The sequence below is a fragment of the Lepisma saccharinum genome, chromosome 3, assembly GCF_977018435.1.
Source record: "Lepisma saccharinum chromosome 3, izLepSacc3.1, whole genome shotgun sequence".
NCBI classification, from domain to species: Eukaryota; Metazoa; Arthropoda; class Insecta; order Zygentoma; family Lepismatidae; genus Lepisma; species Lepisma saccharinum.
The window spans coordinates 36,239,342-36,527,699 of record NC_139231.1 but is presented as its reverse complement, the minus strand read 5'-3'; the positions used below and the strand labels follow the sequence as shown (position 1 = coordinate 36,527,699).

Genomic DNA, 288,358 nt, shown 5'->3' with positions numbered 1-288,358 from the left:
TGATTCTGGTTCTTATTCCAGAATGTCCTTCTATCGGAATCCTTCCTTTGGAATCTTAGATTTCCATTAAACCTTTGGTTTATTGGTGTGGGCCTCTTATCTTCTTCTCCTCCATTCCTCCGGGATAGCTCTAGATTCCTGATTCGAGGTTGAGGATTTCTCCGTTCATCAGTTCGTTGGTGATCGGCTTTCCATCCTTCCATTTGTTCAGACGCTTCGAATTTTCCCAGGAAATTCGTGAGTTGGTCTATGTTGGCGGGATCTCGAGTTAGTACCAGTTGTCGCACTCGTGAAGGTAATTGGCCAATGATTAAGTTCAACACTTCTGTTTGGTTGATGGTTTCCGTCAGATTGCAGTATGCTGCATATACTTCCCAGCAATATTCTTCCAATGATAACCCTGCACCTTTGCTATAATGTTTATTCCTCAGGGTATTCATTTCCCTTTGTTTTGCTTCAGGTGATGCGTATTGTTTCCTAAAAGCAGAGCGGAAATGTTCAAAAGTTTTCCATCTCTTTTCGTTTGCCATAAACCAAGCCTTGGCTTTCCCCACCATTAGCGAAGGGAGGACTTTTAGTCGATACATCATGGGCATTTTCATTAAATCCATATAAGTATTTATCTCTTCCAGGTACCTCTCAGCAGATACTGAATTTATTTCTCCATTAAACTTGGTGAGGGAATTGACGTCAGACATTCGGAGAATCCGATTGGATGAATGGTTTAAGTAGGAATTATCTTCTACCATTTTTTCCGTAGCGTAGTCTCTAGTTCGTCTCATTCCGCCACTCCTTTTTCGTTTCTTTCTTTGGCATGGTTCAGAATGTTCGGGAGATTCGGAACTGGAAGAATGAGAGGAGCAAGAGGTTCGTACACATATTTTCTTCGGCAGAGTTTCCATATCTTCATTCCTATTCTCCCTGCCTAGCTGCAAGGTCTCCAATTTAGAGTTTATCGTTTTTATAATTTCCACTTGTTGTGTTTGGACCTCATTCGTTTTTCTTATTTCATTTTCTAAATTTACGGATACTTCCCTCTGACTTTCCTTCAGTTCGGTTAGTAAGCCACAGTTTTCATTATCCTTGTCCTCTCGATTCTTTATTTCTTGGTTCAGACTTTCTTGTAGCTGTTTAAAACGGTCATCATCTATCTGCCGATCTTCTCTCCTTCTTTCCACTAGTTCTTCGTATTTTTCGTCTCTCTCTTTTCTGATTTCAGCTATCGCTTCGGATATTTCTTTTCCTAGATTTATTTTAAAATCTTCAAACATTTTCTTACTCATTTCTCGTTCCCTTTCTCTTTCTGCTTTCTGTTCAGCATCTCGTTCACACAACGTTTCGATTAAATGTGCGAACTTTTGGTCATTTTCTTCCTTGTCCTTTAATCTTTGCTCTTTTTCTTCTTCCTTGTCTTTTAATCTCTGCTCTCTTTCTGCTTCTTTTTCTTTTAATCTTTGCTCTTTCTCTGCTTCTTTCTCTATCTGTCTTCGCATACCCTGTTCAGCTTCACGTTCTTCTAGCTTCTCGATCAAACGTGCGAATTTCTGATCATCTTCTTTCTTGTCTTTTAATCTTTGCTCTTTTTCTTCTTCCTTTTCTTTTAATCTTTGCTCTTTTTCTGCTTCTTTTTCTTTTAATCTCTGCTCTTTTTCTGCTTCTTTCTCTTTCTTAAAATCAGTCATAAAGGAGATCATCATTTCCCTCCAACTATCACATGTTGGTGTTGGCGTAACTTGTTTTTCCACGCACTGTCTACATTTAACGTCTACCTCCGCTGCTACGTCAGATCCTGGAGTTTTATGTGCGAAACTTTCATGAACGTATCTGCTACAGCCAGAGCATGGTAATAAGGTTTCCTCTTTCTTTTCTTCATTCGTACAGCAAACGAGCCTCTCCTTTTGCTGCCTGGTCAAAGGTCTCTGGGAACCTATCATCCTTGCTTCTTCTGTTTCTGGAATAGGCTTCTTCTTCAGTTTCTGGAACAGGCTTCTGCTTCCGTTTCTGGAACAAGCTTCTGCTTCAGTTTCTGGAACAGGCTTCTTCTTCTTCTGCTGGGCCACGAAGATCCACAGGTGGTTGCTTCGATGGTCCCTGTCACGATCGCCAAAAATCACTGACACGCACCTTCTGCCTTTTAGGGCTTTATGTTAGTCAGTTGCAACCCTTTTATCGGACTTCTCGAAGGCTTCTAAGGGTTAGTAGGACCAAGCCCTTGCGAGGTCTGTGGTGTAGGATTTATTTTTAATTATCACCTATGTAGGTTTGAAATGAAAGATCATTAAGATCTTTTACTCGAAGATTTATTTAAACTTCTGATGTTATACAAACACTTTTTCCAAACAGACAATTCACCCGGTATAACTTGTAGGCCAGAACCTATTAGTTATACCGAAGTTTATAACCCTGGTCTTTTGATGATGCAGGAGAACACCTTATTCAGAGTTGGGTTTGTGAATATCCGCCAAAATGGAGTAAAAGTACTCCAGCCAATCCGAGGATTGAAGCAAGATATTCCCCAACGTCCCCTGAACCATCAACCTTTCGGCAACCAGGAGAATGTCCCGCAGACTCACAAAAGTCTAGCTCTTTTATATCATATTGTTGTTTACAATTTACCATGGTTATTACATAGTTGTTTAACATTTCTATAGTTTCAACATTCTTTAAGTTAAACAATTCATTACTCATTGTAACATTAACAATAACACATTTTTTTAAGAAAGATTTCAACATAGATTAATATAATACAGATTGAAAAGTTTTTTGCTTGAAAAATCATGTGTTGACAGGGGCGACACATATGATCGGTGTGGGCCTCTTATCTTCTTCTCCTCCATTCCTCCGGGATAGGCACCTTCTGCCTTTAGGGCTTTATGTTAGTCCGGTTACAACCCTTTTATCGGACTTCTCAATGGCTTCTAAGGGTTAGTAGGACCAAGCCCTTGCGTGGTCTGTTGTGCAGGATTTATTTTTAATTATCACCTATGCAAGGTTGAAATGAAAGATCCTTAAGATCTTTTACTCGTAGGTTTATTTGAACTTTCGATGTTATACAAACACTTTTCCAAACAGACAATTCACCCGGTATAACTTGTAGGCCTGAACCTATTAGTTATACCGAAGTTTATAACCCTGGTCTTTTGATGATGCAGGAGAACACCTTATTCAGAGTTGGTTTTGTGAATATCCGCCAAAATGGAGTACAAGTACACCAGCCAATCCGAAGATTGAAGCAAGATATTCCCCAACGTCCCCTGAATCATCAACCTTTCGGCAACCAGGAGAATGTCCCGTAGACTTACAAAAATCTAGCTCTTTTATATCATAACATTGTTTACAATTTACCAAGGTTACTACATAGTTGTTTAACATTTCTATAGTTTCAACATTCTTTAAGTTAAACAATTCATCACTCATTGTAACATTAACAATAACACATTTTTAAAGAAAAGATTCCAACATAGATTAATATAATACAGATTGAAAAGTTTTTTTGCTTGAAAAAGCATGTGTTGACAGGGGCGACACATAGCGTTCCCCCAGAAGAAAATAAAATTAAATATAAGTGAACGTTATTTAATTTTGTTTTTTAAACATCTTCTAGTCAAACAATCGTCAAATTAGTCTTTAACTCAGAAAACTTGAATCTTTTCCAAGGTGGTGAATACAGGTAGGTATAATGACCACTATGGTTTCCATAATTTCAGTAATTCCGATTTTCTCTCAGGAGTGCAATTTATCTTTTTTAAATTTTGGAAATTTTCCTTTCCAGAATCTTCTTGAGTCCATGGGTTTAGCAATTCCGCGGCATTGTTTCTGATCTCTTTTACTATAAATGGTCCAGTAAAACATTCGAAAAATTTGGAAATGACATTATCTTTAGCGGAACTTAGCTTGTGTGACTTTTTTAGCACCAAGTCCCCTTTAAGTAGCTCGTAGGCCCTAGGATTGCTCTTTTGTAGTCTTTGTTCCTTTCTTCGAAGATTATTAGACTGAGGATGGAAAAGTTTATCCTTCCATGGTAGTTCGTGAAAACCATCGTTTTGTGGCCAATTTATTTGTTTCAAAATGCTAATTTGCACCGGTTTATTGTAGAAAAGCTCTAAGGGAGCATACCCAGTTTCTCCTGACACAGAGCAATTCAATATCCAACAGATTTTCGATATAAATTTGTGCCAATCCTGATGTGAATTATGACAAAAGGTCCTAATTAACCTAACTATCTCCTGATTCGTTCTTTCCACAATGTTGCCCGCAGGGTGATAAGGAGTGGTGTGAACTGCTACAAGTGAGTGTTTTTTTGCAAACTCATACCATTTCTTCGAGGTGAATTGACTTCCTCGATCTGACAGTATATACTCCGGCTTAGGACAATGAAGTAAGTATCCGCTTTCTAATTTACTTATTATCTCCCTGGTGCTAGCTGTACGTAGTGGATATGATATCATGAACCTACTTCCGACATCTATCATAGTGAGCAGATAGTAATAGTAAGACGATTTTGGTAGTTTTCCGATCAAATCAATGGATAAGACTTCATGAGGCTTTCGATTTGTGGTGGTTAATTTTTGTTTGGATAGGCCTTTCTTATCAGGTTTGTTTTTAGAACAAGTTAAGCATTCTCGTATATACTGGGCTATTTCCATTTTCATGTTTTCCCAAAAGAATCTATCTTTTATTTTCTTGTAAGTTTTGTTGAAACCAAAATGTCCAGTATCGTCATGCTCGGACCTTAGTACTTCTCCTTTCAGTTGTGCAGGCACTACTAATCTTTTATACTTTCGTCCACTTTTTCCTTGGAAGAACAGTAAGTCGTAATGTAAGTTATACTTGGTTGAGTTTCCATCATTACTTCGGACCTCCTCCAGCTTAAGTTTACAAAATGGATCTTCCCGTTGTTCCCTTTTCCATTTGTCTAGTTCTATTTCCTCCAAAGGTTTTATAAGATTCCATACATTATAAGTCTGGTTCTCTCGAGTTAGTTCGGTAGGCTGATCTTCAGGAACAGGATATCGGCTAAGAACATCTGCTATCCCATTGTTTTGCCCTTGGATGTAGATTATCTCATATTCATATTGTTGCAATTTTAAAGCCCACCGTGTTAATCGAGAATTCCAGTTTCTACTGTTCTCCAGCCATACCAGATTTTTGTGGTCAGAATAGATCCTAAACTTTGTGCCGTAAAGGTATACTTTAAAATGTTCAATCCCAAATATGATGGCTAGGCATTCTATCTCTTGGGTTGTGTAATTTTTCTCAGCTGGTTTTAACTTTCTGCTGGCATATTGAATTATACTAATATCTTCTAAGTTTCCCTTTTGTTCCGTTTGTTCTTGGAACAATATTGAACCTAGCCCAATGCTAGAAGCATCACACATCAGCTGGAATGGCCGTCGGAAGTCTGGTTGAGCTAATGCAGGAAGTTTTACTAACTCCTGCTTTAGTGACTGAAAAACTCTTTCTTTTAGGTTGTCCCATTCCCATTGTCTACCCTTTTCTAGTAGTTCTTCTAGAACGGCAGTTTTTGACGCTAGGTCTCTCACAAACCTACGTCGCCAGTTAACTAAACCCAGAAATTGTTGCAGGTGTTTCCTCGTCTTTGGACGTGGAAATTTTAAGATGGCTTCATCCCTTTTGGGATCTATTCTGATGCACCTTCCTGACACAAGATGGCCTAAGTATTTTATCTCTGGTTTGATAAATTCACATTTTTTTAACTTTATAGTGAATCCTTCACTCTGCAACTTGTCTAATACGAATTGTATGTGCTGAAAATGTTCTTCTAGAGTTTCGTCAAAAATGAGAAGGTCGTCTATATAGACAGTGAGAAAATCTTCTGTCCAAGGCTCGAAAAGGCTATGCATCGTGTGCATAAAAATGGCTACAGCGTTTGATAGTCCGAATGGCATCCTGGTGAAACACCACGCTCGACCTTTGTAGGAGAAGGCGGTGAACTTCTGGTGCTCTGGTTTAATAGGAACTTGAAGGTAACCTGAAGCCAGGTCAAAGCACGAAAAATATTTTTTACCCTGAAACTTTTGTAGAGCTTCTTGAAGTCGAGGCACCGTACTTTTAGGAACTATAATCGTTTTATTTAATTTCCTGAAGTCAATGCAGGGTCTTACTGATCCGTCGGGTTTGTCCACCACTAGCATTGGATTCATGTAAGGAGAGTTACAGTTTCGAATTACTCCCCATTCATTCCATTTATTTAACTCTTCTTCTAATTTTTCACGTTTCGACATCGGAACGGGATAAGGTAATGAAAACACTGGTTGGTTGGTGCTTAACAAAATTTCGCAGGTATGGTTTTTTGCAAGTCCTGGTTTGTCAGAGAATATAGAGCGATACTCAGTTAATATTCGAAATAGCTTCTCCTTCTCCCTTTGATCTAACAATTCTGGAGCAAATGCTTTCTTCTGCATATCTTCCTCGGATGCGGACCATTTGCCGAACTGAGATTCCTTTTTCGTCACTAATAGTTTTACATATGAAGTCTTATCATTTATTGCTTCAACACTATTTCCCTGACTATCTGGAATCAAAGTTTCTTCCACGACTTGTCCCTTTACCGTTAGATATAATTTGTTTGCACCTGCATCTAAATTGACTTTGTATCTTTTGAAGAAATGATATCCGAATAACAAATCGGCTTCTAAATTCTTCACTACGTAGACTTGGTCTTCAAAAGTGTGTCCTGCAATTTCAAAAAGAATGGTTCGGTATCCCACAATTCGGGACCTCTCATGTCCAACAAAATCTTTTAACCTTATTCCTGGACATCTTTGCAATTTCAAGCCTGGTAAGCTCTCTCGGAGCTTTTCCCAAACATTATAGTTCATGACGGTGCACTCGCTTCCTGTATCCAAAGTACATCTTATTTTTAATCCTAAAACTTCTATTAGAATTTCTGGCTTCTTGCTGCAATTCCCAGTTACTTCAAAAACATTAAACAATTTATCTTCTTCCGAATTTGGATAGGAATTTATATCTAGATATAAAACATCTAAATTTTCATTAGTAATAAATTTATCTTCTTCGCTCTCACAAACATCAAGATTGTGTCGCGTTGTAGAAGGGAGAGCTTCATCTACAACGACCTCTGGTTTAAATTTGCTCGACTGGTAGAGGGAATATCCCAAGAAGGAGCTTTAATAGCGGAGGGAATTTCCCATACAGGTGCTCTAGGGTTCAAAGCACAGTCTTCTGGAATTTCGTCAGTCTGTATTCCACACTCTTTCTTACGAGACTGGTTCCAGTTTTTTTGATTCTGGTTCTTATTCCAGAATGTCCTTCTATAGGAATCCTTCCTTTGGAATCTTAGATTTCCATTAAACCTTTGGTTGATCGGTGTAGGCCTCTTATCTTCTTCTCCTCCATTCCTCCGGGATAGCTCTAGATTCCTTATTCGAGGGTGAGGATTTCTTCGTTCATCACTTCGTTGGTGATCGGCTTTCCATCCTTCCATTTGTTCAGACGCTTCGAACTTTCCCAGGAAATTCGTGAGTTGGTCTATGTTGGCGGGATCTCGAGTTAGTACCAGTTGTCGCACTCGTGAAGGTAATTGGCCAATGATTAAGTTTAACACTTCTGATTGGTTGATGGTTTCCGTCAGATTGCAGTATGCTGCATATACCTCCCAGCAATATTCTTCCAATGATAACCCTGCACCTTTGCTATAATGTTTATTCCTCAGGGTATTCATTTCCCTTTGTTTTGCTTCAGGTGATGCGTATTGCTTCCTAAAAGCAGAGCGGAAATGTTCAAAAGTTTTCCATCTTTTTTCGTTTGCCATAAACCAAGCCTTGGCTTTACCCACCATTAGCGAAGGAAGGACTTTTAGTCGATTATTCATGGGCATTTTCATTAAATCCATATAAGTATTTATCTCCTCCAAGTACCTTTCAGCAGATACTGAATTGATTTCTCCATTAAACTTGGTGAGGGAATTGACGTCAGACATTCGGAGAATCCGATTGGATGAATGGTTTAAGTAGGAATTATCTTCTACCATTTTTTCCGTAGCGTAGTCTCTAGTTTGTCTCATTCCGCCACTCCTTTTTCGTTTCTTTCTTTTTCATGGCTCAGAATGTTCGAGAGATTCAGAACTGGAAGAATTAGAGGAGCAAGAGGTTCGTACACATATTTTCTTCGGCAGAGTTTCCATCTCTTCATTCCTATTCTCCCTGCCTAGCTGCAAGGTCTCCAACTTTGAGTTTAACGTTTTTATAATTTCCACTTGTTGTGTTTGGACCTCATTCGTTTTTCTTATTTCACCTTCCAAATTTACGGATATTTCCTTCTGACTTTCCTTCAGCTCAGTCATTTCTTGGTTCAAACTCTCTTGTAGCTGTTTATAACGGTCATCATCTATCTGCCGATCTTCTCTCCTTCTTTCCACTAGTTCTTCATATTTTTTGTCTCTCTCTTTTCTGATTTCAGCTATCGCTTCGGATATTTCTTTTCCTAAATTTATTTTAAAATCTTCAAACATTTTCTTACTCGTTTCTCGTTCCCTTTCTCTTTCTGCTTTCTGTTCAGCCTCTCTTTCACCCAAGGTTTCAATCAAACGTGCGAACTTTTGGTCACTCATTTCTCGTTCTCTTTCTCTTTCTGCTTTCTGTTCAGCATCTCTTTCACCCAAGGTTTCAATCAAACGTGCGAACTTTTGGTCACTCATTTCTCGTTCTCTTTCTCTTTCTGCTTTCTGTTCAGCATCTCTTTCAACCAAGGTTTCAACCAAACGTGCGAACTTTTGGTCACTCATTTCTCTTTCTGCTTTCTGTTCAGCATCTCTTTCACCCAAAGTTTCAACCAAACGTGCGAACTTTTGGTCACTCATTTCTCTTTCTGCTTTCTGTTCAGCATCTCTTTCACCCAAGGTTTCAACCAAACGTGCGAACTTTTGGTCATTTTCTTCCTTGTCCTTTAATTTTTGCTCTTTTTCTTCTTCTTTTTCTTTTAATCTTTGCTCTTTTTCTGCTTCTTTTTCTTTTAATCTTTGCTCTTTTTCTGCTTCTTTCTCTTTCTTAAAATCAGTCATAAAGGAGATCATCATTTCCCTCCTACTATCATCTGTTGGGGTTGGCGTAACTTGTTTTTCCACACACTGTCTACACTTAACGTCTACCTCCGCTGCTACGTCAGATCCTGGGGTTTTATGTGCGCAACTTTCATGAACGTATCTGCTACAGCCAGAGCATGGTAATAAGGTTTCCTCCTTCTTTTCTTCATTCGTACCACAAACGACCCTCTCCTTTTGCTGTCTGGTCAAAGGTCTCTGGGAACCTATCATCTTTGCTTCTTCTGTTTCTGGAATAGGCTTCTTCTTCTGTTTCTGGAACAGGCTTCTTCTTCTGTTTCTGGAACAGGCTTCTTCTTCTGCTTCTGCTGGGCCACGAAGATCCACAGGTGGTTGCTTCGATGGTCCCTGTCACGGTCGCCAAAAATCACTGACACGCACCTTCTGCCTTTAGGGCTTTATGTTAGTCCGGTTACAACCCTTTTATCGGACTTCTCAATGGCTTCTAAGGGTTAGTAGGACCAAGCCCTTGCGTGGTCTGTTGTGCAGGATTTATTTTTAATTATCACCTATGCAAGGTTGAAATGAAAGATCCTTAAGATCTTTTACTCGTAGATTTATTTGAACTTTCGATGTTATACAAACACTTTTCCAAACAGACAATTCACCCGGTATAACTTGTAGGCCAGAACCTATTAGTTATACCGAAGTTTATAACCCTGGTCTTTTGATGATGCAGGAGAACACCTTATTCAGAGTTGGGTTTGTGAATATCCGCCAAAATGGAGTACAAGTACACCAGCCAATCCGAAGATTGAAGCAAGATATTCCCCAACGTCCCCTGAATCATCAACCTTTCGGCAACCAGGAGAATGTCCCGTAGACTTACAAAAATCTAGCTCTTTTATATCATAACATTGTTTACAATTTACCAAGGTTACTACATAGTTGTTTAACATTTCTATAGTTTCAACATTCTTTAAGTTAAACAATTCATTACTCATTGTAACATTAACAATAACACATTTTTAAAGAAAAGATTCCAACATAGATTAATATAATACAGATTGAAAAGTTTTTTTGCTTGAAAAAGCATGTGTTGACAGGGGCGACACACGTACAATGGGATAATACCTTCAAATAAAAAGGTTGACGAAACTGATGAGTAAACACTAATGCAGATTATTAAATCTCATTTACTCAAGCCCAAAACCAAGAATGGAAACATGGAAATGAGGGAATGCATCAATTTCGCTTAGCATACCTATCACCCAATACAAGAAATTCCCATTTCTTCTTACGAAATTAAATGGTGCAACATTCCCTACAGTGCGCTCCAACGGAAGCGGATTGTGGAATTTCCGTGCCAGAAAATTGGAGGTTTCTGGCAGGTTGTCAAAGGTCCAGGAATTTTAAATAAATTCAATTCCGGTCCAGGAGATAAAATCAGCAAGCGTAAATGGGTTCTGGACCGTAAAGAACCTTTTTATCTGTAAAGTTTTTCAATTCGGTTCAGGAACCTTTTTTCCCGATCAATTTAAATACGGTCCAGGAACCTTTATTCCAGGATCAATTTAAATACGGTCCAGTAACCTTATTTTATTAATGAATTTAAATACGGTCCAGGAACCTTTTTTCCGGATGAATTTAAATACGGTCCGGGAAATTTTTTCCGAACCAATTTAAATTCGGCCCAGGAAACTTTATTCCAGGATCAATTTAAATACTGTCCAGGAACCTTTTTTTCCGAATCAGTTTAAATAGGGTCCAAGTTCCGTATTGAAATGAAACAATACGCAACTTGGATCGATTACGGACCTGACGATAAACAATTATCCACTTGTGAGAATGAAATAATAATCCAGGTGCTGGCTGCCTCGAGAATCTATAAGGTATAAGGTAGAAATGGGCGAAACGCAAACGGTGCAGTCACGTTACCCGTCTCCGTGTAGTCCAGGGGCGGCACCAGGGGGACGCGAGGGGGTGCTTGCGCACCCCTTACTTTTCTTCCTCACCCCCTTCAGCACCCCCTACGTTCAACTGAGAACACTAACTCTTAGAGTGGCATATTAGGTCATGTCGTCATATCGAGCGTCGAATGTTAGGTACTGAAGTAAGGCCGTTATTATTGTATGCGTGAGGCAAGCACTGAAAGATATGCCGATTCTTTCCTTTCCTGTAATGTCAGTTATGTTTTTCTTTATTTTGTTTTTCATTGTTGATAAACGGTTTTCGCATATTAGTTCTTCCTCACACTGGAGCAAAAATGTCAGCTGCTTTCAAGGTATCACCAAGTCACTGACCAAGTCGTGCTCGGGAAATTATCTGAAGGGCTCTGGTGTAAAACATGGTAAGTGACACTTTGGTTATTTTTAGTTACAAAGTAACTTAAAATGTCCCATCCTTCAATTTTCGAGTGAAATGTCCATGTCATGCAATTTGCATTGGACTCAGTGAAGCCTTCTGAAATTGGTAAACACAACACGAAAACAGTTTAACAATTTATCTACAGTATAGCTTATAATAACCTTTTTTCTTAATGAACTCAGAAATCAACAAAATGTCACTTACCATGTATTTCATCCGAGCCCTTCATTTAAAGCGACGCGAGTTTTAACGTGAAGGGTTCTTGTTAATACGTTCTGAGTATTTGTTCCACGTAACATGTCTAGTAAACGTACCATTTCAGGCTTTTTCAAAACCCGTTAGGAAGAGGCCTAATGTTCATGAAGAAATTTTACAGTTCGTTGTTGGGAGGGATAGTGCGGCAGAAGGTATTTTAACGAAGACGAAGTTGCTGTACACTTCGCGTTTTGTCCTGAAATGGCAGACGGAATGTACTATGTAGTTATTTGGTACCTCCATTGGTTACATTGAAAAGGTTCAAAAATTGTGTTTTTAAAGTCAAGGATAATTTCATTTTTTTATTTCACTACATAGTTCAATAAGTCTGCAACGTGTATCTGAATGTTTACACTGTACGACCACTTCTTGGAGTATAAGACTTAATACATATCATCATGTAAGTCCAAGGGGAAGGCAATGGGTGCTCAGCCTGCCAGGAAAATGAATGTCAATCTAAAGTTATTATATTTCACACATACAATTCCATTTCAGTCAGTAATTTTTGTTAACCAGTGGCGACGATTAGGGGTGCAGTTGCCCCTGCTTTTTGCTATTTTTGCCCCCACACTATGCCAAACCTTATCTACAAAGGCAAAGTAAACTGTATTTGCGCCCCCCCTCGTTTTGGCACCTTGCTCCCCAGTTTTGAAAGGTTGCATGCGTCTTTCACGGTTTTCCTTATTTTCAGCATTGCACCCCCTAACTTATTTCCGCACCCACTCAGCACCCCTTGATGATTAATCCTAGAGCCGCCGCCGATGTAGTCCCATTCTATCGCGCGCGTTCCTTCCCTTGGTTGTATCAACACTTTCCGTCCCTCTTGTGAACACAGCTGGGAACACAACAGCCTGACGTTACCTCATCGACGGCTCATCATTCTATTGGCTGCGGTTCCTGGATCGGATGCCGGAGCAACACGTGACGAGTTTGTTTGAACTCAATGTGACGCCACACTAATACAGTCCATTGCGTTATGTACAGTAACTCTTCCACAAGGGAGTTTTTGAATCTGGCCGACGAGAGAACAACAGCGTTTTGATTTATTCCCTGCGCTACGTTTCCTACAACCGCAGTGTGACATTCCAATATAGAACGTATTAGCGGACATTTTTAGATGGCAACTTTTAATTGGTCAAGCCTGGTCTGTAATTGTAAATAAATTCAATCCCGGACTGGGAGAGAAACTCAGCAAACGTAAATGAGCTCTAGACAGTGTATAACTTTTTCATATTTAAATCATTTTAATTAGGTCCAGGAACTTTTTTCCGGATCAATTTAAATACGGTCCAGGAACATTTTTTCCGGAATGAATTTCAATTCGGTCCAGGAACCTTTTTTCCCACATCAATTTAAATATGGTCCAGGAACATTTTTTCTGGAACAATTAAAATACGGTCCAGGAACCTTTTTCAATGTAACAATACGCAACTTGGACCGAATTTAAATTGTGCGAGAAAAATATGTTCCGGTCCTGCAGCGGAACCCAATAGAACCCTTTAGAATTTATGCGTTCCTGGACCTTTAACAACCCTGGTTTCAGGCTTTCTTTCGGTCGATGTTCCAACGAATGTTCTCTAGTGTCTCTCATTTCGTGTCTCTTCGTGTCGTGTAGTTCTGACATTTACGTAGGTAAACAGATAGATGCTATCATTTTCAAAAACAAGGTGGTTCCGGGTTCGGAGGGGCTCGGCGGGCACAACTTTTGTAGTAAAAATAGCCTTAAAATGCCGATGGGCAAAACCCCCACTTAACAATGAATCATTAATGGTTGAAGCAATAAGAAAAGGGAACAAACTGCCTGCACCATTGAAGAACATTACTTTTAAAGTATACTTCCAAAAAATTAGAAGAACTTGTTACCGTCCCAACAAGCATTACTATTAAAAACTCTAATTGTAAACATTTTTCATAATTGTGAGGGAGATTTCACACCGAAACAACAAGCGCCGGGCGACACGTGTCGCTTGAGTATTTCGCTAGTCGAAAGCAGGTTTGTGCGGCCTGCCATGCCGCTACGGTGTGAAACGTTGCTGCTGATTGGCTCGTTCCCAAGCGGCAGTGTTGCGTGTCGTTCCGGTCTGAAATGTACTATCGTTTTTCTAAATGTTGATATAAGACTGCATTAATTTGTGTAGTTAATGCATGCGATGTATGTATTTTTTATGTACCTTCAGTTTTATTATTTATTAGGATTTTGTTATGTATTTATTTCATTATTTACTAATTTATGTTTTCAATATTTTGTTTTCAATATATCCATTGTATTGTTTTAATTATTCGTCTTCTTCCTCGTTTTTATTTTTGTATCGTGGCAAGGGTTTGTTGTAAGGGCCCATGAGACTGAAACACGCTCGCTAAATACATTTCTAATCTAGATGCGTGGACCCTCTCGAGAGACAGTTCGGAGTGCCATAGTGGGCGACAAGCTTTAAATGCACCATTCTAGCATTCAACTGGAGTGACTTGAGGAAAACCTCTGAAAAATCCTTAGTTTGGCCGCAGGATTTGTGGACATATACAGAGACTTGTCGATTTGGGTGAAGGGGTGTCGTAACGTAACACCCCCATTGAATTGTTTCTGTCAAGCAAATGGCACAATATAATTAATTTTGCTCCATTTTCATATATCCATAATGGCATGTAAAATGTTTTTCAATATTTGGACTGCCTCCACTGGGGTGCGTTAATGGGTACGTAATCATACACAGTTAGTGTTTGTTTTTATTCTAGTTTAATCTTTCCACTACATCGAGGTTTTTCTCCTGTTGCTACACTAAAGTTAGTAGTTGTATTTACGGTACTATAAACCCGAGAAAGTATGAACCCCTCCTCAAGCAGATTTGCCATACTTAAAACAAGCTTAACATGAGCATATGAGCTTTTTGTTCAAGTGTGGAATCTTGTCTAATCTAAGATTTTTGTGAAAATGCCCTCGGGAATTTCCTCAGAAAGTATGACCCTCTCAGATTGATTTGTTTATACTTACAAAAGGCACTTCTGTGAGATTGTTATCCATAAATTTGTTAAAAATATGCCCCTCTTGTGGCCACACTTAAAACTGGCCATCCACACACATACACACACACACACATATATACACACACACACATACACACATACATATTTATTTCTGGTTTAAGTTCTTGGATACCAGGTTCAATTTACATATCTAATATTAAAACAATGTAATTCTTCTAGAATTGCTCCGTGACAACAGACCCATCTATGTGCAAATGCCTGAACTCGGTGAATACTTGGGAACAAGTCCATTTTTTTCATTATGTCAACATTTTTAACTTCTTTTGCCAGTAATAGGGAAATGGTAGCAAGCATTAGACAAAGTACTTTGGAGCTGAATATTCCTTTTCTTAGACGTCGTATATTACTAAAATATTTTCAATTCACATATTTCTCATACCGCTGTATCTTGTTCTATTAGGCCTCTTCGAGAACATTGCCTATTAGGACTCTTCGAGAACATTGCCTATTAGTGAAATAATAGGACAAGCATATGGCGGTATGGGGATATGTGAATTGTTGGTTTCTTCAATTCACATAAAAGGATTGAATAGAAACTAGGATATTTTGCATTTGTTATATTCAATTTATTTGTTGTAATCTGTTCATATATAAAATCAAGCCCCGAGAAAATATAAGATCAATACTTGAACAATATGTGCGCATGACGGCCCCAAAGCGGTGGGATCGATACTTTCTGCACAGCGATCAGTTCATTTCGAGCCCAGCACCGGCGTGTCGATCAATATTTGGAGCAGCGATCCTTTACAAATTAGTTCCAGACAATTCCGCTCCCCTAAGCGTGGAGGCGCTGCGGTCGGGATTGCATGTACGCTCAGCAGAAAAACGGGATACACTCAGAAGAAAGTACTTCGGCAAAAATGTTAGAGAATAGCTCATGTTTCTGAATATACCCCTACAGTGTTTCTATTGGCTCTGTAAAACTATAAAAGCCAGGGTACAGTGCAGATTCTTCACCATTGCTGGATTGGCAGTGGAACCCACTGCTCCACCAAAGTATAGGAGACTTGAAGCATATAATTTGGCGGAATAATCCAAGTAAGGTCATATATACACACACACACAAAGCACAGTGCTGAACCCCAACTGATCCAGCATAAAGTTTTGAATTGAATCCCAAGAAATTGTATATAAATACCAAAGCCAAAAAATATTAAGTGTATACACGCATATATACATACACACACACAAAGTACAGTGCTGAACCCCAACTGATATTTTTATTCAGTATAAAGTTTTGAATTGAAACCCAGGAAATTGTATATAATAAACAACAACAAAAATGCCGAATCAAAAATATTGTAATCAATGCAATAAAAATATATCCAGCCCCAATTGGGCCAAGCATCAAAAAATTTGTAATCCAGACAAATACAAAACTCCCACAAAAATTTGCCCCAAATGCAATAGAAAATACAACATGGAATATTTCACATATAAACATAAAGATACTTGCTCTGCATTGCCCTCTCAACCATCTACATCTGGTCTGAAAAGAAGGCACGAAGCACCTGTTAATGCCAGAGCAGCAAAACAGCCACGCCATGAACCTACCCGTAGCAGTTTTAATGCCCAACTTAAGGATTACCAGTTTGTATCAGAGCTAAGATGCGGCATTGAGAATTTCTTGAACAGTATAAATTCTGATCTGCAGGCAATTCTTAATGCACAAAATGGCTCTTATAAGCTATCCCTCAAATTGTTTGTACAATATAAGAAACCAAATGGCACAAAATTTACACAGCCCCACATAACAGAAACTGTACCGGTATATTCAAATGCAAATTCAGACAAAATAATAAGCAGGTTGATTGATCAATTAAATATCAAACACTCTGAATTTGCAGCAAAAGAGTCCGGATGGAGCCTATGCGGTTCATCACACAAGTTATATGTTAATATTTCTGAATTCACTCCATTACAAGGATCCACTTATCTGCCTTTACCTGCCAATATTAAAAACAGAAGAGCCGTGGTTAATATAGAAAATACCGACCAGAAATGTTTTCTGTGGTGTATATTAGCTGCTTTGTTTCTAGTTTCAAGGCATCCTGAGAGAATAAGTTATTACAAACAGCATGAACATATTTTTGACGATGCAATGAAGGGTTTAGAATATCCAATGTCAGTTCAGAATATTGATAAATTTGAAAAAAGGGCCAGGCACATCAATGGCAAACAATTATCTATTAATGTTTTTATTTGTTCTACTGGACGTGGCAATTCTTTGATAGAACCTCTCAGAATCAGTACACTTGATGATGAATCTGCAATTCCGATTGATCTGCTCTTAATTGAAGGGGATGGCACATATCATTACACTCTGATACACAGTCTTGAAGCTTTAGTCAGAAAACAACTAGACAAAACTCATACAATATTCAAGTTGTGCAGAAGATGTTTGACTGTATTTGATGGTCAAAAAATGGTGAAGGGGGTTCGGGAAGAGAATGCAGAAATTGCAAAAAACAAGTTAAAAGAGCATCTGAAATACTGTGGCAACCATAAACCTGTTCATATGGTGATGCCCAATCCAGGTGAAAATTGCAAATTCAAAAAGTATGAAGCCCTGTTGGAACACCCAGTATATATTGTCTGTGATTTCGAATCGAACCTCAAACCTATTGCATTCTGTAGCCCAGATCCAGAAGAATCATCAAGTACACCATACCAGCAACATGAACCATCCAGCTTTTGTTATGTGGTTATACGGGACGGTGTTGTTATTAAAATAGATTCATACATGGGAGAAGATGCCATCAAAGAATTTGCACATAGAATGGAAAATATGTGTCGTGACATAGCATCTAACATCTTATTAAAATCAAAGCCTATGTTGCCTTTAACAGAGGAACAGATTGAGGATTTCAACAATGCAGAAAAATGCCCGGTATGTGATTCTGAATTTTCAGATACAAATATCAAGGTGAAACACCATTCTCATACAGATGGTAAATTCTTAATGGCCCTGTGTAATAGCTGTAATATTCAGATCAAGAGACCAAGATTTATCCCCATATTTTGCCATGGAGCATCCAATTATGATTTCCATCATCTGATCAAGTACGAGGGGTTTGAGAAGCAGAATTTAAATATTTTAGCTGAAAATGATGAAAAATATATATCTATTAGCAAGATAATTAAAGTTGATGGTGTTCCTATTCAATTAAGATTTCTTGATTCTTACAGATTTTTACCTGCTAGCCTGGATACACTGGCCTCTCAATTATCTGATGATGACTTGAAAATCACACGTGCATTGTTTCCAAATCAGGACCTGAAATTAATTAGGCGGAAGGGTGTATATCCATATGACTATGTCACAGATTCTTCTAAATTTGATGAGTGTTCCCTGCCACCACAAGAAGCATTTTACAGCAAAATCAGAGGATCTGGAATCAGTGATGAAGATTATCACCATGCCCAGTTGATGTGGGACAATTTAAATTGCCAGACATTTGGTGATTATCACATGGCTTATTTGAAACTTGATGTTACCCTCTTAGCTGATATAATACAGATATTCAGAAAATCTTCCATGCAAAATTATGGACTGGACCCAGTGTATTTTTACAGTGCCCCGGGCCTAGCATGGGCTGCAATGTTTTTCAACACCAAAAAGCCATTGGATCTGATCCACGATCAAGAAAAGTATCTGTTTATGGAGGAATGTATAAGAGGGGGGATGGTGCAATGTTCCCAGAGATATGCCAGAGCAAATAACAAATACATGCCTGATTATGATCCAACACGGCCATCAAATTATATACTGTATGGAGATGCAAACAACCTCTATGGTCACGCTATGATGGATAAATTGCCATATGCAGAGCTTGAGTGGGTCGAAGATTTCAATATTGAAGATCTTAAGGATTTTGATGACAGTGAGTATGGCCTCTTCTTAGAGACTGATCTGACAATTCCTGATCATTTACACAACAAATTTTCTGATCTGCCCCCAATTCCCGAGGTTCAGTGCTCACCTGGCTCTAAACAGAAGAAGCTCATGACGACGCTGGAGCCGAAACAGGGTTATGTCATATATTATAAAAACCTCCAATTCCTGATGAAACATGGTGTCCAAGTGACCAAAGTTGGCAAAGTCTTGAGGTTCAGGCACTCAAGATGGTTGAAACCATACATTGATACAAATACGGAGCTTCGAACATCTGCAAAGAGCGAATTTGATAAGGGCTTGTTTAAATTGATGGTGAATTCAGTGTATGGCAAAACAATTGAAAATGTCAGGAAACATACCGATGTTAAAATAATTACTGACCCCAGCCGGAGCAAAAAATTGGTTGCAAAGCCCAACTTCAATTACAGAAGAATTTATGATGAGTACATGGCACTTTTCAACATGATGAAAACAAAGATCAAGTTTGATAAACCTATTTATGTAGGGGCTGTGATATTGGAATTGTCCAAATTACATATGTTAATATTGTATTATGATGTGCTGAAACCTTTTTACGGTGATCGTGTAAAATTATTGTACATGGACACGGATAGTTTTATTCTTGAAATTCAAACAGAAGATGTTTATCAAGATATGTCACAGCCTGAATTGTTTCAATACTTTGATACCAGTGAACATACAAGAATTCAACAACACCACAACAAAAAGGTGCCTGGCAAGTTAAAAGATGAGACACTTGGTGATGTTATTGTGGAATTTGCTGGGTTAAGAGCCAAGATGTACAGTTTTGAAACATGTAGTGGTGCTGTTGCCAAAAAGGCCAAGGGCATTGGCAGAGTAACTGTTGAAAAAGAGCTTGTATTTGAAGATTACAAAAATTGCATCAAATCACAGAGTTCAATCAGAACATCAGAAAATAGAATTCAGAGTGAGGATCACTTGTTGACTTCAAATGTTGTAAGAAAAGTGGCCCTGGACCCACATGATGATAAGAGATGCATTTTGTCATGTGGCACACATACTTTACCTTGGGGGCATTGTGATTTGAAAAATGGAAATCAATGCCCAATTCCAGAGCATGATTTGAAATAAATAAACATGCCTATGAACTTATTTGGGTTCAAAAAACAGGCTATTATGGACCTGCCGACACCACTACCCTCTCCTGATTTAATGTCTAAACTGAGTGGCTTGTTAATTATTCATCTGAACAGCATACTTACAGATAATGATGAAGAAACAGGCAAAACATTGTACATATTTAACAATAATTTAAATCACTACCAATTACCTGTAGGTGGGCAATTGCAATTTATTACAACCCCCGAGGGTGATGTCAAGATTTCAGTAGGGAGAAATATTTACAGAATTAAGCACTCAAACATGGTTTCTGGCACTGTATATACTGTTTCTGCTGGTGACTGCTTATATATTGAGGTCCCTGGATCCTATGACAAGCTTATACCCTTTTTTATAGAATTAAGAATCAGATACTCTATAATAAATAACCAGTAAAACAAAATGCCTAATGATATATTTGGCCATACAAGGCATGAAGATCACAGTGATGAGATTCTGATGCTTGATGTCAGAGTCAAGAAATTAAGAAGTGATTTACAAGCTTTACAAACCACACTCAATGCCAGTCTTCAATTAGAAATTACAAATTTACAATCACAATGCATGGACCCTCTTCTCAAAATTGATTCCGAACTCAAAGTGTTGCTTCAGAAATATACTGATCTGGCTACATTGGATAATTTTCAAAGTTTGGAAGAAGCTGTAGCAGCTCTTCAAGCCAAATTTAAGACCCAGGCTACCAACTCTGAGCAATTGAAACAGCAATTAGAAGAGCAGATAAATAATGTCCAGGCACAGCTCCAAACAATTGTCAAAAGCATAAAATCACAAGAAGATTTTGATCTAGTGATTTCCACTCTAAAAGAACAGATTCAGTCACTCGAGATACCTAATCTGGACCCTCTGAACAATGCCATAGCCGAGGTTAAAGGAAAAATTGAGACACTTGAAAATTTTATGAACAATTTGCCATCTTCTGATGCTTTGAATGCAATAACTCGGAGTGTAGCAAATATTAAGCTGCAACTTGAAACATATGAAGATTTTGGAAAAATTCAAAGTTCCATAACCCATCTTGAAGGTACAATAGCAGCAGTGCAAAGTGATTTGGCAAATGTACTTGAATCCCGATTGCCTGGGATTGTAGATACACTTGTCAGTGTCCAGCAACAAATCACAAAGCTTGAAAACCTCAACACTGAATCTGAACTGTCTCATTTTCATCACTTGATAGATGATATCCAAACAAAACTTGAAATTTTACAACAATCAACACCCTCTCAGGCAGATATAGCCCTGCTCCAAAATGCTATGCAAAATGTGGCTGATGCTTCTGAATTACACAATGTGAAATTGGCACTTGAATTTTTACAAAATACAGTGTCAAATTTGCCTACATCACAGGAACTTAAAAATATTAAGAGAGCAGTAAATAGGATATTGAAATCAGAAGATATCAAGAATATCCAAGCAGAGATCAAACATCTCACTCAGACAGTGGCTACTCTACCAACCAATCAACATATTAATGAACTGCATGCCCTGTTTGAGGATATCAGAAGACAGGTCCATGATCTTACTGCTCAAAATTCAAAATTGGCAGTTGTTGAAAATTTGCAACAAATTGTAGCTAATATCAAGCAACAGCTAGGAACCATGGAATCCAATCAAGCAAGTGCTTTGTCTGTTTTTGCCACCCAGCTCCAAGAAATAGTGCAACAATACAAGAAACTTGTTGTGGACGTAAAGATCAAGCCAGGCCATGATGATGTTGTTAGGACCATCAATGAGCATCTTGAATCTGTAACAAGCAGATTGCTCACAGCAGAAAAGGAAATAACAGGCATAATCGAGAATCCAAAACATACAGTAATTCTTGAATTGTACAGCATCCCCAACAAAGAATATGATTCACCATTTACACCAGGTAGCAAAATATATATGCTGTCCCCTGCACAATTTTATTACCAGTTTTTTGTTGGAGGCACATTGAGACCAATCAAGATCAAATATTGGCATCAGCCACAGGCACACCACTACCCCACCTTATCAATAACAAATGCTGACAACAAACCAAAAATCACCAATGTAGAGTTAGAGGATTTTACAGATCCTAATACATTAGAAACAGCCTATACTGAAGATGATGGCTCTTTGGAATTTAAAATACAAATAGGGGACAAATTATATTTAGAAAATCCTGCAGTCTCAGCTGCTGAACACCCTATAGTTGCAATATTCTTGTTTACATACCATGTCTAGACAAATTATTGTTGATGAATTACACAGACAAGCCCGACATAATTATAAGAGACTCCCAGTAGTTACAAAAGGCATAGATGATTTATGGCAGAGCGACTTGATTGAAATGGCAACTGGACAGTTGAAAAACTTAGACAAAATCAACAAGGGCTACAAGTATCTACTCACTGTAATAGATACATTTTCAAAATTTGCCTGGGCTGTGCCACTCAAATCCAAGACTGGAAAATGTGTTACAGAAGCCTTCAGGACAATCATCAATCATTCAGGAAGATCCCCGCGCTATTTGCAAACAGATAATGGCAAAGAATTTTATAATTCTGTGTTTCAACAATTTATTAAAAGCCAGGCAATAAAACATTACTCGAGTTACAGTGATCTCAAGGCCTCAATTGTAGAGAGATTCAACAGAACCTTAAAAAATCTTATGTATAAACAATTTACCCTCCAAGGTAATTATAAATGGCTTAATATTCTTCCAGAACTTCTACATAAATATAACAACTCGGTCCATTCCACAATCAACATGAAACCCGCTGAAGTAATAAGCTCATCTGATGAGCAAAAATTGATCAGGACTGTTTATTATCCTAGATACCAGCCAACAACAAGAAGGGCCAAATACAGGGTGGGTGATCAAGTAAGAATCAGCAAATATAAGCACTTATTCAAAAGAGGCTTTACAAGAAACTGGAGCACAGAATTATTTACAGTAGTTCAAGTTAAACCTGGGACCCTTAACACATATATAATAAAAGATCACCGAGGAGAAATTCTCAAAGGCAGGTTTTATGAACAAGAGCTCAGCAAAACTAAACAGCCTGACACATATCTCATAGAAAAAATCATCCGCAGAAAAGGCAACAAGTTACTTGTCAAATGGCTAGGTCATCCGGAAAACAGCTGGATCGATGCAGACAAAGTGATAATATGAGCACCTGGGATGTTATAAAAAGGCTCCCAGAACCTGAACAGCAGAATAAGATAAATGGAGTGCTGCTACCTGATAATATTAGGTGTCTTATTGTTGGGCCATCTGCTTGTGGTAAAACTACACTAATGGTTGATAATTTTTTATTGGCACCCAACTGGTTAGATTGGAAAAACAGGCACTTGTATATCTTCTCTAAGAGCTTGGAACAATTAAAATATCAGCAGCTGATGAAGCTATATGATGGATTGGATATTGCCACTTTTGAATCAGATGTTAAGCCACTTCATGAATGTCTCGATAATTCTGTTGTTGTGTTTGATGACATTATACTGGATAATCAAAACAAGGTTAGAAATTTCTTTACACAGGGCCGGCACAAAAACATTGACTGCTTCTACCTGGCACAGACTTTTTCTAAAATTCCGAAGCAACTGATCCGAGACAACAGCAATTTTATATGTGTGTTTCATCAAGATCATACCAACCTCAAACACATACATGATGAATATGTAGGTGGGGACTTGAGCTACAATGATTTTTCCAAGTTTTGCAGTAGGTGCTGGAGCCAGGACAGTTATGGGTTTGTCACAATTGATATGACAAGAAAACCCAATAGTGGCAAATACAGAAATAAAATCAACGATTTTCTAAACGTTGAGACATAAATAAACAACCATGAAACGACCAATCATTGATGATCTTAAGTTAAGAGATTATCTTGTAAAAAGATTTAGGGGATGGAAATCAGAGAACCGTGGAATTTATGAAAAACACAAACAAACAGAACAGCCTGTCATTGATGCTATTAATAATTTAGGTAAGAATATCAAAACTGTTACAGAGCAAAATCAAAATTTGATCACAGAGCTTGTACCTGTAGCTGCTAGGAACATATTAGATTATCCATTCACCCCACTTTCCAGTATTCATACACCTAGTCCTGTTGCTCCTAGAAGAATTGAAGCTACCCAGGATCCTATTGAATTGGGTCTTCTTGCTCAAAAATATTTAACCACATCTAAAGACAACAAAGATGAGGTGTTTGGCTTATATGCTGACACAGAGCTTGATGGCAGCATCATACATAGAATTGGCAATTTCAGAGTAACTTTTATGGGAGATGATCTGATTGTTTATTCAGAATCTCGTCTCGGAGAAAAAGGTGCTTTTGTTAAATATCCTGGCACACCTGGATTGTGGGAACTGATGACTAGGAAAAGGCCTGGCAGCTATACAGATCAAGATTATGAGCATTACAAAGAAATATTAATAAAATCAGATGCTCTATACCAGAACAATGATCCCACACAAAAAAGAGTCAAGTCGAGCAGTGGAGCAAAATACAACAACTTAATCAAACCCATATGGTCACAGATCAAGACTGGCAGTGGAATCAAACAATACAACACCCTGCCTAAAGAATTTGTGTGGGTTGATGATGTCAGGAAACTTGTAGATAGGTTATTGGTGATAGCTGGGGAGGAAAATGCTGGCAACCACAATTTTTACAATGAAAAGGTTGGAATTATGGACATGATAAGCACAAAATTGTCTAATTTTATAGTGAATGACCCTAAGGGGATTGGATATCTTATAAAAATTATTAATACTCTACCACCTAAATTTTGGAATATTTCTGAGGGTCGGGGGTTGGTTAATGACATTATAAACAAGCTGCCATTTGAACTACACATTCCAGGCTATCAGTATTGTGGTCCCGGTACAAAATTGGACCATAGATTAAACAGGGGTGATCCTGGTATAAATCCCCTAGATGCTGCTTGTAGAGACCATGACATAGCATACAACACACATACCGACCTTGACAAGAGACATGTTGCAGACAAGAAATTAGAAGAGGCTGCATTTGGTAGATTTGTAAGCAAAGATGCTTCTTTGAGTGAAAGAATAGCAGCATTGGGGACCACCATAGCTATGAGCACCAAACAAAAACTGGGGTGGGGGTTGTGAACATGTATATAATAAACCTACAATGAAGGCCAAGGGTGTTATGTATCAAATACCTTATGCAGGTCTCAAATCTCTTAAAACTATTGACAGTCTCTTGACCAAAAAGCAGCGCAAGAAAAAAAGCTCTTGTATTGCCAAGGGCCATGGTATGAAATTGTTGCTTAGCACCTCCCAATTAAAAAAATTACAGCAATCAAGAAAAAATCACATGTGGGGGGATTTATATTTACTATCCCGGCCATCTTAGCAGCTCTCGGGGCTGTTGGGAGCTTGGCTGGGGGATCAGCTGCCATAGCAAAAACGGTAATAGATGCCAAGAAAAATAGGGCAGAATTAGATGAGCAGAGGCGCCATAACCTGGCCATGGAGAAAAAGGGCAAAGGTCTTAAGAGAGCCATGAATAAGTTTAAAAAAAACAAGAGGCGCTTACAAACCAAGATATTGAAGCTTTAATCAAGCCATTGGGCATCAAACATTTTAGAGGTGTGTACATGTCTGATTCTTTACCGGAACAAGCACTCAACAAAGAGTGTGGCATTGTTAATTTGGATGAGTACAAAAATCAGGGCACTCACTGGATCTGTTATCTTAAATATTTAAAAAATGAGGCATTTGTGTTTGATTCATTTGGAGGTATTCCTCCTGAAAATTTAGTAAAATATCTAAAATCAGCTAATCTTTATTACAATAATGCCCGTGTTCAAAACTTCAAAGATGTTAATTGCGGGCATTTGTGTTTATCTGTTCTCAGATATATGTCTCAAATAAATAAACCATCAATTGAAAATTTTCAAAAAGCCTTGTGGTATCTGAAACATCATGGGGGTATTCCATCTCACCAGCCAAAATTCAATATTGAAACTCAAATTGCATGATGACATAGTGTATCCCAAAACAATAGCTCTCAGAGCATTTTACGGCATGTACCTGATCCCTAATATTACGCACCACAACAATACAATTGCAGTAGGGGATCAAAAAATTGTCATCACTCCAGGGCAATATAATCTGTCCACTCTAAATGCTCAATTACCCAGAGGTGTAGTGTTAAGTCAAAATTCTGTCACTCACAGAGTAGAGATTGTATCTGCTACGGAGACAGTACATCTGGGTACTATAGGAGAGCTGTTGGGATTTGAGAACAACACAAAACTCGAAGCAGCCATCAAACACACTGCTATGAATATACCTAAATTCTTAGCCATAGAGACTCTGAATATTCACTGCAATGTGGCTGAGGGTATGATCACCAAATCAAATGGGATAGGCACTCACAAACAAACCGGCATCATTGCAACATTCAAACCTAATTCTGAATTTATGGAGCCAATCATCTACAATCCATCCCCAACATTATATTTTCCTGTGTGCCATAATAGAATAGATTATATTGAATTGATGGTCACTAATGAAAAAGAAGAATTAGTTGATTTTGCTGGAGCCACAACAACTGCTATCATAGAGATTAACATTTAAATAAAAATACATACAATGGAAAATATTGAGAGTTATGAGCTACAATCATTCCCTCCAAACAGGAGGACATTTGCAAATTTAAATCAACCCAACACAGAGATTGAGGTTGATCTTGATGTAGGGGATGGCTTTATACACCCCCACAGAGCAGATCTATACATCAAATTTGATGTTGTAAAGCTCGATGGTACAGATTATCCGGCAAACACAAATATAAGATTGGTGGACAATTTTGTGCCGCATCTGTTCTCTGAAATTGAGATCAGAAAGCATGGCGTTGTTATAAACAGAATAGATTATCCCGGCATTACCTCCACGGCTTTGGCCACACTAAAATTATCCAAAACCGAAGCTTCTTACTACAAAATAGGTGGATTTGAGGCTGGTGATAAAATATTATCTAAGAACCACACTGTGCTGTTCCCGATGCGCCTGTTGCCAGGATTCTTCTCGGATTACAAAGAAATTATGTGGAAGGGCGGGTTAAGAATTACATTTAGAAGAGCTGCAAATGATAATAATGCTTTGATGAGGTACAGCACATTAAACCCTACGGGGGAAGCTATGCCTAATACTCTACCTGATGCAGGCAAATGCATTATTCAGACTATGGAGCTAAGAATCCCCGTTGTTGAATATGAGGCCAGCTATGGTCTTAAATACAAAGCAGATATCCTAAAAAATCCACAGGTTCCTCTGCAATTTTATACATATCAATGCGTACAGAAGCCTGCCTCTGGTACTTATTATGAGTTTGATGCCACAAATTCATTCTCCAGTATTCAATTTGACATGCCTGATTTTGTGGTGGTACTGTTTCAGACTGGGAGACACAACAATCAGGAAAAAAATTCAAGTAGATTTGATAACTGCAACATCAAGAACATTTATCTTAAAAATGGCAGAAATGAGGTCTTTCCTAGAGAAAATTACAATTTAGACATGTCCAAGGATGATTTCCTCAAATTATATGAGGCTTTTTCGGCTTTCAAAAGGGTCACTACTGGCAGTACTGATATGTATTACTCACCAGATGAATTCAAAACACGGAGACCCATGTTTGTAATCAACACTTCAAAAAGAAAACAAGTTGTAGTGAACGACAGGACAAACATTAAAATTATCTGTGAATTCCACGAGGCATTACCCGATGACACCATTTGTAGTGTCATTCTCATAGGTGAAAAATCATATGTTTATGATGTAAGAAATGAGAGAGTCACGGAGCAATTCTAGAAGAATTACATTGTTTTAATATTAGATATGTAAATTGAACCTGGTATCCAAGAACTTAAACCAGAAATAAATATGTATGTGTGTATGTGTGTGTGTGTATATATGTGTGTGTGTGTGTGTATGTGTGTGGATGGCCAGTTTTAAGTGTGGCCACAAGAGGGGCATATTTTTAACAAATTTATGGATAACAATCTCACAGAAGTGCCTTTTGTAAGTATAAACAAATCAATCTGAGAGGGTCATACTTTCTGAGGAAATTCCCGAGGGCATTTTCACAAAAATCTTAGATTAGACAAGATTCCACACTTGAACAAAAAGCTCATATGCTCATGTTAAGCTTGTTTTAAGTATGGCAAATCTGCTTGAGGAGGGGTTCATACTTTCTCGGGTTTATAGTACCGTAAATACAACTACTAAAGTTCCGCAATAAAAACAAGTTATTCCCACACCACGCTTTTTATATAAATCCTTTCTCCCTTCTGTACCGCAAGGGAGAGAGTCACAAATCCACAGACACGTGTGGCTTATGGCGCTCGTTTGTCGATAAGGGCAGACACAACAATGGCCAAGCTGCATGCGCTCAGCTGTGCCATTCGACGCCCAGTCGTCCACCCGTCAGCTAATTAGCCGCACAGAGCACGTGGCCAATCAGATTGCTGCGGCAAGCATGGAGCATAGATTTCTAGTTATCCTGATACCTGCCACGCAGCGGTGCAAGCGTTGATAATATGCATCGCCTATTTTGATGTGTTCTAAAGCGAGGGAGGGGAGTCATTAGAACGAGGGGAAACATACAATCAGGCTTGTTAGGCGAAATATTCGTGATAAAGCTGTGACCTTTTTTCCTTCATTGTGGAGGGGTAACGACGCCAAGTAGGTAGCCTATATACAAGAGTGGCAGATGATAGGGACACAAAAATTCTTGTAATGAATAGAGGGCTAAAAGTGGTAAACGTTGTAAGTACCAAAAGCGAAAGTGTTGGCAGGCGCGTCGCGTGATAATGTTCGCATGAGCACGTGAACACTCATGTATATGTTTTAAATTACGTACATATTAAATGCACACACACACACATATATTTAATTAAAAAAAATACTTTTTTGATGTTCGAATATATACACACAATTTACTCGGAGTTGACGTCTTTCACGTCTGATAACTTTTTTAGATAGTTGGTAACACTGACTCCTGTGTTGCACGGTTGCGATGAACACAATTGCTGTGTTGTGATTTGTGAACTGGCAGCTAACGGGCTGTTGGCCACTATACCGCGGAAGTGTTCACTGGGCTGTGCGAACATATGGTGCTGGGAGCCCGGATTCAAGCGGCAATACTTCTTGCATTCGGCACCAGAGTGCAGCATATACAAGGCATGCCTAGGGGGACTCGAGACGGTCTGCACTACATAGTTGCAAACTTTAGTGTGAAGTCGCTAAACCTGGCAGATTTTAAATTCCAGTGGGCGCTAAAGTTCACGGAATAGTGACGAGCGACTTTTCTTTAAAAACTAGTCTGCAGGAGTTACATATCTTTCAAGGTTTATATGATTTGCGCATGTGCGGCTAAGGGCCATTCAGACTGTGCAACTTTTTTTTAGTAATAGACGTTTTTAATGCAAAAAAAAAAGAACTCTCACCGAATTAAATTGCATAGGAAAGTGCCGACTACATTTACATCAATTGAACGCGCATTTTTCTGGTAACTATACTCAGAATAGTATGGAGTCCTAGGCCTAAATAGCTGTTACCGTAAAAAAATTTAATTGATGTTAGTAAATTATTTTTACTATTCTCTACGTTATTGGAATATGCTTATTGTGAAGAACAAAATATAACTTTCAGAATACTAGAGATGCATTTTTGCTACACATAATATTTTCTTCTTTGAAGTTAGAAAGTTAAAATGAAATATGCATAAATTCTCATTTGAAATTAAGTATTTTTTTTTAATGTACATATAAACGCACAAACATTGAAATTTAATTTATTGGTTGGAATAAACCTGATGTAAGTTGTTCTTTACAGCACTTTTTAAAAATATATTTTGCATTTTTCACCAGTAAATTTGATTCAGCAACTTTTAGCGCATGTTGAAGATTTAGCAACTTCTGCGTTTCAGTTGTTGGCAACACTGTTGCTGTGGGAGACCTGCAAGGGACACGTTATTTTTGGAAAGGTCAAGTTCCCTTCCTTTTGCGGGGCAATAAAAAAGCCTATGCTCTTTGGCGGCAACCGGCAAAACGCGGTTAGAGTGGTGTCGACTGTTGGAGAGCGCGATATCTATTGGCAAGCGTTTGGGTGACCTTATGTGCATTGGCTTTCAGACGTGCGTGCGTGCGTGTGTGTGTGTGTGTGTTGTGCCGTGTGTGTGTGTGTAGTGTAGTGTTGTGTTTTGTACACTATGAATACTGTTAGGAGTTTGAAAGAAACTCCATTTTCGCGAATGAGCGAAGCAGAACGAACTGAAGTAAAAAGGATGGGCCCTCACCAGCCGGACCTCTACATTGTACAAGAGGTAGAATACAAGTAAAATTCACCACAGTGGTTGCAACAGAAATTACTAAAGGAACTGTATCCTCTATAAAGGTAAGTTCCAGCATAATGTAGAATTTAGTTTCTCTTGATATCATTATTAAGTGCATTGTGCGTCGGTGTGTGGCGTTCAATTACTCGACCCACAGTGAGAATTTTGTTTTTTTCTGTGTAATATCTAGAGCTCAATTATAGGCTTCGGCCGGTTATCCTTCAGGAGGGAGTTCATGTGCAAATGTATAATTGAAAGTGCATATTTAGAGTGTGTTCTTTGGCCACTTATTCGGACAAATCAGTAAGTAGTCTTGTTTGTAATAGATACATTTAAAAAATATTTTAATATATCTAAAAGAGAATTGTTATTCTTTTTTCATCGGACAGTTCTTGTAATTGAACAATTCACTCGAAGCATGGATGGGCAAAGGACACATTCTGGGCGTTTGTTACCATTTGCACATAGCTATACAAAAATACTGCCTCTGGAACGATTAGTTTCGTGCAATGCATAAGATCAAGGATGGTAAATATGTTTGATTGATTTTTTTGGTGTTTTAAGTCCAATTTATGCTCAGTAAGACTAATCGGGACTGGACCTACAGTTTTAAGTGGGATTCGAATAACTAAGTTCCTCCACGGGTATCGAACCGAGGACCCCTCGATTAGAAGGCAACGACGGGTAAATATGTTAATAATAAGAGTGTGCCGCGATCCTGAGGGGCGCAGGGGCGCTGCGAAATGTTCCAATATTTTCATTAAATTGTTAGTCAGTGCTATGGATGTTTCAAATATGTGCTTATTTAGTACATTTTTACATATGAAATGTTTCTGAATTTGAAATACGTGTTTAATTTTTAACTTAAGGCATGCAATCTTACAAGTAACTGACTGATGCAAGTGTTAGAGAGGGCTACATTCTGGGCGCCGCGGAAAAATCTTGAAACGCTAAGGGCCCCGTGAAGCAAAGAAATTTGAGAACCCTTGCATTAAATGATCAAAAAGCAATCTCTCTGAACCATTGCAAAATGATGCTAGGAGGGAAAATACGAAACACGAGGGAAGAAGGAACATATGGAATGTCACATTGACTGATACGTCAATCATAAGCATCCCAACCGAGTTATTGTGGGCGGGGCGAGGTCATTCTGTATAATTCCCAAATATCTTACATACAAAATATTTTTTTTCTGGACTGGACGCGTCCTCCCCTCTGTCCCGCTAACGATGCACGTGCTTTCAATGCTGAATGAATGTGGTTGGTTAACATATGGTCGGTGTAATAGAAAGTAGATTGCGAAGTGTGGTACAGAGTAGTCTTGCATTGTACATACCTGAGATTGCATGTTATACTAATTAGGTTGCACTAACCATTACTAATTGTAAATTGCGTAATTAAAAGGGTGTTAATTGAATAAAAAAATGTATTACTTCAAATATAGCGTGATTTTTGTGGGAAATAGTTGAAAATAAGTTGAACTGTTATTCTTACTTTTTTCAATTGAAGATGAAGTTACAAGGGAGAGGAGTAAATCTCCATTCAGTATAAAAAAATTATTGTGAACACCCGTATGTGAACCGCACGCGACGCCACTGAGTGTTGGGGAATCGCAAAATACTGTCTTTCCACATATCTGGCACTTACAACGTTTACGATTTTCACTTACCCTCAACGTGAAACCTCTTTTGGTACCTGAAATAATATTTTTTTTCAATTTATTGTTAGTGAATTTCAGTAACCTCGCTTGGCACTTCCATCGTTCACCAAATCAGCCCGCAGGGACGTTCACACTAGCGACTTCTACCAGCAACTTTTCACGTTTACCACATGATAAAGCATGGCACATTTCACAGTTGAAAGTGGAAAACGGTGTTTAAATTTTTTTTTGGCACTTACATCGTTTACAAATTTTAGTCTTCAATTATTGGTATAGAGCAACCACAAAGAAAATAATCGGCGAAAAGCCTTCTCGCCAGGGTTGTTAAAGGTCTAGCAACCCGTAAATTCTAATGGGTTGTATTTGGTTCCGCAAAACGACCGGAACCTCTTTTTTGTCACACAATTGAAATTCGGTCCAAGTTGCGTATTGTTTCATTTCAACACGGAACTTGGACCGTATTTAAACTGATCCGGAAAGAAGGTTCCTGGATCGTATTTATACTGATCCGAAAAAAAAATTTGGACCGAATTTAAATTGATCCTGAAAAAAGGTTCACGGACCGAATTGAAATACTTTACATATAAAAAGTTATTTACAGTTCAGAACCCATTTACGCTTGCTGATTTTCTCTCCTGGACCGGAATTGAATTTATTTAAAATTCCTGGACCTTTAACAACCTCTTCCCCTCCATCAACTCGGGCCATAAAGAAGAGTGCTCGACTCTGCCCCTCCCCTCCACGCGCGAATACGATGCACAGGACAAGCGGTTCTGCGCAGGTCCTTTTGCCTGTGGTTCCACTATAGTGGTTGTTAGAAAAAAATTGGATGACGTAAGTGGAGCTATAAATCGCCAATCACCGGCCTGCTTGGGTTTGAATGTCTCGCAATTGACTTTTGTCTGAATAATTTCAGCATGCTAATTCCAAAAATGAAATTCATTTTTACCCATCACGCCTAGTGTTTTTTTTTTCTCCAGAAAACAGCAATATATGAACTGCCTTTATTTCACAATAAAATGTGTAGTTCCATTTTCCCAATATATGGCTGTGTTTAGATGGTGGTAAATATTGATTTTCTACAATACAAATCCTCCAATTTTGAACTGTAAATTCATATACTGTAGAATAGTAAGCATTTAATCCACTTTCTACCCTAACAAGGCACAGTGGCGGCAATTGGGTTCCAAAACGAGGGGGGCAAGGTGCCAAAACTAGGGGGGAGCAAAGACAGTTTACTTTACCTAGATAAGGTTTCGCATAGTTAAGGGGGGGCAAAAGTGGCAAAAAGTGTTGCCAGTTCTCGTAAAACGGCATTTTATCCAACCAACATATGCAGCAACTCTTCACAGGCACTGAATTAAGTTTCGTATTACGATAAACAAGCACTCTTTAGAAAGGCGTGGTTCAAAAATCTGTTATTGACTTTAAAGTACTTTATTCTGTGTTGTTGTGTTATTGTATTTTTACCTGTTATTATATTCCAATGTAAAATGTCTAAGTGCTGTATTTGGAGTTTTGTTTAAGTAAATAAATATGTTAGCCATCTATAAATAATTAGGTAAGTACCCGCTTGTTACGTCTGAAAAATCGCGTAACATAGTATTTTGGGTTTTCAACTATCATGCAAATTATAAGTTACCACTCTTCAACGAGACACAAAGTCTTGTCTCGTGTCAACAAGTTTCAAAGGCCATCACGATCTCGGTGGGTAAGATTAGTTCGGTTTGGTTTAATTTTACTTCGCTTTTCTGCCACTTATGGCTATCGCAAAGATGAACATATGATAAATTTATGAATGACGTTCACAAGAGTCACAAAGAGTGCCCATCGCCAGACCGGGATTCGAACCCAGCGTCGTAGCGCGCTATGTTGACCACTCAACGGAGGTCCGCTTGGTATGCAGGAGGTGTCCATCATACCGTGCCATTGTGGTACACAGAGAGTGTGGAGGTAGGGGTCCACATATCCACGATCTCGACTCTATTTTTTTTTTTTTTTTGGAGGTAATGTGATCATCACCAAGCTCCAGCAGTTTTTACCCGCCCAGGTTGCCTCCAAGCACCCATTAATTGGGACCGGTTGAACCCGACAGTCGCTTTATGCAGAGACAGAGGCGCAGAAATCCAGAACTTGGATCACCCACCAGGGAATCGAACCCGAGTCTCCTGCGTGGTAATTAGACGCTTTACCGACTCATCTCGGCACCTATATCCTATTTTGTATAATTATATGCTACAAACAAGGTGCTAATAGAAATATTTGCTCATTTGTAGGTCGGGAAGTTGTGCGCACGCATCTTCCCAAAGGCTTCACGAAAGCTTTCTCCCATTCACCCCACACGACCCATGCAGGTTACTCAAATCTGTACCTGGAGAACTTATACACAATACTAGCCCCGTCTAGTTGGCTGCACTTTTTGACACTCGGTGCAGTGCAGGTGTATCCAGTATCAGGATGGTGCAAGGAAATGACGTTCAACCAACTAGACGGAAAGCGGTGTTCAAGTTCAGGAGATTCAACAAATGCCTGTCTGCTGCTTTAAACGGTCATTTCATTAGTTAGCACGCACCACGTGGCCATACACCAAACATACACCGGCCCGGAAGGTAGTGCAGACATCAAATACACTACTTGACTCGAAATCAACGAACTAGACGACGCGTTGTTGCACCGTGCAACCAACTAGACGTTTCGATGCAAAGAGAGTCAAAGCGAGTCAAAAAGTGCAGCCAACTAGACGGGGCTACAATTTCTACTATAATTTACATTAGGATCACCCGCATACGCTACGTAGATTTATATTACTTATCCCATCTTCCATGATGGGAACGTCATTCTCGTAAGACCTGCGTCTTTTCTACTCTCCATGAGCTTAGATACTTGTTATATGTAGCACCACACTCCCGATTGCACTGAACACAGCACGTACACATAAGGATATTAGTAGAAATCCACGCAAGCTGCACAAAAAAAGGAAAACTCGATTCAACAGTGTTTAAAGTTTGCGCTCTGTCGGAAAGCAGTTTTGACCTGTCTCTATACCTACAATGAGCTGCGCGACTCTTATCATATCACGTAAACCTGAGGAGCTTAGAGGTTATTGCTGGCATGATACGCGTCATAGCAACGAGCCACAGAGCTTGCAATCGAACCTCGGTTTGCTACAGGTTTCCTTTCTGCCTTTTTTTTTATCAATGCTGTTGGGGTCCGGGTTCGATATCTGGTGGAGGCACATAGTGGTTCGGATCCCACTTTAAGCTGTAGGTCCAGTCCCGATTAGCCTTACTGTGTATAAAGTGGACTTAAAACACCAAATCAATCAATCAATTGTTAGTGCTGTCAGCATAGAATTTACTTCAGCTGGGCTTAAGAGTGGACGAAATACAGGTTTGCAGGCAGGTTCTTCGATGATCATGGCCGTTAATTAAAATTCAGCCCTTCAAACAGAATTAATAAAGGTATCATTATTACTAATTGTTTTCGGCTAGTTCATCGAGTGGCGCCATAGTGAAGTCAAATACCTCTGCAGTACCTTCTTGTAACTCGGTACCGTAACTCTTGTTCCATGTACAGTTCGATTGTTTTGTAAAATGAACATTTTAAAATTAAGTCTGCGCATTTAAATAGAAATAATGTCCATGAAAGTATAGTCTTAATCAATTCTGCTTTCTCACCAGATTCCGGGACAAACGAAGAAACGTTTCGGGAAACCGGGACTGTCCCCGTATAGCCAGGGCCGGATTAAGACGAAATTGGGCCTGATGCTTGAAATCTTCGGTGAACAATAAACAAAATGACGTTATAGTTACGTCACAGCGCAAAGAATAATAGTAATTGTATAATAAGTAACGTTGTGTAGCACCCACCTTAATCCGGCCCTGCGTATAGCAACACCAGTCAGTCTATAGTCATCTGCTGTTATTTTCCACGGTATTTAACCCGCCCTTACTTCAATCTTAATGAAGTGCCATTCTAACAGTATATAAAAAACTGTGGGGAGGGGAGTGCTCTCTAGTTGACTTTTAGTGTCACAAGTGAAATGATCACATTCTAATGAGATGACGTAAACGGCAGTTTGAGACAGAACATTGTTGTCGAAGGAGTGTTGTCAGAGGGAGCGCAGAGCTCACCCGCGACCAGTTACGTTACATTTTTAAAAAAAATTGATTTGTGCAATATTTAGTCAATAAATCTACGCTGTTTTTTGTAAATTTTCGTACCTATATGTTGTTGTCGTGTTAATGGAAATTACTATACGTGTCTGATTTTATATTATCATATTTTGTGGAGCACAGATGGAACTCCCCACAGTTCATTAGGGCAGCTTTGAAGAACATGCGCTTTTTTTCCGCTGAGAGTTGTTCGCTTCGACAATGTATTATTCTGAAAACAAATAAACATTTTGAAGCAAAAATATAATAAAGAAGCAGGGATATAATAAAAAGATCACTAGAAGTACAAGAAAGATATTTTATAAAAAATTAAATTGTGGTGAAATATGCCTGAAAAGAAGGGTGAGAGCCGCGCTTACCCGCGACCTACGACGTGACTCAAGCGAGCCCAGGTTAATTTTGTGTGCATTACTGGACCTAGGGTTTTTACGTGTAGTCGGTGTCCGACAAGGTGAAACGTACCTGTGGTGAAAAATTAACGGAGCTGGAAGTCAACGATACAGAGGTAAACTCACAAAGTACATATTAAACAACTATAATTCGTGTATGTACTGAAAAAATCTTTAGAAAGGTGTTCTGGTTTACAACCACGATGAAACTGATAGCCGAGTTGGAGATTGGAGGTAGAAAGGATGGAAATGCTACTACCTCACACTTGTAGCAATTAGAGACCCTTTCGAGGACAACGATTTCCGGAACTACAAGAAAAGCCCACTATTATGTGCGAGAAGTTTGCATTTTCTGAAATGTACCAAGTGATGTCACCGTGTGGAAGGAACAGTCTATCGAAAATCGGGGACTCTCTTGCATTTTGAAATTCAATTTGACACTAGTTAATAAAATAAGCGAAATAATTGATATTGTACGAATTCGTGGTAATTAGGTGCAATGATATAAAACTTCTGTCGTGGGTCTTCACAACATCGTAGTGGTAAGGCGACGTCGTTGCCTTGGGGTCTCGGGTTCGATATCCGGTCGAGGCATATGGCACAGTGGTTCTGATCCCACTTTAAACTGTAGGTCCAGTCCCAATGAGCCTTTCTGTGCATAAAATGAACTTAAAACAACAATTCAAAACTTCTGTCGACAAAATGCATGAGTAACAGTGGCATACACTGAAATAATTTTCTTCACAATTTTCTTCCTTCAAAATCCAGGTGTGTGACTTATTCGAGGGCGCGAATTACTGCAGTAAATATGGTAATAAAAATACCTGCATGTAACTGACGAAGACAGGGGAAAAAGCTTTTATACAAAAGGAGCTATGCACGAAAACGAATTTATAAAAACAAGGTAAAGGGTGATTCTTATAGAACCGGCCTGATGAATTTGCTAATAACGATGCAGGTGATGCATATAACAACTCACAATTACGACATAATAATCCGTGGGCTGTGCTGAGTCGAATGGTGTGCTGATGGTCTGACAGCTGGCAGCACTTATGTTGCAATGTGTGCGGGATCCCGAAAAGTCTGGGCCGGGATCGGGAAAAAAAATTTCCCTCCCGATCCCGACTTCGAGAAATGACTTCCCAACTTTTCGGGATCCCAAGCAGTCGGGAAATACCGAATGGACATTTTAAAAAGTCGTTAATTCTTGACGTTTTCTGCATTGCAAATGTTTGGAACTAATCGAACATTGTTAGTTTTTATTCCACAAATGCAAAAACAATCACTTAAGATGAAAATGACGTGTAGAATTCGAGACTTCTAAGAGCTTCGGGAAATTTCGTATAATTTCCGTCCCGAAAATTTTCCGACTTAGTCGGGAAATTGCAATTTTTTCCCGTCCCGAATATAGGAATTTAAAAAATTTCCCGTCCCGACCCAAAATATTCTGTCCCGCACACCCCTATGCAAGGTTATTAAAGGACACATAGTGGTGCACGTACGAACGTGTTTGCAGTGTCCAGGCATCAGGCCACCAAAATTCCCCGACCCTACCAGCCCTGATTTTTTCTTCTGGGGTTTACTGAAGGACAGGGTGTATGCAAACAAACCGCTTACGTTCCAAGCTTTACAGGACAATAGTTCTGCTGAAATAAGGAACATCACCGAAGAAACACTGCGACGAGTCACACCTTCGTAAAAACGGCGGACACTTTCAACACATTCTCTGATCACAATGAACAATCACCGGCACACTATCCAAGGTACGCATGTATATATTACGTCAATATCTGTATGGTATATTTAATATTACAGCTGATTGTCGGGCCGGTTTATAAGAATCACTCTGTATTAAAAGATATGGGCACTATATCCAAGTTGTTAAATCCTTCACTGTATATGAAGCATATTAGGGGAAAATAAGATTCTCTTCTGTTTTTCTGCTAAATTAAAAGCACAAGAATCATTATCGTGTTTAAGCAACATAAAAGCAGCTCGACCTTATTTGTAATCACCATCAACGAAGTGTCTAAATCAACTGCGCTTTCTTTTTAATTGATGTTTCAAGCAAGGTAGTTCAACACATTATTTTCTGTGCTAAGTGGAAATGGACGAGCTTATCTTGTGAGTGGAGGGATAATGCGACTCGAGATCCGCTTTTGTCAAAGAGAAAAACGATAAAAATAGAGCCGTACAAGGGCTCGGGGAAGGGGATATTTGTAGCTGTATTCGACAATCAGTAGAGGGACCAAAGAAGCTTATGGAAGAAAGGAGAAATCTGTTAAATCTAATGACGTAGCCAGGAGAAAAATCCCGAAACAATTGCACTCGCCAGTACGACCCCAGCTCCACCTACCGACTTAGTCCTGTACCACTGATCACCAATTACTCTCGATCGACTTGGCGTAGTCTGTGAAGCGAAAGTATCCATTTCATGAAGCTTGTTCATTTCCGTGCTTTGCCAACAGTTGAAGAGGATTAAAGATTAGCCAGTTGGAGCTAACTGCCTGGTAGCGATAAGTCGATAATGATTTTCCAGGCGGGTGGGTTTTGGCCATGTTTGAGCCACACTCATTGTTTTGGTGCAATCGGTGCCCGCGGAAGGTAATAACATTTCTGGGTTCCTAACAATGCGGAGAAAAACCGAGCTTCTTTTGCGGGAACGGTAATTTGGAACAAATGGTCACCGCATCTAACATGGTGATCACACGTCTATCCATGGGCCTAACTTGTGAGTTAACTTTGGGGGAGGGCAGGGGTGGGTAGAAATCAAACTTTGGACTTAAGGGCGGGGGGAGAATTAAGCTTGGGACTTCGGAGGGCAGAATCAAACTTGGGGAGGGGGTCACTGGGCAGAATCATCAAGTTTTTCATCCCATAAAAATAGCATCCAGGACTATTTTGATAAATAACTTACATTTGTGCAATCATAAAAAATACTCTAAATGTAAAGTGTTCCCCTGTGCTTAGCACCACACGCCATGAAGGCGTATAGGGGGTGTGGGGGTAACGCCCCACACTTTCTTGATCCGGTCATGGGTGGGGTTGATGTGATCAGCATCACGCCCCTGACCGCCTTTACCCCCCAGGGTTTCCCACAGGTATCCATGTTATTCGACGCTGGGTGGGCGCCGGGGCATTTCCAACGTTAGAAAAGTTCCCGGATTTGAACCGGCCGGGGATCGAACCCGGGACCTTGAGCATGGTAGTCAGATGCGTTACTGACTAAGCCACCGCGGCCTAATAAAATACTCTTCAATACTTTATTCCTCAGGTCCGAGGAGGTTAGCAAATATTATTCTTAACTTTTTAATTTAGTAACCTGAAAGTGTCCCCCTCTTGCCCCCGCCAAGTTACGCCTATGCAGTAGAGATGCTGCTATAAGACAAGCACTTATTACTAAGGACGATACCGAGAACAAGACGGCTTGTAAAATCGAGACAAGACTAAGACATACCGTCCGAGACTTTGGCATGGTATTGAAAAACTAAATTTACTTTACCATGGGGCTTATTCAAATATACCCAGCGGATATCTATCTAATTATTTACATATACACCATATATTTCATTTGTAGTAATTACAAAGCCATTAGTGGGAATTGTGAGCTTGTGATGCGTGGTTGCATACATTCAGGTTTAAAATACGTTTTTGAGGTTTGGTATCGTCGAAGCAAGACCCCGAACTTCATTGAGAAGTTTTGTTTGCCTTAATGCTTCTATACGTTTTAAATTTGTGCGGTGTCAAGATCTATATGTTGTTTATACTATATATTTTGAGACAAAACGGAGAACGAGACGAGCTTTTATAACTCGAGACGAGACTGCTGAAACTCTGCCGAAGTCTCGTTTAAATATCGTCCCTACTAATGACATTCTCATGGATAGGACCCATCTTCTCTTGGTTTTTCGATCATTTTCCAGTTCCTTAAAAACACTAAACTTACCGCAGCCACTAAATTATGGTCGTTTTTATTCCCAAATTGCGTTGAAACTGATACCAGGCCTCTCCGATAGCTTAGTTCAGAATCAAGAACACTGCCGCCTGATAGTCACGGGGACCTGAATACAATCCCGGTGGAGGCACATTATTCAGTGGTTCGGATTCCCTTTTTAAACTGTAGGTATAGTCCTGATTAAAATCTTTGCGTAAAGTGCTATTTAAAATGTCCAGATTTTTCGACATATTAAAAGCAGCTGTCCTGCCTTTCTCTCTTCCTCTCTCTAAGGGTTTATTTTATGTCCAATTTGTGGTCAGATAAACTAATATCGACTGTTCCTTCAAACGATTGAATAGGCCTAACATACCTCGACTAGGAAACGAACCTCAGGACCTTTTGATTTTAAGGTGATAGCATTAGTTGTGAAATGGTTCTTGATTGATTGATTGCGTTGGTGTTTTAAGTCCACGTTATGCACAGTAAGGCTAATTGGGACTGGACCTACGGTTTAAAGTTGGATCCGAACCTCTATGTGCCTCCACCAGGTATCGAACTCCTTGATTACAAGGCGACGACGCTACCACTGCGCCATCGGGGAGGCCATGAGTTGTGAAATGGAATTAGTTCTACGTCATTTGTATTAATGAATAATCAATTAATAAGTAATAATAAAATTAATTAATAATTATTACAGAATAGCTATAAGCTTGAGGATTCATTTCCTAAGGTAAAAAAAATGTCACAAGCATGGGAAATATTTGACCTAGAATGCTCTAATTTTGTCCATAAATTAACATTATTGCCTTGTAACCAACAAGCCCCGTATTCGATTCCCGATGTCGATTTCTTTAAGTGTCCAGTAAATTTAATCCCTATTAATGTATTTATACTTTGATTTATTATTTTACTATCTGGAAAAATATTACTCGAAGAAATTTTGTTTTTTTGGGAAATGCACGTGCCCCTCCCGCTAAATCCACCAATGCTAGTAACTGCGTTACAAGTAACTAAAATTAGTTATTTCCAAACACTGCCAGAAAGTACCCCATTTGAATAACTGGACATGATTAATTGTATACTAGCTTGGCTTCAATCAGAACGTAGCGTACCCTAGAGCATGTTTTCTGAAAGAGAAACGCGGGAACCAGTGGCAGGACAATTTTTATCGGGCCAAATACAAAGTTCGTTAGAGTCTCCTCCTAGCTAAGCCTATTAGCGCTGAATGGAGTCGGAGATTTGTAATCGAAAATTCGCGAGGAAAACGTTCCTCTCTCTCTCTCTCTCTCTCTCTCTCTCTCTCCATCTCTCTCGCTCGTGTTCCGCTACGAACATTAAACTGAAATGTCATTAAATTGAACAAATTCAAGCTAAACACAGCCTAATTGATTCCAGGATTTTAATTACGGTTTCGCTAAATAACGTTGGGAATTAGCGTCCCTAGTTGCCACTAGACGTCGCCAGGCGTAAAATGGGCGCTGCGATCGAAATTAACCCCCGCAACGACCTCCATAGCGAACGAAAGGTGGGTGAAATACTCTTGTGATTGGTGGGTTGTTTTTATGATAAAATTGTGTTCGTTTGTACTTTCAGGAAAACTGTTTAAAATATTCTTAAAGCTTGTTTTATGCCCACTTTATACACTAACAGGGTGATGAGGTGTTAGACCTACAGTTTAAAGTGTGATCCGAACCACTGGACTATATCCACCGGAACTGTTTATTAATAACCGATAACACTCACCATTGCGTTAACCGGAATTGTGGTAAACCACAATAAACCACCAAGAAATTTTGGTAAAGTTGGATTATTTTCGGAACATCTCCAGCTAACTGCGCGAATCTATAGCTAGTGAGATTGTAATAAAGTTAGTGATAAGCAGGCGTGGAATTTTCATGACTAACATATTTTTCTCGTAAGTGTGATGTGTTCCCTAAATATATAGAAATTCATATTATGAAGAAAGTAATTAAATTAAGGGGCTTTTAAAGGGCATATTTAGGCATATTTGGCCATTTCTACGTGATAGAGCATATTTTGATAGATTTTCGGTCATATTCATCATATTTTCACTTTTATAAGGAATATACCTGTACAGCCATTTTTGAAATGGATTCGTTCTTACTCCCAATTTCACTCAAGTTGTTGAATGTTTTACAATTATACGTCAGTTATTTCCTGAAAAATCGTGAAAACCAGTCTCCTTTTCTAATGAGTGAAATCAGGAAATGGACTTTGGCCCAAAATAACTCTCAGAAAATATCTGTTTATTGTTCAATTTCTTCCAATTATGAGAACTACCTTCCTCCCCTATTGCACTGCAGTACAAATTTTCTCTCGATATTACAGAACTTGAGCTGAATGACATTGTTTATACTTTAAATATGCTCCTTTTGTGTCAGCCGAAGTAGAAAGATGATTATGTCAGAGAACAAGACTTCGCTTGCTAACAATAGGCAATCATTTTCATTTGAAAATTTACAGAAAGTATTCATTGTACAGTCACGGACACTTCTGGGTTGTAACGAATCAACTTAAAAACATTGGAATTTTCCAACCCAGAAGTGTCCCTGACTGTACATCGCAATTCAGGGCTCATAAAGTGAACTAAAAATAGTATGTGAAAATATCTCAGCATATGCTAAATATTGATGTTTGAAACAGTTCAGTAGTAAGGGCATATTTTTCAAATTATAGTGCGTATTTTTTAAATTTCTAGGTCATAAGAGCATTTTTTATTTTGCATATTTTGGTGATTTTTTTAGGTCATAAAAATTCTAGCCCTAGTGATAAGTGCTTCGCTCACTTGTTCATTTGGAAGTTTTTGGAGTTATGACTCTCTCTCAAGCTTAAAATGCATAACGTTGATTTTACTTTCCTTTTCTGCTACTCTTAGCTAATCGCGACGGTTATGATGAAATTGAAGAAGGGACACACAAAGAACACCCATGCTCAGGCGAGGTCTCGAACCCGCGACCCCTGGGGTTGTAGCGCGCTGTGATAACCACTTCACCACTGGGGCCGGCATACAAATGCATAACAGCCAGCGATGTTACGTAAATAATCTCATTATGAAAGGATATGACATCTAATTTTAGAATGCAATACCATCAGTGGACATGCATGAGAAGATTGAAAGGGTTTTAACCAGGGTTTCGGAACGGAGCGTACTAAAGGAGCGCTCCGGAGCGACTCCGAAGCGTCGCTTCTACTCCGCTCCTCGCTCCGGAGTGGAGCGTATCACGACAGCACTCCGATCCGGAGCTGAGTGGTTCGACTTTTTGAGACGCACGCTCCGATCCGGAAAGGAGTGGTTCAGCTTTTTGAGACGTACGCTCCGATCCGGAGCGGAGCGTGATACAGCAGCACTTCGCTCCGGAGCGTGGTGCTTTTGACAGCACGCTCCGATCCGGTTAGATAATTATATTTACACGAATGCTGTAATACAACTATGAATAATGGAAATGTACAGTAAACAGAATCAGGTTTATATGGAAATGCTAAAACTGAGATGTATCTTGTAGTGAGCTGCCTGGAAACTGACATTCATGTGTTTCTGGATAACTATGAAAGTCCAGCAGTAAATTCTCATTTTGTGAATTTAGTAACTGTCCCAATATGTATGTAATATGCATTGGCAGTATGTAGTTCTACACGACTACCGCAATTATTCCTACTGGTTAACTATGAATGATATTCATGTACGTACATTAATGCCGGCTTCCGTGACGGAGTGGTTATAGTGGAACCCTGCGCTCCTGTGCATGGTACTCTACTGGTTTGTCTGCTATGATCGTACTCACGCGTGGAGGGGAGGTGCAGAGTGGAGCATGCTTCCTTATGGCCCGAGTGGAACGGATGAAGAGGGAGGTGCGCTGGGAGTTTTGGCCGAAGATTTTTTGTTTGTGGTCGCTCTACAGCAGAGCGCCCTACGACTCCAGGGATCCGTGGGTTGGTTCGAATCCCGGCATGGGCCTGGACAATCTTTGTGTGTGTTCCTTCATCAATATAATCATAACATCGATCCTCATCTTCGCGATTAGCCAAAAGCGGAAAAAAGAGAAGTAAAGTGAACCTAATCAATCAATCAATCATGCACATTAAACATTGGTAAAACAATACATCAATGCTGTTTTGGCTCATTACAGAGAGCTATAGTGCTTAAATTCTTCATTTGATGTCAGTGAGTTGCTGTTTTAGTTTGAGTTGCTGTTTTAGTTTGAGTTGCTGTTTTAAGACCACTTTATGCACAGTAAGGCTAATCGGGACTGGACCTACAGTTTAAAGTGGTATCCGAACCACTATGTGCCTCCACCAGGTATCGAAGCCGGGACCCCTTGATTACAAGGCAACGACGTAGCTAATAATGGAAAACAAGCACACAAACTGTAATTTTGAAAGACGAACATTATTCCTTTTGTACATATGACACGTATAGCTTTCATGTACTAGTGTATATATTTTACACATATGCAACATGGAGCGATGTAAAATAAGAAAATACATATGCAACATGTTAACGCTAAATTGTGTACGATTTCAAAGTTTCTTTAATATATATATATATTAGGGATGGGACCAATTAATCGGTACTCTATCAGTATCGGCCAATATAGGCATATCGGTGTATCGGTTTATCTGTAAAATTACCGATTATTTTACCGATCCGATATATCGATAAATATCTTATAATTTACTGCAAAATTCTGCCATTTTGTTGTAATTTTTATGGATAATTTTGATGCCTTACTTTTTAAAAAAGTAATTGTCTAAATATTCAACTTCTTTTGCACTGCAGTCACCTCGAAACACATATTTATTAAGGAGATCAATGAACATTTCAGGTTCTTCAAGGACCATTTCTAATTTTATATCGGATCGGTAGAATATCTGTTATCGGTATCGGTAAATTTTATATCGGTACTTTATCGGTATCGGCTAAAATTCCATATCGACCCATCCCTAATATATATATATTATTTAAATACATCACATGATCAATTCATCCGCCAAATTGTGCACGCTCCTTTTCCTCAAAAGAATTGTTCATGCATTTAAGCAGCAACAATCTGAAGTATATATATTAGGGGGGATCAACTGAAACCCGTTCAGTGGTCATAATTCGTGAAATAAATTTTATTTCGAGCTGAAACTGGTACACTGTCTAGAGGCGTCTATGGTTAGCGCTCAGTAAAAATATTGTTCAGAAGAAGTCAACATGAGCGTTGAGACACTTGTCCCACTGTGTCACTAACTTACAAATGCCGTCCATGTAAAATTGCGAAGGCTGAATCTCAAACCAATCACGCACAGCGTCCTGAACTTCAGCGTCAGACTGAAATCTCTGACCTTTCAAAGCCTTCTTTAGAAGCCCAAAGATGTGAAAGTCACAAGGTGAAAGGTCAGGGCTGTAGGGCGGGTGTCGCAACATTTCCCACTTGAATCGTTGAAACAAATCCTGCACTTGGTTTGCAACGTGTGGACGCGCGTTGTCATGCAACACAATGACTCCAGCGGTCAATAAACCAGGCCTTTTGTTTTTGATGGCTCTCCGTAACTGTGTCAAGGTCTCACAGTAGCGTGCGGCGTTGATGGACTGTCCTGGTTCCTAGAAGTTGAGCAATAATGATCCATGGCAATCAAAGAACACAGACGCCATAACTTTCCCCGCAGACGGTTGCGTCTTGAACTTTTTGGGACGTGGAGATGAGGGGTGTTTCCACTGCATAGTGGAAGACTTTGAACTCGGTTCAAAATGATGGCATCAAGTTTCATCCTCAGCAACAATGCGCAGCAAGAAGTCGTTACCTTCCAAATGGTAACGTGACAAATGTTCAATGGAGCATCCCATACGCTCCAACTTTTGGTCCTCCGTCAATAACCTGGGTATCCACTGCGCGCACACTTTATGATAACTCAGAGCTTTCACAATTTTGTGAGCAGTACCATAACCCATGTTAAACTCGTTCGCTATGGATCGAATACTCATGCGTCTATCTGCAGATATTGCCGCATTCACTTTTTCACACATGTCTTCTGTGGCAACAACATGGGCTTGACCAGGACGGGGATAATCAGTGGTTTGTTCACGCCCCTTCCAAAACATTCTTGCTCAGCCCACCACTGTTGTTTTGGACACGCATGAATCACCATACACGTCTTTCATACGCCGGTACAATTCAGCTGGTTGACAACCTTCGGCACTCAGAAACTGGATGACAGCACGCTGGTCCTGTTTGGACGGATTGGGGATGTTGAACGCCATCTTTCACTCGTTATACCTGCAAAACGGAAACACGTATAAACAACATTCCTACACCCAACACACAGGAACATTAGCCATTACACACTATTGGACAAACAATATCCTCCTACACACTATACCAATAATACATGGAACGAACGGGTTTCAGTTGATCACCCATTGTATATATATCTGGCCTTACTTCTCTCTCGGGTAATTTAGAATGCATTACAGAAAAGAATCATATTGGGATCGAAGCGAGCAGGAAAATCTTTAGATCCAAATACGTATTTGCAAACTTAAAACAATATTGATTTAATAGGGCGCAAATAATTTCACGGGGCGCCATGGCATTCTCTTTAACATTCCCCCCCCCCCCATTTAGATCGATTTGGCTCCCAGGGCTGACTAACGCCGCCCCCTAGCAGTGGCTCTGAACTTGGACTATAAGAATAGCAGATATTGTGCTTGCGAGCGAAGCGAACACGAAAATTTTACGAAATGTACTTTTATTTGTATAAAATTTGAAATCGAGGGGGCAATTGCCCTGCAAGTGCCCTTAGCCGCCTGGAAGAAAAATGCAAGAAACGCTTGAAAACGAATTAAAGACTAAAATTGGTAAACGCTGTGAGTGCCAAAATAATTCAAACACCGTTTTCTACGTTAAACTGTAAAATGTGCCATGCTTTATAATGTGGTAAACGTGAAAAGTAGCTGGTTGCCCTCTAAGTAGTTCAAAGGGCTTGTAAAGAGGTCACTAGTGTGAACGTTCTTACGGGCTGATGTGCTGTACGATACGATTTCCCAACACTTTCGCTTTTGGCACTTACAACGTTTGCCACTTTTAGTCCTCAATCCCATCTTGAGTATCCATTTGCCCTGCTATTCTTAGATTCTGCTAGTCATGTTTCTTTACTTCAATGTTTGCCCAACCCACCCTAGATTGGTACTTCCGTCCAAGATTGGGGGGACAATGCCCCTGCCCCCCTGTGGTTGCAGCACTGTTTGTGAATGTCTCTTCATCAATTTCACTTCATCACTCATTGTCTCGATTAGCTAGATGTGGTAGAAAAGCAACGCTAAGTAACAAGAATCAAATATCCACTCCCTCTCTCTATCACATGAATCGCTATTACCAAAAGGTAGACTTGGGAAACAAAAAAATATGCAGTTCAAACTTCATAGCAACATATCCAAGAAAAACTTCCGAACACATTAGGCACGTTAATACAATACTACTCAAAATGTCACAACTGTTGTAGATACTGAAAATTGTGAAATCATTTCCCGAAGTTTGAATCTGGAAGAGAATTTTGTCCCCACAATCCTGATACGACATTATACGGAATCCCACACAACTTCATAAATCACAAAATCAATAAGTGTCTTTGTTATGTTAGTAAAACAGGATATAATTGTAAAGATTAGTGAGAATTCCAGGTAGGAATGTGTTCTGTATTTTTCACAGGGGGGCAAAACAGGCTCTCAGGGGGGCAGTTGCCCCCCTCTAGCTACGGGCCTGGCGCCATTGTTTTGTACCTATAACATTTTATACGAAACGTTATTCCTCTCGGTTGAATAGTTATCGGCTTTGAAAAATGTGAAGTGATACATTGTTTACATCTCACGCGGCCGCCATTACAACTTCACTCGTGACCTCAAGATGGGAACAAAAGTCTATCGACAAGTACGCTGATAAGTATCGTGTGAGGCGGAAACTAGCAAATGGGTAGCCAGTCAAACGCGATGAAAATGTGATAGTGTTTCACATTTATAGCGATAAAATTTGTAATTTGATACGGGTTACACTAAGCATCTTATGAAGTGTAAATATCAATTTCAAATCTTATGAATCATTTCTCTATGAAAACGCATCAAATAAGATAAGCAACATAGGTGTGTGTTATGATGTCCATTTTATAAAGGAAAAGTTAAGTTTTAACCCTGACTGTTTGCATGGTATCGTTTCCATAGCATGTTATATATTGTCCTCAGAATTTTAAATGGCAGTAAAAATAAATGACATTTGCAGCTGCGAAGCTATCAATGAGATTGCATACATTAAGGACAGAAGATGCCATATTTCGCTTGCTTGTTACATCGAAAGAAGAATTAGACGAGCAAATAGTGACTAAGAAAAGTTGCTTGCCTTGATGGTGTTATCAGGCGGCACCCTATGAATATAGGTTGAAGAAAATGACACGTAGGAAAAAGCTGCAGTGAAATAAATACGATTGAAAATCTATCAAATTATATTCCATTTATTTTCTTATATTTATAATATTACATTGTGCCTGTAGCAGACTTTGTCTGTTAAAGTACCTCAGGCACAACCTAATTTTTTGACAAATAATTATGTCAACTCTTCTGCTATGGAGTGGATTCTCCTAATTTTATTCATATATCACTTTAGCCATTCTGTGACTGGAAGAAATCAGTATCAGCATAAAAAAAACTAATATTTGGGGTTTGCACGCTTCTGCTCAAAAAGTGGTGGCGTGCCACGGAAATAGGGTAAGACGAAGGAGGACCCTTATATCGTTCGGTTTCATACCATAGTCGTTAAGGAAGGTATTTTTCATAATGTAATGAGGATACAACATTTCCCTCTATAAAACTTGATTTGAAATATTAATGATGACACTGTAATCCAAGAAGTCATTGATCAATCAAGGGATTCCAATTTGTTTGTCGGGTGTCAAACGCATGTATTTCAACAACACAATATTTTGCAAAATGCTTAACGTATCCAGTAGGCAAACATTGTCTGTAGTGATGCAGAATCTCTCCTTTGAAGCAAATAGAATCCGTGGTGGAGTAAGGGACCCATGTTTTAATGTTTTAGAAAGTAGGCCTACAAAAAATTATTACAAATTTTTACACAATTCATCAAAATGTAGATAATATGTAACCATCATAATTTAATTAATTCGATTTTTCTTGCATAACACAACACAATGGTGGTGTTGGATTCTCGTTAGATTCCTTTGTGCGTAAAAATCTTGCATACTGGGAACTAGAGGGAATCATTATGAAGCACGATTTATAAAGGACTTCCTTAATCAATTCTGCAGAGAAGCCCAAAGGTACATATTAATCGTCTATTAACATTATTGACCTGCAAATATAAAGTAGATAAAGTCCCGATTAGCCTATTTATGTTAAACTTTATCTTTGTATTCTTTGGTAGTCCGAAAGGTCATTATCAAAATATTGCTATTTAATGTTGCTCGAACTTTTTTTGTTCGTTGGAGTTTCAAGATACCATCCCTTTCCTGTTACTTATCACTTTTGGAGGGGGGGGAGCAAGTGTCTCTCTGTACCCTGCTATATCTGCCAATGCAACACAATATATTAAAAATTTGGCCCCTCTAGGATTGACTTCGCCCCCCCCCCCCCCTACTAAGAATTCCTGGCTACGGGCCTGAATGGCGCCGCTTAAATACATACTTTACAACGTTTACTGTACGCGTGTGGAAGAATATTTTAGTTTTTCAAATGTAAACACCGTGCACTCCAGCGGCGTATACTCTGGGTCATCTAGGTAATCGCAGATGACCCGGCTGTATTTATTATTTTTTTTTTTAAGAAAAAAATATACATTTCTTCGCAATATTCTTCCAAACCAATTTCGATGCATACATTTCTTTGCTTCCAACGTGCGAATGCTTCCAACCGTTTGCAGCTGAATGTCCGGGAACCTTTCTCCAGCCGGTGGAATGACGTCAGGGAATCTCACCCTGACGTCATTCCACCCGCTTCTCTTACAACCCTTGGCGAGAAGGGAGGAGAGAGGAAAGAGGGGGAGGAAACACTGCTGCTCAGGCGCGGTGATTCCGTGGCCAGGGTAACCTCCTTCTTGTGAGAGTCCACCGGTCGCACTCTCCATTCCTAGAGCCTTTCCCGTTCCCTCCGCTGGCGGCCATTGACCTCCTACAACCCTCCGAAATTCTCTCCCAAAGGCTTTTGTGTCGTCGCTAAGCATAGAAGCTGTGTTTTTTATGGCAGGGAAATTTATCAGGAACGGGAATTTTGGGTTCACAAATTGCCTTCTGTAAGGGAAATAGGGAAAACATACCCGGTAGAGTGCGAAGAACAGGAATACGGTATATGAATAACATGGGCAAACCAATTCTACGCTAATTTTCAATTTACATTTGCTTCTGTCTTGCTGATTTCTGTTACTTGAACATAAATTTATCAAAAGGAGAAAGCTCATATATTGAAGATGAAGCAAACTAAATTAAAATTCAAAGCTTAAGCAATTAAAGCACCTATATGCTGACTCCACCATCTTGTATCTTGTATTTACAAAAATAGTGATTGTTTCTTCTCTCTAATCTTCAAAAGCAGCGAGAATATTTCTTTCACGGAACTGAATATTTTTTTAAAGGGAAAGATATCAGAAATAAATTATATATATATATATATTAGTTAATTTAAGTTGCTATATTCCGCCTCTTTAGATTAATAGTGATGAAGATGAACGAATTAAACATAAAAGGAACAAACACATCAGGCACGTAGCCAGGTGGAGGAAACGTTTATACAGAAAGGTTGAAACGTATTGTCACAAATAGTCGAACGTGTCGCGAAAGGCAAAATAATAATTTTAAAAAATTCTCAAATTCAAAATCGGTTAAACGAGACAGAACAAGATAAAAGTGGAATCTTCGGGGTCGCGTTTTTTTTTTAACCAACATACTCCTGGAAGTGCTATATAAAATTTTCAAGAATTGTATTGGACGAAGATGATGATATCCATTTAAGTGATCGATATTGCTGAAATTTTTCTGGTGTTCTCTACATAATCATGAAAAAATAAATATATTTTTATATAATTACAGGAGAAAAAGTGATAATCTAGAACTCGCGATTGTAATAACAGGATAGATGGAAGCGATTGTGGACGAAAACAACAAAGGAGAAGAAGAAACGTAAGGAGATTAATCGACGCGAACAAGATAAAAGATGATCTGATGTAATGATACTACAGCCATGCATTCCTTCTTCGTTCGTAATGAAATCAACAAGTTATTCGAATTACGGAACTTGTCATTTTGACCTCCTTAGCGAAGCATGTTCTTAAAAAATAAAAATCATCGGAAGTTTCATTTCGCAAGCCAGGATGAACTTAGGAGGCACAGGCTTGTATACATTCCATCTTTCGTTCGGAGGGACAACGTAACCAACCATTCAATGATGGGGCCTCCCCCATGGCGCAGTCGTAGCGTTGTCGCCTTGTAATCAAAGGGTCCCACGTTTGATACCTGGTGGAGGCACATAGTGGTTCGGATCCCACTTTAAACTGTAGGTCCAGTTTCGATTAGCCATACTGTGCATAAAGTGGACTTAAAACACCAACTCAACAACAACAACATTCAATGATGATAATGTTTATGAATTTGTTCGGATTGAGAAAGTAAAAATTATCATGGAAGAGCCACCTTCTCTTGAATATCCTCTTTCCACTGTTCATATTTTCCGTCCTTGATTTCTATTATGTTTCCCGCTCGTCAGAGTCAAGCGTGTTTTTTTTTTTTTCACAGCTCTTCGTTTTCATTTTTCTTTCAACGTACAAATTCATGTTATCATGTCATGGAAATTCTTCTCCTTTTTGCATTGCATAATTGAAGATTTGAAATAACACAGGATGAAAAATGCTATTAGCAAACTTACGAAGAGAATGAATTTGTAAGAATTCCCTTGTCAATATGAATACCTTATTATTAACTTTGTTTTTGTTTAATACATGAAACCATATTACATTGAATATTAACTAATTAATTAATTCTCTACCCTTCTTGAACCCGAAAGTTCGATTTGTCCTTATCCTGAGCAAGATCTATATATATATTTTTAATTTTTTAGTTCCTTAGATATGAAACGAGGAGACAAAAAGTTTTATGAAGAGAAAAGTAACATGAATTAAGCCTTCTTTTCATTTCCTCTTTAATATCATTTTCATTTGTTGGTATTACTCCTAAGTATTTAGATTTGGAAAACTGGTTCAAACAAGTTGTTATCACTTGGTTTCGGCCTGTAAGCACATATCTTTAGATTTCACATTTGCTAACTTCTAAAACCTATCTCTTTAGCTGCTTTGAAAAAATATTTTAGCATTATTCTTAATTTGTATTTACATCATTCCCCAGTAAGTCTACATCATCTGCATATGCTAACACTACTTCGTTAGTTTCTTTTAGCTTCCTAAAAGCATATTGTAAGGCAAAATTAAAAAAGCAATGGAGATAATGCATCTTCTTTTTTTTTTTTAATCCATCATTAATTGTATATTTGTCAGACATATTAACAAGTTTCTTCTCGACTAATTTATCTCTTTGGCATCTTTGACTTCATTCAAGTTAGGTTCTGCTGTGCGTACTTAATTTATTTCTGATTTATCTCCTACATGAACATTTAAAACGTCATTAAAGTAGTTCTTCCATCTATTTAAAATAGTCAGCCATTTTTTATCAAGTTTACTTTAGGTTGCCACCTCTCTCTCAATTCATTTGCACCTCTGATACTTTTATAATTTTACTTTTCAAGCAATCTTCTAAACATGCTGTTCTTTAACCACCTAAGTCTATTTCTATTAGGTTATGCGAACCATGGCTTACTTTTTCTTGATTTGTACTTTATTTAACTGCTGATTCTATTGCATTACGTACGTGCTCCCAATTCTTATTTACGTCTGTTTCATTTAAATCCTGCAAAAATATCGAATCTATTTAATTCATATTTTTGGAGGTACACAGAATGAAAAAAAATGTACAATTGTATACGTTGAGGTTCATTATGTGGAAATAAGTTTTCATTAATTTTCTTTAAAGTTCATTTTATGCCAGGGATTGTATTTTTTTATGGTTTGTATAGTGGCATGTACTTTCATTAGGATTTTTTTTAATTAAACGAAAGAGGTTTTCTTAAAAAAAATAATTGTTGGTTTATATGCTAATATTTCTTGTGAAGCATGTTTGTTGTCCGTGTTGAAGTTTTTTTTGTTTTAACAGGATTCGAATTCTTCAGGAGGGCGAGGGGGGGTTGAATTTTTTCGAGAATATCACTCATTCCATGTTTATACAGTAAGTAATTAAATTTTCAGTAGAAAGCGCATCCTTTATCGATGTTTCATGAGATTTGGTGTCCAATTAATTTTGATGAGGGTGTCCATGTTCGAGATCCGCCTTTCTTTGATGTCCACCGATTTGTAGAAAGCGTCCAATTCATACGAAGCAACAGAAAAAATATTGTGTGTGTGCAAATTTCGCCCATTGGTAAGGTGGAAGGGTGGTGAATAGTTTTTTTTCCGTTGTTGGTGTAAAAAGCAGAAAAAAAAATATTCCGTCAATTTTTTGTGTTCCGTGTTAGAAATGTCAATAAACGTTATTTTAAAAAATTACAGTTTCGTTCGTGAATATTTTTTGAAAATGGATTTTTACAGTTTTCCATGTAGCAATTTCACAGATCATTTTTTTTTCGATGATGGTATGTTGTAGTTTTATGGGAGAAATATATTTTCACACCCCAGTGATTTTTCTTAGAGTTAGCAAAAGTGTGTGCTATCGAATTATACTCTTGGCGTGATGTGGCACGGAAGTAGATTGTTAGCGTGGAGGGCTGAAAAACGGAGACTGAGAGTGCATCCTTGAACTTGATTAATTGATAGATTTATTCGGAACATGCAGTTTTTTATAGTGACGTGCACCTGGTATCGAAGATTCTAATGTATTTTTGTTTTGGGTTATAAGTGTGTTATTCGATTACCTTTCTCATTTTTGAACTCCACATTATTTGTAATCCAACTGATGATAATGCAAATGGGTGACATGATAGCAAAGAATAAAAAAAATGTTGCAAAAGTTAATCCGTTTATCACGATAGGGAACTCAACATGTAAAATTTTCATTATCCTCCGCTTACAAATTTTCTCTTTTCTCCGATATCTCTATCTTGATCAATTATCCCCCTACCTCTTAGAAACATGTTCTCTACCTTTTTTAAATGTACAACAAAGGCAGTTGACTGTTGTTCGTCGCAGCAAGGGAATAATATTGATCAAGGAAGGGCGTGGTGATTTTAACACATACTCACAAAAAACAGTCGTAAAAAATGCTAGTGTGTGTGTAAGTTTCCAAAATTCAAGTACTAACAAATGAAAAATGATATTAATTCGGAAAATGTGTGTGTTACTTTTCTCTGTCTTCTGAAAGTTAAAATATATACAAAGTAATAATTTTGTCCATGGATGCAAAAAAAACTTCGTTCCTTTCATTGAAAGAGGTACATACATTAAGTGTGTTTAAAAAATAAAAACATGTTGCATTGAACAAAAAAAAATATAAGAACAACGTTGTTGCTTGTAGAATTGTTAATAAGAATATGAAACTAGATGAGAGAGAGATAGTTAATGTAAAAGAAAATAATAAATAAGAGAATATATGTATAATATCGCAGAAACTAAAATTCTTATATTATAAATACATAAAATCCTAAGAAGTTGGAAGTTTGTGTCTCCTAACAGATCTAAAGGACGAGACAAATAATATAACCAACGAAAACTCACATGGAAAAAATCTTCTCCTCTTTACATCGCAACGACGAGGATAAATAATGATGGTCAATTCCAATGTTGTTGAGCGATCTTTTTTTTTTCAGATGCCGAAATCAACTTTTTGTTCCCTCCTATCAGACGAGAAAAAAACTTTAGTTATCACACATTCCATTCATCCATGTTAATTAACCAAGAATATGCTGTTTTTCGATAGGTTCTATTTTTCCCATACACGTCCAGCGAAGAGGAAGCAGGCGGTTAGGCCTCCCCGATGGCGCAGTGGTAGCGTCGTCGCCTTGTAGTCAAGGGATCCTGGGTTCGATACCGGTGGAGGCACAGAGTGGTTCGGATCTCACTTTAAACTGTAGGTCCAGTCCCGATTAGCCTTACTGTGCATAAAGTGAACTTAAAACAACCAAATCAATCAATCAATCAGGAAGCAGGTGGTGGTCAACGATCGCACCAACATCAAGATCGTGTGCGAATTTCACAATGCACTGCCCGACGACACCGTGTGCAGCGTCATCCTAAGGTTGCCGAGAAGTCCTTCGTCCAAGATGTGAAGAACGAAAGGGTGACGGAACAGTTCTAACGCATCAAATGCGAATATCTCGAAAGCGATGAGAGATAGAGCAAAAATAAATCGAAAAATCTTCCCCGTCGACCCGCTTGTCGATTTTGGTGACGGGTACGAAATTTGGAGGTCCTGAGTTCAAGGGCACCCTCCAAAACTTTGATCACTCGTAACTTCCGAACATGTAGTCGTAGAGAGGTCGGCTTTAGTGTGTTGGTCGAGTCTCGATGTCCTCTGTCCTCCCATACCAAAATAAACATAGGTCGTCATGGAACCAATTTTTTTCATCAATCGAAAATTTTCCAAGTCCACAGCGTTAAAAAAATCTTAAATTGCAAATATCTCGAAAATGGTAAGAGTTATCGAAAAAATATATCGAAAAACACCCCCATTCGGTATCGTTAGATACCCCCTGTCGATTTTGGAGGTGTAGAATACGTGTACCAAGTTTTGGTGGTCCTGGGGTCAAGGGGTAAGAAGTTAACCCACCCTCCAAAACTTTGATCACTCGTAACTTTTGAACGAATAGTCGTAGAAAGGTCGAGTTTAGTGCGTCGGTCGAGTCTCGGTGTCCTCTGTCCTCCCATACCAAAATGAACATAGGTCGTCATGGAACCTCGAATTTTTGACAAACAGAGATGTCCCAAAGGACCTTTGAGAAAAAAAAACCTACAAAGACAGAGACATGGACATAGACATAAACATTAACACCTGAAAATAAAAAAATAAATTGAAAAGACTCTTCAATATATAATCACGTTAAGTGGAAAAAAACAACAAAACCAAAATTAAAAAATTCCATGGCACAGCAACATATCGGTTTTTTGCACTCTGATCGGCAGGTGCATACGAAAATGACACAATGGGCAACCAAAATTCTACCTATTCTAACACCTTCCGTTGTTCGAGAATTACATTTTGAATTTGAGAAAAAAAAAACACGTGAAACTCTACAGAGGTGTGGTTATCTAACCGCAGCCGTTAGAACCTTTTTTTGGTTGGGCACCACGCACCCTGGCGGGGTTAGGGGCCAGGAATCCTAAAAAAAAAACAATTATTATTTGTTTGTTTGCTTGAAAAAAAAACACGTCACAATACAGAAATGATGAGGCGCGCGCGTGTGTGTGGCAGAGATCACATCGTTCCGAGAATTTTTTTTTAGGTTTACAAAGGTCACGATATATAAACATGGCCTGACTTAGAAAATTACGATAAGGCGCATTCATCCTTCAAGGATGAGAAAGTGTATTTACTCATCACTACTTTTCTTCGCTGTGAAACATCGTCAGCGCAATAAATGAGACGCGGAATGTGGAGAGAAAGTGAGTTTTTGAGGTTTTGGTGCGGTTTTCTTAGAGGTCAAAAAATCAGGGTTGCAGTAGAAGGCATATTTACTATCTACTCAAGACTTTGCTTGCTAACAATAGGCAATCATTTTCATTTGAAAATATACAGATCATTGTACAGTCACGGACACTTCTGGGTTGTAACGAATCAACTGAAAAACATTGGAATTTTCCAACCCAGAAGTGTCCCTGACTGTACATCGCAATTCAGGGCTCATAAAGTGAACTAAAAATAGTATGTGAAAATATCTCAGCATATGCTAAATATTGATGTTTGAAACAGTTCAGTAGTAAGGCCATATTTTCCAAATTATAGTGCGTATTTTTTTAAATTTCTAGGTCATAAGAGCATTTTTTATTTTGCATATTTTGGTGATTTTAGGTCATAAAAATTCTAGCCATAGTGATAAGTGCTCGGCTCACTTGTTCATTGATGTTTTTGGAGTTATGACTCTCTCTCAAGCTTAAAATGCATAACATTGATTTTACTTTCCATTTCTGCTACTTTTAGCTAATCGCAACTGTTATGATGAAATTGAAGAAGGGACACACAAAGAACACCCATGCCCAGGCGAGGTCTCGAACCCGCGACCCCTGGCGTTGTAGCGCGCTGTGATAACCACTCCACCACGGGGGCCGGCATACAAATGCATAACAGCCAGCGACGTTACGTAAATAATCTCATTATGAAAGGATATGACATCTAATTTTAGAATGCAATGCCATTAGTGGACATGCATGAGAAGATTGAAAGGGTTTTAACCAGGGTTTCCGAGCGGAGTGCGGAGCGTACTAAAGGAGCACTCCGGAGCGACTCCGAAGCGTCGCTTCTACTCTGCTCCTCGCTCCGGAGCGGAGCGTATTACGACAGCACTCCGATCCGGAGCGGAGTGGTCGACTTTTTGAGACCCACGCTCCGATCCGGAAAGGAGTGGTTCAGCTTTTTGAGACGTACGCTCCGATCCGGAGCGGAGCGTGATACAGCAGCACTCCGCTTACGCACCCCTTTCAGCACCCCCTATCCAAAACCTATATTCTACAGAAAACATTACCTCTTACAGTGTCATATTATGTCATGTCGTTGTCATATTGAGGGCCGAATGTCAGGTACTGAAGTGAGACTGCTGTTATTATTTGCAATATGCAAGCTTTGATCCTACTTTCAAAGAGACTACGCATTTTTTTTCCTGTACTGTCGGCAGTATATAAAGTCTATATAAAGCGGCTCTTGTCTTTCTTTCTTCAGAATTGTTGTTAAGAATCGTTTCTTCTTGCTAAAATCAGGCAAAAATGAACAAAGTCGCTAATATTCTTCAGTTTCATTAGCATATTATCATAGATGGAGATGCCTACTAATAGTTGATTGATATTAGATTTAGGGACTAAAACATGGATACACATTTCATGTGTTCTTTATTTTCAACGTCGCACCCCCTCAGCACCCCTAGATGATTAATCCTGGGGCCGTCGCTGCATGCTGCAGGGCTACAACGCTATTCTCACGCACGTAGGCCTCCACAACCCGAATACCCATCTGCACTGGCCAATGGGGCCTCCCCGATGGCGCAGTGGTAGCGTCGTCGCCTTGTAATCAAGGGGTCCCGGGTTCGATACCCGGTGGAGGCACAAGTGGTTCGGATCCCACTTTAAACTGTAGGTCCAGTCTTGATTAGCCTTACTGTGCATAAAGTGGACTTAAAACACCAATTCAACAACAACAGCACTGGCCAATGACCCATTGAAAACTAAAAGGCAGACAATAGTAAGGCACATGATAATAATAATGTGACTGTGAGATACTATGTTAGAGACTATGAATATATAATTGATTTTCCGCTGAAATACACATCGCATCCTAGCGCCACCAATGTCCCCTCCCGCTTCAACCCTTGTGAGTTGAGTTGATATTGTAACTGGAATAGCTAGCCATGTAAAAACTTCATAATAATTTCAAAAGACAGCATTTCCCAGACACGAGACTGAAAAATTTATCTATACGATTATTATACGTATATTACATAGCTGTATTTTCTATGCATATTTAATTACGAGGGGGAATAACTTTCGTGCAGGAAAGTCAATGATGTAGTTTAGCTCGCCTGTTGCAAGGCTCGTAGACTACACAATTCGTGACTGATTACTTGAACAATTTAGCACATTAATTCTATCCATACGACTACAGTTGCACACGGCAACAAGCTAAGAGCTGTGGAAATTTCCATAGAATGAATTAATATTTCAGACAGAACTTACAACTGTTAATTTTCAACAATGCAATTTTCTACTTTATGAAATGCATTGAAAGTGGACGAAAGATTCACAATTTTCGATTAAGTGAATGCTAAGTAATATAGCATAAAGCACCAAAATGATATTAAAGTACAGTATTAAAGCGTCAAAAACAAAAGCTTGTACTTACCACTCAACGATGCTCGAAGTTATATAACGAATGTATTTCAAGAAGAGAATTAATTATAATTATGAACGTCCAGCTATTGTCAAATAATTAAAACAAGTTTTCACGCATGTAGAATCGTTGTCCGTCACTCGAACCTGTTCAATCCTGTTTTTATTTATTTATTTATTAAAGAAAAAACTAGGTCACAAGCTTCACTGGCTTCAACAAGACTGTTCGCGTCATACAACTTTGACTGGAGACAAGCATCTTTACCATTTTTTCACGTTTTCTTTTATTGTTTTTAGTTTGTCCATTTTCGCAAGCCTAACGCAAAATTAACCCTATTTATTGTCTTCGTTCCATTGCACTCGTTGCACATCCATGATTTAATCTCAGTAACATATTTATTCCAGACTGCTTTTTCATTTTCTGTCTATTACTACCTTCCTCGATGACAGTCCAGGATTATGTTTAATAATACACAAAAAATAAATACTATTATCGACAATGTGTAAGAAATATGCGAAAAAGCACACACTTACAGTTAAAAAGAGAAAAACGTTATTTGCTCTCATGAACGATCGTCTTGAAAGACATCCGCCGGTAGCATACAAAATATAACAAAATCAGTGTTGGGAACTTGGCAGTGTGAGCAAATCCTATCAACATTCTTGCAGATCAACACTTTCCATTCGTTTAAATAACCATTGCACTATGCTGTCAATCGATATCAAAATTACTCCAGGATTATATTTTCAATATCATACAGGAATGAGGCTGTACATAGTTACCTAATTAAAGAAAAAAACATAAAAATTCAAGCAGTAGCGGCGATTGGGTGCCAAAACTGGAAAGAAGGGGGGGGTTATTTACTTTCTCTTGGTAGACAAGCCTAGTATTAAGAGGGCATAGTGCAGGGACAAAAATGTGGCAAAAAGTGGGGCACAACTGTCTCCCTAATCGCCGGCACTGAATTCAAGTTTGAGTTTGAATTGATATTTTAAGTCTAAGACTGGACCTACAGTTTAAAGTGGGATCCATACCACTGTTCATTGTGCCTCCAACAGATATTGAACCTCTGGGACCTCTTGATTAAAAGGTGACGATGTTACCACTACGCCATCGGGAGGTCCTCTGAATTCAAGTAATATGAGAACACCGCAGTTGGTATCTCTGCGTATTGGTATTATGAAGCATTTTGGGACTTTCACACATAGATCTATTGTTAAGGAAAGTGTGTTAATTATATGTTAATGTTGGATTTATGACAAAAAATATGGTTTCTTATTGGTAATGTTTACACGTTGTTAAACTTTACATTAAACCTCTTTGCGGTCAGGGCTCGAAAATTTAAAAGCCTTACTTTTGACCCTAGATTGATTTTTTTAAAAAATAAAAGAAGCATCAAACCAAAAAGTAAATGCACAAAAAAAGCACCACTCTTGTTTTCCAAAATAATTCTCGCACATGACCATATTTATCAGGGGCCTGGGTCTAACGAAATCCTGAGCCCCTCCCAGTTGCAGTAATTTGGTGCCAAAACTGGAAGGGGGTGTTGAGGGCAAGGACAGTTAACTTTCTCTTGCTTTATGAACTATTGCAACAACTTTCCAAGTTCATGATTTGTCTGTTCATTCAAACATTCATCTTCATGGTGTGCAAATTAAGTTTCTTTTGCTGTCTGGGGTGAGATTCATAACTGTTTTTTTTCCATCCAAGTGTATTTTGAAAAAAATTATGAGGAACAAATACAAAGTTTTTGTTTGTTTTAAATCCACATTATGCTCAAACAGGCTATTTGCACTGTACCTAGTGGCGCAGGAACGGGCGGGTACAGGGGTACATTGTACCCCCTCAAATTTTTGAAGGGGGTACTGTACCCCCCTAAATCGTAGATTCGAGTTGTACCCCTTGTACCCCCCTCAGATAATTTGACAGGCGCGAGGTGCTACTGTTAAAATAACCTAGTATTTTCTATTCGCTCAATACAAAAAGTGTATGTTGTTTATAAGCATCATAATTCCTTACCACAGGAATGCAAGCTACTGTAAACTTAATCTACTACATTTGCTACTAGTTACTTCATTGACCTGTGTTCTTGGAAATCTTTCTAAGATGAAAATTGTTTAAAATGTGTCTGAAACCATGGATCAGTGAAAGTTTACTTTCATAAAATCATGCTGTAGACCAGTGGTTTCCAACTTCAAAAGGTCCGAGGGCCAAAATTATATCCAGCAGTTGATTGGCGGGCCGCATTTTTTTTGGGGGGGGGGGTGTTAAAAATTACAAAAATTGTAAGTACTGAACTGAAAATGTAGTACTTTCGAATGACCTAAATTTCTAAAATGAGGCAATAAAAACAATGGAATCACAAAATCAAAATGGTATAATTACAATTTATTTCACAAAAACCCGATACCTATGGATGAATTGAAAGAAATGAAAAACACACCTTACAAATAAGAGTCCTTCATAGTAAGTGTTCAATGTGAGAATTGAGGCCGATCTGCTTCTTTTATTAAAGTTGGAATGTCCACTTCAATTTCTGTATTTGAAAGTCTCAGAAGGTGAAGCAGTGAAGAATCTGCCAGTCGGCTTCTGTAGCGGTTCTTGATGAACTTCATTGAAGAAAAAACACTTTCACACGTGTAAGTGCTGCCGAACATCGATGTCATTCTTTGCCCAAAACTACGAAGGTTTGGAAAGCGTTCCTTTGAAAGGTATTTGAAAAACTCTGGCCCCTTTTCTTGCCTAGTTTGAAGGAACACATCGCCTTGCAAATCACACAATTCAAGTTGGAGAGAAGCTTCTTGTTCTTCGATGTTAACGCCAAGAGGATTGCTAAATAGCTGGATGCTGCTTTTAAGTTCTTCAAAATCTTTAAATCTGGTGTCAAACTCATCCATTATTTCTTTAATATTTGCACTGAATTCAGAAAAGTCCAGTGTTTCTTCATCTTCTGCTAGCCGCCGACAGCTTGGAAAATGGACCAGGTTATTCCTCTCCAAAGTAACGTTGAAAATCTTCAGTTTATTACGAAACCCATTTATGTTTCCCATTAAATCTGACACCAGCTGGTTTCTTCCCTGCAGTTTCAAGTTCAGTTCGTTCAGATGGCCTGTGATATCTGTTAGAAACGCCAGTTGTTTAAGGAAGTCCATACTCTGAAACTGTTCCAGTTGTCTTGCGTCCGATGAGGCAAACTGTTCAAGGAACGCAAGGATTTCATTTCTTATTGCAAAAAATCTCTGAAGGCACTTTCCTGCACTCAACCACCTCACATGGTTAAAAAGAAGTAAGTCGTCATATTCTGCCTCCTTATCCTCCAAAAACTCTCGTAACTTTCTATGTAGAAGGGCTCTGTTCCCCCCTCGAATCTTGTTTATTATTTGTATAACTGTTTTAAATACTTCATTTAGTTTCACTGATTTCCCACACAGAGCCATTTGGTGAAGGATGCAATGAAACGCTGGACAATTTACTCCACTTTCCTTAAGCATTCCTACAAATCCAGATTTATCTCCTGTCATCGATTTTGCTCCATCTGTTACAATGCATGAACACTTATCAAAACCTCCGATCTTATCTACCGACATTTTTACCGCATCATATATGTCCTTCCCTTTAGTGGTTCCGTGAAGAGAGCAGAGGTCAAATAATTCTTCGTTTGTTGAAAAATCGTCTTGCGTTATACGTATAAATATCAAGAGCTGACTCACATCTGTCTGATCTGTACTTTCATCCAGACACAACGAAAAATAGGAACTACTTTTAACCATGTTATACATTTTTTCTGTTACTTGTTCTCCCATATCCATAACCCGTCTTTGTACAGTCTGGTTAGAAAGTGAAACTGATTCAAATTTGCTAGCAACGCTAGAGTCCCCGAAAGCCTTTGCCATTTCAATTGCGCACCTTTTCACTATGTTTCCATCAGAAAAAGGTTTCTTTGCCTTAGCAAGTTCAAGTGAAACTGCATAAGAAGCATGCAGAGCTGACGTCTGCCCCTTTGTAAAACTGCTAAACATACCTGTCTGCTGTTTGACTTTCTTCTTCAGGTCCACAATTAACAAATCCCTAGACTCTTCTTCATATTTTCCGTATCTTTCTTCATGCTTAGTTGTATAATGTCTCTTCACGTTATATTCCTTGAGCACTGATATAATTTGCAAACACACCAAACACTGCAGCTTTCCATTGTTGTTCGTAACGAGGTAGTCCTTTTCCCAACGTTCTTGGTAGGTTCTATTTTCATTTTCAATCTTACGTTTTTTGGAGATATTGCTCATTTCGATATTTGCACAAACTTTAACAATTAGTTACAGTACAATCCGAATTGGAACACTCGAACTCACTTCGTACTTCGTGCGTAGTAAAACAGATCTCTTTAGCGCCGCTCTGCAGTTTGTTTCTAAACACACAGAGTGAAGCCTTCGCGGAAGCGGACGAGTTCATTCCGCATAGCGAAGGGGTGAACTGCATGATGTGAAGAGAAAGTTACGTCACTTTAGATTCTTCTGATGATCATTATTGACTGCAAAATAAATTCTATCTGTGATATTGTCTTTCTTCACAGAGCTTCCGTTCCTTCAGTAAAAATACAACGTATTTTAATAAAAATACATAAAATTAATGTATTTTGCAAACTGACTTCGCGGGCCGCCAGTTGGAAACCCCTGCTGTAGACGAATGCCCCTTCGTGTAAGGGGAGTACACGTTTGTAAAGAAGTGGTCACGTCGATTCGAAGATATAAATCTGCATCAGAAGAGTATATGACTGAGTTTCTTTCCTTTTGAATTTTTCAAATGGAATTTTCCGAAACGAAATACTTTCACAATTCCTGCCTCGTCTTGTTTCCGAGATGCGACACGACAGACCAATTTGGTGGGGGAAGGGGGGGGGTACAATGTACTCCTGTGACTCACCGATTATTTTCTTTTATTATTAACTTTGTCATGGGACGTTCGGAAAACTTTTTTTTTCTTTTGAAGATAGAGATGGTACGGAGACAAAAATAAGTCTCAAATTTCGAGACGAGACTGAAATAAATCTCTGCAAAATTAAAACGAGACGATCTCTTTCGAAACTTTCGTATCATATTTGAGGAATTTACTTAAAATAAATTGTACCTTATTCAGATATACCAAGCGTATGTCTTGTTCATATTTCAAATAAGTCGTATATTTTGTTTATTGTAATTGCAAAGTTAATCCATTAGTGACAATTGTGAACCTATGCTGCACGATTTCATCTAGTCGGGATAAAATTCCGTATTTCGACTGTTTGCAGCGTCGAACAAAATGTAAAGCCGAAAAAATGTTATTAGGAATTTTTTGCTTTAATGACATATGTACGTTGTGGGAGTGGTGGGAGTGGTGACACATTCTTCTCACCTCGATACCATTCCTAGTTGAAAGGAAGCAGTGAGGTTTCCTAGACATTAAAGCAGGGTGCGATTTGTGATTTTATCAGAAGGGAGAGGACTTATTTTACCTTGCATTGGGTATGCTTAGAATTGCACATAAATTGCTAAAAATCTAATTCAAGTTCTAAGGTCTCCTATTTTTCTTCATTACTAGAAGCAGTTATAAAAGTGAGAGTTGTTTGAGAAGAAGCATCCATTCCTGAAGGTAGATGAGGCCAGATGACAGCACGAAACTACCCATAGGAAGCGAGTGGCGTTATCTAACGACGGACATGTTTTTGATACTGGGAATGACATCATTTACATCGAAAGAACAGTGTGTTATTATCCATTTTTTTCACCTGCGAGGAGTAACACCATCGATATTCATCTTGAATTGGTGGTGTCATGGATGTGACCAATGTTCGTTCGTGGGTCCCACAGTTCAAGGAATGTCGAACGTCGTATGAAAACAAACCAAAGGAGCCTCGCCCACGAACCAGCCGCCAGTTACTCCATTGCTGAGAAAAGGGATGTTTTGGGACAGCGAAGGCGTTATGCTCACGCATTGCTATCCTAAGGGTACCACAATGATGGGTACAAGCTATGGAACTGATTTGTAGACCAAGTTGCTTCCAGCATTGCGAAAGAAACAGCCGAAAATGGCTGCAACTGTGTTCTTTCATCAGGACAACGCACCTCCTCATCGGGCGACCATTGTTCAGACGCTCTTCATGGAAAACAAATTTGAAGTGAATCACATGCTCTGTCCATACTCACCTGACCTCGCACATAGCAATTCTTGGCTCTCTTCAACCCTCAAGGACAGTCTCCGTGGTCGCAAATTTTCCAGCTGTTCCCCTCTTGCATCAGCGATTATTCAGTATACGGTACAAAACAGACTTAAAAAAGCGTTTGCAGAGGCCATGCTATGGTGACGTCAGCATTGTGGAAAATGTGTACGTCTATAGTCTAAATCACCATTCCTGAGACCTTCTGTAAACAAACGGTCTCACCGATTCGATGTATCACTCCGCGTCAGCTGATCCATGACCGCAATCATCTGTTGTTACACTCATAGTTCGCCGCACCTATTCATTTTATATAAGAGCCTCTGAATGTGAGAACCCGCTCTCAAAACATCAGACGAATATGCAGCCGCATACATTGTTACTCTCCCGGTCATTCTCTCTTTCATAACCCTTAAAATTGGAGACACTGACACACCACTGCACTGGGATACCAACTTAACCACTTCATTTACTGGTTTCTCAGGATACTACTGACAGAACGTTACATAAATATTGAGTAGAATCTGTTTCTCACCCCTTTTCAAAGGCTGTCCTTGCTGGTGTTTTGAAAACAAGCTCGGAGTAAACGGAGACTTTCCCTCACGCATAGAACTCGGCATGTTATTTTTCTAAGGCTAAGTCAGGCAATATTACTAAGTTGCACTACTTCCTTGCTGTTCACATGATTATTTTTAGAAAATAACCAATGTTATAAAATATCATTATGTACACAAATCTCTAAGCTCATTGAAAGTTATATTACTACAAAATGTTCACACTTATCTTGCCTTGCCATGTCACCAAGTTATTTTACCAAGTGCACTATATTTGGCGGAACAAAAATCGTTATTAGGATGCTTGTCAAGTTTCCAACCGCAATAAATTTACGAACTTTTTGTCTTGTTTTGATCATCATCAATATATTTATTGGACTTACAGCAATGCATATGGCTGTTTATGCCCATTATATATTTTATTTACATAAAATACAATTTACATAAAATGTACAAACAAATTTCAAATACACTCCTATCTATATCAAACCTTAGAAATATACATTACCATGTTATATCATTTTGTCTAAAAAATGCAAGTAAAATATATTCAAAGAAAGAAGCCAAATTTATGGGAAATGATTACTGGTGCAAAGAGTTAACCATAAAGGTGAAACAATAATTAAAAAAAGGAAGAGCATTGGGTTTAAAGTGAGGCGTCATTTGCGGCAGCGTATCCCATACTCCAAATTGGCCATTGTTTTACCTTATGTAATGAATCCTGTAACAACGCTGGATTTTCGTGTGGATTATTTTACTTCTATGAGTTTGCAAAGCTTTCTGCATGCAGGTGGTTTTGTTTACAGAAGGTGTCAGGGTTTGTGATTTGAAATATAGACAGTGATTATGCTGAAAAATGATGGCAGTTCCAGCTTTCTGAGGTGAGTATATTTTTCAAAATAAATTAGGAGACCTTAGAACTTGAATGAACCTCATATCGAGTACAACACAAACATGACACCATTTATGATTAAATTCTAAAGTCGAATTGTAAGAAAATTACATTAGTCAGTTGAATGCACGAAATAAATGACTCTCTGCAGGTTTGATGATTTGAAAGTTGGCTTGTCAAGGACACTGTAATGCTTAGTCTTGATCAAATTTGTTACAAATTGTTTTGCATCAAAGCTGGGGGTCATTTGAAATTAAAAGCAGATTTAAAACTTCTAAATGATTTCTCTAATCTGTTAGGGTAAGGTTCTTGGTATTGAACTCGTTTTCAGATTCAACTGTAGATATTGGTACAATTTGGATTGGATTTACGAAGTATTTGAGTGAGGTGGGAATGTGTTGGATTTTCTTTGTAGATACGAATACATTCGACAGATGATGCGCACATGCTCTCTCTTACATTAAAATTCACATTTTCATATAAACGAGAAATTAACATGTCACCACAAAACACATGTCTGTATCTGAATTTAATGTGACAACATCCGAAAAATAATCTGAACTTTTCAAACCTGCTCTTCATCTTGTCCACCAAAGATTGAAACATAATATTTCGAACGTGTGATTTTCAACTTTGCTTCTTGCTATGAGATCTGAAGGATTTCGGATTTGCATGTGAAATGTTAGTACTTTCTGTGTTTGAAGAGCATCATAAGATACAGCTTATTACATTACAAATAATTACTATGTCAAATGTTTTACAAATACTTCAAAATTAGATCTCTTGCGAGTTGATCGGGTATCATCTCGACTCAGTATTTTTTTTAAAGACAACACAACGCTATAGCTGTCAACAAAAGTTTGATAAATGTTAAGGACGAAGTGGCCCAATATACGTCAAAGACAGGGCACAGTTTTCGTTCGATAGAAAGTACTTTTGAAACACCCTTTAGAAGTCTGAGAAAATACCAAATACATTGGTTCTCAAAGGCACTGTCCAGGGTACATATCTGCAATAAATTAGTTTAATGATATTTTATATATAGCTCTAAAATGAACTGAACTGAAGTGGAATTCTATAAGTACGATATATTTTATAATATGATTTTCATGTTCAGTGAGTGAGAAATGATTATACCTGATTTGGAATTGCACAGGTTAGAGAAGGGGGAATCCACCTCACCCCCCTTTAAATCGCAACTTGCATTAAAATGAATAGATGTATCTTTGTTCGCAATTTTCACATTACAAAATCCTGATTTTTCCATTCCATTAAATTCAAAATGAGCTCAGAACAAGGTTCAGAGCTTTATATGTTTTGGAATTATTATCTGGTCTTGAAACCTGTTTTTAAGACAGCCATCAATTCTTTTTTTTTTTAAAAAAAAAAAGAAAATGGTATATAAAATATTAATGCAAATTTTGAATTAAAAACTGGATATTCGCGTCTGAAATGGAATTTCCCATGCCCCCACATTTTACTCAGATATATATATGTGTGTGAAGTATACACACAATATATATGGAAGGTTGAAAATTTGTATCCCACCAAATGAAAAATGTTCCTGCGCCACTGACTGTACCCACAGTTTAGAGTGGAATCCGAACCACTGCGCAATGTGCTTCCACCGGATACTGAACCAATTCAGTCATCAAGAACATGAACACTTACATGAAAGCATATCTAGCATGTAAATCTGTTGTAGGGTTACATCCAAAACTAAAATGCTAATTGAATTGACAACCTCTATGGCATGTGTACAGATATGGAAGAGGAGGGCAGAGTTTCAGCTTGTGAACTTCTTTTAAAGGAATTGGTACAGTATATCACTCTATTTTCAAGAATCTGGCATTCCCTTCTCCCCAGGGGACATCATTGTCATAGGCACCCACTCCTGGGGCTTGGGGAGCTCGAGCCCCCCCAATGTTAATGATGTGGGGGCAGAGCCCTTCAAATAATTTTGCTTAAGAGGATCTAATGTATTATTTTGCTTCTCTTGTAAAGTTTACTCTGAATTGTGCCACATGAACTTAACTTTAAATACACATTTGAAATGTTCTAGACCATCAACTTTTGGGGGCTGAGACCGCTAAACCATCAACTTTGGGGGGGCTATGACCGGAGACAGCAAAACACATGACTTATACTATATACTAAGTATATAATTATGAGTATTGTTAACATTTTACCGCGGTGGCTGTCGGTAACGCATCTGACTACCATGCTAAAGGTCCCGGGTTCGATCCCCGGCTACTAAAAAGAGTTTCAAAATAACAAGGTGATATGACAATTATACCAGTATGTTGTTTAGTGAATTCTAAACAATTGGAGGTCGTAAACACGACTTTCAGGCAATATTGATATGTACGATATTTAGTTATCCTCGAAATCTCTTCCTCTAGTCCAATGAATAAGGGGAAAATAATTCTAAAGTCTTTGAGTTTATTTTACACTGGCTTGCAGTAAAGTACGCAAGGAAAGCTTATGAAAAGTCTGTATTGCAAAAGCGGGAATGGCTATGATCAAAGGCATTATTGCTAAATCACGGCGTGCTATGTATTTATTTATTATTGCAAAATTAAATTTAGAAAGTAAAATATTGTAGCAAGAACAAAAAAGTAAAACTATTTGCCTGCGATTTGTGTTAGCATTTATGTAAATAATTAAATATTTGCTATTTTTATGGGTACGTCAACACTAAGGTTATTTGCACCCGTCACATGTCCTTTCTTTACAAGTCTGTTGCGGACATTAAAACACACCTATGCCCTCGCCGGGACTCAAACCCCGAGACCTCCGGATCAAAGCGAGTTGAGCCAACCACCCAACACGCTCGGCTACCGAGGCCGGCATAAAACTGTTATGTTGGCCTCTTAATGTAAATACATAGCCTACTTTTAAATAAAATTGCTAATTGTTATCTAAAAAACAAATGAGCAGACACACGTTTTTCATGTTACATTTCATTTGCATGAGGAATATAATAGCTGCTTAAAAACTGCTATACGAAGACGTCATTTTTATTTTTAAAAAAGGGAGGGAGTGAGTCATTCATTCATTTATTTCAGTGATCAGAGCCCCCCACCCCCCAACAATTTTGACAAGTCGGCACCCTTGATCATTGTCAACTAACATTTGACTCTTACAGAATGGATGTAACATAAATAAAGTTTTGAAGAAAACAATCAAGTATAGAGCATCTGCTGTGTCCCAGTGTATTGTGGTCTTGTACCCAGTGCATCCCGAGTTTGATTCATTGCCAGGCACGGGCACATCATTCATTGATCAATTTTATCTTAACATTCACATTCATCATTGCATTCAACTTATGTGGTAGAAAAGCAATATTAACCTTTAGTGTACGGCCTCTTGATGCTGGTTACCCTCTTGGGGTGAGAGGTTTTCAAGTATGTGATTTTGAAATGCAAGAACAAATTGTTGAAGACATACTTTTTTTTAATGACTGGAATCTCAGTAGGAGTGAAATTTGAAACATTTTATCCTTCAATAAAGAAAGTTAACAAAGGGACAAGAATAAAGAAATTTGAAATTCTACAAATAAAAAAAATGGAATGTTGCTATGGTCACCACAATAAACCAAAGTGAATGAAAAATCTCGAATGTAGCACTATTATGTTCCTACAATCCTGCAATGCACCATTGAAAATAGTTCAATACTTTTTGGGGAGAGGGGAAAATATTAAAAATAAATAATGCACCTATGAAAAAGCATTTTATCAAATTTTCTAGGGAAATTTGACTCTAGCATTGACCTAATGGATGCTAATTGCTTCAGATTTGAAGGGAATCATCACAAAAGACCAACCTTCAATGTCATGTGGCCCCTGTCCTAATGTGTGTGCCTCTTAGGGGCCTGACGGAAACGAACCAAAAATTGCAGGTTTTTTTTTTTTCAAATTGATTTTTCCAGACTTTTAAAAAAATACTGGGATGATGGCCACAGAACACTGAAGGTGGGACTTTTGTAGTGACTCCCTATATATTTCAAGTTATTACCATCCATAGGACTGATGCGACAACAGATTTTCAGGAACATACTTTTTAACCGAAAGTTTTTTTTTATAAAACTATCTAGAAACTGAATTGTTTTGATCTCCAAGTATGCCATACCTTCGTATGTATGCTAAAAAATAAACAAAAAAGAAAGAAAACAGAACTGAAAAATCTTTATTAGTTTCAGAGAAATAACGTGTTAAATGATGCCTGTTAATGAAACAACTGCTGTCCCAGCCATCCTAGAGGTGTTTACATGTGCTGGGATAGCACTTGTCCCAACAGGCTGCTAGTGGTTAAATAACTAAAAATAGAAAACATGCAACAAAAAATTACACCAAGAATGAGTCGAGCTAAAATAACTTTCATGGTATGAGATCCATATTGTTGAGGTGATAAACGTATGAGATCATAATATTGTTAGTCACGTGTGTGCTGCAAAGCATATACAAATGGTCATAGCAAACAATATAAGTTAGAAATGTGAACAAGAGATAAACAGATTCTGTTTCCGCACTTTCTTAACCTACAGTGCATGGGAATCTCTACCGCCTGTTAGCCTCTCTGGACTGGAACTTTTCATGTGCAATTTTCAAATTTGCCGCAATGTACAAAGAAAATACGAAGAAAACCAATCGTCAAGAGATATTTTTTCTTCTTCGGAATGACAGACTATTACCAGAGGTGAAATGTATACATTTAACCTTCCAGTAACGAAAGTTAGAGGAAGAAGAAGAAAAGCTAAACCTTACACAAAAATTTGTATGCGGCACTGCCGTAACACAATATGCGATTGTATTTGTAATAATAGATACCGTGAGTAAATGAAGAGTGGGTAAAATAGAAAATAAATTGCCCCTGTGGCAACCACAAAAGACCAAAGTGAACAAAAATATGTAGTATATAGCAGTGTTATTCCTACAACCATGCAAAGGTACGTTGAAAATATGCAGATTCTTCTTGGAGGTAAAAATAATATAAATGTATAAAGGAAACAGTGTGGTCATCTTGCAATTGCTTCTAGCATGGATGCTGGATGGATCAAATTTGCAGGGAGGTACAACAAAAGACTAGTCTTCAAGGACATGCTAATCCTCATCCCCAAACATTGCACTGATAATATTGCATCCAAAATATACTCTAATATACAGTAGTGTCCAAAAGTTAAGCATGACAATGGTATGAGAAAATGTGTTATTAATGAAGTGTCAGAACTGCACAAAACATAGTGAAAATTAATCAAAATGTTACATGAATTAATAATTGTTTTTAGTGTGAATACAAAAAGTCCAAAAATTAGAAAATTGAAAACAGTTTCCTTAACAAGAGAAAGAGGTTTGTATGGGGCGTGATTATTCCCAACAGCTACACAGCTTTGCAACGATGTAAAAGGTGGTTCAAGAGCTACATTTACAGTGGAGCCAGTACCATCAAAATTGGACCCTGAATGAATGGGGGAACATGCTCTTCACAGATCAGTCCACATTCAATGCGCAAAATGATTCCCATCACACATTCATCTGGAGAGTACCTCAGGAACAATTTAATCCCAGGAATATCGTGGAAAGGGATCAGTTTGGTGATGATGGAATACTAGTGTGGGCAGACATCACGTTAAATGGACGTACAGAGCTGCACCTTTTTGTTGGAGGTACTGTAACTGCTCAGAGGTACAGAGACGAGGTACTCCAACAACATTTGTGGCTTTTCAGAGATGCAGTCGACCAGATTTAATCTTCAAGGATGATAATACATGTGCGCATCGAGCCAAATTGTTGGGTGACTTTCTTGAAGATGAAAAAATAACCGCATGGACTGGCCACAGAGGTCTCCATGAATAAATACTGTAGCTCATTAAGGAGAAGAGTGGCAGACCACCTGACTCCACCAAATACATTTCCACAGCTCTGCATAGCTCTTCGTGGGGAATGGATCCAGGTGCCTGTAGAGCTCTTGAACCACCTTTTACATCGTTGCAAGGCTGTCTAGCTGTTGATGATGATCATGCCCCATACAAACCTCTTTTCTTGTTAAGGAAGCGGTCTTCAATTTTCCTATTTTGCCAGTTCTTTCTTCACACTAAAACAACTGTGAATTCATATAACGTTTTGATTAATTTTCACTGTGTTTTGTGCAGTTCTGACACTTCATCAATAACACATTTTCTCATATCTTCGTCATGCTTAACTTTTGGACACTTCTGTACTTCAATATTCATATCCACATAGTACACATCCCATAGTGAATATATTACATATAACGAGCATTAGTTGAATTCTCCTGTCAGAAAAATAATGATAATTTATTTTAATACTTGTGTGGTGAATTTCTATTTCTTTTTTATTTGTACCTACCAATAATTCTTTGCTTTACTTTTATATAATGTGATTTTTTCGACTGAGCATATTCTAGATCTAGATTAGCATGTCAAATTCTGATAATGTAATCAACCACAAATTTACTTGTGCGTGTGTGTGTGTGACATGTATATTTGTAGCTGTAACTTTTAAATGTAATTAGCGGATACATATAATTGGGCAGCTAAATACCTGTTGGTCCCCCAAACTTAAATAAACATAAAAAAATAATTTTAGAAATGCAAAATTTTGGGGTAATTTTGAAAAATGGACGTCTCCTGCTGGACATTGCAAACAAATTTCTAGTTTTCATTATTACATGCAAAAGTAAAACATATCAGCAAATATCTGAGACTGAAGAATAATACCCATTCATAAATGACATAACATTATTTTTGGACATTGCAAACAAATTTCTAGTTTTCATTATTACATGCAAAAGTAAAACATATCAGCAAATATCTGAGACTGAAGAATAATACCCATTCATAAATGACATAACATTATTTTTGGAGGGGTAAAAATAGACATTTAAAAAAAGGCATTTCTAACAAATACCAACAATAAATATATTGCCTTGTGATTAGAGTATGTTTTACCTTCATGTGTATACAAATAATCAAAAAATACAACGGAAATATTGTGTGTAGTTTTGAAGAATTGGCATGTTAATAACTGCTATGTGTGGTGGTCAATATATTGACCACCCATCCTCAGCGCAGTGGTCAAAATTTAGGTTGCTCATCCTCTAAAGGTTTTGGTACCATGAAACACTGACAGTCTACACAAAATGGCAGTGGGAACAACAGGTCTTTTGGAGAATTTCAGTTTGGACACACTTATACAGGAGGGTCTCCTCAACTTGATAGACAACTTGCCTCAATGCTAGTAGGGCCTATACTGATAAGTTGGGTCAGATATTACAACCTCGTACATTATATATTTGTTACCAAAATGGATTTTCCTTCTGCTAATGGAACCATGAAACTTATTTTTGAATTACCCTCGTGCATTTTTAGACATATACGCAGTACATTTAGGTTTTAGGAAAGGTGAAATAATACACAGATAATACTTGCAGATGTACTTTATATGAGTTAGCCACATATGTCACAAGAGGACATAGGAGGAGGGAAAAATGTTCTTGACAAATAATTCCAAAACATTTCTGAATCCAACATGTCAACTACCAAACTGTGCTCTTCTCGGTGTTTCAGTAACCACTAAAAATCATCAGAACTAACTCTCATACTACATAATACTGACACCGTGATCCCCATGGGACACGTGGCTTGGAATGGCACTTCAAAAGTTTCTTTTTTATTATTTATGGCAAGTACACAGGAGACTGTTTGGCAAAAACCATCCACCTGCAGTGTTTTATGTGATGGGTTTTGTATATCAACTACATTTCTTTAAAACGACTTGAATCTGGCCACAATTTTATAGACAAGGATTGAGTATTTGAAACGTCTGTTTTAGTGAAACATGCACCAATTACCACTGTTGCATTCAGCCGGATACAGCAAGCAAAACATTCAACAAGGAATCAAAAGACAGGAAACGCTGTATCACATTGATAAAATACCATCAAATAATTGATAATACAGGGAGGGTGATGGAGGTGCTATTTTTTTAATATATAGATACATGTTTCACTTTATTATTCTCATATTTTCTCAATATATATATATATTTATGTATATATGTATATACCTTACAATGACATTCATACAGAGAAAGTGGTGATATCCTTACAATATATTATGATTACGTTTAGATATGAATCCGTTATTAACAATGTTGACCAAATAATGTTCAGTTGACTAATGCATGCATTTTTCTGATACAGCATCAGAAGACAATTCATCCGAAATATTTATGATCAGGAGAAAAGGAAAAATGTTATGTAACAATTAAAAATGTTGATCATGTTTTATCACCGATGTGGCATTTTAAGATGAAATCACATTGTGCACTACAAGGCTCAAAAAACATATTTAACAACAAGTAGTATATTTTACAACTTCAACATTTATATATTTACTATATGTCAAAATAGAAGTGCACAACATGAAGTTCTTGTTGCCAGTGTTAATTATTGCTTACACTCTTCTTTTACCTTTAACTATAATCTCTTTTGTATGCCTAAGTCAGAAGGAAGGCGACCAAAAAGACAAACTACACTCGACTAACACAATTTTTCTTTTACAGGCAAGGTTCATAACAAGCAATAAAAAACCGGACAATTTGTACTGCTCAAAAAATGAGATTAAATTAAATGCATTTTTTCGCTTAAGCTCCACCCGGAATCAAAGACCTCGTAATTTTGTTACATTGAAATCCAATCACAGCCAACAGAGAACATTGAGAGGATATGTGAGAAACACATACTACGGATCTACGAGTGAGGTGTTATGGCTTCAATCTACTTCTATTCATTGTGCACCTCGCGAGTGAAACATGGGCCACCACATTCCTCAAGATAGTCCCTGTCTATTTGCAAAACAAAATAGGAAACACTCTCGTAAAAGAGGGCTAACACTAATAAAAATATTACACCTCTTTTTTATTTTTTGAAAAATAACACACTCCACGTTAGATTTTTTTAAAATATTGTCTGATCTCCCAGATATTGTCAAAGCGCATAGATCGTAATCCATGAAGAATACAATCTTTGTTTATTTTTTTCGTAGATGCAAAAATAACTCTTTGCACAATGTTGCTTGTGATTCATGTATTCAGGTTGTGAACAAGAGTCATTTCTGCATAAACTGTTTAAACTTGTGACTAGGTGAACTCCACAGTACATCATATGCTTTGTAAGCATATGAGTACTGTATTTTCTCCTTACTTGGTAAGTCCTTTTGAACACAGTTAACTTTAAGTACAATACATGTAACATCACAAGTCAACTTGTAGACATTTTTTTATAACAGATACTATGTGCAAACAATCACCTTGAAGAAATCAGTGAAAATAAATTCTTTTATCCTTTGTTTTGTTACTTCAGACAATATAACATTTATGCCTTTCTCAACAGGTAGTCATAACAAGAGAGATGGCTGTTACTACATCTTATACTATATTAACAATCTGAAAACTACTGGAGGAGTATTAAATTATACATTATTATTAATATTTAGGTATTTTTTTCTTACTAGCAGCCTTAGGACTTTTGATGTACATCTAATTATTGCAATATTATGATGTTGCCATGATTAAGTAATTTATTTCACAAGAAATAAACCAAACTAAAAATAACTAATAAAAAATAACCACATCTCTTTACATGATCAATTACAATTAAAGTACACCATAATAGATTTCATCATTGTCAATCAAAAAAGAAATATTTACAACCTCAGATAGTAACATCAAAGAAATTCTATGTATATTACATCTATTTTCAACCTTGAAGATCCTTAAGGCAAACAATATGTTGCACAAGATACGTGTGTTGAAATGCTACAGCCAGAGACCCAGATACAACAGAGAAGACAGCTAAGAGTGGAATCGCAGAGTGACACCACGAGGCAAAACGGTAGGAGCGGCTGGCAATTCCATCAAGGCAGAGGCATCACAACCTCCACGTAGGACACTGGAAAGTATCCGGTGCGCCCGTTCACGCTGCCCTCATACCAATTCTCGTCGATCCTGTTTATGAGTGTGATGATATCACCTTCCTGTAAGAAACAAAATTAGACTTATGACAGCATTTGTCAGAGTGAACTGCGAACTTCAAAAATTAATCACAAATATGATTATTTTTATGTAGTACACTCTTGCTAATCCAGCTTCTCAATTTCCCAGCCACTGTGACAGGGTTATGCTTCTTTGGAAAGTCATCTGTCTCATCCTTGTCACAAGTGGTGATGGTCATCGAGTGTTTGGCAGATAAAAGGCACAAGCCATGGAGGAGAAAGGCTATTTTCATGCTATCTCACTTTCCATCAGGTTGTAATGTGCTATCAGGAGTTTGAAAACTATGGAGGTGATTGGTATATGAGATATATGTATTAATTGGACTATTATTATTGTGAATTACCTCAAACGTTGCATGTACACTTTGCAACTTGTTAGGTGACCACCCCCGAAAACAATGAAAGTCCAGAATTTGTAAACTTCAAGGCCAGCAGAAAATAGCCAACTTTGAAACAGGTCCTTCAACTAAATGGAAAATGCTATGCTGTAAGATTTCCATTCTCACACATTTCATGAAGTTAGAACTCTAAACTGGTAATATAATGCACAATCAAACAGATACTGTTAATTGAATAAAGGAACGTAGATTTTTTTACTATTCTGTGTGCTCAAATGGAAACCAGAGAAATTTATGTGGTTTGAAAATATTGAACCAGGTTTTGCTCCAGCTGGAGGAATGGGCAGGAAGTGGACAAGTTCTCACGACTTTGGAAAAATTTGATGTACATTGAACAATTCACAAAAATTTATATTTTCTACAATATGTGGTCAAAATTTATTTGGAATACAGACAGGTGGATGTTTTCACAAATATCAATGTATTTTCAAGAGTTTCTGGCCAGTAATGTTTCAGAGCAGTTGGTATGATATTGGTATCATTATCCTTTCTTCCATCTAGAATGGAGATTGCAGGTTCAAATCCCAATCTCTCCATTTTTTTAAATATATGAACACAGGCCATTGCTGTTTAGGAAGTATGAAGTATTATAATAATGTAATATGAAAATTAGTCTGTGCACACTTCAGGGAATCTTCCCTCTGCTCAATATGCTTCCTTAACCTTCTATGGACAGGCAGGTCAATATATCAACTGCCACGTGTATTGTGCTATGGATGGGTGGTCGATACATCAACCACCACCCCCTGGCCGTATCTAACGTGTCATTTCTCCAGAACTACACATGATATTTCAGTTCTGTCTTCTTTGTTAATTTGTGTAAATGTGAGGATGTGACATACTGGAATCACAAAACATAACGGTTATTCATAATGGATTTGGTAAACGTAGTTTAAGAATTACTTATGTGAAATTTTGTATTTCCACGTTGCACAATTTAATGTTATTTCCTATTAATTTCGAAGGCTCACTGCCTTCATTCACTAAATGTACGGCATCTAGAGTGGTACCACGTCACTTCTTTGTTAGTTCCTGGGTGGTGGTAGTTGCATTTTCTCCCATTTGGTGGCGCTGGTGTGCATTTCCTGGCTTGCATCGTCTGCTATGCTTTCTGCTTTCTGTCGGGTGGCATTGCCAGGTGGCGATTGGGGGGGGGGGGGCTGGCCTGTCTGCTGCATTGTGTTGCTCGGTGTGGTGTAGTTCCTGTTCTTCGATTGGCCGGGGGGGGGGGGGAGGGGGTCCAGTAGGCACACTGCATCTTTTCTTTTTGTGGTCTGGGATTTTTAGGAGGACGGGGTGCGAAGTCGGGTGTGTCTGCCCATTGTCCAGGTTCAGCGCTGGTTTCTGTTGGATGATAGCATGGGTTTCTATGGTTGTGTTTTCTATGACAGCCAGTTGGGTGAAGTATGAAAGTGGAAGAGATAGTGTGGTTTGTGGATTGGAGATGTTGAGAAAGGCCTGATCTTGGTGTGTCTTTTTTGGCATCTTTTAGTTGTTCATCAATCCATTCTTGAACAGTGCAGATGGTTCTGCCAATGTAGCTGTTGTGGCTTATAGACACCAGAGGATTAAAGTTTGGGTAGGGCACTTCCAATTTGGGAGACAGGTTTGTGTTCCAGTTGGATGTTGAAGAGTTTGAGGGCCTTGGATAATTTGCCTCATGTGGTGGGGTGGTATGGGAAAGTGATCCATTTGGGTTCTGACTGGCACACAAACCTGTATCACAAGTGGTTCTCAAGCAGATCACAATACGACTCACTGTTAATATTGTATCCTTTGTTCATGTAATGTACCAGGATTTGACCTTTACAGTTCCAGAAGAGCATGAGCATTATTTTGCAGGCAGTTGCTGGCTTGTTTGGTCTCGGGCTGGAAGCAATTGATCCAGCATTCATCATCACCAGTGACTATACGTTTTTAGAAACCATCACAGTCTTTCACAAACATCCACAAGACATTCCTCCAGTTTGTGAGCGAGTTGTTTTGGTACCCATCTAGCAGAGACTTTGTGGTACTGCACATAGGCGCTGACTCCATAAGGCTTGGGGGAGCTTGAACCCCCCCCCCCCATGTTTACGATGTGGAGAGTGCCCCCAAATAATTTTGCTTAAGATGATCTAATGTATTATTTTGCTTCTTCTTGTAAAGTTTACTCTGAATTGTGCCACATGAACTTAACTTTAAAATACACTTTTGAAATGTTCTCACATGACATTCAGAACGAGATCATTGATATTAGGGAGATCTGTGTTGAGCTCCGTGGTAGCAAATATTAAAAGTCGGGAATTTTTGCTATTATGGTTGACGAAACTTGTGACATATCCATCCATGAACAATTGACATTCTGCATTCCAACTGTGAATAAAAATTTTTATATTTTTGAGGAATTCATGGGCTTTTACGAGATTCCGAACACTGAGGCCAAAACTCTTTTTGACGTTGTAAAAGACATTCTGGTGCATCTGGACTTGCCCATACAGAATCTGAGGAGACAGTGTTACGATGGTGCCTCTTGTATGAGGGGAAGATTTAAAGGGCTGCAAAAGCTAGTTACAGATCTGCAGCCACAGGCTATTTATGTACACTGTGCAGCTCATAGCTTGAACTTGGCAGTTGATGACAGCTTGCGTCACCTGCCCTGTATCAGAGACATAATGAATTTAGCCAACAACTTGTTAAAGACTGTTAGGGAATCCCCTAAAAGAATACAAATATTTATGAATATTTTTGATGTTATAACCAACCAAAGGTTGGCTACACATCCCCAATACATACAAGCACCACTCCACTCCAACAAAAGTACAAGGCTATTTCACTCCAGGTAAAATTAACAGGAGTAGCCATTCCCCTATATACTAAAATTAGCAGGAATTAGGCCTAAGTGGTAAAAGCATGCTAAAACACCAAAATATCAAGTAAATAATAGGTCCCTGACCCAAATTCATTGGTTATCAAAATGCTAACGTTTTGTAAGTAGGCCTAATCCAATGAGCACATGTTGCATTTCAAGCAAATCTCTTATTAGTGAATAGATTTTCAGGATAACATTTGTGCAGGCACAAAATAACTTGCTTTCCCTGAGAATAACCCCAATTCACATTTAGTAGCCCAAATAAACCCCAAAAACATAAAAAAATCGATGTTTTTGACAAAAAAAACAATCGATCTCACAGCACCAGTGCCACCTGTTGAGAGCCAGTGGAACTAGCCCTGCCTAGACTGCCACCTGGTAGATTTTTGAGCTACTTGTTCAAAGCAAGTAACCAGAAGTGCTGTGGACCAATCAGATGGCCTCCTGGGCGTGGCCTCCAGACAGGAAAGGTGAAATGATACATATCATGAGAGGACGCCATCTTGAGACCACTTGTTGTTAGGTTTTGAACCAGAAAACATCGCTCCAGCAGTTTGGGCCTTAGTAGGCCATTGGAGAGGGAAATGATGGTGTGGCCATTGTTTCCAAAGTGCGGAAAACCCATAATGTGCATAGAACTACTCTAATAGTGCATAAAAGGGACAAAGTACCTGCTTTAAAGTGTCCTACAGTGTAAGGAACCTGAAACCAGGAAAAAACGGAACAATTGCAAACCACATGGTTTGGACAAAGGGCCTTCAAAAGACCAATGTGGTGTGCATCCAAAGGCATCCAAGTTTATTCAGCACATCCTTTGTTATATACCTCCATAGAACAATGCATTCTTATTTAAAGAACCATCTGCCTTATGACCCAGTCATATTTCTAGTGTAAATTCTCTGAAATCCCCCCATTTAAAGTTGGAGTGGTAGTGCGAAATTTCCAAAGGCCCAGGTATGATGAAGTGGAACCGGACTATGTAAGTACCATGCTCTTCTTTACCTAATGGTTGGTTTTTTAATTCATATTTGGGTGGATAAGACCAGGAAGTGCCCCTCTCGTTCTGACTTACATAGGCTAAAAGTCCCTATGATAAACCAGCAATCATTCCTCGGAATAGATGCTGGTCAGCTGGGGACATCCTCCATGCATATGGTCATAGGAAGACAGCGTAAAGCTGCACGGGGATAAGTACGCCCAGGTTGCATAGCCAGGTACACTTGCAAATTTAGTCAAGCCCAAAGTTGGTGAGTAGGTTAGGTTCACCTATCCTAGCGGCAACGTAACCTGGAGGCACGTATCCCCGGACCATCCCCTTTATAATGTGAACGATAGGACTGGCCATATTGGACTGCGACCACTTTGTTCTCATCGGTGGACGTTGAGAGCCTCCAGTATCCAACAGATCTTAAAGAACTATGAAAACCTTCTCAATTTTTTTTGAGAATTTTTCTGAAGAAGATTCTACTGGCACAGCATAAAAATTGCTGGATACCTGGAGACAATGCTTCACTTCAAGACATTTTTCTTTCTCTCCCTCTACTGCCATGTGATGGGTCCAATAAAAGAAGTAAACTGTAAGATTCAGTCTCCACGCATTGGTGCTACAGAAGTGGAATCAAAACTAAAATACTTGACTGACATCTTTCAAGAAAAGCGAATGGGTTTTGAGCAGTTCTGGCAGAAATGCACGGAGGGCAAACCCAGCCTCGTTGATGAGCCAGAATTGCCCCGGCAAAGTAAAGTCCCTAAGAGACTTGAAAATCCTGATGCTGCCAAACCTCACAAGTTCTACACTTGTGTATAAATCAATATACACTGACGTGTGTGACACAGTAAAATCGTGTGTTAAACAAAGACATGAATCTACAGGACCACAAAAAGTAACAGCCGTAGAGAAAGAATGCATCTCAGCTGTGAACAGTTGCACAACAAACTTTGAGCAAACCCGAGAATTCTTTCGCCGAGATTTGGATGCCGATAGGCTCTCCTTACACATGTCCATGCTTGGTGATATCGCCAAACAGAAGAAAGTGGTTCTAACTACCATGCGTGACATAAGGAAGTTTCTTTTGGAAGACAGCACCCTCCAGGAGCTTCTGCCTGAAGTTGCCAAATTCATGATGCTCCTCCGCATTGTGCCAGTGATGACAGCCACAGCCGAACGGTCATACAGTGCTCTTCGCCTACTGAAGACATATTTGAGATCTACAATGGGACAGAAGAGACTAAGCAGCTTAGCGGTACTCCACATACATCAAACTGTGCTTGATAATTTGGATCTGAGACCACTCGTTAATGAGTTCATAAAAAATAACCCGGTGCGTAGAGCCACTTTTGCTTTATTTTGAAATTATGTTCATATGTTTTTGTTGTGTATGTCACTTTATATCTTAGTGTACATGCTATGTGTTTTTTCTTATTATTGCAAAATTAAATTTAAAAAGTAAAATATTGTAGCAAGAACAAAAATGTAATACTATTTTCCTGTGATTTGTGTTAGCATTTACGTAAATAATTAAATAAAACTGTTAAATATTGTAAATATTCGTTATTTTTATGGGTACGTCAACACTAAAAGGCTATTTGCACCCGTCACATGTCCTTTCTTTATAGGTCTGTTGCGGACATTAAAACGCCCATGCCCTCGCTGGGTCTCGAACCCGAGACCTCCGGATCAAAGCGAGTTTAGTCGACCACCCAACACGCTCGGCTACTGAGGCCGGCATAAAACTGTTAGGTTGGCCTCAATGTAAATACATACTTTTCAATAAAAATGTTAATTGTTATCTAAAGAACAAATGAGCACACACAAAATACATAAAGATACTTTGAAACATTTTCTAAACGTTTTTCACGTTACATGAGGAATTACACGTTTATTTGCATGAGGAATATAATAGCTGCTTAAAAACTGCTATACGAAGACATAATTTTTATTTTTAAAAAAGGGAGGGAGTGAGTCAATCATTCATTTATTTCAGTGATAAGAGCCCCCCCCCCAATAATTTTGACAAGTCGGTGCCTCTGGTACTGCAGCACAATGCATCATGAATGATATGGCATGCAGTGCCAATTGTTGCCAGCAGATTTTCTCAGATCTTTCAATCCACCGAAGCGATATTGGAGAGGGCTGCTTCAGTCAGACATCAAGTTGACACTCTACTTTTAAACTTTCTGCACCACTCAAAACCTGCTGAACCGACAGAAAGGAATCCCCATACTGCCTCTACATCATTCGATGGATATTTGCTGGGTTTGCACCCATTGCCCAAAAAATGGATGTCAAGCTGCTCCTCTGCGGTGCATGTCTCCAAGGAATCAGCCGTCTTACGTCACATTTTCCATCAGACCGTGCACCTGTCAACTACATTATTCTGATTTTTTTATTGCTATATTAAGGTTACTTTTTGACTGCAGCGTGTAATTACGTTTCCAGTGGGAGATGTCAGATTTAAAAGATTTCCATGAACTTACAATTTTTTTAAAAAAATACCTGCATTTTTCAGGGTTTCTCTTTTCTAACCCTGGGAACATAAGTTATATGACATTGAAGCCTGGTCTTTCATTGATCGTTTCTGCAAATTTCATGCATCCAGCTTCCATAGGGCCAATGCTGGAACCGATGACTACACTGATTTCCTTACATATATTAATATTCCTCAGTAAGTTATTAATGATTTTCAACACGACTTTGCACAATTGTAGGAAGTTAATGGTGCTACACATCACATTTTTTTTACTCAGTTCATTGCAGAGGCCATAGTGAACTGTGTAAGAAGAATTTTTTTGTGTAAAATTTAAATTTTTTTCTTCTTCTTTTGGCTTTTTTTTTATGGGGAGAGAAAATGTATAAGTTTCACATCCCTTGAAAGGCCTACCACTGGGAAGAAAAACTAAACAAATCTCATCTTCCTACAGCAAATGGTTCTTGTGCTACTTTTCTTTTATTTCATGCATACAGGCTTACAGGCAGGAGAGGCTACCATGTGTTAACAGTTAATCTTTTAACAAAATCTGAAAAAAAACTTTTTTTTCAAGTTATGTTTTCTCACATACTGTTAGCATATTGCAAAAAAAAACATTGTTGAGAATTAAAACTAGAATAATTTAACAGAAATTTCTCCTTTCTAGGATTCACAGTATCTGAGGTATAGTGGTTTCAAGATTTGTCATCCATCAAGTATATTTTTCGGCAACACTTCAAAAAATATTCCTGAAAGGGTACTACTCTTCACGTGATGAAAATTTCAGCTTTTCACCTCAAGTGCAGTATTTTTTTCTCGATCTCAGCCATTTTGGAGGCGATGTGATCAGCACCATACTCCAGCCACCTTTATCCCCCAGGGTTGCCCCCAGAGAGCTACTTAATGCAGGGACAAGGCCAGAAAAATTCCGACTTAGATCACCCACCCCAGGACTCGAACTCGGGTCTCCTGCGTGGCAGTCAGACAGACGCCTTACCGAATAGACCACAAATACAGGAAAATCCATATCATTCCAAGTACAGCAACCATAGTTCCTATTGACTTACTTTTCTGTGCTGTGGAATACTTTTTTTATGAACTTACCTGACTTTTTAATCACACTTCAAATTACCTTAATTTTCCAGCATTTCTGTGACAGTGAGAACGCAGTTTATTGCTCAATGGAGAAAAAGTAACCGATTTTCTACCATTACTTGAATACATAACACATACCTTGAACCCCAGTTCTCCTGGATTCTCAGGATCAAAATCATAAAGAGCAGAGCATGAAGGAACCTGTTGCTCCGGCTGCTTCATCGGAGTTCGTGCAGGAGATCGCATGGGCGATGGCAAAGGAGAAGCTGCAAAATGAAAACACCATTTAGAACTTGCTGCATATCCACATTAAAATGTACACCTCTTGAAAAGCCAGTTCAGTGCAAGGGTGCATCAAGTAGCAGGTGCAACATTCAGGTAACAAGCAAATGGCTTGATCATAGAATATAACACACATGACCAATTTTAATATTAAAAACATACATAACACAGACACACAAACGTACAGATATTTTACTAAATTAGGCTATCATGCTGTACAAGATGTGCACTTAACATTTCCAAATACTAACCAACACACAGATGTTCTAATACTCTAAGGCTAACTCTCATCTCATCTACACATAGACATTGCTCTAATACTATTTATTAGTGGGAAAACTGTATAGATCAATCATACCTTCTACAACATCCTACAAATCTAACCTAATCTAAACTAAACTTATTTCTACAGTGATGTTATGCGATTATGCTATTAGAGGATACTCTACCTTTCCTCCATCCCATTCTTCTCCACTCCTCTTATCTCCTCCGTACAATACATAAATTATTAGGGTTGAGAATTAAGCAAATTCATATTTTTTTCCCCCTCTAAGTGTATATAAGATAACTCGCGAGAGTCAGTGTTTACCTACAAACTGCAGCCTTCTAACCAGTTACAAAGTGACGTGTGGTCAGTACGATGAACCCCCAGTTGTTGTAGGTTTTCTGTGACCAGGTTACACTACTCATTTCTAGCTCCCCAGTTTTCTCACGATGGTGGGTGGCCACCAGACCCATACACAGGCATCAAAATCCACAAAAAGTAGTTACGCTTCTCCCCAGAAGACTCAAACCTGCACTTGTCCCATAGCCGTAGCCCACAGCTTACACCTTAGACTGCACGGCCACGGTGCAGGACCTTGAAGTATGTATGTATAATAAAATTGCAGAGTAGGAGTGAACAAGTAAATTTATTGGTAGATTGAGCAGATGGAAAATTGGATAATTTGCTCTCCAATCTGTCTAAAAAATAGGTCAACACCAGAGGCGTTGCCACTGGGTGGGCTAATCTCAGCCCACCTGTCTGCCCACCCAAATAGCATAAATACACGTTAGATATATATATTATTTAGATAATGGAAAGTAACAAGCTAGTATAAAGCACCATAACCCTCCATCGTCTGATTGGGAAGAGGGGGGAGGCACCCTCATGAAACGTCGCTCCACCTTGAAAAATTCCTAGGGCCGGCCCTGACCATGACCACCGAACCAGAGCCCACCTAAAAATATATTATCCACCCTTGAACCCAACCTGAGAAAAATTTCTGGTGATGCCACTGGTAAACACTAATAGTAAACAGTGATCCCCTCTGATGTCTAACACCACCTCCGCAACACCTGCTTAGTTTACATTCCACACAAAATGACTGGTGTTTTAATCCATGAAATATAAGAGCTACATTGTAAATAAAATGCAACTTCACTTTCTTATCTGTCCTAATGTTGCAATTTTCACACACAGATACAACTGCAATCCTAAAGTTACAATGGAACTGGGTCAGCCTCGGTAATGTCCAATTTCTCATTTTGAAGAATGATACCGATATCCTGTATTTGGGGAGTTATGAAGCACAATTGTTAATGCATGTAATTCTCAACCCCATACACATTAAAATGTGTAGCATTTAGTTTCTTATCTATAGCACACTGTACAAAATGACAGGAGCATTTCCTGTATGATGAAAGTAATCAGTAGTGTTTTTTTATTTTTGAACTTCTATTAAGCTAGGCAAAATATATAATCTAACAACAACACAATGTTATTCGAAAAATCAGGAATTTTATACACTGTATGATAAGCAATTACACTTAAAACATGATGATCTACACACACACACACACACACACACAATCTGTGGAGAGAATAACTTAAACCTAAGTGCATACAGTGCATCTAATATGCAGTGTGCTCCTAACAAATGCATTTCTAACGTCACTATGCAACTGTATAAAAAAATGCATGATGCACAAAGTAAGGCTATGTACAATGTGATGCATGAATTTGTGTCTGTATGTCATTTACTAGGCCACAAGGAGGTATATTTTCAACAATATTGTATATGCTTTTATAATATATGGCATTTTCATGTTGTAATGAATGACTGGAAAGCGGATGTTCTGTGCCAGTGGTCTACCAGTTAAGGTACCAAGCCAACCTCTGATTTAAAGGTTTACATTTTAAACCCTGGATTTCTTGCAATACCTAAAGTCATTTAAAAATTTCCAACAATATAGCTTAGCAGTACTAGTTATTGCGAAACTGGAAAAACTTTTGAACTGTTGTCATGTAGTATGTTCGTGATTGTTGAAATGTCCATATGCTTACAATTCTATACTCAGGTCAGAACAAGACAATCACTAAAGACTAATTTTTAAAATATTAGTGCTGAGCTGATATTGATACCAGTGCATGAGTATTGGTTCAAATCTAATAACCAGTAGAGTACCAAGTCTTATAATTAAGTATTAATATTTTAGAACAAAATTAAATTTTTCCATTAAAAGTTCCAATGCTGGTATATGCAAGAGTTGATATTCGTATTGGAATCAGTAAGAGTACCAGAATTGGTAAAGCACCAGAATCAGTAGGAGCACTGAAATTGGTAAAGGTACCAGAACCAGTACATGCACTGAAATTGGTAAAGGCACCAGAATCAGTAGGGCACTGGAATGGTAAAGGTACAGAATCAGTAGGGGGGCACTGGAATTGGTAAGTACCAGAATTAGAAGAAGCATTTGAATTGGCAAAGTATCAGAAATCATTGAAGCTCTGGAACTGATAAAGATATCAGAATCAGTAGGAGTAGGAGCTTTGGAATTGGTAAAGGTATCAGAGCCAGTTGAATTAGTAAAAGTACTGAATCAACAAGAGTATCAGAGTTGTTACAAGTAGTGGAAACACTAGTATTGGAACTGGTTAAAGTACCAAAATCAGTTTGTATTGGTTGAAAGTAACATCAGCTCAGCCCTAATAAAAAAAAATGCATACATTTGACAATGCTACTAGTGGGCAATCAATCTAAAGGGTGTATACGAAGCAAGCGGGTGGCAGTTGTGTGTTAGAATCTAGCTTTTGTTACCAGATGTAGAATGTGGAGGATTCCCAGGAGGAAACAGCTCCAGCTGAGATGATTTAGGGGTCACTGGAGAAGCACCTTGAGACAGGCCTAAAGTGCAGAAGGTTAAATTGGCACAATCATCTTAATACTCATTAATACTCACATGGTAAACAGTGCAACTGGTTTTGAGTATTATATATTTGCACTCACTGCAAAGTAACTCTATCAACACGCGTATTAAGATTAAACTTATATGTACCATGCACTTTTAGTTAAATATTACCTGATATGGTGGTAGCATAGATTCATGTGTATTTAGATCCATGTTATTGAGCTAACCCTTTTCAAAAGGCATTGTTGTGAGTGTAGGTAAAAGTTACTTTATCATGTAAAGGAATACAATTAAATATCTTTCAAGGAGAATTGGAACATACAAGGTTGTGTGCTGTATAATACTAAAAAGAATGATATTGAGATGTAGTTTTTACATTGGTAAACTTGTTTAATGGACATAGAGGTGAGGATCCCCCAATGTCATTAACAGAGGCATGATGAATGTGGCTATGTAAAGGTGCAAAATCATTGAATAAGTGGCAAGAATCACTATTAAAAATAACGTATTCAGGACATGTATAAACAAATTATGCACTGGAGAAATAGACACTCTCTCAGTACATTATACACGGCAATGCCTCTTGTAACCTACAGTGCATTTTATTCTTTATACTACACTTCAGAACACCTCTCCCTTTGCCTTTGGACAACATACTACATATTACAACTTTCATATTTAAAGTATTTTGCTTATAGTGTACACACCACTAATATCCAACTATAGATAAACATTATTACTGAATTTAAAAGTAAGTGGTATTCACATAATAACCACTTGGTACTAAATGCATGAACATAAACTACAATTGAAGTGTCCTTATGAGCAGTTAAAGGTTAAGAACAACTAGCACATACACATATATTAATTAGTATAGTGCATACGAATGTCATTAGTAATGTGATGCACACACACATATCTGTTCACTTTATTTGTGTACACACAAACATATATCACATCATAATATTAATATTATGAAATTATTTCCTTGCAACACATAGATAAGCATTAGGACTATGATTAAATAAATAGCAATGCCTCAGTGAGGACTGAACCAAGAATTTCAAACCATCACATGCTAAATGCATTTGTTCCTCTGCACATTTCTGCAGTTATTACAGCTTTATTTTTTTAATTCCTTGAAAAGCAACTGAATCAGTCCAAATATTGTGAAAAATCATTAGATGATGACAAATAAGTATGAAAAGATTACAGACGAAAATCAAGCATTGATACCGTGGTTAGTTATGTGTGATGTAGACATTCGTGTATACAGAGGGGGAATTTTTTGGAAATTCGAAATTTTCAAATAAAAGCAGTAAAGAAAATGGAAAAATTGAAGTGGCAAATGCAAACCCCCCTTTTAAAATGACCTCCAAGTGCCATTTTTGTCTTTGAACAACTTTTAAAACAAGGGTAAAAATGGTAATTATGAAATATTTTTAAAATGTAATGTTTTTGACAATGTGGAAATTCACAACAGAAACTGCATATATGCATTTTGTGAAAATATCATGCTAGTGAAAATTGACTTCTTAATTTGAGTATGTGTATTGCAACTTTTTTTTATGATTCATATTTAACATGATATATTTGTAATAAGACTTGTGTATGAAAATGCTGAACTTTCCATAAATTTAAAGTCTCAAGAACAGAAGATCAAGTAAACCAAGTTAGGTAAATTAAATGGAGCCATCACATATAAGTTTTAAAAATATGCTGGATGCATTTAAAGTTCAAAAACGTGCATACAAAAGCACTAAAACTGGTGACAATTCCCTAAAACAGGTCTGGGAATGCATACAAACTGCTCATAAAATGTCAGCAGTTTCAATGTGTTAACGGGGAAAAAACGGTATACCTTCCTCCCATACATTGCCACATCCTGGCTGCCTTAACACCCTTGGCAAATACCGCTTTATTAGAGGATGGGTGAATCCTCTATTCATATGGATATTGTCAGGAAAATTCCTGTAAGATCACTCACCCTGGGAATCAAACCTGGTTCTCTCATGCGTCAGTCAGATGGCCTACAAACTGGATGACCATAGCTCTTAATGTTTTAATGTGCTGATGTGTTTTAATAATAAATATATAATTCCATATTACTTTTTAAAGCAAGAAAAGCAATGACATACACATTGATCTAGCAACACACTTAATCCTGGTAAGCAACAAATAAATTCCCAATCAAAAAATCCATAAGCAATTTCGGTAGGAAGAATATTTATCACTTTGTGTATTACTTCTGCACAGAAGCGTTAAGAAGTGCACATGAGAGTACGATTTTGAAACTATACAAGTGAAAGTAGCACCTAGGATTTCTAGAAGAATACATACACAGTATAACCAACTATTTTCTTCAAATAGCCCCGAAACCTTTGCCCACATTCAGAAAACTAGATAAGCAGTTGCAACATGGTTTTGAAAGAATTACTTGCTATTTGAATTATTACATACTTCTTCCTGAATGATTTGCTGCATCATCAACTGACAAGAGATCACTGGTTGCTATGTCTGCAAGAGTATTTTTCATGTCATTACAAATACACCGAGCCACCACCATTACTGACAACCAACTGACAAGAAATTCAAACAAAATAATAAATAATACTAAAACAATTGGTAAGAATATCCATTGCACAATAAGAAAATAAAAAATAATGAATGTTACTTAAAAGATACATCATAAGTAAGTGTAAAATCTACTTCTTATTGAAATTTAATTACTCTGTGTAACTTGATTTATTGATTTTCATAACTCACTGCGACCGTTCACAAGACTTTTAGTAACACGTAGTTATAAATAGGTAAAAATAGAAAAGTTAAAGTGACATGGATCCCTTTAGTCTATCTGTTTGCATTCACCACATATGCACAAACAGACCAAGATGACATAATGCATGGTATTGAGAAAATGAACCAGCCCAACTGACACATTCAGTTTGTCATATTGCTTTGGTTCAAAAGACTGCGTGTATTAGTGGGAGTTTGTTTCCAAGTGAAGCTTGTTTCTTGCTGCCTGTCACATATTGCTTGCCATTTTGTTCTGAAAGCTTCCTAAATGCAGAGCATGATTAGAAGTATGATTAAAATGAATAGATGAAATATCTGAGGTAATGTAAATTAGTGTTACAGTAATTCATAATTACATTTTTTTAGATTTAAGTATGTAGAGGGATGTTCAATTCAGCAGTATATCAAACCAGTTGCAAATGTGGTGTAGAATTATGACAGAACAGTATTCTAGTAAGTTTCCATTACTGTATTTATTTTCTACTCTAAAAATTTATATTAAATGAAAGAATATCAAATTATCTTAATCTGATTCTTATTTTATACCACTTCTCTGCCTCTTTAGGGTAATCACAATGAGGATAAATGATGATGATTAGATGAAATTGATGAAAGGGCTCTCAAAAAGGAACTAGCATGCCAGGACTTGAACCAAGAACTTTCTGTGGCAACATCACAAGTTGGCCATTCAATGTTCTTAATCAAAAAGGTGGATCATTAACAAGAACAGTAAGACAAAAGTCATAAGAAATAGAGGTTTGAATTTAAATGGAGGGTTGAACACCTAGTAATCAAATGACCTTCACATCATTTCCTTTTAAATAAAAGATAGAAAATTAGGTAAGCCCTTTTTGCAGTTGAAACAAATTAGAGAACTCAGAAACACTCCAAATGCTACAGAGTTTAAATTATTTATGACAATGCATTATGCTATTACTAACTATTAAAAAAACAACTAACTTTGTAGTAAACATAAATGAAACTACCCTAACTACAATAAACCTATTGCTAGACAGTAATAAGAGATTATGTGCTTCAGTATAATCTTATAATTCCTCATACTTCTACTCTCTATATACAGGGTGTATCAGAAGTCCCTTACCAACCCTTATAAAATCCGCAGTGATGTATATTCATGGAATTTGATATGGGCGATACAAAATAGGCCTAGAGGGACACCTTTTGGAGTATGTCACAGGGACGGCCGCCATCTTGAATTCAACTTTTTTATTTAAAATTATAGGTGGGTCATGCGATACATGACCATAGGCTAGAATTTCATCAGGATGTCAAATCTGAAATAAGATTTAATGTAACTTCATTTGGTGAAAAGTTATTGGCAACTGAAAGTGATGTTTACCTGTTACAGAATGTGCTCTACATATTGCCCGTGCTGGGCAATGCACGTGTGCAGACGCTTCTCCCAATGTCTGTAGACATTGAGCAAGGTATCTGGTGAAATTTGCTCAAAGGCAGCCATGATATGTTGTTCCAGATGATGAAGATCACCAATATTCATACCATAGCCTTAACGTGTTCCCAAAGGTAGAAGTCCATTGGAGTTAGGTCTGGTGATCGGGCAGGCCATTCAACTGGCCACGTCGACCAATCCATGCCCCAGGAAATTGTTCATCCAGGTACTGACGCACCTGGATGCCATAATAACGCACCATCTTGTTGACAAAACCTGGGTAATGTACCATCTTCCGACATCGGAGCTGGCAGTATCTGTTCCTGTAGCATCCCCAGGTATAGTTCCGCATTTAAATTTCCTTGAATGAAAAAAGGACTGATTATCCATGTTCCCCATATGCCTGCCCACACCTGGAGGGATGATCTGTCCATGCGGGGTTGTCATGCGACCAATAGCGCATGTTTTGCCTATTCACCTCCCCATTTACATAGAAGTTCGCTTCATCAGAATGGACTATCTGCATAGCAACGTTTGGATTTAGCTGTAATTGGATGATAGCCCACTCGCAAAACTGCACGCGGCGATCTGGATCATCCTCTGAGAGGTGTTGCTGCATTTGCACCTTATACAGATGCCACTTGTGCCTCTGTAGCACCCTGTACAATACGACGTGTGCTTCACTGCGGTGACGCCGAGGAGGAGGCCAGCACTGTCATAGCTGTTGCTTCATCCGTGACTGTCCACAGTCGTCCTCGTCCACTACGCGGTCTGTCCAAGACCGTCGCAGTCTCCTCGAATTTGGTTAATAAATGTGCCACTGCAACATGTGACACAGGATAACGTTCTGGATGATGCAGGTTGAAATCAGCAGCCACTGCACAAGCACTTCTCCCACCCAACAGTTTGACGATCTGCATGCATTCATCAGTTGTTAACGGCATGGTTCAGCTCCTGCAACAAACAGGTAAACATCACATTCAGTTACCAATAACTTTTCACCAAATGAAGTTACATCAAATCTGATTTCGGATTTGACATCCTGACAAAATTCTAGCCTATGGTCATAAAATTGTTGAATTCAAGATGGCGGCGTCCAAGTGACATACTCCAAAAGGTGTCCCTCTAGGTCTATTTTGTATCGCCCATATCAAATTCCATGAATATACATCACCGTGGATTTTACAAGGTGTGGTAAGGGACTTCTGATACACCTTGTACAATGTAATTGCTAGCAAGAAGTGATTAGACAAACAAAAATGTTAGACATACATGATACAATATTGCAATAGATATAAATATTGAATACTGCATAATTCAATCATTCTTGATCATATTAAGATTATGAATGGCTATAAAATATAATTGATATCTGGGTTTTAAATGATCTGATAAGATTTGGAATGTATTGTTGAATGTCTCTTCAGATAATCTGGATGACAGATACCCAATTAATCAATCTGGATAAGGGATAAATAAATGTCTGATACTCTGGTAAAATTGCATCCAAAAAATACCATTCTACATAAAGACTGCAATCACCAAATTTCCAAAAAAGTACATGAGAATTGTTAAGAATATCAGGAAATGAAGGTTACTAATGTGATACTTTTGCTTTGATAAATTGTAACAATTCACAAGGGAAGTCACATATGAGGCATCTACGATCAAAACCTTACATCTTATATGAGATAAGAATTCTCTCTTATACTTCTACATACAAGGAATTGGAAAAAAGCAATATTTGTTCCCACAACCTGCCACATCCTTGTTAAAAATTGATTAATAATTTAATTAATTTTAAAATGAATGCTGAAGAGAGTGCTTACTGCCACACCCATGATACATTTCACTATTTTTAGAATCAAAACTTGTCGCATTTCTGATGTCCAGTCAATACCTGCTAATGGACATAGACCATTCCCCCTCGAGTTATTTAATTATAGCTGGCACAATGTACTCATTAATGTAAGCATGTAGACAAATTAGTTTATTTACCCTTCTTATTTTAGTATAACAGAAACCCTCTGCACACAATCATATTGCAGACAGTTAAATTTGGAAACAAAATCCACTAAATCCTTATTTTGGTATCAAAATATGCCATATCTATATTTTGCTTGTTTATGAACTAAGACTCATGAAATATTGCATAAATAATTACTTTCATACAATCAAGAAATAAAATAGATTCAACCATACAGCACAGTTTATTATGTACAGTTTTCCACATTTCCTGAAAATCTGACTGCTATGGATTTGGAAGGCTTTAATTCTAGGTGCCTCATACACTATTTTTCCTATTTCTTTAATACACAGGGTGTGTATACAAAGACTTGTGCACTTTCATACTATTATACACACATATTAAACTACTAGAATTGTTATCTCTAACACTAACTTTGAATTATGGACAAACTATAATCACTACCTAAAACTATGATGACAGCATATTAAATTAAACTAGCAGGTGTACACAAAAAATTATGTTCCTAATTAAATATACCTGAAGTTCAGACTGAAACAAGACTATTACAGTTAAACATATACATTTATATTTGGGATGCAGAAAATATTGTGCACCAAATGATATTCATCAGTCACATGATCACATTATGAAAATTGAATGCATGACACACAACTATGTTTGGCATGCCACAGACAAAACACTAGACGATGTTAAACCAATGCAGACACTTTATGGATCAGTGCACACAGATGCATGCCACGCTAGCATAAAAATTAATGCAACAACAAGACAGGAACGGACAGCGTTAGTCTGGAATTATGCACATGTAGGTGGAAAAAAAAAGTTTAAAAAATTTACCAACTTGTACTTTACATGTTATATGAGGGGAAGTCAGTGAACAGGTCACAAATAGTTACGGAATAATAAGCCAATATGTGAGATATGACCCTGAAAACATTTAATATTTCTAGACATCATTTCCACCAATATTAATACATTTCTCCATTGTTTTATCAAAACTTGCATCAATGGAATCTTTACAGAGATATGGTGCACGGGAGCTTACACATCATTTTGTGTTCTGCGGTAAGTTTTCTGCTCACCTTCACTTTTCAGGAATTGAAACTATCATGCATTATGGTGTACCTAAATCTATTGCACTAGCTACACTGCCTGTTTCTAACTTAATGTCAGTCTATTAAACTCCACGTTCCACACATTAGCTTCCATCTTAATCTTAACATGGTGACCCTGGTCAAGATTTATGTGTGTGTAGAGTTCTGGAGCTATATACAATTTGAGTTATAATAATGGGCCAAGTATATCAGGTGGCTGGTTATATTTTTAGCACATTTCCAGTATCTTATTTTTGACCCCAGTAGAGGTCACTTTGCAGATAAGAGACTTGGGGCTAGAAGTTGTTTAACCTACAAATACACTCAATACAACAGGTGTATGATCTTGAAAGTATAATCACTATTTTAATAATGAGCTGTGCATGAACACAATACATCCAGTGCCTGCTACCCAACATATCAAACACCAAATACTGACACCTTTCACAACTACTCTCTATACCACTCTTGGCCATAATATAATTGTGACATGTTTACTGACTTTACCTCATGATATATTTTAATATTTCAAAGTAACTTTTGCTATATTTCAAGTACATGACAGTGAGAATAGCTGAAAATTAAAATGTGCGGTAAATTAACAACAGTTGTCTATTCAGGAATATGGCATTTTTACTGTGCTCATGTCATAGATGTGTCTACAATAAGGCATCAGCGATCTTGTGCATTTACTATCTTTATAATATCCTGCCACTAGCTATCACCTATTTATCATGTTCTCTACATTCTAATAAGTCAGACCAGGCAAGACTAAAAACTAAGAATCTATAGGCTCATCTAAACATTTCTTGACAGAGAATGACGTGTGCATGATCCTGAACAAATGAATGCTGTATTTAATAGTATTTATATTGAAAAATTACCTCTTCAGATATTTATATGAATAACTTCCTCATCAACTACGAAAGTGGATAGGTCTTCTGCCCTATGACTGGAGTACAAGTATGATGTTGCGAAACAAAAGGTCACAGCCAGATTTGCCATTTTGAATTCTGTATGGCACAAACAATGAATGCTTACAGTAGGTGACCTTGTTCGTATATTTTTTTAAAAAATGGTTGTTGTCAGCTATTGTTCCTTTCTTTTCTGTGCACTTTTACAGGAACCTTTCGAATGGTTAACAAGGCACTAGCTATGCTGGTATGATGAGAAAACTATATTACTGAAAGTAACATTAAACCCAACAAAATAAACATTAAGTGGAAGAATTGCATATGAAGTTAATACTTTTTTTATACAAAAGGAAAGATGAACAACTTCATCTCTATTTTTCTCAGTTTAGATTGACTTTCTGCAATTTGTGACTAATCGTAACGATGAAGATGAATTATGATTAGATTAAATTATGACAAGACACTCCCAAAGGATGGCAATACCAGAACTTGAACCCAGAACCTTCTGTACTGATACAGAGTGTCAACCACACAAGTTTGGCCATCAATGTGGCGAACTTTATCTTACAAGTGTATTTTCTTCTCATTGATCTAGTGAATCACAAGCTCAAAAATGTTTCATTGTGTAAATGTTACAAAAAGTGTAAGAAAAATAAAGATGTGAAGCAATTCTTTAATTTAAGTACTGCGTCAGCGCTAGTGATGGTATACCCAAATGAAAGATTTCTTGATTGATAAGCACACTAACTTAATGGAGTAAAATTACTAATAAACAGTACATATATAGCTGAACTGGTATAACCTGACAAGTTAAGTCCAAATATGCGCAGATCGCTGCCGAGCACTTCCTATTACGTCATCCTCCCCACCACTCTTCTACGTACTAGTCTGGCCTTGAGAGTACCAGTGGTGCCAACTCAGCAAAATTAAGCAAAAACAAATATGATAAACGATTTTACTATGTACATTGACGGTGCTGGCTCACACGTATTACATCAGTTTATCAGTGGTTCATTTGATTTAATCCGGTCTTTGCAAATGTGTGCGGTGCACGGATCGTAAACTGTAGTATTACGCACGCACGTTAAGGTTTATAGCGAAGAGAAACTACAGAGCGAATGACTTCATTTTCGGAGTGCGACATCGAGCAGTGGCCTGTTTTTTTTGTTTTTTTTAAGCCGAGTGTTGTTGTTTATCGTACAACAATCACTACGAGAAGGCAATCTGATAACACACTTGCCTGTGTTCTTTTTTAAAGCATCGAAATGTTCTTGCTCCTTACTCTTGGCTGCATATTTTTGAAATGCAAAAATCAAATCATGCCGGGTCCAACGAAATCCACAATCTGCTCTGAAAAGCCCCTTAGAGGACAGGCCAGAGAAATTGTTTACAATGTTACAACATATTTGCAAAATCTGAAGGAGTTACTTAAACTTAAGTATAATTGTTGTCAAGTCCACAATCACCGCCACGGGAGTATCTAAATGGATGGTTTCTCAAGTTTTAAATTCGATTGGATTGATTTGTTAAGTCCACTTTATGCACAGTAAGGCTAATCAGGACTGGACCTACAGTTTAAAGTGGGATCCGAACCACTACGTGCCTCCACTGGGAATCGAACTCGGGACCTCTTGCTTACAAGGCGACAACGCTACCACTGCACCATCGGAGAGGCCAAGTTTTAAAAGAAGGAAAAGAGTCGTTGGCGAAAGATGAGCTGAATTTCTGTACTCCGACAGGTAGAAAACAGCCCAGGAAAAAGCGAATACAAATTTCGTTGAAAATCCTCAAGACCATTCCGCTCCCTCCAGGTTGAAACACTGTGAGCGAACTTCGCCGCGGAGTGGGGAAATGTGGTGTGAGCTGCGCAACAGCTATTTGCAGCATCTTGTTTTTAAACTTGTCAAGTTATACCGACATCATTGCCAATAGCCATACTAATTCCCAGAGATACTTACATGTTGTATCAATTTAAACTGGTTCAGATTATAAATTTTAATACGTAAGTGCTCCATTAATCAGTCAGTTTTACTTTAAAATATGTTCACATATAAGATATCAAAATATTAAAATTGCTGTCAATGATGCAGAAATTCCACTTTTTCCCACAGTACTGGTGCAGACTTCAGAAAAGTATTGGTTTGTATTTGTGATTAAATTCTAAGTGATAGAATACCAATGGTATCACTGGTATTGATCCAGTCTTAATATGTTAGAGCACTTACTTAATTTTGTGTCTTTGTGTGTGTGTCACCCCCTCTTTCTAGTCCTAGAATAGTTTCCAAGGACGAACCAAATAATAAGTTCTCTTTTACTTAAAAACAACAACCCTACTAATAACCTTTCAAACATAAGATTTTGAAATGAAAACATTCTTTAAGCATTGTTGGGAAATGAAGTAAGAAGTTCATATTATTTTAACACAAAAACTAATAAAATATGATCAATAAGATCCATATCGTTTCCCAAATGCAACATACTTTCAAAGACCATACAGCTATCATTTCATTCAAGATCATGATTAACCTTTAGCGTACACTAAATTGATTTGTCAATATTCAATGAAGTAATCAATACATTTTAAAATAGACAGCTTTTAAATTTACACAGTTATGTTTCTACATATAAACTATAAATTAATTTTTCTGTATTAAAAAATGAATATATAATGAAAATATTTTAATATCATAAACATAAGTTCCAATAATGTTTATGTATTTCAATCAATTAATAAGAAATTATGTGTTAACACAAGTGCATTAAATAAAAAGTTGCACAAATTTCACTTGCATGCAAGCATGATTCTTTTCCAAAGTTTGTACGATAAAGGTTAACAAGTGTCATATTGTAATATCTATAAACTATGAACAATAGATGAAAAAAATAATTTTGGTGATGTGCCACAATACTTTCCAAAAGTGAAAAATGTAATTTCACCAGGAGCGATGCATTACAACAAACAAGCAAGAAAATAAGGAAATGGTCCCCAAATGTAAAATGAACTAATAATAATAATAATATATATCAAAATAATAAAAAATGATGTGAAGTGAACAGAAATGACATTTATCGTGTTGAAGAATACAACTGTACCCTTTTGTCCGTCAGGGGTTGCAAAGAGCAGCGTGTTGGGCTGATGGACTGGAGTGCTCGCAGGAGAACGAGCCGGGGAATGGAATGGTGAGCGGCCAGAAGCTGCTATAATAGGAGTCAGCCACCACAACAAATACTAATTAGTTAGTGGGACACATCATACAAACAATGGCTGAGTTGTTCATATGGCAAACACAAGTAGGCTTAAATATTTAAATTCATCATCTTGTAGGCTTAAATACATTAGCAGTAACTCAGGCTCTCTTAGCAATATAATCCAAACAGATGCTCTTGTGCGATTGTCCCAGTTAGATCGGTCTTTGTGCCCAATCTTCATTTTTTGAACCATTGTACACAAACTCCAAATGATCACCCAAGAACATCTGTTCCAGTTAAGCCTACCAATTAATAATTTCCTTCAAGATTACTAACTGTTGGTACATGTTTTACAATTTTATCTTCACTAATTTAATATCTGCAAATATTAAGTTTAAACATCATTTCCTTCTAATGCTGCTATTACGAAACATTGCTTGTAGGTTTCTCCTTGAAATCTTAAAATGCAGTTAAATGTAAAACTCGGGATAGAATTCTAATATTTTGTTGTACTGGGACTGATGGAACATAAAATCAGGGTTAAATTTATTTATTAGTGGCATTTTTGAAAAGATGCATGCAGTTTATTTTATCTGAAAATATGAAGATTTCAATCATTTTTACTTCACATTAAGGCTGAATATCCACAGTGTGAATGTGGATTTATTTATCCAGATTTCCTTTATAGTACATCTTTGCACATAGCCTCACGACTTTTTACCTGACTGACTGTCCAAACTCTTCTGTTATCACCCTCTCTCTAGTCCACAGATAAGAATAGGCATATTTCAACGAAAATTATATGCCACATTAAAAATTAGTCTATATTCAAATATGCTAATATTAAGTTTCATTTGTGGCATATACACAGTCCGTCCAGTGGGAAAGGTGACTGATTTTTTTGCCATGGAACAACCAGTGCCATCTATGGAGACGTATATGTACTACATAGCGACACATTACGACTTTCTTCATGGAAAGTTGCAAAGCACTAGCATCAACAGTCGATGTGTACAGATCTTGTGACTGACAGTACCTGCTCAACATCGATAGGAAACAGAGCAATGGAGCAACATTAAATTCTGTTTCAAATTGGGTAAAAGTGCAGCAGAGATGTTTCAAATGATTCAAACTGTTTACAGTAGTGAGGCATTGAGCCGTAAGAACGTGTTTAAGTGGTATGCAAGATTTCGTGATGGCTGGGAGAGCACTGAAGATGATTCACGACCAGGACCATCAGTGATTGTGCGAACTGACGAAAATGTCCAAAAAGTGGCTGAAATTGTTTGCAAGGATCGTTGTGCATCTGCAAGACTCATCAAAGATCACACTGGAATTCCGAAGTCCACTGTCCATGTCATTCTAACGGAAAATTTGGGAAAACAGAAGGTCTGTGCACGGTTTGTGTCACACACACTCAGTGACGAATGAAAACATTTCAGAGTGGAACACTGCAAAGACATGAAAGAAGCAGCTGATGTGGATCCAGGATTCATGTCAAGCATTGTAACATGTGATGAAACATGGTGCTTTCAGTATGAACCACTCACAAAGTGTCAATAGTTCGGAATGGAAGAGTCCAGGCTCTCCAAAACCAAAGAAAGTGCGCTGCAGAAGAGCTGAATCAAAACCCTGCTCACTGTTTTCTGCGATTCCAAAGGCATCATCCACAAGGAATTCACTCCAGAAGGTCACACACTGTGAACGCTGAGTATTATGTGGGTGTTTTGCATCGTCTATTGGCCAGGATTCGTACAGTTCGGCCTGAATATCGGGAACAAGGCTCATGGTCTCTGTTGCACGACAATGCACCCATGCACAAGAGCAGGTTGGTACGCCAGTTTTTGGCCAAAAAAGGGATAGTGGAGCTCGATCACTCCACATATTCTCCAGATTTAGCTCCATGCGACTTCTGGTTATTTCCAAAACTGAAAATGGCGCTGTAAAGGAAGGCATTTCGACACCATCCCAGCCATCCAAAAGGCTTCGACCTCAATTTTGGAGGCAATTCCGAAACATGAGTATGAAGACTGCTTCACAAAGTTCTACAACCGCTTCAGTGCATGTATTGACTCACAAGGTGTCTACTTTGATATTGTAAACTACCTGTCACAACGTCTTGTCTTTCATTTCTCATTAGTCACCTTTCCCACTGGACAGACTGTGTATTTCATTAGTTTTCTTCAACTCTACAGAGCAATTATTGTCTGGTGTTTTCCATGAGGTTGCAAGTTTTAAAACTTCATTTTGTGAAGATTATAGGAAGTACTATGAAAGTGTACTTTTTAAAATGTTTACATCATTGTATTTAATTATTTTGCATATCTGGTGCTGTGACAACCTATACTAAATTTTAAATCATGGAAGCAGATTGTTCAGGTAAAGTTTCATCTCAACTTTTATTCCAGAATTTAAACTTACTTGGGTTTATTTATATCTATCTCTGCTCCTTCAGTGAAAAGTTTAATTTTAGGGAATACTTAGCATTTTGCTTCAATGTGAAACTTTGCTTTGTTTGAGTCTTTGTTTTAAGTGCACTGTATGCACAGTAACACCAATCAGGACTGGACTTACAGTTTAAAGTGGGATCCAAGACACTATGTGCCTCCACCGGGTATTGAACCCGTGACTCCTTAATTAAAAGGCAACAATGTTACCACTACACCATCAGGGATGCCGAAACTTTGTTTTCAAACTGACAAAAGTTTACAAGTGATACACTACAAAATAGTGTGAACAGTTACAAGTGTCACATTGAATATAAAGTGCAATTTCAATTATCATAATAGTGGCAATACTTCATGAAACCACACAAACAGCATAGCTAGGATTATTCTTTAAGTGGGACCCAACTTTTGATTTAAAAAAAAGTTATGAAAGTTCACAGAGGAGAACTGTATGGACATAATAACTTTCAATTTATACCTGTCACTATACATGCGACTACTGCATTAATGAAATAAAACATCTTAACCATTTATGTAAATGGGTGTATTTGCAATTGTAATTTCGGATCATCGAGAATGAACATACTGGTCAAAAATGGTTCGTTGCCTTGAACAAGTTATTGCATCACATTAATTGGTTGCTAGTTGGAGAAACTCAAGATCAAAGGGAATTTATTGCTCTTTCTATAGATTTTGTAGAATACAGTATATAATCCATTATAATTTAGTCATGTAGTCGGTATTTTGTGTTTGTATTTTTGTTATTTAGCATCACTTTTCTGCCACGTTTTGCTAATCGAGACAATGAGGATCAGTGATGAGTGATGACCAGATGAAACTGATGGAGGAACACTCACAAGGAACACCCATGCCCATGGCACTCGAATCTGGGAACTTCAATGGAAAAGGACGACTGAAAGTCAACCACTGGCACTCGTAAAAGGTTTTGTATTGGTTCAGTAAAATTTCAAATATTTTAACTGTTTACAGTTAAAGCACACAAGTATGCACACAGTAGTGTATCATTACAAGTTCGGGACTTTTGTGCACAAAACAGTTCGTTTAAAAATGCATAACTGAAATTTATGTCAATTTGCTATAATTTACTAACATTTCCTAGTATGGTTGTGTCCTACATTTTGACCTGAATTCTTACATTTGGGGATGGCGTGTCCTAACCCTAAATGTGGCCAAAAAGATAAATACAGCTCTGAAAAAGGAAATAACTGAAGGCTGAAAAATTTATTTCCAGTTTCTAATATAGTTAAGTACAAGATGTACCATGAAATATTATTTTCAGAAGAATACAGATGTTAAATGGTTTCATAATATGCAACATGTGCTGAATGTTTGCCTACTGAACATCTCAACCAATGTATGTTTACAAATAAACCACACTTACAAAGGATATGAAAGATATGCACACACTAGTTCTATTATCATTGCACAGAAATCAGCCAAATTCACTGAAAGTTTGAGGAAAGAACATAATATTAGTTACACAATACTACTAAAGGGGAGGGAGGTCAGTTTATTTAAATGAGACAGAGCATGTGTCAACAAGCAAAGATTATTGGATGATCATGCAACAATGGAGACAATTTTTTGTGGGGGTTGGAACTTGCAGATGAAACAATAGACTGCAGTATGGGATATGCATTATATTAAGACACTAATCACTTCCTACTTGAATTAGCTAAATTCGTTTCTATTAGGTATGAGAGTACTGGGATCTGCCAATATAGGCTTATCAGTAAAATTACTAATTACTAATCTGTCTATAAACCACTTGAAATTTATTGGGGTGTATCAAAAAGAATCATCCGATTTAAAAATGCTATATTTAGGAAACCAATGGACATAGAACCTTGCAGTAAGTTGTAAAATACATGTTGGAATATAAAGTTTTACTTACAATAGGAAGTACAGACCGTAAACCTTTTTTCGGGAAACGGCGACAAACTGAATGTCTTTTGCACCTTTATCCAGTCATATCTGGAAATGCAGAATTGGCTTCTCCCGCAATTACAAGCACACTCTGATGCCTTTCATATTCCAACAGCACCACCACTGCCACCTGGATGTTCATTCATTTCTTAACAATGAGCTTCCTCAACGATGGATAGGCCATAGGAAGCCTAACGATTTGGCTTCACACCATTGGCCACCGAGGTCGTCAGATCTCACTGTATGTGATTTTTTTCTTGTGGGGGATTCATGAAAGACACCGTATATGTCTCCCCTTCCCTTTAAGAACTGTGGATGAGCTGTGAAACTGCATAACAACAGCAGTGACTGCAATAACACCAGACATGCCCCTCAAGAATGGGATGAATTTCACTATTGTGTGGTTGTATGCTGTGCATCCAGAGGTAGACATATAGAGCAATTGTAAACATTATGTAAATAAAACTTTATATTTCAACATGTATTTTACAATTTACAGCAAGGTTCTATGTTCATTGGTTTCCTAAATATAGTCTTTTGAAATTGGATGATTCTTTTTGATACACCCTGCATAATTCTGTAATTTTGTTACTATCTTTACTCATTTAAAGGTACAGTTTATATACTTTGGTCTTGTAAATGTCCAAATATGAAGTCAAAACTGGTAGAAATTAAGACATGACTAAAAATGTTGAACTAAATATTCAATATGTTTATGTACCTACAGGTCGAGTTTCTGTTAAGAGCGTGCATTTCTAACTTCGTTTGAATAATATAATCATTGTGAAGGCATCTTTAGAGAAGGACAGAATTCTTATGCCAAGATATGGGCAAACAATTGGTTCTTAAGGACTTAAATGTCATCCTGCATTTGTGAACTGGCATGCTCAGTGGTTCATCTTTTAAAAAAAAAAACCTTTGAATATCATGTTCCTACATTTCTAGGTTAATCACGATTATGAGGATGAATGTTGAAATGATTAAATAAAACATAGAAATGGGCATAACGAAACCTGGGACTCTTTGCTTCATAGCATGTTAATGTTGGTCACTGGCCAAGAGATTTAGATTTTCTGTCTACGAAATCGATACTTTGTAATGTGCTGATACATAAAGCTTCACATGCACGAAATTGTGAATGCCTTGACAGTGTTATTTGTTCTCATATTTCACCATTAGAATGATGCTATCTGTTAACTTTACAGAGATAATCTCAAACTATGCCTAATAACAGTGTAATCTGCTCATTTCTCTGTATTTGAACTGAAAGAATCACTCAAATAGTACTGTCATATGACATGTGACAGTATCAATGCATTCAAAATATCATGTTTACATTAATCTTCTTTATAGATTAGCAAATCACATAAAGAATGTGAGGCTATCTTAATGGAGGGTGTTTCAAACAGCATGAACTACAAGTCTCAAACAAGAAATGCACGACAATAATAAATTACCAGCCAATAAAAATTCAGTTCAGAAAACCTCTAATGCAATAGTTTAATTGACCTAAAACAGCAAAATATAATATTAGAATGGTTTTAATGCTATTAAAATGTATCTCTTTCAGACCAAATTTCACTAAAAATAAAAAAAGAAGTATTCTCCTTTCTTAAAAAAATCGAAAAACCTCAATGATGAACCAAACAGATAGTTTGCTTGTACATAAGAGTATTGAACTATAAGTGACCTAGTTACTTGTAGTTCAAAACTGCTACTAATATACACTTGAATAACAGTAATATCTATCAAAAATCTTTGTACATGTATTTGGTTGGAATGACATATTCCACATGCTTCAACAATAAAATGTTAATCAATCTTCAGGTAAAAATGTGGGGATGAGACAGGCTTCTCCTCCAAACATTTATAAAGGACAAAAGAAATGGTTGAAGCCCAAAAATGCAAGTATTTTGGGGACTTTTGGACAAAATATACATTTAAAATACTTATTAACATGTAAAAAATTTATTAATGGGGTTGGCAGATTTGAAAGACCTTAAACAATAGATATATATGTTGAAGCAGGTCTAAGTAACTGAGGTAAAAAGGAAAAAAAAAAACCATTCTCGTCATATTTATAACTGTAATTTGTGCTCTTTATGATGATTTTCCAAGCATTCCATAGCTCTATTTATATGAAGATTTGCAATTGTGCTAAGCATGCTTTCGAAAGTTTATGCATTGGTTTGTTTTATAATTACAGTTGTACAAGTGCGCAGAGGAGGTGATCAATTACTCAACTTCACTGTTATACAGTAAATTATAAAATTGATTGGTAGAATATTCAGTAAATTCTATATTGATACTAGATTAACCCGTGGCACAACAGCCTTTGAGGGTCAGGGCCTACCTACAGACAGACTCCCACCTGCTCAGGTGGGAGATCGTCCAACCCGTTATGAGGTGATGTGTGCTCAGCATGAGGAACCACCAGTTGGTCGGTTGGTTGATTTGGTGTTTTAAGTCCTCTATTCGTAGCTCCCCAATTTCCTCACGATGGTCACATACACAAGCCAAAATCTCGAAGAAAAGTTGTTATGCTTCCCCCAGGAGACTCAAACCTTCGCATGTACCATAGCCGGAGCCCAAAGCATGACACCTTAGACAGCATGGCCAAGGTGCGGGACAATACTACATTGGTAATGGATAACATTTGTAATTTCGAACTAGGAACCAGTGCAGTTCTACAAACTCATAGTTCAATACACTACTTACAAGTTGAATGGTGGTCTCTGCTGACATTACAGAGAAAATCTCAAACTGGGCCTAATAACAGTGTAACTACTCATTTCTTTCCATTGTAATGTAAGAATTGCTCAAATAATACCATCACACGATATGTGACAGTATCAACAATGATTGATTGATTGATTTATTTGGTGTTTTAAGTCCACTTTATGCACAGTAAGGCTGATCGGGACTGGACCTACAGTTTAAAGTGGTATCAGAACCACTATGTGCCTTCACCGGGTATCAAACACGGGATGCCTTGATTACAAGGCAACAACGCTACCACTGCACCACGAGGGAAGCCAGTATCAACAATGAAAAATTACCATTGCATATGGGTTTTTTCAATAAGATTGCTGGACATTTATATTGCTACAAATGCAATTTCTATAATTCTGCTTTTGAAATAAAAGTCTGAAGAAGGGACTGTGTGATCTGAAACAAAATGGGAAAAGTGTTTATTTGCATTTGTAGACACAAAGTTATAAAACAAAATATTATGTAAAGCAAGCAAAATGTACATACAACATTTTTTTTAAAAAAAAACACTCTGCTTTTGACCCATATTCAATAACAACTGTAAGTCTCGGCATCCTGAAGTACTAAGATTTACAAAAAATATTGAATTAGAGATCAAGAGATAAATACAGGGGTGGAAACTTAGTCGAAGCATCAAAATTACTGACTTGGCTGATCAAATAAAATAAAAACAAAACAAAACAAAACAAAACCACACAACTCACCCAATACTACCTAATTTCTGGCCAATTCAATTACAGTCCATAGATAACTTTCTTGCCAAGTTAAGGGTTAAAAGTGCTAGCAAGGCACACTTCAGTATACTTACATTTTGGTGGAAATGTTTGAATGCAATAATATGTCTTCTCGATTAGTTTAATTAAAATGAACATTTCTTTTGAAGCATGTGGAACAACAACTGATATCGCATTACTCAACAACTGTACATTGTAAATTAACCTATGTTAGTCATAAAATCAGATTATATACTGTAATTTGTTGTACTATAATTGCTATATCAAGTCACAAACCTTCCATTGCTACAAATTAATAGAAAATGCCAATGTGTGGCAATATTCGGCAATTACTGGATGAATTTCTTCTATTTTAAAAACACTAACATTTTATTACTAGGGCATGATTCTTAAAATTAAACATCTTACCATTACTTAGGAGATGTAATAGCACGGCAGAGCTGATACTTGTATGTAGTACTTCGACAATTATTATGCACTCGTAAGGGTAATAACAAATCACATGAGTGAGGGAACACAATTGTAGGTGCATGTATCTCATTTAAATGAGGGATACACACACTTCACCTCAATCACAGAAATACTGGAACATAAAATTAAAAGAAAATGTATCATGGTATTATTATAAAATTAATATTAATAAAATAAAATAACTACTTAACAAGGACAACAGAAACAGTACCACTGCATGCAACAAACCGGCCAAATAGGAAAGAAATTTAGTTTCCACCTATCTACAAGAAATAGAGGAGGAAATGATAGAATTTCGAGAGAGAGAGAGAGAGAAGAAGAGAGAGCTCACAGGAGAAATAAAAGGAAACCAAACAGTACACCGCAACGCATTAAAAGATTCATAGTTGTGACAGATCTATCACCTTCCACAACTACAGTCACCTTTCATGTGTGTTTGCCTGGATTCTAAGTGATTTTGCCCAGCTCTGCCGTACTGTTGAGTTGATATGACTGAGGAATAAGGGGGTGGCGCACCATTTAAGCCGTCAGAGAGAGTTTCAATGTTGAGGTCGGACAGAGTCTTTGGAGTGAATTCGCTCTTCGGCCTCGACACTGCTTCATTCTTCCTGTTAGGAGACACAATGAAAATAAATTACTTTTCCTGTGAAATTTTGCTTTTCGTCTTCTTGTCACATTTTCAATCCTTTATGAGCGTTGTCAATTTCTCAAATATTAGAAAACTTTAGTTATACAGAGTTAGTCTAAGTGATGTTCCTCACTCGAAATATACTTATGTTTATAGAATCTAGGTGCACAAATTAGTTAATATGGACAGATTAACTCAAAAAAGCGTTTGTTTACCTTGTGGCAGCATAGTATGCACTATTCACTGCCAGGAGCAACATTAAAGCAAATAGCTGCTAATGTAGACAGGAGAGCTTAGTAACTTTGTACATATCCAGCAGATAAAATATGGTTTCTGATAAGGATGATTTCTGTGGGCAAAATGTGAAGCTTGCACAGGCTAGCTCCACTATTTTCTCATCTAGTGGCAGTTGATCTTTTGACCTTTTCTTACAAATACACTCCCTTCCCTTAAATTCAGAACACCACTTACAAATTGCATCTCAAGTGGGTGGATCGATGCAGACTTGCTAATGAAATGCCATTGCAAGTGAATAACAGACTTGTGAACATGACAAAAACTCTCTTGAAAAATTTTTGAGTATCTCTATCTATACCAATTTTGTGCATCTGGATTCCATTGAAATTAGTAACATATTTATGGTGAATAAAAGATCAAGAATTCAATACAAAAACTTGGCACTTTTCAGGATCAAAAGCAGTATATAAAATGACATTTTGATGTTAAAATGGTGAATATAACCCTACAATTGATTTTACAAACTACACTTATTACACAAAATAAACATTTCTCTTGTAACAGCACATTTATGTAGTTATCAGAGCATTAAGGTTATTCCTATGTAAATGAGTATTTTTACTTCTTAAATATATGCAGCAGGATTAATTCAGACTTTAGAAAGTGTCACGTTGATAAACAAATTCTAAATTTGTGTCCGAGAGTATATTTAGTATTTTAGTATTTTGCAGTTCATTTCGCTTCATTTGGTAGGAAAACATGGTAGGAAAATGCACCTCACACCTTTAAGAATCATGAAAAATGACATTACAGAGTGTTATTCACATTTTTTGAAACTTTGTTCATCTTGTTCATTATTGTCTTCTGCACACTGTGAAAGTTAGTCAATGTTGTTCAGCAACACCCTGTGTATATAATGCATTTTGCACACTACAGGGAGATATTTTTTTTTCTCTCTCTTTAAGTAGACTCTTAATTCAGAATGGCCAATAATTTTAAAAAACAACGCAACCATAAACTTACTTCTCCAATAAGTTTTCTGCTAAAACTTTCAAGATCTCTGTGCACTGCTGATGATATTCGTACAGAGCCTCTGCAAAAGTAGCCAACTGAGATACCTGCTCCACCTGGAAAGAAAGAAGACATAAATGGTCATACCAATGGAGGGTATCAATTAATTATTATTAGCTATTTAAGAAGAAAAATTCCCTCATTAAATTTATGAAATACAACTATGAAAATGTTTTATACGAGCAAATGTTAATAATGAATATATTTTATTATTGTAACAAAATGTTTTCTAGAAAGAAATTAGTAACAGCATTGTATTCCTGGTGTTTTAAGTGACATTATATCTGGGTTCAATATTTATTTTTTTCATGCTTTTCTACATGATCTATACCTACGGACCTTGAGTTTTCAGTGTTACTTCCTTCCAAAACTGATATTATTAATATTATTATTGTAATTGTTATATATATTTTTTTTTATTTTTCTGTTATTTTCCCCAAAATTAGCACTTTCATTGTAGCACACTTTTTGCCAAATGTAACTAAATTCTACCTTCATTGCATTTTAAAACTAGGATTTTAATTTGTAGATCACATGTCCTATGCCTGTTCATAACAGTGTCATACATTGGAAATGATTTCTATTTTGTTTATTGTGAGACAAATACCTATCATCTTATGGTTTCCACGTGTTCTCCATCAAAACTGCATCTCTTTATTCAGTAACGTAACATGTTTCTTACCAGCAAATATCAATGTTACGGCCCATGTCACAGGTCATGGTAGGTGCACACTCGATCTCCCACCAGAACTATATCACTTTACCTGGTGTTGCAAAAAGTTCCGATAGAAGGTAAAAAAATTTAGAAACATCCATTTACATGTTGCTTCATGAAGCTGTCGGAATTATTCCATGTATATCATGCACCATAGTTCCTTTTTGGGACAAAAAGATATATGTAGTATATTTTAATTCTTACATCTAAAACACGAGTGTGTTGGATTTTCGTGGTATTTTTTGTTCTTTAAACACACATTATGTTGGATAAAAAATCTTATTTTATGCCAAATTTGTGTTATTTTGTGATTTGAAGTGGAAGCAAATGTGTTTAGGACATGTTACTGCACATACATATAAACTTATTTTTTTGTAAATAACGTTTTTTGGTGTGATCGCATTTGCAAAAACAAGGTCCCTTCATATATCATACAGAGTGGTGCATATTGTATCTGCCAATTGCATTGATTGAGTTGGTTTTTTAAGTCCACTTTAAGCACAGTAAGGCTAATCGGAACTGGACCTACAGTTTGAAGTGGGATCCGAACCACTATGCGCTTCCACCAGGTATAGAACCAGGAACCCCTTGATTACAAGGCAACAACGCTACCACTGTGCCATCAGAGAGGCCCTATCTACCAATTTGAGTTGGCAACCTTCCAGAATGCACGTGTGCATGACATACCTACGTCCGCGGAGAGTTGGGAGTCAGGCAATTAGTGTACCATGGAGCATTGACTGGTGCAGATGCAGATTGGGGTGGTGGAAGCCTTCGTCCAAACAGGCACTGGGCACTGCGGTGGAACATTTAAGATCGCCAAACACCTGTTCCAGACACACAGATCATTCTGAGGAGGGTTAGACAGTTTAGAGCCATGGGTAATGAAGTGTCAGTCGCCGTGAAATACATGCTATTCCACAGGACATGTTGAGACACGCATCATGAAAGCCTTCCCGCATCATCTCGAACAGTGCATCCAAGCAGGAGGAGGACATTTAGAGGTCGTTATTTTGAAGGTGCACTAATGTGTGTATTGTCCATATTATTGACTGTATTAAATGCCCATGTGCATATTTTTATTTCGTCACCATATAATATTACTACTTCAGGTACATTGTAAACTAGACAGTTAAAAAATGGAGTTGGAGAAGGACGGAAAGTGTCTGCTGTTTTTCATTTAGAAGATTACAGGATTGAAACAATGAACTTGGCCATTTTAACCCATCCGCTTACCTAGTCGTCGAATCGACGGCCTGACTGGACATTCGCTTCCCATACCTAGTCGTCGAATCGACAGGTTCCCGATTTTCATCATGTAGTTCCTTTTTCATTCAATAGATGGCAGAGGTTGTATGATCTTTCAAATCTATGACGTGTATGTTTGTGCTGCTAAGTTTTTCATACCATTGAAGCATGTTTTGTTCAGTAATTTCTCATGTAAACAAACCTTCATTTGTTACGTCTTGCAAACATGTTGCATAAGAATGTTGTAGATGATTCTGTGATTGAAAAGTTGCTTTTCGATAGCGATGAAAAGGAAAATGTGGATTTTGGAAGGGGAGATGAACACGGGGGTTCATTTTATGTTAGTGAAATTGAAGAATGTAGTGAAAGTGAGGAAGAGGTGGCTGTGGCAGGAAAAATATAAAAGGTTGAGGAATGGAAATGGAATGCAACGATGTGTGTGATCAAATTTATTAGGTGAGTTTCTAATTATCTTTCAAGTAAACTGCATATGTGCATACTTATTACTATACTTCCACTTCAATATATAAAATTTTCACGTAAATTGCTTGGATAGTTTAAACAATATTTGACATCTTGTCTTGCTGTGCAACCTTCACGGGAGATAGCCAAATTTAAATGGTATTTCATGGCAAAAAAATTGGCATTTAAATGGTAAGCGGATGGGTTAACAACTCCAGGTAAGGCTTTTATTAGTATTTTTCACATTGACCATACTCTCAACTTGGCAAGAGCTAGTGGGAGACCATTTAAGTAGCATAGCTTAGCTTGAAACTTGGTTTGGTGTCAAGAAGACAAAATTCCATAACTATGCTTACCTCAGACTAATAAGTTAAGTACATGCAGGCCCATGTGCACATGCACACACTCATAATTTATTCTCTCAACAGAATAATTTCTAAAAATAGTACTTAGGTATTTAATATTGCAATGTCAATTAGACTTGAGCTTTTTGTATAAATGAATCCCAGATTCATGTTCCCGGTACTTGTGAACAAATATAATTTTTATTTGCCTATCAGTTTCATAGCCTTGCAAGTCAGGAAACAGTGGGAATGGGAATAAATGCACTTCCACATAATATACATTATATTCTTGTATTGTTTTTTTGTTGATGTGACTTCTATCCGTTTTGTTGTGGTATAAAGTTATAGAACATCACAAATTTTGCCAATATTCACTTCCATTTCAGAATGAGAAATGCAGATGTTGTGGAGTATGTATTTCTGCGACTTGGTGGCAGGAGCACTTTCTGCTAAAAATACAAAACATTTTACACAAAGGTATAGTGTGCGTGTATTGTTTACTGTGTTCTTATTCTGTTCCTATTTTCATAGGTAAGAACATGTTAAGTCCAGCATATGATGTAAGAAGATATGTAAGTGAATACACAAGGCTTAGCGACAACTGATTGGAAAAGTTAAAACTGACTTACATCGTTTTCCAGTAAGTTGAACATTCCCATCTGTGCGAGATGAAGCGACTCTGCAAATTTGTCCTCGGCAAGTTTGATTTCATCATCTGTAATGTGAGAGCCTGTAAATAGGAGGAAGAACAAATGTCCGTAACTACCAAGCATTCCCATGCAAAAGCAGTGCTCCGGTAGCTGTTGGAGTCCTGGTCCATCGTTCTACGCAGAGACAAAATAACATTCTGTATCATCCCATGGGTTGCATAAGCAGTGTCCAGTGAAGGGGACCTAATCGCCACTAAGTCATAATGTAAACTTATACCTGCAAGCTAGTTACTCCAACAAATTATATATATATATATAAAAAAAAAAACATTTCAATGGTAACCAGTGGTGTAGTCATTACAAAACAAATTGTGCCACATGCTTTATTTATCAAGACCCTCACCCAACCATTATCATCACACTGATTTTATGAATCAAGCTGAGATACTGGAAAATTTAATTATTTTTTTTATTTGTAGTTATTAGTAGTCTAATATTCTTTTATTTTAGAGAATGAATCAAAATGGAATTGTTGGCTATAGTAATTGTATAACAATACAAATTATAAATGTTAGAAGACAGGTGGGACAAGCTTCTGGCATTTACATGTAATGCACATCCACTTTTTACATTGTTGACAAGAGCATGGTTTCATGCACTTCTTTGATGCCAACATTACATATTTACAGTTTATTTTCAGAATGTATTGTTGGAATGTTGGTACTCCATTTGTGTTATGACTGTTGCACTCTTAAACACCAAAGCAGTTGGTGTTGGAATATTATTGAGTCCATGACAAAGAAATAATAAGAGTGCTCTCGGATCATACAAAAAAAAGTAACATGGTGGAACTTGGCTGAACCATGACTACACCTCTGGTGGCAACTCATCTTGCTAATATCTCTGCCATAAAGTTTCCATAACTACTTCAGAGCTAGCAAATATATGACCGTCACAACAAACTATTCTTGTAATTGCATACTCTCACATACCTACATTCAATTGGAACATGCAAAGGATAAAATTTCATAATTTCAAAAATTCTATGCTCTAACTACATCCATTTTCCTCAGATCCAGTTTTCAAACATATAACTTACTGTATAATAAATACTCTAATAAATGCTGAATAGTAAACCTCAAAATTATGATAGTGTTTGTAAGAGCTTACGGAATGTCTGCAACATCACCTATGAAAGGATTAGTTTCATGCACTACAATATTAGTTAGTGCACATGTGGTTAGCTACAAATACACTACCAGAAGATCACAATACCTAAAAGAAAATAAAGTTGAATAAATATTTTTAAAAAATCATGCCTATTTCATTCAATGACATAAAACTGAAGTATACTTTTAAAATGAGAATAATTACATACTGCACATATCATTCACTATTTAAAGCACTCAGGCTCGTGCAAATTTCCATGTTATTCCCACACTTCTGAGCATGATGATGTACCCATATCTATTAATTTCTTAACCTTGAGATTTATTATTAAGAATTTTAGATTCAGGTAGATTAACATGTCAAGTTCAAAGTTAAGAACTCGTCATAGCTAGTGATGTAGCAAAAAGCAAAAGAACATGCAGAAAGCAGTGTACCTTGGAGCTTAACTTTTGTAGGGGTGGGAACATGAGCCTCAGGTTCCAGAAAATTTTGATTTGACCCCAAGTTACGTATGCAGATGTTTATACTGCAACACAGCATACTGTATTTACTAGAGTACCCTGTTTAATTTTTGATTTACTAAAGATGTGATAATGTGAGCATGTGACTTGCTCTGGTATAGAAGACATCATTTATCTTGTTTAGGTATGCAAGATATTTCTGCTTAATGGCCATTCAATGTGAAAGTGGTCAAACAAGATTAATTTTATTTTTATTCAAAGTATCAATTATACATGAAATTAAAGGGAAAACTAGGTAGAATTTGAAATTATTAATACAAACAATAGTTTCATGGCTTTTAGACAACATATTCTTTCAAACCTATTACTTTTTATAGTAGAAGTAACATTTTATGTGTGGCGTTTCCACTTAATTTAGTTTCATTATGATAAAAAAATTCATAATTTTGTTCTAATTGTCTCTGAAACAAACCTTAGTATGATAATTTTCATAGCCTTTGCATTGTTCTATAATCCTACAAAGTAAATAATGTGCATGGTGTTACACCCGTCATAGGCAAAAAATGTTCATAAAAAAGGTATGTAGTAATATTTTTAGAAACTATAAACATCTGAATGTCGAGTAAAGTTTGCTTTCGCGAAAATAAAATAAAACTGCTTCAGTAAACCCATATATTTCACAGAGCTTTCTGAAAGATGCAGGAAGGTCCTAAGTCAAGTCTCAGAAGTGTCACATCCGTCACAAAATACACAAAATATATTTTCTGTAGCTGAAAATTGAGATGGGAGGAGGAATATTCCGAAATTAAATAATTTTCATGAAGGAAAATTAAATTACATGAATTGAATGTAATTTTGTCTGAATGTCACACACGTCACAATGGAATTGCCCATAATCACTATTCTGACAAGTGTCTAAGAAAATGGTACGAAGTAGAAAGGCCCTGTTATGGTGAATGTTGTTGAAAAGAAAATGAAACAAAAAAGATTTCATGGAGTGTTCAGGTTTGCAAGTTCTATGGAACAAATGGCCAAGACTAGAGAAAGGGTGAACAGACGAATGGAAACAATGTGTTGCAGAGACCTTTCCAAGAACGACGATTGCTGAAACTAAACAGAAAGTGCATTATTACATGAGCAGTTTGTATTTTTTCAATTATGCCAAATGAGGATACTATGTAATAAATCTGTGGAAGAAGTATTCTTATCTTCCATCACAATCGGAGACTTAGTCAACCTCTCTCATATTTTGAACTGTCATGATACACTAATTAATAAAATGAAAGAAAGAAGTGTTATTGTATAAATTGGTGGTTATGAAATACAGCGATCAGATTAAATATTATAGATACTAGAGTTTGAACTCCAATTAAAAATTAACCAGTAGACCTACATAAAAATGAGTTACATCAAAATTTAGCTTATTCAATTCTGTGTTAATCTGTGCTAACAGATTTTTTTTCGAGTATGCTTTATATTTTTTATCGTCGTGAGAACAGAAAAGGGGTTCGTTTCTTGGAGGTGTTGGCATCTTTACTCATATAAGGAATTGTTTTGCAGGTCTCCCAGAGTTGAAGGCACAAGGGCAACGAGTATACAAATTTAAAAGGAGCGGTTCCTTAAGTATTCAGTTGGTTCATTCTAATTATTTTAATATTTATTTTATATTTTCATTTTTAATACAGTAATTTTATTAATAATTTGTGTGTGTTTATATGACGAACAATCGCTCTCTTTGAAATTCTATAAATCAAAAAAGGGTTGTCCGATTGTGATGAAATTTGAGTATGGTGCAGACAGAAATGTTTTAAATACAATACTTAATTTTCAGAAAAACTAAATATGCTGACCAAGGCAGTAGTTTATTTTATTAAAAACATAAACTAAACGTAACGTTTCAACCTTCTAACAAGGTCTTCTTCAGACTCTGTATCAAGTACAAATGTAATTTTCAGATTTTCAAAATTTGTCCAAAAATCGTTATGTTTAATTTTGCGAAACAACGTTTTCTTAGTACTGGGTAGACCTACAAATACAAAAATACGAGAAAACCTTTTCAATATTAGTCTTGTTTTGAAGCTCTTGGCATCAGTTTTTAACCCTAGAACATTATCGTGTTCCAATATTACACTGTAACTAGCACTACGTAAATTTTCTGTACATGAAGGAATCGATTTTCAACACAACCTCTACATGATGAAAACAAAATAATGATCCTTTGTGAACATTACTTTGTTTATTTTCCTTATATTGGTGTTTTATTCTTCATTTAAAAATGCATAAACATGGTTTTATTAAACAAAAAATATTTTAAGAGAATCTTTTGATTGACAAGCCTGTACGTACATTAAGAATGAAAACGAAAAGTTCAAACAATGAAAAACAAACAATAATAATATTCTAGGGTTAAAATCCATTATCCTTGTCAATTCACATTGCGAAACTGATTTTTACTCAGGGGAGTAAAGCTGTACGTGGAACGTGGCAACACTGCAGACAGCGATATCAATTGAAGTGTGAAAACTGCGGGCGGGCACTGTGAGTCAATGCTTGCGGTGTTGCCACATTCCACGTACATCTTTACTCCGTTGAATAAAAAATCTGTATGAAATCAGTTTCGCAATGGATTTTAAAAACAGATGCAATGAGCTTCAAAACAAGACCAATATTGTATATGTAGGTCTACCCAGAACTAAGAAAAGGTTGTTTCTCCTTCTTTCTTTCTTTCTTTCTTTTTTCTCTCTCTCTCTCTCTCCATCTTTCTTTCTTTCCTTTTCGAAAGAAAGAATGAAAGAAAAAAGAACCCCCTCCCCTCTCTCTCTCTCTGGGAGAGAGAGAGAGAAAGAGAGAGAGGTAAAAGAAAGAAGGAAAAAGAAGAAAGGAAGAGAGCAGGAAAGAAAGAAGGAGAAAGAAAAATGAAGGAAAGAAAGAAAGATGATTCCTTCTTTCTTTCTATCCTTCTTTCTTTGCAAAATTAAACATTAACGGTTTTTGGACAAATTTTAAAAATTTGAAAATTAAGTATTCTGTTTAAAACATTTCTGCCTGCACCATACTAAAATCCATCACGATCCAACAACCCGTTTTCGATTTAGAGAATTTCAAAGAGAATGATCGTTTGCAAACCTCCAAGAAATGAACCCCTTTTCTGTTCTCACGACGATAAAAAATATAAAGCATACTTGGAAAAAATGGTTAGCATAGATTAATGCAGAATTGAATAAGCTAAATTTTGATGTAACTCGTTTTTATGTAGGACTACTGGCTAATTCTTAATTGGAGTTCAAACTCGAGTATCTAAATTTTTTAATCCGATAGTAGTAATGGCATTGAAAACAAAATTCACATGTGATGCTTACTTGTGGGTGTGGGATACTTGAGTAAATACAGTAATAATGATGTATCAATCCAATATTACCCTTGTCTTCACCAGACTGTTGAAAGATATACAGACATGGTACAGAGTAAGAGTTGCCCAGTCACCATGTTATTCACAATGAACCATACAGATCCAAAAATTACTGCTGGAATTCCTTAAGGTTCTATTTTATTGAGGCATATTAGTGTAAGTGCAAACTTTTTTCTGTCCACAGTTAGTCTTTGCAAGGGAGGGGGTTTTGGGATGAAAACCCCCTCCTCCTTAACTTAGCTTTCCTGAAAATACGGTAAATATGAAAATATGATTCATTACTTTTTAAAAAAAGGATATCTGATTATGACATGCCTGGGCATGCACTGAGTAAATATTTACTTGAAGAAAAGCTTAAGTTTCGCTTACATTCATTATGTTTAGTTATTAATTAGCAATAATTTCTGACACAGGCACACAAGTGATTCAAAAGCAAGTGTAAAATAGTTGCTTGAGCAGAGCTGGTATGTGGAACAGAAACTTGAAGAACTGAAGAGAAAGTGTAGAATTATTTAGGACTCTACATAGCATATCAAAATTATTGCAATCACTCGGAAGATTTTTTATTGGTTCTTCAAAAATTCCACTAAGTCTAATTTGATTCAGAAATGCATGCATATGTGATATCTCCTTGCACTATGTGTTACAGTTGAGAAATTGCTTGTTCAACAAATATTAATAAAAAATACCAATATTACACATGCACCTAATTACTCATGCACAAAATGATGGCAGAATCTATACCAATGCACTTACAATAATATCAAACAATTTTCACAAAAATTTAATTATTTCTGACTTTTGTTATAGTTTATACATTTTAAACTATCATCCAGAACTGCATGATAATACCAATATTACCCAAATTTTATATCATTATATTATGCAAATCATCTCCCACCAACCAGTGACTAAGAAAATGCTTGAAATGTGAAAATCGTGCTTGTACTAAAAAGAGAATGATGTGAATAGGGTTGTGCCAATATCACTCTAAACCAATACCAATGCGGATACTGACCTCCTGATACAATTTACAATTGTTAAAAAATGGTTTTATATTGCATGCATGCCATATCTCATTTTGCTACATGGGGACGAATGTTCCGGGCTCTATCAGTATTGGCTGGTACCAAGTTTACTACTGAGCACTGTCTGTTTTGCAGACATTATTCATGTACAAAATGGCAAACAGAGCCACTCATATATTTTAACTATCACTCAGAAAATAGTTTTTCAATATAGAATCAACTGACTCCCATGTTAACTCAAATAATGATACACTGCACTATGTTTTAAGATTTACCTATTTAAAATACCCTCACGGGGAAACACTGTGTCTCCCTCCAGCTACTTACTCCATTCATGAAGGAGTGAGTAGCCAGAAAAAGACAACTAAAATTTTTGTTCCATTCTCTTACTTCAAACTGACTAATACCTCTTTAAGGTATACAATCCAATATTTCTACAACAGGGTGGCTACACTAGAATTATGATAAAATTCAAGGATAATTCCTGGTTTTCACAGTGAAGTTTCCAAAAACTTACCGCCTCTCGCCACCCACACACTGACATACACTAAGATATTAACAATATACAGGGGATCTGTGTGATTCCAACGTTTCCAAAAATTCTAATTCAATTCAATTATGGTATTATATTTAATTTAATTTAAGGTTCGGAGTTTATATTTGCCATTTCACATACTCAGATTCGAAATACATCTACAAAGACAAGTCACAGATGTTACTGGATATATTAACTAAGAACTTCAAACTCAAATTAAACTAATCAACTTCAAGATATCTTATGTTTCAATAATCATCCATCTGCCAGATCGATTGTTCTGCAAGGGACACTAACAAAGTATGCAGATTGAGAGAATTTGTTTTATTTCCCACGCTGCTTTTTTTTCCTTCCTCGATAAAAATAAAAGTTAAATTGTGAAAAACTTGCCTCAGGACATTTATAAATACGTATTTTTTTAATAAATTTTGAATATACCTGGGGACATCAAAAAGTTTTGCCTGCATAATTTGTTTAATAATGGAAAGATTTAAACAATGAACATACATATCGTTTGCCTGTAGTATCCTCTACTCATAATTACCCTTACACACAGTTCCCATCACTTTTGATGCATTTGAGCGAGAGTTTTATCCAGGCCTCAAACAAAGTTTGGAAAAATTCCACAGAACAATACCTGCCCCACTGTTCAGAGCTGTTTTAACCTCCTGTAGGTCCTCGAATCTTATGCCACGATGCACAGACTTTATGGTATCCTAAACTCTCAATCATTGCATGTGTTGGCGCATAGGTAGAGGCACATATTTTTGGTAAATAAAAAAGCAAAATTTTGGTACAAAAACTGAGTCAATTTCGGGTTCAAAAGCGGTACATAAAATGAAATATCGGTGTTATAGCGGTGAAAAATTGGATGAAAAGTGGTATATAAAAATACATTTTGGTTTTAAAATTGTGAATATAATCCTAAATTTGATTTAAAAACTACACTTATTCCACAGAATTAACATTTCACTTCTAATAGCACATTTATGTAGTTATAAGAGTATTAAGTTTATTTCTGTGTAAAGGAGTCCATTTTTGCTTCTCCAATATTAACAGCAGAATTAATTAATTTTCCGGGAATTGCATAACTCACAGGATACTTCACACTTCAGAAAGTGTCGCATCGGTATATAAATGGTAAATTTCGTGTTTAAGAGTTAATTTCGCTTTTTGAAATCATTTCGCATTATTTCGTGACAAAACATGGTCACAAAATGCATCTCACACCATTCAAAAACATGAAAAATTAACACTACAATGTGTTTTTTCAAATTTCGTTTTTTTGTCAAAAACGAAATATGCATGCCCCTACCCATAGGACATGTGCACTACATCAGAAATTTCCTGGATGGTGATGTGTCGATCCACTCAAATGACCTCATCAACCCTGTGGTGGTTATCGTCGTTCACCGACGTTGATGGCCTGCCACTCCTAGTCTTGTCCACACTATCGGTTTCTCCCACTTTGAACTTAACTACTTGAGTCTGTGCTTCGTGACATAAGATTCGAGGACCTACAGGAAATTAGAACAGCTCTGAATAGTGGGGGCAAGTATTGTTCTGTGGAATTTTTCCAAACTTTGATTGAGGCCTGGGTAAAATGCTTGCTCAAATGCATCGAACGTGATGGGAACTATGTGTAAGGGTAACTCTGAGTACAGGACACTACAGGCAAACTATATGCATGCTCATTGTTTAAATATTTCTATTATTAAACAAATTATACCTCAACAGGCAAAACTTTTAGATGTCCCCTCATAAAAATTTAATGGGATTGGGATTAACAAATATTACAATTTTTCACGTCTACGGAGTAAAAATTCATGCAGAATTCCCACAAGCAATAGTTAATTCAGAATTCCTGGTGAGTAGCCACCCTGTATAAAGAGCCTGCATTTTTTTTTTGCAAGTTCCTGTTGTTTTGTTATATTTAAATGAATGTATATATACACACAGTGGACTCTTTTTAATTCAAACTCCAAGTGGACACAAAAAAAGCTTGAATTATCCAAAATTAGAATTAACAAAAACATGCATTATTAAAGAAAATCAATAAAACAAAAATAATGTACTACTATATGAACAAAAATAATGAACATGCAGTGGACCTTACCAGAAAAATCACCATATTTTGCTCGTGGTCCTACAGTGCAAGCAAAAAACAATTCCTCTCACAATAGTAATTAAGCCACCAGTAAATGGAAAACATGTTTAAGAAAGTACACTGTATTAACATACAAAATTACATACACATGTAACAACATTATCTACCTTTAAGGATGTCACTTTTCTTCCTTACACCTCTATCCAATGGACATTTCCACTCAATTTTTTTACAGCAATTTTAAAAACTACACCCTGGAAAAATGACCCCTGCAAGTTCTTGCGTTTCTCTGCGTTCAGTTTAAGGTAAAAACGAGACTTCCAAAGTTGCAAGGCTAGAGTTGCACTCAAAACACACCACACAATGTTAATATGTCATTACTTAGAGCTTGTTTGTCGTCTGCTCTTAGTGTTCAGTTTACTTGGGGTAGCCCACGGGAGCCAGTGGGTACAGCAGTTTTACAAATCTGTGCAGATTTAAATAATGTAATGGGAGGGAAAGCTATGCTTTGTAATGAATCATTCTTCCATTAAATATCCCTGCTGCCCACGTGCAAGATAAATGAAAGGGTTCTGCCCTGTGCATGTTCTCACCAAGTCTTGCGAAAATATTGCTTGCAAAATCGGTTACTGACCAAGTTTTCAAAAATATACAGTGTGTCCGTAAAATAATGGTGGGCTTTAAACAGTCATAATTTTGGAACAAAGCATGGTAGAGAGATGAAAGATACGTCAAAGCAAAGAGAAACTCTCCAAGTTTCTTACCTGTTCAGTAGACTTCGATGTGTGAACCCTTAGTTGCCCTGCAGACGTCAAGACGATATTCAGTCTCTTCCCATACACAGCAGTGAACATCCGTCATGATAGACGAAACAACTTCAGTGATTCTTGATTTAAATGGTACAGATTTCGAACTTGACAGGAAAACACTTGTGTTTTGACATAACCCCACAAATAGAAATCTAAGAGTGTAAGGTCTGGAGACCGTGGGGGCCACGCAATCCATCCTCCTCATCCACCCCATTGCTGAGGAAATCCCGCACGATTGTGGAAAAATGTGGAGGAGCACCATCTAATTGGAAAATGGAATTCTCCCGTATTTGGGGTACTGCATACCCTTGTAACATATCCAGTAAGGTGATCCCCATTATTGTTTGTTCAGCAAAAAAGATAACTCTGACTAATGAGCTCAGGCAGCTTGCGTGTCCTTGGAACACAATGTGCATGCACTACCCCTCGTGCCTGTAGGTGTCAGCATGCGCTACCCCTTGTGCCTGTAGGTGTCAGCATGCGCTACCCCTTGTGCCTGTAGGTGTCAGCATGCGCTACCCCTTGTGCCTGTAGGTGTCAGCGCATAAGCTTTCGCATACATAAACTTGGAGAGTTTCCCTTTGCTTTGATGTATCGTTCATCTTTCTACAAGGCTCTGTTCTAAAACTATGACTGTTTAAAACCCCACCATTATTTTACAGACACACTGTATTTTAAACTTATATTTATCGAAATTTACCACAACCTATGTAGTGCAAAATAAGAATGACAAAAGTACGGTATTCAATTTTCATATTCTTCATTTTATTTATAAAGCCTATTTTACTTTCTTTTCCATAAAGCAATTTCAGTTTGTGTTTCATTTCTGTTGTGCAAATTATGATCAACTATTTTATATGCAGATAAGGGAAAATACACTGTAGATGATTACATCAGTTGCACAGTACAATTCAATGCTTAGTTTATGTATAATTACTACACGGAAATAATGTGTATAACATCATATAACATAATGAAATGGTACAATATATTTTAATTTTGTACTGCTAAATAGCCACCTTATCTCTTTACCCCAAAAGCGTTAATTGGTTGGTTCACAACCTCACCACTAGGGATCCTAATCCTATTGACATGAGATGAGAAATGGCAGTCTTGGTCTCGTTCTCACTGAGAGTTGTAAATGCCTGTCTCATGTTTATTTGTAAATGTAAATGCAGAGGGCAATTCTCATTCTCATCTCAAGTCTCGAAAAATATAGAATTAACAACATAAGCAAAGGCTTATCGTACAAACTTACACAGTGAATAGATAGAGATTATAAAGACAACTTTTCTTAATGATATTTATTTTGTTTGTTTAACTCCTCGTTTCAATGCTATGAGCCCTCGAAAACTGGATATTATCCTGATTATATATGCAAACCAAACCACCAATTCAGAATTACCATGAATGAACTGGAGTTGTAATTATTAGACATAAAATTCACCATTTATCCGAGGAATTCGCATGTCCTAGGTTTGACTCTCGACCTGGGCATGACTGTTCCTTTGTGAATGTTCTTTTATTGAAGTGGAAGGAGTGGGGAAATGTTTGCTCAAGACTTTGGGGACACCTGGGGGGGGGGGGGTATGCTTCTATGGTTAACGTTAGTGTTGCTCATGAGGAGAGACATTTTCTGTCTCATCTGATAAAAGGAGGCAGGACAAGTGAATGTTTTTGAAACTAGATGGGACATACCAAAGTTTCGTCTCATCTCGTGGGCAAGCTGGGTGATATCTTAGATTATGCTGGTTGGTGGTGGTGATAGTAAGGAGGAAGGAGTCTCCTGCACTCCGACTTCGAATACTGTTTGTTGTTATTCATTTTCATTGTCGCGATTAGTCAAAAGTGGCAAGAAAAGTGACGTTAGAGAAGATACGTACTAAATTAACCATGCGTTCTCATCCTTGCGGTTAGACAAAGTGACGGAAAAGTGACATAAAAGTAGGATAAATACATAAATTTGCAATATATATATATTAACTGAAGAAGACTGTTGTTTGTTGCAGGAAATTTCAAAACTCCCCATGCCTTTTTTTTTTTTTATTACCATATCACTCTTATATTGAAGAAATTGACATGTAAACCCGAGTGTTCAAAACGTATTGTAATTTTAAAATTTGAGAAGAAAATATTATGACAAAAAATATTTGTAATTCCAGAAAAGGCATTCTTGTAACAATAATTTCTTGCCAGTCAGAACCTATGTAATGGCAATGAACAAGTTTGTTCACGTGTTCAGCTATTGACTGTTACCAGAATTGCTTTGTCCGCCTAATGGAAAAACCTTCTACAAAGTGGCTGAATTATACAGGGTGGCTCAATAAGTCACTTAACACCCCCAGTACAAGGCCACTGCAGCGCGCAACATGGAAATGGTGATGACCAATCGTTATCAGGCCAAGGGGGAACCACATTGACGCCACCCACACGGTCGGCGGCCATCTTGATGTCCGCCATCTTGAATTCAACTTCAGAATTTTAAATGGGAAGGGGGTCGTGCGACATATCAAAATGGGCTAGAATTTCACGAGAAATGTAATGGTGAAGGTTTTTTCGACGTATCTTTAACCAGTAAAAAGTTATGACTGAATTCTTGTACCAATTTGCTCCTTTTCGAGGTGTTAGAAAAATGCCTTAAAATTTGTTTAGCGCATCGGTAATGCATCGAGATCAAAGTGACGTCTATGGAGAGACGTTCGCATGCCATTGCACATTATTTTAATCGGATACATCCATGAAGAGCTGTGCATTTTGAATGGTTGTCGCGTACAATTTACAGTGTGACGCTTCCATTGAATTAAAAGTCCTTCACAGTGACAAGGCTAATGTTTATGTTCATAAGGAAGTTTATAAACAGAATATGTGACCCTTGACATCTGATAACTAACTTTGGACAAAAACTGGTTCATAACGTTCCCATAAGTGTTCTGGTGTTCTTCCCTATTGAAAAAACTCTGTAAAAAGTACCTTCTTCCATAAGCAAGGATGAAAAAAACTGTTTATTTAACAAATCCAAGTAGCCCTAAGCATTTAAGGTTCCGTTGATGGAAAATTGACTAACCAATCGTGTTCCACACAGCACGCCACACCATTAACTTACCAACGCTAACCATTCAGCTTTGATCTGTCGAAAATGGGTTATCAGATAAAAATCATAGAATATTCTGTTTATGAACTTCCTTATGAACATAAACATTAGCCTTGTCACTGTGAAGGTCTTTTAATTCAATGGAAGCGTCACACTGTAAATTGTTCGCGACAACCATTCATAATGCACAGCTCTTCATGGATGTATCCGATTAAAATAATGTGCAATGGCATGCGAACGTCTCTCCATAGACGTCACTTTGATCTCGATGCATTACCGAAGCGCTAAACAAATTTTAAGGCATTTTTCTAACACCTCGAAAAGGAGCAAATTGGTACAAGAATTCAGTCATAACTTTTTACTGGTTAAAGATACGTCGAAAAAACCTTCACCATTGCATTTCTCGTGAAATTCTAGCCCATTTTGATATGTCGCACGACCCCCTTCCCATTTAAAATTCTGAAGTTGAATTCAAGATGGCAGACATCAAGATGGCCGCCGACCGTGTGGGTGGCGTCAATGTGGTTCCCCCTTGGCCAGATAACGATTGGTCATCGCCAATTTCAAATTCCATGCCGCAGTGGCCTTGTACTGAGGGTGTTAAGTGACTTATTGAGCCACCCTGTAGTAAATACTGCTATACTGTTAGGACATAATTCATCTCAAAGAAATGGAGCACATATTTTTGCACTGGAAGTTATGAGATACTTGTTTTACACAGTAACAATTACTTTCACGACCCATGCTAAATTTATGGGATGAGCAGAAGCCCTGTCTGCATTTCTAAGTGATGACATCAGGCCAATCAGAGGACGTTTTCAATTCAGTGACGTAGGAAGTGAATTTCAGCAGTGTTTGAAGGTGTGTTTCTCGAGAACCAAAGCAAATATCGTAGAGATATTTTGCACATCTCATTTTTGTGCCATTATCCATAATATGAATGGATTTTAAACGTTTTTCATGTCATAGTGGAAATGTCCATTATCTTAGAACTTTTGCCTTTCTCCTCTAATTTTAAACTATTTTATGTGCAAAGCTTCAACATTGTGAACAACATATCCTGACTAATCGCAACTGACAACTGAGGGCAGATAAGAAGACTTTCACAAATCATTGCCTAGTGGGGGATGGGGTTCAAGGACGAACACCCACACACAAAAGAGGTGGGCAATCCCACATTATTGAGGAGAGGGTGGAGGCTGCATACCAGCAAAACAAAAATTTTCTCTTCCCATTGGCTGTCTCTGGATAGCTGTCTTTTAATTATTCAAATAAAAGGTTCGAAAATTCGAATTACATATGAATTTTTAACATTGGTTTCAATATGAATTTCAAGGAGAATAAACTTCTCTTCAAATTACCAAATAACTTGAATTATTTGAGTTTGAATGAAAAAGAATCCACTGTGTATGTATATATATACAATTAATTCATGTACCCTGGTTTTTAAGTAAATGCATATGCTTCTGCAGTTCCTTTTCTATTACACTTACACTGTTACATACATTAACATTCCCACTCATTTTGACAAAACGAATTCTCAGTTTTTCAGGTTTTCCATGCAATTTTAAAACACATTTCCACACTATTCTGGAGTGCTTAAAGGGGAAGAGGTACAGTTCTGCATAAAGTTCACACTCATTTCCATGATATCAAAATGCATGTGAGTATTAGAAAAAGAAAACAATGAGTTATAGGTTATGGATTTCTCATAATGTTTCAGTTCAGTGAATCTCTAAGTCAATTATTAACAAAGACAGAGTTTGTTAAAAATATCATTAATAATGTGTTCCAACTTCCATGTACTGCTTATGGAGAATGAAATTTAAATTTGACTTTCTATTTCGAGTCCAATGATTACCACAGGACAACATTACCACTATGCCATTGGAAGGAGATTATTTTTGGGAAATAAAAATGCTTGCTCTTGAAATAAAAGTTATCACTAATTCTAGCAATGTTTGGCATTTTTTGTAACAGCTACTTCTTTTCAACCTTCCTTCTTTGCAGCTACATGCTTTGTTCGGTTATATTGAGTAACATATTCCCAGAGTACTTAAAAGAAATAAAACTCTATAAGCAACCACGTAAAAATCCAGATGGCAGGCCAACATTTCACTCCTTGTTCGGCTTATCACACTCACTTCGTGAAAAAAATTGTGCCTCTCATCCTTAACATGTTAATAACCAGGTTTCAAGTATTAAAATGTACTTGCTAATCAGGAGAATAATGTTTTTCAACATTGTTCGAAGTAGATGAATAAAAATACCCTATAAAAATTACTTTATATACAATATTTCCCATCAAGAAGCTGATTCAAGTAGAATTTACTTGCAAAGAGTACATTTTTCCTAATTTTACCAGGTTTGTGGATGTATTTTCAAAATTCTCTGATATTTCAAGAACGTTCACTAAGTGGAAAGGCTAATCAATTGAGGTGGTGAATGAACCATTCAGGCTCTTCATGGAACACTTGCAATTTTATATCAAATTGGGTAATTATCGGTATCAATCAATTTTATACCAGTACCTTATCAGTATTAGCAAATATTTCATATGAGTTCATTGCTAATATTTTTTACAACATGCCTGCATTTGAGTGCAGGTAGCATCCTGACATTTTGTTATTGTTCTTGTAAGTATAGAAGTTTAATTCATGTGAGCTGATATTATCAAATAAATCTCAAATATCCTACTTCTTTTTCTGAAAAAATGCATCAAAGCTATATAGATGGGATTGTTACAATATTGGTTGGTTATCAGTTTTAATAATTCTTATATCAGTCCTTTATTCAAGTTGGACCATCACTAAATTAAATTTTCATTTCTGAGAAAATCAGCGATTTAATTGCTACATGAATTCGATGCAGAATTAATTAATTTTAGCAATTTGCATAGCTTTCAAGATATCTGTACTCTAAGAAAAGTTTGATCATCATTCTTCATACAGGACTCTGGAAAAGTATTGGCCAGTATCGGTGATCAAATTAAACTGATACTTTGCGATACTGATAGCATGAATATCACCAGACTCCAATGAATAAAAGTCAGTTCAGCCCAAGATTTGTGAGTTTTGGATATCAGGCACCATTCACAGTGGAGCAAATAAAATGAAAGGTCAAGACTTATCACAACTAAAGAAATTAATAGGGTCATAAGTGATCTTCTAATTTATGGTTGTTACAATAATTTAAACATTTTTTATGCAAATTTCAGAACACTTGCTCCCTTCATCAAACATTTATTTGTGGTTTGATTAATATTTTAGGTACAACAAAGGAATAAAGTTAAGAAAAACAAAAATAAACAGTTATACAATGAATCTTGCCCATAATGTTAATATTGTTAGAGTCTAACAGATGAATTAACTCTGAAATGAGCAAACACTTTTTTTTTATTTACAGAACTTTAATTATAAATCCAAAATATCATCAGGTAATGCATTTTTTTTTTGCAATACAAAGTCCCTTGATCTTTTCTGTTGGATTAAATATCAAAGGCAGTGACTTAAGAAAAGGGAAGTCCATGGCGACTCTGTATTGCAATTTTTACTCAAGTTGTTCCAGCATTCTCTTGCAATGAACAAAGCCTCTCACGCATTTAAAATTATGTCTTTCATTCCACTTTTCTCTCATATGCTTCTCTTCATTGATGTAAGCTGACAAGCTGGTTCTTGGATTTTGCTGTCTAAATCATGCGCATACCACTTTCTTTTCAATTTTTTTTAGGGAATTTCACTTCAAAATTGTTTTTAAATCTTTGATAAATTTGGAATGTACATTTAATGAGGAAACCAGTTCAAAACATGGAATCCAAAGTAATGTACCAAATAAATAATTTGTTCATGTGCAAAGAATTATGTAGGGCAGAGATATGGAAAGGTGGTATGAACATGACATTACAAATTTAGACTCACAAATGTGCTTGTCAGCTCTTATCACTGAAAAGAAGCACATGATTAAAGAGAGAGAAGTTTTAAAAAGTGCAGTAAGACATAATTTAAATGTGGGAGGCTTCATTCATTGCAAAAGAACATTGGAAGAAATTAAATAATTAGGATAGCAATATAGACTTGATGTTTACTTCCTCTTTTTCCCAAAGTGGGGTAAGCCACCACCTTTGAAATTTAATCCAAAAGAAAATATCAAGGAGCACTGTAAAGACAAAAATAATATTTTAAATTATCTTATGATATTTAGGACTTATAATAAAAGTGTGATAAAATTTGCAGTCGAAAAATGATTGCACATATTTACAATTAATTCAGTTGTTAGACTTCAACAATGTAATATTGCTAAGATTAATTGTGTAATGGTTTCTTTTTTGTTTGGGTTAAATTTATCCTGTTGTTAGAACTGCAACATTGATCAAGCAAGAAATAAATGTCTGACTGTCTGATGAGGGGAGTGTGTGTTCTCCCAAAATGTTACATTAAAAAAAAGTTTAAATGCTTGTAACAACCATAAAATAGAAGAATTGTATAAACAATGCAAGCAACATGTACATACCACAGGAGTTGTAAATGCTGATGCAAAATTGCAGCAATTCTTATATTAAAACATTCTTACACTACCACTGGTTCAATTATTGATATAACTTTCTGATAGTTAAAAATTCTCTATGTGGTATATTTACTTATTGCAAATATATACGAGGCATGTTCAGAAAGTATGTATCATTTACAAATTTTTCCACCTCATTTCCTGAATGTGGATTGATTTCCTCCTCATCCATTGGCAAGTCAGAAACATCATTACATGAACATCAGATAAACTTTGACAATCGAGCAGTCTGCCAACTGTGAGATTCAGTTTAAATATTTAAAATTACATACATGTAAAAATGGCCAATATTCAGTGTTAGCTTTGTGAGGTCTATACTAAAAATGCCACAAGTGATGGGAATAGGTTGGACTGGTAAGCACTGTAGGCCATCCATCAATGATTTGGTGAATGTGGCCGATGCAACAGTTCATGAGGACAGACACTATAAAATATCCCATGAATTTCATGGGAGGGAGTTCTCTGTTGCTTAATATGAAGAAGTTTCTTTCTGGCTGGCATTTCTTCAACAATGATGATCAAAGAAGCAGTGGAGAAGTGGTTATCTTCACAGCTTCATTGTGCAAGGAAGGAATGCAGAAATAGGTTTTTGTTCAATGATAATAAATGCCTCAACAAAGGTGGAAACTATGATGAATGCAGGTTAATGTATTGTACATGATAAAAATAATTTGATGGAATTAATTCTCATATTTTCATAGATGGTACACACTTTATGATTACACCTGGTACAGTGATAGCTCAATGATTTTTTAGTGAACCAGTTCTTTAACTTGACTTCAAATACTTGTATTTAATCCTTAAATACACAAAACATACAAAGACCTTACCTTTGGCTTGCCTTCTCTTTTTGCAATCATAATCTAACCTTCTGCCTTGAAGCTTCTTTCGATGGTGCTGAAAAAGTCAGTGACAATTTCGTTAAAGTCTATTAATACACAAAAAATGTAAAACTAAAAACTGATGTGATTGAAAGGAAATAATAATAATAAAAAAATCAACATTAATCATTTAGCATCCCTAGGTTAAGGATGCATGTAACTAATCTCAAAACTGACTGAAGATATTTTGTATGTTACTTTAGTTTCTTTACTATAGATTATGATATGGAAGCACTGACGAAAATGCAGATGGAAATACACGCAGGGATACACCTTATGCATGTATTAAGGATCTGAAGTCAAAATTCCTGTGAAAAAGCCCCTGCCATGCCCAGAACTTGAACCAAGAACTTTTCACATTGCCAGAAGATGTGAAACTCTTGCATTACACAGCTGTAATCTTTCATACGTTATTTTGTGAACTGTCTAGAATGAACAGCTCCATGATGCCTTTGAGTAATAGCTAACGAAGAAACAAAAGACTGAGATATCGGTATCGGAAAGTTCACGTTCAAACATGACAGCAATACTGGTCGATACTTTTCTGAGCTCTATTTCGTGACATCCACAACATGTTCCATGGCACTTTTCTGGGGTCTAAATATATTTCAAATTATGCAAAATTCAAAATTTAGAGTATCTTGCACCAGTATTATGTGGAAAAAATAAAATTTTGTGAATAAATGACAGCTATTTTAATATTCAGATTATGTTATAGTTAAAAAAAAAACAAGTAAAGCTATCTCCTGTGCCATATAGGTACATAAGGGGTGCTACAAGGCAACTCTACATGATTTTTATCTCTATTAGATGACAATATATGTGTAAATTAAACAGTATCTCTTTATAGTGTAGGCGATATGATCCACATCGTGTGTTCATCACATTTATCCTCTCAGCTGCATTATACAGAGACACTGTTGGAAAAATTCCCAGCATGTATATTGTAAGTGAACGCTAGATATTTTACAGAAAATATCTAGTACATTATTATTGTATAGTCTCAATGGAATACTTATACCACGTTTGTAAATATTCTGAGCAACTGGAAATTGTTACACTGTTCCATCATAAGTATCAGTGGGAAGTGATAGGAACATCAGTACAAGGTCAGCCCAATTTAGAATTTGTGGATGTGTGTCATTAGTTTGCTCTACCTCATACACATTCTGGAATGTGCCTGTTTATAGAGTCAAGACAGTCTCCAAAATAGCTCATGAAGATATAAAGCTGGGTAACAGTTAATGCATCTACATGGAATGTGAAGTTTGAGTTCGAGTCCCAGATATGGCAGAAGCTCTTTCACATGATCTTCGACTTTCAAAATGACTGAAATTGGCATTCAATTCCTCTGCAACTATTAAGAAGAGTGGTGAAGGGATAAAATACTAAAACTTCGACAAGAATTTCCTAACAGTGGTTATTTATGGATGTGGTGAGCAATTTCTCTCCTTTACTTTTAAAGGTGGGAAGGGTTGTCATGACAGGACATCCAGCCTAAAATTATACCACACAGTAATCTGTATCTATTTGGGTTTTTAGAATTTTTAAAAATAAAGACATTGGGGTAGTTAAATACAATACTTGTCCTTTTGTTTTTGCTACACCTCTGTTCAACTATTACTTATGCACAAATACCAGCACTTATGCAGGGGAGATGGAAATCTGACAAATATTAGAAAAAAATACTAGTAGATTAAAATGTTATTTCCAAAGACTACTAAATTTGCATAACGTAAGAGAAAAGGGTAAACAATTGCAAACATATTGTAAGACATGTTTGGCATGTCAGATTCACAATTTCACCAAATTGGAAAGATGGAAAAGATCCAAAATGGAAAGTACAGAACTTTATGCAATGCAGCTAGTTGTGGAGGCAGGCACAAGTCAAGGCATATCATGGGATGAATGAAGATAGATACAGACTAAGTAATGGGTATATAGTTAGTACGGTAGTGTTAGGTTTCAGAATGGAATTATATCCAAACTTTGGTACAACTAATTTGTAAAATTGTTAACAGCTGGCAAAGGAGTGCATAAGGCAACTATTTATTGTTTTAATGTCCATTGCATTCACATATATGTGTAAATTAATCAAAGTTTATTGATCACTGAAGATTTTATCACAGGGACTGAGAATAAGACATAGTATACTTTGTGGTGAGATAAGTACTCCTGACTTGTTACAATTAAATGGTGTATCATAACAGTATAAGCATATCATGTCAAACTGCTTCATATTAATGTATGAAAAATTATCAATAGTTATCAGTAATTTTGTACATAGTACTAGTTTGGTGACACTTATACAATTAATGCATTAACCTCAACAGAATACATGTATTAAGTGATGCTCTTCATGCATGTCTATATTAGAGATTTAGTAATAAAAATGAACCCAAGAAAGTAATTAAAAGCTATTTTTAGTTTCAACAGCAAAATTAATAGCTGCAAAGAATTAGCGAAAGGATGAAATACCATAACTTCTTTCAAGTCTTTGGTCTGCAAATGATGTAATGGTTCGAGGAAGTTCTGTTTCATATTGTCATCCAAGGAATACTTCACATCAGCCATTTGTTTCAGTGCTTCACCAGTCTCAATTAAAGATTGTGCTGAAAGGAAACATAACAAAGAAAGGGCTTAGATAAAAAGGGAAATACTTTAGGATGTGACTGTAGTAATACTTAAGAAAAAAGGAAGTAACCTGCAAATCTTCAAAACGTACAATATGTTCAAAATATTATGACCCATGTTATATTCATATCTCGGTTTCAACTTCATTCCAGCAGTGGCCCAATTGTAATGAAGGTCAAATAATGCTGTATAAATGATGTCCCTCAGACCTTGGACAATCATACAAAGCTAGCTGGAAAACAAGAAATTCAGAAAATGTTTGTTATGATTTTGAGATATAATTTTCTGACACCTGTTCAATGATATACATAAAACACAAAAGTATTTTTATCACATCTTACACCAAAAACTCCTTTATCAAAATTGTGTTTATCTGAAAATATAGTTCCTCCAGAACGACTTTTAGTAAATTTTTAAAAATACTTAAAAACCTAATACTCAAGTAATTTAATGCGAAATAACATTGTACATATAAAATATATGGATACATATATACTGTTACTCTATTAATAATTATTAATATTGACGTTATTTAGTACAGTGTTTCCATATTGAAGAGAGCTCAGAAATTGTTACATCCGCACAACAGTAACAACACTACAACTATGGTAATACTAGTTTTAGTGTTCACTGTATGCTTGTGAGTGAATTGCATTAATGAGTGATCAATGAGTTTACTGTTTCATATTGACTGTAATTATTGAACATACAGTACTGGTTTAATATAAAATATTACAGATTATCCAACATTTTATCTATCCAAAACTGGCACAGTCCAATCAAATTCAGATAAACGAGTTTTTTAGTGTATATACAACATACAGGTGTATGGACTCAGTGGCATTTCCAAGATGAGTTATTTCTCTTCCAATGACATTGACGTTTTATATCTTCTAAAAAAAAAAAAAAAGATTTACATGCATATAGGACCACAAACTAACAAAATACGTAAAAAAAAAAAAAAAAATTACATGCAAAAGGTGGTGATGCTACACAACATTGGTGAACATAATGCTAACAGCAGTTTACAATGTCAGTGGTGGAGGAGATATAGGCATTAGAACATATATGTCACTGAGCAGATGTAGGAATGTACAGGTTTATCTCTATGCATATCTGTGGTATACTACGTTAAGGGAGAATGTGTATTAGAACAAGAAGTATAGTCACGTCAACCTTAATGAAAAATGAAGATGAAAGAATGTCTCTTTAAATACCTATTTGAGATAAATGTACTAAGATCACGTATTGCAGATAAATTACAAAGCAATGTTTATTGTAGAGCAAAAAATTGACTGTAGCTGATGAACTTGAACAAGTTAACCAATGTGAAAGATATTAACTGGAAATTCAAAATTTAATGTGTAACCTAACTTTTCTTTGCTGAAACTGCAATTAGTGTTGGAAGCAAAAGTTCTGTCTGCCTGTGATTTTATAGAAGAATGACCGTCCATACTTCAAACCTCCCTCTTCAACCCTCTCCTCAACTTCATGAATTAGGAAACTGGAAAATTACTTTATGACACTTGCCCAAGTAGGCAAAACCAACCATCTATTAATTTTCACTTGAGATATTCAATAATGAAACTTCAAAATCAAGATGATGAGGTAATGATTCCTCCAAAATATAACAAAGATGACAAGGTAAAGATTCCAAAATATAACAGAAGAATGTATAAAATATTAATTTTATTTTGTACATTTTTCCCTCTTATATCACTTTAATTATAATGTGCAATATTATTTCTTGGTGTATTTGCCATCATGTTTATACACACTGTATGGAGAAAAAGGTAAAGACTAAATACAAAAAACCAGGTGATAGTTATGTAAGAAAATTCTTGCAGAACTTTTTCAATACAGTACCTGAAGAACTTTTCTAAAGTGGATTGGAACATACTTTTATGAATTATGTATTAACTGTTGCAAAATTAAACCTTTCACACAAAATTTGCTGTAAATATTTTGTTACTCTTGAAGAATTAGTATGAGCTAACAGAAATTAAATTGAAAATAAAGTAAATAATATTTACACTATTCCAGGTGGACTAAAATGTAAGGCAAACAGTGTTAATTTTTACATTGTTCCCATAAAAATGTAGCTGCCATTAATGGGCTACTTTGAATTTTGATAGAAATAGCATAAAAATAATTGGGTAATGTACCTTGACCATTTATGTATAACAATATTAACATTAAACAATTAATTTTAATTTGAGCTTCTTGGCAAATTTTTTCACCTTTGCAAAATATCATCATTGAATAATACAGATTTAGAGTAAACAGAACAAACTCTGCAATTACTTCTAAGAAATAAATCAGATATGCTATCGTTACCAAATATACTGTCTTCTCCTAGTTTCCTTCCATACAGCACCATGCAATCTCCCAGCATTCCATCGGGCTGAGGATATGTAGATGCTTTGGCCTGCCCACTTAGTTTGGAGATTCCTTTGACGGCAGCCATTTTGGCCCGAGCTGTGGGGTTTGGCTGGAGGAACTCTTTAGTCTTCATTTGCAGTTCTTCTACCAACTCGTATGTAACATCAGTTTTCTGCAAGGGAATAGCATATTGAAGAAGTAAAGAAGTGTTAACCTAAACTAATTCACTTCATTAAGTATGTGTTGAGGAATTTTTGGGTTATTTATTTGAAATATAGATTAGAGATTCTCACAAATTTGCAACAAATATTTTATGCTTGGATAATCCAATGTAAGTTAATGAATAAGTATTGTTTGCACTTTTTTTTTGGAAAAATTTGGAGTCATAATTGATACATATTATAAGCCTCTTGTAATTGCTACAGAACTTGTATGACAGGATTCACAAAATTAATCAACATATAACAGCTCTGGACTTGATCACATAACAGAATGGTTAGAGCTCTATATTTCTGATTTCAGGTTAGATTCTTCTGTAACTTCCAAAATTTCAGTGTTAATCAAGCATCATGGGAATAATTTTGGAGTTACTTAAAAACATGTAGCAGATTCCAGCCTATAAAGCCAGAGATAGTTTGATTTTCTCGGTATTTTTCCACTAAAAAAAAACAACTTTATTTTGTGACTTACAGATGCATAAAAAGTGTGTGTGACATATTACCTTTCCATATGATCTGGTAACAATTAAAACTGTTGATCATAGTCTAACCATATATATGAATAACAAAAGGTAAACAAGTTGGAACTAGATTTACAGTCTAACCATGATATACTTTGCTCAATAGGTACTATCTGAAACTGGAAAATCAATTTTTCGTCACTAACAGATTCTGAAAATAAGCTGGCTCACAGGTTAGTTAATGTTACAATAAATTAGCATATCTGACAGGTCCACTAAATTTCATCTTTTCTAGCTCGTTAAACTAACACTTGCAATATCTTCAACTTCCAGAAATTTGAGAATTTCGCATTTGTTACTTTCTGCAATATTGACAAGTCAATTTAGATCAAATGTTCTCCCATCTTTGCAGGTTTAAGTTGTTTCTGCGATGGACAGACTGATTAGTATTCTAAAACTGACACTTACACTTAACATTTTAAAAAGAACAGAATTCATCTGATTTCAAACAAATATTGTTAATGCCATCAATAGATCTGCTACAGTTGTTTATCCTTCAACAACAACAACAACAAAAACAGAAATTGTACTTACTCTTTCCATTTCCATGAATTCATCGTCCAATTTTGTTCCTTCCGCTCCTCCCATCTTCTCCGTCATGTACTGAAAAAATGAAGAACACATTGCTGTGAATATTTAATTACTGATACTTCTATCCAGTAAAACTCTACATTATAATTTCAAAAATGTATATTTGTTAGGGATGGGACACATTCATCGGTGTTCTATTGGTATGGAACGATATTTATAAGTAAAATTACCGATAATTTTACTGATCCCACAACTATAAATATCCTGTAACTTACTGCAAAATTGTAATTTTGATATTTTATAAATATAAGTGTATCATTTATATAACCTGTTTGTTTGATTTTAAGTAAAAGTTTATTTTTCACAATTGTAGTCACCTAGTTACAAACTTTAATTAAGAAAATTAATTAAACCATCCAGTTATTTATGGAACATTTGCAACAGTTGTGGGCTGAAAATTGCACAATGTTCGTGGGCATCAATAACTATTAACACCCCTTACCTGAATATTGTTAACTCTTCTTGCAAAAATGAAGTTGGAGAAGAAAGTTTTATGCACTGAATGAACCTATGCAAACCAATGAAATGGGTTTCCTAGACAGGAATCGAATTCAGAACCCAGGGACGTCGCGATTAAACAAAAGTGGAAGTAAAGCGTCACTAAATTAAAAAAAAATACTACATTGAATTCTACATACTACTAGTTCCTGAAAATACTATTTTTGCATTTCTGGAATGAAAATTGCCATTTCCAAGAAATTTTCGATGCCTAAAACCATCGAGAATAATACAAGAACCCTGAAAATTGTGTTGGGGTCTTAACCCCCCCATTTATTTTTTGCATTCCAAAAAAACGTGAAATGCAGGAAACGGGGGCAAAATATACAGGGTAATTCACAAATTTTAAATGGCCGTATATTTTTTGCTTACAACGGTAAAGTGGTAAATAATACACCAAAATAAACGAAGCTCATTGGATTTCGTGATGCCAGATGCTGGCACGGCAGTGACATAGTCTGTAGTGTAGAGGAGAATGGCAACCGAACTACAACAGTTGTAAACAACCAAACAATTGTCCGTCAATTGATTTTATCTTATGGTCCTAGGTCAAAGGTGCTTTATAGGTACTTGTCGCCAAGGCCACAATGACGGAAACACATTGCTACTGCCGTGGAGTCAGTGCCAACTAGCATGCTGGACTGTGCGTGGCGGCAACTTGACTCTTGTCTCGATGTTGCTCGCGTTACTAAGGGAAGTCAGTATAACAATCGTAACGTTTAGTACGGAATTTTACGAGTTTTACATCGACGTATCCACTCACCACTGTGGTGATGCAAACTCAAAATATATTGCCAAATGGAAATCGAATGAATAATTTTGAATTACCCTGCAGTATTGTAAACTAAAACGAAGCCCCTACCCTTTTAAGGCACATGCCCCCCCCCCCGCGCTCTTGTGAAAATCCTAGGCACACCACTGAACACAGTGCAGTAAGGTATTTACGTAACAATCGTACTTGATCTGTAGGCAAGATATTGAGATGTAAATATTGCTGCATAAAAGAAGTGTACACTGATAACTAATATTGCCCGTTAATAATACTACATATGTCTTAAGATATTTTGGAAAATGTTGAACTTCTAACTTCTGGGTTTGATACCCTGTGGAGGCACATAGTGGTTCGGATTCTATTGTAAACTGTAGGCCCAGCCCCGATTACCTTACCTGTGCATAAAGTGGACTTAAGAACAACAAAAAAACTCCCAACCCCTCACTCAGCGCGCCCTTGATCATCACACAGTAATTAGCCTCATGTTTAGGGAGTCCGACATTAGATCTTCCTTGATATAAAATTGAATAGTTTTCTCCTGAGAGAAGGGCGGGCATAGTGAGTTTAGTTCCTCTGGCACCAATCAGAAACAAATATCTGCTGTTCTGTTTCTGCGACCAGTGTCGTACAACTTTATTACCAAAACTAGTTAGAATAAAGTATTGACAAATAAGAGACTACCCCCAACGACCTTCCTCAGTTCTGCAACTGCCAGTGGCTGATAGGGGTCACTTTTCCTCCAGCAGACAAATGACGTCGAATAATGGAAACGATGGTACACTCGCCTCACTTAGTAGTTCGGCAAACCGATTTTTGTCCAAGGCGCAGTTAGACCAACATTCTTCGATTGTTTTTAACTAAAATTTTCTATCACTTCTTTCATACTTTTTAATTATTCTCAGTGAAAGCGAAAACTTTTCTGGTGAATTTTACAAAAAGTTAAAACAAATTATGCTGCATAAATTACACAGATTAATAAATTCGTTGAGTGTACAATATTTTAAAACTAGGCCTATCTTCCCCCTTTTACGGCTTACACGCCACTGGCGTATTATCATTCACCTGCGTAATGTTAAGGTTGCTGTATCTAGATTTGCAGTACGGGAAAGAAACGGGGATAAAATTGACAATCAAATGCATGTGCAGCAGTAAAGACTTGTACTGGAAGATCAAAGAGAACCGTCACATTACTAGAATGAGTTCAATCTCGGTGAACTCCTTCTCTTAATGTCAAGGAGGATCGAATCCTAGGTACCACACAGATACAACACGTTTTTCAATTCGAGTTATATATCATTTACCGACGTCATGGTGTTAAGTACGCGACATCGAAGTTATTAAAATCAACAAAAGAGGGGATTGTATTTCCTGTCCGTATAGTGTGCCGTTAGGGACAATTGGTACAGCAACGAGCTTTAAATTATTAAGGAACATTTTTAACTAAAAGTGACTTGAGTGCTTAGTATACCCGTCTTATTTCATACATATTTGATTTCCACTTATACTCGGTGACTCTCTCGCGCTCCCGAACTTCGAACGCTCTTCTCTAGATACGAAGCATACTCACCTTCATTCTAGATTCGAACATCTTCGCTAGTTCAATGTCTTAAGGCGATAAAAAAAATGTCGAAACTCGACGTCTCTCCCCACCCGCGCTCCCATTTTTTTCAAGTTTACGAGAATATATTTATATCCTGAGGTTCAGTACGACGATGGAAATGAATAAATTGGATCGTCCAACTTTATCTCTCATCCATTTTATTTAGGCGACCTCCGTGGTGGAGTCGTTAGCACAGCGCGCTACAACGCCAGAGGTCCCGGGTTCGAATCCCGGCCTGGGCATTGGTGTTCTTTGCGAGTGTCCCTTCATCAATTTCATCGTACCATCACTCATTCCCATCTTCGCGATTAGCCAAAAGTGGCAGAAAAGGCAAGTAAAATTAACCAAATCAATGAATAAATCATCCATTTTATTTACTTTATTCTCGTACTTTGTTCAATGGTCAGTTGTAAAGCTGTATACATCCTGGTTTATATGCAACCGTGATAAACTTTGTAGATAAGCGAGCATGCATACCTTCTAGGATTCAATTTTTGCGCGGCATATCAAAATTCTAATTAACTTGCTAGGAAGAAGAAATGTGAGGTTCCACAAGCCAAAATTTGTGATTGGTTATACCAACGATGAGGATGAGTGCTGAATTGAATCTGATGAACAGACATTCACAAAGAACGTCAATGTCCAGGCCGGGACTAGAACCCCGGAACATCGGCGGTGGAACGAAATCTGGGAGTTCTAACATTGACAATATTGTTTACTTCGATGTATATGAGTCCCCTTTTGTTCAACTTAACTAAATCGAAAGTGCTTATTCGTTGTATTTCAAAGCACACCGGAAAAATAAATACAACCGAGCGAGATCACACCGTGCCCTAAAAAAGGGCTCGTCTGCATTCAGTCTGGGTGTGTCCCTTGAAGGACGGAGGCTGCATCGATTGCCGAGGAGGAACTGGGTCACTCCGCGCTCGCATTCCGGTCTCGTCCCCACCGAAACGGAAAACCCGAAATTTCCACCGACTCGAGCGGCACCTTGCACTTTCGGAGGCGATTCCTGCAAAGCCGCGGGCTCAACCCTAATACCACATGAGTATTTGCTACTTTCTCCTCGATGCTTCTGCCACATATAAGCACAGAAAGGAAGCAATCGAGGAAGGGAACTTACGACAGTTAATAGAAAATCAAGACCACCGACCAAACTCAATTAGCGTTATTTTGTTTATTAGCCTATTACTAATTTATCAGCTCCTTGCAGTGGGTTTGCATTTAAAGCTATGATTTCTTGTATTTCTGCACAGAGAGGTGGAGGGAGGGAGAGGAGGGTAAGAGAGTTATTTTAAGTCCACTTTATGCACCGTAAGGCTAATCGGAACTGGACCTACAGCTTAAAGTAGGATCCGAACCACTACGTACCTCCACCGAGGACCCCTTGATTACAAGGCGACGACGTTAAGGGAAGAGAGAGAGAACGTGTGCTTAGCTTCATGATCTACTTTAAACATTAAATACGTAGTGAACTTAAACAAGGTACTAAAGTGTTCAAACGATAATTACAATAATAAACAATTAGCCAAGAATAAATATATTGCTGGGCGAGGTTTAACTATTGTTTGTCTAGCACTTAAGGTTGGTTGGTTGAATTGGTGTTTTAAGTCCACTTTATGCACAGTAAGACTGATCGGGACTGGACCTACAATTTAAAGTGGGGTCCGAACTACTATGTGCCTCCGCCGGGTATCGAACCCGGGACCCATTGATTACAGGGCGGCGACGATGCCACTTCGCCATCGGGGAGGCCCGCTAGCACTTAAGGTCCAAAGTACATCATTAATAATAGTAAACCAAAAAATCACGAAGAAATTAACAGACTCGACAATACAAAAGAATGAATTAGCAAGACAATAGAAACAGTAAAGTAGAAAATTAAAGTATAAAATTGAATAAATTTAAGTGATGAAAGTAATTAGTTTTTGGCGACTCTAATGAACTTTTGGATTATCACGTATGCTTCTGATAGTTGATCAGTGATTCACAGTGCGTGTTGCCTTTGTAAATGCTTTTCACAAATAATAAAAAACAAACATAATATTCAATAAGATTGTGCAGAGATGGTTAAAGTCGTCCAAGTCGGAGCAAAAAGAAAGCGAAAAGTTAAATCAGATGGGACAAGAAAAGGAACAGTAATAGGTGGCAAGTGATCAATATTGAAGAACACGAGTGAGCACGCATACCGATTCTATACATGTCAAATGTATTACGAGCTCCTATTAAATTGTTCTTAATTTTGTGTATACTTGAGACCGATAAGGAATATGAAAAACTTGTATGGAAAACCTACACGAAATACGGAAATAAATCTCGGGAGATAAAATGTAAAGATATAAGCGAACATTAATTAAATACATTAACAACTGTAAATGACGATGCCTGTCTCGTTCTCGATCTCGTCTCGATTCAAAACCCAATTTCTCATTATTGTCTCGAAATAAGTTGTCATTTTTACAATGTAATTACCATAAGTAAAACAATATTTCTTCTTGTTTTACATCGTTTCTCTTGGGTGATCTAAGGTCGGAAAGAATGACCCCCACATCCCATAAATGTGTCTTCATGGCACGGTGAACTTTACCTTTTACCTTGCAGCATTTTTACAAAAAGTGTCATCTTTCGCCCAAAATACTCTCCTAAGCCAAAGTGAGTTCTAAATTAAAATCTCCTGAATTACTATAGTCAAGATTCTAATCGTAAAGCAAGTCGTAAAATATGTGTTACTGTGTCTGAGCTTGTCTCCTTATTACAGATTCACTTTCTACCTTCAAAATAGGGATTAGAAATAAATCAGTTTTTTCATGTTGTTTTTTTCACAGGAAAATAATGAATTCTAACTATAGTGCAAAATGAAATTGGAGTTGAACGCATTGGGAGTGTCACTATTCATCTTAGCGACTCCGTAAACTATGGATTCCACACTAACATCCGTCGTTTTACATGTCAGCCCCTTCCCACCCTCGCCCCTAGGGGTGCCAGGGGTGTATTGGAGTTGAACGGGATTGGGAGTGTCACTATTCATCTTAGTGACCACGTAAACTATGGATTACACACTAATATCTGTTATTTTCGCAACACAAAGTCATATTAGCCTGAATGTTAGACAACCTGAGAAACACTATAGTTGTGCGGGATTACATAGTCACGGATGTCTGTTTGAGCGGAATTTAATATCGGTCGTTTTGGATTATTTTTACATGTCACCCCTTCCACCCCACCCCTAGGGGTGTCTTACCCCCAAAATATATTTCCAGATTGCAAGTGATACGTGTACCAGGTTTGGTTGAAATTGCTCCAGGCGTTCGAGAGTTATGCCGGAACAAACACACAAACCCACCCACATACATCCAATTTTATATACAGGGTGGCGCACGTATAGTTGACACATTTGAAATTTAGATTGCAAATTTATTTTTAAATATTACTTGTGCATATTATGACATACAGAATAGTCTGTCCCGTCCGTGGAAAATTTTCTCACTGTATCACATGTTCAGTATGGCCCCCTTTTGCCGAACAACTTCTTCAAGGCGGGTGAGCATATTTCTTACCACTCTAAGGCACATGTCTTCGTGAATATCACCACACAACTGAACTATCCGACCACGCATTTCCATAATGTTTGCTGCCTTTAACGGGAAGAGTTTTTCCTTTAAAAACCTCCACACGAAAGTCACAGGGATTTAAATCTGGGCTTGAAGGCGGCCAGAAGAAATCTCCATTGTGTCGATCAGGATATCGATTGGAAATCACTCTATCACCAAAAACTGTGTTCAAAAAGTCCAACACAACATTAGCGGTATGAGGGGTAGGTGGGGTGAGGTGCGGTGTGAGTGCTGCGTGTCATGGCAACTCGAACAGCCTCAATGTTCGTTTCTGCATACAACAGGACTGTTTTGGCGCGCTGCATTGACTGGCGGGAAATGGATGTGTTTACTAGACCATGCCCAGCGCGCCCAGCGATAGGCCGGCTACCGGTATTTCCAAGGACTACTGAATGCGCTTGTGTATTGTTCAGCTCCGACCACAGTTTATTATTTTTTAAATTTAGATTTCAAATGTGTCAACTTTTCGTGCGCCACCCTGTATATAGAGATAGAGATTGCAGTAGACTTTTGCTCACAATTGTACAAGTTTTCATAACTTCACAGGACTGAAAAAAGGTGGGGGCGGGATGACTACAGAAAGGGAAATCGGAATCCTGGAACTGCTAATTCTGCGTACGAAACACCGCATAAATAATAATAACTGTTCAGTACACAGGAATCGATTGCATTAACACGCACACTGCTGGACTATCAATACTTCATGTACCAGTAGTAAGTAATCTAAGAATATATTAAATGGATAGTTCGTGAATGGAAATGCTGAATAATTGATGTTTCGAAATCTCATATACGTTATTGACAATGAAAATTAACTAGTCTCATACTGCAAAAGCGATACCGATTATACCGTTTTGCCGTTTTCAATTGCTCATGATATCGTGAATCTTAAACAATAAGTTGTTTATTTTAAAAAAATAGGACTAATTAATATATTCGGATATAGTTTTGAAGGCCACCCTGTATGTATTTTAGGACAGCGAGGGTAAGACCCAACCCTCTTGTTTCAACTCTCAAAAATATCAACATAGAAAAATATTGTTTCACTTGAAATATTTCGCGTCTCGACTTCAAAAACGTAAAGATTTCCCCTACGCAAGTCATGGTAGCACATAGAGGGATGTGGAGGTAGGGATTGGCATACATTCTATCTCACTACCATACTCCGGCTGATTGTTCCCCACGAGGTTGACCCCAGGGCGATGAGAGCGTGGATAAGACCGAGCTTCCCTTATGGAGAGACAACAACTCACCCCCGGAAATTGAACCCGAGTCACACCGTGGCTGTCAGATGCCATATTGACTTAACAGTCGCGGCTACCTAGTTAATACCTCCGTCCATTGCAAAGTTTGACTGTTGAATTCAAGTTAATCATTTTGTGACACCCTGTATATTTCAACAACTGTAAATTTAATACAAATACGGATGGTACACAACCTTGTAAAAATCGAGATAAAACCGAGACCAGACTCTCCGATACAGAGACCGAGACTTCGTATGATATGTGAAATAATAATGTAAACCAAATTTGCTTTACCAGCAACTTCTTCACACACACGGAAAGCGGATATCTAGCTAATTACTTATAGATAAGTCATACATTTTATTAATTGCAAAGTCAATCCATTAGCGCCGACTTCCGTGGCCGAATGGTTAGAACAGTGCGCTACGACGCCAGGGTTCCGGTTCGGATACCGACCTGGGCACTGGTGTTCTCTGTGAGATATTTTCATCAATTTCATCACTCATCCTCATCTTCGCGATCGGCCAAAAGTGGCAGAAAAGCGAAGTAAAATAAACCAAATCAGCCGATCCATTAGTACTATTGGCGAGCCTGTGGATGCGTGTTTGCATATATTCTGGATAAAATTCCGCTTTTCCAGGGCTCGTAGCGTCAAAACAAGACTATAAACAGACACCCGTTATCAAGCAAAGCACGGCATGACACACTGTATATTTATATACATTCGAGACGAGGCAGGTGTTGTGACAAGACTTGTCTCAATACCAAGACTGTGGTCCATTTCAGCAACTCCGATTGGGATGCTGCAAGGTTGTTACCAAAAATGACTTTGAAAGCGTACAATTACTCTAAAAGCAATCCGGGCACAGGGGAAAAGAAAGAAAGCTGCGAGGACTCTTTCACCCCCGAGTATTGATTCCTTATTCTCACCGGCCTCCTCTTGTCTCGTCGGCTGCAGTGCAACAGATGGAGGAATCAGACCGTCGGAAACCGTCCTTAACAGGCGGATCGCTCCATGATGCCGAATCATATTACTCTCATTCTTCAGAACGAAAAGGACATAGCATATAATCAGTACGCCTTGGTTTTTATGACGTTATATATATTAACCTGGCCTCTTTTTCCTTCTCTAAATCAATTTAAACAACTTTGTGAACATAACCAGGGCGTTCGGGAAAAGCACATAGGCTAAGTCACAAACTGCAATTTTATGTTGCTTTCTTTTTGGTCTCACTGAATCAATTAAATAAAATATTATTAGTATAATTTTCTAATGGGCATGTGCAAAGATTCTAAACAGTAATGATTCAACATGTATATCAGTTTCGTAATGTTTGCTTTTAAAAGAATAAACATAAAAACTGTCTGCTGTAAAATTGCCCCTTCTTTCACCTTGGTTTTATTGTCATATAAATGTTTGATAAGCAGTGACATGAACTGCAGTCAGGAAGTGAAATGGGAGAATAACAATGGTAAACCTTAATAAAAAGATAAGTGTGTTTCGTGGACTCTTGGGCAAACAACTACGAATGAATGAATGAATGAATTTGAAATTTAAATTTTGGGTGCGTCAGCACTAAGGCTATTTTCCACCCGTCACACTATGCGGGGTCCAGCCCCTTATAATAACAAAAATAAAATCGTGTCTGAAAACTAAAATATCCTTACCTTGGTTAAAAGCTGAGGCTGTAAAGAGGCACTCAGCACATATAGCGACAAAACACAGGACAACACACAGAATTATACTGGCCATAGTGCTAGTCGCCAGAGCCTCGTTTGTCAAATGCAGTCCAGGGTGTACTACGTGGAAGTGAGGTTGACTTTTGGGCGCTTTAGCAGAAGATCGCCCCTTACACCCCACGAATGAATGAGTAAAAATTTATGGGTGTGTATACGCCTATAGGCAGGTGACCAATTCTCTTATCTAAAACCCTTACCTTAAAGTTAAAAATGGGGCGTAAAGAGCCCCTTCAGAAAGGTTAAACGTGCAAGATTATAAAGGGGACTGCACAGGACAAACACAACACATTAAGAAGGTAAGGCCACACTAAAAAAAGAAGAGCCGCTCTTCCCCAAAAGTTAAAAACAGCTGAAACGCTGTCATCGTCTCCCAACGTGGATGATAAATCGTTGGGAAGATGAAAACTCTGTCTGAGGCAAATAAAATCGGCACAGTCGAGAAGAATATGCCAAACACATAAAACAATAAATATTACGTACACGACACATTAGAGGGTCCAGCCCCTGCAGCAAATGACAATGGCTGTGTCGAATTCTAAGGCGGGTTGAAATGACCTCTTCTCGACGGGAGAGGCGGTACGAGGAACGCCATGCACCATTGGTAAGCTTGAAAACACGAAGCTTGTTCCCCGTTACAAACAACTATTGTAGGAAGGAGTGCTTTTGTGTGAAGAGTAGCATTGTATGGCGCAGAAACATCGACGCTGCGAAGAACTGAGGAAAAGTGACTACAAGCTTTAGAAATGTGGCTACGGCTAGAATGAGCAACACAAGTAAGAAATGAATCTGTGTTGGTAAGAGTTGGTGAAAGAAGAGCAATCTTTGAAGTGATCAAGAACATTTAAAAAAATAATGGCTGAAGCACGAGCTAAGAAGTTACTGCCTGCTGAAAGGCGCACGGGAAGGAACGGGTTGGCGGGGAAAGGATGCGGAAAATAAGATATCAGATGAAGACAAGTTCGGAAAGCCTGGAGGTTGCAGTGGAAGAAGGTGTGCCTATTAAGGAAGAGAACGATGAATGAATGGTAATTTTGGGGTCATAAATGCGTGCATACTTTTAAAGTATTTACGTCATAGAAATACGAATCAAAACGACAACTTGTATTTCTATTCTTCAAATTCTGCGGGGCTTTTCTGCCCATTAATCGTGACGCTGAGGGTGGATGATGGTTACATAAATGCCGAATCCAGGACTTGAACATGGATCATTCTTCTACTCTGGTTCCAAGAAGAAACTCGAGCCGAACTTACCAGGTAAAATTTCCTATGTTTCAAGGATATTAAGAAAATTTACGACGCATAAACTTTTCCTTCCTTTCGCTGAGAAAATTTATGTCTCACTTTATGTATATACGTATATATAAAATGTAGGATTCACTTAACACACCAAAGCGCTGTTACGAGCTTGATAAAATACCCCAAAGCTGTGGCATCATTTTCTCAATGCTGCATGTTTTTTTTAGATCCTCGAAATATGCACACAATATAAAACAAGGGATGGAAGAAATTATATCTCTCAATCAAAATATTTAATTTATATTTGAATATATGCATTTTTACATGTAATACCTTCGATAAATGATCATTCAAAAAAATTTCCTTGACTTCTGAAGAGGGAAGTGGACTGCTGGACCAAAGGGAGGTCTCGGGTTCGATACCCGATGGAGGCACATAGTGGTTCGGATCCCACTTTAAACTGTAGGTCCAGTCCCGATTAGCCTTACTGTACATAAAGTGAACTTAAAACACGAAATCAATCAACCAAAGGGAGGCGGGGAGATGTCAATAACTCTTGTCCCATTGTGGTGTCCTCACTGTTGATAGATACCACGAAAAGTGGGATAGCAATGTTTTTTTTAAAAAAAGGAGCTAAAAATATATACGTATTTACTTCATTTTTCACCCGAACCAAGGGAACACCTAATATTCCCAACATGAAATGCGTTTGTTTCATCGTGTACCGTTAGAGATCTTTCTCAGTCTAGGAGAATACTAACTGTTATACATCTGGAAAGAATCTTAGTTTATTATTTGAACCATGAATTATTGTTAAGTATACTTCTGCTGGAACATCTCAGTAAAAATAGATAAATTTATAAGCATAGCCTCGGTACCAACTCTAAAAGGAACACACAGTTTTCACAAATTCTCTGAAAGTTGTAAGTAAATTCTAAAAGATATGGGGAATGAAGGAAGGGAAGGGAGACACACCTCGTATACATTTTCGGACGCTTATTGGTTACTGGAAGGAAGCGCGTGACGGGAAGTCTAACTACGAAGGAAAAGCCAACAAAATCGATTTCTTCACTTTGTTATAACATCCGACACCTCCTCACCCTTCGCCACCACCTTCTGCGAACAGAGCGGGGAGTTTCAAGAACCACAAAAGCTAGGAGCTTCTAATATAAAAGTTTCCACGAACGTACGCAGTGCTCCCAGGAAAAAGGACAAACATAAATGCCCACGGTAAATATTACCCAGAGTACAAAATCGCATGCCTACATACTCCCATTATAAAATTCATGATGCTAGGAAAAATACTGGAGCAATGCGGAATTTGTGAAGTAAAAGTACTCTAATCTTATTTTCACGTCGTGTATCTTTCTTCCCCTTCAGGCTAACTGCGAAGAAGCAGCTGAATGATTGATGAAGGGACATCCATTCCCAAGCCAGGACTCGAATCCGTAACCTTCGATGGCATGAGAGTGAGTCGATCACTCAAAGTGGATACTTTTTAGGCTGTGATATAACAATGGAGGATGAGAGAAAATTATTTTTCTAAATTTAATGCTAGATATTTTCTACAGCGTTAGAACGTTTTCGTCAGAACTGAATACAACTTAATCGCCTTTCAAGCGCAGCATCTTCTTGTATACTATTACTACAAGGGTCGACGGTTAATCAGTGCTGTACTCCCAAAATTGTCACAGGGTATACGCTAAGTTTTGTGAAGCGTTGAGTATAGATTACGTTTCCATTAAATATGTTGGAGAAATCGTTTAACTTCTACAAAAAATGCCATTGATGGTAGAATACTGATGATGATGATGTTAAATAAATGGCATTAAAGAGGCATATTACAGCAGAGAAGTCATTTTTAAAATAAGAAAACCATGAAATGCGTACTTTAATGTTTGCATTAAACCATAAAGGCTGCAGTACAGCATGCATTGTATTATATTTTCTGGTTGATATTGATTCGGTGAATTGCCGGTTTGTATGTTGTAAATAACTTTAATAACATTGCTAATAACACTAAAAGCAGAAGGTATACGTTACATGTTACAAGATTAACCAGAAATTAGAAGAATGATTGATATGGCATTTCTGTCACTTTTTTACTTTTTACTAATCGCGACGACGAGGACGAGTGATGTTATGAAGATGACACACACATAAAAAACACTCATAGACCAGGATTCTTACTGCAGTGTGCTACGGTAACTATTACGCCACTAAAGTCGGCAGTAAATTGGAAGAAATTAGAAGTTCAAGCGTACGAAAATTTTTCTAAATCGAAATTACTTTACTATGCCGAAGGGGTGACTGTTTTGTTACTTAAAACTGAGTTACAGTTAATTTGTCCGAAACCTAACTGTTAACTGTAAAGTAGTTACTGTTACTTTGAAAACTAACTGCATTCACGCCTATATTATTCTAGGAAAGATATAACTCGGATAACACGATTCGTTTCCGGATTGCAAGTCGATTGTTCTTTTTTTACTGCTGGCCGAAAATTGCGTTAACACACACATAATGTTGTAAACACACACACACACACACACACACACACACACACACACACACACACACACACACACACACACACACACACACACACACACACACACACACACACACACAAAATAGAGACTTGAAACGAAAACGAGAATAACATTTGCAAGTCGAGACAAGACTGTCATGAATCTATCCTGATACAATCTCTATCGTCTAGCTAAAAGTTGATAATGAAAATAAGCATTTACGGATAAAATTCCTACGTCATAGAAGGATGAGTTCAGGCCGCAATAGATAATAATAGGATATTTGCGCCTACGCTGCTTCTCACAGAGGACCGCATCATAACAGTTTCCAGGTGGATGAATTAATCCGCTGTGATGCAACGAATGAAAATCAGTGCAGTCAGCTGAATACCTTGGAAAGGGATTGGGTTGTCGCATCCAGAATGCTGGGATCAAAGTTAAGGTCACCCACCATATTAAGAACAATAATTTTATTTTTAGAAAATCGACAACAAGATTTTCATTTCAAATCGACTGCATACATTCTGGCATTATATTTTGGTTACCGGACGTCGCTTTTGTACATATAGGCTATAAGAAGATCGTACGATTTATGATTGAATGTGACAGAACGATGAGAGTCGAGATTTTCAATGTCTGTGCATAAGCTGTTCTGGTGCTTTTATTAACAGGTTTCCATGGATGGATCTTGAGAAGAGGGGGAAGGTATAGGTGTCCTGAGTGCGATGTTGATCGCATGTAGTTGAGATCGAGGATGTGCGGATGCATGAAAGAATCCTATGTCCACATGCATGAAAGAATCCTATGTCCACATGCTTGAAAGAATCCTACGGCGGAATGGTTAGCTGCCGGAAGACGAATGGTTAGCTGACGGAAGACGAAGACAGAAGTCCTGGGTTCAGATCAGGGGTTAAGCATTGACGTTTTATTGTGTTTGTTCCTTCATTTATGTATCTTCAATTCATCAGTCATCCTCACGATCGAGATTAATCTAGAGATAACCTAGTAAGTAAGAGTCATAAAATAATCCGAAATACAAATTACAAAGGGACTACTATATGAGCATGGACGTGAATATGGTGAAAGCGCACACAACGAGCTACATTATCACATTCTAGGAATGACAACATTTAATGATTGAAAAAAATATACAACCCTTGACGTAGTTAATTCACATCATTAAAGAAGTGCCATTTCCGCTTTTTTACGTCGAGAATTAATTTAGTAAACTATCCAAGAGAAAGTACCCCTGAGGGAAAAGACAGAATCCTGGTCTCTTGGACGAACCCTCTGGGCATCGATTTCTGAAGAAAGTTGACAATCATTGACATTTTTCCCAGAGCATTTACAACAGAGGTTACGATTTTCTTTGGGCACTTTTTTTTTCTTCGGTAGCTTCACCACAAAACCGAGCAATTTATCCAGCACCTTTCAAGGAAAGCTGCACATTGTGCTTACGGCATAATGCCTCAGGACGGCGGTTCTTAACCCATGGTGCGTGGAACTCATGAGGTCGCCATGCCATACCGGCGGGGGGGGGGGGGGGGGGGGGAGCAAAACTGGGCTCACAAGAAAACTTTCGGGAAATATCAAAGATGCCTTTCGGAACGACGTATTTCTATGAAAAATTGTTTCCTGTTCTTATTTTAACTCAAAAACAAGCATAGAAGGAGTTTGGCAAACGTACGGTGAGAACTCTTTGACTCCAAATTTCAGCCAATAAGACGGATATAGCGAGATTTGAGTGATATGCACCATGCAACTTCTCATCTTAAAGTAGTAGTAGACTAACATTCAGTGTATTCATTGTTATTATCATTACAATAAAATATGAAAATTTGTACTTCAAGGACTGAGATAAGCCTTGGCGGGATCCACAACAACAAAAGTCATATTAATATGTTTGGGGTAGATAAAAGGCGAAGAAACGCTACCTGTTTCCATGCTTTAAAATATACCGAATGGTATGTTCGCAATGGATAATGGATCTTACGGTTCCATAATCATGATAAACCAAGAACAAAAATAGCTATTCTATCCTAATTCTGATTGTGAAATTTTGTGAGGAACAGTTTGTCAAAATTTGTTTTATAACCGGGAGTGCAACTAGTTCAGGAGGATATTCGAATCACTGGAATGTGTTCTCGGAAATCGAATCCGGCTCCAACGATTACAAGGCAATGACACTTTAGGAATATAACAACTCTAAACTTCATACACATGTCCCTATCCTAGATAAGGTTTGCTGTTTTTCTTCAGGTATCTTACCCGATATACTGAGGCGAAGATGACGAAACATAGAAAATAGTCTGTGTTAGTTGACAGTTGTAGGATTATGGAGTCGGCATAACTAAATGTAGCTGAAGTTCAACGTTGTAATAATACTGTTGTTGCAATGTGCGCAAAGCAAGATAATCACGTTCCGAGGATTTATGGATTGTTTTCCCAAGCAATATAGGTGCGGTGTATACCGAAAATTTAGGTAAGAAAACCATATCTACTGAATACATGTGCAATCTGCTTGTTTGGCAGTATTAAAATTACCATTTCGTCATTATTGTTTTTATTGCATTTTATCTGTCAACAAACCACAGGACCGCTTGCCATCTTGCGACGCATTCCGGAGTTTCAAGGCATTTAATTTTGATGCAGCCTGGGGCACAGAACCACACCAGACGGGGTAGCATGTGATATATCCAACATGGTACGTTGTAAGGCGGTTATTCCTTCCGAGTCTCATTACTCGGTTGCTGTTTCACTTTGCGTTTATTACTTCACTTCTGTTTCATTTCTCGTTTACTACTTCGTTGTTCATTCGCGTCTATTACTTTGTTCTTGTTTCCTTTTCCGTTTATTACTTTGTTGCTGTTTCGTTTCGAACCTATTACATTATCGTTGTTTCACTTTGCGTCTATTCCTTGTTCTTTCTTCTTACGTTGATTACTTTGTTGTTCTTCCTCTTTCCGTCGATTACTTTGTTGTTCTTTGTTTTTCCGTCTATTACTACGTTGTTGTGTTTTCCCGTCTATTACTACATTGTTGTGTTTTCCCGTCTATTACTTCGTTGTTTCATTTCGCGTTTATTACTTCTCTCTTGCCACATTTCGCGTTTATTACTCCATTGTCATTCGGCGGTTCGGTAACCGAGCGCTTTATGCGGTAGACTTTCGATCTTACCACCGATGTTCCCGGGTTCGAATCCCTGACCTGGGAATGTGTCAGTGTTGAATACATCCATTTTTCTCAGGGAGGACATTACAGTTTACGGGGGGGAGGCCGGGCATCAAATTATAACACTAACATTTTTAAATTTCCCGTATAATTAACTATCATTTTAAGAATGAGATTATGATAATCAATACTATTATAGCTTACATTTACAGCAAACTAATGCATCGAAGCTCTTACAGAACATGCGCTTATCTGTGGATGACATCATCAATGAAACTATCTGTGGGTTCATTGAAGCTTGAAGCGTATCCTGACTCATCCTACTTCTTCACTTTGACATCACCCTATTCATGGTGCTGAATGGCCCTTCAGTTATCAAAACGGGCGACAAGGTGAATTACTTCATGATTTTAACATTTAATTATAAAGGGGATTTGATTACTGTTACGAAAAAGCCAGAAAAAATGTGTTCTACGTTAAATTAAAGTTGGTAAAATAAAAAGCCAAAGTAAACAAGGCTGTCAAATTTCTTAGCTATTTTACGAATCCTCTGCCAGGTTATTGAAATTTGAAATTTTCGGGGAGAGCATTTTAATTTCTGCAGGAGGATCCCCCGAATTCATCACTGGAATGGTTGTTCTTTGCGTCACTTCAATTTAATGTACTCGTTAATCATCTTCTTTGGGATTACCCACAAGTGGCAGATAAGCGTCGCTAAATAACAAAAATTACAAATTACTTCACTGTTATTTCATTTCGCGTTTATTACATCGTTGTTGTATCATTTCGCTTCTTTTTATGTTTCTGGGTCATTCCACTCGCGGCAACTATTAATCGCGTGTATGCCAGCACCCATTGAAGTATTAATACCTGAAAACTGTCTCTCCGACAGCGTAATTGTAAAGTCATCGTCTTGTAATGAAGGGGTCCTGCGTTCGATACCCGCTCGAGGCACATAGTGGTTCGGATCCCATCTTAAACTGTGGGTCCACTCCAGATTAGCTTATAAGTTCATAAATTTGATTTTAGACCACACTCAAACATAACTGCATGTGGAATAGCGTTTGGAATATAGTGATGGAAACATCCCTAATCAGAAACGTAGCCCTTATTACTGTGAGACTATGCTTATTCTCAGTTACGCATCGCGAGAAAAATCCGCGGCAAACTAGCGATCGAACCGGGCCGCTCGTACAGAAGTTAGACGTCTCATCAACTGACGCTCTCACAAAGCACGACCTTGGCGTGCATAAACGGTTGAGGGACAATAACGTTCTCCAGCCGCATCGTCAGCGGAACTGTTTACGACTATCCCTGGAAAAACATCAGAGAGCCAGCCACCTGTTCGTGGACAATTCCCTATCGCCATGGGAAATACAGGAGAAACCGAATTGTCTCGTGATTAAAAATGGATCAGATGTTTTGTTTGCTACTCTCGAAGACGCCAACGGCACGGAACGACGACGACGCCTCCCATTAACGCCTCGTGTGGTTTGTCAGTGTTGCCAATTACAATTTTCAGAAATGTCCCTAGGATTGACCAGAAGCCCAGAAGAGAAAATAGACCCGCAAAAATCTGGCCTGGAGCGTCGCTGCTTAGTGCCTCCTAAGCAGTATGTTCTGTTCAGAACTTCACCAGTTCGGGAGTATCCGAAACAATATTTTTATAAACAGGCTTAGTCAAAATTATGTTAACACTAATGGATTGGCTTTTCCAGGTCGATGGGTAGGTCGAGTTGGACCATTGCGGTGGCCTGCACACTCCCCTGATTTGTGACCCTTTTGGCTGATGCAACTATGGAGATGATTGGTGATATGATGAAATTGATGAAAGACAATCACATGCACAGAGAGATATGGTACAAACACAAAATTCCAAAGAGGATTGTACTGGTTGTGTATCGTTAGCCTGATAGAATGCAGTCTCGAGTGGAACACGTGGAAGAGAGGCTGGCACTTGAGGCGGTTTATTTTACATCGCATTTCTGCCACTTTTGGCTAATCGCGAAGACGGGGATGAGTGATGTGATGAAATTGATGAGGAGACACTCACAAAGAACACCCATGTCCAGGCGGGGATTCGAACATCACTCCGCCACCGGGGCTGGCTTTTCAGAGAAGAGGAAACTGAAGAATAGTGTTGCTCACGGGACGGGACATGTCTCGAAAACGAGACGAGACACGAGACGGGACAAGCCTTTTGAAATTCGAGACGGGACGAGACGGAATGCCTTTCTCGTCTCGTTTTCGAGACGAGACACGGGACGGGACGGGACGGCTTTTGAAAAGTCTCGTCTCGTCTCGAATGTCTCGAAAAAATAAAAGCAAAATATTTAATCAGTTGCAAATACTTGTTTGCTTGGAAAAAGGTATTTAAATTAGAAACGTTGATAAGAAGACTATTCTAGAGAGAGGAATGAATGAATACCTAAACTTATTTTCAATACTCTTTCGAAACACAGCAATACTACCCATTTTTGTTTTTCAATTCATTCCAGGTTAATAATTTTATGTTACGATAGTACTCCAGATACTAAGGCCAAAAGATCGTGGAGTATCTGAGTCCGAGATTTAACTTGTAAACATAGTCTCAGCTCTATAGGTTGGAAAGATAAACGGACCGACGGATAGGGTTTATTATTATTATTTAATTTTTACATCAAAGGGTGTACAGAAGTGAATGTTATTAGGAAGTAGGAAAAACATTGTGGGAAACATGGCAGTACAAATTGATAAGGAGTTGTTGGGAAAGTTATTAAGGAGTCGAAGATATCAGCAAGACTAAGAGAAAAAGATAATTAGGGACAAATAATCTTGCATTATCCCACTCCGAACACGGGTTGCGAAATTTTTAGAATGTTATGGAAATTTCGGAAATGTCTTTGTTGAGAAAATTCTTGTTGTTTCCCTCAGGCATTCTACAGGTGGTTGGATTCGATTTTTTTACGTCCGTTTGAAGATTATTTCCAATGCTTTTTTTTTATTTATTTATTTCTTATTTAAGGAGAATACTATTCCTTGGATTGTAATAACGAAATACTGAGGCTGATATAGAATAGATTTCAAATGAAGGAAGTGCACTAAGTTCTGTATAATCGTCGTAGAAGGAAACGTTGTTCTATGGGGACTCCCCGATGGTACAGTGGTAGCGTCGTCACCTTGTAATCAAGGGGTGCCGGGTTCGATACCCGGTGAAGGAACATAGTGATTTGAATCCCACTTTAAAGTGTGGGTCCAGTCCCGATTAGCCTTTCTGTAAATCAGATGAAGGAATGTTGTAGCTGTTCTTTTTATTCTGTGAATTTAGCCTTCAAGTTTATGAGCAAAATACATGTAGTATCTACTGTCTACATTTTCAATCGTTACTAAACAAATTTCACAAAGTAGTTTTATCAAACTTCAGAGGGAAGCTGACACCAATGTCAGGGTGGCGGGAGCCTGTTTACGGCCATTGTGTATTCCGAGACTATTTTTCGCCGTTCCTCACTGACAGAGGTTTCGCTTTGAGCAATGGACACCGTTGCTTCAGGAAGTAAACACCAAACAAAGGGGCGAGGTTGACCTGCAGTAGCGGGTAAGTGCCATAAATCCAGGCCTAAAGTAGGAATGAAGGTTGATGCAAGGGAGGGGCAATAAAAATTCTGTAATTTGCTTTGCTTGCTGACAGGAAGTTTTGCAGGAAAAGCTGAAAAGGAAAACGGCAGACTTTGAATGAAAGAGGGACAGTGAACACAAGTGCTTTGTATTATTCGCCGACACACAAGCTTCCATTTCGAAGGTGAGGCTAGCAGCAGCGAAGTTATTAGAGGGTTGGAAGCAGTGGAGGCAGGGGGACGCCCCATGTCAGACACTTTGCCAACTCCCCCCCCCCCGGGCCCTAGTTTAAAGTGCCTCCACTGGGTATCGAACCCAGGACCAAAGGTGATCGAAGAAAACCCGACACTACATGTCAGTTGTTGTGGATTCATCGCGGTTTCTTACTATTCACGGAATTGAATTTCGAGATGATGAGTCTGAGGAAACCTTAACAAAGGGAATTTCTTCGATACTCTTGAAGTTAATGAGGGGATATTATTTGGAAATGTATTGAACGTGAACCTTAAAATGCAAATTACACTTAAAATTCGATTCAAAACATATCGCGGGCAGGTAAAAGAATGCTTATTAGGATTTGCCACTCTTCAATCATTGGATGCAGGTTCTCTCTTTCTCGTACATATCAAAATCGAAGAACTTCTTTCAACGAACCCCATAGGTGCCTGTAATTGTGTAGGACAGACATACGTTGGAGTGGTAGAGTAAGAGTAAGTAATGCCAGGGTCAGAATATTTCTTGAATTATGAGATAACTGTAACCTTTGTCTGATTTTTTATCCTGTGATAACATTTCCCTGAAAGGTGAAACACAAATTTTGCCCAAAACTCTTCAGCATTACGAAGATGGTTGTCCTTAAAATCTTTGAAAAGGCTTGCTCGAAACAGGATGCTGGATGTAAACTGCCTCATTTGGCTGTTCTTGCCATTGAGAAGAAATGTCAAGTCCTGGACGTACGAAAGGTGGGCAATGTGTTCTCCAAAGCACATAGAGCAGAATTCTCCTACAGGAGAAGTGCCTCACATTGTTTCTAATACTTAAGAAGATTCATTTCTTCCAACGTCACGTTTATTTTGCAAGAAAATTAAACTCTTCGAAGCATTTTTTCGTCATTTATATTATTATCTTATAACTAAAATATTTATATCAGTAGTTTCATCTCAAGAAAGACGATGAATTATAAAATTATGAATGTCTTCCAATACTGAAATAGGCCACTAGAGACAACGCAACTTATCAATAAAAAAGAATTAATGTCTTTATTAAAACGAATCATGTGGAGATAAACTCGTAATCAAGAAGTAAATTTAGGCAGTAAACGTCCACTCTAAATAAAAGACAAACACAAAGCACCATACATGAATATAATAATAATAATAATAATTATTATTATTATTATTATAAGTATTATTATATATGTATATATATGTGTAGTGTTTTCGGGCGTTTTAATGTGACTGCCCCCTTACAATATTTTGTTGCCAGCCTTCCGCCCCCCCCCCAGTCACATTTCCCTGGCGCCGTCACTGGTTGGAAGTAAATTTAATAGGACGAGGAAAGTAATATTAGCTGTTGACAGTGTTGCACCAAAGGACGTGATGTGTGCTACTGTTTGTATAAATTATAGGAAATTTAAGCAAAAAGTTATAATTGTTGAGACTTGAGAGTTGTTTCCTTCATTTGATCGTAGGAAGAGGTTTTCTGAGACAGAGTGGGATTATTTTACACATACATGAGAAAGGGTGGTTGTTTAAAGACAGAGACGTATTTTGCACATTTTTTAAAAGTTCAGATAAAACGAGAATTTAGCCTTACTCTTATGAAAAGAAATAACGCAGTACAGGGAAAGAATAACTCTTCACATTTCTCGCACCTGGTGGGATGCAACCCACATGCACAAGAGTATTGCAGGAAGTCTATGAACGAGGATGAAGAGGGATATGTGAAATTTGACTTAGCTGCGGGTGAATTAGTGGGTTCTAATATTCTTAAGGTTGATATTGGGTTTTAAGTCCACTTGATTCACAAATAGGCTAAATCGCGAACCGACCTACAGTTTAAAGTGCGATCCGATCAACTTTGTGCCTCCATTGGGTATCGAACGCAAGGACCCTTGATTACAAGACCTCGACGTTATTACTACGTAATCGGGGAGGCACCCAATTTACACAAATATGTTGATTCCAATAACACGTTATATGTATAATCTGATAATGATGCACTTTTGGTATTTTTTTCAACTATAGCATGTCTAAAAGAATCATTGAAGTTGGGATTATTATAACTTCAGGAGGCACGGCTCTGTAAATGTGCGATATAAAATATATGCAGGTTTGCCTTCCATACGTGATGGTTTTGACACGTTTCTTCGCTTCGTACAACATACACTTTTGCAGGAACGGCTTCTTGCATCCTCCTGGGGCCTTGCTCTAGCTAAATAAAAATATATTTCTTTAGCATAATCGAGGGTTACTTTTTTATGCAGAACAAGGATTTTATTGCGATCATACGGCTTTGAATGACAGTATCAATGAAGATTTATGTACACTACTACTTATAATAATGAGAATAAAATATTAATCAGGAATTTTATTTTTCAAGTTGACTTAACATCCTTTTTTGTTATTTAGCAAATATTCAATTCATCACCTTTTTTGACATTAAACTTCTTGCCAGGACAGTTGTATTTATGCAAATTTAGACGATCTTAACTACACGTAAGCTAGATATTAGCTAATATTCGTGCTGTTATGTTACTATTCTTCTACAATCTTTGTAACATTTCATGTAATAACAATAATAGAATTGATTAATTTACATATTCAAGTGAATAGACCTATGAATTATATTAATGATTTAATTTAAACATTTGCTTAATTGTTGTCGTTAATGTTATTCTTATGATTTTTTCTGAAACACTTGGCTCGGACACCCTCCCCCGACATATATTTCTAGATGCGTGTCTGCCGAATGATAAATTAGATCAAGCGGTGGTGGTACCAGACTTAGAGGCTAAAGAGAAAACAAAGAAGTATGTGCGTCATAAGCTGAGCATAAGAAACAGCACAATATCACAAAGAAACACTTTTTGAAACTTATGTCATAGAAGATGTTTAACAATGTTAAGAACAATAAATGTAATATACTAAGTATTGAAATTTTAAATAGTCTTTTGTGTTCGTACTACACATTTAAAAACTTTTGTGTTGCTCCCGAGTGCCAAGCTTAGAATTTAAAGAAGAAATGTACATTTTCATAGTGCACGGCAGTTCGACATTCAGAAAGAAAGAAGGTCTAGTGGAAATCATTTCAAAACTTCCAAAAAGTATAGCAGTAATGAAAAGAGCACTCTTGTATGGAAGCCAGAAAAACCACAATGTAGATTTCATAAGATACCTAGCAATCAGTAACCAACAAACTGCATTTTTAATATTAATGTCCTCATGATTAACGAACCTTATTTATTCTCACCACGCAATGGGTAAAATATTTGGAGCTTTATCCCACTTTCCGGAAAAAAATATGTCGTGTTTCTACTACTTTTGACTTTTGTTGGCATGATATCCCGGATCACTTTTACGAGACGAGACGAGACAAAACGAGACGGGACGAGACGAGACGGGACAGAACCCTTCGAGACGGGACAAACTAATATTTTCGAGACGAGACACGAGACGAGACAGCATTTTCACGAGACGGGACGGGACAGACCAAAGTCTCGTCCCGTCTCGTCCCGTCTCGTCTCGTGGGCAACACTACTGAAGAAAAAACACGAGAACTGACGAGGGTAGAAAAATGAAAGAAGAAGGAAGACGAGGAGATGAAAGGAAGCAAGAGAGGGTGCAAAAGGAGAAGTAGGGAGGGGTCAGTGAGGAAAATAGGATAAGAAGATGTGAGTATGTGGAGAAAACAGAGAAAAAGAAGACTCAAAAAGAAATGGAAAGAGAAAGGAGGGAGAGGAGAAATGTCAGTGAGAAAACGAAGAGAAGAGATACTGGAAAAGATGTAGCGTGTTGCAATCTAGATATCTTAAAATTTCCAATGCGTAGTGGAATGAGACTACGTCTTGCTACACTGTCGGTTGAAGATGCAACGCGAGACTCGACTCCCGATGGCATCTCGTGCACCGGAAATAAAATGGACGCTGGCAGTATTGATTCGCTCCGCCACTGCGTTAAAGCTTACTCTCTCTCTCTCTCTCTCTCTCTCTCTTCGAATGCATTCCGCGAGCGAGACAACGGCGGGTGACTTCATTCCACCGCCAAGCCACGGGTTCGCAATTAACCATTCTGCACCTGTATCGATTCCGGGATGATGATGTTTAACAGCGATTAAATGGAATCCTCGGAAAGAAGTCCCTCTAAAGAATAGGATGTATCTCGTTACCGTGACATCCGCATATAATGTATTGTGTAATCCAATCAACGGCCAGTGGTTTCAATTTTCAAGCCGCTAAGATTAAGCGAAGCAGGTAATAGTAGCAATCGTATACCAGTAAGTTTTGTCCTTCGTTGGAATTACGATCGTCACATTTTTATCAACCCTATTAACTTCCAAAATTATTTTATATTTTCGTTCAATGGAAACTAACACGCACGGCCTCTCCGATGGCGTAGTGGTAATGTCGTCAGCTGGTATACAAGAGGTCCCGGGTTCGATACTCGGTGGAGGCACTAGTCGTTCTGATTCCACTCTAAACTGTAGGTCAAGTCCCAATTAGCCTATGTGTGCATAAAGTGGACTTAATAACAAAAAACTAAAAAAAACCTCGCACTAATATGCACACTCAGATGAGTGTGTTTATAGTAAATAAACGCGAGAGATTGAATTTCGTACAAACGTAACATGTTAAATTTTCAGTCTACTTTTAAATGTGGATAGCCAAAACGTGCGCGTAAACAAAAGGAATATTCTACAGAATATTCACGTGTCATCTAGATACTACCATTCTATTCTTCAACGAATGCGAGTTCCGGGCTGTCAGTGAACATATGCCACTTTCGTAAGCAGGTGGAAAAAACCTGTGTGAGCCTTGTTTTGTACTGCATTGCTAAACTTAACAGTCGCACAGGTTTAGCAATGGGGGATGATGGGTAACTTTATGGCACGTCTATGTTTTTCCGAACTTCTTGGTTCTGCTGAAAACAGACAACAGATGTTGATTGGCTGGCAACAAAGCGACAACGCTGTATGTAGTCACCCTTGCACTACTCCCTTATTTAAGAGTCGAAAATCTAGCTATGATATTTCATCGCGTAGACTGCAAATCACACTCCGCAGTGTGCTATAGGTTTATTATTTCCGTCTACTAGTAATGTGATTTTAGATGACGAATTATGAATTTATTTAACAGTTAATATGATAAGAAATGCATACATTCGTGATATTATTTAAAAATATCAATACAACGATCACGAAAGATGGAAGAAGAAATGGAATGCTAGCAGATTGTCGTAGCATTTTCTAACTTAACAGAGGATGATTAGTTGCCACACAACTGTGCCAAATTTTCGTGATTTTTTAGTTCACAAGAGAACTTCCGAATCAAAATATGTATTTTATATATATTTATAGCTATGATGTAGACTACACCATGTACTCTATACTGGACACACTAAAAAGTGAAAACAAATTATGTGTGTAATTTCTTTGTAACACGAGTCAATATTTTTTCAGTCACAGACACTTCAATTTTCCTAATTGAGAATTGCGTTATTTATTGCTCTACTCTTATATCACAAGTGAATAATGTAATACACAATGATTTCGCTTTTTTAACTTAGTTTTTTTCCCAAGTGTTAATGTTCTTGCTTCTGGCAACTCTGCATTGTTTACAGTTCTCCGGGAAAGGATAGCTTTGGTTATAAGGGTTTGGATTTGGGACGACGAAGCCATTCGCCTTCCCATCTGCCTCGCCAAAGAATGCTTGCAAGCATGTAAATCAAATGTGCGTGGTGGGCAGTGCACCACCAGATATCTCTCTCTGTAAAAGTAAATAAGTAAAGTTTCGTATTTCTGCATAGTAGCCTGCAATTGCAAGCTTTACAATTATCGTAGAAGAAAATATATACTACTGATTAACTAACCAAATTCAATGTGAAAATTAAATATTGATGTTACTGTAATATTTGTTCATTTGTGGTTGCATACTGCAGTGCGGTGTCCGTATTGTCCTTATGAGCGGTCGTCCACTCACAAAATCCATGCACCTACGGATGGCCCGGACCCGACGAAGAAAACCATCCTCTTGGAGACTTGATGGAATGAGACCGAGACTTATAGTACAAGAATTTCGTTTCGTTTCGTTTGAACTGAAGTTGATTTAATTACCCTTCTTCGATGAAGCTGTACAGACAGTGCTCGAAGTGAGAGGCGGGATGGTATCTCCCAGCTAGCAACATTTTCGCAAAACATCCCCCCATCTATCTCATTATCTATAGGACCATCCTCCCAGTTACGCTCTGGGTACAGATGTGACGGTTCGAGCGGGAAAGAGAAAAGTTTTATAGAAATGATAGTGCAGTAAAACACAAGAGAGGTTTTTGGGGATTTTGCTATGGTTCGTCTTACCTACATCATCTCTTCTTACCTTGTCCAATGTGTTGTAATCTTGCAGTATCAACACTATACTCTAGTGTCCCGCTTGTCGCGACTCACTGTCCGGCGCTCGGTTATGTCGCATTTTACACGCTAGTCGATCCACTCTTCGAAACTGTTAGGCAAAAAATGAATTCTATTCTGAATGTCAACCACTTTGGCGCTTTCCCTCCACCCTCATTGCTTTGATTGATTGATTTTGTGTTTTAAGTTCACTTTATGCACAGTAAGGCTAATCGGGACTGGACCTACAGTTTAAAGTGGGATCCGAACCACTGTGCAATGTGCCTCCACCTTGTATCGAACCTTGGACCCTTGACCTCAGTGTTTTGTTCGGGAGGGATTTGTCTAATTTTCCACAGGTTGGTGCGCAGCGTGTCCAACATGATCTCTATATTGATTGAATTATGCACAGATAGGCTAATCAGGATCAGGACTGGACCTACAGTTTAAAGTGTCTACACCGTGTATCGAACCCGGGATCCCTTGATTACAATGCGACGACGTCGTTATCACTACGACATCGGGAAGACCATCATCATCTCTGTAGTACCATTCTTGAGTGATGCTTTACCATATCCACTACATTCCTTTGTGCAAGATTTCTGTGCTACAACAGCCACCGGATTAAGCAATAGAATTTCTCAAGTGTCTCGTGTTTACATACACTTCGTCCTTACAGTGGTCGGAGAATAGGAACATTAGCGCATTCTTCTTAAATACCGAAATTCAGTTTTACTTAGAGGAAATTCCTGCAGGGGGATGCTGAGTCGAGTTTGGGATAAGAGGGGAGATGCTTACATGGATCAACATGGAGACAATGCAGCAGGTGGGGGATGCTTTATGAAAATTTCTTAACTGTGAAAAGCCAATACAATCAGTCTCATAGTGTTTCACATGTGGTAGCAGACCGAGTACCACATGGTAAGGCTGGGGGATGCTTGATCGACCCTGGGGATAAAAGGGTGGGCGCTTATATGTATCAACATGAAGACAATGCAGAAGGCGGGGGGTGCTTATGCAAATTATCCCAGCTAGGGGGATGATGTATGAAAATTTTCTTAACTGGGGAGATAATAACTACCAACATCCATTCTCATCATCGCGATGAATCTAATAAAAATACAAATTTCTATACATTGCATAGGCAGTAATAATAATAATAATAATAATAATAATAATAATAATAAAAAAATAATAATCTGAATCTCAACCGAGAACCATTGTAATAGAAATGCTGACGTACTAATGGCAAGTTGTGCAGCTTTTGAACAAGGCTATTTTCTATTACCACAGCAAGATTTGGAATTCCTGGTTTACGGGGACAAATTTGGCTAAAATTTCATTGTATACACTTCGTACCCTGTTGAAAAAATGTCGTGAAAATATAGTTTGTGATGGATACAATACTTTACCACAATATGGGATTAATATCATCAAGATCAAGTATTATATGCGATGGCATTTCCTCGTTTTTGCATCTGCAAGAACAAACAAACGTCACAAAACTCAAGATAAGGTCTGCCCGATAGCAACGAAACGCCCATCTCGCAATAACAAGTATGCCCTTTATAAGTAATGTTTACCACGGGTTCTTTTTTATGATATCATTAGGAACATTAAGGTTTCGAAATCGTGATAAGGGCTAGAAAATTTTAATTATTGCCAGAAAGTGTTTGTAAGTGGTTAACACGATACGATAAATGGGCAATGAGTCGCACGAATTTGGACTGCGCGATCTTTAGCGTTTCTCGCAAGTTTCACCACCCTCATTTCATGCGTACGATTGTGTGTCCCATACTTTCTTTTTACACTAGCCTTTTATTGTCATGTTCGGTATACTTTTTTTTAGTACTTTTCGAAGTTCTTTAAAAAAAAAATCATTAACTAACTCAAATTCTTTTATCCTCAACTTTTTCGGTTGCTTATTTACGTTCCTTGCTGAACGTTATGTAACTATTAAAAATTAAGTTTTAGGTAGAGCAAAGTTTTTTTTTACTTTTTAAAAATTAACTAGCCTCTTTGAAATTCCAAATAGTTCTATGTTGATTCATTAGCGAATCCTGTAGTGAGTACAAACGACTAAATACAAAAATAATAGTATATCCTATTGAAAAAATCTGACGCCGAGTAATTACGTTGTTCTCAAAGCCTAAATTTCGGGAGGAAATTTAACAAAAACAAAACAAATAAAACCACTTTTTGAGGTGGTTACACTGAAAAATTCGGGTTCCTAGAATCAGTAGACGGCCTGTTGTGAATCAGTATGTTTTAGCTCGCGTGTGGAATTGTCTGCCCGACTTGCATTAAATCACATAACTCAAACATGTGAGTAAAAATCACGTTACTGTGCATAAGGTAACTGGTAGATACAGGGCACAGCAAACATGCCACTTTTTAAAAACTACCTATCCTTGAAATGGAAATTAAATACGATTTGCATTTGGTCATCTGATACAGTAAATAGGTACCGTGCAATGTCACGCAATGGAAGACTTGCAGCATGCATATTTGAAAATGCAGGAAGCCTCCTCCCGATACAGATTGGTGGTAGAATCCTCAAGGCCATGGTGTTATCAGCTTCGGCTTCTGGTGTTTCTGTAATGTACTTTCCAGGCTACATGGCCGTTAAGTAACGTGGGGATCAATATTTTTTTGCCGTGGCCCCGTGAAAAAGGCTCCGTTTCGATCCTATCTGGAACGGAATTCTTGCATGAAGCACGCACGCTATTCGCAGGCGATCTCTTGATAAAATGTGCGTGCAATGTGGACTGCCATTCATCGGATCTAGATTGTTTCTTGGGATAGATGTAGTGGGTACAGACGCACTGGCCAATTGATTTGGGCGGAGATCGCTGCAGCAACTAGATAGTGATGTAACATGGAGTGTGCCTCCGTGTCTATGTAGCGTATATGTTCTATACATGTATACGCAGGATCGGATTTAGGTCTGGGCAGCAAAACTATACCATTGTAAGGATCCAAGAGCTCCTTTTCATTTCAACATATTTCTTTTAAAAACAGTGAACTTACGAGAAATTTGGCCCAACTGTACAAATCATGAACCGAAGTCGCCTGTGATGCAAACCAAATAGAAGTTGCACGAATTGAAACCGCCACGTAAATAACGTTTTCAAGAAAACGAAAGTACAATTTACAGCCAGAGGCTCTGTCCCGTTAAGACTTACCACTACTTGTATGAGAATTTGGACAAGCGGTTGATATTTTTGCAATGCAGAAATAATGTTTTCAAGAAAAATGTTTGAATGTCTTAACAAGATATGTTATTTTGCATGTGTCTTTCTGGAGGTGTAAAAACGTTGAGCGGGTCAACCGAGTTCCAGATAGGGAATTTTTACAATACACAAGACAGTGCTCGAAGTGGAGGAAACACGGAGGATGCTATCCTAAACCCCATCCTCCAGTTTAGAAAATTTTCATAAAGTATCCCCCTGGTTAAGCAAATTTGCATAGGCATCCCCATTTACTGAATTGTCACCACCCATGTTGATCAATTCACCCCCCCCCCCCCCGGCTAGGAATTTCCACTTTGAGCACTGACACAAGATACATGTAAACTGCATTCAAATCTAATAGTAATTGTAGGTAACGTAAGGGGGGGGGGTGCATTTCTCTAAATAATAATGTAGCATAGTTTCACAGAAAGACTTGTGGGAGGGACGGCACTTTTACATTGGTCTGGAGACGGCGACACTTAAATCCTGCCCTGTCATACGAGTCTTTAGGAGATCTGAAACATGGAGGGCTCGAACTGGGGAAAGGGTCCTCTCCTTTGAAATGCTCGTCGTCTTAGATTTTCTCGGATGGGATAGAGTAAAAACAACCACTCAAATGACCAAACTAGACCCTGATCCTTCGGCGACTTCAATACGACGTGACGGTTTTCTCAATAGCACTCGAGAGTTTGACAGATTGACTACTCCCCCTCGAGTGAAGAAAAGGCGACCTCCTACGTTTCATCTTTCAATGAGACGACCTTGATTTACGCGAGTCCATAGTTTACTCAGCCGGCTCGGTATCCCAGAGTGATGGGTGCTCGACTCACAATCGCGCCAACAAAAATTCTGGGTCCACGCCATGGCTTGAGCATGGTGGGTGTCCTAACATAATTTTAATCTCGTCGTAATTTATCCTCATCGTCGCAACTTACGTAAAAGAAAACAAAAAACGACGCAAACCAGGGAAAATACTATTGCATATGCATGTGTGTGTCTGCGTACATATGTATGTGTATATACAGGGTGATTCAGAAAAAGCGTGCAAAATGTAAACTGGAAATAGGTGATGCACCACTGAACAGTTGGAGATAGGTAACCCAGAGTCGATGAAGCCAGCGTAACGAGATATGGGCTGAAACATGTCGAGCGCTAGGATGTACCGTCGTCCATAGAAATCACAAATTAGTAACATGTATACACAGGTATTGAAACTGCTGACGTAAAATGAGTACGGAGATTTATAGACATATCACGACAAAATAACGTGAATTATAACAATCTGCTGAAAATATTTGGTTTTAAGTGTCTTAACAATAGGATGGACAATTTACCTACCGTATATTGGCCTCCGATTGTACATGGTACTACAAAATGAGGTGGCACTTACCTGGTTGGCCTTGTTGATCTGCTTCTTGAGCCCCGCGAACGCCATGGTTGCAGATTCTCACGGCAGCGGGTGAGGAACAAAACTTAGTAGAGACCACCTGCGGTCCTTTCAGAGGGGGACTCGCTCTCTTCCTGAAAGAAAACGAAAATAAACATTAATACATATATTATTAATAAATGCTATTACGCATAAAGACAATAGGCAATGAAATGGACACTAGACAGAAAGATGATCAGCACTAAAAGACGGGAAACGAGTATTTTAGCGATATGCTGATTTTTATATTCTCGAATTTTTGCCCTTTTCCACATTAACCCAATAAAGCAACATTCTATAAAATTTTCAGATTTTAGTGGGTTTTTTTAATATTGGTCTACTGAAAACGTGAAATCGAGGTTATACTTTAAATTAAATCATGAGTTTTGGTACTTGTATAAATTGGGGTGTTCGAAGCATGTTGATTGCCCTTTACAAGCAGTCGTCCTGTATGCGGAAACAGAAATCTTAAGATTCCAATATTGCCCGATGAAAAGTTGCGATGCTGCCTCGGTGGTCCAGCGCGCGCCGAGTGGTTGACTCACGATATCACCATCAAAGGTTCCTAGTATAAGTCCCGGCCTAGATGTTCGTTTGTGAGTGTTCATTCGCCAATAATTTCGTCCTTGTCTTCGTGATTAGTCATAAGTGGTGGGAAAGCGACGTAAAATGAGATAAATGCAGCAAGCACGAGACGGAGACGAGAATGAGACTGGAGTTTAGATGCAAAGACAAGATTAACTCCCTCATTTCCGAGAACAGACTACACTGAGCTGAATTCAACGACATATCGTACCTAAAATCATTCATATCTCCCTTCAATATTGTGCCCCTCCCTTACCTTCCACGCCTTTCGAGCTCTAATTATATTGTAAAATCTCCCTTACTACATGTCAATACAAAGTTACTTCAATACGAAATATTCAAGAATCTTATCTACTGCTCCATTTAAACACAGTCTCCACAAAATTTTCAATGGACAAATCTCTCATTCAGGAAATTTTATCTCTGGCCCCACAAAGCTCACAACTCGTAATACACACCCCTATACTGCGATAAGCCCAACAATCAAATAAAGAACGTTCACTCTTCTACATACGTCATATTCCACGAAACATGATCACCTTCCAGTCCGCAAAAGAGGTCATACTTTAGGGATGGTCCAAGAACTCAGATGACAGATATCCAGATTCCAACTTGCTCTAATCATTTTACAAGCAACTTTGTAAATATTATACAGGGTAATTCAAAATGAATGGCACCTGTGACTGCTGGAATGAATGTAATTCAAAATTATCGATATGATAACATGAAAGGTCAACTCATCAAGTTACTTGGTACAGAAACTACACGTTTCGACGGACATTCAGAGATGTTCCATACGGCAGACGTCTAGTAACCCCGTTTTGGTTTGTCGGTAGTTTTTAGCGTCTGTAACATCTGAAATTTGTACGGCTTGAACTGCATACGCTTGCTCAACACACGCCACACTGTTGTTTGTGGCACGTTAGTTCTCTGCTCCCACGACACGTGTTGACTTGGTGGGATTTCGTACGTAAGTCGCACGAATGTTTTCAACCATTTCGTTCTTGACAGATGGCCGTACTGTGTTTTTCCCCTTGCAAAAGCATCCCGTTTCCTCAAACTATTTCACCCACCTTGCAATGTTGTGAGGTGATTCTTGGGCAAATTTCGTCTGGGAAATGTCTCTGAACAAAGGTTTTTGCGTATTCTAGCACACAATAAGCCTTTTCTTTCGCTGATGCCGCCATTTTGGATGACGAGCTTGTTTTGTTTCAGTGTTGCCAGATGAAACCTGGAAAGATAATCATGTTATATCGATAATTGTGAATTAAATCCATTACAGCAGTCACAGGTATGGTTTCTTTTTGTACAATTCACTTTGAATTACCCTGTATATCAGGATATATATGGATTTCGCTAACCCTACTTTTGTTTCGGATAACACGCAGGCGCACAGAGGGGTTGACACCCATAATGTGTCCCACGTTAGTGAGCCATCTTGTTATTCTTGCATTTTGGTTATTTTACGTCGCTTTGTTCAATTGGTGATTTGATTTCGATTTATCTTACGCCGCTTTCTTCCATTTTTTGATAATTGCGACGATTATGATCAATGATAAGACGATACAGATAAAAGAACAATCACAAACGTATGTGGACGACACAATGGGTTATATTCTGACTGCATACCCAGGTGACACAGCCTCGTTAGCCTGCAAAAATGCAGCGCTAATTTTCAAAATTATCCACTAATTGTTGTAAAACTAATACTTGTATCATTAGCAATTTTGCTCTCTAGAGTATGTTTCAAACAAGTACGAAACAGAACAAATACCTCTGTGTGATGTAAAAATAATATAAAACCTTTAAAAATAAACAAAAACCTAAGAAAGGGTTTGATTTGGGCACAAAAACCTAAAATAGGTTCTAACAAGCAAAATAGGTTATTTTAGGCACTATAAAACTTGATCAGTTGTTGCATTTTTTTAATGAAACGCTGATGTAACATTTTATTTCTCATTTACCTGCGAAGGAGAAAATAGCTTAAATATAAAAAATACGAGGTCTAATGATAATTTATATACCACAATATTTAGAGCAGTTCTTATGATAAACACAATAACAAATAATAACAACAAACTAACTTGTACCGAAAACTTTCTTTCTAGAAAAAAAAACACTTAAGAATAATTAATATCGGTTTCGTTTTGTCGGAAGCAAAGCGACTCGTCGTGTCGCTTTGTGTCCCGTCGTGTTGTGTTGCGTTGCGTTGCGTCGTGACTCGTCGTGTCCTTCCTGTTGCAAACCGACTCGGGGAAGGTTTAAAATGGGGCTCTTATGGGCGGCCGCACACCGGACGAAACATTTGACTCGAAGCGAGTTGCGACAGTTCGTGAATGTCTGGGGAATTTTGTATCGCAAGGAGCAGCTTGCGGCAAAACGATCTGCACGTGAATCCATTCAATTCAGCCACAGACATTTAGTTACAGACCGGAAACTTCAGGCCAAAATTTCCGCACTGGGGGACAGTATCATGCGCCGATATTTTTTTTTAATTGCAAATTAAACGTGATTATATTTTGACACAGGAGATCGCCGAAACACAAAATCTGGATGACCAGATTAATGTTGCCCTTAGAAAATAAGCTAAATAGCTCATGTATTGTTATTTGAAAGGCCAAAGCAAGAAGTTACTACCTTTTGTATCTTTATGCAGATATTAGGTCATATTCTGAGATGCATTTTGAGATATTAAAAACTGACTCTATACACAACATATAAAATGATACATTGATTCTGCTCTAAACTGTTATTATGTATCGTTAACCCGCTTCCCAAATTGTAAGAGACAGACCTAGATCTATTGCGTTCATGGACGATTTTAACTAATCATCAGATTTTGGCTAACAAAATGACTCGTTGTGTCGCTTTGTAACTCGTCGTGTTGCGTTCCGTCGTGTCGCATTGTGACTCGTCGCGTCGTGTCGCGTCGGATCCGGTGTGCGGCTGGCCTAAGACGTCAGGGGTGCCGGGTTCGAATTCTGAGCATGACTGCTCTTTGCTCATGAATTTCATCGTACCATCACTAATCCTTTTCTACGCTATTAGCCAAAAGTGGCAGAAAAGAGAAGAAACATAAATGTGATCCTCTTAAATCGAGTTATTTTAAAGTTATTTCTTTAAGTGTTTACTCTTGAGATATTCGGTGTAAAATGGTCATTGTACTGTATCTGAAACTCTCTGAAAAAATAAATACATAAATTTATGTATTTATATCTTTATTTATAATATAAGCCAAGACAAATTTCAGCTTAATGACTAAGAGCAGGATTTTTAATACAGTCAAACCATGCAAATGTGTCCACACAAAAATTTTGATTGATTGATTGATTTGGTGTTTTTTAATTTCACTTTATGCACAGTATAAGGCTAATTGGGACTGCACCTACAGTTTAAAGTGGGATCCGAACCACTGTACCTTCACCAGGAATCGAACCCAGGACACCTTGATTACAAGGCGACGACGGTACCACTGCGCCATCGGGGAGGCCCACAAAAATGTTGAAAAACATCACTGATAAATGTAACACACATATTGAAATATATAATAAATAATATATATTTTGCGTATTTTTCGGAGATCCTTCCTGCATTCCTGTTCTATTTTTTGTAGCTTCAGATGGATTTCTAGGAAATTCCGTCAGGGCAACTACCCGAACGGCTAACCTGCAGCTACTATTCCCAGAATCAGCGGGGTCTGTTTGATAAATCTTACAACAATTACAAACAAAGTACACAAGGAGCCTTGATTATTGCGGTCTGATTTTTTGGATCTGCCACAACCAGATAAAAATTACAGAATTTTTGGATAATTATATTTTGAATGTTTGGCTCATAAATAAATGAATTACTCAATGAAAACTCGAGAAATGGAGCAAATACCACATTTTATGTAAAAAAAATTATATGTAATAGGGCAAAGTAAGGTAATTTGGTGGCATAGGTTATTTGGTGATAACGTACCATACCCCGTTCGATTAAGAAATATTGACCCTGGCAGGCCTTGTCAGCTCCTGCTCAGAATGTGATGGGTAAGCCTTTCACAGGAAATGGTAAGAACACTGGCCTTTGGCAAGAGGTGACGAGAGGCCAAGCGAGGGTTTATATACGTGCGCATGAGAGCGACACGAGGTCTTTTAATCTGGAATCATCGGAGAAGCAGGAGCTACTGGTCTTATTTCTAAACCGAACAGGGTAAGCTAGTCTACACCCATTCTGCCATTTGCATTGCTCACTTCAGTCTAGAAACAAATCATGAGTCTATTTTAATGAATAGTTAGATATTTGTACCTGCCCGTTCAGGGCTGTCTCTACCATCAACTAGTACTAATAGTACATCCCTATTTAAGATCCCGCGTTCAGAGGAACGCTACGTGGTGGATTTGCTGGGGCTTCTCATGCATTTTTTCGGAAATGCGATGAGAAAATGGCTCGCTACGTGGTGAGATGCTTGGGCTTTTCATCCATTTTACGGAATTGTGATGTAAATTAGAGCTACGTAGTGGAGTTGCGGAATTTTTTCATTTATTTCACTCTGAAATAAATGAAAATTGAAATTTGTTAAATAGTGACATGTCAGAATTGTTTTTTTCTCCGCGAATCTTTATTTTTGGGGAAAGCTGCGTAGCACGCAGTTTTAATGTTAATGATGGTTAATGTCGATAATCAGCTTTAATTCAGTCCTTACCCACCACACCCACCCAATAGGCTAATCACCCGCTGCATTAAAGCACATTACAATGCGGAGGAAACGAAAATAGAATGTTTCCTTTGGTAGCCACGGGCGCTTTTGCTTCGTCGCGGTTTTCCGCGTCGATGCGATGTGGCATAAGGTACGTCCGTCATTCCGCGCGCCGGAAGGTTCGATGTCGGACATTCGAGTGTCATATTCCGCCCAGAATTTGGCCAGCCCGGGCACGTCTACCGACGAGCCCTTGTCATTCCGCTCCTAGTAACGCCGTGGTTCGCTCGAACCCGGTACCTTTGGTCAGGCCCTGATGGCTATGACAGAACCACCACCTGGGAAATTTTCATCAATTCCCAGGATTTTATCTAAATTTTGAAAGTGGCACTTGATTTTGATGACCCTTGTCCTTGCAGAAGTCTCTTGAAATACAATTTGGTAATTTTTTTACATGCATTTGGTGCGTGACTTATGATAGTTCGGCAATAAACGATACGACTCAATCACACCATGGTGTGTGTACTTAGTGGGTCACAGCAGAGAGTATTGCTGAAGTTAATTGTGTTTTTAATTATTTAAAGTCCTTTAAAGTTTCAATTTCATATATATTTTTAAAACAGACCGTAACTTGTTAATGATCCGAAAAGTAACGCCGTTTGTGTTTGTGTGTTTTAAGTTAAACTGTTCAAGATTATCGCAAGGAGGATATTTAATTTTATCACGTATAGTTTTGAAATGCACAAGGATCAGTGGTCGACTCACTCGTAATTTAAAATGACTGAAATCTCCTCGCCCCGAAGATGGGAGCCTTGGTACTAATAATTGTAGTGCAAATTGATAAGGAGATAGTCGAGAGAATACACGAGTCAGTCGCAGAGCATTTTTATTTTTACCTTGTTTAAGGAATATTTTTTTTACTAAAGTAAAGTTAATATGTGAAAAAACGAAACGCTAATTATATTTCTAGGAATAGAGGAGCAATTATATGTCCGCTACTATACGCTGGCGTAAGTAGTAAGAGTGACGCTACCATTCGGCTAGAGTATAACCCGCTCGTTGATTCAATGTTCTAGCTAAGGGATAATAATAGGTGTTTTTAGTTGTACGCGCAGAAATACCGGTAGTGAAATATAAAAGAGTGCGCAAGTGTTTATATATATGTTTTAAGGAATAGAGGAGCAATGATGTCCGCTACTAAAGGTAGTAAGTGTGACGCTCCCTTCCATTAGTTTTAAGGTTATGTCTTCCCCTACGAATTAATTGTGTACACAGAGGTACCCGTAGCAAGAGGAATGACACTGTCGTTGTAGCGCAATGACATAAGAATGACTTAGTCTGCATGACTTTTAGTTTGTTAAAACACCATAGTTAGGCGTAAGCCAACTTGTAATGAAAAGTAGAACGAGACGTAAGCGGTATTCAAGGCGTGGAGTATTTCACATATTAACGAGATTATTTTTGTTATTAACCATATATTTATTGTCTCCTTCAGCTATTTATTAAAGGATAGCTTAATATTCCTCCTTTTGCGTTTTCTAGCTTTGAATTTTAAATACCTTAAATTTCATGTGTATTTATATTATGATATTTATATTTCAAGTTACGGCATTCCTTAATGTTTAAATAAACACTCTTCAGCATTATTCAACAGATTTCGTGTGGTTATTTAATCGCATCGCAAATCACTAAATAGCTATAAAAGTTAAAAAGGTTGTTTAAATTAAGGCAAAACTGGTTGTCATTTTTTTCATTAAATAACGATGAAGTATTGCGAATAGTATAATCAATCAAGCCCTCCCCTTAGGTATAATCACGTTTCATTCCGTCAGCTTACGATAGGTTTAAACACGCAAGTTTAATCTCTGCACCGAAAGCACGATTCATTCGTTGTTTTCCTTTTGTTCCTTCGAACTCAGGATATGTGCAGTCGCAAGACTGAAGTCCAGGATTTTCTTCCCATGTAAGTCGCCAGATTTCCGTGCGGAAATTTTCACATTCGAGTTAGCGGAAGAAACATATCTTATTTCAGTCTCGGACAGAGAGAATTTGATGACACCTTTCTTTGTTGTAGATGAACTTTACACTCAGCTGGCGTCGACGCTGAAATTCCTAGCCTCCCAACGAGGTGAGAATAAGAGTCTCTTCAAGGGCGCTTATTTATGCGTTTTCTCGTTCCTTCAGAACTTTCAAAAGTTTCCCGAATGAAATTTAATTACTTCTTACAGATTAATTTCATGTTAATCTTCGTAAAGTAGGTAATAGCGAGTAATTGTGCTTATATTTTAATCTCCCACACGTCATAGACTTTAGTTGAAGTAATATCATACGAAATCCTATAATTTTCTCCCGGCCCGGCGTCACGATGTTCATTTACGGTTCCGTTTCATTTTTTTTTCCTAAGGCGACCATATAAAGTAGTTTTGTTTACCTTATTAGGCTAAAAACTCAAAAGAGTGGATTTAGACGCCTACAGTTGTCATGGGTCAAGTGTAATCTCTTACGCGACGAGCATTTATGCTAAGTGACGAAGAAAATCCACGGCGGGTTATAGCATTATTATTATTCCTCTTTTCTGTTTAACGCAATGCCTTATATATATATATTTTTTTTTCCCTTTATTCTCAGAACCGTAAATTTACTTCACAGATAGCCAAGAAATGTTTTCTAAATCAATAACCCAGTTTAGTTTCAGTTTTGAATTTACTGTTATCCTATTACTAATTTGGAACTTCATTTTAACTGTTTATTTATGCTATACGTCAGGCGTATGCAAGCGCAAACAAACCTTGACTAGTGAGCGCTAACAGTGCGTCACTATGTCGCCTTGATTTATTCATCCATTCTATTATGTACCTTTCGTAATTAATGATTTTAAGGTCATTGGAGCCATGTCATTTACTCTTTTATTTTACTTGTGGTTAGGTCCGTTTTAACAGCTGTGACGTTACCAAATTTTGGGTTAATTATTTTTTTTTTCGTCAGTTCCTCATTTTTTACAATGCTTTGACACTTCTGACATGATATTAATGGATTTCATTGGGTTAATTTTCTGATACCAGGGGATATATTTTATACCATCTACATATTACTTTTATATATTTATCAATATTTAAACCTAGATATTTTCGTTTATTTTATTGTATATTGATCATGTCCCAACAAAGGGCATTTAGTGCCATGTCATAACTTTAGTTTTATATTGCACTTTATTTTATATTTTGGGAGAAGCCAGGGGCTATATATATATAATTTAGTCAATATATACATATATTACTTTTGATGAAGTCAGATTTTTCATTTTAATGGTGCTCCAGTGTTACGGCGTCAAATGACATTTTCCGCCTTTTATTTTCTTTAGCCTTCATTCAAACTTTGTTTTATAATTTATATCACTTATTGGGCAGTTTATTTTATTTTAGTTTACTTATCTTTACTCATGATTTTCACTTGCCTATAAAAGACGATTACTTTACACATTTTTTATATATTTTTAAATATTGAATGACTGTGAGCAATGTAGTTTATTCCTATGTCCAACCTGTTTCCTCCCCTGTTCGGGAATTCCAAGAGTTCAAGGAATTTCGAAAAGTCCAGTGATTTTTTGAGGCCGGAAGAAGAACGCATTCCTGAAGGCTTTGGAGCTCACCAGCCTCCTTTGGTTTTCAGCGGTGTATGTCACGTAGCAGCACCGAAAATCCTATTCCAAGTGACATCCCAGGACTGGAACAGCGTCAGAAACATCAGAAGAAATGTCATCTTACAGAGCAACCCTCCCCCCCACGACTCTAACCCCCTTAAGAAGAAGCATGAACATCTTTCATGTACATCGTCCCCTTTTGCTCTGTAAGGCCAGGCAGTGTCCTTCACCACATATTGGAACTTTCCGGGTACAGTCAACGACCCAAATGTGTTGAGACCCAGCCCTGTGGATCAGCAACCTGCCAGGCCACCTGTGAACAGTTTAATCCTACCAGTGGCCATATTTACTGTTCCCCTCTTGGAGTGATAGCAGCACGGTACACCTTCCGTTTTCACATGCAACCAGCGTACGAAATGTGTCGCCATTCGATGTGTGCCGGAAATATGCAATGGCGTCTGCTGTGAACTTTCGGGGGCCTATCATAAATACCCCCCAGTGTTCGCCATTGGACAACGCATATTTTGGGGCTTGGAAACTCTACTTGGAGTGGCTTCCCATGGACTACCCTGTGTTCGCCCGCCCCACGGCCCACGTCTTTTCATCTGACCTTTGCTGACCAGTATTCCGGAACTTTCCACACCGGGATTCGAATCCGGTCCCCCAGTGAAAATGATCGGTCAAGGACCGTGTATGTCACAGAACAGTGCTTCGTACCCCAGGACTCCGGGGTTGGAATGTATTTGGATTGCCCTGCCGTCTCATTTCTCAGGTCATAGTGTGCACACATAGTGTGCTAAGAACGTCAGTGGCAAGTGCAAACATAACCTTCATTTATTTTTTAATCTTCGTGTGGTTGTGCGCAGTCCAGTGGAGTTTGGTGTTTACCACGGTCCTTTGCTCTCGCCTCGAACTGTCATCCTGATGAGGTGGAAGATTGCGAGCATGCGGCATTAAGTTTCTCACGGATTACGTTCTGTGCTTATTTAGCACTTGTTCAGAAGCAAGTCGCATGTATCGCGTTACGATGCAGTGTGTTGAACTTTCCGCTGACTCCACGGACCTGCGAACAACACTTTATATCGCATGTTGACCAACCGTCAGCATTGTTGATTACGAAAGACTCTTCCAGCGTGTGGCTAATGAAAACAAAGACTCTCTTTCACCATTCAAGCTTGAGCTTAATTCTGTTCCATTTAATTTTCGGTGAAGGGTCTCCGACATTTTTTTATTATTATTTTATTTTATGTATCCTCTATGTTCATGTAATAAACAAAACCTTTTAAATTTTGGTGAATGGCAGAAGGTTCAATTTAAACTTTTAATTATTACAATTTCAATTTTGGAAATTGTTTCGCAAGAGGGAGTGTCGTACCATACCCCGTTCGATTAAGAAATATTGACCCTGGCAGGCCTTGTCAGCTCCTGCTCAGAATGTGATGGGTAAGCCTTTCACAGGAAATGGTAAGAACACTGGCCTTTGGCAAGAGGTGACGAGAGGCCAAGCGAGGGTTTATATACGTGCGCATGAGAGCGACACGAGGTCTTTTAATCTGGAATCATCGGAGAAGCAGGAGCTACTGGTCTTATTTCTAAACCGAACAGGGTAAGCTAGTCTACACCCATTCTGCCATTTGCATTGCTCACTTCAGTCTAGAAACGAATCATGAGTCTATTTTAATGAATAGTTAGATATTTGTACCTGCCCGTTCAGGGCTGTCTCTACCATCAACTAGTACTAATAGTACATCCCTATTTAAGATCCCGCGTTCAGAGGAACGCTACGATAATTCTTCTAACGTATGCCACAGCATAACCTACGCATTGGATGAGATGGCTCGCGGAGACTATATTTACAAATGCATCATCATGATGGGTACCGCGAGCAATCGCATCTAATGCAAAGGTATGCTGTGGAATACGATAGAAAAAATATCACCAAATAACCTATGCCACCAAATTAACTTACCTTACCCTATACCTCAAAATATGTAAAAATATGTAACATACCTCAAAACAGTAGCGTACGCAGGATTTCATCAAGGGGGGTGTTATTTCTAAAACTTTTTTCCAAATTCACATTACCATTGTTTTATTATACTTTAATTAAATAATAATACTTATATTTAATACTAATAATACTACTAATACCACTACTACTACTATTAAGTGGTAGAGATCTACATAAATATAGCATTTATGAAAACATTAGAACGAAATTATTTTCTAGTCATTCGATTTTTATCAAATCCTGGGGGCATTTTTTTGCTTCTTTGTTACGAAATAATTGTCTGGTCAACGAGGTGAGACATTTCAAGGGTGAAGAAGATTCATAAATACAAGAAAATATATTAAAATAAATTGAAATAATCAAAGTATGGAACTCATCCAGGAAGCTGCGGTGATCTGGTCGGTAGAGCGTCTGACAATTGACAATCACGCGGGAGATCCGGATTCGATTCCCGAAATTGGTTGAATTTTTCCGGCTTCTTCCCCGCATAAATGTCCCCGATAATTCACATCTGGATTGTCTCCCTGTTCTTACCAAGAAAACATTTTACAATAGTTAAGCTTATTGTCGTTTGAATAATTGTGTAGTCAACAAGGTCAACAAGGTGACACATTTTAAAGAGAGACATTCAAACGTGCTGCGAATTGGTGACTGTATTCTTGTCCGCCTAGCCTTTGTCTATACATTAGCCTCTTACAACGTACCAATAACTTTATTTAGTTAATTCTCATTGTTCATGAGAATTACATGTTCGTTGAACACTGGCGTACGTAGAGGGGTGGCCGATCGTGTTCCAGCCCCTACCGAAATTTTGAGAAAATCAGAATTTTCAAATAAAAATCCGTTAAGAACTTTAAAAAATCAAAATGTGTAAATGCGAAACCTCTTTTAAAGTAAATCTCGATTACTATTTATGTCTTTGAATACAATTTTAATAAGACTGAAAAGCTCCAAAAATACGAAATATTTTATTATGCATCCTGCCCTCCAAAACGAAGCCATGTGATATCCACATTTACTATTCCAGCCCCTCCCGAAAAAAAATCCTACGTACGGCATTGTATTGAACATTGTTGCAACTGAGATACAAAACAACTTTTTTCTCTTTTAAATCATAGTTACCCTAACCTAACCTCATAAACTCGTGTTTATTTTCAAGGCATCACTCTGAAAAACGCGTGTGTTTGGAATGCTGTGCTTTTCTCCATGCTGCATGGAAATAATAATTCAAATTATTATTATTATTAGTAGTAGTAGTAGTAAAACTAGTAATAGTAATAGTAATATTATTGTCCCAGATCTTTGACTGTGAAAAATTTGCCACTTAATTTTTTTCCACAGCATTTTTCATAATATTTCACAAGCTCAAGGGGGGGGGTTTAAACCCCGTAACCCTCCCCTTGCGTACGCCACTGCCTCAAAATATTTAAAAATACGTGACATGAAATTCAAGTGTATTGTTCCTGACAGTATAATTCGCCAACATTTGTGATTTCATTTTGCTACATACAAAGAAATTACATACATATGTAATTTCATAAAAATCCGAACACGATTCATGACATGAACATTGAGATATAGAGGGAAACTCAAATGCAACTTATCAGAAGCGGGATCAGTCATGAAAACCCGGAGGGCAAATGACTCAAGCAAATGCCTCGACCCGTGACTCCGTGAGTCATGGTGCGCGTCATTTGCGGAGCAAATCTCATGCTTTTCGTAACTTGCAGAAGACGAGATCCTCATATGAATCGATTCGATTTATTCGCTCACGGGGTAAATACAGAAAAGTACAGGGAAGGGTCAAGAAATTCCGTGACACGCTCGCTTCATGCAATCAGTGTTGCAACCTTCCGGGATTTTTTAAAAACAATAACCAGGAGAAAGTGAGTGTGATAATGTGTTCTAACGCGAGCTGCAATGCAGGGAAAACTTTCCCCCAGTCGTGTCTAGACTACGTTGTGAGAACACGTATATCTGAACTTTATCAAAATGGCAACAAATCTCAACAGTCTCTACGACGTGCTACGATCCCGGTGGAGGCACACAGTGGTTCGGATTCCACTTTAAACTGTAGGTCTAGTCCCGATTAGCCTTACAGTGCATAAAGTGGACTTAAAACACCAACAACGACGTGCTACGAAGCCAAAGATACAATCACAGAGATCGTCTTTAGAAAACGAGACTTATTGGGAGGAGACACGAAAAAGGGAAACCATTGTTATCTGGATTGATTGATTTGGTTTATATTACTTCGCTTTCCAGCCATTTTGGCTAATTGCGAAGATGGCGATTAGTGATGACATGATATAATTGATGAATGGACACTCACAAACTCCCATACCCAGGCCGGAATTCGAACCCGGGACTCCTGGCGTCGTTCCGCGATGTGCTAACTAGGTCAGCATTGTCATCTCGAAACGAAATGGCTCGATGGCCGAACGAGTTACGTGATGGACTTGCGATCTCGCTACCGAGGGTTCCAGGTTCGAGTCGCGGATTTGAAATGTGTCCCGTCAATAGAAAAAAAATCCAGCTAATATGGGTTCTCGGAAATCTAAATTATCTTGGGAGTTGAGAAAGAACCAACTTTTACTATCATCTCAAAACAGATCATGCTGAATATTAAATGAAAGTGGAAAGCTTTAAAATAACACAAAGTTAAGTCTGTAAATGCTATAAGACCCGAGAAAAATTGGCTTGAAATATTTCTCTGCGATTTTGGAACATTTTCCAAATGTTAAAATTCAAAATTTTAATAATGAACGGCGGAAAAAAATCATCTAAAAATACTATATCACAGTGAAATCCATGGCACGAATATCTGAAAATATTACATTCTTGTTGAATTCACATAGAATGGCCTTTGTGCCAATGATTCTACCGGTATATCATATAGTTACCAGCGCATCCACTAATCAATAATAATAGAAAGTAAAGGTAGCCCCGTGCATTGCACCGTGCCATTAAGACACAAAGGACCCCATGCAATCTCGATCTAGGCCATATTGGAAGATGACGTGATCTGCATCAACCTCCGGCTGCCCCTATTTCCACTACTTTTCATCAGGTACCAATTGATAGAGTCTGCGTGACCACTAGAGCTGCTTTATACAGGAATAAGGTAAGTTTCTCTAAGACCGCGCAGCAAGAGTACGCATCTTGATTTTTGTAGGTTGGCAGCATTGAAAGACGCTGCCATTTAGTCATCACAAGGCTGCGCAAGTTCACTCCGTGAAGTTATCGGAAAATTTCTGTTTTTTGCCTGTTCCCTGTAATATTGAACCCTCACATTTTAAGGGTTTTGATCTGGTAATTGTAATAATTTGTTTTAAGTATGGTATTAAGTGTTAGTATACACCACAACGTCGAACTGATGTGAGAACGACCCCCTGCATGCTGCTGCTTCTGGTCGATGAATTCTGAACCTTGTCTTGTTCCTTTAAGAGTACGCAGTGCATGGAGAAGTCAGAAAATCAGAAGTTCTCACATCTTCACCGTACAAAAACTCACTTCTGGCTTTAACTTCCGGGACTTTGTAAAATCGGAACGACACTGTGACAACTAAACCAGTGCCTCCCAAGGAAAATTGTGCGACCTCCTGATGATGCAACTCCATCAACGTCAGCACAAGAAAGTTTATTCTGCCCTGGGTGTGATGAATAGTGTGTGGAACCCATAACTGAACACTGGGTTCAGTGCGTAGTTTGTGAGGTTGTGTTCAATGGTGGCACGAAGCATGCTCCCTTTATGAGGGCATGGGTATATTTAAATGTAACATCTGTTAAGGCGTACTCTTGAAGGACCTGTGCGCACTCTTAGAGGAACTGCCCTCTAAGAGTGCGAAATTACATTTTTTAATAAATGTTTAAAAATAATACAAATTTATTATTACCTGGACCTTTGATCATATGTATAAGTCAATGTATCAGTATGTGTTTTAGTGCAAACTGTTTGTCGTTATAATTATTTATTTAGCGTCTGTGAGGTTGCAAAGTTAAGTGCGTACTCTTAGAGGATTTCTCCCTACTTAGATCACCCACCGCGGAGAATCGAACCTGGGTCTCCCAAGTGGCAGTGGAGAAAATAATAAAAACAGAAATATAAAATGCAACTCCAGGCAAGACTGATACCGAGACAGGTTTCGTCTGAGCCAAGTCTTGTTTCGGTACTATCCTACGACAAAGTCCCTAGGTTTGATTGATTGATTGATTTGTTTTATTTTACTTCGCATTTTGTGCCACTTTTGACTAATGTGCGAAGATGGGGATGAGTCGTGACATGATGAATGGACACTCAGAAACATCCATGCCCAGGCCGGGATTCGAACCCGGGACCCTTGGTGTCGCAGCGCGATGTGCCAACCAATCCGCCACGCGGGCCGGCCCCTAGGTTTGAATCCTGAGCGAGGCATGGATATATCATTACGTTTTTACCCCACCATCCATTTCATTTAATGGCCTCAACGTCGCGATTAACTTGCAGAGGGAGAATAGTGGCGTAAAATAGCCGGAACGGAAACAGAACATGCATAATATTTTTCCTACTCATTACAAAGTGTGGGCTCGGCATGGAACATTGAGTGTGTGGCATCATGTGTGTACAGTACTGCATTTAAAAGAGACTATTTATTCACTCAAGGCAGCTGCCGCAGGTATTATGAATACCTCTAGGACTACACTCGAGCCAATGTTGTGCATTGATCTTAAATGTCACGACTATACAACTTAATTGTGCAGAAACTAGATATACAGGACACCACTGCCCATACCGCGTTCTGTCAACATTACTAGAGTTGAAGACGGGAGACAATATTCATTCGGGAGCACTTCATAGACACGAAACACATTTTATACTTCGTGGCAAGGTGAATAAAACACTTAATATTGATTTCAGGCAATCATCACGTGTTTGAAGAAAAACTTTTACACAGTGAGAAGATTTCAATACAGTGAAGTGTTTATTTGCAAGTAAATCTTGGTCCACAAGTTTTCACAATGTCCATATGACAGATGTGCTTCCGAAAGATTATCTTCCCTGCGAGACATTTAAGATAAACAATTGTCATGTACACAATGCTCCAAGATACATATATATACAGTATATTTTTGAGGATACTCCTCCCATATCCAATATCGCGAGATCCGTACAAAATTCCGATCGTTCCCGTGGTCCACACTTTATGTAGGTTTTTGACCTCGTTAGGAGACGATAAAAAGAATGATTCGTCCGGCCGCGGAACTTGAACCTGCGACCTCCCGGATACGAAGAGAATGAACGATGAGGCAAATACAGGGAAAAATCCATGCCTTACCCACGAACCAATCCTAAGGTAGGTCGATACACTAACCGCTGAGGATGATGAACCTGAAACTAAGTAATGGCCTTCAATAAACGCATTCATTTATTCCAGTTTACAGTAAATTCTGTAGTTACGCGTATTATTAACATTTTCCATTTGTTTCAACTTTGATCCTGAATGGTTCATAACTTATAATTATCCAGTGGTCCTCCATAAACAGTTCCATTTAGAGCATATTGTTCAATGCTACGGGCTTGAATCATACGCAGGGGGGTGTGTGGAAGAAATAGAAGAAAATTAGTTCTCTTTGATATTGTTTAAAGTTGATAGTATCTATGAAAATTCAGTGTTTATATTTTTTCTAGCATAGTTTATCATTCTAACCACCACATTAGAAGAGTTACTGACAGTTCGGGTTCGAGTACTGGAATGAGCTTAAGTGTTTCCTTCATCAATTTAATCTAATCGACTTCCATCTTCATTAGCATGAAGTTTGACAAATACACGGCAGATGACTGATTATGGTAATCATAGACAATATTTACGGAGTGGTAAGTACACTCTCAAAGTTGCTGGGAAATAAAATTAACGGCAACGGGAAATGATGTGTGCATCTCAAGATTTAAACAAAAAATATATTTTCTGGAAACACACTCGTATTCAAGAATTGGAAATCAATAAGACTGCTAAAATTTCATCCCTCAGGTGAGGATAGTGTACATACGCCATCTTCATATTTAGAACTTCTTCAAAATGCATGTTTAGAGCGAAGAAACCGTGCACCGTGTTCGTCGCTGACGGTGATGTACAAATACATTCACGGTTCCTGCAATAATTACGTCACTCAAATACGACTTATCTAAACGGCACAAGCAGCAGAAACAAAACAAGACACTCTGTTGCGTCATACCTACTGCGGATGCTTCAGATCACTGTCGAAGCGAGAGCAAAATCACTTCTCTGACAACAAGTTCCGAAACGTCTTGAGAGCCGCTTGCGTACACCCACGTTCATCTGAAAGGAACACACACTGCACACTTATACCTCCAAGCAGGCGCAATCCGCTTTTTTCCCCTTCACATCAGAACGAAGACGACACCACTTCACGCAACGACATCCGCACTGCACTACCAGGTTCCCTAGTTTCCCGCTAGATGTCCTCCCGATCACGCGCGCCAAGCGATTTTCATCTGGATGGGTCGGGAAAAAACGCTGCTGGAACAACGCGGGCTTTCTTTCGATCTTCACAAGCAGTGTTGCCACAGGAATGGGAAATATCCCTAGGTGCAGGGAAATTCACCGAACGTAAAGGAAAAGTAAAATTTTACAAGTAACAAATTTGTGCGATTGGACTCGTATATTGTGCTCAAGCTTCTTGACCAGGGAAAAAGATGTTTCTTCAGTGGTAAAAATTATTTCCAACCAAGAATAAAATGAACCATAATTACAATTTTCAATCTGGCTTGGAACCAACCGTGACTATAATCGTCTCAACCTAACTTCTTAAATTATCATGATAACACAATTTAAAAAAAAGAATGAATGAGTTAAATTTTTGAGTGATTCGGCACATATGGCAATTTTGCACGCTTTAAAATATAGGTAGAAAATCCCCTTATCTAAATTCCTACCTGAAAGTTTAAAAAAGAGGTGTAATACGCCCACCCCCTTTTGAGAAAGGTTAAAAGTGAAAGGTTGTACAGTACATACACAATACATTAGAAAGATAAGGAGATATTTAAAAACATTACCTAAAACACAGTCAACATCTCCCAACATGGATGACGAGGAGTCGAGAGGATGAACAGTTTGTCTGAGGACATTAAAATCGGGACATCCTTATCGAATGTGCCGAGTGCCGAAGACTTACAACAACGCTACATACACGGCCCAGCGGAGGGTCCAGACCTTGCAGCAAATTACTATGTGTGAGACGACTGTGTCCAATGCGAAGCAGAGTTAAAATGACCTCTTCTCGACTGGAGGGACGGTATGAGGAACGTCATGCACCAATTGTGAGCATCATAGTGTTAAGCTAGTGTAAAAAGTTATCATGATTTTTTTTCACAATATGTACGATACCGTGTTTATATTTTTGCTTTCATCTTTTCATTCTTTCGGAAATTTCAATTCTGCTTTTGTTCGGTATTTTTCATACTATTGTAAATGGTCGAAGAAAAAACCGGAGGGAAGAGGGAAATTTATAATGTGAAAAGGGGAAATTCTGCATCTAAAAAGGAGGAATTGCGCTTTCATAATGTGGCAAAGCTGCTCTTAGACGGCTCCGGGGGAGGTAGAAAGAGGGGCGAAGGGAGGATGCACACTCCACGGGGGGGGAAAACCAAATGAACACAACAGGCGCTATCTTCATTGACAACGTCGGTTTTCATGATAAACGCTGCACGAGCGGAATCCTTTGGGAATAAACTGGATGGGGAGGGGAGAGGGGACATTCATTCATTCATTCATACCCAATCTGATCGATCTTCGGAAGAATAACATTGATAAGTCACGCTTTCTTTCCATTTTAGTTATTGCACGTCTATTTTTCAGTCTCCCTTGCTTGCGGATATTGTCACACGACACGAAGTTTGAAGACCACTATATGCCCAGATGGGTCAATGGTGACAGGACTTGCGGTTCAAATCGATCAAACGTCCCGGAAATGGAATTGGCCTAGGGCAGGCAAACATATAGAATATCTTTCTATTTTTAAACGGAAGTAAAGCTCTGTATTAATGAAAAGAGGAAATGAAACTAAAATGATGAAAATAAACCTCAACCTTTAACCTCATTACTAGCATTATTATCATATTCACTATTACTACAATGGGCGAAATTGTTCCAAATTTGTTATTGTCAAAAAGGCAAAAATTATTATTTACTTCATTTTTTGCTAAAAAGGAAGAATATTGTTAAGGAGAGGGGTCTCTTCACTTAAAAATGGTGTTAATTCGCCTAAATTGTACAAAAAGAACCTCACTTCTGCTTCCCACAGTAGTGTGAATTTATTTTTACAACGGCTGTTATCTTTGAAAATCCTGAATTAACAAAGGTCAATTGGAACTAATGATGGGTCTATTTATTTTAAGCACAAATAAGGAGTTTAGGTGAATGTCCATTTGTATTTTCTTATTTAAGAGCCGCGGTGATCCAGTCGGTAGGGTGCCTGACTGCTACCCGGGAGACATGAGTTCGTCACGGTATGGATGAAATAAGGTCGTGATTTTGAAGCAATGTTCCAGCATGGGGCGGGTATCCAGCCTTTAAAAAATTGGTACTTGTGTGCAACTCTGGAAGTAAAGGCGGTCGAAGCGTGGTGCCGGACACATCACCTTCAGAAATGGCTGAGATGTGTGGAGCCTCGTTCCACATCCTCCTATTTTACTTCAGACATGTTGCAATGTGCACGGGGTACCCTTATCTTTTTATTTTCCTTATTTAGCATTGCTTTTTCCCTATGTGGCCGTACAGGCTAGCTCTTTCCCCCCTGGGCCGCTTGGTTGAAGCCGAACAATAGGCGGTTGGGGACCAAGCCGTCCAGGGTTCGATGCCCGGCTGTACCTGCACGGTGCACATAAACAAATAGAAAAATACTATTGAGATGGGGAAAAGGATGGGTTGCATATGAAATTATACCGATTTGATTGATGGACTGTGATATGTGAATATGTATTATGTTGAGAATCTCTACATGATATGAGAACTGCAAGTCCACACCTTAATTCCAATTCCGGTCCCACTTACTCCGATGTCCTGGCGCTGTGTATTGATGTCTCCATTGTCTGTCGTTAGGGAACCTGGTTGTCCCAACTGTTCGTGGTGTCAATCACACTGCACTCCGGTGACGATTCCTACATATATATCAGGCCGCGGAAGCACACGTCACAGTTCACATCCGTCTTCTGTACACTGACCAGTTAGTACATATATATATACTTTTATATGTAGAGAGATATAGTTTATCTTGTGAAGAAAACTATCCCGTTCATCGTAAAAATGTGTTAAATGCTATGCTCTCAGCATTGACGGACACTGACTTCTAGACACAGCATGTTCAGTATAACCATTTTTACACGGACTTTCAGCGCAACCTCTCGACAAAGACTTGTTAAGGCAAATCCTTAACCCTTCTATCGCAGCTTCTCGGCAACAGATTCTCCGGCACAAGTTCTAGACACACACTTGTCACCTGAATTCTCAACACCGATTCTTCACTTGCATTCTCAACACCGATGTCCTCTGTCTAGCTTATAGACGCACACTTAACCGCCAAAATTCACCGTTGGGTTAGGGTTTTTTGTCCATGTCCACTTTCTATTGGCTGGCGTGGAGGAGGGGGTTGGTTGCAGGGAAGAATGGAAATATTTCACGTTGGGGAGACAAAGGGGCTTCTGGGAGAGAAAGCGTAAATATAGCCGTCGCCTTTTGTGGGCAAGGCAAATGACCTTTGCTTGGCTTCTCTGAAACTGACGGGGATTTCGAGACGTGCTGAATGTTCGATAATAATAATAAAGGTAGAAGAAAAATTATATATGTAGATATTGATAATAGTGTGCACGTATGGAAATACGGGTACACCTACTTAGGCTAATCGTGACGATGAGGATGAATGGTGATTATGACAGGAATACCCACGCCAGGACCTGAACCTGAGACCATCGGTGGCGATATTGTGAAGCACATGGCCAGTGAAACTCTGGTCACTCAAAGAAATACTACTACTTCTCTGCACTGTGCCTTTAAAGTTCAGACGTTCTCTATTCATTTATTTATTTAGAGAAAATTCCAGATACAGCACAGGTGGCCATTTTACACTGAAATTGTCAACAATGAAAACGCAATAATAATAATAAGCAAAAAGATATTAAAAAATAATAATTAAAAGTAACAAAATAACACAAAGAGAATAGGAAATTGACAAAAAAAATCAGCAAAAGATGGCACTATTTGGGCTGCTTGGGAGTAGTTAGTACAAAGCTCCAACGCCATTTGCTTCTATCACCATTCCTTTAGTTGATTCAGTTGACACCCCTTATATTGATTGTAATGCCCTCGAGCATTACACTCCATTTATTTCTATTTTGAGTTAATCGAACATTTATTACTTCTTTAGATATTTATTGTCTCACAGGTCGATCATGAAACTAATTTGGCCCCTAGTTTCAAATTGCGTCATAATCTACTACCGGTGGCGTCAATTTTCTCACTCGCTGGACCACGAGGATGGATCTCTCTGTATATGCCTGCCTGACTACCGTACTAGAAAAGAGAGAGAGAGAGAGTTGCAACAACATGGTAAGGTCAAACAGAAAACACTGTGAACAGCTTTGAGTTTCACGGTTTCTGTCTAGGAGAGAACTGCAGTAAATTTTAATGGAAACTTTCGTGTTTCATGTTAAAGTTACACGCTAATTGTGTTTGTAAATTTGTTTGCTGATTATGATTGAAGTGAATGCAGCAAGAATGTTCTTTTTCGTCAGTTCCAGATTTAACTGAGTAAACGAAGTTAAAGTTTAATTGTAATTACCTGTTATTTCTACTCCCTGAGAAAGAGCTATATTGAGTTATTTTGCTTACTGCGACAGAAGCAAGTGTATCTTCTAGTGGAGTGATGGTACGCAATAATATGTACGCTTAGGCCAACCACGATGAGGAGCTGAGAACACGTGGGGTGGAAGGAAACAGAATTTTCTGTGGCCTTCATTGAAGTGATATCCCGGTATTCGCAAAAGAGCGACTGAGGGGGAAGCACAGAAAAATCGCACTGAAACATCTGGCAAAGCAATTCTGGATTGACGTTTAATAATTCATTCATATCATCCGTAACCTGTTTTATTGCAAATTTCAAACGAGGGCGTGTACTGAACTTGTGTCTTCTAAACAAAGTCCTTTCACATATGCAACCTGGGTATACAGTAAAGTTACGCGTGTTGCATAGTGTTCAGGATGCTCACTTAACGTATCTACAATTCCAAGTGCATATTGAAGTTTAGGTTTGGTTTGAGTTGCTGTTTTCAGTCCACTTTATGCACAGTAAGGTTAATCGGGACTGGACCTACAGTTTACAGTGGGATCCGAACCACTTGTGCCTCCACCGGGTATCGAACCCGGGACCCTTCATTACAAGGCAATGACGCTACCACTGCGCCATGGGGAGGCCCCTTGAAGTTTAGGGTATGATCACATTGGATCCGATTTTAGCCGAACTTTTACACTGGCGACAGGGCCGAAAACGGAAAAATAAACTCCGCCATGTAATTAAGTGTAACCGGTCACACTGGCGCTATTTTGACATGCAGGGTCGTGTTTTAGCGACTAACGAATGAATGAAATCATTTTGTTTTTCCAGTGGAATTCTTCAGAAGTGTAGTGCCCTGCGCTCTTAATACTAGACTTCTTGGCGTTGCTTGGGTAACAACAGTGGACAATGAAAAGTTTATTGACTTGGTTTATTACCTTGTGAGACACATTAATCAAGAACTATCATAATCGGGAGGCAGGAATTGTAGCTCAAAATTAATTTCTCATGATTAAAAATACGCACAAATAAAAAAATATATTCCGAAACCTCTTTAACCCACTCCGTCTACCCTCTCCAATACAATATTTTCAATAAAGGATATGTCAGTAACATATCCATACATTCTACACAACTTCTAACAGCACACTGATGCAAGAATGTCCGTCGACCGAACACGGCAGAATAAAAGTTCGGCCGAAACCGGGTCATTCTTTGTTCGATCGTTCTCTTGTCCAATGCGTGCACAACGTACGATGTACGTAATAGTACAATGTAATATAATCACTTCCATGGTATTTTGCGTTTTATCAAGTAACAGTGTATAAAGCTAAAAATTATAGCTTGACAGCATTAAAAACACATTTCAATCTAATCCCAAGTGATATATATATATATATATACACACAACTGCGACGTTTCAGCTAATATTCACCATAACTTTCTAGACCGTTAGAAGTTACGGAGAAATTTACAGTATTATAATTTAACAGTCTGCTAGGGAGGCACTACATTTGGAACCAGCTTTTCCCTAGTTTATCTAGAAAGCTACTCGATTCTGCCTACCGACTTATTTCGTGTTCGTCAGAAGTGTACAGGCTGATTCATAATTGCCTACGGGGTTTCGAACTTTTACGCGTATAATACAAGAACTATAACACGTGCAGCAAAAAGGTGCATATCAGTACATAAAGGATCTCTCAAAGTTCGGTACGTACCTTCTATGTGTGCACCCCTGGTGACGCGGCAGACATCAATCCTGAAACCAAGTTCCTGCCACGCACGTCCCAACATGTCGTGTTGCATCGCACAGGCAGCCAGTCGCATTGAACTTATACCACGCGCGAAATTTCTTGTCTGTAGGTGCTTCTGTTCGATATTTCGTACAAAATCTCCGTTGTACGGTCACAACCGACTCACATTTAGCAAATCCTATGGCGCAGAAAGCTTTGTTTTCACCACTGCACGTCATGTTTGCGTTAACTGCGTTATACTGTCACCAGTGGCTAAATCTACGTATAATTACGTGATGGGGCCTATTACGAGTGCAAACTTGGAGAGATTCTTTATGTACTCATATGCACATTTTTGCTTTATGTGTTATAGTTCTTGTACTATAAAGGAAGGGAATTATGAATTACCCTGTATTTATAATACCTTTCACTGATGGCCTGCTCACTACACTGTGCCCCTTGAATTAAATGCCATGAATTAGTTTCTAGACAAAGAAATTAACTTCCTTATGAAAGGATAAAGGTTTTGCACTCATCCGGTTAAAAAATATTTAAGGGCATAAGAACGGAAAAAAAATACAGCTAGCACTATTTGTAACAACATAAAATTGGCACCCAAGGCAGTCCATCCCCGTAATAATACAGAAAGCGTGGGCCACTGAGTGGGCGTATTGGGACGTGGGCGTTATATGCGAGTGGGCTCATTGGGAACGCCGCGTAGGGCTCTTTTTTTCCTCGAAGGGAGCAGTGAATACTATTGACTCAGTTTTTCCAGAGGGAGGGGGAGGCAGTAGATAAAAGCCACACGGAAGACCTGCTGTCAAGTGACGTAATCACCTAAGAGAACTCTGCCTTGGAACTCCTATCTATCGATTCTCTAGTTCTTAATCTCAGATGTTCGTCCCTTTCAGTCACACCTTCAGCAGTGTTGATCAGTGTCTTTCGTATTGTTCTGCAAATCCAGGTTGAAGCTGTGTTTACGGCGTGTAATCAATCTACACACACACACACACACACACACACACACACACACACACACACACACACACACACACACACACACACACACACACACACACACACACACATATATATATATATATATATATATATATATGTATATATAAACTTTCAAAATTCTAAAATTTCGCAATTTTTATCGCTTTCACCGCAATGAATTTTTAATATCAAATTGAAGGTAATTACACATTAATTCCATGAGAGATTCTAACGCATGCAGCACAAATAAACTAATTTCTAAACGGACCAGGTATGCGAAAAGTGAATACTCAGTGCTCGAAGTGAGGGGGGATGTGAGGGAATGGTATCTCCACAGCTATCACAATGCTATCTCCCCAGCTGTCTCATTGTCACCATGTTAAATCATAGCAGCAGCACCCCCTCCCCACCCCCCAGGTAACAAATTCCATGTCAAGCGCTGGAAATACTCCTGAAAGATATTTCTAGCATACTCAGGATTTTCTTTGTGCAATAAGTATCACAACGTTTCTAGTATCCTACAGGTCTATTCAAAAATAATGTTTTCTGACCTACATTTTCGCATAAGACCGAGGGACGATTCTTTGGCTTTTTTTGCTTCCATAAATACCCGAGTGTAAATGACTATGTAAGGCCATAAAGTCCAGTGAATACAGAACTGCACCGGAGAGAATTGAGCACAGCAACAAATATCGTTAACAAGTATATCACGTTTTCAAATGCACATAATTCTCTTGTCTATAAAGAATTCCACATTCAAACTAGGTACCAGGAAAACGCATTACGAGAATTTTTCCCGAGGGGAATACAAAATCAAATTTTCCGAAAGAACATCTTGAGTTTGTGAGGAGGAAAAGAAAAAGTCTGTCGCTCGCAGACAGAAACTTTCCTCTCCTTTCGGTGAGATCGAGAAGCCATGGTCTCTTGAGAAGGGGCTGCAGGGGGAGGGTAAAGCCTGAAGGGCCCTTGTGGCTGCGTCGCGGTATCGATTGGTTCAATAATAGGATTTCCCGTTTAAAAGATGCACTTTGCCTATCCGCTCTACCTTATTTGCAAACATATTGCATTTGTTTCTCTTGATCCTAGGCAGCTCTTCACGGTCTTGGCAACGTCACAATCACTGTGATTTGGTAAACGTTGTTTGCCTCGTTCACCCGAATTACTCGTGCCAGTGTCCCATATCTGTCAAAGTTAACTTTGCCACACACTATATATAGGGTGATCACTAGTTTCTTTCTGGAAAATCAAACAATGCTAATTATTTCCTACTGCGCCACATGGTCAGTAAGTGCAGCGTTGTATTTGTCAAAACCTTATTTTGAAGTAAGTTTTATGCACAAATAGGCCAACAGGGACAACATCTAAAGTTTAATCTGGGTTCGGAATGAAATGTACGCCTACCGGGCATCGGACCTAAGATAGTTTTGAGTCCACTTTATGCTCTCATAGGCTAACCGAAGATTGGATCTACAGTTTAAGTGGAACCCGAAACACTGAGTAATACGCATCGACAGGGAATGAAACCTGGGACGCTTTGACTAGAAGGCGACAGTGTTAGAAACTACGCTATTGTGGAGGCCATATTGATTTGCACTTTGTATCTTGATGTCGCTTTTAAATCTCTTTACGATAACCATGTAAAGCAGACTCAAATGAAAATTGTGACAGAGAGTTTGTGTCAGCGTATCCTTAAACTTTACTGTATTTTGATATTCTGGAGCAACAATCGCAATCTCAACGGGACTCGAAGCCAGAGCCTTCGCACGTAAGATGCCGAGTCGTGCTCTGAACGTGCTCACATACAGCAATGGCCGTTAGACTGTGAATTAATGTAAAATTCTAATTCAAACGTACAATTCAATCTCCTACACGTCAGCGACAAAACATGTAAATTAGTGATTGAATGATTAGCATATTCCCCGCAACATTCCAAACGGGGAAAATTAGGTTCGATTTGAGGATCGACCCTACCATGCAATCCACATACTGTATTAACACACTTTAATCTGCTGACGAGATGTAAATTACACGAGGAAATATGGGATGGATATGTGGGAAGTGGGATTAAAGGAACCATATGTTAAAATTCACGGAAGAAACAGTCATATCATTGAATTACTGTTTCCAATTTGATTGTTTTTGTGGCTATATCTGGTCCTTTTGCAATCATGTTTGGTTCCTAAAATCAATTAATGCTACAAGGAGCTTGCTTCCTACACACAGAAGTAAACACTTGCCTCAGTTTTAACCCTTTGCCCTCTTTATCGCTTTAGCAATAATTTTGCAACATACTTTTACATTGCCAATGCATGAGGCGGTACGGAAACGATGCGAGTTTTGAGACCGAGATCCAATGGTCGAGTGTCGCGTCTCAAAATTTGTTTCGGTCCAGTTTATATTCAGAGCGTCTAATCAGGACTGGACCTACAGTTTTAAGTGAGATCCGAACCAAATGTGCTTCCATCGTGAATGGAACCCGGGAATCCTTGATTACAAGGCGTAATGCAGGCAAAATATTCTTGTTAGAGACTTGTAGTAATGTAAAGTACATGAAAAATGCAGCTTAAATCAAAATTGCTTTGCTAAAATACTTATTTCCACATGTCTCCTTATGTATAATGTGCAAAAACGAATATTTTCAGTTTATTTTAATAACTTTTTAAGAGTATATTTTTGATATCTATTCTTTCAAGATTGGTTTTCTCATTCGCTAAAGGAAGTTAAGTCTGATAGTATACTTCCGGACATACACCTTCGTACTTCTTCCCTCCCGTTATATTCAGGTGCAAATTATGTTCCAAAGTGTCAAGGCTTCAACTTTATATTTATGTGCAACACTAATAATAATAAACACTTTTGGGGCACATGTGCGTACTTTCAGCGCATAGCCTATACATTGTACTTTATTTTTTTCTTGTTTGTAATATTTAATTTTATTTGTTCGTAGTTTTGGGTGTTAAAGAATAGACCAGAAACAACTGAACTTCGCCCGGAAATCGTTTCAATTTAACTCAACAACGTTAAATGGCGTAAAAAGAAGCAAAGGTAAGTTTTGTAGATATCTCTAGACGATTCAAAAGCATCTCATAAGCCACTTCTCAAGCTGACACCTCGCCGGCCCCCGTGGCGGAGTGGTTACCACATGAATCCTAGCTACGAATCCTATCCTGGGCATGGAGGTTTGTGAGTGTCCATTCATCAATTTCATATCATCACTCATCCCCATTTTCGCAAATTAGCCAAAAGTGGCACAAGAAGCGAAGTAAAATAAAGCAAATCAATCAATCAAGCTTACAACTTCAACTGTAAACAATGCCAGAAGATCCCAATGTTAGATGTCATGCCTATAGCACATCCAATGGAGTCTCATTGTTGCCGGATATGCAACCAGAAACAATGTCTTAATTTTATTCTCATTCTGCAGTACTGCCGTTATACTTCATGCACGTGTGAAGAAACAGAGAAAGGCGACAGGAGAAGAAAACAGGACGAAAAGGTGTATATAAGAGAAAGAAAAAAGTTTGATCACAGTTTTTGTTTTAAGACTACTTGATGTACAGATGGTCTATCATCATCTTGATTGGAGGCATCGTTATCGCTATGCCATTCCGGAGGTCAGAGAGAGAAAAAATAAGAGGGAGAGAAGATATAGAAAAAAGCGAGAAAAGAGCAAGGACAGAAACAGAAGAGAGAGAAAGGAGATGTGAGAGAGAAAATAGAGGGAGAGAAGAGAAGCGAAACAAATAAAGAAACGACAGAAAATAATGAGAACGAAAAGGAGAATAGAAAGTGAGATAAATGAGAGAGAGAGAGAGAGAGAGAGAGAGCGTGAGTGACTGGGAAACGTTCATTTTTCCGCTCAATTAGAATCTCAATTATCAGCGTATTGATACGATAACAAACAATGGTATCTCTCCAAATTGAAACTTGTTAATCAGAAAATCCTACTCGTATTTGTTTTGTCATCAATAGATGAAACTGTGCTGCCACCTATCTGGCTGCAACGTTATTGATTCCTACACACTGAAACCAGGCTCGGTGCGGCAAGAGGATGGCTCGGAAAAATAACACCAAAAATACAACAGGCAAATTAAATAAATGGTTTCACGTCACTCGACTACGACGGATAAAATTAGCTTTAAAGCGAAAAAGGAGCTCTCGCGTAGCCCAATGTTTACCGCTAAGGTCTCTCCTTTGAACGGTCCAGGTTTGATATACATTTTATGTAAAATCTAAAATCAAGAAGCTGAAGAAAGGCGATGCAAGGTGGCTACTCTAGGACCATCACTAAATTCAAGTACAATTCCCTGTTTTCAAGGCGAACTTTCCAAAAATCCAAGCAGATGTTTTCACTATTTCAAAATTATGTATTACCGTCTCAACATCCACACACAAATATCTTAATAATATAAAGGGTTTACGAGATTCAAACATCCAAAAATTATAATTCAATTAAACGGTATACGTAATAAAATTAAAATATTTAATTTAAGGTGCTGAGTTTCTATTTACAATCAGAGGCGCAACCACGAATCTTTGTCTGGGCGGGCGGGGAGAAAGTGCCAGGATACACATACTAATACTAATAATAGTGTTAATAATTATGTTATTATTATAACATTTTGATTTGTTTTATTTTACTTCGCTTCTTGTGCCACGTTTGGCTAATTTGCGAAGATGGGGATGAGTGATATGATGAAATTGACGAATGGACAGTCACAAACATCCATGCCCAAGCCGGGATTCGAACCCTCTGGGACCAACATTGTTGTTGTTATTATTATTAGTAGTAGTAGTATCAAACACGTTATTATCCTCGTAAATTATGCAAAAAGGGGGTTGAAGTTGGTGCTAAAGCATTTGTGTTCGAACAAACGATTTGAATTATTTTTTCAACACGTTCAATTTCACATCAATAATGGAAAAGAAGCACACAAACTAAGAAAATGCTTGATATATGTATTCCAAATATAATATTTTTTTAAGTTAACATGTATCACTTTCATACACGATATGTTTCACACATATGCAACATGGAGCGACGTGGACACTAAATTGTGTGCATATTCAAAGTTTCTTTAATACATATTATATACAACATATATTACTTAAATACATTACACAACCAATTCATCCATCGCACAATAAACCAACAGCAAAAATTACATAACTTGTCTATGAAATGTGCAAGCTCCCTTTCCTCAAAACAATTGTTCGTGCATTTAAAACAAAATCAATTAAGACAAGTGTTATTTCTCTGCTTGATAATTTACAATACAATGCATTACGGAGAATAATTAAATATTGCGAGCGAAGCGAGAAAGAAAATTTTTGGATCTAATTTTTTGCAGGCTGAAATCAATATTGATTTAATAGGGTGCAAATAATTTCACGGGACGCCAATGCATTCTCTCTTTAAAACTTTTGTGCCTCCCCGATGGTGTAGTGGTAACATCGTCGCTTTGTGATCAAGGGGTTACAGGTTCGATATCCGGTGGAGGCACATGGCACAGTGGTTCGGAACCCACTTTAAACTGTAGGTCCAGTCCCGATTAGCCTTTCTGTGCGTAAAGTGCACTTAAATCCACAAATCAATGAATCAATTTTACAACTTTTTTTCATTTAGATAGTTCGGCGCCCAGGGCCGAATACCGCCGCCCCTAGCTATGGTTATAAACTTGATAAGACTAAGAAAAGCAGGAAATGCGAGCGAATCGAGGAAGAAAATTTTACAAAAATGATTTTTACTTGCATAAAATGTGAATAGGATTTGGATTAATAAAAGTTGTAATTTTTCATGTCTACGGAGAAATTTCAAGTAGAATTCACGCATAATTCCCGGAACTAATACTTCACATATAATTACCTAAATTCCCGGTGAGTAGCCACCCTGAGATGGGGGTGGGGTGGAATTTGTTTTCATTCACAGATCCTGTAAAATACAAGGAACATTTAAGTTGGGTGTAATCACTTACGCACAGGGTCATCACCCACCCAAATTTCCCCCTTCATTGAATGTGACAGTTCTATGCAACCACCAAATAGATTTATTTTAATGTAATATTCTACAATGATTAGGTTGGACAACCGCTGTCAGATGCACTATATACAAGTAATTTAAGCTACAATTACTAGGCTGGTGAACCACTGTCAAATTCACACATTGCATTTATTCCTTATTTGTGGCACGAAACAGAAATTCCATCAATTTGAGAGAATGATATGTAGAATATATGTCCTTTGTAAACACTGAAGTGTCTCTTCACGAACTACTACCCTTACATTTCTTCTGCACTCCCTTCCCAATTGAGATTACTTTCGTCTTAGATTCGGCCCGTGTTTCTTTCCCACGAGAATTACCTTGTGAATACATGGATGTTGGGAGTAAAAACTCATCACTGTACGACTTATGGAAAGATTCAACCCCATTCCTAGCTTCGTCACATCGTCCCACATGGAATGAGGAAATCTTTCTTTAGATAAATTTCCTAGCAGAAGAACCAATCAGATCAGAAAAATGAAAGTTAAAAATGTCACAACCTGGTGTGCGGAACCGTCACATTCAATCAAGGTGAGGGAAGTCCTGTGCAGAATTGATTATACCCATGTTATATATACAAACATACATGATGGTTAAATGTCTTCTTTGATATATCTTGACAAGTTAAATTGGAGAATCTGAAATGCCAAGTGTGCAATGAGGTTTAATACAACGGCGACAAGTAAGTTTTAATTCAAAACTTCGGAACTAAGAAATATAACATCCTCAAACAACTTGCAACAAAATCAGAAAAATACGTTATTTTTTTTTTATCATACCCATATTTTCGATCTGATTGATATTTACCATGTTATGGGACAAAACAACACTATTTCGAAAGCAAGAAAAATAATATTTGAAAGGTTTTCTTTCTATATTCAAGATATAAAAAATACTTAGTCTGATGACTATCCTTGGAGCTTTCTCTTTTGTATGACACCAGTTTTGCAAATCTGTGTGGAACAGTAATGTTTGTATGATGAGAAATAATAAGTTAAGTGTACTTGGCCTGCCGCTATTTTGAATCCAATCTGTCGGTCACCTTTCCAGATTGCAAAGTTGGCAACATCACTTTTTCTTAACGCTCCATGATGAGCTCTTTCAGAAAAATATTGTTGCCGCTTGTGGCGGTGACGTTCATACAACGTTGATTTTTAGGTACTACTATATGTGATTACCATGGCTGAAAACAAAATTAAATTTTAAAAAATGCTTCTTTTTAAGAGAAATCATATTTTGAATGTTTGACCCACAAATATGCAAGTCCATTACTGAATAAAATGGCGCAAATGCCGCAATTTATGCAAAACGGAAGATATGTAATGTACCTTAAAATATCGTTCGTAACCTTGTAATTCGCCGACATTTGTCATTTTTACTTGTCTATATACAAACAAAAAAATGTTATTACATAAAAATCTGGACTCTAATCATGCAACACACAAATACAGCAAAAACACACTATACGGCAACTTGAACTTTTTAAGTTCAGGGGAATCCTTGAAATCATGGAAACGTACAATAACAATTGGATTTCCTTGTAACACATTTCCTCATTCCTGAAATTCCCAGTCTCTTCCAGGTTTTACCCGCGCTGACACCCTCCTGGCACATTTTCGCACCAAAATATCCCTGGGTTTACAGAGCGAGGGTCGACAACCCGCCACGCGCGATCGGCTGGTCGATCGCAGGCGGTGATTTCGTTGGTCCCTTGAATAGCAACCGGGGAGCACGTGAAATATTTAAGCTGTGGGAATTTCGAGATACCCATTGTCCTCCTACCGGCATTGAGGAGGGCGATATACCCAAGATTACAGGTACTTTGCTCCAAATCCACTGCTGGCTGAGGCATCAACGCTTCCAATGCAATCTACGAAAGGCTAACGATAAGAGGAGCCGAAAAGGGTTTGGTGATCTCGAATTTCTAAAGTAAATAAATACACCCTTTGAAAGTAACGAGTTCCCAATTTCGTTTTTCTTTCGAGTAGAGGTAACTGACGAGTTACTCCTTTTTATTAGAATGAAGAACTGTAACTGACTGTTACTTTTTCAACTAAGGAGTTACGAAATTAAATTTCTTTCTTGAATTTTATCAGTAATAGGGATTTACACTGATTAATATTTCTAATTCGTTATATGATAACATATGACGATAAATATAATTAATTTCAATTTTAGAAATCCTGCATGAAAAATGTTACTAGTTATATCTTACATACAAGGTAATTTAGTCACGCGAATTTTATTTCAAAGTGAGTAACTGCAACCAAGGTACTTTTTGATAGAAGTAACTGTACTGTAACTCGGTTACTTTTGAAAGTGTTTTCCAATACGAAGTCGTTTTTTAGTTATAAATTCTGTAACTTCTTGAAGGTAACCGCAAAATTACACTACTGATGGCGCTAAGTTCACGTTTCCTTTCTTTCCTTCTCTTTTTTAGCTTGTGATGTAATAATCTTGTGACTTTTAGCTTTAGTCAACTGATCTTGTTGTAATTATCTGTCAGATATGTATAGGCGTGGTTGTGAGACGAGTTGCTATGGAATATGAGTTGCTGTGGTATGAAAACAGAAGAACAGAACTGTGACTGTTGTGCACTCGCCTGCACTCGCCTCAGTTAGTACTCCGGCAGTTTGTTTCTTTATACAGCATATTTGCAGAAGATACAATTCAATCTACAGGTGTATCAATATACGCTGTATAAAACACAACTTATTAATAACTTCGTTGATCCTGTACGATAATGCGCGAGCCCATAAGTTCAAGCCACCCTCCCTACACCCTGGACTTTCCGTCTTGTGATTTTCATATTTTCGTTCGGTTGAAGACGCAGCTGGAGGATAGCGAAAAGGATAAGGATATAAAATATTTTACTATCTATACTAATGCAGATCTAGACTAGCACTTGGCGTTGAACACTGGTAAGCTGGCGGAGGTCGCACGAATTCTGAACCAGCCCCAAGAGACGTCTATAAAGATGGAACCACCAAGCTCCTTAGTCAATGATAAGGGCTTCGACGCTGTTGGTTACTGTATTTATGTGAAGGAAAGATTTCGAATACGATCTTACTTCGGCTTCATTTGGCCTATTCGTATCAATTCTGTAAGAATCCATGTTTAATATTTCATGGGCCGTTTACTTATCTCTCGCGGGTTCGAATCCTCAGCATGTGAGGGAACGTCATTGTGTTTGCTGTTTCATCCTCATCGTCGGACAGACGTTGAAAAACGATGCAGATTAGTGGAAAGATATAAGAACGTGCGACGAGCTGATGATACGGATAGTACAAAATTCTTCCCTGGAATTTAACCCGGAACCTGATATCTTCGCAGGTTGATCGTGGGAGCACGTCTGGAGAATTGCCTACAATGAAGCTGTTCATTGCCAAACTTTTCCGTAGGAGGTGCCCTAGAAGTTTGTTCATCATTTGGTTGCCTCGTGCTTTACAATGGATGGCCATATTGTATATTATAAACCCGTTATTGTCACAAAAATGAGCACATTTTCACCTAAACATAAAATCAAGATGCGTTTATGTTTGCCTGAATGTAGCGAGTCATAAGTTTGCAAAAATGCCATTCTCATCATAATAATAAAATAACAATTTTTATTATTATTATATCCTTGGGAAGACTCCATACACAATATGAGTGGATATACGACACAACTATTTCCTATATTTTATCACATTTAATACCGCATATTCTATTTTTTAACCATTACACACCTCGTTCAAGAAATTTCTTTCCAAGTTACGAAGAAATTCTAGTCCTGAAGTTTACGATGTGGAATCTCCTACATTCATGGAATTTTAAAACCTCATGGAACAATTTGTTCTTGAATGAACTGGCAAAATATAAAAAACATGAAGTTCTGACCTTCTTCCAGCATTTTACACTCATTTTTGAAGCTCATTTCCCCTTCAATTATTCTACTATAATATTAATTAACTGAACTTTATTTATCGACTATTCAAATAATAAGCTTTCTTGCGCGCCCATGATCCTTATTAAGCTCATAAAAGTCCTAGTGCCACATGATTCTGCACCAACAGCACAGAAATAAGTGTCACTTGGGTCGCCTCCACTTTATGTTCTTTCTTATTTATTAGCAACTGCGGCCGTCGGAATCAAGGGGATGACCCACCTAAATAACGAAAATATATTAGTGTCGCACAAGGATATTATTACACATTATATTCTTCCCATAATACAGTGGTAACGATGCGATAAGCCAGCATATTATATATATACAGGTATTGGACAAAATAAACACGAGTCAGAAGTGGGACATATTTTCAATGTGCCTGGTAATACTGAGCACGGCGGAAATAAACCTTCTCTTGTTTGTTGCAGGTAGTATGGACTGTGCACTGACAGTAGAGTGAGACAGTGTGGTAGTGCACGTTGTTCAGGTGTAGTGAGTGACCAGTACAGCCGACCTGACGGAGTTTGAAAGAGGTCGAATTGTTGGTGCCCGTTTCACTGGAGCATCTGTGAGCAAAACAGCGAAGTTATGCGGTGTAACACGAGGCACGGTCTCGAAAGTCATGACCGCATACACAGTGCACGGTGAAACCAAGTCTGCTAAGCACAATAGTGGTTGAAAGACGAAGCTGCAGGAAAGGGACCGCCGGGCCTTGAAGCGTATTGTGACGTTGCAGAAGAAAACAATGGCCTCCAAAGTGACTACAGAACTTAATCAGCACCTAAACACCACGTGTCATGCAAAACAGTGAGGCTGGAACTGCATCAAGTTGCTATTGCCAAGTCCCTAATAACTGAGACGAGTGCTCGAAGGTGACGTGCATGATGCAATGACCACAAACTTGGACGTTGGAGGACTGGAAACATGTCATTTGGTCAGACTAGTCAAGTCAACCTTTACCATCTTCCCCACTACTGGACACGTGTTTGTATGGCGAACACCCTCGGCAACATATGATGTGGACTGTCACCGCCCGACTGTCAAACATGGTGGCGGCTTTATTATGGTCTGGGGCATTATATCATGGTATTCGGCAGCCCCCTTGTCACATTACACAGTCGGGTCTCATAAGCAATGTATAGAGAACTCTTGGGTAACCAGTGTGTGTGTGTGTGTGATCCACCTAATGGTGCAAAGTTTATTTCCAAACCGGAATGCCATCTTCCAGGATGATAATGCCCCCATTCATACTGCTGGCACTGTTCAACAGTGGTTTTCAGAGCATGCTGATGAGGTTCAACATCTTCCATGGCCCACCCAGTCCCCAGACCTGAATATCATTGAGCCTCTGTGGGCTGTTTTGGTCTATTCCGTCCCGAATCCAAATTGTATTGCATGCTAAAGGTGGCCCAACACCGTATTAATACATGATGTTCCGACTTCCAGAGGTGTTTCCATTATTTTGTCCAATACCTGTGTGTGTATGTATGTATGTGTATATATATATATATATATATATGTATATATATATATATGTGTGTGTGTGTGTGTGTGTGTGTGTGTGTGTGTGTGTGTGTGTGTGTGTGTGTGTGTGTGTGTGTGTGTGTGTGTGTGTGTGTGTGTGTAAAAACTTTCTTCTGTATCTTTCTTTCCTGTATCCACATTTACAGTGTTATGAAAATATAACGCTAGGGATGCAATCCAGACGAGAAGATTGTGGAAACGAGACCGCGTCTTATAGGCGCACGCTTTTAGAAGGAACATGAGTTCGGCCAATACCCAGCCAGTGCTACTGCGCTGTTGCCAAACTAACTGCTAGAAAAGGGTAAGGCAGAAAATTCGCGATGTGTCCATTATTTTTGATAATGCATGCACGGTATATATGACTACAGTGAAATAATATAGTGAATATTTCTACACAGGTTTATAATATCATATCACTGTATTTGTGATTTTGATATAATACCAGAGTAAGACCCAATTTTTTTACAATTTTTGGCTATATATTTTGTATTTGTAAAATCTATTAATGTAGTATTGTATTGTAATGTAAGTATTGACATGTCCTATATTACCATGTACTGTAATTTGTACACACCGGTAGTCCTTGGACGCAAATAAACTAAACTATACGAGAAACCCATACCTGAAAGAAGCTTGAAGATATTTATTTATTCATCACCGCTCTCGTCGTCTTCCTCGGTCTCCGCATGGACGTCCGCAGGATTTTTTCCAGGGAGGGGCAAGGAAGGTGTTTTTTTTTTTCCAGGGGGCCAAACAAGGCACATGTTCCTCCATAATAGTGTTGTTCCCTCAAAAACATTGCTTAAATTTGATTATCATATTCATGCAATAATTAACACATATTATTGTGGCTGTAATGAAATTATATGTGAAAAATATATAATTTTTGGTTGACTTTCATTTTCCAGGGGGGCCACGACCCCCCTTGCCCCACCTCCCGGACGCCCATGGGTCTCCTTGTCACTGATTTCACTCATTTCCGAATCACTCTCATGGAGGTTAATGATTAGATTTTGCACCCTTGGTGCCTGTACTACTGGTGCTAAGTTTTGAGAGTGACATTATTTAAAATAAAAAGAACACACGGAACACACACAATCGCACGAAAGGGCTGTATTTAATCTTTTCACAAACTGTTCTTCGTGGCGCACGAGTGAACGATGAGCGAATAATTTTACACCGGCCTTGCTACGAAAACGCTGAAATCAAACTGACCCAGGCTTTCAATGTTCGAGAACGCCCAGAACAATGAAGAGTCATTGTTTATATCGAGGCGAATTTAACACCTACAGTTTTCTCTAGACACAACAACACAGCTGCGTCAACACGACGGCAACGAAAAAAACAGGCTGAAGGAAATGAAAGGTGTTTCCCTTGTTTCTTCAAGGAACGATAACTCCGGCTGTAGGCGACGGAAATTCATGGGATTTGGACAGTCAGGTTCAAAATGTCTTTCCCCATCTTATGATGAACCTTAAAGTGGCGAGTTTTATGAAAACTTCTTGCGCGCAAGAAAAATACAGAACACTGCTTTTAACTTTCGCGCCGCAGTCTCCTAACTGTACAACGTTGAACTCCTGCCATTGGTTGATCGCCACGCACACCCTCTGCGTGGCCCCACCCGATATCGCTTCTAAAAGCGTGCGTCGTATAGTGTTCCAGAGTCTCAATTTCGTTCGAGACTTTGATATTGAACAAATTACCTAAACAAAATTTACTTCACTATCCAACGTGTTCAGACATACGAAGAGGATATCTAACTGCATATTTAAGATAAATCGTATATTTTGTTTATAATAATTACACAAAGTCATTAGTGTCAATTGTAAACATGTGCCATGTGGTTGCATACACATCCAGGATAACTGTCTGCTTTTCTAGTGCAGAAACAAGGCTCAAACTGAAAAAAACGTTGTTTGCTGTAATCTGTGATAAAATGTGCGCTGAGTATACATTTCGAGACCTGAAACGAGAATGAGACTAATATTTATGAATCGGGACCACACTGTGAATTAGACGGACTTTTACAGAGAAGGAGATAAGGGATTTTCAACTCGAGACGATACACTACGCAGTCTCGTTTCCATATAGACTCTCTGTAACACATTGTACCAATGAGATTACAACACGACAAATGGAAAATCAAAACTTACTTTATCACTCTTACCGACCATAAAACAAAGTATATATTTTTTTGCTAGCCATGTAACAAGTGTTATATGCTGACGTCTGGTAAAGCGGCTCTGTGGTTCGTTCAGCCTCTAATAAATGGGTACCTGGGCAGGAGCGGGATGCTCCATAAATGGCAGACAATGTGAATATGTGAGGTCACCCTCTATGCGCCTTGATGGCACGATATAATGGGCACCTAACCTTACCAACAGCGGATTTCGTATGTATTTACATGGGAGGGTAGTCGGCTAACGCAAGTGCACGGACATAATTTATGTGCTGCCACCTACGGTTAGCTTTGCCTGAACAGCCCCATTGGTCCTCCTTACACAATATCATTGCTTTTAGAAGCCTGCGCTTCTTTCGCTGAACAGCCAGAATACAGAGGATCGTGCTCGAAAGGTCTCTAAGCACCTTTCGCCCACGAAACAACTTTGGAACGACTTATTTCTCCAAGACCAGCGCCATCTGCCACACTGCAACAGACGGAAAACCAATTTGAAAACTTCCTAAGGTCCCCCCCACTCTCTCCTTCCCGGCGGGATAAGGGTTCGACTCCTCACAAAACAACCGCCTACAGCGCGGCATCCACCCAGCTGTTGCAGGTTCCGCGCAATTACGTCATCGCCAGAGAAACAGTTTCCACGGCAACCGTCGCCATGGAAACATCAATCCCCCGCGCATCTTCCATCATAACGATCCAAGCCTTCCACCCACTACGGTGTCTTTGACCTCCCCGACGATTCCGATTCTCCAAGCTGCCCTTGTATCCAAGGAAACCCACATTAAGATTGTATCTCATTGTTATAGTTAGTTATACATCCTCCGTGTCTTTGTAATCAACCATCTATTTAGAACACCTCCTCCTGGAACTTAATTTTCTCCTTAAACGTGTGAAATTCTTGAGTTGACGAGAAGCCGCAGCTATAGAAGTGCCCCTTGCCAAACTCAATTGACCTCATTCTATTACCTGAAATTAATCTTCATGATCATTTGGTTCCAGAGATGCTCACTGCTCTAAACCTGACATTTCCGGATAAGTAGCTAATTTCATGGAAACCCAAATCATTTGTGATTTCTAATATGCCCCAAAGGCAAGAGAAAGCTGAATTCACATAGAATGTTAACAAGTTCCAATCCTCATTCGAGAAAATTGAAAAAAAATATATGCACCAGTTTGTTTAGAGTAACATGAAATTAGTAACTACTCCTATTTCTGTGTTGCTCAATTTTAGTGAATATGAGTGTCTCGGCTAAGTAGCAGCCCTACAATGCCAGCTTTGTTCCCTGGACAGAAAATATACGCTCTGAAGTTCAAAATCGGTTTTAGACCACTTCTGAAAGGAATACATGTGTTTTATTTTTATATACTGTTGGCTATTTTAGTGATAAGTACTTATTTCGAACGCAATTGCCTTTCTCAGCACCACAACGTAGAAAATGGTGAAAATCTGGATGTCAATCAATTTTCTAGTGCTAACTTTTGTCATTTGGTACCTTTCTTGAGAGTTTTCAATATCTATCGATCCTCAGCTGAACTATGAATCCGAGGACTAAAATCACATACTGATTAGAGAAGCTCAAACTGTACTGTGGCGTTCAGCACACATAACAACAAGGCACAGGGCAATACCCAACTCGCAGAACATTCATAATACTGAGCGTAAGTCCAGGCAGCAGAGCCTCGTTAGCCTGCAGGTATATCACTTCCGTAGAAGACGCCAGGGTCTCCACGCATCCTGCCACCAAATTCCTGAAATATAAACGAAAATTGCAGGCTCGACCAGGCTCAAGCCAGGGTCTCTGGCATATAGTGCCATTAGATAACACTGGGGAACAGTGAAATTGCGGCACAGTGTTTAAGAGCTAATTTAGGGCGATTTCATGCTGCTGAATAATGATATAATAATATATTTCCTGAATTGGCTCTAATTTATGAAATAAATGCAACTAAACATAAGACATGCATTTAAATGAACTTCCAACAACAATTTAATATTTCTTTTTGTGATTACAATCATTATTATAAAAATAAATTTATATAGGCCGATGATCATAATAATTAAGAAAATATGTACACAATGAAGTAACAAACTATGTGAAACGTTTTCTATACGATTTCCTGCTGTATTGCTTTTTAGGACAATCCCTCTGTAAGCTCCAACAGTAGTCGGCCATCATGTGGCGATCCCACCGTCCCTGATACCTTTATTCTAATTATCCTTATATCCTGATGGAACCTTTCTCCCTGTTCTTCACTAAAATCACAAAGGTTCTCAGGGAATCTGTCAATGTGGCTATGTAGAAAATGTATCTTCACACTCATATTAGCTCCCAATTTCTCAAAATTTTTCAACATATTTCCAACTATATCGCGGTAGTTTTCTGCTCTGTGATTCCCCAAAAAGTTTTGACGACGGACATAAAGCTCAGCCAGGCCTCAGATTCGATGTAAGACATGGAATTTGTAAAATTGACATAATTTATAAGTGTACAAATTTGTGGTCCGTCAAATATTCCTGCCTTCAATTTTTCAATACCTAGTCCTGGAAAATTGTGGCATATATATTTGAAACAATCACCACTTGTATCTAAGGCCTTGACAAACTGTTTTATCAACCCAAGTTTAATATGCAGTGGCGGAAAGATGATTTTGTCCCTATCTATCAGCAGTTCATGAATGATATTAGCTTTTCACACTGTAATATTTTCCCTTGGGGGCCAATGCTTTTCTCTAGCACGACTATCCCACAAACATAGGAAACAGGGATGTTTTGTGTACCCACTTTGCTGTCCTTGTAAAATATTCACCATCTTCAAATACACACACACGAGGCACTTATGTTCAGCATATTCATTTTTTCTAAAACCATTTTTATGTTTTGGTATTCTTCCTTAAGCTTTGTTGAATGTTCGATAGGAACTGAAGGGTGTTTATTACCATTGTGTAGTAAAACACATTTCAAACTTCTTTTAGAACTATCCAGAAATAAACACCAATCCTCTGGGCGATATGTTGACAGACCTAACAGCAGCAAAAGCTCAGGAATATTGTTATAATTCACAAGATCATTGTCTTCGCTAAAGTAAAGAAGAATATTGTGTTCTCTTGTTCTATATGATGTTACAGTTACACCAGACTGAAGACAATGTTTTTCCCTTAGTCGCGATGCTAGAATCTCAGATGATTTTTTTTGACAAATTTAGGTCACGAATTAAATCATTCAGTTCGCTTTGGGAGAATGCTTGCGGTGTAGAACTACATCCTTCAAAATTACTTTCGTTTTTATTGTCACTAGCACTTTCATCTGATATCTCAACGTCATCGCCGATATTTTGCGAAAAGGTACATACTGGTAAAGGTAAATTTTCACTGTGCAGTATTGGCGGCTTTGCTGACTCTACATTAGGGTACACCCAATTACGCTTTTTGATCTATTCATGTCTTTAACATTCACAGCACAAAAATAGAAATCCTTAACATGATTTTTTGGTTCACTCCATGTCATGGGAACTCCAAATGTAAGTCCCTTTCGTCCGTCTTAGCCCCAATAACGAAGTGATTCCAAACAAGTTTTGCAAACTATATGTAGGACCCATTTTTTATTCTGTTGTCCCAGATTTTTGGAAAAATAAGCCTGATACAAATCTCTCACTACATCCGTGATATTTCTTCTCTGTGATGGTAGACAATATATTCCACATATATAGCAAAAAACGTTTGGGTTATTGAAACACTTACTACGTGAGGAACTCCAATGTATTCACATTAAACGCATTTCGTTTAGTTATACTACAAAATTCAACATTAAGAGCCCGTATCAGCGTCACTCGAAAAAAGCACCGGACAGATGTCAAATTTTCTTCCTAGTCTTTCCAATATTGATTCCATTTCCCCCTTCGAACGCAAATCCATTGCATGGTAGACCGTTTGAGACTTTACTGGTGGGAGGGTTGCTCTGTCGAAAGAAACAGAAGACAAGGTTCCCTGTCCGCTACTCACCCCCCCCCCCCCCCCCCGGCCTGGAAGGTCAGGCTCTGACCATAAAAGACCTTTCTTTTCAGCCCGCACGTTTATAACTCCGAGCCGAGAGGGTTTCTGTGACAGGACAACACTTTTTCCGAGTGTCTGAAAGAAGAAAAACACACATTGACGAACTTACATGTAATAGAGCCAAGGACTATTTAGGGGAGGCGGGGTGTCCAGGGAGTCCGAATCTTCCAAGAGAGACTTACGAAGTACTAAAATTAAATAACTTAAATATGCTTGTTTTGTTTAGCATCTGTCGTATAATCGAGAGAGGTGTATTTCCATCAAACTTATTGTAAGGGAAGGATTACATTGCAATGCTTCATAAGTTGCCTAGCAACAATTTACAAATAAATAAATAAGTTTCTTATTGGGAATTTCAGCTTATTATCAAATTTTGATATTACCGAGAAACGCGTGGAGTAATTTTACCTCCTACATTTTCCATGGTGTGTTTATTTTTATAACTGGAGTCAATTTAACTGAACCAATCATACAATTGGCAATCACAGCTGTTTTGTGTGCTGAAACTGTTGTTAAACTTTATGCCACAAAATAATATCTTTTTTTGTTCCCCAGTGTAATTGCACGCAGGTAAAGAAGCGAAAGCTAAAAATTAGGCGAAACCAGGATTGGCCGAGCAAAGGCATGAAATTCGAGTCCTGGTCACACGACCGGACTTCGGCCTTCACCCTCACGACTCGCCCTCCCTCACCTTCAGCCTCACAAGTCTTCCGGAAGGTGACGTCTGCCCCCATGTGTCTGGATATTCCAGGAAAAATAAACGTACAAGGTCTGCCCTCATGAGGGTCGCTCTCCGGATAGTGAAAACCTCTGGTCGAAACATCAGTCCGTGTGTCAAATTATAAGGCAAATTCCCTGGCCTTTTAGTTTCCAGACCATACTCTAGGTCTAGCTTATTACAATATTCTACCGTAACTTCCTGACGCATTTAGCCATTTTCCTGGCTTTTCCGGGTTTGTGAGAACTCTGGAGAGGCTGAAATTATAATACTTTCCAAAAAGTCCCTCCTTTATACCCGATTGTTTTTCGACACTTATTTTATTGATGCTTGGCGTAGCTTCTCTAAACTATTAGGTTAATTTCCGGATAAAAATCTAGAATCTTCGTTGCATAGACAGTAAGTCAAGCACTCAATGCGCTCTGCCATCAATGAAATCTGGGCATAAGATTACGTACAAGAGGGGTTAATGTTGGTTGATTTGGTGTTTTAAGTTCACTTTATGCACAGGAAGGCTAATCAGGACTGGATCTACAGTTAGTTTAAAGTGGGGTCCGAACCACTATGTGCCTCCACCGGGTATCGAACCCGTTACCAGAAAGGGGTTAAATACAAACGAGAAAGTACTAGGAAATATTCCCTTGTTCAATTTATACTTTGTAAGCGATAATCTAGAACTCACACTGAAATAGCCGTTTTAAACGCGCCGAGGTCGTAATTGTGAGGAATAATGACGGTCGTGTCACTTGAGACTTTGCGCTAAGGTAGAACAGATAAGTTTTTAATAGTTCTTCCGCGGTGAAGTTGTACAACCGATTGTTATTTATCGAAGAAACACGCCATGGTTCTACCTGTAAAGGACAACCTCGTGAAATTATACTTTAGACACATTGCATGACCTGCAAAATTTACTCCCGTTTCGCCAAATTCTCTAGAGACAAATATCACACCTAAGCAAAGTTTTCGGCAAAAAGGAAATTCCTGTCTCGCCGAATATCTTGTATGAAGGTAATTCTGCTTCCACTGGAAAATTCCACGGTCTGAAGCATAAAAAAAATTGTGATACCCGCAAGGATCAAAGTACAGGGCATGAGTGAAAAGCTTCGGAAAAAGATTTCTTACTGTTTCAAGGGCAGAGTGGACCCTCGCATTGCCGTGTTGTAGGGACCGTATCAAGACGTCGCTTCGTTACTGAAGTTAAAAATAATTTCAACGAAGTCACAAACTGGTTGTATATTTAGATGAAAGTGAATGTTAACTATGTTGGTTGTATATTTAGATGAAAGTGAATGTTAACTATGTTTGATCTACTGCAAACTCGGCAAGTCTATTTGGAATGTAGTAAATACTACATATTTTATTTACAGAATCACTCAAAAGGTTTTCTGCCGTATAGAATTCGACGTTAATCATGCAAAGGCAAACATGGAAACCACATATTGTGCGAGTCCTACAGAACCAGTAGTCAATCTTGCCTTCAAAGTCTGAACGCGCTTGTCCAACGACCTCCACCTCAACTTTCGTCGCTTCACTCAGTTATTAACTTCCAACATAGAAATTAACTTATTAACTTTCAGCAGTCAATCAAAAGTTTCCATGAGTTTCTGAAACCGCGCGTGTTCATAGTTTTACGTTTGTTTATATAAATTAAACGAGTGTACTGTGGCCTCGAACACCTGACATTTCCCAGCGGAGAAAAAATTGCGTCTCCTCAAAATATTCGACGAAAGGGGAATTCTTTGGCTGGGAACTCTGATATAATGCGCTTCTGAGCCATTCGGCAAAACGGGGAGACGCGCTCTACCACACTCCAAACTTTTATTATGACAGCTGATTCAGGAGATTGGTCGCATCACAATGACCACTAACTCTGGTCATTGGACACGAGATCGAGATTTATGGTCCAATACTTTTGGTGTGATATTTGAAAAATTTTGTACTTTTTCAGGCACACCAAGCGGGTATCTACCCGATTACTATACCTCGGATTTTAGGTTTCTAGCCTATTTTTTTCCTTTACAGGTATGTAAGAAATAATAAGTTATGTCAGCGTTTCGTTAAAACACACAAAAACTGAAGTTTTATAGTGCCTAAAAAAACTATTTTGCTTGTTAGAACCTATTTTAGGTTTATGCGCCTAAATCAAGCCTTTCTTTAGGTTTTTATATATTTTAAAGGTTTTACAAGATTCTTATGTCACACAGAGGCATTTGCTTTGTTTGGTCCCGAAAAAATTCAATGACGAACGTGTTTGAAACGTACTCTCTGTAGATTTCCCTTCCTCCAAGTCCATGGTGATTTTTCAAAGCTCTAAACAAAGCAAATTGTCTAGTGCCACTGTTACCTGTACAACCCAAAGTGGTCTGATCTGTGTGGTCTTGCTCACTTTCGCGTCACTTCGGTGCTTTGTGGCATTCACGCCTTGCAAACTAACATTTCAGCATGGAAGTTTGCACCACTGACTATGTTTTTGTTGAAAGATTATTTTCAGCATATAAGATGATCCTCGCAGGCAAAATTGCGGAGTTTGACTGTGGGCAACATGAAAGAAGATTTTTGCCTAAGTATACGGCGAAGAGTAGATTTTAATAGCAAATTTCCAATGGTAAGTTCTGGCATCGCCGTAGGGCTAGGTAACACACATAACGTTATGCAAGATAGTGCGTATTTCAGGATAGGTGTCCCATTTTCATTGCTGGTGACTACCTAATCAGCATTTTCCAGGAATTTTGAACTGTTTCAAGTTTTTGAACCTACTTCAGAATGTTTCGAGACTAACTTAAGATTTTTAGGACCTATTTTAGGATTTTTAGAACCTATTTTAAGGTTTTTCGAACCTATTTTAGGATTTTAAGAGCTTATTTTAGGAACCTAAAAGCACACTTTTTAGAACCTAAAAATCCGAGGTCTACTGATTACTTATTGATAAGTCGTATATTTTGTTTATAGTAGTTGCAAAGGAAACCCATTAGAGGGTACTGTGAGCCTATACTGTGGGGTTACATATAGTCTGGATAAAATCGCTGTTTTCAAGGGCTCGTAGCGTCGAAACGAGGCACCAAACGGAAAATTTGTTTGCCTTAATAGCCTCTAAACGTTGTGCAAATTTTTATTCTTTTATTCGTGCGGTGCCATGACAGACATTTACAACTCGATACGAGACCGAGGTTCTGCCAAGTCTTGTCTCAATATTGTTCCTACAACACGGCAATGCGAGGTCCCACTCTGCTCGTGAAACGGTAGCAACAATCGCAAATCTTTACCAGAAGCTTCTCTCTCATCCTCCGTGCTTTGACCCTTGTGAGTATCGCCTTTTTTTATGCTTTAAAATACGATCTCTGGTGGGCAAAGGTTTCTGACGTGCCAGGAATTAGGAGCTGTGCACGTCTCCTAAAGCATTTCGGAGGTATCAAAGGCATACCATGCTCATACGTATGGCAGCTCTGGGAACCACAACTGCACCAAGTTTGGCTGCTTCCTCTAGTATTTGAAGTACCTTCGACAACTACGTATGGCACAAGTGACTTATCGATATTTCTTTATAGCATTAGTTTTAATTATTGTAACTTCAAAAAAGCAAACGAAAAGGTTCCTTATGCACATACTACTTTTTGATTTGATTTGATTTTAAAATTTTGGGTGCGTCAGCACTTAGGCTATTTTGCACCCGTCACATTATACGGGGTCCAGCCCCTTATCTTTACAAAAAACAACTCTAACGTTCCATAAGTAAAATCTTAAAAGCTTAAAATGTTCTGACTTTCGTTAAAAGCTGAGGCAGTGAAGGGGCACTCAGCATACACAAGGACAAAAAACAGGACAACACACACAAAATTATACTGGCCAGAGTGCCAGTCGCCAGAGCCTCGTTCGTCTGCAAAACGCAGTCCAGGGTGTACTAACGTGGAAGTGAGGTTGACAGTTGGGTGTACTACGTGGAAAATCACCCCTTACACCCCTGCACATACTACTTGCCGCAATGCATTCTCAACTCTTATCTAATGAAATCTTAGATATCCAAATGTGCTTTGCTCACACAGCAAGCAAGCAAGCAAGTTCACAGATTATATACTGTGAGAGCAGGCACGTATCCAAGGGGGTCTTAGAGGGCTTGAGGCCCCCTCCCCGAAAGTTTTTTGGTTACACTAGATAAAATTAGGTTTTTTTGTTTCTTGTGGTGTGAAATAAAATAATCTGACAATAATTTAAGAGAAATAATCAAAGTGGAAAAAACAGTGATCATATTTCGTACAGAATATAATACACCATCTGGTGTACACTAGGGATGGCCAGATCCGGATCCTCGCGGATCCGGTTGGTTCCGAATCTTCAGAATCCGGATCCTACAATTTTTCGGATCCAGATCCAAAACCTTCCGTTTTGCCATCCCAGATGAGCGCTTCTTTGGAAAGTAAGAATGTGTTTATAACATATTGTTACACACACACACACACACACACACACACACACACACACACACACACACATATATATATATATATATATATACATATATATATATATATATAGTGTGCGTGCGCGATTAGTAATTACTACACTTACAAGGGAGGTTATCTAAGTATCCCCCTCCGATTTCCATGAAACTTGGCAGGTGTATAGAGCGGCCCGAAGAAATACGTGTTTTTTTTGTTTCGGCTAGAAAACTGTTTTAGGGGGCAAACCCCCCCTCAAATGTCAAGATGAGGATAAATTGAAGTGGGAATTGACCCCTGTGTCCCCCTCCTATTTCCATGAAACTTGGCAGTGTGTAGAGGCGCCCAATGGAAGAAATACGTGTTTTTGTGTTTCAGCTAAAAAAAAAAAAGGTTTTAGGTGGCAAACACCCCTCAAATGTCAAGATGAAGACAAATTAACGCAGGGATCTGACCCCTCTGTCCCACTCCGGTTTCTATGAAATTTGGCAGGTGTATGGAGGGGCCCAAAGGAAGTAGTATGTGTTTTTGTGTTTCAGCTAAAAAATTGTTTTAGGGGGCAAACCACCCCCTCTCAAATGTTAAGATGAGGAGAATTGAAGTGGGGATCTGACTCCGAAACCACGTAAATATGGCATTGGAAGAAACAGGGAGCATAGGGCGCCTCTATGCACCTGCCAAATTTCATGGAAATCGGAGGGAGACACAGGGGTCAAATGCCCACTTAAGTTTGTTCTCATTTTTACATTTGAACGGGGGGTTGCCCCCCTAAAAGAGTTTTTTTAGCCGAAACAAAAAAATCACGTATTTCTTCCTTTGGGTCCCTTTATGCACCTGCCAAGTTGCATGGAAATCGGAGGGGGACACAGGGGTCAGATCCTTACTTCAATTTGTCCTCATCTTGACATTTGAGGGGGTTTTGGCCCCTAAAACAGTTTTTAGCCGAAACAAAAAAACACGTATGTCTTCCTTTGGGCCCCCTCTATACACCTGCCAAGTTTCATGGAAATCGGAGGGGGACACAGGGGTCAAATGACCACTTACATTTGTCCTCATTTTGATATTTGAGGAGGGTTTGCCCCCTAAAACCGTTTTTTAGCTGAAACAAAAAAACACGTATTTCTTCCTTTGGTCCCCTCTATACACCTGCTAAGTTTCATGGAAATCGGAGGGGGACACAGGGGTCAAATGCCCACTTAAATTTGTCCTCATCTTGACATTTGAGGGGGGGGGGTTGCCCCCTAGAACAGTTTTTGCCGAAACAAAAAAACACGTATTTCTTCCTTTGGGCTCCTCTATACACCTGCGAAGTTTCATGGAAATCGGAGGGGACACTTAGATAACCTCTCTTGTTAGTATTACACTTTGTAATTATATAACACTGCATATATCATAATGTTTTATTTTAATTTTTAAAACTGTAACTGTAGAACAATTCTATAATTTTTGTATAACATTTCTAGCTTGTTAAAGGTGTTAAAGGTTTCATTCTGGAATGGGATGTCTAACATTTATGTGTGTTTCCATTTCCAGTACATTCGAATGAATACATATTCGCTTCAAAATCACCTCTGACATTTTATGTTAAACAAGTAAGATTATTTTTGTGCACAAGTGTGGTAGCCGATGCGTAGCAAATTATTTTAGGAACAACACTTGAAAAAAAAACTTGAATTACTAAATAATGAAAAATTTCTTTGTAATCTAAGCTCATAATACCTTTTAAGGTGTGGTAATATTATAATGGGATTGAGATACGAAACTCTCGGATCCGGATCCAGAACTTTCGGATCCGGATCCAGACCCGAAACTTTCGGACCCGGATCCGGATCCGTTTGGCCATCCCTAGTGTACACAGTGATTGAAGATGATGAAGGTAACGTGTGTGCGAACGAAGAATCGACAAATCACTTCATGGCATTCATCAGAGCGAAAATTAAGAGATTATCAATGGCTGGCGACGGAAAGGTGTTTCGCCAACAGTCTCACTAACCGAGGTGAGAGAACATTAAACCGTGTTAACACAACCTACGTAGCAAGATAGGTACTCGACAACGATTAGCTTATTAAGGTACACAAGCGATTGATCCCCAAACGCAACAAAGATATGGAATGCAACATGCATTTGCAACCAGGATTGTGTCATTACGCCAACTGCGTTGTTATTCTCTAACGTGACAAGCATACATATTTAGGTCACACAAGCTGGACCAGTGATAGAAAGTCCCTCTGAAATCGTACACTGGGCATAGCTCCGGTCATCCAACGTGTACGAAAGGAGAAACGAACATGAACAGTTGTATTTTGCTATTTAAAGTCTATTTTCGACTTTTTGGGTCAACATTGGTCTACAAAAATTAACTTTTGTTTGCTTCAGGAGCGGAAATAGTCATTTCTTAATTCGACGGGCTGAGTTCGAAAATGACAAAATTTATAGATTTACTCAAACAAGAAAATCTACTTTTAATGAAGTACACTCTTACACACGTACTTATAACGTAATATGGACAACTTTCAACCTTCACTGTAACTATATTCTCTAGTCATTACAAATTGACACGTAGCTACTCCCTTCTGAGGCTTCTGATTGGTCCGGGAATCGCCAATAATCGAACATCTCAGATAGCCTTGTCGAACAAAGCCGCTGTGTGGTCTTTTAAGCCGGATTTCTTAACTTCTATATTCTTTGGAATAAAATGGTATTCGTTTCTTAAGCTCTTATTCAAGCTTCGAAGATAAACAAAGACTTTCAGCCGGATAGATTTTGTAGACCAAGACCTATTAACTATATATAGGCTGTTACACCCGGCCTTTTGGTAATACACAAGACCCAGCTTGCACCAAATCCCAAACACTTGGGTGACATGCTAACAAATATCTGATAAAACGTTTATGGGTTCCATTGTCCTTGGTAGCATTTTTCCATACCTGCGATAGCTTGATAGAAACACTCCCTAAGTTAGTCGCTGAGGAAAACACTTGTCGGGGTAATGGGAATGGGGAAAATAAATATCAATAACAAATTTCATAACATTAGTTTCATATGATGACATCAGTGGCGTACCCAGGATTTTCGAAATGGGAGGGGGGATCGTATACTTCTTTTAGTAGTAGGTACACATTTAGCTTCAATTCACAGCGCAGACAAAATCCTGTCTCCCTGCTGGCTGCTTCGGGGAGGAGGGATTTAAAGGTTGCCGCTTCTTGCCCAAGCAGTAGGCCTAATTGGTTGGTTGACCGCAAGTTTCTTCGTATGTAAACGCGGCAACAGACGGTCACTGCCAAAAAGGTGGTCCCCGCGTCGGCTGAAAGGGTGCCGCCATTATACTGGGTGAGTCTGTTAAAAGAGGCCCTGTGGAAAATGCGCTCCTTGCGTGTAGGCAACCCTGGTACACCGCAGAGAAGAGCGTGGTAGAGAACAGTCCAGGATATCGGTGCCAAGCAGTTTCGACAACATGACATAGAGAGGGATTGAAAAGAAAGTGTCCAGCAGTGACCTTGAGGCAGGCAGCGTGCAGGTCAGTTGAGTGCAGTTGCGCGGCGAGGAAAGTTGAGTGTGGTTCGGTGGGTCAGCATGATGTTAACGGTGCAGCAGCGTATCTTTGTTGTCGAGACGTATGCACGCATCGATTCTTGGAAACATTGTGCAGATTTGTTTACGACGGAGTTCGCGGTGAATGGAGTTCCAGCGAAAGCCCCAACCAAATCAGTAATGCAAAAACTAATTGCAAAATGGCGGGAAACATGATCCGTGCTGAATAGGCCAAAAATGCGTCCAAAGACTGTCCGCACTGAGGCAAAGGTGGGCGACGCAGCGCGGCTAATGATACGCTGTCCACGAAAATCATCTCGGCGTTTGGCACAACAGTTGCAGGTGTCCCAGTCAACCGCTATGCGGATCCTGAAGCAGGACTTGAACTTGCATGCATTCAAAGTTACCGTGATTCATCAGGTGCGGGATGTGGACAAGGCAGCTCGCGCGCAGTTTTGTGAGTGGTTTCTGTCCATTATTGCTCCGGACGGGCTGCAGGATGGTTACTTGTTCATTTCCGATGAAGCATAGCTCCATCTGTCAGGCTACATAAACTCCCAGAACACGCGACACTGGTCAGGTGACAATCCACACGTGTTCATGGAGGTCCCACTGCACGCCCAGAAACTCTGTGTCTGGTGTGCCGTGTCGTCACGCCGCATCATCCCTGTGTTCTTCCACGAGACTGTGAACTCGGCTCGTTACATCAGTAACATATTCAACGTGTTTGTTGAACAACTGAGGATGAGCGAAGGAACGCTTACTTTCAGCAGGATGGAGCCACGGCGCATACAGCATGTGCAACGATCACGCGCATTGAGTTAGTGTTCCCGCGTGATCGCGTCATCAGCCGTGGCACGAACCAAACCTTGGCCACCTCGTTCTCCAGATTTATCACCCTGTGATTTCTTCTTGTGGGGAGCTCTAAAGGGACAGGTGTATAGCAACAACTCTCACACACTCGAAGAACTCCAGAACAACATTATTACAGCTATCCAGGCCATCCCGCAGGATGTCCTCGCCCGTGCTTTTCAGAAGATGTGGTATCGTCTGCACACGTGCCTCGAGGTCAACGGAGGACATTTCCAGCACCTCCTCTACGTAGGTTGTTGTCACACTGTACTGTATTTACAGAAGAGATGTTTCATTAATTTGCGTTTATGTCAAGTTGTCTAAACTGCTAGGCACTGATATCCTGGACTGTTCTCTACCCCGCTCTCCTCTTCGGTTCACCAGAGTTGCCTATATGCAAGGAGCACATTTTCCACGGGGCCTCTTTTAACAGACTCACCCAGTAGTTCTTTGTAGTTTTGATTTCCAAGAAAGTTGTTCGCAACTTTCCTCAAAACAACCCAAGCTTCTTTTTCAGCACAAAGAAGTAAAATCCGTGGATGATAAAATTAAATTCATGAACGTTTGCAGAACTGTTTGTATTTTCTTTTCCTTATGTTCTCTCTTTTCTGCCATTTCTGATACGGTACATCGCGACGATGAGGACGCATGGTGATTTGATGAAATTGATGGAGGCAACACATTCACGCTCAGGGGCATGATTCGAACCTGGAACCTTCACTTTTTTTAAATACCGAGATCGCCAGCGGTCCATTAAACGTCATCGGCCACCGAAACGGCATGAAACATTCATCTACCACTTTTTCGGGGGGGGGGGGGGTAAGATGTCACGAGCAGCTATCTTCCGGTACAATTTCCTTGTCGTAGTAGCTTCCTTCACCTTCAAGGTCTTTAACGCCGAGACATTGGATCCGGCTAATTGCTGTGACAACGGCCCCGTTGTACTTTCGACACAAAAACCCACCTCTTAGTTCCTCCCGCGTTCCCTTTGCAGTTAATCATGAAGAATGGAGTAAATTACAATGACAAATAAAAGCCGCTTCGCGTCCCAAGATCCATGCGACAAAACAAACAGCGAGAGAAGATAAGACTTCATTCTAGACTTCGAAATAATTAACCCTCCTTTTAGAGTTGGAAGTGGACGGAGGAAAAAAAAACGTCCTCCCTTCACCATGTGTTTCAAACCGATGAAAATACATTAGATGGCAGATTTTCCTTGTTCCACAGTTTTCATTTATCTTTCGACACTAGTTTCCAAATTTAAAATACAACTTTGGGCATGGAATTCATAGTTAAACATAACAATCATGCCAACTTATACCATTGCACGTCCTGGTGAACTGGGGTTAGAGCCACGAGAGTAGGAGACGACAGCATGTTGGACAAAATCGAGTATAGAGCTGTGATCAGGTTCCTGATCACACAAATCAGACAAATGACCTTCTTGGATGACTGTTTCACTGTCTGTGCTTTGAGGCCCAAAGGTGTGATATTGATTGATTACTTGCAAAAAAGGTCTACGATAACAGGAGCATAGTACAGGGACTTGCTGCACTCTACTCTCTCTTAACGGATCTGATTTCAGGATTTATTCTACATATGTCTCTTCCAGTTCTCACACGTCGCTTTTCTACTATTTATGGCTTCGTAGCGAGTTGCAGTAACCATCCCGCCGCGGGGATTGGCTAGGAGAATATACTGAAAGGAAAATAAATCACACAGAGCCGGGATTTTGGAGAGGTAAAAGGGAAAACTGCCTCTACAGATTTATATGTAAATACAAATAGAACCAAAAACGTGTCATTTCACACAAACATTTAGCCTATATGTTCTTTACTCCGGTAACGCATTAAAGTGGATAAACTGCTAATGATGGACTTTTTGTGCATCAAAATATATCGAAGGATAATTTTTACCAATCGCTGTTCTGTGTGATGCATTAAAAATGAATCAATTGAACAGACTGGGCAGGACCATTTCAAAGAAACCAAAGTTACACATATAACACTGTCAAGTGACGCGCCAAAAAATACATCAACTTTGATTTGATGCATTTTTGAGTCTTATTAGAAAATAAAATGTGAAATCAAAAGTGACTGACCTCTCAAAAAAAAAAAAAACCGGTGCAAAAATATTTTCTTCTCTCCAATTAAAAAGTTCTGTAACATGGAGAAAAACACGAAGAGGTAATTCCGTGAATTAGACGACCAGTCTACACGTGGCGAGAGTTCATGAAAATATTTACACGTCCTCAATCCATGATTTGCTTAACTTTGCAACGACCAAGTGAAACTGACTCATACAACTGCACACACAATGATGTAACTAGCGGTTATTTTACCAGTCCTTGCTTTCATCCAAGCCTCTTTAGCAACTTTAGGGCTGATAAAGTACCCTCGCCAGCCGAGAAGAGAACATCGCACGTCCAATGATTGAAATACGACACCGAGGTTAAGTCACTCTACCAGTTCATTGAGCGTCTGCAATGCGACAAAGACTTTGGCTGGAGATCAACTTTTCCGAACCTCCATGCGACTCTGACTCGGCGTAGCACTACCCTTGCCCCCCCCCCCCCATTTTTTGTAACTTAAGTCAAAACGTCGCGTTCTTTCTTTTGCCAGATGGTTTTTCTTCGTTTCAAAATTAAGATCTCAGTGGTGCATTTCCAACACCAATCACTGTTGTATATGCAATGGTTTCAACCCTACGACGATGTATAAAGAGCAGCCTCCAAGCATGAGATTCAAAACGAAAAAGAGCTACTATTCTTTTGACAGCAACATTTCCAACATGAAAATTGTAATGTTTTAAATGTATGCTGAGAGTATCCAAACTGTTCTAATACTGCACGATGTGTTCATTTTGAAGTTTTGAAACGCTCTTAAACACATTTGGAACACTTTTAAAGACAATTTCCTCTCATGGAAAGTAGTTTCTGGACATATTTTACAGTGTGGTAATAAAAAATTGCACAGGCCAATATGTAATTATTCCTTCGAAATAAGCAGACATACACTTATATTCTGAATTGGTAAGACTGCCTGTATATCAGAATGCGTTGATTCTGATGAACCCTCATGTTCACAGTATGAACATGAACACGCCAACCTTATCAAAGGTAGAATCTTACACGCCCGACGCGACTAACATTTCAAACCGATATATACTCCATTTATTACTGTACATATACGGAGAAGGAACCACAATAATTACATGGCAAATTGATCTATGTACGCATAGCCTTCGTCTGAAAACAAAGATTTATGGAAACTCCTCACAGTAAAATCACACTTTATACAAAACAACTAAACTCTATGGGTGGAAAATAGTCGACACTTCAAGTCTCAACGCCGCTGTTATCTGGCTATCTAAACTGGAGATGGCTAAAGTTTATTTCAAGTATCTACCCAAATTCCCTCAAGATCCTGAATCATCACATAAATTTTGGGGCTTCCACAGGAATTGAACCATGGACCATTCGCATGAGAGACGAGCGCTAACCCTTAGGCAACATAGGAGCAAACGTTTGCCTATATTCTGTTCCAAAATTTTTCCTTCACAGCTCCAACGAAGACGAATTATCTTCTCTTCTCACAACAGACCAATCAGAGGTCAACATTGAAACCAACTCAGGCGTGAGAGCACTGGCAATTAAAGCCAAATTAGCTTTACCTACTCATTACCAAATTAAATTCAATATTTCAGGCATGAATTAACGTCGTGATATAAGGACAATTAGAAACACTGAAAAAAAATGTTTCATACAAGAATTTAATTAAGTGGACGGTACAAAAGTATAGCTACACATATATTGTTCAACTGTTTTATTTCCGTTATGCTTTCATATCCCTCTTCCATAACGCATATTTATGTTATTTTTTTATTCTAGTTTAAGATTACCGATTTCTTTAGGCTAATCATGACAAAGAGGATACAAGACGATTAGACGAAACGGATGAAGGGACAATCACAATGAAACACCCATGTCCAGGTCGGTACTTGAACTGAGAACTTTAGTAGCGAGATTGTATGTCAAGCACTCACTACGCCTGGACACCGAGGAGACTCATATGCATGTACAGTCACAAACATTTCTGGGTTGTAATGTTCCCATTGAAAGTTAATGGAGTTACTGCAACCCAGAAGTGTCCATGACTGTACATATGTTGCAAATTTTCTTCCAATCTGTGATAGACAGAACAGAACTGGGCCTACAGATTAACGTGGACGTGGACTAGCCACATGCAATCAGTGTTTCTTTCAGGCATCTTCCCCCCCCCCCCCCCCGGAAAAAATTGTACAACAAAACCAAAGTATAAAACTTTTCTGCTCGGGCCTCATTACTTTGTGTGGCGAATATTTTTGCCTTTATATTTCACTCTGTAAATAACAACGCAAACACTTGTCCAATCTTACAGAAGAAGCAGAATGAAACTGGCAACCGCACTGTCTTATCTCCTCTCTCCCATCTCGAATGAAAGTTTCATTATTACTTGCAATGTGATGAATGAAATCCTCAGTGCACTTTCTATCCTCAGCAACGCTTTGCAAAAGAAGAATTTGAGTCTGGCCAAAGTCATCCCTCTAATTACTTCAATTCAACAAAATTGCATTTGCAGGATATTGCAAATCAGTGTGAAAACATCAACAGTGATCTGCAAAAAATATTCGGACCGAACTGAAGAATATCTGATCTGAAGTGCACCTGATTGCTGTTAAAGATGCTAGGAAAACTTTGTGTGGGATGAAGGAATACGCGGAGTGTAATTGAAGAAATAGAAAACAGGTTCAACGATCAATCTGTTTATACCATGAGATTCGCAAGTCAATTTGAAACCTTTCAGTCAGTAGTAGACTTGCAAGACACCGAAGTCAAAAGGTTTTGTGTAAATTGCTCCATGCCTAAGATGCAAGGAGTTCTTGCTGACCTTAAGTCCTACAATTTTTTTGTCAAGTCGATGCTTAATGGGATATATACAGAAGCTGACAATCCATTGTTGAAAATCTTAGAAGCTGACGTGGGATATTGCGAGTTGAAAAAAACTCTGTGAAGTCCTTCTAACCATTCCCGTAACGACAGCCGGCGTAGAAAGGTCTTTCAGTGCTATGAATAGGATACTAACTAGGACAAGAAGTAGAATCTACCAGGAACTTTAATGCATTGCATGATAATAAGCATCGAGGGACCTAAGACTCCAACTGATGATTTTCTGGAGAAAACAGTAGATTTATATGCCACGAAGAAAGCTCGCAGGATAAGATTGCTGTAAATTCTTCATGCCATCTTAAGCTTTGCATGATGTGTTCTATTGAGTTTAATAATTGTAATATTTTTCCTGGTTCACCATTGTGGAATTTGTTCTGGATGATTAAATGTAAAAGTAGGTGATAATTTACTATTTTCTATTGCAATGCTAATTGACAATATAATATTTGTAGCTGTTAGGCAACAGAGTATTAAAAATAAATAGAGACAAATAAAAAGAAAAATCTATGTCTTTCCATATTGAATTACTAAAGTATACATATATCACCGCATCCAACTTTATTTTTTTACTGTACGTCATTTCCCACCTGTAACGCTCAGCGTCAAATTCATTGACGAACCACCAACGACCACTGGTAATTCTCAATCCCCCCCCCCCCCCCACCGAGCAAATTTTCTGAAAGAAACACTGCATGCAATCCATTGAGCTAAGACTCATACTGCACACACCACAATTACGCACAGTTTTATAGACCATAACTCATTAAGTTTACAGTCTTATGAGTTTTAACTAATGGCTGAAACGAGCCTTAAATTTCAAAGAAAATTTCTGCTAAGTGGTGCACACAGTGCAAAAATGTAATAGAAGCGAAGACAGAAGGGAGTCTGAAAGAGATACACTGACGCAACTCGCCATTACTCAAATTAGAGATGTGTTTGAAGCAGATGGGACTGTTTAAGATGTCAAGATACAGCGCTCCAGAAGACCACCACATTACAAACATAGGTTACGCAGATCACGACAGCCATGAGGGAAATTAAGCTACTGGAAACTTATGCTAATCTCAACAAAATATTTTTGTCAAGCAACTCTTAATCATTAAATTTCGAAGCACGTCGCATGAATCAATCATGCAATATCCCAGAGAAGTTTCATATCCAGTACGATTGAGAACCTTTGTGAAGTAAGAGCTTATCTTCCTGACTAGATACATTGTGAGGAGGTAGCACTGAATACGCCCTACGTTCACTAGATCCTAATGTGTGCATTGTAATTCTTATTAACAATTTCCAAAGAGTCGTTACTACTGAATGTAAAAAGATTCACAATTTCTATGTTACCGTATTTCTTCGAATCTTAGGTAAGGCCCTTTTTTTTATTTTCTCAAGTTTTGGATGTTGAAAATTTAGGTGCGCCTTGGATTCTAGTATACAGGGTGACCTGTAATTAGATGTATTCCCTGACAGGGGTTAAAGTAGAGGCAATTTGTAATAAATTTGAGCATATGATACCCCGTCCGAAAATTAGTAGTTTTCGAGATAATCGAATTTCTATTGTTTTTTTTAAATGATAATTTTCCACATAAAAATGCGAATTGAGAAAAAAAACAGCTCATTGTTTGGCACATATTTCAGCGTTTTCTGATAATTAACAAATAAGTAGTTGGTTGGAAAAAGTTTGTCCCAAATAACAATCACATGTAAGTAACGGGTGGGTCTAAACTTACAAGTGATGATTTAAAAAATGCACTTTTAGTTTACTTGGCGACGTATTAATAACAAAAATGGTATGACACGACCGTACAAATTACTTAAATTACTTCCTTGTGTCATCTGCTATCCAAGAAGGTACAAATGTTGCTAACATTCACATTTGTGTACAATAAATAACACTTCATTCATGTTCATGTGAATGGAATCAATGAACATTACACGTCTTGCTCAAAGTGGGCACCTCCGTTACGTATGCAGGCACGCAGGTTTGTACGGACATTTGGTCTCTTAACTCGTGATGTGATGGTGTCCTTGATGTGTTGACCAGTTGTTAAGATCCTCTCCCTGAGCTCTTCTTGCGAGTTTACCGGTGTAATGTGGGCTGACTACTAAATAATTATACGTAACCGCTTCCCCTTTGGAAAAGCCTGGACACGCCACTGACTACGGTATTGTTCTAATAGTATCGGATATTATGTGTAGCCTATCTGTGAGCCTTAAAGCTAAAGCAATAATTAAAGTGCGCCTTAGCGTCTTGGATTCGAAGAAAAACGGTATATGCAAAACGAGTCGCTTCGCCACTGACGGCTCCAGATTCGAGTCCTGGCGTAGGTATGTTTGTTTAATGTTCCTCCAGTTATTTCATTTTAATTCTCTTCATCCCGATTATACTAAAAAATGGCGTAAAATAGCAAAAATATCCAAAACGTCGCCAAAAAGCATTAACATGTAAGGAAATATTTCGAACGGGCACGAATAGTTCTGCTTTATCTGAGTTCGGGCTCCCCCATGGCAGAAGGGGACGTTGAAGAGCAAGGGCAGGTTGCTCACCAAATGTATCATCTTTACCAGAACCCACATCTGCCATGACCGTCGGGGTGGAAGAGTGTAAAAAAAACAAACGTCTCGTTTGTCTTGTCTACAGCAACGGAAACAGTTTTCCCTCACATCAGGGGAATCTGTGTGAACCATGATATTATACTACGTATAACCACAAAAAGAAAAAGTTAAAAGTCCACATTTTCCAGGATAAACACACTAAAAAAAAACCAAACATATTTCGGTGTAACACTTTGGAGAATTCTGATCTTTGTCAGGTTTTAACAACTTAAATTTTCCTTCCTCCTTATAAAGTAAATTACAGCACGTATATGTGGATAGTTCTGAGCAGTAGTTGATATGGTATGGAGCTTGCATTGTATAAATTTGTATTTTTGTTACTTAACGTCGGTTTTCTGAAACTTTTGCCTAATCGCAACGATGAGGATGAGTGGTGATATGATGAAATTGATGGAAGGACACTAACAAAGTTAACATTCCTAGTCTAGGAACTTCGGTGGCGAGATCGAAAGTTGCTGATTTAAAGCGTTCGGACCATTTGCAATGTGGTACGTAGAGATCGTATAATCGACGGCACAGATAATGGCGGGCCAATTGTTCATTGCAATTTTCGTTCTTCCCCCCTCCTCTTCTTCAATTCAATTCATCATGCGGAGAGATTCTTCTTCTGGAAAACCGAGTGATTGAGCATGGTAATGGACAATTTGTCCACTATTATCTCCGCCGTCGCCTGTACAGTGGGACATCTAAATAATATCAAGCAGTCACTCTACAATTTCAATATCTTTGTTTTACGAAATAGAGACTTAAAAATCTGAAACTAAATATCAGTTGACGCACAGTGCAGCAGTATTAAAACAATCTCATTCCTAAAAAAGCAAAGTAGGAGAAATAAATGAATGTAGCGATAATGAACAAATGAACATACGTTATGAATACTTCGTGGAAGCTCTAGAATGAACCCTTGGTACTGAGAACTGCACATGCAATCCACACATAACAACAATCTGGTCTCCTCGATGCCGTACTGGGTTCCGGGTTCGATACTCGCTGGAGGAACATTGCACAGTGGCTTGGACTCCATTCCCGATTAGCCTATATATGCATAAAGTGGACTTAAAACAACAATTCAACATAAAAATAATCGTGTGTGTGTATTATTGTATCATGCTCATGTGTAACTTTTCACAGATATTTTATCATCCCCACCGTAAGTGGAGACATTTTTCTCTGCAGTTGACTAACAAATAACTTCCAGTACCAACAATTTTCGGAACTGAAGGTCAGTAAACGCCACGTTATGAAAATTATTTCATTGCTATTCATGATGTTGAATATGGTGAAAAGCACCATATCGGATATTGGTATTCCCACAATCGTACTCTGATGAATTTTTAAAAGTATTGTAATATTTCTGTTAAACGACGAGTTGTGAAGAGTGCCACAATCGAAAACGTATGCAGATACCAACGGAATAGTCGTCGATCATGTTACTCCCCGAAATAGCGAGGGTCACTCTCACTCGCACGATTCTACTTTCGTCGCTGGAAGGAGCACGTGGTCGTTTCCGAGGGATTGTAAATTATACGACCCAGTAAACGATTTCCCTACATGATACCGACGGCACACAAACGAAAAGTAGTCTTCTGGGACGAAGCGATCCAATTCTCTGTGATTTTCGCCGCTTCGAATGAAGAACCCAAAGCTAACCGCGCTCTCTGGAGAAAGGAACTTCTGGTGATGCCATGAGCATCCTGTATCCTAGACCCGAGGCATGGTTCGTGGTCCCGAGGTGCCAAATTTGATACCGGGTTCAACACGGGACGGTGCATGCACGAAAAGCTACAAGGTTCCGACTCGTGCATGCCAAGAAAACAGTGGTGGATAAGGTAGGGTAAGGAACACTTAAGCCTGCATCACACGGAACTGGATTTCCAGTAGGCATGCCCTAGTTGGCGCTGGACTGGCTTCCCATTTGCTAGCTTTCGCCTCACACGATACTTGTCACCGTACTTGTCGATCGACTTTTGTTCCCATAAGACACTGCGCAGAGCAGACAATCTGTAAAGATGGACGAGCAATTTGAAGAATGTTGTAGGAGAATTACTGCTTTGTGCTTTTATGAAAAATTAAAAAAGAAAAGTATGGATGGACTAGAAATTGAATTGGCTCGAAAAAAATATGATAATCAATGCGTACCCCGAAAAAGCTTATTGATGAACTCGGGTTTGCATTATTCATACACGAAATTCGCAGGATTCATTCACAAAAAAAAGTCGAATATTTATTATTACACTCATAATAATAAGGATTTTCATTTTCAGCTAATCATATTTGTCACGTGCACATCTCAACGCTTTGCATAAATACCTAAATATTAATGAACTGAACACGAATGCACTGCACGTCACCTCTTTACTTCTTTTTTTTATTGAGAAACTATAGTATAAACAGCCAGCACTCGGAAACCACAGACATAAAACGCTCCTTTGCAAACTCAGATTATCTTCACATAGCCAAACTTTGCTCTGATTGGCTGTTCTACAGAATCCAGTCGAGGAAAGCCAGTAGTAATTAGAACATGTCCTATTCCTCCAAACCAGTCAGTCAGGCAGCCATCACATCTGGGCAGGTAGCAATTTCAGCGCCAACTAACTGGATATCCAATTTCGTGTGATTCAGCCTTTATATAGGGATGGTATCAAGAGGAGATGATAGCAGGCTAGTCAAGAAACATCGATGCATAATATTTTTCAAACACGCATATTCCTTCCTTTCCATACATTCTCTAAAACGTACCTGTCCAAAATTATGTTAGGTGCATATAATTAAGTTCCGTGGTTATCAAGAAGAACAAAAAGTGGAGGAGGCAGGAGGGAGAACAGACATCATTAAAACGAGACAGGAAACGAGCATTTGCAATCTACTGCTCATCCGTCTTTTATTATCGAGAGGAAGTCCAACCCAAGTCACGTGACTTTCGAGAGAAACGTCATTGTTTCGACACAGCACATTAAATTTGAAAACATATACGTAGCTTACCATCATCAAGTACTGACCTGCAGAAAGTGTCCATTTTACCGTACAATGAAGTCTTCATCCCAACACACCCTGTCATTGGTTATCAATGATTATAACAGTTTTGTTCAAACTTAATGAATTTTATGGACTTCATAGTCTCCTTTTAATCCTTTTATATTAAATTTTCCCCTTTTTCACATGAAGTTATGTAAACTGAAAAAATATGCATGTCACTGAACTGTGTATAGAATTTGGGTACGATTTCGACACCAATTCTGGGTTCGAGTCCCGGACTGGGTGTTCAGTTATGAATGTCCCCTTATCAATTTCACCTAACCATCAAGAAATACAGGGTGTTCATAAAGTCCCGGTGCCATTACGAAAAAACATAGCTCGGAAACTACATGCAATAGAACAATGCTGTTGATTGCAAAATGAGCTACAACTTTCCACGTTTATATGCCACACACCTCAATGTGCGCCCCTCTCGTTGCTCTCAGAACATCAAGGCGGTAATCCACTTCTGCCCATACACGCCCCAGCATATCACCAGTAACAGTTAGGATACTCTCCGTTGTTATTATTATTCGAAGAGTAAATATCTGGAACAGGAGTGAGGTAAACACAATCTTTGATATGCCCCCAGAAGTAGATATACAAGGGTGTGATATCAGAAGAGCACGGTGGCCAGGGAATAGGTCCATCACGGCCTATCCACCTGCCAGGGATATGTCTATACAGAAGACCTCGAACATCCTTGAACCAATGAGGGGGTGCCCCATCTTGTTGAAAAATTATGGTTGGGTGGAATTCTTCCCACCGAGGAAGACGGTATTGTTCAAGCATGTCGTAGCAATGTTTTTTGTAATGGTACCGGGACTTCATGAACACCCTGTACATTATTACATGTATACCCAACTTAGTCTACGTCTCAACAAGTACAAGACCTAAAAAAGCTTAAACTAATTGTGATCTACATGCAAATCTGAGATTTCTTGTTTACATTAAGAGCATGAGGGAAGAATTTCCGTGTGGCCGTTCTCTCTGCGGCGGCTGGAGCACTGTTGCCAACTTAGCTCTTTTTGAGCCAGGTCTGGCTCTTTCGTGCACTCGTTTGGCTGTGAACTGGGGCGCAAATCATCCTTATTTGTTCTCTTGGGAATATCAAACTTCCGATGGTATAGAAAAAGATATCAACGTACAAAGGACAGACTGAAGTAATAATTGACAGGCGAAAAAGTCCAAACTTCCATTTGATTAGTCATAACTTGAAGTTGATTCCGCACAAGGAATACATGGGTTTCTGAAAATACGTATTCATCATGTTTTTCAAACATCGTATCTAGCTAAATGATCAACTTTAAAAAACGCTTTCACTTGCAAAATGTAGAGAAATTCTTACTCTATTCAACACCGGCTTTTTTTCCTCAGTAGCATTGCCCATTCGGACGATATTGAAATAAATGCACAACTGGTGCGAAACTGTCACTCTTCCCCTTAAATTAAACTTTTCTCTAAGACAAGGAAAATTTTGGGAGCGGAGCCCCCGGGTCCCTCAGTGCATCACAGTAGTCCAAATACAACGTTCGTTTGTGAATTTACGTAAAAACTCCTTAGGAAAATACTAAAAACTTATGGACAGAAACTGTATATGTACTCTGTTCCGGTACCTCTGGAGCAAGAGAACGAAAACCAAATATCTGCGCAAGTGGTGACGCGAGACCGCTTCACCAATGAACAAAATGAATGCGATTGCCCGGAGGGGGAAAGCGACTGGTTACCAGCCTTCGCAGCAGCGTGTACTGCTTCGTTCTGCCCTCTCGATCCCCCCTTCCTCTGCCGCTATGCGCGGCCTTGCTCCAGAGTAGTGTTGCCTATAGTGTTGCCCACGGGACGAGACGGGACAGGCTTTTAAAAATTCGAGACGAGACGAGATTGATCATGTGTCCCTTTTACAAACGAACATTTTCGAGACGAGACAGCATTTCCACGAGACGAGACAGGCCAAAGTCTCGTCTCGTGGGCAACACTAGTTGCCTACGGGACGAGACGGGATAGGCTTTTAAAAATTCGAGACGAGACGAGACGAGATTCACCATGTGTCATAAGACAAACGAATATTTTCGAGACGAGACAGCATTTCTACGAGACTCCACGAGACGAGACAGGCCAAAGTCTCGTCTCGTGGGCAACACTACTCCAGAGATACCCGGGACAGAATATAGCATACATGTCATGTGCAAAGTATGCATCGCTTTCAAAAAATCAAGTTCGATGTCCCCGCCTGCGGCAAAATCCACTCCTTTCAAACCACGCGACCTTGGGACTGGTTCAACCTCTGGAAAAATGTGTCAGTGGTTACATGAAGATGGGAGAAAGCCTCAAGGACACGCCTTCCGTGACGACCTGGAAGTGATGTTCCTGGCTGCACGGAATTGCCAGTTCATGCCCAAAGCACGAAAGAGTAATTCACAGATATTCTGCATCGATAAGATTATCTTGGCTCGCATCTCCTGATGATCCAACGGGATCTAGGCAGTGATTTACAGGTACTTGTACGCGCTTCACTCTCCTATATTTTGCTCCACTCCCACAGTCGTTCTTGGAATCTTGACCTCAACACGGCAGAGCGTATTGAAATGCAGACCAAGAAGGGCCTCTGCAGGGCTTTCAAGAGGGTGTCTTGGTAGGATAGGGTTACACTGGTGTACTACAAATGTTTTCTTCCATAAGTAATAATAAAAGCCCTCTTCTGTGCATTGCACTGTGCCATGACAGGGTTCTTACTCTAGCTTTTTTTCCAGGAAATTTTCATATGCAGACCATTCTGTGTTCCTTGAATATGCTATATGACCAGGCACCTATCTAGGAAGGGGGGGGGGGTCCGAACCAAGTGTCTGAGAAACAATTATAGTAATAATAATGATGTAATAATATAAATGTTTAAATGAATATGTTAATACAATTTATAGGTCGATTCATAACATGTAAATTAATTAATATTGTACATGAATAGGTAAAAAGACTGTGTCAGAAAAGATATAACAGGACGTAATCATCATTACCTGGCTTACGTGTATTTAAGGTGGCCAACATTTGTATAAGAACAACTCTTCTGGCAAGGAAATTAATGTCAAAAGATAAAGAATTAAATATTTAATGAATAACATAAAATAATGTTAGATGAATTTGACGAAAAGTAAAGTTCCTGTTTAACATTCCAGCACATTATTATAAGTAGTAGTGTGCATAAATCATCTTTGGTACAACTATTCAAAGTCGTGAGACACCATCTAACCCTTGCCTTATGGTAAGTTTGGCGGAAATTAATAACCCTTCGATTAACGTACGGTGAAAAAAATTTGCACAAAAAGAAAACGCTGTGGTCAAGGGCAAAAACGCACACATGTATTTCGTGTGCTGGTTGGTATACAAGGGTGGTATCTGAACATCAATGAACAAACACATTCACACCGAGTCTGCTGGCCTTGCGACAATTTTGGGGCACTTTCTGCATAGATGGAGCAAATGTTGATGGATCAACATCGCGCAAGCATCTGCGGATCCGTTGGATGAGGGTTGCAACGGTTCGTGATTGATAATTATTGGCATACACCATCCGCTTTAAATTTGCCCAGAAATCTTCAATGGGCCGCAGTTGGGGAACATTAGGGGGATTCTGTTCTTTGGATATGTAAGGGATACCTAAGTGCTCCATGGCCGCAAGACTTTGTGCAGCGTAATGGCAGCTGGCTAAATCTGGCCAAAAAACAACATTGTCCCCACGATGGTATTCATTGATAAACTGCTTCACTTTAGGCAAACAGAACTTTACATACCAGTCGGCGTTGAGTGCAAGGCCAGCCTTGAAAAACTGAGGTTTATACAGTCCTTTCTCACTCATGGCAAGCCATAGCAACACCTTCTGTGGGAATTTGGTTTTGGCAGCAAAACGCACTGGATCGGGCACGGCAGCAGTTCCAGGATCATAGTAGGTTTTCGGCTGCCACTCATTGCCATCTAGGGTGAAATAAGTCTCATCGTCCATGATACAAATCACGTCATTTGTTGCAGTGAACGTTTTTGTCACAAGGGTTCGTAAACGCTGTTTCTGGACAACAACTTGTTGCTCCGTCACTTTTGGCATAGTTTTTCGTTTATATCTCCGTATCCCCATCTTCTGTAATGCTTTCTTCACTGTGTTTTTATCACACTGAAACCTCCTATCAAGCTCACGGTAGGATTTTGCCACCTTACCTGCAGTAACACGTCGCAGTTGTTGCAACACTCTGGGTTCATTTAACTTCGACTTCCGTCCACTGCCCGGCTTTCTTTCTACATTGATTCCCTTCTCCAATTATGGCACAATATATTAAACCGTACGACGGGAAAATCCTACACGTTGAAAATGTTTCACAAGCTAGGACTTTCGAACATCACGATTCTCTGTCCAATATTGCACGATCATTTTCCGACGGTCGTCTTCTTTCAGCTCCATACTGACTTGTTTTTACACCAACCTTCTCTTGCTCTTCACACTACATAACTGGTAGACGTACAATCCAACACAGCTCAAATGGTGTGTCAGTGTTCAATATTGCCCGTTCTGCAGGGTTGCAAACTTTGTGCAATTTTTTTTTCACCATACGTTATGCAACAAATGCGTTGTAAATAGGTTCAACTGCCTTGCTATTCTAGAGAATAAAGTTTAATCAACATTATCTAAAATAAATTAACAAACGTATATCTCCCATCAAGAAGCTGGTTCAAGGAAAAAGGAAAGAAACGAGTGTGTATAGGTGCTGTGGAGGTACAATCACACATATTCTCGTTCTCAGCCATACTGGAAATGTGATCAGCATCGCGCTCCTCCGCCTCCGCCCTAGGTTCCTATTGATCTAAGGATGGAGTTCAACAGCTGCTTTATGCAGGTCCCCCCCCCCCCCGACCACGATCTCCCGAGTACATAATTAAATATTTTACATATTTTTTTTTTTTTTAACAGGGTATTTGGATTTTAAAACATGAAAAATCCAATAACTAGTTCAGAATTACAATTTGCAACTGCGAACTTCTACTGTAGTGTGAAAATCTGACAAAATTTGTCCACGTCCACTTTATGCCCAGGTACGTTCATTTCAAGTGAAATGTTGAAGCATGGCTCTTCCACGAACTTCTTCCTATGCAGCTCCGAGTTATGCAACACACGCTAGCAGAATGTGTCGGGCAGTAAACATTTCAAAATCGAGCATCCAAGGCATTCCACGCTGCTGGCTCGAGTGAATCTTACCTTGAATATATTTTTAATTCAGATATTTCTATTTTATTTTTCTTCTTTTCTACACAGCTCTATTATCTGTGTAAGGAAGAGTGTATTTTAGCATGCTTAAGCAATATAGTTGATTGTGCAGATTCCGCGTAGCCGAACCGTTAGTGTTCTCGCTTTTGGTGCGCGCAGTCTCGGGTTCGATCCACGTGTTACGCAATTTCGGGCAACAATGAAACGCCTATTTTGTGGCTATGGCTATAAAGATGGGTTCCCAACATACAGAGCATTTGCTTGTCAGCCTCCCCGATGGCGCAGTGGTAGTGTCGTCGCCTTGTAATCAAGGGGTCCCGGGTTCGATACCCGGTGGAGGCACAAGTGGTTCGGATCCCACTTTAAACTGTAGGTCCAGTCCCGATTAGCCTAACTGTGCATAAAGTGGACTTAAAACAACATATCAATCAATCAATCATTTGCTTGTCGTCACAGTGATTTCCCCCTGCCAAACAAGCAAAAACTAACAAATAATGACATTTTGTAATGTAGAGCAGTGCAACATGATAAATCTAGGGAGGGGCCGGGGCCCTGTAAGCCCATGCCTGACTACGTCAATGGCTTTGCACGTAATTTGACACTTTAATCCAAAATATTTTACCAGAAAACTGAACATGAAAGAGATACGGGAGCATCGAGGTCGGTTGAGAAAGAAATCTGGCAAATTTTCCGGAAAAAAAATATGAAAAAATGTTTCACGTTACTCATTTCTGGCCAGGCCATTTCATTATTCATTATATACGCTTCATGACCGCAGCCACAATGGAAACAACGCCTAAAAGCGAAAAGGGCTTGCGGAACATAAATCCGTGTACTATTATCAATGCTCTCACTTCCTGTTTCTTGACTCGCAGTTCATTATCTCGCTAACAACATGGCCTTTATGCCCCCTATTTATCAGAAAGACGCAGTGTAGTTCGTTAATCGGCACGGCGCTATGTTACTTTGTTACTATGTCTGTCAACATTTCAGCTGCTTCACGAATGTTACATAGGTTATCATGTCAATGCATCACAGCATTATCCTGCGGTCACACTGGATCCCGTTTCGGTCGTGTTGGACTGACGGGCGTTCTGGCGATCTGATGGTCATGTTGCATCAGGAAAATCGTCCGTGGTAGAGTTCCATGTACAAAAAATATCGAAATGGCCGACGAAATGTTACTGCTGAAAATGAATATTGGAGAGGGTGAATGAAGAGGGTTAACGAGACTTTGGAACATTTTAATTATCAGCGAGTAATTTTAATAACGGAAAATTAATTTAATCTTCATTTTCCTGCCTCATGCTTGTGATAGTTTTTGAATGAATGGCTTCCTTCATTTTACTGAGCGTCTTTGCCACTGAGGATGAATTATGATAAGATGAAGGGACAAACACATACGCACAGCTCACAAGTCCCCAAGAGGATTACACTGGCCATGAGTCCAGACACCAGACCCTCGTTAGTCTGCAAAATGAAGTCCAAGGCATGGAACTGAGATTGACATTTTGGTGTCTTGAAAAAGACAACCCTTGTGGTAGATTTTGATCGACGTATATCTCTATGGTTTACATTCGTAAATCAAGTCAATAATAGTTTCGTTGTCCACTATTGTCACCCTAACGAAGCAAGAAGTCAAGTGTAAAAAGCGCACGGCACTACACTTTTGGCTAATCGCGAAGATGAGGATGAGTGATACCATGAAATTGCTGAAGGGGCATTCACAAAGGAGACCCATGTTCAGGCCGGAATACGAACCCGGGACCCTGGCGTTGTAGCGCGCCGTGATAACCACTCCGCCACGGAAATCGGCTACACTTCTGGCGAATTCGACCGAAAAAAATTTAGTGTGAACACGATTTAATAATAATAATAATAATTTATGGTCACGTCATTTTTATAGAAACCCTAAGAAGTTTATTTTAAGCCCAAGTTATGCTGAGATTAAGGAGAATGCAATTCACTGTGCAATGTGCCTCCACCCGGAATCGAACCCAGGAAACAGGGCTAACCACTACACTATCGCATGGTGGTTCGAAGCGACTCAAAAAGCTGGTCAAATATTGTAAAACCACATTACCGTGTCAAATATATGATTTATTATTATCTAGAAAGAACTCCTACTTGCAGTTAACATGCAATGAAATGAAAATATGTGGAGTTCGTATACTTCAATCCTCTAAATGAAAATCACTACTTGTACCAATAAACAGTTTTATATATGCAAAATAATATAATATAGTTATTTTTAGTGTTTTTTTATACTTCCTGCGACGTTTCGTTTTGGTTTCCCACAACTTTTTCAAGCTTACACCAAGATAAACACACACAACACATCAGGAAAAATAAAAACCACATAAAAAAGGTAAAGTGCCCCCCTGTGCTTAGCACAACGCCATGAAGGCGTATAGGGGGTGTGGGAGTAACGCCCCACACTTTCTTGATCCGGTCGTGAGTGGGGGTGATGTGATCAGCACCACGCCCCTGACCGCCTTTAGCCCCCAGGGTTTCCCCCAGGTACCCATGTCATTCGACGTTGGGTGGGCGCCGGGGCCGCTTTCAACGTTAGAAAAGTTCCCGGATTTGAACCGGCCGGGGATCGAACCCGGGACCACATAAAAATAACTCTTATATTATTTTGCATCTACAAAAAAAGTGCTTATGTGAACCTTTAGGAACACATCAGTTTTATAGTCAAGTTTCTCTACTTTATTGTGATGAATAGGGAACGGATTTTAAGGTGCAGCACATTTCCAAAAATATAGCTGTTTTTATACTGATCGTTTGAGATATGTATTTTAGGACATGAAATCAAGGAAAATGGACACATTTTGTAGCACCTTTTCGTGAGATTAGCACATTTATTCCCTTTTTACCCACTCTTTGATGCTTCAGCACCTCTTTCCTTCCTTTTCTTTCATGTTTTGTTAAAAAAAAATTGGACAGAAAAATAAAAGAATTTTCAGTCTTCTTGAGCAGATACATTAAATCCTACGGTCTCATTTTGTAGAGCAGGACGAGAGCTATAAAATGGTATAATATAAATTACACCATGTTAACATAAATTATATTATATCCTACAGTGTTGAACAATGAACGTTAATGTAACTGGTTTACATCTGAATAAAGGCATTTTATCAGTACCTTTCTGAAAACATTTTCAGAACCATTTTTGCCCTATACCAACAATAATTTTGTACCTTAAATTTGAATTTAAAATTTTGGGTGCATCAGCACGCAGGCTATTTTGCACCAGTCACACTATACGGGGTCCAGCCCCTTGCCATAACTAAAATTGCACAACTAAAATCTTAAAATTTTCTGACTTTGGTTAAAAGCTGGGGCTGTAAAGGGGCACTCGGCACACATGACAAAACACAAAATTATACTGACCATAGGGCCAGTCCCCAGAGCCTCGTTAGTCTGCATAAAGCAGTCCAGGGTGTACTGCGTGGAAGTGAGGTTAACAATGGGGTGTACTAGGTGGAAGGTCACCCCTTTTGTACCTTAAAATCAGTTCCCTAGTGATGAACTTTGCTCGGAGACTGGTTATCAGCTGGTGTCAGCGATTGTTGCTTCCCTAGATATTATCCTAGGGTGTAGCTTACGATAACTTTTACTGTTCCTGCCTCTTGTGCCCCCTTACTCATTTGCCCAATAGATAGGCAAAGTGCTGCTTCAATAATTGCTGGTCCATGAATAGTAGTACCTTGTGCACAAAGGCTGACATAGGGTACAAAGAGCACAAGTCAAATGCATACAAAGAATGACTGACTTGACTTAATTTCTGTCATTATTGAACATTGGGCATCACCACAAAGCAAGGAAAACCTGTAGACAAGCATTTTATGATAGCACATTAAAGGAACAGCTTGTGCAAATAATGATGTTATTTAAAATACCAGAGACTAACCTGAGAATGACAGAAATGCAAGTGAAATCTAAACACTACCAACATTTAAAACCAGAGAAGTACACAGAGCAACAATAACAAAATCATATAGTAACAATAATCAGACCAACCTTACATCATGAGTTGGACTTGAATAAGAAATATGACAGATTTAGATGCCTTCAAAATTAAGACTTGGATAAAAACATTGAGACCTGTAAAAGAGAGGTGAAAACTAACATGCAATGAAAACTTTGTAGAGTGTGTCTATATAAATACTACCAATAAGAAATTGATATATTTCTGAAACTAATAATGCTGGACTAACGGGATTTAGATTTTCTGTTAAGGAAACTCCAAGTTTCAGTAGATATCTAGATGTGCACCTTTGGTGGCATGTAAAATATCAAGATGGTACTCTACTACATCTCACTAGTGTTTTGCAGCATTTGTGGTGCCCCCTGGAACTAAAGTCAGACACCTTGACATTAGATAAAACTATTTTGTACTGTAGCATTTCTTTGCAGTGAAGAGTGAAAGTGTAGACAGCAGATATTCTTTTGCTCACAACTTTGGTGAAGGATAAACTCACAGAGCATGAACAGCAGCTATTACAATCGTTCATCTTATTTATAAGAAGAAGTTTAAGTAGCAGCAAGTATTTATGAGATTCTCTTCTCTAGACTTCAGAAAGTTCCTTCACAGAGGAGCTTCTTTATCTATACCTCCGTTGTCCCTGTTGCAACCTCCCATTTATATAGAAATTTGTGACTTTGGCTTCATTATGCAAATTCCCTCCGCATCTGAATCAAAGGTCAACTGCACCCAACTTTTGGAAACGAAGGGGAGTTTCATTGCTTCGGCCAGGGGATGGAATGTACGCTAGGCAGTATGATTGAATATTGTCCATGTTTTCTTGTGTGATATAAATATCTGTATCATCAAACTGAGTATGGAGTGTGTGATTTCAGTAGCAGCCAATTAACACTTCAAGCGATATTTTACAAGTTATAGAAAGAAATGTAGTACTTGTGGTATATTTCTAAGCGTTATGTAAGTTAATGATCCCCTCCCCCCGCACATAATTTATCTTAATTTAACACTGTTAAACTTTTGAAAAACGGACTTGGTTTACAAAGTGTCCCCTCTGGAGATCAATTCTAGCTCTGGGCATGGTCGAAGGTCATGTAAACCTATTTTCTTGTGTGTTTGTGAAGTTTTTGTGATGTAGGTTGGATGGCCTCACAGAGACATTCTAATTGGAGATTGAAATTCAGCAAACCAAAAACACCATTCAACTTTCTGTCACACTTGAAAGCTGCCATTTCAATTCCTATGTTAAGTCATTTGCTGCATGTTCATTGTACATAGCAATTATTTTATTTTATGGGTAGTGGCAAAACTTGGAGAGTCCTGTCACATAAAGAAGCAACACTCATTATTCTAGCATTATTAGTTTAGGAGATATTTTTAATTGTTGTTGGTAGCTACTCTACCGGAGATTCTGTACATCCACTTTCATTAAATTAAAAAGGTTAGATACAAAGGATGGAGCCACACCATATACCAGTGGTGTATGCTTCACTATGGCACGTGGTCCTAAGCTATGGAGCAAGAGAGAAGACTAGGCTCGTATGAACCCTGAAGTTATTAGACGTGACTAGACACACCGATTTTGCTCGCTGTTTACTTCTTCAAGGAATCCACATTGCCATCCCAACGGCAGCCAGTTGCAAATTTCTAATAATTCAGGTTGCCAACTCCCAAGAATTCAGGTTTCCAACTTCAGCATTGCCATTATTTTCTTATTGAAATGGGTAAATTTGTTCAAAGTTTCTAATCGATTTTTCTTCTGCTTACATGCTCTAGGCTTCAGGCTTCGCAGATAGCCTAGCTACCCTAGAATATACGCTCCTGCCATATACCTATTGTACAGTCACAGACACTTCTGGCTTGCAACATTACCAATGACTTTCAATAGAATCACTACAACCCAGAACTGTCCGTGACTATACAATAGGACGTATACGATGCAAAGAAGCCAGAAGATGATAGAGAGGATGCAAACATGTTAGAAGTTGGCAACTGGAGAGGAAAGGCTCTATACGGAGGAGCTACATTATAGAGGCCAGGACTCAATGTGAAGGTTCAGCATCACAGAAGAAGAATATGCACACAACACATATGGATCCCTGGTACCACAGCACCCAAGTATGGATTATAAACTGAAATTTTTTCATGCGTACAAGTACAACTAGATGTTGTCACAGCTCAAACAGTCCAATGTAATTTCTCCACGAGTCAAAATGTTTTACATGCAAATATTTCTACACAACCACTCTAAGTGCAACAATGCATTTATTATACCATTAATTGATATTTCTCTACCAGATGTTATGGTTGTTAGTGTATGGTGTTGAAAATATATGAGAGAAAAGAAACTGGCATAAGTTACGACTGTGTAATGCTCCTACATGCTTATGTTATATTAGCTTCATGGACATACTTTGCTATAGAGCAACCACAAACAAAAGAACCTTCGTCTAACATCCTTCGTGGACTTTCCGCTCGAACTGTTCAGCTCGGACCATAAGGAAGCATGGTTCACCCTGTCCTCCCCGCTTCGCGGGAGTATGGTGCACAGGGGTCGTGGGTCTGCACAGGTTTCTTTGTTGGTGGTTCCACTATAGACCTAGTTATACATTTTGAGCACATTAGGATCGTTAGGTTTGATTGCTTCATACGCATATTTTAATGGGAAAAACACACCCAGCAGTGATGGCACAGCCTACTTATCATGACAAATACTAAAAAATTAACATCTTCTGGGACTAATGGTGTAAATTAATTTATCCAAACTTTAAACTAACTTACACACTAATTCCAATATTCCAAATACCTTCCTCACATGTACGTGTGGTGTGTGTGCATGTATCTTCTTCAAGACAGAGAATAGGTAAGGTTACAAGAATTGACAAAATATTAATCAAAGAACTTTGCACACATTTGTTGACATTATATATTTGTTAAGGTATGACACCGAAGGTTTCAAACACACTTGAAATGAATAAATTCCCAGTTCACTTTTCAATTTCCATACCTATTTGTAAGCATTTTTGGAAAACCCTCACAGTAATTTTGGAAACTCAAAATCTAGCAGAAAAATAAATTCTAGTTTCGGAAATTCGGAAAATTTATTGTTCAAAGTTCTGGATAATAAGCAAGAGACTACATTTTATCTTCCTCGTAGTTTTGTCTAAGTGTGAAGTGATACATGCCCAAAAATTGACACCAAAAAATAAGAAACACAAATATGTCACATAGAAATTAAAACAATTTGCTCAGATTATCGCTCTCACAACACGATGTATATGCATTAATGAGTACCTAAACTGATCATGATGATACATAATAAAAGCACTGTTATGATGTACATCATAACAATGCTTACCTAGTGAAGAATAAAATTAATCAACAAGAGAAATGCACAGGAAATTATCTAAAAATATCAAACCGTTCTTGCTTCAAACATAAAGAGATTGACGGTAACATGTGAATTTTCCATGGCAAAACTTCGATACCGTCCCAGCACCTCTCACTCGTTTATTTCATCATTTTTAACATTCATACTTAGCTATTCTGCATTGTGAAAAATTCTTCAAGGTGCTATTTTGCTTTCTTCATGAAAAAAGTTCAATTTCTGACATAAAAAGTAATTATTAAACCATTCACGTTAGCCCTAAAAAACCATTGACATTAGCCCCACAAACATCCACAGGTAGCCCCAAAAATTCACGATAGCCCCACAAACCATCACGGGGACGAGGTATGCCTACAAGGTTAGGTTAGGCCTGTTAGGTTAGGTTCCATTAGCACTCATTTCATTCAATTTAGCATATACGGACAAGATTGGTTTTTATCGATGAAAGAAAATACCAACAAGACCTTCTAAATGCTACAGAAACTCATTTCGGTAAGTAGTTTCTTTGTGTAAAAATGAAGAAATCCGTTGGGACGCTATCGAAGTTTTACCTTTTCCATTATATTCATAACCATAAGAATTGCATTGTTCCCAAAATGGTGATGTGATATAGTCAGTTTGGTGTAGTTGTATATTGTGACTTGCAACACCAATTTTAAACACTGGTAAGGCTAGTCTGCAACAGAATTTCTGCAGCTCCTGGTCCCACTCATGTTTATAATACTTCTAGGCAGCTAAAACGTATGAGCACAGCAATATCGTTACTAGCACTCTACTTTTCAATATAAAAATTCACAATTATGATTCCAGAGACTAACTTCATGTTCCTCAAACTTCAAACACTAATTCCCAAAGTTCTAAATGCTTGCCTTATTCTCCTGTACAAAAGCATCCAGCACATGGAACTTGAGCCGGGTCTACATGTATATGCCTATTTTACAAGGTTTGGCACATCAGATTTTGTTCCTTTAGCATTTTCATACTATCTTCCTCCCCTTTAATGTGCTTCATGATCTTGCAGCTAACATAATAATGTATCACATAAGTTACCCCCCCCCCCCATACAACTTTTGTTTTATGTCACACACGACCTGCCTTATATGTAGAGAAGGGTAGCATAACAACAGATTTTGACATAAAATTCAGATTGGTGGATGTCATCGTGATTTCCGGTAAGAATTTACAATATAGAGAAAGTCTCCAATTTCGTTAATTTTCGGTATACTAACTAATTTTGGCCTCCTAATCACGAATCTGTTGTAAAAAACCGGGGGTCACGTCTGGAAATTGTACATTTTGATGAAAAATTGTTTGTTAGCGCCAAAAACCATCCACGGGTAGCCCCACAAACCATTGACGTTAGCCCCATAAACCATCCACGGGTAGCCCCACAAACCATTGATGTTAGCCCCAAAAACCATCCACGGGTAGCCCCACGAAACATTCACATAAGGTTAGGTTAGGCCTGTTAGGTTAGGTTCCATTAGCACTCATTTCACCCCTAAATAGGGATCGTACTAGAATTGAACATCATAAATCATTTTCTTGTAAAACAACGGCGTGGTTGGACACAATGACAGGAGATTACATTTTTGTTCGTAAAACTACGCATATACAACTATATATATAAAAAATTGAATCGGCTTTTTTTCAAATTTTCAGACGTGACCCCCGGTTTTTTTCAACAGATTCGTGATTAGTAGGTCAAAATTAGTTAGTATACCGAAAATTAACAAAATTGGAGACTTTCTCTATATTGTAAATTCGCTCCGAAATATCTGCAAATATGAGACTTGGAAGGTAATGAATGCGATGTTACCGAACTATTAACTACATTGCAAAGAACTCTCACACAAACATATGTATACTCATGTTCTGTAGTCTGTACAAACAGGATTCGAATACTCGTCAACAAAATACAACAGCACAGCAGTCCTCTTGGCTATTTTCAAAATACGTATAGTGTTATTGATTTTTGACAAAGAGTCCGGTATACAGTCACTGGGATCTTTGCCTTTGTGCCATAATAATTCAAATAAATAACAAAAAAACCTCTCTCTCTACGAAAGAAAGTAGCGCAACCAAATTTACATTTAATATGTGCGAACACCTGTCATAAACAAATCATTCACGAGAATAAAAACGATGACTTAGACTTACCCTCCTTGTTGCTTCTTCGCTGTGCCGGAGCGCAATTATTGATTAACAAACATGTACATTAAATGTCTTGGTTAATAGGAAGCTCAGTTCCAACCAATAACAACTCTCAGAATCACTTATAAATCACAAATATAAAAGAAATACCCACAACATGTCCGAAAATCACTCTCTCTTATCGACTCTGCAGACAACTTCTTTTCGACAACCCCTTACAGGTTTTGCCGCTAGAGGGCAGTAGCAACCAGCACCATTTATTCCAGGTTTCCGTAACTCGTACTAGATTCTGAGCGCCATTTCTTGCCCAAAACGGTGTTTATATACATACAGTATGTAACATTCTTATTCGTACACACGGATTTTCAAAGAAAATGCTTTAATATCGGAAAGGAAATACACTCTTTTGAAATTGTTTCTTTACAATTCAATAACTAATATCATTAGGAACATAAAATCTTACCCAAATTCTGTATAACCAATGACAATAATAAATTAAATGAATCTGAAAGAGAAACATGCTATTTTTTGTACAACTTTTCTATTCGTACACTTAATAATATAAAATAAAAAAGTATATACAGAGCAAATTGACTGACAGTTCTAATACTTTGATACGTTTTCTTTGGCTTGAATTACTGCTTAACATCTGTTCTTCATATAATTAACCAGTTTCTGACATGTTTCAGAGCTTATTTTATTACACTCGGATTACACAACATTTTTCAACTCTTGTTTGGACTTGACGCCTGCTTTATGGAGTCGCCTCTTCAAAATTGCCCATAAATGCTCAATGGGATTTAAGTCTGAACTTTGAGCTGGTGTTTGTAGTAGTTTGGGCATATGGTTTGGGCACATTCCATATTAGCCAATTCATGTTAACTCGCGCCTTATGCTTGCTGTCATTGTCTTGTTTGAATCTGTAGATAGGCGCATGTCCATTTTTTGGGCACTCTGCTTTACATTGTTCTTCAATATGTTCAAATAGACATGTCCATGATACCATCAATAAAGTGGATGATACCAACCAGGGTTGGCAATTTTTTTTTTAAAAAAACAACAACTTGTTTTAAACACAGTTTTAAACATGAGTTTAAAAAAACATGTTTTAAACAAAATAAAGTCAACCTTTTCCCAGTAAATTATAGTTAAATTCGTTAAAATAAATACCAGGGTGGCTACAAACAAGCAGAAATGAAATTCCCTGACTTTTCCAGGTTTTCCAGGACAAAATTTACATTTTTCCCTGGCAATTACAAACTAAACTAAATCGATGTTTTTGCAAATGGAAATAATAAACTCATACAGATTCACATATGGTTTTGTTAAGTATCAATATTATATTCTATGAAATTGACTTAATTTTTCTATTCTCTATGATTTGAATTCAAACTGCAAAATAGTGAATTTGAAAAATTATTACAATTCACAAGCTAGGGAAGGATTATGGAATTTTATCATACACAGTAAGTTTAAAATAAAATACTTGATTATTTTTAAAGTTACAACTAAATGAGATAAGAGTGAAGAGTGATTCATTAAGAAATACAATTTGTAATTTATCAGTCTCCTTATACATTCTCGGTATTATATGTTCATATTTCCACTGAGGTTTGGAACCCTCTGCTTGCAAGATCCATGAGTGCGGACTCATTTTTCAATGCTTCTCTGTAAAGCAAACAGCTTAACTCTTGCACATGGACGTCCGCAGGATTTTTTACAGGGAGGGACAAGGAAGGTATTGTTTTCCAGGGGAGGGCAAACAAGGCACATTTTCCCCAAAAATAGTGTTGTTCCCTAAAAAAAACATTGCTTAAATTTGAATTTATGGTGTTCATGCAATAATTAACACATATTATTGTGGCTAAAATGAAATTATATGTGTGAAATACATAATTTTTGGTTGACTTTCATTTTCCAGGGATGGCCTCGGCCCCCCTTGCCCCACCTTCCGGACGCCCATGCTCTTGCAAATAAGTGAAACAATTGAAAATAAAGTGTCATATTTCCTTACATTATCAATGGGATTTCTCCTTCAGTACAGTATATCCAAGTGAAGTACTGTGAAACTGACGACATGCAGTTATACCATTAATGCTGACGAAAAGGGTATGTAGGTATTAGAAATTTAACGCAAGGAATTTATAGAATTGCATTCTATAGGTACCTGATTTAGCTAACCACACATTAAAACAAGAACACACTAATAATAAAAGCTTCTGAAAGTCCATATACGAGGGGCATCCTGAAAAAGTTCCAATGGTGCCTATACGCAGCACTAGTGGTCGGAGAACGACACACACACATGCAGGCAGGAAGAAGTGGCATGTAGCTGTAATCTGGTACAGTTGCAATGCAGCCGGTTTAGGACAGTTCTAGGTTAAAGATTGCAGCTCTCATAAAGTCTCCCACCGACTGCGATGTAGCCTACATTGCATGCTCAGAATTTGGCACAGAGCAACCAGCAATCGTGTGAGGTGTGCAGACCGGACGTCGTGAGTGATAGTATGGTCAGAGGATGGTACAGACAATTCACGGAAGGCCAATCGAATGTGCACAAGCCCATACAGCTGAGTACACACGGGCCCTTTGCATCACTTCAGGTGAGAGATCTTAGACCACTCCCTGTACAGCCCTGGCCTTGAATGTACAGACTTTCATCTCTTTCTTCAAGTGAAGAGGTTTCTCGCAGGGCAAGGATTTGACAGCTACACTGTGGTAGAGATAGTTCCAGTCTTTGCTGTCAAACACATATACCATGGGCATACAAAATTTAGTGCCATGCTACGACAAATGCCGAAAATTAGGTTAGGACTCACTGTTACTAATGCAATAAATTACAACTGATATTCATGTTTTATTTATGTCTAATCGGTAGGGACCTTGATATTTTGATATTTTTTTTTCAAATTGGTGTATTTTCTTATTTTTTATTTTTTACTATATGGTGTCTATTTTCCCCAAAATTCACATTTTCATTTTAGCGCATTTTCTGGCAAATATCTGAAATTATACCTTCATGGTGTTTTTAAACTACTCTTTCAAATTATAAGTCACATGGCTTACGCCTCTTCGTGAGAGTTTGATATCTTGAAAGTTATTTTGGGAAAGTTATTTTCCATACCCCCTATTTAATTTTAAGGTAAGGATTTTAGATAATGGAATTTTCCCCGTATATACTGAAGGGTGTATAATGACCATAAGTGGCGACGCACCAAAAAAATTAAAATCAATCGATCTCAGGTGAGAGATACCGATATATTATGCCACCAAAAATTGGCATTATCTTTTTTTGACTTGTTGGTGTTCCGTTTCCCAAAATTCGCGTTTTTGTTTTAGAACATTTATCTGCCAAATACAGAAACTTAATACTTAAGGCGTTCACTCGTCTTGAGATCGCTCGCTGCGGGACGGCGTAGGTTCGAATCCGGCTCTGGTCGGAATTTATTCGGCCTACGTATAGGGCCGGTGGCAACCCACCATCGTGAGGAAATTGGGAAGCTCCGAGTGAGTGAGCGTAACCTGGTCAAGAAGACCTACAATAACGGCTGGGGGTTCGTCGGGCTGATCACCCGTCACCCCAACACTGGTCTGAGACCTCCACGCTATAACAGGTGACGGCGGAACAGTATGGGAGGGAGACCAGCAGTCGGTAGGTAAGCCAAGGCCCTTCAAGGGCTGTAGCGCTGTGGGTTATGTTATGTAATACTCCATTGAGCTTTTAAACTATTATTTTAAATTGTAGGTCACATGGTCTACGTATTTTTGTGGCAGTTTGATATGTTGGACGAGATTTTTGAGGATGTAAAAGTAAAGTGCTCCCCTGCACTTTACTATTTCATGACGGTGTATAGGGGTGTGGAGTTAGGGCCCCACACTTTCTTGATCACGCCTGAAGGTGGGGGTGATGTGATCAGCACCACGCTCCTGTCTACCTTTATCCCTCAAAGTTTCCTCAAGGTACCAGCTTCATATTATGCTGGGTGGGCGCCGGAGCAGTTTGAATAGGTGGAAATCATCCCGTTTCTCCCCCGCAGGGGATCGACCCCGGGTCTCTTGCATAGTAGTCAGACGCCCTAACGTCTGAGATCCATGATTACTCGCTCGACAAATGCCGATGGTGCGCACTTAGCTTGGTAATTCAAAACATATCTCGTGCGACAAATACGAAGATGTGGCTCCCGTGTGACGGTAGATACGCACTCGATCTCCTGTTAGAACCCTGCCACTTTGCTCTGTGATGCAAATGGTTTTGATAGAAGTTGAAAAAATCGTAAGAAATACATGATTTAATGTGGCTGTCGGAATTATTCCATGTACGTATAACTCTATAGTTTACTCTTGAGTAAAATGTTAGAAAACTTGCATGTTCTATGTACACAAACATGGCCAAGAAAATACAAGAATGTTGGAATTCATGTAATTTTTCGTTGTTTTAGGACATTTCTCTAAAAAAATCGCTAAAAACGCCAACAATTCTCATTTTATGCCAAATTCGCATTATTTCGATATTTCGAAAGGACGAAATATGTGTCCAGACATCACTGCACATTCATAAACATAACTTCGCAGCAATTAATATTTTTCACGGTTTTGGCGTTTGCGAAAAATCAATGTCCCTACTAATTGGAAATTACTTTCTGGGCACCCCTCGTATAAATCAGTAGATGGAAAGTAAAAATTTAGCAGGGCTGGCTGAGAAAAGTCAATTCTTGAAGAAAGTGATTTGCTTTTATGATTGAATGATTCGAGTAAATATGATATTAAAATATTTACGTATTTATTATTACTATTTTATTTCATAATATTGGACATTAACCTTACTCCGTGAGAGATTAATGACCATCTCTCACGAGTTTAAACAGACAAGACAGAGTGTGGCGTTAATTTCATTGCAATACTAGTGTTGCAATAAATTTGAGGTTGGGAGCATGCACTTGCCAATTTTTATAACGTTCACCAATGCAGATTTATGTTTCACTTTTTCGTAATAGTATTCAATATACATATATCCCGTTTGGTTTGATTCTTGTTGATATCTAAGAATAGTAGAATGTCATTGTAAACGTATGTTAACTTGTGCGAAACCAGTAAAACGTCAGGATGATGACAGAAAGCCTTCGTAAGCAAGGTGAAGGTGAAGGTGAAGTGAGCCAGAAGAGTAATAAAATTCCAGCAGCTCTTCTTGTTTATGCATTCGATTTTTGTTGGATGTTGCAGTCAATGCAATTTCTGTCGCATGTTGTAGTGAGATACTTTGTCGGGTGGCGATATTCGACAAAAATCTTATGTATCAATGGAACCCATTTGTTTCCATGTTCCTTCAGTTTGCCCAACAAAATGCCTTACTACGGCGTCCGACAATATCGGACGGCGCCACCCGCTCTTATCCCCTCCATCTGTTGACAAGTCCGCTTACTACTCCCATACGGACAAGAAAAGATGATAATTCAATGCGTTTTCCACGTAATATTTAGAGGCTTAACGTTTACTCCCGATGATCATATCATCTGAGTAAGGTCATACTGGCCCGATGATACCATATGGTATCATTGTGCTGATTACGAAATGAATATGCTTTTTGGACCTTCATACTTTTATGTTTGGGTGCAAACTCTGACACAGGTCTGGAGCAAGCCTGGGAAATTCACATTGATGACCAACCTCCCCCCTCTCCGCAACATATCCATGCCACATTTCCGAACAGAGTTTCACATTTTGGCTCATTATTCAACTTGTATGGCACCCGGGAACATGAAACATGTTTCAGTCTCTTTGAAAACGTCAATTCTTTGAAGAGAATACTAAAGTTTGCGCCTTGTCCCGAAAATAGCGGGAGAAGAGGGGGCAAACTCCAGATTTTTATGTTTTTTTTATTGAAATTCTGTGGTCTCGCCCACAACCCCCCTCTTTCCTCGGTTCGGCGTTCTGAATTGTACACGGTTGCATGCGCTGATATTTTAGCTGAAAAAAAAACCTCATATCAAGTAGATTGCTCGCATAGTGCCCGAGTTATAACAATTTTCCTCCAAAAATGCACATTACATATTTCTCGAAAAAAAAATAATAATCACATTTTGGCTTATTATTCAACTTGCATGGCACCCAAGAATATGAAACATGTATCATTCTCTTGAGAAATGTCCATTCTTTGAAAAGAATACTAAAGTTTGCGCTTTCTCCCCAAAATAGCGGGAGAAGAGGGACAAACTCCAGATTTTTGTTTTTTCCATTGAAATTCGGGGGACATGCTCCCCAAGCCCCTCTTCCTCGGTCCGGTGTTCTGAATTGTACATGGTTGCATGTGCTGATGTTTTAGCTGCAAAACAAAAGTTATCCGAAGTAGATTGCTCTCATAGTGCCCGAGTTATAACAAATTTCCTCCAAAAAGTGTTCGAATTTAAAATTACCGCCGAGAAGCCCGGGCGAGAGAAATCTGTCTCTCTCTCTCTCTCTCTCTCTCTCTCTCTCTCTCTCTCTCTCTCTACATATATATATATATATATATATATATATATATATATATATATATATATATCCTTCTGCCATCACTGGTTTCTGGCGCCTAAAAGTTGAGGCCGAAACTTACGAACGAGATTTCCTGTTCCCGTGCAAAGTTACATAACGATATCTTTAAATAAATAAATAAATTTTAAAAAAAGTCAATGAAGACGAAATTCCCTGACTTTTTTTGACACCTGAAATTCCCTGACTTTTCCCGGTTTTCCAGGTCTGTCGCCACCCTGAATACTCATTTTTATGAGTACAGTGGCGGCAAGGACAGTTTATTTCCCTTTGGAGATAAGGTTTATCATACTGCAGGCTAGGAGTGTGCAGGACAGAATTTTTCGGGTGGGGACGGGAAATTCTTTAAATTCCGACATTCGGGACGGGGAAAATTCTCAATTTCCAGACAAAGTCGGGATATGTTCGAAATTTCCGAAAGCTCTTGAAATCTCGAATTCTACACGTAATTTCCATCTTAAGTGCTTGTTTTTGCACTTCTGGTACAAAAACTAACAATTTCCGATAAGTTCTAGACATTTACAATGCAGAAAACGTCGAAAATTGACGACTTTTTAAAATGACTATTCGGTATTTCCCTACTGCTTGGGATCCCGAAAAGTCGGGAAGTCATTTCCCGAAGTCGGGATAGGGACGGGATTTTTCCCCGATCCCGGTCTCGACTTTTTGGGATCCCGCACACCTCTACTGCAGGGACAAAAGTTGGGGTAATAGCCCCCCTTTTTCCGCCACTGCTGATGTAGGTTAGGTTTCATATTCATCTAAATTTCAATAAACTGGAAAAATTAGGGTGAAATATTTCGTGCTGCCTGAACAGTTTATATAGCAGATAACAACCTGCAGTGTCATAATAGATTCTCCAGATCAATTTACCTTTCCAAGTACAAAATTATGTTACCAAAAGTAAGCATCTGCGCTTATACCATGGTTATACAAACCAATGAATTGTATCGCAAGAGAAATAAAATTCACGTCATGATCAAAATCACGCATTGTGTATTCAGATATCAAGCTTCCACCAGTCTCAAACTTACAGGACGGTACGAAACAAAGAACTGAGAAGTTTCGATTTCTACAGTAAAGCACGGGTCTTTCTTGTCGCACAACAGTCTTGGTGCATATATAGCTAGCCTGCCTAAACTAACAACGTAGGCTTTTAGCATAAAATTAAAAAGCTTTCTCCCGTGACGTCAGAAAATTAATGTTGCTCAAGTGTTGTGCAATAAGTGAGACCCGTAATGCACGGATTAATTGACACAGATTCAATGAAAAAACAGGGTTGCCAAACAAAAAAATTATCACAGACTATAAAATATCAAGTACAAAAATGTGTTTTAAACACTTCTAAAAAATACATGTTAAAAACACATTGTTTTAAACTTTCAAAACATTTGTAAAAAACAAAGCCTTTTTTTAAACGTTTAAAGCAAAGTGTTTTAAACACTTTTGTTTTAAACATGCCAACCCTGGTACCAACACCTTTGGACGACATACAGCGCCAAATCATTAATGACCCATCACCGTGTTTAACTGTTGGAACTGTGTTAATGTGATCATTGTCTTTATTTGATTTTCTCCAGACCCTATTTATCCCATCTGACCCGTATATATTAATCTTGGACTCGTCTGATCATATGACACTATCCCAAAATTCCTGGTCCTTGTGGATGTGCTCTTTCGCGAATGAAAGTCTATTCTTGCGATTCACCTTATTTACATACGGCCTCTTTCGTGGCCATGATATCCATGTTTCCACAAGGCACGTCGGACAGTTTGATCGGACATCATCATCATCTACTAAAGGTCGTAACTGAGGAACACTTAGTCGGGGGTTTCCTCGCACTCTTCTTAAAAAAAAGCGTTCATCACGTTTATTCAACCGTCTCTTTTTTTGTTTTCTCGACACATTCTGTGTTGAACCTTCCTCTCTAAATTTGTTTACTATGTATTGAACTGTGGAGTGTGATTTATTGACTGTTTGTACAATTTTTCTTAACGAATAACCTCTAAGAGCCAAATTTATAATAACATCCTTCAGATCGGAACTAAGTTCCTTCACCTTGCCCATTTCGAACACGCTGATAGATAGACGATAGGCCTACAACAATACCTACGCCAGCATTCCGCTTGACGAGGAGCGCGCTTGCATGTTCAAACTTGTTACGAAGTTGCAAACTGCACGAAATCGCCCGAATAGCGGTGGCGCTGTATGCGAGGAAGATTGAAACTCTTGCCTGTACAAATAACAATGTTGCATGAAACAGCGTGTTTTTCTCTTTTCACACAAATTATATGCTCTCTTTATACACTTTGAACATACATTTTTATTGACATTTGTTGGTGAAACCTTCATTAACATTAATTTCCAGGTACATATGAAAATGATTATATTTACTAGTAGATATGACATTTTTTCCTCGGAAATTCTATGTGTACAAATAACAATGTTACATACTGTACATACCTAACCGAGATGCATTAAAATATAAAGGTTGTGTCTGCTGCCACGTTCTTTTTCTGCTGTAACCTCAAATGAGACATGCGCTTGGCAGCAGACTTGGTCTTTGTTTTGTCGTGATTTCATCATGCTATGTATGCAATTACGTCTGTAACACACACTGTGAAGCTGTGGGTATACATTTACAATACCGGAAGTATCTCCGATTTCTTTCAAATTCGGCATACTCACAAATTTAGGCCTGGTGGTCACGAATCTGGAGTTAAAATTTGGCGCTGACGTCTAGAAATTGCAAAATTATGTGCACTTATTAACGGTATGATTGTCGAGACACTATTATGGTAGCCATATTTGATGATGTGAACAAGTGAAGTTCGCTATTTGTTACGCTGTCTACAGCGTTGCCACATTGTTACTTTGTCACTTGGAGATCATTGATCGTAGTTGGAGATCATGGATCTTTGGAATTTTTAAAACTTGCTGGAATATTGTACAATCCCATAACATGCGAGGAGAATGACGACAGTGACGATGAGAATATGGAGGGAGAAGAGGTTGTGGAATGCGGCTTCGAATAGAGGTAAGTTTTGCAACGGTGCGGTTGCTAGAGTGTTGTACAAAAAGTTATACCAGTTGCGTTCATTTGCATGTGAGAAAATGGATAATGTGGAAAAATGTTTGCCCCACGAATCATTCACGGTAAGGTTAGTAAAGATTAAGGGGCATCTCCAATTTGTTTTAAATTCGGTATTCTTATTAATTTTGGCCTCCTAATCACGAATCTGCAGTTAAAATTTGGGGCTGACGTGTAGAAATTGCAAGAAAACAGTTTATTTGTTGATATGGAAAATTGACGCAATTACGAGAAAAACCATTCACGGATAGCCTCACTGACCATTCCGATAAGGTTAGGTTATGCAAACATAGTTAAAATTTGAGGTCGGAAAACGATGCACGGGTGCACACACCATTGACGGATAGCCTCAAGAATCATTCACGGTAAGGTTAGGTTAGGTTAGGCAAGCATAGTTAAAATTTGTGGTCGTAACAATGTCAGGGGTGTATACAGGGTGGCTCAAAAAGTCACTTAACACCCGCGGTACAAGGCCACTGCAGCGCGCAACGTGGAAATGGTGATGACCAATTGTTATCAGGCCAAGGGGGAACCACATTGACGCCACCCGCGTGGTCGGCGGCCATCTTGATGTCAGCCATCTTGAATTCAATTTCAGAATTTTAAATAGGAAGGGGGTGATATGATATATCAAACCAGGCTAGAATTTCACGAGAAATGCAATGGTAAAGGTTTTTTGCGACGTATCTTTAACCAGTAAAAAGTTATGACTGAATTCTTGTATCAATTTGCTCCTTTTCGAGGTGTTAGAAAAATGCCTTAAAATTTGTTTAGCGCATCGGTAACGCATCGAGATCAAAGTGACGTCTAGGGATAGAAGTTCACATGCCATTGCACAAGATTTTAATCAGATACATCTACGAAGAGCTGCGCATTATGAAAGGTTGCCGCGAACAATTACAGTGTGACGCTTTCATTGAATTAAAAGTCCTTCACAATGACAAGGCTAATGTTTATGTTCATAAGGAAGTTTATAAACAGAATATTCGATGCTTTTTATCTGATAACCCATTTTCGACAGGTCAAAGCTGAATGGTTAGTGCTGGTAAGTTAATGGTGTGGCGTGCTGTTTGGAACACCATCGCGGACCACTCAATTTCGCTAATTTTGCAATTTCTACACGTGAGCGGTAACTGCAGATTCGTGATTAGGAGGTCAATATTAGTGAGTATGCCAAATTTCAAACAAATTGGAGAAACTTCCGGTATTGTAAATTCGCTCCAAGCTGTGCTGTGAAGTTTTAGCGATTACTTACACAAAAGTGTTTTAAGATTAGGTCGCTTAGCATTCTTCTAATAATAAACCTAAATGCTCTCGTAGTTATGTTAGGTTCTGCTAGCATTAAAATAATATGCTAAATGCTTTCAAAAAAAGGTTCTAAATTACCTGTACATTAATTCCCACTCTACCGCGTTTGTTAGAACCTGTCCCGTTTCCCGCGCTCAACGAGGAAAAAGTTGTCTGCTGGGCAGCGAGGAGCGAATGGAAGGCAGAAGAGAGGCGCTTACGTAAACGCTGTTGCCACGTTGCGACCTAACTTACGTGTTTTGTTTCTGTCTTGTTGAAGAAATTGTTTTGTTAGCGTGGTGCTGATTAGTGTGCATTTTAAAATATCCAAGATGGAATTTATTCTGGTAATAATTGCTTGTGTCCTTTTTGTGTTTAGTGTCATCTTAGCTGGAACATTGAGGAAGGGAAATTGTGTATATTTGTGCATTTCCGCGTATTTTATTCACAGCCTGGCTTCGGCTTTCCCCAGCACGGAGTTCACGCAATCTGCAGCGGCAATGCCGCGTGGTTTCTGCTAGAAAAGCCAGCGATCAGCAAGCGCGGGAAGCAGGACAGATTGTAACAAACACGGTATAGTCATAAACTTGCATTTTCTCGTCTTCATCTGTTCTTAAGATTTGTAACATCCTCATAGCAGACGAATTACATGGAAGGAGCACGATGTCCTGCGAAAATGTAACCAAAACAGAATTCTCGATCTAAAAACATGGTCATTGTATCATCCACATAATCTGAGCGTGTTTAATTTCACACCAGAGTGGTCAGTCAATGTGACTCCACACTATAGTGATCAGTGGCGCAACCACAGGGGGATCTGGGGGGCATTGCCCCCCCCCCCAACCTTGGACGGAAATGAGTTCTAGGGGGCAAGGGGGCAAACATTGACTGCCAAGTGTACCTGCAGGGGCCAATTATCGCCCACAACTTCAAATTTTATGCAATTAAAACACTTTTCGCAATTGCTGCTTTTCTTAATCCTATCAGGTTCAGACCCGTATCTAGGGGGCGGCGGGAGTTGTTCCTCAAACTAACAAACATATAGCCACGCGTATGTAATCAGAAATAAGGTTTTGGTGCTATCATCAAAGGAGAACTTCCCGGTTTGGGGCTCCCTTTCCTAGGACAGCCCCTGGCCAGTCGCCCGGCCCTTAATTCGCCCCTGTGGAAGTCCAGGAGGGAGGGCACAGAAAAGAAAATGTATATTCACCACTGCTATATCTGTGAGCAATTGTGAACAGTAGAAAAAAGGCGCCGAATGTATGGTTTCGAAAGGGCGTCGAGACGAGAGGGCGTACCGCGATCACTGGGATTTTGGCCAGTGAACCAGTCCAGCCCAGGGGCCTTAGTCTTGAACTGTCCACAAGTTAAGGTCTAACGATTTCGTGACTTTTTGTCAAGAAAGGCTAATGAATGCCATGTATCGCAGTCTCCACTCTTCGTTAAAGAGTGCAGTCACGGATGCGCTAACGGAAAACGACTAGAATCTACTCACAAGGCAGGCACCTACCGAGTTCGTTCACGACCGCAGATTTTCAAGATGGACACTGTCAGCTGTTGCGGAGAAAGGTTTTGAAGAAAGAAGAATTGCAAGCTCATTTCGTTTCAGTCGTATTTCGAGTAAGTACAGCTCACCGCTCACGAGAAGATCCCCAAACGAGGGGAGACGGGGAGCGGGTGTGAAAGGAAGGACCGGTCTATTTGCAGATTTTAGGGGTAGCAGAAAGCCTTCCACTACGGCTTTTCGAAGTGCGTGGGAGTTGATTTGCGTCATTCACGCAGAGCGTGTGTCCACAGCAACAGTTTGCTGCTTTTCTTCCAGTGGCCAGAATACTTTTGTATTGTTTATCCTGTGCATTATTTAGTCTGTATTTCAAGGAATTTTAAAATAATATACGGCAACGACTTTAGGGTTACCAGATGATAAACTTTAAAGAAGAAGGCATTTTTTAGATTGCAAAATGTTGTTAACTTTACGCGAAGACACACGTTTTGTGCTTACTGGTGTTTTGGTGGGTTTATAGATCACAAAATAATTTTACACCGTTTCCGTATAACTAATAATAGGCCTCATTATAGGCAAATGTCTGAATATTCTAATATTTATTCACTATGCTCCTAATATTATACGGTTGTGAAGCTTGGTCTCTTACGTTAAAAGAATAACATAAATTGACATTCTGCCTCGGAGGCCTAAAGTCAGGAAACAGTTTTAGTAAGACGTCACTAAAAACACATTTGCATTTTGGCATGGTTCAGATCGCTGATCGACAGAACTTCACTTCTCCACTGCCAGGTAACAACTATAAGTACGACAGTTAAAAAATACTGTTTATTTCTGAATTCTGTCATGAAACTCAAATCAAAGTAAGCCGCGGCGAATTGCATATTCTTTCCTATTGTCAGAAACTTGCTGCTCACCAAGAGTCGCGGTAGATGTCACAAATGCTTTGGAATCAAAACCTCACGCCGCGCGGCGGTGACAACAGAAGAGACGCAAATGTCCAACAATTTTTCTTTGTTGCAAGAAAAGTTTATTTTCTTTGCGCTTGGAACTGAGAGTGTTGTATTTCTTTACTTTGAAATTGAAAACGGAAACAATATTAACAATTCTTTACAAATAACATTTTGTTACTAATCTTGAAGTTAAGCAGCTGTCTATACCAAAAAAATAGGATATTTCCAATTTTTTCTAAAAACCCGCCCGGTGCATTTTTAGTAAACGTAAAACAGGATTTGTCCTGTCCGGATTAAAGAGAACTTCTGGTAACCCTAAACGACTTGCGTCGCTGCACCGGTTACAGCGAACACACATGTGTTTTTCACTCAGGGTGCACACCCCCGACCCTAATAGTGGAGTCGAATGCTGCTACGTCACTTCACTTCCGTCAGGGATCTTCTCCTGAGCGGTCAGCTGTACGTCATGTTAGTATGTTAATATTATTGTGTATGAACGTTAAGGGCAATTGGAACAAATCTGGGGGAGAGTGAAATACGTATGTATTGTGAATTGTTGCTACGATGCAGAGCCGCCGACTTCTCTGATCACTTAAATAAATTGATGAATGACTCACTCCCTCCCATTTTTAAGTTTTGGCCTCAGTGTTCGGAATCTCGTAGAAGCCCATGAATTCCTCAAAAATATTATAATTTTCATTTATAGTTCGAATCAGAATGTCAATTGTTCACGGATGGATATGTCACAAGTTTTGTCAACCATAATAGCAAAATATTCCAGACTTTTAATATCTGCTACCACGGAGCGCAAAACAGATCTCCCTTATATATATCAATTATCTCGTTCTGAATGTCATGTAAGAGCCATTTGTCGCCCAAACGTCCCATCCACTCTCCCAGTTCATGCATATCTTCTTTTGAAAGTCTTTTTAGTAAAAATTTTAACAATACTCACAATTATATACTTAGGATATAGTAATAAGTCATGTGTTTTGCTGTATCTAGTCATAGCCCCCACCCCCCAAAGTTGATGGTCTTGCGGTCTCAGCCATAGGCGTAGCTACGGGGTGTGCCGGGTGTGCCTAGGCACACCCTAATGAGCTGCTTTATCAAAGAATTAAAGACAGATATTTCAATAAGAGAGAAAATAAGCAGCAGTTTGTAAGAAGTTGAAAATGTCATTACTTGGTACAAACGTGTGCATTATCGCTGATGAAACGAGTGTCTATCGATTTTCGATTTTTTGATGTCATTGGAGAAAGATGATATTTACTGAATTATACTCTGTACTACAGCGCTTTTCTTCTATACCTGTCACAAACTGCACGTGTGAGAGAGAGCTTTCTCGAAGCTTACCCGCCCGACCCTGTGGCCGAGTGGTTAGCACATCGCGCTGCGACGCCAAGGGTCCCGGTTTCGAATCCCGGTCGGGCTTGGTTGTTTGTGAATGTCCATTCATCAATTTCATCATTTCATCACTCATCCCCATCTTCGCAAATTAGCCAAGAGGCACAAAACGCGAAGTAAAATAAACTCAATCAATCAATCAAATCAATCGAAGCTTACCCAAGTTAAAACTAAATTAAGAGCAACTCAGAAGCAGGATAGATTGGAAGCCCTGCTCTTGTTGTGGAACATGAAAAAGCTTAGTCTATTGATGTAAATGAAGTTATTGATGAGTTTAAGAACATTGTACATTTTGACAAACGTCTCTTGTTATAGATGACGTGTATTTTGATGTATTTGTTTGCATTTATGAACATTTTGTGTGTGTGTAATTTCTATGCAATTTGAATTTTTCTACTACATATATTCAGAAATTTTCAACACTGTCATTTAGTGAATTTATATTCCTTTACAAACATCAGTGCAGTTAAAGAGCCAAGTGATTGTGTTGCAAAATATGCTATTAAAAAGGTACAAGACTTCATTTATTTTCTTTGTGCACACCCAAATATAAATTCTAGCTACGCCTATGGTCTCAGCTCCCCAAAGTTGATGGTCTAGACATTGGTTCTTCAACTGTGGGGAATGATCTTTGAAAACCCGTCCGCGGTCAAGGAAAGTTCAAGAACAGAACATTTCAAATGTGTATTTAAAGTTAAATTTCTGTGGCATAATTCAGAGTAAACTTTACAAGAGAAGCAAAATAATACATTAAATACTCTTAAGCAAAATTATTTGAGGGGCTCTGCTCCCCATTGTTAACATTGGGGGGGGGGGGCTCGAGCACCCCCAAGCCCCATGGAGTCGGCGCCTATGCTACGATGTACCTAAAGAATTTCATACTTCGTGCCATTTTCTTTTTCATTTTTGATTACATTGTTCCACGTACTTTGTAAGAATTAGAGCTGATATTTTTGCAACATTCCTTAAGCTTGGCAATCGGGAAATAAAATACTACTGCAAAATATGTTTTGATACATGTGGGAAATGTATGCCAACATTCCACCCACGTCACATAAAAATGTAAAATAACGATGCCACACAAAATAAGAACAATTAATTTTCTGCAACATATTGTCCTGTTGCAACCAGTTAATGAAATTATGGTACTTTAAAATCCTTCAATTAGGCACCACTACCAAATGTTATATATAGGGGGAAAATGGTATGCATGATTTATACAGTACGTGAACTGATGATAGAAAGATTTTAATGGAAATTCAGAAACCATGTTTTAAGTTGTATTAATTGCAGGTCGAGTGTACTAAATTACGTACTCCCTCTAATTTCCAGGAAAAATTCCCCATGAAAAGATTAACTGTTGTTAAGACTATATCAGAATTTTGGGGCATAGAAACGTATATTTACAGAGTTACGGACATGAGAATGCATTCGAAAACTTTTTATTTTATCACGACGGGAATGTAAAATTATATTTTTTTATTGTAATCACAAGTTGATAAGGTGTGGAAACAGACACATCAACAACAGACGCCGGCAATGTAAGTTAAGAGTAGATTACATTTACATTCAACGCAACTACCTAATTTTCCATGGACTGACTGACACTCAAGAACACGAGTACTACAGTATTCCCACTTTTCTTACGCTATTCTCGCACATAATCATAATGTACCATGTGTTTTCCTTAATTAACTGTGTATTTGGAAATAGAAAAACTGATAGAGTAAATCGCCCTTTTCAGAGCAGAATCCTGCATAATTTCCCTCAGAGTCCTCAAATAATTGATGAAATTTGCATCACAAAAATAATATTTTGAACAAAATGAAATTGTGTCGAAAGCTATACATAGGGCCCTTATCGGAGGACCCAAACAAGAACCGAGGGCCCCGGCCCCCCGGTATCGGCACGGCGCCCCTGGGTGGATCACTAGCAGAGGCGCAACCATAAATTTTTGTCTGGGGGGAGGCAAGTACCAGGATAAACGTACCAATAATAATAATAATTTAAATAATAATAATAATTTAAATAATAATAATAATTTTAATAATAATAATGATATAGTAGTAGTGGTTGAGTACGCTAACGTCAATTAGTGCATGGCTGGTAATTAATTTGCATATAATTAAGGACTAATTTGCATAATTTGAAAGAAAAATTGCATATCATTAGAATAATTTATATGTATGTATCTGCATAACATTAAGAACTAATTTGCACAATTTGAATACATTTACATATCATCAGGATATAATTTGCATAATTTGAATAAATTTGCATATCATTAGAATACTTTACGTTTATGCATCTGCATATTTATAACTTTTTTATGAATTTTTAATTATTTATTTTACGAAAAATATGTAAAAAGAAGGGAATTAGCGGTAGCTACTCAATGTTATGCATATGGTTTTATGTTAATTTCTGCAAAGTATGTAATGTATAAAACTATAATAATTAATGTTTATAATATTGAAAATAAGTTTTTATGCTTTATTATACGCTATGAATGGTGGTAAATAGTGTAGGTAAAAGATAAATTACGATTTAGGACGGCCCCTGTACTCGAACCCACGATATGTAACGGCAGGGTCGGCGCTAGTCATTTTGCCGCCTTGGGCGGTGGCGGCAGATGCCTCTCCCTTTCGAACACCCTCTCCCCCTTTCATTACGCAGCAACGGGAAATTTAAAATCAATATATTCCTTATTAAAACAACTATAATATAAATAATGAGACTTGTTATACTATTTCAATACTATTAAGCACACAAGGATATCCCTCCACCATAGTTAAACTTTAAAAAAATGTGACACTAATTTTATTATTAGATTTATTAAATTCTGTTTACCGACGTCTGTGATATATGATTTTATTTTTAAAAGAATTATACATGCAATATTCCCGGATCTCCCGTGTGGGTGATCTGTCTGAATTCTTTCCTGCGTTGTCCCCGCATAAAGCAGCTCTGGCTTTCACCTAGCCTCAAATTAATGGGTACCTGGGGGCAACCCTGGAAGGTAAAGGCGGCCGGCAAATTTACATTCGCATGTAATATTATTTTTCGTATAAAGCTATCTTGCATAAAATGGAAACAAGCATGTTTCACACATGATTGACCGAAGAAATTATTTTTATTATTTCCAAAGAAGAAAAACTTTGTTCGCCACTTACCACGGTTACCGACAAAGTTAATAAATTCTAAGTTCTACACTCACATTAGGTGCAAAATCATGACCCTTTATCAGTTTAAGGCACTTCTAGTTCATCCTTTAATTCAGTAGCCTTCATGTGTTAACATTCTGGCAAGTTTTCTACACTTTTCAGACAAAAGATCAGATGGCATGTCATTATGCTAACGAATATCATAAAATAAATTGAAAATTCACTATTTTAAGCTGCTCAAATCTTCCTCTTAGAGCAGCTAAAATAATCATCTAGGACCTGGTCATGACAATCATTTTTGTACCGTTTTTGTGGATCTTCAAAAGTTTCGTCATACTAAATCTGCTTCTTCTTTCGATTTCGGCCCTGTACAATGTTGCCTATCTTTGGATCATCTATATCTAAATTCGAAGCCAATTTTTCCTCATCAACCGGGACTCACAGGTCGTTGGCCCCCGACGCCTCCACGAGTGGAGGGAGGGAGGCCCTACCAGGTTGCCAAGTGGCGTCTAAGAAACTTTGAAATTTTTCATCACTCCTGCTTCCTTCAAAGCGCTGATATATTTCAAACAGATATACCAGCATCTAACGTCGTCTTGAAGACATTTGCTCATTACATTACGTGAAGTAAAAAGTCATATCAGATAACAAGTGAGCAAAAGAATGTAAAGACACACAATAAGGCTCTGGCGTGTGGGCCTACGTCACCTACAATCCTCTGTAAAGTTCGTGTTTTCCTATAAATTGTCGATATACATGCTAAGTGCCTAGTTACAGCCTAAGCTTTTAGCTTCAATCAGAGTATTTTAGTCCTCAGTTAGTGATTGTGGCCTCGTTTAATAAAGCAAATGCAAATAACCCAAGTGTCCATGTACCCAAGAAAACCAGTAAGTAGAAGGTGAACCCGCCAACGTCTGCTGCTGTGTAATATTTAGAATTTATTTGCATATAATTAAGAACTAATTTGCATAATTTAGAATAAATTTGCATATTATTAGAATAATTTACATTTATGTATTTGCATGTTTATAACTTTTATGAATATACAATTATTTATTTTATGAAAAATATGTATATAGAAGGTAATTACTGGTACTAAATGTTATGCATATGATCTGTAAAGTATGTAATGTATGAACCGATAATATTAATGCTTATAGTATTGAAAATAAGTTTATATGGTTTATGAAACGCTATGAAGGGTGGTAAAGATCCGATTTCGATTTAAGTTATGGTCCCGGTATTCGAACCTGCGATATGTAAAGGTAATAAAAGTTATAGTGTACTATATAATAATGTTATTATGTTATGAAAGACGATGGTCCGACACGCTAGACAGAATACTGTCTCCGAACCTGAACTCCGCGCAGGTAGACGTGAAAGGAATTTGGGGAATGTGCGGTCAAGGTCAAATGACGTCAGAACGCCAGATCAAAGAAAGAACCCGATTGACCAATCAGAACCGGTTTTTTCCAAGGTCAACCAAAAAGCAACCATAAGACAAAGGTATGCAATGCCGTAGGGCAGGGGAGCGATTGAACCAGACACCAAAGGATGTCTGGGACTGCGCGGTCAAGGTAAAATCCCTGAAGCTATGCGTCGCTTGTAGAACCGGTTTCCGCTGCCAATTAATATTCCGCTCAGGGTTGTCGCTAGGGCACGGAATGCTGTAGCTTAGGTTTTAGGGTAGAACAGTTGATTGTCAGAACAGGTTTCTGTAAAAGTAACCCAAGGTTACTGAGAACACACACACAAAAAAAATAATTCTGGTATACCCAATTAGATTGGAGCGAGAACTTTACTTTGAGCAAAGAGAACGAAGCGTAAGGTTTTTTTTACGAACTAGGAAGAAGGGAAAGCTATTTAGAACGGGGCCTATAGTTTTCACTATTTATTTTTATCACGGGGTGTCGAACCTCGGACCATTGATTATTGATTTAGGTAGTAAATTTATGTTACTGAGTTTTTTTTAACATAATATAGAGTTTATTTTTACCAACTTTGACTTTGTCAAATATTTTACAAGTTTTTATGTATTTTTACTCAAATAACACAATTTCATCTATTTAGGCAACATTTTTTATTATATTTTAGATTCACAGAGACATTTTTTCAACTTTTAATTTATTATTTTACAAGTTTATGCTTATTTTTACCAAAATAACACAATTTTATCTATTCAGAGATTTTTAAAATTTTTGTATTAAATTTTCTATTTATTGCGCTTTGTATCACACATTCACTAATTTTTAACTTATTTAAATCTTTTTAAAAACACTAAAGAAAAAGTATTTTTAACTAAAAGTTATTTTATAGTTTTCGGTTTTCAGATTTCCACTATGCTATTTTTGGTTCTGTATTTCTATATTAGGATATTACAAAGTTTTAAGGTGCGTATAATATTTCAAAGTTTTTTCAGGTTGTATTTGTTAATGTGTTTGGATGATAACAAGTAGGTTTTTGGATGAACTAAAGTTAAGAATATTTTAACCAATTAGAAAAATCGTCGGTTTTTATTTCAACCAATCAGAAAACGCGTCGGTTTTATTTCAACCAATCAGAAAATGCGTCGGTTTTATATCAACCAATTAGAAAACGCGTCGGTTTTATTTCAAGCAATGAGAGAAAGCGTCGGTTTTATATCAACCAATTAGAAAACGCGTCGGTTTTATTTCAAGCAATCAGAGAAAGCGTCGGTTTGATTTACGAGGTATAAAAACTGCGTAAATGAGAGCAGAAGCTATTTTGAGAAGTATTTGTGAAGCATTGTGTCAGGGAAGATATCAAGTTGTGATCATTGTCTGAGAGTTTCAGACAAAGAACTCAAGAGAAGCTATAATTAAGGTAAGTGATTTTTATTATGTAGTGTGTTTTTTTAAAAAATAATATGTAAATGCAAATATTGAAACGAAGAAAAAGTCAATGCAAACCAAAAAGAATATGCGTAATGTGAACAAGTACTACAACTATTTTTCTATTTTTCAGGTGCTTCTAATTTTTTATGTGTGACTAGAAGGGACCATTAGTGAAAGATGGCGTCATCAAGCTCCACAAACAAGGCTAACCACACTGCGGTGAGTACCCCGCAAGAGATTTAACACTGGAATGTATGTTTTCCCACTAGTTTTTTTAAATAATATATAAATCCAGAAAACAAAGAAACGAAGAAAAAGTAAATACAAAAATGAATATGTATGTGTAACAAGTAAACAAGTACTACAACTATGTTTCTATTTTTCAGGTGCTCTCATTTGTGTACCTATGAGTGGAAGGATCTGTTACTGAAAATAACGCCAACAAAGAAACTGACAGGGACATGAGTAACATGATTTCAGATGTTATCCATAAGGATTGTGTGTTGGAGACTTTGAAGAGGTATACACCTAGCAAGAATATTATATGCAGGGGTTGTTATCTAAATCTAGGCAACCATTTTTATGAGTGCGAGTGCGTACGCTGTAAAGATGAATTTCTGATTTCCGAATGTTTTCCTATTTGCCAAGGGGAAACCTGTTTGAATGAATGCCGGAATTGTGTTGAGTGGATGTGCGAGAGAATCCAGTGTTATTTACAGGATCAGGACAATACGAGGCATATTTTTTATTTTTATCTTGCTAACCATGAAGATGTTGCTGATGCTTTGAAGGCACAGGAGGAATCGACAGGATACAGAGAGTTTTACAGTGTGTTGCGTGAAATTTCAAATTATGTCGAACTAGTAAAAACTCTTATAGCGCCTAAACGTAAAGCGGAGCTTACTTATGGTAGCACAAGATTTTGTGAGAGTTGATTAAAGAGATACTGATCAATAACAGCGAAAATGGTGCAATACATATTGATGTACAAGGCTTTATTTATAACAGAAATTTTATATTGCCTGAGATTTGTGTGAGTTCTACAAATTTGGACACTGTGTATTATACGCTTGTGAGTATTCCCGATTTTTTCAAAGAGAACAAAGAATCTCGCTGGATTTTTATTATCCGAGGCTACAATCACTAACTGAGGACTAAAATCGTCTGATTGAAGCTAAAAGCTTAGGCTGGAACTAGACACTAGACGCATGTATATCGACAATTTATAGGACAACACGAACTTTACAGACGATTGCAGGTGACGTAGGCCCACACGCCAGAGCCTTATTAGCCTGCAAGAAGCACTTACAGCTTATGCTACGAGGAAATATGGTTGATTTTTTTTCTGTTTCACAAGAAGGTTATCCTTTGCACACCCAATTTTTGCTTTTTCAAGTAACTATATGTACCAGAAGCACACAGACCAACACTAACTAGAGTGCAATTCTAATTATATTATGTGCTATATGTAGCAAAAACTAACTATGATTGTCTATATCTCTGAGAAATTACGCAAAAGCAGATTACCCTATTTAAGTAGCGTTCTCTATTGACTGGATTATTTAACAGGTCCAACAGGAAGACGGCAAAATTCACTAAATGTAGTTCTATATTATAGGTGGTTTCAGAGAAATAAAAAGAACAAATATAAGATTTCGCTTTTTTTGCTTTTGAGACCAATCGCTACGTTATGGATAAATAGAGAGAAAACGTAATGGAGGAGACAACAGCCTCAAAGTTTTGGACTGCACATAAGTTAATACCACAGAGATATTACAGTAGGTGTACGTTCAACCACCAGAGCAATCCTACCATAAAAAATACTGGTTATGCTGTACTGTTACATAAAGATGCTGATATTTGAGAAATTTAAAAGCTTACTTCCGACTTACTGTTGCACAAGATCCGATGACAAAATTAAAAAATGACCCAGAAAGGGACTCGAACCCTGGACATATGCTTCCTACTGTTGTGATTTGGACAGTTTAGAGTCATGCCACACTATGAGCAGCTGCTTGCAATGATTGAAACATTCAAAATATCCTTTCACGAACTTTATAAGATGAAATGCTGAAAGGCTGCTTGCAACAAACAGAAATCTAATTGGTGACGAGAAGTTGAGTGCTCTATCTGTTCTGTCCATTGAAGAGCTTCAAAATCTTTGGATTTAGAAAAATGTTTTGGCTGCTCATAAAAACAGACGTATCTTATCGTAGTTTCTTGCTGTGGCTCATTTTCTCATTTTAGCAACATGTTAGTCACATTGTTTACATAGAAATAGTGTTACGTGAAGTATTTATACGTATATCCAGCGAGTTGATAATGTAATGAGTGTAGTTTCTATGGTGTATTTTGTACTCTTCACATGAATAGTAGTGTTGCCCACGAGACGAGACTTTGGCCTGTCTCGTCTCGTGGAAATGCTGTCTCGTCTCGAAAATATTCGTTTGTCTCGGGACACATGATCAATCTCGTCTCGTCTCGAATTTTTAAAACCCTGTCCCGTCTCGTCCCGTGGGCAACACTAATGAATAGTAAGACTCTGATATTATTCCAGTCAATAATGGCTTAGGAAAAGAAACAATATAATTATTGCATTTTTTTTTACAAAATGCAACATCTCATTGATTTATCTTGAGTTCTGATTGTAAAACATGCAAGCGGTAAAATTATACCCTAAAAGTATCAAATAAGTACACTTTAGCAGGTATTAGTTAGTCCCGAGAATTTGACTCAGAAAGCTGTAGGCCCCTCCCCCCAAATTATTTCAGGCTGGCGCCGTCACTGCTTCTACTTATTACATTTTCGTATCAAAACCATGGGACGCGAGGTCCCTTCAAGCCACTTCGGTCGCGAACTTCGCCCAAATAGTAACTTTGTTTACAAACTCTTGTATAAAACTTAATTGGCTCATTAGACACACTGATCTTTTCAAACTATTAATTACATTTTATTATTATCATTATTACTACATGAAAAACACTTGGCTCGGACCCATACTTCTATGTACATGCGTGGAATGTTAAGTATAACTGCAATAAAAAAGAGGCTGTCCTTGTCCGGATGACAAGGCAGGCGTGGATCAACGGGGAGGGCGAAAGTGGCGATCTCCCCTCCCAACTGCCATGGTTTGGATATATTATTATGCCTAATAATATTCAAGACTCATTCGTTCTGTATTTTTATCACCACGTTTAACCTTTTGGTGCCCAAGGCCATTTTCACATGTAACCCCCTTTGATGCCCAAGCCGATTTTGAGCAAAATGCAGAGTTTCAATTAAATGAGTGTAGATCGGAGGCTAATTGCCCTAGAGAGATGAGTGATATACCGTTGTACGCGGAATGAACCAGAGATTCAGACTATATAAAATTTAAGCAAATTCGGCGTATACGTGGCGGGGGAGAGGGGGCTAACTCTCAAAATTCCAAAATTTCGGAAAAAACAATTTGGTTCCCCCACCCTCCCCTCAAGAAAAAGTACATGACCGTGTCGACATGCACATGGAAATGATCGCTTACATTTAAGGAACACAAAAATATTTGCATTATTATCATTTGACCAATGTAACTTGAGTTGTACCCCAAAAAGGAATGGTCGGAACGCCACTGATTCAAGCTTCAAAATGCAGCGGTACCTTGAAATGACTTTAGCTCAGAGACTATTTGCCTTGGAGATATGAACGATATACCGTTGTATGCAGAATGAATCACAGATTCAGACGATATATAATTTATGCACATTCGGCGTATATATGGAAGGGGAAAGGGAGGGAATCCCCTAAAAATACTTTTTTTTTAAAAAAAATGGGGTTTCTCCTCCCCCGCCTCCCTGTAAAAAAGGATATGAAAAGTTCAAAATGCACATAGAAATTATCGCTGGCATGTAAGAAACAGAAAAATATTTGCATAATTGCCGTATGACCAATGTAACGCGAGTTGTTCCCCTGAAACGAAAGGCTTGTACGCCACTGTGTCAAGCTTCGGAATTGAGCGAAATGCAGAGGTACATTGAATTGACTACAGCTCAGAAACTAAATGCCCTAGAGATATGAAAGATATACCATTGTACGCAGAATGAATCACAGATTCAGACGATATATAATTTATGCACATTCGGCGTACATATGGAGGGGGAAAGGGGAAAATCCCCTCAAAAATACTTTTCTTAAAAAAAGTGGTGTTTCCCCTCGCCCATCCCGAAGAAAATGTCAAAATGCACAAAATGCAAAATTTATGCAAATTTGGCATATATATGGAGGGGGAAGGGAGAAAACCCCCAAAAATTATTTTAAAAAATTGTCACTTCACCCAAAAAATGTCCTCGCACTTGGGCACAAAACGACACATACGCACAACATTCACGGACGAAAAGCTAGAACGCAGTGAAAAATGAGATCCGATTCTTGCAGCTGCTTGAAATTCTATTTTTAGACAATGCAGGGTAACCCCTGTTGCAACTTGTGGACACTTGTGCTAAAAAAACAAAGGTTTCCTTCAGCGCACTTCGAAATTCCATATTCACAATGCAGATTCAACAACCAGTCTTCCCCCTCCCCCATCCCCCCATCCCCTGCTTGCGCCCTCACGGAAAACTTTCATTTTGACATCGGATACTGATAAACAAGCTTCCTTCGAATGCAGTTAACAGGAGGGAGTGAAAAGCATTGCTTTAGAACAACAAAGCCGGTCTTCGTCTGTCGGCAAAAATTTGACCTTGAAAAGAGACGCAAAAGAGAAGTCCCTTTTCCCGCCTTTTCCCTTCCATTTTCATGAAGACAAAAAAAAATGCAAAAGAACATTTCTGTTAAATACATGCGTTAGGCACAATATTAAAAAAAATCCAAATTCTAGCCAAATATAGAAAAGTTATAAAGTAAAAACTACGACCTTGACACAGCGTCTCGATCGAGACGCTTGGTACCGGGAGGGTTACATTTGGGTATCTCGATCGAGACGCTTGGGTCCCAAAAGGTTAAGAGGCTCGAGAAGTCCACGGTATGCTCATGGTAGACTACAGCTTAAATTTGGATCAGAACAAGTCTACAAGGTGCCTTAAAAGGGAATCGGACCTGATACCACTGCAGAGAATGCGTTTTTATTTTTTTCTTTATTCATTTTACTTCTGAAATCTGTCATTCAGTTTACTGTGACAATGGGAGGAATTATGATAACAACAGGGGCGTAGCAAAGGGTGGGCGAAGAAACCTCCCGTCCCATGGACTTATTTTTTTTAAAAAAATGTAAGAAATTGAGGTGAGAAAAATAGTTGTAAAGGGCTACTTTTTGTGGGCGATAAAACTACAACATTATGTTTTTAACCGGTTATAAATTCTAGTGAAACAATTTAATTTGAATGAATACACGCCAACTATTTAGTATTTTAAATAAACCGGGTGGTAGCCGTCTGATTGTAGAATATTCAGGAAGCCAAACAACAACAATGAAACGTTCTCTTACAAAGGTTGATATAAGCATAAAGATAATTTTTGACTTCTGATAACTTAGCGATTCGAGAACATAGAGGAACATTATACAAAGCAGAAACGCCAGAAAATTAAGGAAACTTCACAGCTTTGGTGAAATTTCTTTCGAATTTGGCCAATTACCATAAGAACATTTCAGACGTAGGTACATAACAAAATGAGATTCACAATAATTATCCACGTTCTGAAATTCAAAATAAACTGATACAGGTAAAGAGCAACGACGTCAAAATGGCTATATTAAGAAAAATGTAAAATTAGCCAAGTCCAGAGATTTACTAATTTCACGTTGTTTCAATATTTACTTCCTATAAGTTCGAAACTTCTTATTTTACATTCTAGATTATTATGTAAGTGAAACTTTTGTCTTCTCGTTTAATACAAGGTGGTTATAATTAAAGTGACGGTGTTCAGAGTGGTACAGCACGGGCTGTAATGAGAGTAGCAGTCTGAAACTTCGTAAATATGCTAATGAAGCAATGCGCTCGCGAATTATGCAAAAAAAAAAAAAAGTTCCAATTCTCGCCACCAGGGTAAAAAATGGCGCTGTAAGCAGTCAAAACGTTGAATTTTCCGTAACTCTGACGTCAAAGTCGGTGACATTACCTAACCATTGTGTGAGCTCCCTGGTTGTTGTTGGTGACGCTTGTTGCTTTTTTTTCCTTTAGTGATGTGAATGTTCGCCGAACATTAAAAGTTTGATTTTTCCCGTGTAAAAAGCAATGGCTATTGCGAAGAGAGACCGTGCACTGCTAGTGAAGTTGTTTTACCAGAATGGGAGCAATAGTAACGCTGCACTGCGGAAATATCGCCAACAGAAAGGGCTGAGAAGAGGGGCCATGTCAATTAATGGGCTGAAGAAGATGATGAAGAAATTCGAGGAAACAGGTGAATTGGGTGTTGCACCAGGGAGAGGAAGGCGGCCCATCCCCGTGGAAGTTGTGGACGAAGTTGCTGTAGCTGTAGCTACCCGTGCAGCACATGCCTCAACTTCTGCAACCAGTGCTAGAGCTGTGGCACGTGAATTGTCACTCCCCTGGTCAACAGTTCGCAAGGTATTGCGGTGCATTTTACACTGGTATCCCTACAAGATTCAAATTGTGCACCAATTGAAACCCCAAGATATTCCACAACGCCGTGAGTTTGCCCATCGGTTTTTGGCACGCATGGAAGTGGATGACACGTGGCCGGGGAATATTCCGTGGACTGACGAGGCGCATTTTACTCTGGTCGGTACAGTGAATACTCAGAACTGTCGCATATGGGGTTCCACTCGTCCACATGTTGTGCAGGAACAACCATTGCACTCAGTTTACGTGACTGCATGGTGTGGGTTCACTAGCTCCTTCATTCTTGGTCCGTTTTTCTTTGAGGAGATGACACCTCGAGGGCCTGTTAGGTGTACAGTGACATCTGCACGTTATAGGGACCTCCTTGTGCAACACGTGATTCCAGCTTTGCAAGAACGGAACTGTGAACACACCACCATTTTCATGCAAGATGGGGCAACACCACATGTCGCTCGCCACGTGAAAGATTTGCTGCGAGAAACCTTCACTAATGACCGCATCATCTCTAGGCAGTTTCCAGATGATTGGCCTTCCAGATCCCCCGACCTTAATCCATGTGACTTCTGACTGTGGGGATATTTAAAAGATCGTGTCTATCAGGGACATGTCCGGTCTCTGCCTGATCTGAAGGCTAGCATACAACGACATGTCGCTCAGATTTCACCAGACATGCTGCGAGCAACCGTCGACCATGCCGTGTTACGAATGCAGCATGTTGCTGAATTGGGAGGCCATATTGAACAGTTCTTGTAACCATAGTTCCTAATAAACATGCCAGAGCCATTGTTCCCATGTGTTTGATCTTTCCTGCCTTTTTTCTGTAACTATACCACGTTTTGACTGCTTACAGCGCAATTTTTTACCCTGGTGGCGAGAATTGGAACTTTTTTTTTTTTTTTTTTTTGCATAATTCGCGAGCGCATTGCTTCATTAGCATATCTACGAAGTTTCAGACTGCTACTCTCATTACAGCCCGTGCTGTACCACTCTGAACACCGTCACTTTAATTATAACCACCTGGTATCTAAGAAACTAAAAGTTAAAATATACAAAACAGTAATTTTGCCTGTAGTATTATATGGATGTGAAACTTGGTCCCTTACATTGAAAGAGGAACATAAATTGAGAGTATTTGAAAATAAGATCCTTAGGAAAATATTTGGACCTAAAAGGGATGAGGAGACAGGTGAGTGGAGAAGGTTACATAATTTAGAACTACTACATAATTTGTATTCATGTCCAGATATTATTAGAATAATTAAATTAAATCAAGAAGACTTAGGTGGGCAGGCCATGTGGCACGAATGGGAGAGGAAAGAGGAGTTTACAGGATTCTTGTTGGGAAACCTGATGGTAAGAGACCTGTAGGAAGACCAAGACGAAGATGGAGGGACAACGTTGAGATGGACCTAAGGGAAATCGGTAGGGATGGAAAAGAAAAGAGTATATAGATCTTGCTCAAGATAGGGAAACATGGAAGGCCTGTGTTGCTGCAGCCATGAACCTTCGGGTTTAAGAAGGCTAGAGAGTTAGTTAGTTAGTTAGAACGTGGACTAACAAAAAACAGCACAACAATGTTTAAAATGCAACAGTTATTGATCATTGTTGAAACTCGTTACGGTAGCTATGAAACTACATCCATAAACTGACGACCAGGCACGCATAAGAATTATATTGTACCAAAGCTTCAACAACGGATTTCCATTCAAAAGTGGAGAGATTGTGGCAGCTGCAGGATAGTACGTAAGTTTTTTTAATTTTATTATTTTCAGTCGTTTTTCTGTAATTTCTGGCTAATAACGACGATGCGAATTTAGTGAGGATGTGACACTTCCAAGGACACCCATGCCCAGATCGAGATTAGAACACGGGAACTCCTGTGGCAAGATCGAAAGTCGGCCACTTAACACACTCGGTCACCGAACTGAAGTGTGTATGTTATTAATGCTACATTGATTTGGCTTATTTTACTTCGCTTTTCTGCCACTTTTGGCTACTCGCGAAGATGAAGATGATGAGACAGTCACAAAGAACACCCATTCTCAGGCCAGCATTCGAACCAGGGACCCTTATTAATGCTATATATGTTCTAAGGTGTTTGTCTGTAAAATAGATAAACCCTGTGGGCAACAGGTCTTAGAGTGCCAAAGCCAGCCAACCAGATTTCAGTTAGATGGCGCCTAGTGAATCCCATCACCGCTGCGGTATACAGCTTGATAGATTAGATTGCAGAATGAATGCTAGTTATTATCTTTCTCTGCTATTTTATCTACTAGTTATATCCTGTGTGTTATATTATGTGTTAACAAAATATAACACACAGGATTTTCCTGAAGTAACTTGGGTTCTTGCTGTAACACGATTATGCCTTTTTTCCATATTAAACACACAATAGTTGTTAACCAAAGCAGGTTTTTTTTAAAAAAATTAAAAGCACTTTACACGTTACGTTTCTACCCTGTATCTCATGGATTCTTGTTACTCGGGTGGCAAGAACAACTGTAGGACCTCTTCCGATAAGGTATTTCCCTACCGTTTTGTAGGAGACCTCGTGGAAGTTCCACCTAGGACAATGCGTTGGTGGCCCTATACTACGGTGTGATAGTACATGAGGTTTTCCGAGCTAGTACGAGTTCGTCCGCTCTGGAATATTGCTAGGTCGGGAAGGTGCTATGTTTGCTCAACATCCACTGTTTTATACTTGGGTGAACTTGGCCAGCTTGCCACAGTAAAATTACAGTAATGACGATAATCCCTGAGAATTTCCCATGTCACTTCAGGAAATGTAAGTTTGTAACGAAGTAAGTCTTGCTAGTCAGTGTGTATGTAGGTATGCAGATAGTAGGTATATAATGTAAGACCACTAACGGTTCTTCCTTTGGGGTCTGCGAAGTAATTCCTTACGCTTGTAGGATTAGGTTGAGTGATAGGTATTTCAAGTGCTTTGTGCAATTTTTATTACCTTAGATTTAAACATGTCAGTATTTGCAAATTCAAAAGGAAGAATGGTGTATTATAAGAGATCGCTGTGGACATGACAGCGATATCTTGTTATACACAGATGCAATCGACATGTATATCGAGTGTTATTTGCAATCAATATATCAAGTCGATTGCAGTTGGTTCTCCGGCGCAAGGCTGTAAGGTGCAAATGACCTTGCGTCCCTCTTCCAACTGAAAGAAAGAGGCCCTCACAGATGGTAGAGACTTTGACGCAGTGGTGAGGCTTTGAACTGACATCTACCTGTACCAACGCTAGTTGATCCCATCTTTTCAGGACCTTGAGGGACATATATTTCACACGAATATTATCAGATGGAAAGCACATCATATGTCTAACTTCACGACCTCAAAATCAACAACGCAAGGATCCATTCTAGGTCCCGAATTGTGGAATTTAAACTTGGAGCCATCTCTCATTTATTAAGGAAATATTTCGGAGATGATAAGCACAATAGACTTTGCAGATCACGTAATAATTGTTATGAAAGGTAGGCCTAATTCAAGAATAGAGTCGGAAAGATATCTACACCAGTATTGAGATAAAATCTTTCGAGGTTTTGTGTCATACGGCGAAATTGACGACTGCCACCCAGAAGACCCACTTTATAATCCTAAAGGGTAAGCTGAATAGTCTAGGGGTCTGACGAAGCTGAAAATTTACCGATGGCGATGTACTCACCGATAATTCTTGGAACCGATACCGATGCCGATATTTAACCGATTCCGATACATAAGATTATTAAACAGAAATGGGATGTTATTTTCTGCACGACAAAAATAAATTTGCTATGTACATTTCTAATGCATATCATATGTCAAGAGATGCGAATGTACATTTGCATCTACAAAAGGTTATGTGAACCTAGAGATTTAACATTTGAAATGCAAAATGAATTCCTGTTCTGCCAGATTCAACTTCAGAAATACGAGATTTGGTGTTTTACTTGAGTTGGTGTTTTAAGTGCACTGTAGCTATGCACAGTAAGGCTAATCAGGATTGGACCTACAGTTTAAAGTGGGATCCGAACCACTTGTGCCTCCACCGGGTATCGAACCCGTGACCTCTTGATTACAAGGCAAGGACGCTATCACTGCGCCATAGGGGAGGCCCACGAGATTTGGAAGCACTTCAGGAAGTAACCTACTTCTCTTATCGCAAATCTGTTCAGCAACATTGAACACTCAATCACTGAATACTGATGCAGCAAGTATGCCCAAGTATTTTCTCAGCACTTGCTTCAGGTTTGAATGTTTGAATTTCCAATGCAACAGCAATGTACTGTTTTATTTCCGATTTATAGTTAGGTTGATCCTCTGAATGAGTTTGCAATAATTTTATTACAAAAACTCTACAATAATGACGAATCATAACCAAATTTTCAATAAATCTTACAAAACTAGAATATGAAACTTATTAGAAAGTAAAACTCTAGTATAATCTGTACCGGTTTAAATATCGGATTTTTGCCGATTCCGATACCGATGCCGATATGTTAATTTCGGCCGATTTTCATACATCTGTAATCGGCTTCGGCACATCCCTACTGAATACTAATAAACACTCACACTGCGACAGGGGTGGGCACGGGTGGGCAAGCGCCCACCCAAAAATTCCTGTGCCCACCCGATTGCCCACCCAATCAAATTCAATAAGTACATATACTTGGGGATATATGAATGATTCAATAAATAGGTGCATTCTGGTGTTCATAACATGTATATTTTACTTGTGAATATTATCTATGCTGAAGTGTTCACATATTATCAACCCATAAAAAAAAAAAGGTAAAGTGTTCCCCTGTGCATAGCACCACGCCATGAAGGCGTATAGGGGGTGTGGGGGTAACGCCCCACACTTTCTTAGAAAGCCAATTTTGTCATTAAAAAGTGAAAGTAATTACTAGAGCTATTGAAACAAAAACTGTAACCAAATGAATACTTCCATGATTAAAAGCAGCTAGTAGGCTTAGGAGGCTCAAAATTATGCAGGGTATGATCAAGATTAGATCAGAATTTAGGGTGAACTTGAGGACTGCAGCTCCGGGCCTCCACATACGTATATAAATCCCTGCCTGGGTATGGTTAATAAATCTCCAAATAGACAAATAAAAACCTCATCTTAGTGTTACTTTCTTCAGCAACACAAAAAATTATTTCGACTTTTTAATTATTATTAGAATAATTTATTCAAGAAGACTTAGATGGGCAGGCCACGTGACACGAATGGCAGAGGAAAGAATAGTTTACAGGATTCTTGTTGGGAAACCTGATGGTAAGAGACCAGTAGGAAGGCCAAGACGAGGATGGAGGGATAACGTTGAGATGGACCTGAAAGAAATCGGTAAGGATGGGAAAGATTGGATTGATCTCGCCCAGGATAGGGACAGACGGAAGGCTTGTGTTGCTGCAGCCATAAACCTTCGGGTTTAAGTATGATATAGAGTATAATAAAAAGTAATGTAAAGTGCTCCCCTGTGCTCTGCACCACGCCATGAAGGCGTATAGGGGGTGTGGAGTTAGGACCCCATACTTTCTTGATCTCGGCCGAATCTGGAGGTGATGTGATCAGAGTATAATATAGTTTTAATTAGCTCTGCATTGAAATTCCAGAAGTGTCCCTTTTTTATTTCATTACAATTTTTATATACCTGTCATCTTCATATATCAATATGGTATGCGAAATATCAACTTTATATTCGTTCTACTAATAAGTAGGAATCACAATAATCACTACAATACCTAAGTAAATAAATTTTAATAAACCATTTATGTGTGGAAAAAGCTACAGAATTATTCAATTGCTCATGAGTGGCTTATCTTATTTAGAAATCCTCGTTCCACACATAAATGTTGCCATATGAATCAGCCGAAAATGTCAACAGTATCTGTAGATGCAGCTGAAGTAAAGAAAAATAATGTTATGTCAGGAAGTATCCAGAATACGATTTTGTTAAGTTTGTTTTTAAGCCCACTTTTATACTCAGATAGGCTAATCGGGACGAAACCTACAGTTTAACGTGTAGTCCGAACCAGTGTGCATTGTGCTTCCACCAGAGGAGAGGGAGTCGAATACAGGACCTCTCTATTATAACGACAGCGTTATGCCATTGGGAAGAAAATATATACAAAAAGAACTCGAACCAAACGTGTCATTCTATCACCACAGAAGATGCGTCCATTTTAAGACGGTTTTGAGTTGCTTTTTTAAGTCCACTCTATGCACAGTAAGGCTAATCGGGACTGGACCTACAGTTTAAAGTGGAATCCGAACCATTTGTGCCTCCACCAGGTATCGAACCCGGGACCCCTTGATTACAAGGCAATGACGCTACCACTGCGCCATGGGGGGGGGGGGGCATTTTAAGAGGGTGATTGCCTGAGACAAATATTTGAGACTTTCGGAAAACAATGTCATTGTTCACGTAATTAGCTGCCTTGATCCACTAATGAAACGCTGTGCAATTGAAACTACCACCTCAACTTTCTAAGAGGTATAAACTAATGAATCTCCATTTTTGGAACAGTAAGTTCTGGTTGATTTGTTTTATTTTAAGTCATTTTTCTACTAATGACGACGTTATAAGGTTCAATGGTGATTAGATGAATGTAACGAAGGGGCGAAAACAAACACGTGGTGACACTCAAAATAGAAACCCTCATAAATTATTACTTTGACAGTGGTTCCAGGCGCCAGGGGCTCGTTGCCCTGAAAGAATAAAGTTTCCAGGGTATGCTGCGTAGGATAGAGGTTGACATTCTAGTGTGTTCGAAATGGTCACCCCATACAACCCAATGAAAAATAGATGAAGTATTACTGGTACGATGATCAACTTCTATGAATTCCTTGTGTCCTAAATAATTTTGTTACCTCAAAAAATATGTTCATGTAACCAGTGGCGTCTCGTCCCTTGGGGCTTCCAAGGCTTAGCCCCTAAAGAAAAACGGACGTATTCAAATAATTATGAATCACCATAACGCATAACTATAACACAGTATTTTAAAAGGCGATTTTTACCCACGTAAATTCATCGTCTGTTGCAATGGATACGACAGCGCTCCTAGCGGTATTGATGTCAATTATCGTTTTTCGGGGCAAGTCGCAAAGGAAGGCGTGGCCTACACCTACCTACACTACAGTGAAGGTCACATGCTAGCAGAGAGAGGAGGGAAGAATGCAATGGATTTGAGTGCTGATTCGGGGCTAGCTCCGTTGCGTCGCGTTCGATCTCGCGTGTTGTTCTGTAGTGTTTTGGTGGCTTTCATTCGCTATGTTTGAGTGAGTTTGGCAGGGTTGATGTTCGAACACAAATTGATGAAGGACATAGGCTGTCAATTACAAGACACAATGAATTTGTCCGGAAAAATAGGCATATATTAAATAGAATTTTCGATTGCTTAAAATTCTGTGGTCGACATGAACTTGCTCTACGAGGACATAATGAAAGAGAACAATCTTTAAACAGAGGCATCTTCGCAGATTTATTATCCCTGCATAGAAGAGGGAAAACTAAAGAGGGAACTTCGTGTTCTTTATTGTAGTGAAGAGTTGAACAACATAAACTCTATCAGTAGATTGCATTATTTTTTTATTTAAAATTATTTAGAGGGTACCTTTCCAGAAACAGTAACAATGACAAACATAGTTTTAATAACTCCAGTGGCAACAGCTGAATCTGAACGATGTTTCAGCACATTGAAGCGTATTAAAACCTGCTTAAGAAATGCAATGGAACAAGACAGACCAAATGCATTGGCACTTGCTTACAATAGAGGAAGAGTACATTTCAAACATAGAGGGCTTCAACGAAAAAGTAATAACAAAATTTGCTGAGCAGAAGAACAGGAGTCAACGTTCGTAGAAAGGTATGTTTCACAACAATACCTGTTTCTTTTGTAATCATGTGAATTGTCATTATATTTTAAATTCTTTAAAATAATAAGTCCAGTTTTGTAGTTTAGAAGAAGATAAATACCCATTTTTTTTTAAATGCATGTAATTTGTCATTACATTTTAAATTCTTTCAAAAAAGTAAGTCCAGTTTTGTAGTCTAGAAGAAAAAAATACCTTTTTTTTGTAATTCATGTGAATTGTCATTATATTTTAAATTCTTTAAAAAATAAGCCCCGGCCAAATTTGAGGCCACGAGACGCTACTGCATGTAACCATACGCGTATTGTTTCTCCCGCATTAGTAACATGACTGTTCAGAAAAGGAATAGCAACTTAGCTAATAATCTCTTCAATTCTGAACAGATTTTTCAATCTTACTTGTTTATTACTTATTACTACAAACATTCAGATAGATTTGTCAGTTGTACAAACCTTGTAAACTAAGAAAAGTGACCCCCAAGGAGTAAGAAAACTCTTTCAGTCAAAAACTCATTCGATGAAAATACTATGCTCAGGAACATGCATTTCAATTACGAGAAACTTCACGATTGTCTACCATCGCACTTTCTATCATTGTCGCCAAATACATAAAATGAAGTATGTGCCTTGTATTTGAAACACAAGCTTAAGCCTAATTCACATTTATTTCACTGTATTAACATGCATGGAAGAATGTGGTTAGAATGTATGGTTGCGCATGGGTAAACACTTTCTTGAAATAATTGTGTCCATCAGAGACAAAACGAAAGGAAATGGAACAAGATGCGAGAATAGATTAGAAAAGAATAAAGAGGAAAACAAGGAAAGGAAAAAGAAGTAAGAGGAAAATCGGGAGTGTAAGAGAGAGGGGGATGTCTTACGTACACACATATATGGTCTTACATTTATACTGCCCACCCTAATCTATCACTATGGAGCTTCTGCCCACCCGGTCGAAAATTTCTGGCGCCGCCCCTGACTCACAGATGAAACTCAGAGAAAAATCTTAAAAGAGTAAAGGAAGCTAAATATCTAGGTGTGGAATTACGAGAAATGCAACGTAACCTCTCTGAAAATTGCAACGGGTGTATTTTAAGGAGGCTTGCATTTGCCACTCTGGTTTTCCCCCGAGTTTTCTTGCTTTTATTTGAAAATGTTGATATTCTCAAAATTTCGGAGGGGGCTATAGCCCCTTCGCGTACGGCAGTGCTCAGGAGCCAGGTCTTTTTTTTACTTGCAAATACGGTCTAAGAAAACCATGAATCCAACTAAGATAAATCCACACATTTTCAAATATGAAACATTAAATTTATTAATTGGATTGGATTAAAAGTAAATATTTCTTGCGCGAGAGTGGCATTCCTAAGAAGGCTCAACTGGTAACAACATGAAAAAATATGTAATAATTTTAATAGCTACATGGCCGACTCTACCATACAGCAACAGATTTTAAAATTCGGCTAGCAACAGTGAAAAAAAAATAGCTAATGGCATGTTTAATAGTATGATGTAATGTTACACGTGATACAGAAAAGGCACAAACATTAAAAAGCACATACTGTGCTCGTTATTTATTTTAAAAAAAAAGGGTAATGGAAATTTCCATAAACGAACTAGAAATGTTAAAAAAAAAAAATTAGCCCTGACTGAAAATTCAGACAGCAGGTGAAAATTTTCAGGCGTCCTGTATTTTTCTACCCCTGTTTATGCATATACTCTGATCAATACGCTATCGAATCCAAGGTTCACTTAAATTTTCAGGACCAAAGACCCGAGAAAAAGGTTCGCCTGGAATTCGAAGAAATACGTTATTTAAATTTCAAAATACCTTTGCTCACGTATGCCTGAAGATTTTGTATGTATGCACTTTGAGATGTAAATTTTAAAAATGGATTGGCTGCTTTGCATTCTGATCTCACCAGGCTCCGCAATATGTTGCTACGCCGATGGATAACAATGTACAATAATAACCATTTATTCCGCCCTGGACCCCTAAAGGAGCTAATCCGTAGAGCATAGTTGTCTCCTGATAAAATAACCATATATCTATTGTGCAATTGTAGGTTCGGTGAGGTATCCGACTCTGAAATTCGCCCCTCCCAACAGTAATTTCTAGATCCGCCACCGTGACAAGGTTTTGCGTCTGCAAACGGCATCAAAGTGTCCTAATCCTGTCCATATCTCATAATAACAAAAGTACTTTCTGGAAATACCAATAAGATAACAATTTGGTGAAACATTAATCAAAATTGAACTATTATCGAACTAGGGCGGTAAAATGAATAGCGAAACATATATCAGTCTTTAATTTAAAATGATACTAGCTGATTACCCAGCGTTGCCCGCGTGTTTAATGAATTCTAACTATACCGTAAAATGTAACTAATTTTATTTACAGGTATTTAAAAGCATAAGTACAGTAAACAAATTATAAAGTAATATATTTTACAAATTCACTATAATATAAATTTAACAACAATTTATGAACAACATTTTTAGTTCCACCTCCAGGAGTAAGAATAAATAAATTGAATGGCATCGGGAGTGTCACTATTCATCTTAGCGACCCCGAAAACTATGTATTCCACACTAATATAGGTCGTTTAACATGTCATCCCCTTGGCACCCTCACCCGTAGGGGTGCCAGAGGTGTCTTGAAGTTGAACATCAATGGGAGTGTCACTATTCATCTTAGCGACCCCGAAAACTATGGATTCCACACGAATATATCGGTCGTTTTACATGTCACACCCTTCCAACCCCACCCATAGAGGTGCCAGGCGTGTCTTGGAGCTGAACGGCATTAGGAGTGTCACTATTCATCTAAGCGACTCCGAAAACTATGGATTCCACACTATATAATATCGGTCGTTTTACATGTCACCCCCTTCCCACCCCACCCCTAGGGGTGCCAGATGTGTATTTCAGTTGAATTGCATTGGGAGTGTCACTATTCATCTTAGCGACCCCGAAAACTACGGATTCCACACTAATATTTGACGTTTTCGATTATTTTTACATGTCACCCCCTCTCCACCCCACCTCCAGGGGTACCAGGGGTGTCTTACCCACCCAGTATTTTTTCCCAGGTAGCAAGTGATACGTGTACAAAGTTTGATTGAAATCTCTCTAGGCGTTCGAGAGTTATACCGGTACAAACATACACACATACACACATTCATACATACATACATACATACATTTTTATATATTTGACTAGCTGATTGCCCGGCATTGCCCAGGTATTTATTTATACCAATCTTCTATTAGACAGGAAAATAATAAATTCTAACTATAGTGTAAACTGAACTTGGAGTTCAACGGCATTAGGAGTGTCACTATTCATCTTAGCGACCCCGGAAATGCTGGATTAAACACTAATATCGGTCGTTTTCTATAATTCTTACATGTCATCCCCTTCCCACCCCACCCCTAGGGGTACCAAATGTGTATTGGAGGTGTGCGGCATTGGGAGTGTAACTATTCATCTTAGCGAACCCGAAAACTGTGGATTCCACACTAATATAGGTCGTTTTACATTTCACCCCCTTCCCACTCCCTCCCCTAGGGGTGCCAGAGGTGTCTTGCAGTTGAACGACATTGGGAGTAGGGATGGCCAGATCCGGATCCTAGCGGATCCGGTTGGCTCCGGTTCATAAAATTTTTCGGATCCGGATCCGGATCCGTTTGGCCATCCCACATGAGCGCCTCTTTGGAAAGTAAGAATGTGTTTATGACATATTGTTACCTGCTAATATTTATATATATATAGTGCGCGTGCCCGATTTGTAATTAATACACTTACAAGGGAGGTTATCTAAGTGTCCCCCTCCGATTTCCATGAAATTTGGCAGGTGTATAGAGGGGCCCAAAGGAAGAAGTACATGTTTTTGTGTTTCAGCTAAAAACGGATTTAGGGAGCAACCCTCCCCCCACCCCCCGCTCAAATGTCAAGATGAGGAGAAATTGAAGTGGGGATCTGACCCCGAAACCACGTAAATATAGGGGCCATAGGGTCCCTATACACATGAAATCGGAGGGGGACACAGGGGTCAGATCCGCACGTCAATTTGTCCTCATCTTGACATTTGAAGTGGGGGGTTGCCCCCTAAAACAGTTTTTTAGCCGAAAGAAAAAAAACACGTATTTCTTCCTTTCGGCCCCTCTATACACCTGCAAAATTTCATGGAAATCGGAGGGGGACACTTAGATAACCTCCCTTGTTAGTCTTACACTTTGTAATTATGTAACACTGCATATATTATAATGTTTTATTTTAATTTTTTAAAACTGTAACTGTAGAACAATTGCATAATTTTTGTATAACATTTCTATCGTGTTAAATGTGTTAAAGGTTTCATCCTGGAATGGAATGTCTCACATTTATGTGTGTTTCCATTTCCAATACATTCGAATGAATACATATTCGTTTCAATGGAATTTACAAAATCACCTCTGACATTTTATTTTATTATTTATTTTTGTGTACGAGTGTGTTAGCCGATGAATAGCAAATTATTTTAGGAACAATACTTGAAAAAAATCTTATAGGACTAACAAATGAAAAATTTCTTTGTAATAGAAGATCATAATACCTTTTAAGGTGAGGTAATATTATAATGGGATTGAGATACGAACTACCGGATCCGGAACTTTCGGATCCAGATTCGGAACTTTTGGATCCGGAGCCGGATCCGTTTGGCCATCCCTAATTGGGAGTATCACTATTCATCTCAGCGACCCCGAAAACTGTGGATTCCACACTAAACTCAGCCGTCTTACATGTCACCCCTTCTCAACCCCACAACGACATTGGGAGCGTCACCATTCATCTTATCGACCTCGAAAACTGTGGATTCCACACTAATATCGGCCGTTTTCCATTATCTTTACATTCACCCCCTTCCCGCCCCCCAGCCCTAGGGGTGCCAAGGGTTTCTTACTTTCCAGATTGTAAGTCATATGTGTACTAAGCTTGGTCATTTTGAATGTCACCAATTAGCTTAGAGACTCCGAAAACTATGGACTCGACACTAATCTACTTATTTTTGACATTTAATTTTCACCCTCTCTCACCCCCATCCCGACAGGTGATGAACGTAGAGTTGAACTGCATTCGGAGTGTCACTATTCATCTTAGCGACCCCGAAAACTATGGATTTCACAATAATATCGGTCGTTTTCGATTATATTTGCATGTCACCCCCTCCCACCCCACCCACAGTGGTGCCAGGGTGTCTTACCCCCACAGTATTTCTTTCCAGGTTGCAAGTGATATGCGTACCAAGTTTGGTTGAAATTCCTCCAGGCGTTCGAGAGTTATGCCGGTACAAACATACATGCATACACACATACATACATACATACATACACTCTTTTAGATTAGATTATTCTAATTAGCAAGTTCGTAAAAATTTATAAACGATATACAAATATTCCATGTTCCGATCATTACCCATGATGCATATTTAAGACAACTATTTAAGCACAACAGTAGATAGACTAGTGCCTTCCCGATGTCGCAGTGGTAGCGTCGTCGCCTGGTAATCAAGATGTTCCGGGTTCAACACCCGGTGGAGGCACAGTGGTTCGGATCCCACTTTAAACCGTAGATCCATGGACGTCCGCAAGATTTTTTCAGGGAGGGGCAAGGAAGGTATTTTTTCCAGGGGGGTGGCAAACAAGGCACATTTTCCCAAAAATAGGATTGTTCCCTAAAAACCATTGCTTAAATTTGAATTTATGGTGAAATACATAATTTTTGGTTTACTTTCATTTTCCAGGGGGAGGGCCACGGCCCCCCTTGCCCCCCTCTTCCGGACGCCCATGCGTAGGTCCAGTCCCGATTAGCCTTACTGTGCATAAAGTGGACTTAAAACACCAACTCAAACCAAGATAGACTAGCTTTTGACGCTGTAATTTTTTAAGAGACTGACTGTGAGAGTAATTTGTACTTTGCATCGCCGCAAGCACCATTTACGAAGTACGATGGATGACCCAAAAGCGTCTTGACTCTATGACACCGTATCAAGTACATAAAGTAAAACTGGATAATAATGACACTAAAGGGACCACGAAATATTTAATTGAATGTTGTTTCCCTTCGTAAAAGTCGAGTAGAAGTTGGAACTATTCTGTTTTGCAATATGCCGCTGTTGTATTTAGACACGATTAGTATTTTCTTTTTACACCTGTAAACATATGTGTGCTACTTCATACTGCATTTCTGTGACTAGTGGGTCATTCCACATCAAATCAAAGCAAAAGCTAAGATTTTGACACCCACCAACTCCGATTTCCATTAAATTTGGTATACACCCTTCCTTTATGGTTGAAAGAAACCCCCAAATTTTTTTCACTCTATCTCAAACGATTTTCATTTTACAGCACTTTGAAATGTCATCAAATCAGTGTTGTCTGTCACACAAGATACCCTTGCTGACATTATGTTTCTTTTCTCCTTAACCAATCATCAGATCCCTTTGAAATTTTACACAAAGTGCAACGAAATAATGAGGATTTCAGAAAAAATACATCAGCACTCAAAACATTTTGCAAATGCCTATAAAAAGATTAATAATGGATTTGTAGCCTAATTTTTGTGGTGGGAAAACTAGGTTACGAAAATCTGAATTTTCATCATGTGGGTATGATGGAACCAAAAACTTTTGATGTTGAAAATCATTGCAAAGACATGCTCTTTCTCTAGAATTTTTTTTTTTTATTCCTCCTAACGAAAATGTTACGTTTTTTGGAAATTGCCTAAAATTTCAGGGTCAATCCGTAGTAAATGGTCCAGCACTGGTCGCTCGACCATTTTTAATTTTTTCATTTGTTTGTCGTTGTAACCCCCGTACAAAGGTAGTTCAAAACAGGCATTATTTTCAGTGGTCAGAAGTAGCGAGCTA

The 288,358-nt window shown here is 38.3% G+C and overlaps 1 protein-coding gene across 15 annotated transcripts; it reads right to left on the bottom strand.

Moving 5' to 3' along the window:
• Positions 1-74,453: 74,453 nt before the first annotated feature.
• EndoA (SH3 domain containing GRB2 like, endophilin-A) lies at positions 74,454-246,456 on the bottom strand. Of its 15 annotated transcripts, none has more exons than XM_083118443.1 (14): positions 246,244-246,456; positions 169,087-169,217; positions 137,813-137,881; positions 136,495-136,711; positions 134,002-134,135; positions 131,473-131,539; positions 122,189-122,218; positions 113,449-113,549; positions 110,003-110,106; positions 108,631-108,722; positions 99,648-99,752; positions 90,810-90,866; positions 85,035-85,162; positions 74,454-77,067 (listed from the first exon to the last, which is right to left on the bottom strand). In XM_083118443.1, exons 2-14 carry the CDS (start codon positions 169,129-169,131, stop codon positions 76,948-76,950), a joined length of 1,269 nt encoding a protein of 422 aa, XP_082974569.1. In that variant the 5' UTR covers positions 169,132-169,217; positions 246,244-246,456; the 3' UTR covers positions 74,454-76,947. The 15 variants fall into 15 exon arrangements, with proteins under 15 accessions (XP_082974569.1, XP_082974564.1, XP_082974567.1 ...); XM_083118438.1 differs by lacking the exon at positions 90,810-90,866 and adding an exon at positions 88,259-88,345; XM_083118441.1 differs by lacking the exon at positions 90,810-90,866 and adding an exon at positions 88,259-88,345 and having other exon boundaries at positions 113,449-113,534.
• Positions 246,457-288,358: the final 41,902 nt, after the last annotated feature.

Bases quoted from the DNA above. Each gene is read 5' to 3' on its own strand.
- EndoA (XM_083118438.1), bottom strand. From the start codon at position 169,131: ATGGCGTTCGCGGGGCTCAAGAAGCAGATCAACAAGGCCAACCAG. The intron at 131,540-134,001 runs GTATTTCATCCT...TGACTTTTTCAG, and splicing joins AAGACTTGAAAGAAGTTATG to CACCATCGAAAGAAGCTTCA. The intron at 88,346-99,647 runs GTACAGTTGTAT...TCTGCACTTTAG, and splicing joins AACCCCTGACGGACAAAAGG to GCCTGTCTCAAGGTGCTTCT.